At 40.7% G+C, this 255,270-nt stretch overlaps 8 protein-coding genes and 8 long non-coding RNA genes across 27 annotated transcripts; 9 read left to right on the forward strand and 7 right to left on the reverse strand.

Annotated features, from left to right (window-relative positions):
* Positions 1 to 11,570: 11,570 nt before the first annotated feature.
* Positions 11,571 to 24,449, forward strand: LOC145449192 (uncharacterized). Of its 4 annotated transcripts, none has more exons than XM_080327665.1 (8): positions 11,571 to 11,702; positions 14,352 to 14,479; positions 16,449 to 16,525; positions 16,628 to 16,758; positions 18,095 to 18,268; positions 21,023 to 21,094; positions 22,580 to 22,683; positions 23,255 to 24,449. In XM_080327665.1, the coding sequence occupies exons 1-7, from the start codon at positions 11,633 to 11,635 to the stop codon at positions 22,672 to 22,674; spliced, it is 747 nt and encodes a 248-aa protein (XP_080183791.1). In that variant the 5' UTR covers positions 11,571 to 11,632; the 3' UTR covers positions 22,675 to 22,683; positions 23,255 to 24,449. The 4 variants fall into 4 exon arrangements, with proteins under 4 accessions (XP_080183791.1, XP_080183792.1, XP_080183794.1 ...); XM_080327666.1 differs by having other exon boundaries at positions 22,580 to 22,675; XM_080327668.1 differs by lacking the exon at positions 21,023 to 21,094.
* Positions 24,450 to 34,517: 10,068 nt separating this feature from the next.
* LOC145447778 (uncharacterized) lies at positions 34,518 to 80,354 on the forward strand. 4 transcript variants are annotated; one of them, XM_080326045.1, is made up of 16 exons: positions 34,519 to 35,123; positions 38,386 to 38,552; positions 38,640 to 38,730; positions 44,191 to 44,362; positions 44,417 to 44,538; positions 45,126 to 45,395; positions 51,026 to 51,253; positions 51,624 to 51,791; positions 51,856 to 52,028; positions 60,217 to 61,678; positions 61,733 to 62,129; positions 67,605 to 67,732; positions 69,652 to 69,791; positions 71,198 to 71,582; positions 78,340 to 78,461; positions 80,059 to 80,354. In XM_080326045.1, the coding sequence occupies exons 1-16, from the start codon at positions 35,063 to 35,065 to the stop codon at positions 80,077 to 80,079; spliced, it is 4,107 nt and encodes a 1,368-aa protein (XP_080182171.1). In that variant the 5' UTR covers positions 34,519 to 35,062; the 3' UTR covers positions 80,080 to 80,354. The 4 variants fall into 4 exon arrangements, with proteins under 4 accessions (XP_080182170.1, XP_080182173.1, XP_080182171.1 ...); XM_080326044.1 differs by having other exon boundaries at positions 34,518 to 35,123; positions 60,217 to 62,129; XM_080326047.1 differs by lacking the exons at positions 44,191 to 44,362; positions 44,417 to 44,538; positions 45,126 to 45,395 and having other exon boundaries at positions 34,518 to 35,123; positions 60,217 to 62,129.
* On the reverse strand, positions 37,826 to 38,261 carry LOC145447796 (uncharacterized). The gene is made up of 2 exons (XR_013917708.1): positions 38,160 to 38,261; positions 37,826 to 38,088 (listed from the first exon to the last, which is right to left on the reverse strand). It is a non-coding gene; the product is annotated as an uncharacterized LOC145447796 (long non-coding RNA).
* Positions 62,679 to 65,577, reverse strand: LOC145447795 (uncharacterized). Its single transcript, XR_013917707.1, has 3 exons — positions 65,040 to 65,577; positions 64,535 to 64,658; positions 62,679 to 63,229 (listed from the first exon to the last, which is right to left on the reverse strand). It is a non-coding gene; the product is annotated as an uncharacterized LOC145447795 (long non-coding RNA).
* Positions 80,355 to 90,146: 9,792 nt separating the features above from the next.
* Positions 90,147 to 116,717, forward strand: LOC145447780 (uncharacterized). The gene is made up of 15 exons (XM_080326050.1): positions 90,147 to 90,775; positions 97,836 to 98,002; positions 98,167 to 98,257; positions 103,215 to 103,386; positions 103,452 to 103,573; positions 104,941 to 105,210; positions 105,563 to 105,787; positions 106,190 to 106,360; positions 106,896 to 107,068; positions 108,950 to 109,524; positions 109,710 to 109,837; positions 110,822 to 110,961; positions 112,725 to 113,043; positions 113,510 to 113,631; positions 113,808 to 116,717. Exons 1-15 carry the CDS (start codon positions 90,706 to 90,708, stop codon positions 113,826 to 113,828), a joined length of 2,766 nt encoding a protein of 921 aa, XP_080182176.1. The 5' UTR covers positions 90,147 to 90,705; the 3' UTR covers positions 113,829 to 116,717.
* Positions 116,718 to 119,730: 3,013 nt separating this feature from the next.
* LOC145447782 (uncharacterized) lies at positions 119,731 to 148,865 on the forward strand. 2 transcript variants are annotated; one of them, XM_080326051.1, is made up of 11 exons: positions 119,731 to 120,713; positions 132,153 to 132,289; positions 136,542 to 136,618; positions 136,679 to 136,809; positions 138,152 to 138,322; positions 138,405 to 138,903; positions 141,068 to 141,195; positions 141,965 to 142,110; positions 142,185 to 142,803; positions 147,146 to 147,266; positions 147,861 to 148,865. In XM_080326051.1, exons 1-10 carry the CDS (start codon positions 120,653 to 120,655, stop codon positions 147,253 to 147,255), a joined length of 2,079 nt encoding a protein of 692 aa, XP_080182177.1. In that variant the 5' UTR covers positions 119,731 to 120,652; the 3' UTR covers positions 147,256 to 147,266; positions 147,861 to 148,865. The 2 variants fall into 2 exon arrangements, with proteins under 2 accessions (XP_080182177.1, XP_080182178.1); XM_080326052.1 differs by lacking the exon at positions 132,153 to 132,289 and having other exon boundaries at positions 119,733 to 120,713.
* Positions 122,759 to 138,238, reverse strand: LOC145447790 (uncharacterized). The gene is made up of 3 exons (XR_013917703.1): positions 138,111 to 138,238; positions 137,431 to 137,587; positions 122,759 to 130,129 (listed from the first exon to the last, which is right to left on the reverse strand). It is a non-coding gene; the product is annotated as an uncharacterized LOC145447790 (long non-coding RNA).
* On the reverse strand, positions 142,440 to 168,080 carry LOC145447789 (uncharacterized). The gene is made up of 3 exons (XM_080326070.1): positions 147,875 to 168,080; positions 145,409 to 147,277; positions 142,440 to 144,521 (listed from the first exon to the last, which is right to left on the reverse strand). Exon 1 carries the CDS (start codon positions 158,206 to 158,208, stop codon positions 157,783 to 157,785), a length of 426 nt encoding a protein of 141 aa, XP_080182196.1. The 5' UTR covers positions 158,209 to 168,080; the 3' UTR covers positions 142,440 to 144,521; positions 145,409 to 147,277; positions 147,875 to 157,782.
* Positions 168,081 to 173,636: 5,556 nt separating this feature from the next.
* On the forward strand, positions 173,637 to 177,735 carry LOC145448317 (WD repeat-containing protein 13-like). Its single transcript, XM_080326693.1, has one exon. The coding sequence runs from the start codon at positions 174,942 to 174,944 to the stop codon at positions 176,322 to 176,324; it is 1,383 nt and encodes a 460-aa protein (XP_080182819.1). The 5' UTR covers positions 173,637 to 174,941; the 3' UTR covers positions 176,325 to 177,735.
* LOC145448315 (KH homology domain-containing protein 4-like) lies at positions 176,357 to 183,998 on the forward strand. The gene is made up of 12 exons (XM_080326692.1): positions 176,357 to 178,072; positions 178,579 to 178,686; positions 179,550 to 179,708; positions 180,563 to 180,710; positions 180,938 to 181,170; positions 181,485 to 181,610; positions 182,007 to 182,232; positions 182,295 to 182,326; positions 183,393 to 183,542; positions 183,632 to 183,717; positions 183,777 to 183,832; positions 183,891 to 183,998. The coding sequence occupies exons 1-12, from the start codon at positions 177,773 to 177,775 to the stop codon at positions 183,947 to 183,949; spliced, it is 1,683 nt and encodes a 560-aa protein (XP_080182818.1). The 5' UTR covers positions 176,357 to 177,772; the 3' UTR covers positions 183,950 to 183,998.
* A 2,511-nt stretch (positions 183,999 to 186,509) lies between these two features.
* LOC145448394 (large ribosomal subunit protein uL22-like) lies at positions 186,510 to 191,933 on the forward strand. The gene is made up of 4 exons (XM_080326775.1): positions 186,510 to 186,598; positions 186,894 to 187,121; positions 190,299 to 190,494; positions 191,751 to 191,933. Exons 2-4 carry the CDS (start codon positions 186,906 to 186,908, stop codon positions 191,894 to 191,896), a joined length of 558 nt encoding a protein of 185 aa, XP_080182901.1. The 5' UTR covers positions 186,510 to 186,598; positions 186,894 to 186,905; the 3' UTR covers positions 191,897 to 191,933.
* Positions 191,934 to 198,683: 6,750 nt separating this feature from the next.
* On the reverse strand, positions 198,684 to 207,801 carry LOC145448311 (uncharacterized). 5 transcript variants are annotated; one of them, XR_013917866.1, is made up of 7 exons: positions 205,613 to 207,801; positions 204,968 to 205,095; positions 204,035 to 204,151; positions 203,329 to 203,435; positions 201,894 to 202,010; positions 201,577 to 201,683; positions 198,684 to 198,918 (listed from the first exon to the last, which is right to left on the reverse strand). It is a non-coding gene; the product is annotated as an uncharacterized LOC145448311 (long non-coding RNA). The 5 variants fall into 5 exon arrangements; XR_013917870.1 differs by having other exon boundaries at positions 201,563 to 201,683; XR_013917867.1 differs by lacking the exon at positions 205,613 to 207,801 and having other exon boundaries at positions 204,968 to 205,572.
* A 24,211-nt stretch (positions 207,802 to 232,012) lies between these two features.
* LOC145447613 (uncharacterized) lies at positions 232,013 to 233,367 on the reverse strand. Its single transcript, XR_013917664.1, has 2 exons — positions 232,691 to 233,367; positions 232,013 to 232,215 (listed from the first exon to the last, which is right to left on the reverse strand). It is a non-coding gene; the product is annotated as an uncharacterized LOC145447613 (long non-coding RNA).
* A 5,110-nt stretch (positions 233,368 to 238,477) lies between these two features.
* On the forward strand, positions 238,478 to 241,387 carry LOC145448615 (uncharacterized). Its single transcript, XR_013917977.1, has 2 exons — positions 238,478 to 240,245; positions 240,967 to 241,387. It is a non-coding gene; the product is annotated as an uncharacterized LOC145448615 (long non-coding RNA).
* Positions 240,260 to 243,482, reverse strand: LOC145448613 (uncharacterized). The gene is made up of 3 exons (XR_013917975.1): positions 242,317 to 243,482; positions 242,084 to 242,242; positions 240,260 to 240,933 (listed from the first exon to the last, which is right to left on the reverse strand). It is a non-coding gene; the product is annotated as an uncharacterized LOC145448613 (long non-coding RNA).
* Positions 243,483 to 244,353: 871 nt separating this feature from the next.
* On the forward strand, positions 244,354 to 245,675 carry LOC145448614 (uncharacterized). Its single transcript, XR_013917976.1, has 2 exons — positions 244,354 to 245,384; positions 245,450 to 245,675. It is a non-coding gene; the product is annotated as an uncharacterized LOC145448614 (long non-coding RNA).
* The last annotated feature ends 9,595 nt before the right edge of the window (positions 245,676 to 255,270 follow it).

Raw genomic sequence — 255,270 nt, forward strand, 5'->3', positions numbered from 1 at the left:
TAGTCCGGCCCTAGAGCGAGTTTTTTGTTTGTTCTGTGGTATTATTGGTGTTTGTCGACTACTATATGGTCATTTACACCAGGCCGATATTCTTCATTTTTTTTGTAACTGCCGACTTATAGCACGGCCCACTTCTAGGCTTTCTGCAAGACACCGCTTACGCGGAGCAAGTTGAGTTTGGCACCCCTGGCGTAAAGGTAAAGGGTCGCCTAATTATTCTTTTACGGCCGCGGGCTGGCCATCGTTGTCGCCGGAGAGGGGTGTCGGATGTAAAGACTACAACTACAACAAGTCTTTTCGATTCCTAACTAACTTGTCATTGTATCGCAACCTTGTGATTTTTTGAATCGACGAAAAAAAGCGACGAATGAACCGATGATAGTTGTCGCTACTCCGATCTCGACTTAGGGAATATTTGTTAGCGATACAGCATTACGAATTATTGCATGCAGCAATTGCAGCATACATCATTATCGCCATATTACTCACTTTCGGAGGGTTGTATATAATACCTACAGCATACTTGATTCGGATGCATTATGCGATCATCGAACGCATAGTCGTACTGTGAGTCACTCAGAATACATCGTTTGGAAGTGGAATCGGACGCTGCACGCATTCATTGAGTTTCATACCCAAGGGAAACAACCAGTTACCTTACGTATCTCGTGCTGTTGATATTATGCAAGGGGCCAAGTGATCGTATTGAGACAGTACCCAGGCAATATTGAGGTCATGAAGATCTACATTAGGGTTGTTCAGAATTGACCGACTTTCAAAAAGTCCAGGTTTTCAGTCCGATTCCCATGCCTTATACCTTAAAAACATATTCTGGCTACTTTTTTTTGTAACTCGTCCCCTGCATCCGTGTGCACATTGAGCTGGAAGAATAGCAGCTGAAAATAGGGGATTCCCCTAAAATCTGAGTGTCACGATTTTACCTAGCTTAGTTAAAGTGACATATAACATGGATTTATGCAGCTGTTGCGGTTTGGAGTGCTACAAAACCCCACTATATAAGGCATTCCTAGTTCAGGATATCATTTCCATGTCCCACACTGCCTTAGAACTGCTGAAAACTACCTAAAACTGATAGTAATTTTGTTGGATCACATATCATACACCCCTCAAACCTACCCGGCACTGTTCATCAATTTCCTGGATCCCCATGTGCAAGAATACAACTGTAAATGTAACATCCACTCACAGCCACATAATAAACATCACACGAAACGAAAGAATAAGGCAATGAAAGAGATCAACTTGGCAAAATATTACATAAATCAGGTGGATGAAATGATTGCTTTCGAGAAATCTGCATATCTGTTCCGGTGATCTTCCACAGCTTGTAGGAGGCTCGCTCGCTGTTTTTTGTCATCCGTTATGAACGCAGCATAGTCGGTATTCAATTTTACCATACGCTCTGCTGCATCATTAACTACTTCAACAGTATTCACAAATTCTTGAGCAGTCACGAAATCCGGATCAGTATGCCATTCCGAAACTGGAAGACTCAACCAATCATGTTCCACATGTATAGCATCAAATAGAAACCACGATTCTGGCCTAATCAAATCGACCATACTCATTGACTCAGAGACAGAGTCAGAGATCAGACTGAGAGGCATACCTCTGCGAAATTGTTCAGGGATTGGCATTTTCAGTAATTTAGCAGCCATCGCTTCCTTCAGTTTGTCAGGAATATTTGGATTAGCCGAGAACATGGTAAATATACCACCATTTCCTCAGTTAGATACCATTGATGTTTTCGCAATTTCTTGTATGCCACATCAGCAACAGTGAGATCGCATAATGAAAAGTTTTTCATGTCATGAAGGAATTTGAGATCATTCCAAGGTGCGTCACATGCAATACCAGTTTTCAACCAAGCTGGAACATAAAACAAAGCAATGAATGTATTGATTCGTTCCAACTTTTCAATGAACTCTTCAGAATAGTCCATTTGCTCACTCCACATGAACATTTTTGACAGTACAGGACTTGACTCACCCATCTAGCGCTATGAGTAGCACCAGGCTTGCGAAAACGATGATCAACATATTTGTCATCCAAAATCGCCAAGGTGCCTGTTGCACATTCTCTGTAGTCATCTCTTATCAAGACTTCTTTCTGCTTTCCATCATACGGTTTCATCAGTGGAATTATTTCTTGCTTTGCTTCATCAGCTTTCATCGCCAACCAGCTGCCTTCAATAAACTTCAGCGTTTTGTAACTTCTTGATTTATCAATATGTTTCCACTTCTTCTTGAAGGTATTAAAATCCGTGTTTTCAGGGACTGTGGTTGTCGATCCAAACAAACACTTCCAAACCTCTCGAATGACCAGTTCATAAATATGATGGCGACAGGCATTGTAGAAAAATTTCCTGTTAATCAATTCTTCAAGTAACGGAACCGTACCTTTGTTTTTACCAGTGTTTGAGGATGTTGTGTCAAACACAAGAGCTCTAACAGATTTTGTTAAATTCCAAAGTTCCAGCAGTTCAAATGATGCATCAGCCTGTGCTTTTCCTGTAGCACTTTCCAGAGTTTGAATCCCAAGAAGTTTCCCTTTCTTAAATGCGCCGGAATACGCAGACGATGCGAGCACTGCCAAGGCCTCAAATTGATATCCTAGACGACTCTTAGTGAGCTTTCCATCCCAGTGCAATGCAATGTGCTCTGGTGGATTGGTGGATATTTTTTCAAAGATAGATTCGGAAATTTTCAAACGATTTGCAATGCGTCGTCGATAGGTTCCAGATCTTGAAAGATGGAAGTCATTAGGGTTGCCATCGCAAGCTTTAATCAGTGCTGCAGTTATCATGGTAGCGGCATTATCACTGACTTTCAAGCGATCAAAAACCTGGCATAGGTCTTCGTCGCTGAATAGGTTTACAGGAGCTTTTAGAGTCACAAATTTAGCGGAATGACCAGATGTCGACTGTGCAAGTTCAAAATCAGTGCTGTGAGAAGTGTCAGCTACCTGTGAAGATATAGATGAGCTCTCTGTAAATTCACCTTCGCTACTTGATGCTGGTGCAGACTCTCTTGCACTCATGGTCCGTCTCTTTTGTTGCATGATTTTCGCTTTCAACACTTTATCTTTGCCACCGATCGTTGCTAATCTCGGACCCCTTTGATCCTGATAAAATGCTATGTCTTCACGTTTTTTATCGTCAGAAAGAAGTCTACTTGCTTCAATTGTCGCTATCGCGTCAGGAGCTCCTATATCCCATAGCTTACTCAGTTTGGCTTCAAAGTCGCTTTGTTTTTTGATACATATTGCCGGCCTGCAGTTTTCTTTAGTGACAGCCATTGTTTCCACACTGTTTCCAATCTTTTAGTGGCATTGACTTTTGTGATAGTCTTTATGCCAGCAAGTAACCAAAAACCGATCACTTCATCTACTGCGATCTGGATGTGTGACTTGACTGGTTCATTTTTTAAATATGAATGCTCTCTCAGGTGTAGCACATATTGCATAACTTGCCTCAGAGTGGGCAACTTCGATCCCGTAATGGCTTCCTCAGATGGCCCAACTAAGAAATGTCGTGTCTGCGATCGTGTTCTTCTAGTTTTCTTCGGTACTGCTGCACTAGATGACGATTTTCTTTTTTTTTTCAGACATTTCGCACTACAGCTAATCCTAGAAAAACAGATATACATAAACTCAGTCAAGCAACAAAGAATAGTGGAAAACATTTCAGTTCTTTTAGGTCGAACACATTCTGCATAACTTGCACAGGAGTAGCCAGATCAGATCCAGTTATAAATTATCGAAGATAGTTATTCCTAAATTGGAAAAAGTCATACCAGTATATTGATATCTTGGGATATAACAAAAAATTTTGAGCAACCGACTGGCGGTTTTCCCCAGTCACTGGAATAGACATTTGCAAGCTTTGTTTCTATCCCAGTAGAAAGGAAAAGAGTATCAGGTCTATTATATCAAATAGTTGTATACTGCTATAATACTATGTTCACTAACCACGCGCTAAACTCGCTAATAGCATGAGTCAAAACGCCGCCTGGTAAGTCCTCAGAGATGCCACTGGGATATTTCGGAAAAACCCAGATATGGAGGCGAAATAAACCCAGAAAAACCCAGATCCTATATTTCACGCAAAAGACACGAGATAGCTGTGAAAGTGGAGCCTGATAGCCGTCCAATACACTCATGCAGTCATTGAAGCCTTTGATATTGAATTTACAACCGTTCATAATACACATTTTGCTTGGTTAACACTGCGAATCGCACAAAAAACATGATGTTTTCCTCTCGACACATCGCAATGATACAATTGGGGCGCAGCGTGAATAGTTGATGATAGTGTACCGGTAGTCCGGTTAATTATATCATCGTGCTGCGAAAGTTCAATGCAATGCCATCCATTCCCTATTTCTAAGGATGATTTCCATTATTTTCAGCGACCTGAACAGATTGAAAGTAGCTTTCGACTGATTAATCTTACGACAATCACTTTTATTTGGAATGATCACAGACCAATGTATAGTGGAAATAAATAACTGCCAAATCATGAAATTCACCAAAGGGGATCACAGCCTCGGAAATCCAGCCTCGGAAAATGACGGGGGATCCGAGCCTCGAATCGGTGAATGCACGCGTACACACTCACGCGCAGGCTAGATGCCAGTTTACCGCGTCATTGTTAGATACTCGATTTTGATGGACGAATTACTACTCCGCTAATTGAGACCCAATCACGAAACTAATAACAGTGTTAGCCAATATCATTAAGGTGTAGCATACCAAATTTCGTCAACCATTTTAGAATGAAACGCCTTCAAAACCAACGCCGTCCAACATCGACTTTTCCGTTACATCTGTTTGCGGTAGCGTAGCACGCACCTAGACGTAATCAACTATGTGCGTGCTACGCTCCCGTAAAATAGATTAACGCAAAAGTCGGTATGGAACTGCGTTAGTTGTCAAGGTGTTCCGACATGAAATATGTTACGAAATTTGGTATGTTGCATTGTCATAATGTCCTACAACTTCGTACCAAATTTCGAGTTGGGGGAATGGCAAATTTCGATATTAAAGTTGACTGTGTATATGTGCGTGCTATGCTCCCGTAAAATCGATTAACGCAAAAGTCGGTATAGAACTGCGTTAGTTTTCAAGGTGTTCCGACATGAAATATGTTACGAAATTTGGTATGTTGCATTGTCATAATGTTCTACAACTTCGTACCAAATTTCGAGTTGGGGAAATGGCAAATTTCGATATTAAAGTTGATTACGTATAGGTGCGTGCTACGCTCCCGTAAAATAGATTAACGCAAAAGTCGGTATAGAACTGCGTTAGTTTTCAAGGCGTTCCGACATAAAATATGTTACGAAATTTGGTATGTTGCATTTTCATAATGTTCTACAACTTCGTACCAAATTTCGAGTTGGGGGAATGGCAAACTTCGATATTAAAGTTGACTATGTATAGGTGCGTGCTACAGTCCAGTAACGATATTAAAGTTGACTGTGTATATGTCCGTGCTATGCTCCCGTAAAATAGATGAACGCACAAGTCGGTATAGAACTGCGTTAGTTTTCAAGGTGTTCCGACATAAAATATGTTACTAAATTTGGTATGTTGCATTGTCATAATGTCCTACAACTGCGTACCAAATTTCGAGTTGGGGGAATGGCAAATTTCGATATTAAAGTTGACTATGTATAGGTGCGTGCTACAGTCCCGTAACTATATTAAAGTTGACTGTGTATATGTGCGTGCTATGCTCCCGGTCGGTATAGAACTGCGTTTGTTTTCAAGGTGTTCCGACATGAAATATGTTACGAAATTTGGTATGTTGCATTGTCATAATGTCCTACAACTGCGTACCAAATTTCGAGTTGGGGAAATGGCAAATTTCGATATTAAAGTTGATTACGTATAGGTGCGTGCTACGCTACCGCAAACAGATGCAACGGAAAAGTCGATGTTGGACGGCGTTGGTTTTGAAGGCGTTTCATCCTAAAATGGTTGACGAAATTTGGTATGCTACACCTTAATGTTGTTGGCTAACACTGTTATGAGTTTCGTGATTGGGTCTCAATTAGCGGAGTAGTAATTCGCCCATCAAAATCGAGTATCTAACAATGACGCGGTAAACTGGCATCTAGCCTGCGCGTGAGTGTGTACGCGTGCAATCGTGCATTCACCGATTCGAAGCTCGGATCCCCCGTCATTTTCCGAGGCTGGATTTCCGAGGCTGTGATCCCCTTTGGTATGAAATTCGGGGTTAGGGTACTGGACTTAGGGTTAGGGTTCGAATGTGCTGACAACCAATGCCTCTGATTAACTTGCTAGGGGTGTCCAACTAACTAATTCTCTCTCTCTCTCTCTCTCTCTCTGAGTGTCCCTGTTGGAACTATAAATATACTCAGATAACAATAGGATTATATTAGTCGGATCATCACCTGGTCTGTTCACGTGCTTGTGCATACTATACAGTTACATGATATTCATCGATACATACCGAATTGTTCACCAAGTTCACCAAGTGCCGAGTTCGCTACTGGCAATCGTCCTATATGAAGATGACTTTCTGCGATTTGGAAGTTACCATTCAATGAAGCTCCATCGCATCAAGCCGAAGACTCTCATTTTAGTAGTGAAATAGATTCTCAACACTCTGTCGTTACAATAACAGCAAAATCCATCGACAATGGCGAACTGAAGTGCGTGCATTTTACGATATTGCGACCATACTAATCTAACATTTAATTTTCGAGCGCAAAACTGACCTGGCGAACTGGATGTTGAAAAAAAAACCAGATTTCCAGGATAAAAACCCAGAAACCCAGGTGATGCTCAAAAAACCCAGATCTGGGTGGAAAAACCCAGGAGTGGCATCTCTGAGTCCTGCACCTCAATCGTAAACACAGTCCATCAACAACAAAGCAGCAAGGTCCCTGACTAATCAATGATCCCCGTTTCACAGCCGTGCTCAGCGCTTTCTTCAACGCTAGAACATACGCCATTCCTGTCGAGTCACTGACAACGGGGGAATCCCCTAATTCCGAAGAAATTTTTAGGTGCATGAGAAAACGGCAATGTGCACACGGATGCAGGGGATGAATTACAAAACAAAGTTGCCAGAATTTGTTTTTAAGGTATAAGGCATGGGAAACGGACTGAAAACCTAGACTTTTTGAAAGTCGGTCAATTCTGAACAACCCTAATCTACATATGTACAGAATAGCCGTAAGGTGCGACAACCAATTAGCTTATAGATTACTGACTTCCAATTTAATCTGAACTTACTGTTCGTCACCGTTAATATGTTAGCCATGTCGCAGGAGTCTTTGTGCGGATATGCTGTGCACTTTACGTATGTCTACAATCTACATTGAAATTTATCATCCGTGTTCAACTGTTCATAACCCATGTGCACTGCAGATCATTGCGAAATTACAACGGGTCTCATTACTTCTAGCGGGGTGCAACAGACTGCCTTAGTCAATGAGTTCTATAAACACTAGCTGTAGGTAGCATAGTATTTCTTTCCAATTTTCCTTTCGCGATTCAATTGGGATATAATCATAATAATCAACCCATGGAGGCAGTACGACCGAAACCTATCAGCAAGTTCAAGTATGTCCGTAACAGAACTGGTAAATCTCGGATTGAGTTTGCAGTAATATGCGAAACGCTGGTTGCTTTGAATTTTCTGTATCAAACAAATGACATCATTCAAACCGGACGTCGCGTCGTGTTGCTGTAATCAATAACTCAGGGACGAATTCACTCATGTACTGAAACAGTCATATATCCAACTTGGTTGGTGGCAATACCGGTGCCTTGCTTGGCTTCAGTATATCAGATATAGCATACCCTCAGGCCGTGCGTGCGTCTGTCTGTCTCTCTTGGCTACCACTCTCACTTCTACGTCATTCAACTACGATTAAGTCATGCATCACGCGCTTCAAATACTTTGCCTTCGGCATACGCCTTGTTTCATGATTGGACTATGCTTGAATATAATATCACAACAAAGACGACATTTGGCAGTTCCACGAGACAGCGTCGACGGTCATATAGATTTATGCAGAAGGTAGTTAGTTAGCTGCGAATGTTGTGAAATGGCTGATTGTTGCAGGCCGAAGTTCTATTAGCGATGTCAATCAACGCAGGGATAGGGATACGCATCATGATGGCTATAGTTGCATGCGTTGCGCTTTATTCATTGTACAAGTATATCCAGGGTGATGTTACAGTTACTACAGCATGTGTTTAGCCCTTTTATGCTGGTAGGCGTGGTCACTGGTCACTAGGGCTGTTCAAAAATAACTTTTTTTTCCTGATTCCAGCCATTCACTGATTAAATTGTCAGGTTGCCACAACAAAGGCTGCACACCATATTTGGTTCAATTCGAACATGTCTAAGCGTCCGCAGAGCCAATTAAAATTTTTAATTTACTACGTAAAATTTAAAAATTTTTTTTTAAATTTTTCTCTCAACCCCATGAAATTGTTGAGCTGTCTTTAGAGACGATGCAAAATAAATTTGACTCAATTCGGACTAGTAGAAGTGGAGTTATTGGAGTTTTTCGTTGATAATTCTCGGATTATCCACCAATCAAGGATAATTGGAGAATTATCAACGAAAAACTCCAATAACTCCACTTCTAGTAGTCCGAATTGAGTCAAATTTTTTTTGCATCGTCTCTGAAGACAGCTCAACAATTTCATGGGGTTGACAGAAAAATTTGTAAATTTTTTTTTTCAATTTTCCTGTATAAATTTAAAATTTTAATTGGATCCGCGGAGCCCTATACTTGTTAGAATTGAACCAAATTTGGTGTGCAGCATTTTTTAAGGTAACCTGACAATTTAATCACTGAATGGCTGGAATCCGAAAAAAAAAGTTATTTTTGCACAGCCCTACTGGTCACACATAGCTACAGCGTCAATGGAAAAGTCGGTTTGTCGACACCTTCTATATTCATGCTTGCTGAAAGACGATTTTATTCATGCTGATAGTAATAGCTGCCGCCTGTAATAATTTTTATGTGCCTGTTTTTCTATGCATAATACTACTTGTAGTCACAAGTCATTTCTACAACGTCAGAACTACCGTCACGTCACGAAGTTTGTGAATGATAGACACACCGAAATGACATATTGTGTGTTTTACGTATTGTGCAGACTTTCTTTTCGTCCCCCAATCAGTGTATGTCAATCAATTAGTCGGTAGGTCAGGTTTATTTACTCCACAAAGCGTCGACATTTCGTGACAAAGCGAAACGAGAAATTACGAATAATAGATGCCAAGTAGTAATTGAAAGAGTGATACTGAAGGGACTGGTTTGTCATCAAGTCTGGCACTGCCTTCAGAGCATACCAGCTCGCATATTTTGTGAATCACTATGACCGACCTTTAAAAATGTTTGCATAGTTTTAGAATTTGAGATCTGATGAATGAGATGAATAGCCAAGTTCAACACTGCAATAAGGGATCGACATTTTTACGAAACGTCATCACCAATATCCAAGCTGATTGTAATATAGGGCGTACGCCGTACAGTATAATATTGGCTATAGCAAACGGCACAGTCACATTTCTTACAAACTAAGTGAGTAGTCTGTAATAGGACTTTGCGCGTTGTGTCTTGTGGTCGAGTCACGCAAAGTTTCAAAGTGACACTACTCAAAATTCCGATTTCGACTCAATTTGAAGTCATCAAATGCCTTTACCGTGGCGTGAGTCATGTGATTTATGCATAGGTTCACCGCTTCAAACCTGTTGAGCTAGGTGCCATGCGTGTTGTTAAATCTACGGACACGATATAAGTACCAGGTTATTTACGTAGGTGGCTGAAAGTGCTGTTCCATGCTAAATACTGCGGGAGTATCACCGTCTAAATGTTGCATGAAAGCTAAAGGCAGAATAGAGCATATAGTGGTTCTCAGCCTCATAAAGCTTGCGGACCGGTGAAATTTCAAAAATCAAATGTAACCTTATATGTTATTATAAAATATGTGTGCAACTCAAAAGCAAATATCAGAAGCTGTAGTTTATTGTGAAGTTAGCTGCCGTCTTTTTGGTAGTATATGTGGTTCTATTGAATTTATGCAAGGCGCGATCCCATTAAAACCAATAACTGGATTTTTATTCTTCGGATTCCAGTTCTTCTCTATAATGCCAAATGTCGCTAAACGGTACTGTCGAACTTAACGAATTTTGCTTAAAAAGTGTTGTCATAGCTTTCACGTATAACCGGTCTTACACGAGTTATAGGCTACTTTTAAATATTGAACATTTAGGCCATTGCGATGCATGGATATTGGATATTCAACTGCAAGAAATTTTGAGCTAGTTCACAGAATCCATATGAACTATACTAATTTTTGTATGCGCTGGTTGCAATGATATTATGATGTCGGTCAAGGGCATAACGAAGCAGTTTTATCGTCGATGTCACTGGCGATGGAATTAACCATATCGAAAACGCAAATGGAAAGATGGAATCAAATAAATAAAGACTTGCTATTGATGAATTAATCACTACTATTGCGACAGAGAGGTGCAGAGTGCTTGCGAAGCAGAATATATGGTAACTCGTAAATATTTCCGAGTCATTCCATAATTCTAACACGTCAACCAATTCAGAAATACTCATCTCACGATGCAGCGTACTGTGGTACACCGCATCTTCCATAGCGTATCCTGTTCAATGCACTGTGAATAATTCGTGTCTTGACAATGATTCAGTTGCGACGCGAAATTTGTAATGTATTAATGCTCCTGCTAAAACAGGCAGATGGAATATACGCCCTTCTCGCGTTAGGTCTAGGGCTAGGCAAAATCGAGTATCTTAGTGATTCGATTCTGAATCATGTATTATGCTTCGAGTCGAGTCGAGTATACGAGTATCACTCATTATGACGTCATAACAGAATCCAATATGTCAAAGTGAAAATATGTACCTTTCATGCCACCACAAACAATGTAATGGCAGTTATCCATCATGTTAAAGATACTTCATGGTATTTTTTTCGACCATACTGATTTCATTGCACTTTGTGACAATGTTGTGGGATGTTCATGCCTTCAGCAATGTTTTATTTCCAGTAACGTTCGTAGCTTTGTAATACATGTTTCGCATGCTGCGATGTGGTCAATCAAGGTTTCAAGGCTTCCACAGTTGAAAATAGTATCGAAACTGTAATTGTCGTTTATAAAGAGACTTCCAGTGGCGAGGAGCGTATAATTTCAGTACTCGAAAAAAATCTTTTTTACTACTCGACTCGAATCATTAAAATTAATACTCGATTCAGATTCGAGTACTCAAATCATTGTGCCAAGCCCTAGTTACGTCCACTGGTATCAGTTCTAAGCTGTTAAAATGTCTATCGATATACGAGTGCAGCTCAGGGCGTCAGACAAGGCACTCGTGTTCACAAAGAATTCATTTCCCGTCACTAGCAGTGTGAAGACGCGTTGTGTGTGACTTGTAAGGCAGTAGTGTATTATTTATTAGAATTTGTTTTCTGTCGTTATAACATAACCCTAACTATGTACTCGATGAACACTATGGATAATGCATTACAGTAATAGCCTCATATCTGTGCTGTGCTGAATCCATGCGGATAAGACGAGTGGAAAATGCGGGGAAGTGGCCTGATTATTTCATTGGTTTTCTTGCTTGGGATTCATTATCGGGTTAACGGACAGGGTAAGCATAATAGCAATATCAGCTAAATTTTATGATGTATGGGAGGCTGTGGCTTCTCAAGCTGGGATCGCACATAGGCTTCCTAGTAGTCGTCGGGCCCACTGTATCATTAAGAAGGAGTAACGATGATGGCGAAATTTCACAATAGAATTCGATACAGGACCAGGATTGTTCAGAATTGGTCGACTTTCAAAATGTCATGGTTTTCAGTCCGTTTCCCATCCCTTATGCTTTAAAAACGTATTCTAGTTACTTTTTTCTGTAACCAGACGACATAGAACAGGACAGCCGCGGTCTCTTATAAGCCGTAGATGTAGATCTCCAGCAAATATTTCAAAATTTCGAAAAATCAACCCATCAATCTGATTGGTATTGGATTTTTGTCATATGAATCCATTTCTTTGTTATATTGTTTCGCTTCGTTATCCATTTCCCCGTTATGTTCTTACGTTTTGTTGAGTAATATGATGTTTACAATGTCGCTGTGCCATTGGATGGAACATTTACAGTTTTATTCGATTATATGGCTAATCGTGCAAAATGATGCTCAGTTTTAGGTAAGTTTGAGGATTTCCAAGGCAGCATGGAATATGAAAATGGTGTCCTGAACTCAGAAAAATATCTACTGTGAGGTTTTACTTCACCCCAAACGAAAACAGCGACTTAAACCCTGACATAGACATTCTAAATAGGTTCCTGAACTCAGAAAATATCTACAGGGAAGTTTTGCATCATATATAGCATTTTAGTAGGCTAGGAAAAATCGCGACACTTAAATTATAGGGAATCCCTATAATGCAAGGGAGGAGTTACGTAGCTAGAATACGTTTTAAGGCGTAAGGCATGGGAAACCGACTGAAACCCACGACTTGTTGAATGTCGACCAATTCTGAACAACCCTGGACCATGTATACCAAACTGCTTTGGCGAAATAGCGCGAGGTGCGAAAAATATACCCAAGTAGCTAAACCAGAGGTGTCGAACTCAAATTACGTCGCGGGCCAGAGCAGTCAACTGATTCCAAAATATTATCTCATGTCATTTGTTTTCACTTAAATACTTTATTATCAAGCATGTATAGATAACACTATATTAAATTGGATCACGGATCATAGGGGTCTTGCAAGTAACAACATCTTTATTGGCGAAAAATGGAATTGACAGAATACTATGATTGGCCGGTTGAACACAGTTATGAACGACTAAAACGGTGACGCTAACGGCGATATAAGTTGGCATATTTCTATGCCACCTTCGGTTTAGTCGTAATCTGGACTTAGGCCTGCGTATGCGTCGAGGGAGACACCAGAGATTTAACAGTAAAGGCGGACGTTGGAATTTGGTTCATAATTATTAAATCGCGATTCAGGTTTCTCTGGAGTCTTGGTATACCTTTTGACTCGGAACTGAAACAAGAGTGCGGCAATAGCTATTTGAATTATATTTTTGTGTAACTAATATATTTTCCATGTAAACTGCATATAATTGTTCCGCATTGGCATTTTCGCTTCTCTGAATAACTGCTTTTTCGTCCATTTTTCCATGAAACTATGAACTCAATGTGGACTTTTTGCCTTCCAGAAATTGGGTGTCAATGTGTGGAGGGGTGTCAATGTGACCTGTTTCGAGCCTGTTGCTAGTGGTAACTTAGAGCGAACGCACAACGTCGCAGTCGGCTGGTTAAAATGTAGCCTATGAACATGCTCGACATTTGCTGTCTTGAGGGGTGGTTTAATAGTGGAAGTATTTCCTGCAAAAAATCTTAACATGTTTTACCAATGTACTGGAAAATATAAGCATTTTGCAGTCTACTCAGAATTTCTTCGTGGATCGGATGAAATTATCTAGCCCCTGAGCTAGTCCATGATTAAATTTGCGCTCAGGTAGACAGCCATATAAGACTACCGTATCTGTTTTCGAAGAGACCAGTAATTTCTGTTGTTATGTTGGTGAATTGAAAAGTTGTACAGTCACGTGTTTCGCAGCAATCCCTAGGTCAGTTAACTAATTGCCTACACAGTAGCTAAATCCCATTGTTAGGAGACGATAAGTTTCTTGCTAAAATTATTGTTTTGAAGATATTATGTTTTTGAAAACTAAGCGCATAATATCTGATGTTGGCTATAACGAAACAGTAGGATTTGTTCAAGTGACTCTGTGGCCCACAGAAAATGTATTGGTAGCCTAGTACTGGACCATGATCCACAGGTTCGGAACCACTGGCCTAAGCCATTGACGTCACCACTGAACCAATCGTATAGAAGTGTTCCAAGTAAAAGGATTTTCCTTCAGTAATGTTGAATTGATTAATGATTATTTCAATTATTGGTATAATGCCGAAAATCGGTGTTTACCGAAGACCCAAACTGCAATGTACACATGTCAGACTGGGAGCGCTAATTTCATACTCAACTCAGCTGTAAATGAAGTTTACATCGCATATAAATTTTAAAATTACTGTCACTTGTGTTGTAAATCGACGTTGTGGTTGACGACGCAGCTGGTTCTAGAGTCAGACCGGATATAGGCTATTAGGTGGTCAATTGAGATATCATATTGAAAGCTGCATGAAATTAAATAAAGTTTCGTTTGTTTTAATAAGCAATGAGCAATAAGCATGTCTTTTGGGAATAAATCATTTTTACACAGCATGCACTTGGAATATATCGCAACCAAACGTATACACAAGAGCTACGGAGGCCCCTGCTACGTTCAGTGTGTCGGTGGCGGGTGAAGTATTAACTACTGCTGACCGGGTCACGTGGAAATTGGGCGGGGTAAGTTGTATAACGTAACTGTTTCGTTGCAAATCTTCCCGTTTCAATCGTTTCTGATACCATGCAAGGAGTGGTAGTAAATCCATTAGAAAGTGTGCGCAATGCGTTTGTCACGTGGAGTATGCTGTGATCGTCGAACTATTATAAATGATACTAACGACTTACTAACATCCCTTTAGTTGAGACTACAAAGCAGAGATGGTTGAAGTAGCATCGATCCTACTCTAGTAGAAATTTGAAGTACTGACCCCATCTCCGAGTTTACAAGACACTTGATCAATTAGAACTCAAGGACTTTCAAATGTGAATTTCGATTACAAATATGCAAATAAAACGCGAGAAATACACGCGCAAGTGCATCACGATGTATCCGGAAAAACACGGTGATAAGATGTCAACACATGGGGACATCTTGAAATCACTGAATTAGTTTTTAATTTTCATTTCAACCTCACTATCCTGTAAATATTTAAGGTACTGCCCTAAATATCTACTCTGGTGCGAGTAGCAATAGAGATTTGTAAGACATGCCTCCAAAGGCTTCGTGCGTCAATCGAAAATGTTAGTTTTCCGCTACTTGGGTATCTAATTTCCCGCTATACTTCTACTTCGTAATATTTTGTGATCCATACTTACTTATTTTTCGCTATTTTCAGTTTCTTGTGTAGAAGTAGTTTAATCCTCCAATCATAAAGATAGCCTGAGGAATTTCAGGGCTGTTTTCACGGAGTATCAACATTTAATTTTCATAAAAGTTGAGTAAAGCCCAACACAGTAGACTGATATGATTTGACGTACGTATCGGTAAATATAATTTAGGTAGCGGGTTGCGTGGTTCCGTTCACACCGCATTGTCGCCCATACGAAACATTTCATCACAGTAAATATGGCACGTCAGAGGGTTTGAAACTACCGTTTCGCAATCTAGCATTTACGGGTCATATCATGATCTAGCAGCCAATGGCGTGTTATAATCTGAAAAAGTGGACTCTGACTTTTTCTTGGCTCTACACCTGTTTTGGCAGACCACTGTTTTAACTTTCTGGGCAAAAGACATGAAATATATCTTCTGCTTTTTTGAAGTAGTATTTATAAATGGTTTTTATCAACGTTTACTAATCACGTATCCGACACCACTTCTCCGTGTTACTTTTTGATATTAATTTTTAATATTTTCTAAATCAGGGTGTTCTAGTTAACATAGGATTAGTATCGCATTCCCATATCAATGCTCTCATTTTCATCCCATGATTCGGACGAATGCTTATGTCGTCGAAAATTGATACCTCATGGTATGCATCAATATGAATCAAGCTCTGCACCTTTCGCATAGCTCAAATTTTAACTTTTGACAGTCTATAGTCTCTATACGAATGAATTACGATCGTTTTCACAACTACTTGTTTACTTGAGTAGATTTAAAGTCAGTCAATTCTACTTCTACTTCAAGTAGTTAAAGGCTGCTTTTAAAAGGACTACTACTACTCTTACTTGAGTAGATTTTTGCGTCGCTTCTTCTACTTGAGTAGCTTTCTTTAATACTTTGACCACCTCTGGATCTAACCTCTACTAATCGAAAAATCAGTTTGAAAAAATATATTTGAGTCGATGCATTGCTAACTATAATCATTCAATCGCATGTGAGAACTCCTAGGATAATTTGATGCCCAAGGAAACAGTGCAACGTCTAGCCGTGACAATTTTACCCATAAACGCGAGACGAAGTTATCCAAAACCTAAACCTTCTACTTGTCAGCTTGAGAAAAAACAGTGACAATTATCCAGATCGACTAGAAAAACTGTAAAAGTGGAAAGTTTCTAAAAGTACAACCTGCGAGTACTTTAGCTTCGAAAGCTGTTGATGTACAAGTTGAAGCCGTTTTAGATGACTTAGGTGCTCCGGAAAAATAAACGCTATGTTTGACGGCTTCCGCGCAGGGATCTGATATAAACCATATTTAAATTTCAGACTGACCTTTCCGTTGGTCGATATTCAAGCGCCGGTGTGCTCGTAGAAACATTATCAAATCCACGAGGAATTCCGAGGTCTGTTCATCTATAGATAACTAACCTACGTTGGTTAGTTATCTATAGTTTATCTGACAATATTAACCGCAGTATCGCGTATTAACTCTGCTTTATTTTAAGTTCCTCGACAGGTAATCACAATTTAACAATTCCTTCAGTCACTCTAAGCGACAACGGTCAGCAAGTTACGGTGATCAGCGGAGGCTGTACCGTAAATGATGTTTCACCAGCCATTACGCTTGAAGTCAAATGTGAGTTAGTACGCAATTCTGATCGAGCCAAGAGTTTTCAAGATTTGGGTAGAATCGCGTACGTGGGTGGTTAGAATCTGAATCGCGTATTAAGTAAGCGTCGAGTCGAGTATTCAAGTATACCCTATATTTGCCTGTTATGGCGTCACCCCAGTAATAAGAAGAGCTTGAAATGTTAAAATATATAATTCTTTGCGGCAGCAAGGAAAATGATGACAGTCACAAGCCACGCAAAATAATTTCCTATTTCTGGAGCATGGCTATTTTGTAGCGGTATATCACCATAACGAGGATCGATCGCTACTTGATAGAAATGTCGTTCAGTGGATATTCGTAGCTTTCTGCAACATGTTTGTCGATGCGTATAGAACTATATAGCTGTGGTATAAACTTTATCTGCACAACCGAAGGTTCGAAGCTCCAGCGGCGGTAATACGGTATTGAAAATATATTTTTCGTTGTACGTGAGTACTGTTGTCGTGAAGGAGTATGCTTCCGTGGCTATAACAATTTACTCCAACTCTTCAACTCGAATCGTTACAATGGTTACTCAACTCTGATTCGGGCACTCGAATCGTTGTGTCTAGCCTTGCTAATCAGAAACAGAGGGAGAGAGAGAGTGAGTGAGAAAGAGAGAGAGAGAGAGAGAGAATATTTAATTGTTCACATTACAGGTCAACATCACACACAACAGAAGTACAACACGGTGAAATGCGACGTGCAAGGTAGACGGGAGGCACCCAGGACTGCCGCAATTATAACAGTAACTTATAAAAACAAATAGAAAATTAAAACTTAGGAACAAAAAGAACAACAACACACAGCATCATGGAACGATTAGAAATTAAACAGGGCCATTGCAAATACAATTTACCGGTAGTTAGATTTCAGGAAAGCAAAACGTTGCTTTTTGAACTTGCAAGAGTTTAAACTATACGGAGATTATGTGGTAAATTATTCCAAATATTGACACCAATAAAACTGATTGAATTCTGCTGAAGACTGGTCGAGTGGTGTCGCACAGACAACGACCATTACTTCTACGCTATGGCGTACTCAAGTCGATATTGATGTATCATTTCTTCAGACTACTTTCATTTCTACTTTAGCCATATGTGAAGTGAATCGATACCTACATTTCCTTCTTAAGATATTCTCTAGTAGGAAGTAGTGTTTGGATATACTTATATCACTTACGCTGTAGCGAAATTGTCACAACAGCCTTGCTATTCAGCTTGCGCGCCGCGGTAACAAGCTATAATGAGCCATAGAATAACATGCGCCTATTCGTGGGGACGGTAATTATTCTGTAATAGTGTCACCGTGTTGTTTTCAGGTTGTAACTTGACGTTTTACGCCAATGCGAACGCATCCGACGCCTCTTGCTGCGGGTATAATTGTGTGCGGCGTTTCACGCTGAATTCTGACAGTGCCACTAGCTTCAACGCAACGTGCCTAGAAAATGCAACTTGGGATCCTACTGTGCCCCCTACAAGTACGACTCCTTCGGGTATGTATAGTTTCGTATTTAATGGGGCCGTAGACTGAGCGTGTATCAGTCACTCTGACATGCTGCAATGTGAGTAATGAATTTTTTTGATCCGATGGTAACTCGCGGCTGCTATGCACACCGAAATCTAGTTGATTACGTCAGGACACGTCGCGGTATTTTGTGAAACACTGTATGTACGGATATCACTAGCGAGATTTGAGACGTTTTTCGTTCTAACGACTTTGGAGATATTCTTTTCAAGCCTTGATATCGAAAATGATCACTGGATTTCTTCATAATGGGCGTCTTCTTTCCTCATAATCAAAGATATACTATTATGTCATCATATGGTATTGCATCGAATGTATAATAGAAGTTAAACGAAGCTTCACGTAAGTCGTTACATGATCATGAATGGTATACGGTTATCGACCATTCCATTAAATTTAGACCATCAGATTACTTGCTATCATCGTGATTGTATAATTGAGCCTGATAGATCCTGAACTATGCTAGACTCTAGCCTAGCGGGATTTGCAATAGCCGATAGAGCAGAGGTCTCAAACTCAAATGTGCTCGCGGGCCAATTTCCTAATTTTGATGACGCCGCGGGCCACAGCAGGGCTATTCAATGTATAATATCCAAGCAGGCCTTATTTGACGGCACCTTGCAGACAGACCTTCCACAAACATCGTTAAAATGTATTTTGCTGTCATACTATTCACGCTTGGCACGAAAAAATTACATTTTCAAATATTTGAATAAACTAGTTTTTGTGCCGCGCGGGCATAATTTGTTAAAATAATGAGTTATAGACATTATGCGAGAGGACGCATGATGACATCGTCAAAGCTGTCGGGTTATAATGTTGCAGCTAGTGCATGGACCGTTGACGTGCCACAATTTTATATGGAATATTTTATAATTTGCTAAAGAAAGATTAATTTGATATCAGAGCATGTGAGCGGTGTAGCCTAATCGGGGTTTTTGATACAGTGATAAGTATATAGGCTATTGTTACTGTCATTGCCGAAATAAAATTACACCAGCGTTAGATTTTCTTCGATTAATATTGGAACAGATCAATAACAACTCAAATATAATCATTATTGTTCCATTGTAATAGTATTGTTTCTTAATCGTTTTAGCGATCGTACCCCTTGTGCTTTCAATAAGATTTGCCGTGTCCCCTGTTCATTTTCAACAGATTTTCTGATGGTATCTATACAAAAATCAGAAAGCCCATTCTCATAAAATCGCACGTAGCGCGAACAATATTTTCCAGTTGAATAAATTGGCCCGGAAAATATTCCACAGCATATGGGCCTATTTCCACAATGCATCTCGTACCCCCTGATGTGGTGCTTCGTACCACGAAGGGGCTGCGGACCCCTGGTTAAGAACCCCTGGAATCGAAATCACCAATCGCCGAAGAATCCATTGGTGTTACAGCTGTGGAGCGTACCACCATCTTACTCACTACCGATAATAACATGGATAAAGAGAACAAACATCATCCAGGATGTAACCAAAAATACGTCTCGGGGGCCACAGAAGGCCAATGGTTTCCATACATAGGCCTACATGATTAGATAGCTATATACCTTACGCAACGCAAGTTACGGGCTTTTGATATTACTATTCCCCACGACAGTTTCATAGATTGTTGCGTCCGTAGGATTTCTAAGTCACTATTCTGAGACGCAAGTCCTTCTCTGATTTTAAAGTTTGACCCGACTCAACTCGAGTGATTTTTAGTTTATTACCCATTCAATCCAAAATCGAGTAATTTGATGAAAGGTCGCACCAAACAAAATCACAATTTTCGGTCACGAATCATCAACGGTTCATGTTTTATCATCATGAACCTGAAATGTGACGTAATAGCGATCTTCTACCGCGTTGTAGATTTAGAAGTGATGTGTTAGTGAAGTTTGGTTAGATTTCAGGTTTTTGTAGTAGTCTTAGAGTGAACTTTAGGTTCTTGAATGTAAAATGATTTATGACACTTGAATATATTGTCGAATACTTGAAATTCAAAAATGCCTTCGCGGGCCGCACAAAATGTTCTCACGGGCCGCGTGTTTGAGACCTCTGCGATAGAGCATGAGCGACAGGCATATTAGATGCAACCGACGGTACAGACATACAGTACGGAAAGTACAGAAGTACAGAAAATCTGATGGAACACAAATTCCGTTCTTGGTGCCTCTTCTCTTCAATTTACTAAATTGCCGAGATATGGACGTTATCGAATAGACAATCAGATTATATCGACTGATATATCCCAGCGAGCAGCTGAATGTAATGTAATGAATGCAATTATATGTCCAAGGGCAAGACTACTGTTCTAGTAGACTGAAAGCAGTATACACACCCACACTAACCGGATATGGACAGTGGACACAGTCATTGCGTCGTGAGGTCGTGGCCTCCGCGATTATAAACCAAACGCAGTAAACATGTTTACACAAACCCGGTATGGCCACAGTCGTCGCAATACGCCCACGACCTCCGCAAAAATAAACTGAAAGGAGTAAAAATGCTCACACTAACCCGGTATGGCCACAGTCGTCGCAATACGCTAAGCTAGATCTACCGGTGTCCTATTCCCATCGAAACCTGTCACTGGTGTCGCAAACACCTAACCCACAAGCAGCACGCCAACGAAAAGTAGACATGTCAGTGCTCACATGCGAATATACCGCCACTCCTATTGTGATGGATTGAAGTACGGCGTTCTTGAAACGGGTATCATTGCTCCTCTTCAGACGCGGGGATAGTTCCTACCACTGCTACCACTCAAAATGGAACCGACCTTAACGGAACTAGCCCTGGTTCGGGTAAGACCACTTGGTAATAGGTGGACTTGCATGATGCATCACTAATCTACGCTCTCAATTCTCCGGTGATAGAGTTACTTCTATTGCGACCAACTTGATATCGTTAGACATCGCTGAATTTCTGGAATGACTTGCTTTGGTGATTTCGAGTCCCTATCCTTTCTTTGACATCTATTTTAGTTCCGGCGTTTTTGCACGTACTTCAATAAGCTTTCCCATCCTCAAATAGTAGTCGACTGAAATAGATTATAGACCACTCCGACTTCAAATAAATTCCTTTCATGTTCTTACATCTCGTAGTATTTATTCCTGAACTTCACATACTCCTACCAAACTCGAAGTACAAGACTAATCATAATCACTTGCAGTTTTGTTGTAAATGTGTGAAATTGATAATGCATTTATTTATGAAATCACCACCACCCACCAATTGAAGGTTCTAATTTAAATGTAAACATTTTACAACGGGTCGGAATATCGGCGTTATTGGAATAATATGATATATCAGCATCGGTTCAAACTTCCGATTACCAGCGGGCTCTATAGTCAAGACCGTTAGGCCGGCTCAGTCCTTTTACTATGGTAGTTCAATGTATTTTAGACATCGCTCTATTCGGATCAGTCACGCAGATTGATCTTCCTGCATCAAAATTTTCGCTGATAAATACTAAATTTAAAGGTTCTTCATTGGTACTTCCCAAGGTCTAGTTAACGCTCTGCTTACAAATTTCTGCCTCGTCATGATAATTTAAATATAGCCGTTGGTACTAAAAAGCGTCTCAAGCTCCCAACTTGGTGGCAGCTCGTCAAATATTATTAATTAGTGTTAGGTCTGGAGTAAGTGACCAATGTATTGAAATCAGTTTTAATAACCATCTACCCAGCAGTTGAGAGGAACTGAGAAATGTTCAAATAAGTTACATTGCCCTTCAAATTGAACTTTGAATGCATGCAAAATGTAGTGGGTTGACTGTAGTTAGGTGTAGACTGGAGTGATTTCCCTAACATTGGGATGATCATCGTGGAAAACAATTCATTCCAATACAAATAAAGTATGTAATGCTTCCTGAATTTGGCGACATGGCGTGATATAGTTTTCAACATTCCATTGCACGAGTGCCCTACATCTAACAAAACGTATCTATAGAATCCTATTATAACAAGATCGTAATCCGGCGTGCAGGTTATTCGAACAAACTTCACAATGCTGTGAAGAGCGCGATGTGGGAATTGAAATTGTAGTTCAGACTTAATGCTATATTACCAGTATAGTTGCTAGCATGCTTACCTTCACAGAATTTGTTGTGCGAGTGGCAGTTTATTCTGATCTTTTGCTGTAAATCTTACTTACACCTGATATGATGAATGATAAATGAAGTATGTTACACTGTTTATTTTGAGTAGACTACCAAAAATCCATGATAAATTCACGTCTATTAACTTCCTGTTCATTAGCGACGCGTAATACATCGTTTGCTGTTTCAGGTTTTCCATGGTGGGGCATCCTCCTGATCGTAGTTGGGACTGTAGGTGTAGGGGTTATCGTCGTTGTAACAGTTTTGATCGTCAAGAATAAATAAGGTTTGAAGGTTTGTACACTTTGTTTGTCGATGTATAGCTGGCTTCTAAGACACCAAGGTGACAGTGTTCAATCATTTTCCAATCCAAAGCACATGCGCATTTTATTCGATTGTCACGAATTGGGGTGCGGATAATACGAATCACCGACTCGAAATCGATATTCGATTCCAATCATTTTTCAAGTTGCTCGATGCTGATCAGGCATTTCGAATCAAATTGGGTCTTTCGGATATCAAATCAGGCGATGTAGACGGTATCCAGTCAGTACGAAGAAATAATCGCATTGTGTTACTTCGTTTTTTGTTGGCGTGGAAAACGGTGTTTATTGGCAGCTTGATTGCAGTAATCATTCAACTATCCAAATGATCCCTTGAAACTTGATGCGGTGGCGCATCAAATCCAGCCGATGTATCACGGTACAAAATATAGTTGCATGGCAAAGCAATTCTTCAATGTGACTTTTGGTGGAGGTGAAATTTGCCGCTTCCAAGTTTCCATTATGACTACAATCATTTCTGAGGCACTGGATTACCATTGTCCGGTGCTACTCGTAAGCAACCCTGGATATTTCAATTTCAGATCTAAATTCGACAGGAACGTCAATGAATGTTTCCATGGACGATTTCTATATTTGTTATGTTGGCTAGTTGATTTTATGTGTGTCCTGTTATGTCACTCCTTGGCGATATCATAAATTATATGCTGATAATAATTAGTATCTTTTAATTAACATTGTACAATGTACATGATGCGGTGTGTACTTTGAGTATTGGGATCATGAGAGCATTTGCGGCCGTACGGATCAATCGAAATACTGTGACGATAGAACTCTTCACAAACATTTCATTGCGTACATTACACAAATTCCTTGTTTCACCCCGTTAGCCTTATACCTTATACAACGATTCATGCTTTCTTTGTTTAATATTTTATCACTCGAATCAAAGTACGTGTCGTTGAAAACAAAATAGGCTGAATGGGAAATTACCTCTACTTTATCGACTACATGTAATCAACTGATAAGTACTTGGGTGTCTGCAGCCGAGTATTGACCTAGTACCTAGTATTGACCACCATAGGCATATATCTCTAAATGTACTACCCAATCAGAGATGGATTACAAACATTAGAATATTATATTAAGACTAAACTACATTGCAACGAGATCAACCATTTCGTTCACCTGATTTGCATTTTTACTTGTTTTCTAGATATCCAACTTCGTTACGTGCTGTTTGGTTTCAATGAATACGTTGATAAATTTGTATATCACTTGTGATAGGAATGTACATTTGTGCCATACGTACATCCGGCGAACCGTGACCGTGACTGTCGATCACGACCACTGTGATTCTATTCGCAGTCTCTCCGCAATAAAATGGAGAACGCCCGGATCCCACCGCTGCGCGAATACCACATTAATGTTAAACCAACAGCGTTATGTATGGTGTAATGTTCGTCAATATTAATAGCTACTAATCTAGATGCCCGTATTATGATCACAACTATGAGCAGAGTAGCAGAATTTCCGGCAATAACCCAGTTCTTAGTTGTAATGGCTCAAATCGTCCATAATATTGCAGTGATGCGCATAGCGCGATCGGAAAAGTGGCCTATATATGTTTCTCTTACATCATTTGCCCCGCTATACTTTGTTTCATGTGATATGATTGCTGTGAAATATGTTTATTTTGAATTACCATCTTTCTTATTACGTGATGTTCACCACACTCGCCTATTCGTTTCAATCGATAAATTGTCGTCTTCAACTGTGTGCATTTGGTTTTGAAGGAATTCGCTTTCACAACTTAGCAAGTTATGGGAGACTATGTGGCCTAAATGCATTCTAGAGACCAGGGATTGTTTTCCTTAAATCGCATTAACATCTTTTTTGGGGAGAAGCCTGCCAGTAATATATGATTTCTCGACCGACAGATGGAAAATATCGGTTTTAGCCTGTAAGTCTGAGGAACTGAAACAGCCGTACTGACCGTATAGCCCAGGGGTTCTCAACTTCCCATGTATAACGGGCCGCATTTTGCCAGCAAAAGACGCCGCGGGCCGCAGAACATTATGACCGTGTATTTGTGGGCTATACTATTAAATCTAGGCTACTGTATCCTATTTACCAGTAGTATAGGATCGTTTAGTACATTTGTATGCATTCTACAGCATCAATGGACAGATATCGTAAGTGTGCAATTGCTGTTTTTTGTGAGAATATTTATCTTCCAGCGGTCCAAGTAAGAACCTTCATGGAGCGTGCATTGCATTCATTGTTAAGTCTGTGTATATGCATATGCACCTTCAAACCCTTGCAACATAGAACAGAACTCTCTATTTCAATGCGTGAGTGAGCAAGTATAAATTACGGCCATTTTTTCGTTACAGAGGCCATTATCACTTTGAGCTTTCATTGATACGGGAAGAAGTGTGGCGTTTCGGGGTCATTTATGAGCAAACGAATTAACCAATCTCCTTTCGTTCCATGACTGGAGCCCAGCAGCAATAGTTACAGAAGTCAGCTTTGTCAAGTTGATGTTTATCGCTGGTCACCTCTACACGATTGCCCTGCCCACATTTCTGCTGCAAATATGTCCACTCTGATAAAATGCTCCCAGAAAATTAGCTATGCAATGTCTGTGGAGTCGGTGGATTCGTCCAATGCTGGGCTAAAGTAATCTACGTGGCAACGTGTTTCAGAAGATGCGATAAAAGATCGACTGGCAGTGTTGCTACTCTTCTGATCACGGTTGAATCAGACAACTGTAGCTTCGAAATTTGTCAGGTGATGTTGTCCATGCTACTACAGCGCATATTCTCACAGTAGGCCTATGTTAAAGTTTCATTGAAATCACACCTTCTTCAGCAGATTTCTTGGGTTTAGCTATATTCCAATGCGTCTGTAACGTCGTCCGCAATTCAAACAATGCTTCGAACTATGGATTACTGGGCTTGACACCTAGCTAGCAACGTTTTTTTCTGAGATCAGGCGATATGTAATCCAGAAGACACTTTCGTGGTATCGTTTTAAGTTTATACGCTTTGTTACGACAACTGTTCTTCGACAAATATGACGGATCGGATTTCCATTTTTATATGAGAAAACAAATTCATTGTTCCGCGCAGAATTACAAACCCAGTCTTGCCGTTTGATTTACCGTTCCTTGTTCTTATGTCTCTGTTCAATCCGTTCGCGGTGAGTGAAGCACTCTTTAAACGTGTACTACACAGCGGGATTCTCTTAAACCAGAGTCCAGCTCCAGACTGAAACTACTTCCAGTAAAGAAATGGAATGCGAAAAGTCTGATCAGTATTGAATTAAATTATCTGAAAAAGTTAGGATGAAGTTTAGATTGAGATGAATTGAGAAACTGTCATGATCATAATCATTGATCATTTTATTGAATTTTTGTTATCAGATCAAAACACCACAAAATTGCGATATGATGAAAAGATAGGATGACCCCGAAACGACCTGGAGTAGTCAATAAAATTAGACACACACATTGACCTGCAGAAGTGGTTCCTGAAGTGGGCACCGGCGCCCCTGGTGGTGTTGGTGACCCCGAATGGGCCATAGCTACAAATTGGGCGCTACAAGAGCAAAAGAGGGCATTAATTAATAGATATATTTGTGCAGTAAAAGGAGATATATGAATATGTAGTCACGTCATACATTGTCGCACATATTTCGATGGCGTCGCTATTTTGGCACTCCCTGTATTACCGTTCGAACGAGCAGGATGTCACCACGACAAATCATATCACCGGTTCACCACAATACTTGACTGACAGCACTGCGCAATATTGCTTCAATACGACACAGCTCAATTATTCACAATTTCAGTACATACTGTTTTTCGCCTTTCTTGCATATGCCTCTTAATCCAGTACTACTGCAGAGATGACCAGTGACCACACTCTGCTTTATAAAGCTGACTATAAAATTATTTCTATGAGTGTACACTGTACAGCCGACCATTCGGCAGCATACCTGTGTTGAGCGATATTAGATTTTCTACTTCATGTAGAGTAGGCCTAATATCCTACTCTCGGATGATGTATTTCGTATGGGGTGACGTTTCACCAATTCAAATCCTCTGACTTGCGTTCTCTATACTGGGTCATTCATTACGCTTTGGCAGCACCGCTACTTTCTATAAATCTCCCCTGGTCTTCATGACAGGAACGGCTCGTAAGTTCCGAAAATTCAATAAAAATAAGGAAAATAAACTCTATGAAAACCAGGTCGTCTTCAAATCCGTCATAATCCGCCCAAAAGTATAACCTCTCTTGCCCCCTTCATGGTTTCATTGATATATCAGTTTCTTGCTCGTGGTTCGAAAGTGGCGCGTTTCAGTGATATGTCATATTTGATCCAGATATTACACATAGCTATGATGTATAAATGGATCCTTAATTTCCCATCTGTGTTTCAATTGTCGTATTTTCACGCGGAGATGAATAGCCTACTTGATGAGGTTGTTTAAATTGCTTATAACATGGCTGATACAATGCCGTAGCTCGAAATGTTCCTGGTAAATCATTATTGCAGTGCCGGGAATTATATTACCGACTGAATGTAAACATTATTTGTTAGCACTGTAATTGATGGTTTCGTGCGTAACGGGGTTTCACACAGGTCGCAACTATTCTGATATTCTTACGAAAATTAAACGAATTCCAATGTAACGTGCGTGACGTACTATACGGGTAACTGGAATTTGAACTATTTCTAATTCATTTCTAGGATTATAGTCCCGTAGAATTTGGTCTAAAAATGGGTCAACCTAGAAAAAATTCTTATAAAGACGTATTATATACTGTTGGAAAGATCATTTTACCAGCTTTTCAATGATAGGCTTTGTCACTTTTTTTTTACCTTGGGGAAAAACACTTATGACCAAAAACGTGCCAAGGGGTAAAAATTGAAATTAGGGGAAAAAATAATTAAAAATATGAACAAAGGCTAAAAACTAATGAATTATCAACAGAAAAGCAGGATATAGATGCAAAAGGAATAAATGAAGATAAAAATAGAATTATATATCTGTTTTAGGGAATAAGATTGAGCAAGACAGGGGGATGTGGGGGAGGGGTGGCGCAAGTGGAGCTGTCGTTGTTCGTTATAACTTCATTATGTTATTGTTTACTTACTATGGTTTGTTCCATTTACCTTGCTTGATTTTAAATAGTGCTTAGTAAAAAAAAACAGCAATTTATGTTAAGTGTAGAAAAAGCTATCGGACTGGGGATTCGCGGTGTCATGTTTGAGCTTATTTTTGCGAGAGTGATAGTACCACACATCCTTTAGACTAGGGTTGCATTTAAAACAAAAATCAATTAAAATCAAACATGTTTAAAACAAGGCCTCAATTTGAAACATGTTTTTTATTGTTTTTTTGTTTTTAAGCCATGACGCCACGAATATCCAATTGTGACGTCATAATGTATTGAAATTGACCATTGAAAATATAGGGTAAATATAGCCCCTTTGATAAAATATCCGTACTGCAACTGTTGAATCGACTATTGTAAGGTTTCCAACCATCCCATAACGATATACGTCGGCTAAAGTGAGTGGTAATTTTCCGTGTGCTCATACAACATGTTTTTGGTAAGTATTTACACAATTATGGTTTAATTTTATAATTTGAAAAAATACAATTTTGTTTTTTTAATACGGCTTTTGTTTAAAATATGTTTAAACAAAGTGTTTTAAAACACCGTTTGTTTTAAATTCAACCCTACTATGGAAACTATAATTGGTCATGCTTTGAAACTGGATTGTGAAACGCTGATCGCAACTTATCATAAAAATTAAGAAAATGGCAATATTACGTACATCCATACATCATACCGTAATTTATTGAGAAACCATGCGAGATCCAAGAAACGTTTGCAGTAGCTTTATCGAAAATTGGTATTTCTTAACTGGCAAATAATTTTTCTCTGAGAAATGTTATTTGACCTGTGGGGTTCAGATTGCCACGATAGAATAATTAGACACGAGTCATTTAGGCAGCTATGGACAATTAGATAGGCTTATATTTATTTCGAAGTTCACGGTCAACATAAGGGCAATCCTTATCGCCTAAGGTTTTCTCGCAGGCGACCTATTGGCACACTTTTCGGAGTATCATATTGGCAAATACTTCGTATGTTTTGGTGCATCGCGGCGTGGTAATGGTCGATGCCGAAATGCCTATTTTTATTTTCTATAAATCATGCTTTTTTCGTGGGGGACGGGTACTCATTACTCAAAAATCAAAAACTTGGCAGCATGAAATCGCATCCAGCGCAAATGAAATTGAAATGAGTTGCATAAATTGTCAATAAGTGATGTAGGCCTATAAATAATTTATGTTCATTCATCGACATAATTTCGGGCCCCCTTCGAGCTTTGGACCCCCAATTGAACGATTTGGGGTGCGGCAGTTACGGTCCCGGTAAGAGGTCAAAGTCCGGTCGCTGTTTTCTAGCTGTGATTTTACTATTGGAAATATTTTGCGCTTCAATCGCATGTATATATATATATATATAAATTAATTGCATGTGGTATATTGGGGTCAAATCAAGGTTGTTTTAACACCCATCGGGGAAGGGTTCATACGATGTGCTTCGAATCAGATGTACGAAATCCGAATTCCCATCTGTGATTGGCAATACGGGAAATTAATTGTATTGGGTTTTGTTTTAGTGCTTTGTGTGACTAGTAAATCAACTGGGAATGCCATGGAGATATCTGCCCACCTTGAATTTGGTACTGCACCCAGTTATTAATTTTAACACGAGTGTATTCCAAACAAAGGTCAGCTCCGCGACGATGTTGGCTGTATATGATTTCATAAATGTAGTAGCCTTAACAGCCCCTAAAGCACGGTAACTGAATATATTTTCGAATATTCTACCAATGGGTATTGTGTCATTATAAACATTTTGTGTTAGCCGACAAGATACATGTTGCGATTTCGTATGTAGCCACCTCCGACTAACTGTCGAAAGTATGCGACCACCCTCCCCCCGACCAAATATACCTACTTAGTTATTTCTGCCACTTGAAGTAGTTTTCGCGTGTCTTTGAAATTACTACTTATACTGTTAATTGAGTAGAAAATATAGGAAGTTACTTGTACTACTTGAGTAGCAACGCCAATCACTTCTACAAACTCTAGTTCAGTGGTTCTCAACCGGGGGTCGGGGTCCGCGAAGCCTCTAAATTTACAAAATAGTTGATAACCTAATTTATATTTTTCAAATCAGGAAAATCACGGGGCAGTTTATAGCGTTGGGACCCCGGGAAATCCCGATCCCGGGATCCCGGGATTTGAAGCAATCCCGATCCCGGGATTCGTAAACAACATTTAACAAGGCTTACGTAGCGCCATATCTCTTATTTTGGAAAATAAAGCAGTGTACAAACTCGGCTGATTGTCTAAAACAATTCACAATTATGTGATATTAAAGCCAACTATGGCATAGCAATGAACTGCACAATCACTTCCGTGTTCCGTCGTAGTCTACAGATCGTTGTAACTAAGTATCGGGGCGTCGCAAAGACGGTGCTGTGGAGTTGAAATACAGGTCGGGATAATAGCGAATTTCGAAGATGTCAATGCGAAGAAAGAATCAAATGTGTGGCAAAACTTTTGTTCTTGCAAATCTACAGAAAATGTCAAATGCAACTTGTGTCAAGACGTTTTGAAAGTTTCAGGGTCTAGCACAGCTGTTCCCAACGTGGGCGATATCGCCTACAGTGGGAGATTTTGTGAAACTAGGGGACGATTGGGGGGCGAAAATGTAAGGACGTTCAGTGAGATATATTTAATCAGCACGGCCAAAAAATGCACGTGAAGATGGCCTATTCTGCATACGACGCCAAAGTTGACTAAAAAATGGTCAACTTAACGGGGGAAACCGGTTTTTCGAGCACCTACTCGGAAAAATTACCTTTTTATTTACTCAATTCTTTGGCGATGAAAGTTAGGTGAATAAATTTCCCGTTTATACGTCCTCTTCTTCGGATCCGTAAATATGGGACGAAAAATTGTGTCCAGGTTGATAAGGGGACGATGAGTCGAAAAAAAGTTGGGACTCACTGGTATAGCACAACGTGACTGGTAGCGCATTTGAGGTCCGTACACATGGTAGTAATTAAATCACCCTTGACTCAATCGGGCACGTCAAAGAAAGATCGGTCAAAAATGAAAACGAGGAAGATCGATTCCTTTTATAAATCGCATAATCCTCAGCCTGATGAACTTCCCAGCCAGTTAACTGCTGTGGACGGGCTAGCATTTAAGCAAATTGCTCCAAAGTGAGCGAATTCGTCGGGCTTTCAAGGCTGTACCGCCTGTTTCGTGTAGGAGTTGATTTGTCCAACGTGATCGAAAAACGTCCATGATTCCGTCACATTGCCATAAGCTCTTCTTCCACACACTCGGGGATTTTTTGCTGTGCTCGATCACGAAGTCCTGGACCCGTTTGTGACATCTTGGCAAGTCATGGCCGTCAGCCTATGGCGGTACATGAATTTAAACGCTCATTATCCCGGTGGCTTTCGATCGCTGGGTTTCATTCGTATTCATATGGGAGCATGTTTTTGCGTCAATATTACGAGGAATAAATGTAGTTTGTGTAACTTGTATGTGAATTTTTGCTACTTTACTAATCCCGGGAAATACCGGGATTGAGGACGGAAAATCCAGGGAAATCCCGATCCCGGGATTTGAAATGTGATCTCGAAGTCCCAACCCTAGCTGTTTTGCTTCATTACAATAGAACTCACACCAACAGGATGGCCGTCTGAGATCGAATATCCTGCTGTGTTGACTCATTTTAGTTGCTAAATTGCCAATAGCCCACTGATACAAATATTTGGCTGTATAGAGGTGTTTTGTTGGGCATTGCGTAAAAAATAAATGGTTGGATTACTAAAGTCAACCACGCAGACTTCGAAATGTTCGCAAAAATCCGTTCTCTCCTGTGATATAGACCTATAACCATTTTCCCTAATAACTTCAAGATGAGCTGCTGGATATAAATTAACAGGCTTGAAGTTATATGTTCAATAAAAAAAATTGTTTGTCAATTTTGGCGTCATCATTGTTGCGACCATACCCAAATGTGTCACCGGAAGCGTTATGCCCTATTATTACATTCGCCACCACTTTTCTTTGTCTAAATGGATTTTCAGCACTCGTTGATATGAAATCGAAGGCGCAGATTTTAAAGACACGACCACGTATTTCAAAAAATGCAGTTGCAGCTTTGAAATATTAAAAATCAACCCAATTTCGACATAAATAGAATGCTGTTATTTTCAAGGAAATTAATTTTGTTGCTGTTTATCAGGAGCCCACAGGGATCAGCGGTGTCTTACAAAAGCCTAGAGGTGGGACGTGCTATAAGTCGGCAGTTACGGAAAAATAAGAAGAATATCGGCCTGGTGTAAATGACCATAGTAGTCGACAAACACCATGAATACCCCCAAAACAAACAAACTAGCCCACAGTTACCATTTGCACAAGACAGATGACGATTGTACGATAATTGAGCTAAATTTGAACTAATACTTCGGGGGGAGGGGGGTCCGCGGGGGTCCGTGACGGTCCAAAAGGGGTCTGCGAATACAAAAAGTTCGAGAACCACTGCTCAAGTTCATAGTAAAATATTACGGCAAATCAGAAACCGCCAAAAATGTCAAGCTTTTTGTAAATAGAACTGGCGTTTAATATTGCAAAACACAAACAAAAACCCTCGATACCCATTTAAAAACATCTCTGCCTCTGTTCCAGTATGGTATTTGGTGTGATTTTTTGAATTTGTTGACCATTGTAATTTTATGGATCGAAAAGAGCTTCTGATTGAACGATGATAGAGAATCACTATATTTAAATTCACCGAAAACTCACTCATTCTGTATTACAACAACCCAGGTTTCATGATATATGATTTCAATAACAATATTTGATATGTTGCTATTGTACGCTAACCGTGATGCCACTAGTGAAAGCCGAAATTTGATTAATTTATGAAAATGAGAAAATTCAATACGGAAAAAATCTGACGTTCAAATTCAGCAACCATAAATTACCAAAACTTTTGACGCAATTTTTTTTTCGAAATTTGTAAACCAGTGTTATATCCGTCTCGGTCAACTTTTGCCCCCTTAACGTATGATAATTACCCACTAATAAATTTATGTTTCATTTTTTTGCTGTTCGATTGTTAGTTTGCTTTGCTGGGAGTCATATTCCAATTCATGGAATGTTTGTTTGTTTTGGGGTATCCATGGTGTTTGTCGACTACTATGGTCATTTACACCAGGCCGATATTCTTCTTATTTTCCGTAACTGCCGACTTATAGCACGGCCCACCTCTAGGCTTTTGTAAGACACCGCTGACGCGGATGAGGTGGCGAGGAGGAGCCTAGGTAAACCTCCAACACTTAGGTATCGAAATTCGGAATTCGGAAGTCGACCTCGGTCGGACTCGAACCCGCACCCATTGGTGTTGCAGCCGCGGATTAAACCACTGCGCTGTCTCGCCACACTCCAATTCATGGTGTTGTATTCTGTTACGAAGGTATCGTATTTTAGCTTATAATTGTATTTTAATATTAGGCAAAATAGTGTTTTACCCCCTGGCACGTTTTGGGTCATAACTTTTTTCCCCAAGGTAAAAAAATGACAAAACCCATCATTGAAAAGCTGATAGAATTATCTTTCCAACAGTATATAATACGTCTTTATAAGAATTTTTTCTAGGTTGACCGAAATTTCTACAGGACTATTAGTTTAGTTTGGAAGGTAGTGCATTGTCTGGTGCCCATGGAGTGATTTTCTTGGATGAATCCAATTGCTAATTATATGTCTTCACATATACCTTTGTAGCAGTGTATGTTTTTCTCATGATCCAGTTCCTGTATGTGACCGAGTCTAGCAGTGCCACTCTTTCGTATTCAAATACACACGCGCGACCTAATTTGAATGTTTAGAAACTGTGTTGCGTAGAGCTGAACAGAATCCTACAGACGCACAGCCCGAAAGAGACCACCGTCGCACACATGCAAACAAACGATTCTTCAATTTCGTAGTCGTATTACGCCAAGACTGACATACATTATCAAATGTGACAATGTGACATTTCGTATAACAAAGTGCAATAAATTGCTGGATGCGATTGAAGTAATCGAGTCAAATGTTTAGTATTTGCCTACATCTAACTCTAAAACGAAATTATCCTATTCGCAGTTACGAATGGACATTATCAAAAAGAACATGGACAAGAGTAGTTGATTAATGCTCAAGCGCTCTTTGATTTTCTATGCAATTAAATGGGACACTATGATAATATATACCTGACTTGAGCTGAAGCTTGACATTGCGACATGGATCCACATCAATAAAAGTGGTGTTGTGCGCATGCACAATAAGTCTAGTAGCGAGATTTTACACTACCATGCTATACTATACGGCTGAATGAAAGTTTTCTTCTGTTAATCCCCCAAGTCCAATCGGCATTTTCGCATTACCGATAAGAGAAATACCTCCCGGTCGTAACGCATGAAGTACCCTCAGCTACCGTAAGAAGAGTATCCAGCAACGAAATTCTTTCCGCGTGTTGAAACAAAAATTCATTTCGATTTTGCTTAGGTTTTCTGCGTTGGAAGTTAGGGATGTATATTTTGCAAGGTTCAAGATATGTGTCCACTTTGGAACTGATGTGCATGAATTTATGAATTATTGCGTTTTTGGGCGGGAGAATATAGGGTATACTAAAAACTAAAATATATATTACAGTAATTTAGTAGTGATATATTGCCTCGCTGTCTTTATAGCTCAATTATGAATCGATGCAGTCTGATTTTTCAGTTACCAGGTTCAATCAATGCGATACATTTCCGCCAGTTAATCTCGCGGTCTCGGGACTAACAAAAACTTCCAATCGTTAGTGGAGATGCGGGGATCACAGTTCGGAAATAAAGATTACAACTGGTGTTTATTGATGTACAAACAGTCGCGTATTCCATACAGAATATTCTCTGTTTTCTTCTCTATAGATATTTCCCCTTAGTAATGGTATATTGCTCATTGAAATATTCTATGATGAAACGAATTCACATCGGGCATATTGTGTGACGTCAGCATTCCTGTCTCAAGTATCGAAGCTGCGACAATCTTCCCTCTTCCGTGTGTTCTAGTGTGTGTACTTGTACACGTTAGTTTTTGTGGTGTCTTGGCTCAAATATTGGATTATTTGCTGTTTGTTTCCACCACCGAAGAGATGAAATAAATTGACTGGAGGGAAACGGTTTACTAGACAGTATCTTCGGACCTCTTTGTCAGCGCTACTTATAGAGGGATACACCTGAAGTTTATTATGTCTTCGCTGCACACTTTGATCCTTCTAATCAAGATTCTTCATTGTACTCATGGGCAAAGTAAGTATACCGTTTCAAATAAACTTTGAAGATTTGATTCGTCTTCGGGTAGACGTTGACATAGTACGCGTTAAAACCTGGTAATGAGATTCATACAACGTGGGCACGCGCAGTTTATTAGTTGTTTACGAAATGTGATGCTTCATTAACGAATCTTCATGGTCTCGCTTCCACTACGTGATTTATGGTGAGATGACTCTAACTTTAGCATGGTTGCTTTCGTTAACATCGATACCAATTATGTACATTATAATGATAAATCTACAGCGGTGGTTCTCAGCAGACGGTGGTAGATGTGTCCGCGAGGTTTTCAATTACACTACGTGATTTACATGATTAGGAATTCTTGAAATCCATCGTTTTTTCAAGCCCGAGTTTACGGGCTAAATTAGTCTTCGAGTATGCATCATATATTGTCTGTCTTGCCTCATAATTTCATAGACTCACCTTACGCCGATTCGTATGAAATCAGACGAATTAGCCATTCAGTTTACAGGCCGCTATTTGCCATCGTCCAGTCTATCGTCGATCGAACAGCAATGCATATAGTGCCGTACTACCACGAAAGCAGTGAGATAACAAACTATTTGCATGTCAACTGGAATCGTAATAGATCAGTTAGTTGGTCGATACCCCGGCACGGTGTATTTGTATTTCGCTATAAGAGCAAGTTATTCCCAACCATTGGCATTTCGTGGCTCCCGTGAAGTATAGTTACATGCGTGTTGTCTTTCGACATCTTCCGGTCTTTTCATTGTTAGGCAATCTTGCGGTGAATTGATTAGATGACATTTTTAATAATATGCTGAACCGAAAAGCCCCCCCCCCCCACCCGTACTAATATAGGTTAAAACCATTGCATTAAAACCATGCAATCAACTAAAACAACCTAGCGTATTGTCTGAATTGCATGAACCCGCTGCTCCCGACAAGACAATTGCTGGACCAGTGACCGGGGACATCTGATTTCAACGAGATAGTTCTGGATCAGATTGAAGGGAAAGCCCAAACTTAGATTTAAAACACATATACATTTTACTTATATAAAACAACTAAATTGTCTTATAATATATAAGGTACAGCAGGCCAATTTTTCATTTTCGTTACTTGAGTGCGCGAATACTCTTTTTACAAATTAACCTACGTGCCAAAAATCGAAGACCCACTGATCTTAAGTTCCAACTCGAGTATAGACAGAACAGTAAACCGAAATAGGCTATACATCTGCTGACAACTTGTCCCAAACAATATATATATATTCAAAGGTGCAGAATTCTTTCTGCCGTCTGACTGCATCTTTCTTAATATTATAAACATTTGTACAGTCAGCATAAATCAAAGCCAAAATATTATATGTAGCATATTGATGGCGAGTGCATCCGTGGATGGAATGTAAACTTTCGAGGCGTCTGTACCCGTCGTGTTCTAATTACTTTAACAAGGCGCCAAATAACCCGCTAGACTGGTTTTACTACCGCTCCCAAATTTAGTCGGAGGAAAAACAAACATATTATAGGGCGATGGGATTAGAGTCGTGTTTTGGGTAGTCTAAATTCTTGAAAATAACTCTATTCAGAAGGTTTCTGTATACAAATATTACGGATTTTGAAAACGATGCGGCTAGCGAATAGTCGTCGAGGTGTATGCTTTTCATACATACCATATCACGGAGAGATACAAAAATATGTCATAAATTGGTTTGATATCATGAGGGACATGGCTGTTCATTATGTCCAAAGATTATTTTCCGTTGGATCGCAAAGACAATCCCGGTACATAGTAAAGTACTGTTGATAGATGCGAGATCCATCCACATCTACGTCATATGTAAATTAAGCGATGTCATGTCTGAGCATTTCAGCACAGAAGTGTAATCTGGCCGACATTTGGTGCGAACGCGACGATGGTATCATATTGGTGCTCGATCCTAGTCAAAAAACTAGTATTTGATATGGGACTCACGGAGACGTAATGGACCAGCCCCTATCGATATAACCGCATCATATAATCAGGTGGATGTCGAAACGATCAGTCACGGTTTCTAAATCCACATCGGCCCTAATGCCCGATGCAACAGTGTTTGATCTCTATCTTTCGACTTTCTTTCTGTTCAGACTATTTTCCTCGCTCTTATTCAGTCGCCCTTCTCTGTTCGTTTTAGTAAAGACATAGGGTTACCATATTCTGGAATCGGGAAAGGACGACACTTTTTCAAAATTTTCAAACTTAGAATACTAGTGGAAAATCCTGAAAAAATGGTAAATTTTTCCCACTTCGTGGTCGGCTGACTAAAAATGGGTCAACTTTCTCGCTCAGCGCCCAAAATACTGTTTTTTCCTTCACTTTATCAGGTGGCATTTAATGTAAACGCCTCTGAAAGGATATGTTGACTGGTAGCGTATAGCACCATCAGTCAGTCTTACACCATCGCCACTCATTGTATGATACAACTACAACTACATATACTAAAGTAAATAATGTATGTATACAATATGTATACAATAAGGAATATCAACGAACATATTTCATACAGAATTGTCATTGGCTTCCGATTTGCCGTTCGGCCCGATTCAAACCCAAATTATTTTTCGACTTTAGCCTAATCCGACCATAGCATCGACAACCGCAGGATTGACATATGAACCGCTAAATCCCAGCCCAACTTTCAGCTTTGAATCAGCAGGCTTACAACTGGACACATATTCGCAGCCCTATAGATACAGCGCAGATTTATTAGCGGATCGAGATATCGTCGGCATCGGGGAATAAAATTACACGCAGCAAAGTTGACTTGTGCATGCGCAACAGGCATTGATGAGTGTGTGAGTGTGAATCTGATGTAGAATGTGCTGAAGCACCAAAAACCAATAATAATACTACGAGTACCCTGTTCTCTGTATGTCTACAAATTTGTTAGTCCGACTCCAATCCTGTCTGTTCAAGATCGAATCCTGATCCGATCCGACTGCGCCAGTAGTATCGGAAAAAGTATGAATCCGGCTCCGGAAAAAATATAAAAATCCTGGCAATATCCACTCCATCTTTGACTCAAGTCTACACTGTACTCCCTGGTACTCCTGCCGAATCAGAAAAAGAGCGAATCCGTCCCAGCCTGAAATTTTTAAAAAGTCAGACCCAAAGTCCTCTCAGGCTCCGACTCCATGCCCCGCATTAGTTCCCTGATGGGACGGGGTGTAAAATGGGTAGCAATGTAGGAAGTATGTTAGAAAACTATTCCTTGATTACTGGAGAAACGTTCTAGCTGGATTCGAAGCGCCAACTATAGAAAATGTGACTGGAACGACGATTGGGATATCGTTCAACACCGTCGAAGGAGCTGACGAATACGTTGTTACTGCGGCACAACGATATGTCTCAAGTCAAACTGTTGAAGAGATTGTACGAGACACAACGACCACTCTTTTACAAGTAAGTTACGGCGACAGTGCAGTAATACCAGCAGTGCTGTACAAACGCATGACCTACACAAGTCATCCGGATACGTCTTCTTTCCAGAATTTGACACCAAGCACATTGTATGATATTTCAATTCAAGCAAGAAATTCGAGTGCTGATTTGGGAAGGAATAAAACGAAACAGCAGACTCGTAAGTTCGGATGTATGAATGGTGTGGACCTAGCTGAAAAGCTGGCATTGTGATGGATCAATTTTAAAATAATGACAATCAAGTATGCGTTATGGAGCGATGTGATACTGTAGGAAAACCGTTTGCACCATCGGTTTCCTGTTGCGACTTTGCAGTAGAGCCCCAGCTCCTTAAATGATGTTGGTAATAAAAATGTCACATGGTTGCAATTTAAAACAATAGGGCAACTGTAATAAGATTTTGCATGGACCCATTGAGCGCGGTGTGGTTGTAGCGGCGAGAGTGACAGTAGTGCGTGTCTTGATAAAATAGAACAAACAAAGCATATCATAATAAAGAAACAAATGAGTTAGTCCTTGACGTGGAAAAAAGCTACCGGCGGTGAAGGCACTTTGTACACAGTGCACACACCCTTTGAGGTGCCTCTGCCGTGAATGCATTTCGAGGATGTTGACATTCTTTTAGTGGTTGTCAAAACCAGGTGTGCGGTTTCGGTTTTGTGAAGTTGATAACAACCCAAGCTATTGTCAGGTGGCAAATCAAAAACTAACATTTTATTCTGTGCAATCCTTCATTAGAATCGGCAATTGAGATAGCCTATTTACAGGAGCCTCGCATTTCCAACGCCTAGTTTCGAAAAATAGCATCACATCTGCACATGATATAAAGTTACTGTCCAAGGCTACCGTGTTTAGCAAAATCGAGAGGATTTCTCGTTAAATATCAACGAATGATCAAAGTGTCGAATGGATTTTCGTTTCGAGCTCCGTTGACTGTTGTGGTCTCAAGTGCAATCATTGTGGGCATCGTCCCAGAAACCAATTCCGATAAGGCGAATGTATGAGTTGGACATTTCAATTCTCATCCTGAGATACTTGGCGGTTTATGGTTCAGCTCAGGTTTTTAAATCGAACAGTCTCTAAATTATTTTGGTGACAAGAGAACTGCTAATGGTAAAGTTGTTTGAGTTATTGCAAAAGGTTAGATTTCAGGGACTTGGTGCCGTGCTATTGACCATATAATAGGGTTGCCACACGTCGAAAATTTCCCTGACGTGTCTGAAATTTCGCTATAAAAACTGCGTCTGGGAGGAAATACTAAAAGATGCCTAAATTTGCGGAATTTTGAAGGCTTGAAGTAGGCCCAAAATGTTTTCGTAAATCAACATTAGCAAACAGATTCATGCTATTTGAATTTTTTCTTCGCGCTGGGCGCGATTCAGTGAAACGTAACTTTGTTCTTAATATTGATACGGAGACCATACGCACTATACCCTCGTAAAATATGCATTCGAAAATGAAGAAAAATAACCATCATTTACTGAAATAAGTCTAATTGTAAACGCAATAATAAGGTGACGATATTACCCATAGATTCGGTTAAGACCGTTTGTAAGCTTTAGTCCAGGGCTCTTCAACCGGGTGTGTCGTACACCCCAGGGTGTACCATAACTGGAAAAGGGTGTACCAGTCGGATGGGGGTGTACCGGGGTGTACCAGATACGCAATAAAATGAACCGATGATTGTGTATCACATTAAAAAAAACAGTCAAGTTTATGTTTCATAACAGGTTGTTCATATCATAGGGTTGCCGTACGTCAGGGACGAGACGGGATTTTGTCCGGCCCGTGGACAGTTTCCCGTCTTACATGATAATGCCGGCATAGCGGCCTCAGTCTGCCGAAATTCCCCACTACTTGCTAACTACGTCCAATTTTAGTGACTGTACGTTATTATATACGTGACTTGCATTGGAGGCTAGGCATTTACGATGTAGGCTACTAAACTCTAATGTTGCTTGTGGTTATCATGTTGTTTAACGAATACAATGGTAATTTACACCCGACCGATATTCCTTAATTTTGATTCCGTAACCGCTGACTTGTTCTAAGGCACACTATAGGCTTTTGTAAGACACTGCTTATGCGAATAAGATGGCGAAGAGGAGCCTAGATAAACCTCCAACTCTTAGGTAGGAATTCTGGAGTAGACCTCGGTCGGACTCAAACCCATAACCATTGGTGTTGTAGCTGTGGAATATACCACTATACGCTATCTCGCCACCTACTCAACCCTAATGAATTGATATCTTGGTAAATTTGGGTTACCGGGCTTATCGAACGCCTCGAAATCTGCACCATAACGTCCTATATGGTGTGGACACAAGCAAGTCTCACGGCTTGCTGAAATTGGTCTACATCACACTTTTAAAATTTGGTCGAAGGCAATTTGACGGCAATTTTGATAAAATGAGTAGCAATCGAAAGCTACCTTGGTACTCATTGTGTAAATATAAATTTTATTCTGCTCGTGATCCTGGACCCCCCAAAATCAGCCTCGAATGTGGCATTGTAACGGAGTTTGCTATTGTGACGCAACTATATGCCGTCTGAGCAGCTCAGGAGTAAGGCTGGGCACAATGATTCGAGTACTCGAATCTGAATCGAGTAATTATTTTAGTGATTCGAGTCGAGTAGCAAAATACGATTTTTTCGAGTATTATATATATTATATGCTACTCGCCGCTGAAAGGTTATTTTGTTAACGAGAGTTATGGTTTGATACTATTTTTTACTGGGAAGCCTTATAAAACCTTGATTGCATACGAAACATAGTACAAAGCTACAGACGTTACTGGAATTAACACATTTCCGAAGTCACCATCCTCCTACAACATTGTCACAAAGTGCAATGAAATCGGTATAGGGTCGAAATAATACCAAAGTATCTTTAATGTGATAGATAACAGGCATTATATTCTTTGCGGTGGCATAAAAGGTATATATTGGAACCGTGACATCTTATATGCTGTTATTACGTCATAATGATTGATACTCGAATACTCGACACGACTCGAAGCATAATACGTGATTCAGAATCGAATCACTCAGGTACTCGATTTTGCCCAGCCCTACTCAGGAGCAAGTGCGCACGAGAGTAAGAATGTGAAGGCTCAATCGGTTGCGCAACAGTGGCCATTACGCTTGCGGTTTACGCTGCTTCTCAGACGGCATGGTTGCGTCACAATACCAAACTCCGTTACAATGCAACATTCAAGTCTGGTTTTTGGAGGTTCCAGGACCACGAGCAGAATAAAATTTATATTTTCACAATCAGTACCACATTAGCTTTCGATTGATATCAATTTTATAAAATTCAATGCTTGGCAAGTCGGTCACAAATTACCTTCAAATTGCCTTTGACCAAATGGAAAGTTGAAGTAGACCAATTTCAAAAAGCCGTGATATTTGCTTGGGTCCACACCATATAGGACACTATGATTGCACCGTGTGTTGATTGATCAGAACAGACATGGCGGCGTCTGTACGACAATGCTGTTCTCATATCCACATTGGCGAGAAATGGATTTGAAGTGACATTGCTGTCGTTGAAATACAATCATTAAATACGATCTATTTATTGTACATGTGAATGAATGGGCGAATAATGTATCGATTCAGCAATCGGCCCGATAAGTACTTAATTTTCCTATATCCGGCCCGCCGACTGAAGAAGTTGCACTCCCATGCCATACGTCCCCTTTTAAGAGGATTTGTCCTCTTTTTTGACTTTTTTGAAAGTGTCCTCGAAGGACGGCTAAATGTCCTCTTTTTTGAAAATTTTGGTTAAATGCCCGTGGGAATTGAACGGAGATATAGGAAATTAGCTCTCAAGAGACGGTGTGGCTGGCTGTTCGGGACTTGAGCCAGAAAAACGACCTTTGTTTAAGTCAACCAACCACAAACTCAGGAAAAAGTAACCATTTTTTCCGGATTTTACCCCAATATCATAAGTCTGAAAATTTTGAAAAATTGTCCTCTTTTCAGATTTCCAGAATATGGTAACCCTATCACATAAGCTGTACGCAACTTGTAGATGACATTCCTTTAATGATGTACATATAAGCAGATGATGTTTCTCATCATTTGATGTATTGGTTCCTTTTGCAGTAGTACAGGGTGGATTTAACATATGTTCAGCTTGCGATATTTGTCTATAATGAATCTCGAGGAAGCCGCCGCGATAGCTCAGACATTTTGAATCGGTCCATCCTGTGAGATACTTATAGATAGCGCATCGTACATAATTGCAGAGGCGCAGCCTGGGAGTATCGGGGGTCGATTTGAGAATCACTGTGTTGTATCGTGGCCCGGTAACCTCGAGCCTTGAATAATGTTTAGCATTTCCTATAAGTAGCAGCCATGCTCATCTTTATTTAGATTAGACCAGACCAGGGGTGACCAATCCGCGGACATACGGCCGCATGCAGCCGTAAAACAACATTCATGTGACCGTCTACAAATAATACTCCTGGCGATATCATCCGCATAGCGGTGTCTTGAAAACTCCTAGAAGTACGCCGTGCTACAAGTCGGCAGTTATGGAATCAAAAATAAGGAATATCGGCCTGGCGCAAATGACCATTGTAGTCGACAAACACCATGAATGCCACAAAACAACATCAACCTAATCAAATTATAGAGACCGTTAATATGCAATTTGAATTAACGAAGTGGTTACCGAATATTTGAGAAAATATCGCGATTCAGAGTGACTTGGAATTTTCATTTTCAATATAATAGTGTCCTTGCAATCGGAACCGACCGTAAAGATGAGAACCGGGGGGGGGGGGGGGGAATAATGCACCCCATAAAAATGTCAAGTTAGAATCGTGTGCGTCTCACGAATGAAAGTTTTTCTGGTACGTTTTGGCGATTCCAATAAATTTTGACTATACCGGAAATCATGATGGGAGGTCAAAAAATAACATCATGCAACAAAAGGGGTTAATAAAATACAGAAGTGCATCATCACTAATTTTGTGTCCGAAATTTTCAAAGACATCTCCTTCATCAGCTCTGTCGGTTTATCTGATCACGTGGATGGGCTGAGAACGGATAAATATTCGACGAAATTTATTCACGAGGTTGAAAAATTTGTCCAGCTCTGCGCGACTGGCAAACAATCCTAATTATTTTACCTAGGCCTTCAGGGGTGTTCTGCTTATACAATTAAAAATGTTTAAACGCAAGGTATATCACAAGATATCAGTGATGACACATAACACCACAAGAGCTATCCGCGGTGTAAAGTTCCTATCGGCCAATTTAACATTTGTCGTCCAGACGTATGAAGATACACAAAAAATAACAGCGGGTATTCACCGCCAAGGCGGATTCGGGTATAAGGGGTGTCGACGCCATCGAAAGCCAAAGAAGCTAAAAACAGTTGTCATCTCCGCGGCCAGGCGTCACCACGACCAGAAGCTGTTTTTGTGGCGATTATGTTTTTTCTTTGCTCGTAATTATTAATTCTATATATTTGCTTCAATATCAAGTAGCAGCACGACTTTACTATTACTTCCGGCTATATCCATTTCGTTCGATGAATATCATGATAGCGACGCACCTCTAACTTTTAACCACATTATACTGTACTAGTTGAAATTGCCGTTCACAGATCCCGGTGCACCGACGCTTACAACCAGCACCCCGCTTCCAAACACATTCCTGGTATTCCTAAACACCGCGAACAGGGCCAGAGTTTCTCAGTGGACAGTGGAATATCGACCTCTAGGCACGAACATTTCAAAAGTGGTGACTACCGAAGAATCTCGATATTATGTGCTCCGGTAAACCGACTAAGATATGGATGTTTCTGTTTGTAAATGAAATTCACCCATTAGTTTGGTAGATTTACAACCCGACACCACGTATCAGGTGCGAGGACGCGCTTCACAAATCTACAACAGTATCAATTTAACTGAGACTGAAGCAATTTTTTCGGACTGGTATAGTTTTACCACAGGTGAATGAAATTCTTAGTTTTCAAACACGTTAGCTGCAATAGTTGAACATAAAGTTTTACGACTTCGAAAATGTTGTCAGCATGCGGATTGAAATTTACTTTTTCTGGCGTATCTGGTCATTCAAAATTCAGCTTTCACATCCTATACTCATTTAAATGAGTCAAATAAACCCATATATTAGATGCAATATACCCGTGGTGCTGTGGGGTCGATTTACACTTTCCGGTTTGGTTATGCGTTCTCCTTCCGTTAACAATGCAAGTGTGTTTGTAAAATCCTCATGAGAGCAGACTATTTCGATATCACCTCTTAAATATCTCCAGCTGCCGGCTTTCATGGTCACGCTGTTGTCTATTTCTTTCATTTCAAACCTTTTATCTTTTACCTTTCTATTACACCTATTGTTCCTTTCCCCCAATCCGAGCTATGTTGCTAAACGAAACCCCCCCCCCCCTCCAGTAGCGATGAGAATTAAAATTAGAGATGTCAATTCAGTGATACGATTTCACACAAGCAATCCGGACATTGTTTTTATAGTCAAGACTTCGACTGACAAAAGTATAAGACAAGTTATGATGATTTTCAGATTCGCTATCAGTCTTTGCCCGGGTGACATTTGTTGGTGGCTCATCAACTGATAATACTGAGTTTGGCGAGGAATGGAACAGGGTTCAGCAAGAGCTGGAGAAAGCATACGAAAACCTTACAAATCTGAACAGTCTCGACGTTGTTAGGAAGGAGAACGAAACTGTTTATTTTAGACTGAAGATAAAAGATAAATCTTTCAACGATACATCAACTTCTGTTTACAATCTGAACGGGACCCAATTCTCTAATTTTGCTGTAAATAACGGAGGTAAGACCGAAGGCCAGCCCACGGGCTTCTTTCCATGAAATTATGTAAAGCAGATACTCTGACTGTCAGAAGTAAAGATCAGTCTGATATCATTCTTCTTCGAAATCGTGAAATATATTCGAAACCTATACAGCAAGTTCCAATAAATCAGTGGTTTCAGACCTTTATTTCTATTCGTGGAGTGGACACCCTCCAGAGAATATATAGGGATGATGTGAACCTCTGAAAGGTTCACATTCGTGTGAACGCCAACCTTTTTGATAGGTTCTGTGTGAACGCCAACGTGAACCTCATGACGTCATGTGACGTCATATTGCTAATTCCAACCCTACATTTCAGTGAAGTGATAGCCTATATTAAGGTACACGTTCATATAGACCAGTGGTTCTTAACCTTTTTTCCTCCAGCGCCCCCTTTCAAAAATTATCGTGCTCCATCGCCCCCCAACCGCATATTGTAAGGAATGTAATAAAGACAATGAGTAAGAGGGAGGGCCGTAACAGCACTTCGTCATCCCTCCTAAAAATGATTGCCTTGCGCGCCCATAGCGTGATAAACAGGCCTGTTTATTTTTGGATATTGGATTTTATTTTTGGAGATTCTCCAAAAATAAGATTTGAAAACATCCAAAAATAAGATTTTTTTGGATGATGTTTTTCAGTAAAATAAACAAGTCAGAGCGATGTAAACGACCAGAAAACTCATAAAAACACACAAAACAGCATCTATGTGAGGGAAGGGTCACCGAAACGCTAAAACCACTTCCACTCAATCGACTTCACGTTTCTGCTGACCTTGCCTGCCCGCCCCTCCGCCTTTGTACTCCTATAAGTTTCACAGTGCGACATGTAGAGAAGACGGGAAGGCAGCTTGAGTGAGGCAAAGGGAACGGCGAATTCATATACAGCCACCTCTGTCACAATCACTTCGTCCACACGATGACGGGACTCATCTGCTGATGCTTCAGACGGCAACACAACTTGATCCAGAGTAGATGGAAAGCGTGCGCCCCAAGTTTGTTGACGCTCGTTTATTGTCAATGAAGAGGGTGGCCTCTTGGTTGACTGGAAACCGTACCAAACTCCTTGATGTTATGGACGAAAACAGTCCGGCGTGTGCAACTTCGCTGCTGTGGTCCATCTAATCGTTCTCGATCGCATGGTCACGCTCGCACATAGCTGAGTACCACCGTCACGAAGCTTCATGGTCTTGACGTTCTGATCATGGAACAGCAGGAGCTCATGCGCCTGGTCGAACGCCTGTGCAGTGTGTCCAGGTGAGGACTGGGACGAGGACCGCCACAAGGAAGGTCAGAGGGTGTTGGGGTGTTGGGCTGTCAAGTTCAATGAGGCACGCATGGGATGAGGTTTCAAGCGCATTACTGACGAGCGCTTTTCAGGAGCAAAGGCTTGGAACATTGGAAAGTTTAAAGAGTTAGACATTCCTCCATTTTTGGACCCCTATAACCTCGATGTTTCCCACAATTGCGACGTTCGAGGCGTCTCGCAGTGATTAATATTCTTTAGAAGGCATCCTCCAGGCCAAATACTAAATTTGTGAAGAATGTATTGGAAAGTTAGATCAAGATCACTGATGATGCCTATGTGTTGGAGGACTTGAATACATGATAATAACATACTTTTGGTGGATTTTTTCAGTAGTATTAGGGCTCAAAACACCTTCAATTCTTATTTTTGGAGATCCTCCAAAATTAAAATTTGAAAATATCCAAAAATAAGCTATTTTTGTTATTTTTGGAGAAGTCCAAAAATAAACAGGCCTGGTGATAAACCAAACTTCCGAGGGCTTCGCCCCCAAGAACCCCGTAGCGTGATTTCGATGGTCAGCAAAGTTTGTGTGGCATGGTCGCCCTAGGTAACAAAATTTTCTATAATGCATGAATGAATAGGTGGTAATTACATATACAAGTCGCTATAAACTTTTTATCCTCTCAGCCCACGTATTCAGATTTACCAGTAGCGCTGATTGAGCTGTTGTATGGGAATATGGAGGGCACGTAATTATTAATTAAACATATTCGGGCGTGCCCGTAGGTACAATTAATTCGTTACCAGGGCCGTAACAGCACTTCGTCAGCCCCCCAAAAACGTTGGTCTTAGCCTCCCCCCATCGGGTGATAAATCAAACTTCCAGGGGGCTTCGCCCCCAGACCCCACTTCGGCTATCCACTATTTGCTGATACTAGTCATCTACATTGGGTGTCCATTTACTGAGCCAGGTATTCCCGCCTAGATGCGCGAAGCGCGAAAAATTTCAATCATTAATGATTGAATTGGTAAATATGATCGGGAATTGCATGTATATTGATGTCAAATTTTATCCTCTCTCTGCTCAGGTAAACAAATTTACCGGTAGAGCTGAGTGATGTGTGATTGAAAAGGTAGGACCCCTCAATAATAATTATACATCTTCGGGCTTATACCCGTTGGCAGGAACGAAACGGCACTTCGTCAGGCCCCTCGAAAAAACTTGAGTCTTGGGCTCCCATAGGGCGATAAACCGACCGCCCCCATCACGTTGTTCGTTTTGCCACGAAATCAGCTGTACTGATTAGCGAGCCAGTGCGAAGTGCGGAAACTTTCGATAATTCATGATAAAATCGGTCAGTAAGATCGGGAATTGCATATATATTGCTATTAATTTATTGTCCTCTCTGCTCACGTTACCAGATTTACCGGTAGAGCTGAGTGAGGTGCAATGTTCCGTCTAAGCTGCTCACGTGCGCAGTGCTGACATGGTATCTGTGCACAGAAAATCTACGTTGCGTACAACTAATCCGAAGTTTCGACCCTTTTTTAGTCGTTACGCACTGTTGTCCAAGGGTCTGCGCAGTGAGTTTATTGAGTGTGCGCAGACTCATCAAAACGTAGAGCGAACATTGTTAGATGTCTTGGAAGGTGAAGGGCCCGTAACTAATAATTGAACATATTCGGGCGGGCGACCCCGTTGGTATGACTTCGTTGTATGATGTTATTTCGTGACCTCCTGTCTGCTATATCAAAAAATATAGAATCGCCCAACAGGGATATCGCCCAACAAGAATATCTAGTTTTAGATATCCCTGTCGCCCAGTCGTACTAAACTAAAAGACGAACACGATTTCAAATTGGTATTTCTTCACTGGAATATAATTTTTCCCTGCCGGATGGAATTCGTCTTCTGGGGTTCAGATTGCCAACACAGGAATATTCGGTGCCAGTCATTTAGGCGCCCATGGACAATTAAACCTATATGTCTTTTGTTGGCTATATATAACGAAGTTTTCGGTGTTCATTTTCTCTGAATACTCATTAAGGATATGTCCCACCACCACATCATCTTCTGCGAAGCCATTTCTCTCCAGCGCCCCCTGAGCCCAGCGCCCCCCATATCGCCCCCTGAGCGTTTCCGCCCCCTTTCAAAATTGCCAGCGCCCCCCCAGGGGGCGCTGGAGGCAAGGTTAAGAACCACTGATATAGACGTTCTAAACGTTGCCAAATGTATCAACTGGGGCAATCAAATGATATAATATTGCCATAAAATCAATATCTTTCGTCGCTTTGCCAACAATTTCGACGACGACTTGCAAGGGAATATATCATAACGCCTTAACGGTCTAAGCCAGACCGGACAATGTATGCGGCGTAGTGTAAAACGTGTTTCCTTTCTTGCTACCGATATTACCCCATTAACAAGTTATGCGACAGTAGCCAGCACCCTAATCGCACGGATTTGGTTTTCTTGATACAATAAACATATGATGTCAAAATTAACCTCGTACGCCTGCCAGATTTTTCACATCAGACAACGATATCAATTTCATTGATTGGGTGAATAAGCATCATTCGCTGACTATACCTATGTATAGTGTATTTCGCTCTTGATGTTGTGTGAGATTGCGGGTCAAGCTTACAGCAGAGAGTCACTAAATATTCACGTGGATATTTTGAGAAAACTTTTGTAACAAAGCAAGTAAAATTTTTGAGATTGTTAAGGTGCATCCTCGTTTAGTATTGAATTTTATGCTGCCAGCACCATGCATGGAGTATGGCCGCAGTTGAAATCCAATAAATTTCAACCAAACATGTTAAAATGACGCGAAAATTGTAACATATGAAAAAGGTTCACAGTGCAGAACCTACCAAGGTTCATTTGTGAACGTGAACCTCTAAATTTCTGAGGTTCACACAGAGAACGCGAACGTGAACCTTACTTTCACACCATCCCTAAAGGCCTAACCTCACGCGCTCATATATCTATTGCAGCTAGGGTTACATTTAAAACAAATGGTGTTTTACAACACTTTGTTTAAAACATGTTTTAAACAAAGTTTTGAAAAAATGGCTTTACAAAAAATTATTTTTGTTTTAAACGTTGTATAATCATACCATAGTTGTGTGAATACTTTCGAACAAACATTGAGCAAGAGCCGACGAGTACTCTCAAGGACTCTCTGCACCGTTAGCTTGTACCCACCATATAGGTGTATTCGTGGACGCCTTGTTGAATGAATTACACTGGTTAATTCATCAATACTATATAACAGTGGTCGGGAACCTATGGCTCACGAGCCAAGTATGGCTCTTTTGGGCATAAAGTATGGCTCTTTGCGAAATTTTTATATATGTGCTTCATTTATCAATATTGCAGCAATTTGTTAATAAATCTTCAACACGACCAGTACAAATATTTTTGTGACAGTATAAATATGTCCTTGAGATGTTAATACAGTTGCGCATTCGGGGTTAGGGGCTCGGACCCCCTTTTCAAAATCATCAAATTTGAGTTGCTGTCTCGCCTGCGACTAATATCACTCCCGAATTTGAATGTATCCGACTCCAAATCTCGAATTGCACGATACCTTGATTGATCAATGAAAATAGCAGACAAGGCGACGCCTGTATGACAATGCAGTTTTCAAATGCACATTGTCTTCTTGATCTACCTACGGCGAGCAGTGAACTGACGTGGAAGTGGCATTCACATTTACAAATTCAACGTATCGTACTGGCTTTGTAGTTGCTGTTCAAATGTAGGCGTGTGGCACAACGTTGTGTTACCGCCGACTACTTCGAGAATTGAGAAGTCGAATCGGACTCGACAATTACATTCGATTATTTATCAGTTTTTATAAATTTTATGATAGTCATGATGAATTGCGCTACGCTAATCCCGGCCGTGCCTCACCTATGCCTTACCTCTCCTGTCACGCTATATTTTCGAACAATAAATAGACAAGTTGTGATTTTCGTAGTCAAAACATTCAAAATCTAGTAGACAGGTAAGGCACTGCCTCACGTGCATCCCCTGACACCACGTCACTGACGCATCACACATTACAGTGGTTATGTATGCTGCTGTGTAGTGATAATGTTTAGCATGATTAGTACGAGTTGTTACAGATAATATACGGTGCAAACGATGAATCCCATGTGTGGTGATTTCGAATTGGCGCTACCATGACGTCACGATTCTACAATTGTGACGTACAATTTGATTAAAATGTATGGCTCTTTGGGAGTTAAAATGGCAAATATAGGGTCAGTATGGCTCTTCCGACGAAAAAGGTTCCCGACCCCTGCTATATAATGTACAACTGATTTATTCGATTAAACTACGACACATTGCAGACGAAAGCATCGGAACTCCTAAACTTACTGCGAAAGAAGACCTGCTTTTGCGACTCCAGTACGAGACTAGTACAAACATGACGGAAGGTGGAATCACAGACACGTTCGTTTTACTCAGCCCTGAGGAGACATCGCAAGCAATTCAAATTTTTCCTGAAACGGAACCGAATAAACTAAATCTGCTTATCAATCAATACGAGAGAGATATTTCTTTTAGGGAAGAGGGAAGTAAGCTACCGGTAGTTACTTTGATATATGTGGGGTGGTGTAGGTATATCCCGTGGGTTTACAACTAGCCAGTCTTCGTAAAAACCGGATCACGCATTTAACATGTACTTAGTAAATAGAATTTATAACGACATATAAAACTTCTTGACGAATGAATTAAGTAATATGCACATTTGACCAACTAGATTAGTGACGAGTTCCATGTAAATTTGTGAATTGAATATTGGATGTAACTGAGTTGGATTGTAATTAAGATATCAATGAATCTTGGTGTATTTATATAGGAAGAGTACGTCAAAAACAGCAAAGTAGAATAATATTAATAATAATAATAATCCGCTGAAGGGATATACCGTCGCTGCATTTTCAGAATACATTTTTGGGGACGGGAGCGAATTCAATCTCACAAAAAACACTGTCCATGGATTAGAGCCCAAGTTTGTAGTACGGGATTTCATGAAGCAGTCAAAAGAGAGTTTGTATGCTCTTTACTACGACATACCTGGGAACGATGGCTTCCGATTCCTTCGTACGACTGGTAAGATCTCAAATCCGTTTATATATTTGAGAGACACGCTACGTGAAAGATAATTCCTGTATAGACATGGACGCCATAAGTACGTCATCAATCACAAATACGTCATCCAACAACGGTTCTTCTGTCACGATATCGTTTCCATCTGCGGATAAAGCGGCGGGATACAGTCTTACCAGAAGTGACGGGACTTCTTGGCCTCTGGGGGAAACGGACATTGACGGGTCTGAAAGATTGACTGTACGTGGCAAAATTCCAACAGTATTTTCGTCGAAAGATGTTCATAGTTCATATACATGATACGTAACAGTGCTTCCCAACCTTTTTCAGTTCGCGACCCACTTTTCATCCAAATTTCATTGCGCGACTCACCAGACGCCCTTTTATGAGTCCAGACATGGACAACTGGAAAACTTATAGCTTTTCCAAATTAGACGAGAATTCGAATTAGAGCTACACAGTTTTTTCCAAATTAGATTTGAATTAGAAGTTGAGCTATAAAATTTTTCCAAAATAGATTAGAAGCTACACAGCTTTTTCTAAATTAGATTATAACTAGAATTAGAGCTACATAGTTTTTTTCCAAGTTAGATTAGAATTAGAATTATTGAATTCGGGGAAACTTGGAAATTGAATGAAATTGTGAATGGGAAATCATTACGGCAAAAATCACATCATGTTCATATCAAGTTACAGTGCATTCCGATAGTTAACGTCTGTTCACCGAGCTTGGCTTGATTTGCACTATGGGTCACCAATCGCGGCCGGCGATCTAATTTGTGATTTTGAAAGAACGTGAAATGAAGCATTTTGATATGCTGAAATTGATTTCAGTTTCAAATTATTATTATTATTATTATTGTTGTTGTTGTTTCAAAATAAGCTATTCGCCTGTGCCCAACAACACTATTCCTCACTAGCTGAAACGGCATTCCAACGATGAAGTGGAGTCAGCTGATATCAATAGCATATTGGCGTGACGTGCAATGGCCCAGACACTGCCAAAACCGAGACGCTCAAAAACGGCGTAGGGCGTCCCCACAAAATCAATCTTCAGGATGAGATAGTCTTTCATCCTTGCTCTGCTAAAACAGGTCTAACCCTAAAAAAGTCAGAGTTCACCTTTCCAGATTAAGACACTCCATTGCTGCTAGATTACGATATGATAGGTAATTGCTAGTTTGCCAAATGGTAGTTTCAAACGTTATTATGGGCCATATTTACTGTGATTTCATAATGGGCGACAATGCGGTGAGAACGGAACTACACAACACGCTACCTAAATTATATTCACCGATAATTTCGTGAAAACATATCTGCTGAGCGCGAAGCACGACGAAAATTCTGGGCTTTACTCAACTTTTATGAAATTCAATGTTGGTACTCCATGAAAACAGCCCCGAAATTCCTCAGGCTACTTTTCTGATAGGAGGATTGAACTACTTCTACTTGACAAAAAGAAAATAGCGAGATGTAAGTAAGTAGTTCACAAACTATTACGAAGTAGAAGTAACTGAAATTTGAGTAAGTACCAGAGGTAGTGGCTAACTACTTGAGTACTCAGAAAAAGTAGTACTTCGTTACTGACCCCCTCTGCTTGGCCCCTACAATTACGTTCCCTGCATTCTCAGAGTCGTAATTTCCACCAGCTTCACCGATAACTTTGATCACGTGCGTTGAGAGAGGATAAAAAATTTCAGTGATATATGAAGGAACCAATATTATTGACAGGATTCATTTTTACCAACCAGATTGCACACAGAAACCATATGCAGCCCACTTGAAATTGCATCGACCACCCTATGCCCCATGGCAGGGATGGGCAACATACATCCCGCGACGTGATTTTGTGCGGCCCTCAGACAGTTTCCGGTACATGATAATGTGTCCCGAGGCCACAGTCTGCCGCAATCCTTCACTACTTGCTTACTACGTCAAATATTTGTGACTGTAGATTATACTTTAGCGTGCTGTTTACAACACACAACGACCGATCTAACAGTATAGCAGCTCTGTCAAACTCACGGCCGGCGGGCCAGACAATTTCATCTAGCCCAGTGGTTCTTAACCTTTTTTCCTCCAGCGCCTCCTTTCAAAAATTATCGTGCTCCAGCGCACCCCAACCGCATATTGTAAGGAATGTAATAACGACAATGAGTAAGAGGGAGGGCCGTAACAGCACTTCGTCAACCTTCCTAAAAACGATTGCCTTGCGCACCCATAGCGTGATCAACCAAACTTCTGAGGGCTTCGCCCCCAAGAACCCCGTAGCGTGATTTCGATGGTCAGCAAAGTTTGTGTGGCCTGGTCGCCCTAGGTACCAAAATTTTCTATAATGCATGAATGAATAGGTGGTAATTATATACATAGGTCGCTATAAACTTTTTATCCTCTCAGCCCACGTAATCAGATTTACCAGTAGCGCTGAGTGAGCTGTTGTATGGGAAGACAAAGGGCAAGTAATTAATATTTAAACATATTCGGGCGTGCCCGTAGGTACAATTAATTCGTTACCAGGGCCGTAACAGTACTTCGTCAGCCCCCCAAAAACGTTGGTCTTAGCCTCCCCCCATCGGGTGATAAACCCAACTTCCGGTGGGCTTCGCCCCCAGACCCCCCCATCGGCTATCCGCTATTTGCTGATACTAGTCATCTACATTGGGTATCCATTTACTCAGCCAGCTACTCTCGCCTAGACGCGCGTAGCGCGAAAAATTTCAATAATTAATGATTGAATTGGTCAATATATTCGGGTATTGCATGTATATTGATATCAATTTTTATCCTCTCTCTGCTCACGTATACAAATTTACCGGTAGAGCTAAGTGATGTGTGATTGAAAAGGTAGGACCCCTCAATAATAATTATACATCTTCGGGCGTATACCCGTTGGCAGGAACGAAACGACACTTCGTCAGGCCCCCCGAAAAAACTTGGGTCTTGGGCTCCCATAGGGTGATAAACCGACCGCCCCCCCCCATCCAGTGGCGTAGCAGCCACTTGGCGGTTCTGGCTCTGCGCCAGGGGCGGCAGGCTCCAAGAGGGCGGCAAAATGAGGCTGCACAGAGTGAGAGAGAGAGAGAGATGGAATTCTTTTTCGCCTGCACCATCGAGATGCTTGGACGACGGAGATGCGATACGGACTTTATAGTAAGGTCATCTAGACTGCACACCCGTTTTTTTTCCTCCGTGATGATGAGCGCCTAGCGGGATAACCGCGGATACCAGTTTTCGAGTCTTTGGTCTGACCCGGCCGGGGATCGAAACCACCACCTACCGATCATGAAACCGGACGCATCACCATTACACTATCTCGCTCGGCGCAGTGTGCACAGTGCACACTGCACACTGCACAGTCGGCTAACAGAAGCGTAATTGGTAGTCCTATAGCTGGCGTCCAGTGAGCTAAAATTTAATCAAACAGGTCTCAATCGAAAGCTAGTGTCGCGCTGATTCCAAAAACACGAATTAATATGTTAGCATGACGACCGAGCCACTCCGAAATAGCCGTCAAGGCCGATTTTTCGGAGAGTTCGCAGAAAAAGGAGAATGCCTGGCAAACAATCAGAAGATGCTGGCCTCATCAGTGTTGTTGAAGAAGTTAGACGATGCATGTTCATGCACAGTCCATCCTCAAGATTACCGGACCACGACTGACCTATCGATCTCGCTTCCCCTGACATGCCACCCTATTTCTTGTCGCTTCCTTTTTTCTATACTATCTTCTTTACTTTCATTCAGTGTGCATGCCTCCTCTTTACATCGGCTAGGCCAAGGTGGGTGTCCGATTCCATAGACAACTCCTAGTCGTTTCGACATCTTCCTTTCTTTTCATTGTATCGCATGTTTTGTGGTGTATTGAACTGATAAAATTGCTAATAAACCAATGATGATGATGATGTTTCAGGCTTTGGACAGATTTAAACTTGAAGCTGAAACTAGGTTTACCGGCATACACCACATAAATGATATGTTTGGATTTTTGAATTCCTACGCCCTGCTGCAAAGCGAAAGTCACAATTTATTCACCAGCGCTTTTCGAAGCACTTATGGCGACGAGGTGGACTTTTTGGAGGTAGCTGCGAAAATTGCCATGCCTTATACCTTCGAATTAGAGATCATATAAATAAGAAGATTGCTACCTTTTCGTACAAACCAATATGAGGCCTCTAGGACGAACAAAAATTGAAATATGATCATATGAAGTTGTTTAACTTGAGATTTCAAAAGGGTCAAGAGGTTGATGAGGAGCAGTGAAACCACGTTTGATCGTGGTGCAACAGCGTCTGATCTTTTACAGTGGTTGGTTAATGCAAAGCTACTTGATTCGACACCTTATTTATACTCGTGTCTGAAACTTTATCTGACCATTGGTGTTTCAATTGCGAGCTGTGTGAGGAGCTTCTCAGGGCTCAAACTGATTAAGTCTTATTTACGTTCTACCATGAATGATTATCGGCTGCTATCAGCTGTATCCATTCCGTCTATAGAAAGAGACTACGTTCAAAAACTTGAATTTGTGGATATTATTGCTGATTTTTCTTTGAGACGGCTGTTGATTTTCTATTTGCACAATACATTCGTTTGCTATTTCTTGTCTTTATTATTTTTGGCCTTATTAACGTTGAGACGGTGGGGCTGAGACGCGGCATATTATTTGTATTTATTTTTATTGACAAGATTGCTTGAACGTGAATCTATGTCGAAATGTGCTGCGGTCTACTTAGGGGGGGGCGGCATTTTAAGCGAGAGCCAGGGGCGCCAGCACATGCTGCTACGCCAGTGCCCCCATCACGTTGTTCGTTTTGCCACGAAATCAGCTGTACTGTTTAGCGAGCCAGTGCGAAGCGCGAAAACTTTCGATAATCCATGATAAAATCGGTCAGTAAGATCGGGAATCGCATATATATTGCTATCAATTTCTTGTCCTCTCTGCTCACGTTACCAGAGTTACCGGTAGAGCTGAGTGAGGTGCAATGTTCCGTCTAAGCTGCTCACGCGCGCAGTGCTGACACGGTCTCTGCGCACAGAAAATCTACGTTGCGCACAACAAATCCGAAGTTGTTGACCTTTTTTAGTCGTTACGCACTGTTGTCCAGGGTCTGCGCAGTGAGTTTATTGAGTGTGCGCAGACTCATCAAAACGTGGAGCGAACAATGTGAGGTGTCTTGGAAACTGTGGGGCCCGTAACTAATAATTAAACATATTCGGGCGGGCGAACCAGTTGGTATGACTTCGTTGCATGATATTATTTCGTGACCTCCTGTCTGCTATATCAAAAAATATAGAATCGCCCAACAGGGATATCGCCCAACAGGAATATCTAGTTTTAGATATCCCTGTCGCCCAATCGTACTAAACTAAAAGACGCACACGATTTCAAATTGGTATTTCTTCACTGGCATATAATTTTTCTCTGCCAGATGGAATTCGTCTTCTGGGGTTCAGATTGTCAAGACATTCGGTGCCGGTCATTTAGGCGCCCATGGACAATTAAACCTATATGTTTTTTGTAGGCTATATATAACGAAGTTTTCGGTGTTCATTTTCTGTGAATACTCATTAAGGATATGTCCTACCACCACATCATCTACTGCGAAGCCATTTTTCTCCAGCGCCCCCCATACCGCCCCCCTGAGCCCAGCGCCCCCCATATCGCCCCCTGAGCGTTTCCGCCCCCTTCAAAATCGCCAGCGCCCCTTGGGGGGTGCTGGAGGCAAGGTTAAGAATCACTGATCTAGCCCATGAAAAAGTCTGTCGCAGACCAAATGACAATGCCGACCCTAGCAATCACCAGAGCTCAAATTCGAGATGGTCCAATATTCTAGGTAATTAACGACTTCGTTGAAAAAATCCAATCCGGTCTACAACCGATAGGCATAGCTATGCCAGTGTGACATCGTATGTGTTCATAACCCCATTTTAAATTCCGCTAGGAGGCGCTAAAGGGTGTCCTAATTTGGCTCACATAATACGGCTACCCTAATTCAGATCTACTCATCTCACTACTTCTCAAATCTTTCACTTTCTTCTTCGACTTGCTACTTCTACATGTTAATCAATAGAAATTTGCTGTGTTGCTCCTACTTCTAATTCAGTAGCAATTCTGACCAGACATGGGGTAATCGCGATTAGTAATCGTAATCGATTACGACGATTACAGCATTTTCAAGTAATCGTAATCGCAATCGATTACATTCGAGAAAATTCCGAAGTAATCGTAATCGTAATCGACTACTTCCCATATTTAATCGATTTCATTGCAAAAGAACGATTACTTGTTATTTGTACAGGACTATGAGATAAACTGAACATTCGTGAACAAGGAAGCGGTATTATACCAGTTAGTGATGGCGCAAACGTCAGATTTTCAAATGCCACTGCTCATTATTACGTCAGAAGGGGACTATTAGCTTTGCTCGTCATTGCGTAAGAAGTATCCAGCTATCCACACATAGTGAATAGATATTCGATGTACATTAGTGTGATTGTAAGAACACTCCCCGTACTGCATATCAGGTTATCAATACATTCCAGACGCCACTACCTCGCAGCAAAATACTTAACCACCACTCTGCCTAGTTTCAAATAGTGAGAGAGAGAGAGAGAGATGATATTCTTTTTCGCCTGCACCATCGAGATGCTTTGACGACGGAGTTGCGATACGGCCCCATGAGGTCATCTAGGCTGCGCCCCCGTTTTTTTTTTCTCCTCCATGCTATCCGTGATTGCTGAGCGCCTAGCAGGATAGCTGCGGATACCAATTTTCGAGTCTTTGGTATGACCCGGCCGGGGATCGAACCCACGACCTACCGCTCGAGAAGCCGGACGCATAACCATTACACTAACTTTTGTATTGATGTTTGGTTATGCTTAGTTAAACGCGGTTTGACCGTTGCTGCTTGGCGAGCAGTAGGCCTATGTAGTACGAACGTACACCGGACAAAGGTTTGAAATTTTGTAGCCTACTCGTCAAATAACACATTAAGGTTTCCACGACGAAGCATTAAAATCAACAGCTGTTGATATATATCATAACTGAGCTGGTTTTCGTAATGGCCGCTTGCATTACATTATCTGTATTAAGTTGTAGGCAGAATTTTATGTTTACTTTCTCTTATTCTCATATGATTCTACTTGAAACGGGCGCTAATCGTTATTTCACAATTCTTTACTCAACATTTGGGCCTGCCGCCATAGCCATCGGCTTATATACATGTTAGCGTGGCATGTAGCTAAAATCAGGACGAACACAGCAAATCGTCCCCCACTCCAAACGCTGCTTTTGGGCCCCCATAGGGTAGTAAATTTTCAAGTTGAAGATTTAATTTCGTCAATAATGTTGGTAATTGCATTATATAACTATTCATTTTTAATCCTGTCTCAGCCCCCGATGGTCAGGTTTACCTGAAGAGCTGGAGGCACGTAATTCATAATTATAAAATCTGGTATCTTGTAATAATTAGTTACTTTAGGGTATGTTGTTAATTCGTGACCTCCGGTCTGTTGTATAATCAAAAGATATTGTTGTGGCCCAAACGTAGCAGACTAAAAGAAATATTTGCGTGAGACGCACACACTAATTGCCGTGGGTGCCCGGGTGGCATTTGCATCGTGTGCTCAGATTGGAAGGACCGGACTATTAGTCACGCCCACCCAGCGCGGCTATTGACAATGGACACATACCCCAAGTTTTGGCCTATGTCTTTCATTAGTAGCACACTTCGTGGATTCGCATGTTGGCCGAAACTGCATATGTGTTTTGGTGTGACGTGGCGCGGTATTGACTAGCACCGAAATGCCTATTACTACAAATTATGCATGCTTTTTTTCTTGGCGTATGTATTTCAAAATCAAGCTATTTAGTAGAGACATTTTAATCGCGATGCTCGTAGATAATTTTCAAGTTCATGAAATCTCTCGCAAATAGTCTATAATTTGTGTTGGTTTCCGAAATACTTTTGAGTCCCCTTCCAGCTCGCTCTTCACCCTATTAGGAAATTTGGGGTGCGACAGTTGTGGACCTGGCAAGAATGCAAATCGTTGGGTGCGACAAATCGTCCTCTATAAAATAGGCAATGGGTACTTTATGACATAACAAGCAATTATCGCGTCTTTTTTTAAAGAAAGTTGTTATCTCATTAGGCCTTTTCAGCGCAATCCATATATTGTCTTCCAATATAACTTCTAAGATGCAAAATAAATGTAATCGTGAGTAATCGTGATTACTTTTCCAATGTAATCGTAATCGTAATCGACTACTTCCTGATTTTGCTGTAATCGTAATCGTAATCGTAATCGCGTCATTCAAAAGTAATCGTAATCGCAATCGATTACATTCACGGAGTAATCACCCCATGTCTGATTCTGACTACTTAAGTGGTTCAAGCAAAATCTGCGATTATGATATCAATATTTTACATTTCAGATAACTGTATCATCATTGACTCCTGGCTCCACCTATAATTTTTCTCTGACAACGACACAGAGAAAACATGACGGGCGAACGCGAAATGTGACCTCAATTAATTTAATCGTAGAACCCACAATTGATCCAGTTACGAGTACAGTAACTACGACTTCCGAAGACACATCAACTGCAACAGCTCTTCCGACCGATCCTACAACAGTTGATGGTACTCCTGAAAGCACACCAACTGCAACAGATCCTCCGACCGAATCCACAACAGTTTATCAGACTCCTGAAGGCACGCCAACCGCAACAGATCCTCCGACCGAATCCGCAACAGTTGATGGGACTCCTGAAGGCACGCCAACTGCAACAGATTCTCCGACCGAATCCGCAACAGTTGATGGGACTCCTGAAGGCACGCCAACTGCAACAGGTCCTCCGACCGAATCCACAACAGTTGATGGGACTCCTGAAGGCACGCCAACTGCAACAGATTCTCCGACCGAATCCGCAACACTTGATCAGACTCCTGAAGGCGCACCAACCGCAACAAATCCTCCAACCGAATCCACAACAGTTGAGGGGACTCCTGAAGGCCCGCCAACTGCAACAGATCCTCCGACCGAATCCGCAACACTTGATCAGACTCCTGAAGGCACACCAACTGCAACAGATCCTCCAACCGAATCTACAACAGTTGCGGGGACTCCTAAAGGCACGCCAACCGCAACAGATCCTCCGACCGAATCCGCAACAGTTGATCAGACTCCTGAAGGCACACCAACCGCAACAAATCCTCCATCCGAATCCACAACAGTTGATGAGACTCCTGAAGGCACGCCATCTGCAACAGATCCTCCGACCAAATCCACAACAGTTGACGAGACTCCTGAAGGCACGCCATCTGCAACAGATCCTCCGACCAAATCCACAACAGTTGATCAGACTCCTGAAGGCACACCAACTGCAACAGATCCTCCATCCGAATCCACAACAGTTGATGAGACTCCTGAAGGCACGCCAACTGCAACAGATCCTCCGACCGAATCCACAACAGTTGAAGAGACTCCTGAAGGCACGCCAACTGCAGCAGATCCTCCAACTGAATCCACAGCAGTTGATCAGACTCCTGATGGCACGCCAACTGCAACAGATCCTCCGACTGAATCCACAACAGTTGACGAGACTTCTGAAGGCACGCTAACTGCAACAGATCCTCCGACCCAATCCACAACAGTTGATGAGACTCCTGAAGGCACGCCATCTGCAACAGATCCTCCGACCAAATCCACAACAGTTGATCAGACTCCTGAAGGCACACCAACTGCAACAGATCCTCCATCCGAATCCACAACAGTTGATGAGACTCCTGAAGGCACGCCAACTGCAACAGATCCTCCGACCGAATCCACAGCAGTTGATCAGACTCCTGAAGGCACACCAACTGCAACAGCTCCTCCGACCGATCCCACAACAGGTAATGAGACCACGGTGTTCTCCGATAATATGACTGACGATACGATTTCTGCAGACACTTCCAATGCAACAGCTACTGCGAAAGATCCCACAACAGCTACGACTGATACGGGTATGAGTATCTCCATGAAAGCGACCGAGGATACGACTTCTATAGGCACAATTGTAACAGCGACCACTGTAGATACCACAACAGTTGTGACAGACACGACCACGGAGATCTCCACGACAGTGGTTATGACTAAGGAGACGACTAGTGAAACAACCGTTAGCACCACCTACACAACGCTACCTCCCGAATGCAACTTCCAATCCAATATGACTGTTGCTTTCCCTCCTGAGCGTCCTCACCTAGCTAGTACAGAATTTATCTTGTCTTGGAATAACGTCACTGCGAATTATGTCGTCACCGTCGAATGCATTGACTGCATGGACGATGTACAGTACTATAGGTAAATGGATGATTCTTATTAATAATATTGATACCCATGGCCAGAAGTGACTCACTTATACCGCCTCTGCCAGCACATAAGTATTTATTTCCATATGGGGATCTTTATTGCAATTCTGAAGAGTAAAACGAGGACAATATACTTGAGAAAGCCCGACGCTAAAATTACGAATACTTCTAAATATAAACCCTTCACCTAAGACCCTATAGTTTACGAACCGTCGAGTATCACGCCGTCTTCTCTCAAGTATCAAGACATTTCTTTACTTTTATGTTATCCTATCTTTTATCAAGTTTGCATTCCTTTTATTTAGCCTACATGCTGTAGGCCAAAGTGGGTGTCTGATTAAAACACTGCTCCAAGTCGTTTCATCAACCTGTTATCCTTTCATTATATCGCTATCTTGTGGTGTATTGATTTGATAAAAAAAATTAATAAAATAATGCTGATGATTTGATTAGGCTACTGCGCAATATCAATGGTATTACCATAAATAAATGTTATGTACGTATATTTTATTTATAATGAAACGTCGTGACATCGCATGCATATACACTGTAAAAAAAAACAACCTCGATTTACCGCGAAATGTTTGGAAGCACGGTAGCCAGACATTTCGTTGTAATGTAACATTACCGTTAGTCAATGTAAATTTAACTTACACTCTTCCGGTAATCTCACTTTACACGCCAGACTGTAATGTTACAGTCACCTTCGGTATATCCAATCTACATTTTCTCCTGTATATTTGCCACTGAGACTGTAATTTTACCGCCTACCTACATACATGCTGTCTGTGTAAATCAGGATTACATACCAGCTTGTAAATCCACGTACATCCCATACCTATCGCAAAGCAACCCAATGCTAAAATAGCGCAAAAGCTTCTTCACACCCCAAAACGACATTGGAACAAACTGTATATTCATTCATGATTCACGATGAGAAGGTTATCGATGGAAAAGGATTGCTGTAGGAGGTCTAATTCTTCTTTAGGAGACATGCAGTAACACGAGTGGTCTCCCACCATCGGCCAAACTTCCAATGGTTTCTTTTTCTCGTCCTCATTCCTTCTGTGTAACTAGTATCTTGCAGTTCCGCTAAAAAGAATTCATGCGTAAGTCGCTATATTGAGCAAAGTTCCCAACCTAGACATGACATTATAAAGACTACTAAGACATTTTTGAAGTACCGCTACAGCTACTGGTACATTGTGTGATGACGGCTCCGCCTTTTCCATGATATAACAGAGATTCATGACTTACTTTATCTAATGCAGTGGTTCTCGAGCTTTTTCGACATGCGCCCCCCTTGGCGATGGCCTAAAAAATTGCGCCCCGTGCACTTATCGTCATGTAAAAAAGAGCACATCATCTAATATAGAGATAGGCTATGTTAATCTGTCCATATCAATTCCCGGTGAACTCCGGAGGTCCGGACTATTATACTTTCCACGAAGGCCTATTGTACGCACCGAAATAATAGTAGTAATAGTAGCAGTATCACGTATTACTGTCAAATATTTATAATTTTTCAGTCCATGTGATCAGATCACCGGTAGGGTTCATGGAGGGAGTGCTTTCGAACATTTAGGGCAAGTTATAAATGATAATGTATCTTCGTGTGGGCCAATTGTTATTAGTCATGCACTTTGTTGCATGCTGTTATTTCTTGGCCCCCGATCAGGATTGTCCATCTTATCGGTAGTGGAAATATATTGAAATCGCCCAAATGTACCGTAAAAAAATTTCTTCCGCGAGGAGCACACGTTGCTGATTCCTGCTCAGATCTAGAAGGGCTCTACTATATTAGAATCAAAAAATTAAGTTATGTTGAATTGCGTGGAACGCGAAGAAAATTTCAAGATTAATTAGGATCTCTAAAAAATTGGGAGTGAATTAGCAATTTCAATTTGCATGTCGACGGATGCTGACACATACTAATTGAATAAGGTGTCGACGGCCGCAAAAACTCCCTTCTACGGCAGCAGGTTGCCCATCCCTGATCTAATAGCATACATATGGTATGTCTTACGCCAAATTTGAATCCGTATTCCAGTCTTCAACATTTCTGACAAATTACCCCTAACTTGTTTGAAAATAGCAAAAAAACATTGAACAGGACATCAATTTATTCCAAGGTAGGTTGCACTGAGACTGATCCTAATGCTGGTAGTGACTACAGAGAACAAGGCCTCGTTCTGTACTGCCATGCCCAATTTGATCAGTTTTGGAATTGAATCAAATTGTGTTAATATAGGGTAGCTTAATTGAGGGCGAAACCGTGCAATCTATATTGCATCCAAGTCTGTCTTCCGCAGTGCAGTTCGCCAGCAATTAACAACAGCTACCCAGCGCACCGAGCTTTAGGCTACTGCCAAAGCAATAAAGTAATCAATGACTTACACGTGGGAATTCCTTCAAATATTCAAAGAATATCTAAAATTTTGAAGTTGAGCGCGACTGCTGGAGTTTGCATGTGGTGAGCTTTCTTGAATACGGAATAAGTTTCATCTTCAACAATCGTCTTCTGAAAATGGTTACGAAACACATGCTTAGTCAGAATTCATACAGACTTGGTCAATTTGTAGCGTTCACCAGGTTGAGAATCACTGATATTATGTATTGAAGCAAAAGGTTCCTCATATGAGGTGGCATGTCTGCCAAACAAATCCAGCAGTGGATGAAACATCTCTATGTTATGGCCCGAAAATGACATCAACATGCCAACAGTTTCAACTCCTCCGCGGCGGAGTATGTGGTGTCACAGGTCACTATATAAGTCGACTAATATCCCTAAATAGAACAGATAATGCGGCGAATGAAATATTTCAATCATGAAATCTAAGTCATCCCGGTGGTGTGCACAGTCGTAGATATTCACGGTAACGAATACTATGTAGTACTGTACCTTTTACGACGCGTATCCCATTCAGCATTCCTAGGAATCTTCAACGATCGCGTCCACTTTCTTCAAGCACAACAAGCTTCGCTCCACCCTTTGCTCAAATCTCAATAATGGCCAGACGACGATACGACACTCGAACGATTTCGAAATAAGCGGTATTCATCCGCTGACATGCCACCAATAATCTTTATTGGCCATTTCGTTATAATGTTTGATTTAGGTAGTTTTTTCATACAGAAACATTTATCATTGTATATAGTCCCTCTCTTTTCCATCTAATTGCGTATAAATTGATATTTCTTCCTTGTGCTGTTCAGTGTTCACTACTTACCGTACCTACTAAACCAGACGCTGCTTGTGATGTCACAGTTGTGCGTTGGTTGTTTACTACGAATCTCAGAAAAATCAGTAACGCGTAACGTTAACCTAATGTAACCTATTACAGGTCGCCTTGTTCGCCATTAACAAATGGTCAACAGAGCTTGCGTTGCTGATATTTCTAGTTTCCCGAACGATATTATACATCCTAAACTGATATTCTAACTCAGTGGTTCTCAACCTTTTTGGCTTCGCGGACCCCTTTTGACCGTCACGGACTCTCGCGGACCCCCTCAAGTTTTAGTTCAATTTTAGCTCTATTATGGTGCAACCGTCATCTGTTTTGTGCAAATATGAACTGTAGGCTTGTGATAAACAGCAAAATAATAATTATTCTTGAAAATAACATGATGCTATTTATGTAGAAATTGGTAGCCTTGTATTATTTTATTAATTTTGCTGCTGTATTTCTTGAAGTACGTGGTCGTATCTTGAAAATCCGCGTCTTCGTTTTGATATGAACGAGGAGTGCCGGAAAACATTTCCGCAAAGATAGATGGAGGCTAATGCAATATTAACGCATAACGCTTCCGAAGATACTTTTGGTGTGATCGCAACATTTATGGCACAAAAATGAGGAAACATATATTTTATGAACATATCACGCCCAGCATCTAGCGCAGCGACGGGCAACATACGGGCCGCGGGTCGGATTCGGCCCGCGACGGCATTTTGATCGACCCGCAGAGAGTTTCTACCGTCAAAGTGAAATCCTAATCTAAAAGTATAGACAAATTTTATGCGCCAAAGAATGGATCCAAGTTTTCCAACCTGAGAAAGACTGTCATGAAACGACTTGTTCTGTTCGGGTTTACATATATATATTTACGAGGAAACATTTTCGACCATGAACAATTAAACATTAACAAGACAAGGCTACATACCAATATAACTGGTGATATGGATGACAGGGTTGGAGCGTAATGCTTTGATAGCAACGAAACACTCCTTGTTCATGAAAAAAACAGCCTTGTCGATAGGACATCCGCAATAAGAATGCACCAAAACTGATAGCCAAGCTTTAAGAGCTGGTATATCATTGTCCAATTTATGACGAATGTCAGCCGAAAATATTCGGGTTCATTTCAATATGAATATACTATTCAATAGTATATTGAAGTTCTGTACCTCCAAGAAGCTGTTCAAATAGTGGTTATGTATATTACAGTATATAATGGGTTTGGTGGCGAGGTTTCAATTCCGGCAATGGGACAAATTAGGGAAATGCTTCGGAAATTTTTATTTCAAGCCACTGTTCACTAATTTGATGAGACTGACAACTTCAAATCGAGAAGGTTTCGCGAACACTACGAAGTCACCCTGATTGACGTTACTATCTCCATATTTTTATTTTTTCCACAAACCCCAACAAAGCGTCTCTAAACAGCAATATGTTTCTATTAGCAGGTTATTGGAAAATTGGCAATGAAAATGAATTTCGACACTACGATAGTTCATGTCAGACGATTATTATGATGATATGAGTCATGAGGTTAAAGCAGTTGTGGTGCGAAACTGCCTCATGCCTTCTCAAATTAAAAAAATAAAATAAAAATTAGGTTAGCAACCATTCTAAAAATTTAGAGGTCTCGCGGACCCCCTGAAATTGCTTCGCGGACCCCTAGGGGTCCGCGGACCCCCGGTTGAGAACCACTGTTCTAACTCATCAGTCCTATCCATGACAACGAATGTAACCAGCGAGACCGGCATTATAGCCATAGCCTTATAATATAATATAGTGGCTATGGTGTATCACATTAGCTACGATTGTTGGTTGTTGCTTTTACCCTACTATGTACTATACTGAAATCGGTACTGGGGGGCAACAATTTCCGTATGACAGACCCCAGTCTCGCGAACGAGGTTGAATCAGGTCAAATCACCACGAGAATGATATCAGTAACATTCAGTTCCACGTATACATTGGCTGCAGAGATTTTCAAGCTAATCAATGTTGCCAATAGCCTGGTAAACTTCAGTAACGAGTAACTGTCAGTAATTCTGCGAAGAAATTCTGGCAACTTGACTTTACAGCTAAATTGATGTAATATTACATATCAAAATGTAAAATTACAAGCTACGCACAGTTATTGGCGGCGACCGGTAATTCGTTGCAAAATTTACAGAGATTTCCCAGTAAATCTACCAGATTTTTTACAGTGTAGTATTTCGGAATCTATTTCATTTCAGGACAAAGACCTCGACAATGTTATTCGATAGTCTCGAACCAGGTCTGCGTTACCGCATATGCGTGATCGCAGAGCTGTGTGATGCTGGATCGCTGGAGAACCGAACTGACTGCGAGATATTTTTGACAAGTAACATTAGATCGGTGGTTCTCAACCGCGGTCCGCCGTCCCCTAGGGGTCCGCGAAGCATTTTCAAGCAGTCCACGAAACCTCTATATTTGAAAAATGATTGATAACCTAATTCGTATTTTCTTTAATTAGGGAAATCACGAAGCACTTTCGCTTTATAACTACTAAACTTTCAGAACTGACATCAATAGCATGGCCGTCTGAGATGGAACATCCTATACTTGTCAAATTCCCAATAGTCTACTGACACAAACATATTGCCGTTTAGGGAAGATTAGTTGGGGTTCGTGGAAAATCTAAAAATACAGTGTGGCAAGGTAAAACAGGGTGACTTCGAAATGTTTGTAAAACATTTCGGATTTGAAGTTGTCAGTCTCAGCATATTAATGATGTAGAAATAAAAACGGGATGACACTGTACAAAGAACACGTTACATTGGTCAACAAAATGAAAATAAAATTTTTAGGCAGAACATCTGAGAGCCGTTTCAGGGGTGTTCGAGGTTGCTGATTACGAATATCACATTAGTTTTGTCAGATTGCCTCTTTGTCAGAAGATAATTATACCCCTTTAAAAGTACAAAATTACCTTATTTACCCTTACATATTTCGCTTGGTTGGAAGAAAATCGTAGTTTTTTAAATTTTATACTGCACATAAATAGATAACTGGCTATGAAGAACCCTCATGTCGTTCTCAGTCATTCTGTCAATATTAACGTGACTAGATGCGAAATATTTGTTTGTCAAAAAAGCAGTATGTCAAGCCAATAAATTGTACTTTTGCACAACGGAAATACATAATCTCCTGTATCAATTGGTCGTTCTACCAAGATTAAAGAGGAGTATAAAACTATGAAATTTGTCCTTGAAAAGCTTAACTACAATACTCATTTCTTTTGACTGGTAAATGGATAATTTTCCGATGAGTCAACAAAGTGTGTATACCCTATAAAACGAGAAGCTTAAATCAGGTATCTGGTATATTCGAATACCGATGACAGATTCCAATTTCACATTAGGAAGGAGATCACTGCACGTAATTTCTCCCAAGATGTAGTAAATAAAACTTTTTAGATGATCACAAGCACCCAACTACAAACAGTTGGTCCGAAAATTCGTATCTGCATATCGACAACTTGAGCACAAACATGAGTATAAAAGTTCACTTCCTGTTCAGTCATCTTGATATATTTCCTGATCATCTAGTTGATTAGCAAGGGGAGGGTTCTACCAAGACATCAGAACAACAAAAGAAAGATATCAGGACAGATGAGGTGAAAAATTGAACATTTGATGGCAGACCATTGCCGGAACCTTTCGAGAAACTGCACTGAATAGCTTACAGACGAAAATCGTACAAAAAACAATTGCGCTCTAAAATTAATTAATAATATTATATTCCATTTGATTATTTAAAATTTGCAATAGGTGGTTGACGTAAAACTGATTGAATTAATGTCACGTTATTTGAGTATCTAGATAAATACTTATATAGATGACTGGAGTTTATTTATGTACAATGTACATGATATCCGTGAAAGTCTGTAACTATGATAAATCAATTACCCCTAGATATAGTGCTGGTGTTGTATTTTGATTTAAAAGAGTCTTCTGTGTGTAAAAATAACAAGTCGATTGAATTTCTAAACTTTATAGTACGACTGAGCCGATTTTATATCTAGTCATTGCCGCGAAAATGGGAGATTTCGGTCAAAATAGCCCCATGGTTATCTCCACAACAAGAGCCAATATGAGAAAAAACTATGGCCATATTCGGAATCAGTGCCCTTCAGAACCTCCCAAATCCCTCTTACTCTGTCTGCCTAAAAATATGTGTTGACCAGTGTTATTCATGAGCATTGCGTAATGCGTACCATCAAATTATTTACCAATAAAGTGATATATACACATTTTGCAGATCCACCTTCAATTGGAAATGTGTCTTTCATCGTAGGATATTCAAGTGTGGTAATAAAGTGGAACACCGTACCAAGTGCAACAAGTTACAACGTTCGTGTGTTTTTGTCGTCGCTTGCGAGAGCAACGCAGACAAATCAGGTATTTATCTAGAGTTTATCTTTCATCAAGCGGGATGTATATATTTATATACATCTTTTGTGATGAAAATACTACCGTATAGTATTTGCTGCAGTATGGGGTTTTGATATTTAGTAGCGTATATTCCAATAACTTTGAAAAGTACGGTGCCTTCTACTAACGACTACGGATGCCAACATTCGACATCACTGAGCTCATTTTTGCCTAGCAAAACAGTGCCATTGCTCACAAGGTAAGCCCATAGCGGTTAACCTAATGGGGCCCAGGACTGTATTTATACTTGGTTCGGAGCACTTGACCACAGTAATAATCATGTACGATTGATGCGAGTAGCCATTATGCAACCGCGTTCGAAGTCTTCGTGAGTGAACACTGAACAGACGTTGTTCAATAGCCTTTCGGTCTGTAAGTACAACGCATTAATCGAAATTTGCGATCATGTTATGTACAGTTTGAAAAGTTTCATCGTATAAGCATTCGCACTCATAGCGAACATTGTATATGTCTAACAAACCTGAGCAGATTGAGAAGCCTTGTGTTAGATAAGGGTCAATGGATATGATTTGTGAATAGTCCATTATTGTTTTGCTCTTGCTGGTGGGAATATGCTTGTATGGTATACGACTGCGTAAGACGTTATTATCATGACTGAAATCAGAATCCAATTTACCCTGAAATAAATACCTAACACAGGATTACTGATTGATTCGAAATCCATATCCGCTGCCACATAGAAGTAATACCAATAACAATAGCATGTTGCGACTATGTATTTAGATATGTCGTTTAAGGACGCCGGCGAGATGTAGTGTCATATGCAATACGGACTTTACAAATCACCATCGTTGTTTAATTCAAATCGGTTTTGTGCGCAACATGGCAATTCGAACGAAGCACATCCACTTTTCACACCTTCACTAATTTTATTATCAAAAATAGACATAGAAACTAGTCTGAATCACGCTTAACCTTGGCATTCGTGTCTACGACAGCACAAGACTAAAAAAATATATATATGCTCCGTCCTGTACGAAATATTGTCACTGGGATTTAGCGATTGATAACCATCAGGATGTGAAAATGTGAATTGTGAATATGGCCAATACAACCGAGTTAGAATGTTATAAAAATATATATATGTATTTAATGTTTGCTTCTGGAAGAAGAGACCGAACTGTTGGAACTGCGTACTGACTCAGAATATTCATCACTATACCAAAGTCAATAAGAGTAAATAGATAATCGACATGGATAAGACATTTGTTTGATAACGGCTGTACGGCATATTCTCGGGAGATGACGCTATAACGATTGTAAGAATAAAAATAAAAAACCAACAGTCTCTCCAAACCTCTTATGTTCGAATCTTATTTTCGACGGTTATAGATAATGCAATTGTATTCAAGGAACTCACGAATCTCACAAGGCCGACAGCTACATTCAACAATTTATCTCCATGTGACGCATATTCGGTTGAATTGACTGCGTCCAACGCGGGTGGCGGAAGCGCTCCAGTCCTTGAGAATTTCAACACTTCGTGTTCCTCTGCTGCTCCAACAGCGTCTGTTACCCATCTTCCAACTACCATCACTCGAACAAGTCATCCCACTGCAAGCTCTAGTGATCCGATAGCATCCGCTTCATACACTCAAACCACCTCTCGTGAAAACACACCGACTACCGCTACTTCAGTTATGACACATTCTATCTCGTCAGACACTCCCGTTCCGACGAAGATTACTTCTAATCCCACGACCGGTGCCTCAAGTACACAACCAAAGCGGGCAGAAGGTTGGTATTGACGGCTATTAATTTTTATCGATGTACTGATTAATGCATTGGTTCGCAAGCTTTTGACCTCACGACACCCTCTCAAAGGGAATAATGGTTCGCGACACCCTAGCATTAGTAGCGTACAGTTGCATGTTGCATCGCTGCGACACCAATGGGTTGCGGGTTCAAATCCCACAGAGGTCGATTCAATAATTCCTACGTAAGTGTTGGGGGTTTATCTAGGCTCCTCAACGCCATCATCCACCAAATTTTGTTTTAAGTTAGCATCTCAGGAGTCATAATAGCCAAAAACTGTCTGGTGTAAGAGGACCATTGACCATAGATATCGAGACAACATAAACGCTAGTAGTTACTACAGAAAAAAGATCAAGACCTTCAGCCAAACCTCAATATCACGGCGTTATAGCCAGGGGTGATGACCTTTTGTTTAATCATCACTATAGGGCAAGTTTTTGTTGCTCTTAAATCGTGATAACCTTGCAATTAATTTTTTTAGCAGAAGTTGCAGTAAAAATATGCCTTTATGATCAAGTCTTTTAAAGTTATTAGAGTCTGAGATACTGGAAAGTTTCATTTATATACCCCAAAAGCTCCCATACTATACTGCCACTGCGCCCCTTAGAGCTGACTGGTACACTTTAATTAGGCTAAGATTCAAAGTTCAAAATACTATTTGGAGTGAAAATGACTAGCATGCCGCACAAAAATCTCGGGCGGCCGCGGGTTCGACATCCACGCCTTAACAGATATCAAGGTGATCGTTTCTTACTCGCAAAATAGCGATTTTATAAACTTTTATAAATAAACAGTTAAACTAACTTAGGGTTGCCATACGTCCGGAATTTCCCGGACATGTCCGTCATTTCATTTTTCAAACTAGCGTCTGGGAGGAATTTCTAAAATAGGACAAATGTCCGGAATTTTGAAGACTTGAGGTATAGGCTCATAATTTTTTTCGTAAATCAGCATAAAAACAATATTTTTGGGAACATTTATGCTGATGCATGATATTATTCTTCGCCGTGCGCGCTATTTACTATTATATTTATTGATTTTAATATGGAGACTACCAACCACGCAAAAACTGCAATAAAATATAAATAAAAACAACCTTCATTTACTGGAATAAGCCTAATTGTAATCCCAATCATAGGAGAACGGTATATTCCTAGGCCGTTAAAATGCTTTATTCAAAGATAGTGGCTCCAAACGGAGGGGGGTCTGTTTTTTTTGGGGGGGTATTCATGGTGTTTGTCGACAATACTATGGTCATTTACACCAGGCCGATATTCTTCTTATTTGACGTAACTGGCGACTTATAGCACGGCCCACCTCTAGGCTTTTGTAAGACACCGCTGGCGCGGATGAGGTGGCGAGGAGGAGCCTAGGTAAGGGGGAGGGGGTCGTTTGCCTTTATTCTAGGGTTTGCGAATATGTTGAACGTAATCAGCTTCCAAAATAGCCCGTGAGTAAGTCTGGGCAAAGGTGCTGACTTCTTTTAGTAATCAGCTCGTCAAATTTTGATCTGGGCCACGCAACATTTTCAAGTTAGAGATGGAGTCGCGACCATAAAAGGTTGGAAGGAAACCACTGGATGTGGGGTGTTTATAAAGCTCCGTGGTGAGCACCGGCATAAGGCTGAGAAACAATCTTATCGGTAGGACATGAACATGACTTAACGATGTGCAATTACGCTCCCTGTATTTTCGAGCTCATCATCCTCCACCAGCTCTACCGCTAACGCTGATCATGTGGGCGGAGAGTAGTATCTATATGGTAATATATGGAACGACCAATATTATTGACTGAATTCATTCAAATAATTTACCAACCAGATGCATATAGAAACCAGATTCATATAGCAAGCAAGAAGTTGCATCGATTACCCTATAGTGTGGGCTCGAAATCATTGTTTATTTGGGCGGGAGGGGGCTGAAACATGTGCTTTCGGTCCCGGTTACACAACACGCAGCCACATACTCCTGAATCGGATCGTGACCCCCTCTTGTGTATGAGCATAGTTTTGCTAGTGTGACGTCATAACTCATTTTGAAATCCACTAGTGGGCACTAAAGAGTGTCCGAACTTTGAGTTGCTGAAATATGGTAACCCTAAACTAACTAGGCTATCTCAACAAAACTTGACTTCGAATAACAAGACACAACCTGTTCCTCTACCTGTTCGTATGGGCTTGGCCAACAGCCAAGTCATACTTTCCCTTGATATTTAGCTTGGGCACTGTAGTGCTTGGCTGGGCGGCGGGCATAGTTACCAAAAATGAAATAAAATATTATAATAGATATACAACAAAAAATATCATAATCATCACTTTAATTCTATTTTGCACTATGAGCTGCCCACAAGGGATGGTGTGAGCGTGAGGTTCACGTTCCCGTTCTGTGTGTGAACCTCAGAAATGTAGAGGTTCACGTTCACAAGCGAACCTTGGTAGGTTCTGCATTGTGAACCTTTTTCATATAGTACAATTTTCACATCATTATGACATCTTTGGTTGGAATCCTATTGTATTTCAACTGCGGGCCACTCTATACATTGCGCTGGCAGCATAAAAAATCAACACTAAACGAGCATGCCCCTTGACAATCTCAAAGATTGCACCAGCTTTCTTCCAAAAATTTGCTCGAAATATCCAGCTTTCCGTTTGTGAATATTTAGTGACTCTCTGCTGTGAACTTGACCCGAAATCACAACATGAATATCGCTGTCTGATGCAAATAAATCTAGCAGGCGTACGGGGTCAATCTTGACTTCATTATGTTTATTGCATCATAAAAACCAAATCCGTGCGAATGGGTGTTGGATACTGCTGTATAACTTGTTAATAGGTAATATCCAGTAGCACGTGTAGAAACCCATTTAACACTCTGCTCAATATCAACGTAGCAATACTCAGACGCCGAATACATTGCCCAGTCTGATCTAGGCAGTTAAGGCGTAAGCTTGTATTTCCTTTCAAGTCCTCGTCGAAATTGTTGGCAAAGCGACGGAAGATGTTGATGTTATGGGATTATCGTATTATTGATTGACTCAGTTGATACATTTGGCGACGTTTAAATCGTCAATATGTACTTGAGCATTGTGGCATTATGTGGCCCGAATCGTCGCTAGGTATCGCGTACATTAATATAGGCTATCACTTCACTGAAATGTAGGGTTAGAATTAGCAACATGACGTCACGTGACGTCATGAGGTTCACGTTCGCGTTCACAGAGAACCTTTCAAAAAAATTCGGGTGCAAGCGAACCTGAACATGTCAGAGGTTCACACCATCCCTACTGCCTACGATATCTGACAACACTTTTCAGAGACTGAAGAAAGATATTGGGATTAGGTATACACGGTACTTTCTGAAAAACTATCTCATCGTAAATCTTTATTTTGTGGCAAAGTCAGTGAGAAATAGTGACGTTGTGCACATGAGAATAGCTTATTTTGAACAACAACAACAACAACAATACTTTTAACTGAAGTCAATTTCAGCATTCCAAAATGCTGTACTAAGCGTCCTTCCGGGCCGTAAAATATGACCCCGCAAGCCGCGTGCTGGTGACCCCTATCATAGCTCTTTGTTATGCGAATCAAAGAGAATAAAATCACACTATGAATAGTTTTATAGTATTTTTTTTTAAATTACTTCTTCACATTTTTCGCAATACTTGGAAACGGCTGCAGTAAAATTCAAAGAAGAGAATGAGAAGAGCGAGAAAGTCTAAAACAAGAAAGATAAAGATCTAACATTAGGCCGAGGGGGATGCCAGATTGAGACACAACAATTGGTCGTTTCGACATTCATCCATCTGATCAGAAAGTCGCATTGAACGTGGTGTCTTGAGCGGATGAAAATCACAGATCGCCGATTATGCCATACTCAGAATTTTCGGTTCCTTATTTTTGTTTTAAATCTACGTTGTTGACAACATTTTCTTGCGACATGCCTGAGCAACCCAATCGGCACCTTAGTGAGTCCGGGCACCCCAGTTGAGAACCAGTGGTTAATGCGACAGCGTTTTCCACGCCATAATATGTGGATACGTGTTCAGTTCATCGATATTTCAGCAGTTCGTGTTCACAAAAGAACCTCATAAAGTTCTATCCAGGGTACGTTTTTGAGAAATAACGGAGTTTCACAGAAATCAAAATTCCTTAGATTGCAGCTACCTACTACGCATTGTCAGGGCCGTAACTGCCGCACCCCAAACCCCCCAATTGGGGGGGCCCGAGCTCGAAGGGGGCCCAAAATTATTTCGTGAATTAGCATAAATTGCAGAGTATTTTTTGAAAATTTAAGCAACTTTTTTAATTTTTTTTCGCGCTATGCGCGATTTCACGTCGCCAAGTATTATTGGGTACTCTTCCCCCAAGAAAAAATACGCGAGATTTATAAAATGGGCATATCGGCGTTGGTCATTACCTCGCCACGACGCACCAAGACATATAAAGTTTCAGGCTATGTAACATGTGACTGCAAGATGTGTGCCAGAACGATCGGCAGCGAGAATACCTTGGCCGAAAAGGACTGCCCTTATGCTGGCCGAAAACTTCGTTATATATACAAAACACATGTATAATAGGTTTAATTGTCCATTGGCGACTAAATGTTCCTGCCTTGGCAATCTGAACCCCACAACACAAATACCGACCCACAGGAAAAAATTATATGCCAGTGAAGAAATACCAATTTGAAATCGTGTGCGTCTTTTAGTTTAGTAGCCTACGTTTGGGCGATTCTATATTTTTGATATAGCAGACAGGAGGTCACGAAATAACATCATGTTACGGAGCCATACTAACGGGTCCGCCCGCCAGAAGATGTTCAATTATTATTTACGGGCTCTACAGTTTCGAAGACAACTCACTCAGCTCTACCGGTAAATCTGATTACGTGAGCAGAGAGGACAAGAAATTGATAGCAATATATATGCAATTCCCGATCTTATTGACCGATTTTTTCATGAATTTTCGAAAGTTTTCACGCTTCGCACTGGCTCTCTAAATAGTGCAAGTATAATTTCGTGGCAAAAGCGAACAACGTGATGGAGGGTCCGTTTATCACCCTTATGGGAGCCCAAGACTGAAGTGTTTTCGGTGGGCCTGACGAAGTGCTGTTTCGTTACTGTCAACGAGAATACAATGCACCCGGAGATATTTAATTACTATTGAGGGGTCCTACCTTTTCAAACACACCTCACTCAGCTCTGCCGGTATATCAGATTACATGAACAGAGAGAGGAGAAAAATTGACAGCAATATACGTGCAAATCCCGATCATATTGACCGATTCAGTCATGAATTATCTAAATTTATCGCGCTCCGCGCGTTTAGGCGAGAAAAGCTGACTAACTAAACGGACACCCCATGTAGATGATAAGTAGCGGTAAACAGTGTATAGCCTGAGGGGGGTCTGGGGGCGAAGCCCCCCATAAGTTCGGTTTATCACCCTAATGGGGGCCCAGGGCCAACGTTTGAGGGGGGATGACGAAGTGTTGTTACGGCCCTGCGCATTGTATCAGTCTTGGTATAGCAGAAAACGAAATTCCACAGAAAATTATACTAAACCAGGTATCCCCAATACTTGCGCTGATTGCAGAGAATTTTGCTCAAAATATTACGCTATTCAGGGAATGCACGGCTAATAGGCTCTCACTTTCGCCATCCGGTCCGCTAGGCAATTCTGAGTAGATTGAAAAATGCGTGTATTATCCAGCACATTCCTAACAAATGTTCAGACTTCCTTCAAAACACATGTCGAGTATGTTTACATACCACATTATAACCACCCGACTACTGTGTTGTGGTTTCTAGTCACCATTAGGAGCAGGTCGCTGACATTGACACCCAATTCTGAGAAGGCGAGAGAGTGCGTATTCATTTCAGTCTTTTATAGAAAAACTGACTAGAAAATAGTTATTCATAGAAGCGAAAACGCCAATGTGAAACCCTTATGTGCAAGTTACATGGAGATATAATAGAGGTCTCCAGCTCCAGTCTCGAGAGAAACCCGAATTGCGATGATGAGGCAAATTCCAACGTCCGCGTTTACAGTTAAAACTTTTGCATTACTCGCACAACGCATAATCAGGGTTGGTGCCACTATGCAACAAAAAACAAAGGGAGCATAGAAATATGCTAAGTTATATCGTCGTTAGAGCCACTGTTTTATCGGTTTATCACTGTATTCAGTCCCCCAATCATATTATTGCCAATTCCACTGTTTGCGAATAAAGGCGCAGCTAGAATAGAACCCCTATGATTCGTTATATAATGCAATGTACTATTCTGCATATAGGCTGGTTAATGAAGTATTCAAATGAAAAACAAGAGCATAGATTTTGAGGTATTTTGGGATTGAGGAACCTTGGTGGGACTCGCCAGCGATTTAATCAGGGATCCCTAGATATCAGGGATCCCTAGATATCCCTGGATTTAATGTGTCGAATCCGGTCAGCGACGTCACTTGAGTTTGACACCATTGTTAGGGTTTCCATTTGTCCTCTTTTTTGACTTTTTTGAAAGTGTCCTCAAAGGACGCCTAAATGTCCTCTTTTTTAAAAATGAAGGTTAAATATAGGTGAAAATTTGACTGAAATGTAGGAAATCAGTACTGAAGTAACGTCGCGGTGGGTATCTCGGGAGTTGAGCAGCCGGAAAGTTGACCTTTTTTTGAAAGAGTGTCCTCTTTTCACATTTCCAAAAGATGGTAACCCTAATATAATGCAATAAACCGTTTTACAGGTACACCGTGGTGGTTTATATTCGCTGTCGTACTGGCAATTATTACTACCGTCGCTTGTGTCGCGGCCATCACCTGGTACCAGAAAAGACGAACCGGGAAATTTCGCACAACACAACCTCAGGTGAAGATTTGAACGACGCATTTATCAATTTATTTGAGTTCTTACACCCAGGGTTCCCCGGGTGATTAGCCCACAGCTAATTGAAAAGTCGATATATATATATACAGCATTGTCACCAAGTGGAATGAAATCGGATGGTTAGAAAAATACCGAAGTATCATTTATTATAGATGTATAAGAGGCATTATATTCTTTTATGGTGGCATTATAGAGTACGACTCTATAGTGGCATAAACGGTACATATTTGACCTTTGATGTATTGCATTCCGCTATGACGTCATAATGAATGATACTCGATTACTCGACTCGACTCGAAGCATATTACGTGATTCAGAATCGAATCACTCAGGTAATCGATTTTGCCCAGCCCTAATTACCACCCGAAACAGCCGACGTATACGATATGGGATGGTTGGAACCCGCGAAATAGTCGGTTGGTACGGAATGCATGTTCTGCTGATGATGACCCCCGGCCGTAAAATGCTTCATGACGATGCAGTACTGGTTAAAGATATTTTTCGTATATGACTGGGGTTGGAAGCCTATTTCGTCAAAGGAGCGATATTAACCCTGTATTTTCAATTGTCCATGTCAATCCACTATGACGTTAAAATTGAACATTCGTGACGTCATTAAGAAAAAAACATGTTTTGAAGGAGGGCCTTGTTTTAAACATATTTGTTTTAAATTGCTTTTTGTTTTAAACACAACCCTACCTATATAGCAGCAGTTCTCAACCTTCTTGACCTCGCTGAATGGCAAAACTTCAAAACAAATATTGCGGACTAGTGAACCTTCAAAAATCAAAATTAATTACGAATAATTCAAGTAATAGTGGAAACTTCATTTAGTGCTACTTTTCTGATATAATATATTCATGCGTGGTTCTATTAAAATTACTGCAAGTCGAAGCTCGTGCAGTCCTGGCCACTAACATGATTGCGATTGCTCGGTGTCCTTTGAAAGAAATGCGACTTTGCTCTTTGCTATTATATTGCCAAGTGTCGCATAATTGCAACGTGGGGATTTACCGAAATTTGTTCAACTGTACCCGTTCATTTCACACGTCGCTTGTTCGATAAGAGCTGTGCGCTGCTTTCCAATAGTTTCGTACAACTACGGTACCATTGCTAGGTACTCCCAAAGTAAAACCCTCTATTACGACACAAACTACTCAACCAATTTAAAATGTAGGTGTTTCATTTCTCAAATTAGTCGACAAGCGTCCAACTTCATACACTATGAAATTGAGATACATAATTCTGATATATTTGGCGGACCGGCCGAAAACTTGCCACGGACCGGCACTGGTCTGCGGACCGGCGGTTGAGAGCCACTGCTATAGGACTTGCCCTGTAAGGCCCATTAATTCTATTAGTCAATATAATATCGTTCCACATTGAATTTGGACCTGGTAAGCTTTATTGAACTCCAACTGTCTGTGATGATATGTAATACTAAATACTTGAAAGACTATACGCAAGCGTATTATACTTATTCTGAGATCATGACGAAATAAAGAAGTTGTTAAGTTTGGTGAAATGTTATTCAATTTAAAACTAATTAAAAGCAAAAAATCTGCCTTTTTTATTACAGTCCCAAAGCTCAAGAGCATAAAGCTACCATGGATCTCTCTCTCCCTCTCTCTCTCCAATGTCATGCTTGTAAGCCACAAGTGATGTGCATCGGACACCGTGGTTATGCTGATATATATGGAGTAGTAAAATAGTAGAATTGGTAGATTATTGTGAATTTCGAAGGAAGCTATACACATTTGTACTTATTTTGTACTACTTGTTCTTATTTAGTACTTGTTTTTATTGAAATAACCAATAGTCTAAATAATACATAACATGTCGATAAAGTAAGAAATTACAAGTTTTGTGAAATATTACTCTATGCACTTGTTGTAGGGCGGGTTCGGTTCCATGTAATTCCTAGCTATGGGCAGAAGATTTATCTTGGCTCGTCGTTCGATGCGCAGAAGCGGTGTTTACAAATACGATAATAAAGAAAAAGTGGCCCATGCTGGAACCAGATTAATATTAAATCTGTCTGGTGTAAAATAACCAAATGACTTAGGGTGTCGACACTAAGCTACTACTAAACAAGAAACAAACATCATCGAACCTTAGTCATCAGCAGTTATGGCAGGAGTTACCAGCGTTGCGGATACCGTATGCTTTTATTTGAGAAATGATGTTAATAGCCTGACAATTGGACATGTGTATTTGCGCAGCTGAGAGAGAGAGAGAGAGAGAGAGAGAGAGATGATATTCTTTCTCGCCTGCACCATCGAGATGCTCTGGCGACGGAGTTGCGATACGGCCCCATGAGGTCATGTAGTCTGCGCCCCCGTTTTTTTTCTCCTCCATGCTATCCGTGATTGCTGAGCGCCTAGCAGGATAGCTGCGGATACCATTTTTCGAGTCTTTGGTATGACCCGGCCGGGGATCGAACCCACGACCTACCGCTCGAGAAGCCGGACGCATAACCATTACACTATCTCGCTCGGTGAGTAGTCATGCCGCAGGAACACGTCACACGTATGACAAGTATGACGTGGAAGTAGTTTGCGCTCGAATTAATAACTAATCGTTGCATCGTCGCGATAAATATGCGTTGCAATATTTGGTCGGTGAATCACTTGCCTAGTTCGAGTTGCCGCCGTGTCACACTGTAGATCAGTGGATCTCAACCTTTTTGTGTTCGCGGAACCCTTTTGGACCGTCACTGGACCACCGCGGACCCTCCAAGTTTTCGTTCAACATTTTCGCAATTATCGTACAACCGTCATCTGTCTTGTGCAAATATTAACGGTATAGGTCTGTGAGAAACAACCGCAAAATGACTTTTCATGGGAAAATAACATCATAGGCCTACTATATGTACAAATTGGGTAAACTTTTATTATTTCGTGGAAAATTTCGCAGCTGCATTTACTGTCATGAAAATCCCCGTCTTCGATTGTATATGAACGAGGGCCGAAAATATTTCCACAAAGATAGGTGCTGGCGAATGTAATAATAATGCGTAATACTTCAGACAACACCTTTTGGTGTGATGGCAACATATATAGCACCAAAATTGAGAAACATAGATTTTAATGAATATATAACGTCCCGCCTAATTATTTCTATATCATCTCATCTTGAAGTTATTCTGGAAAAGTGTTATTAATATCACAGGAGAAAAAGGATTTCGCGGCGAGGTTTCAATCCCTACATTGGGACAGAATAGGAAAAGATTTCCCAACAAAACGTCTCGAAACTCAATGCCAAGTTAGCAATTGAAATGAGTTTGCACGATAGGTTATTTTATCACAGACCACCATTCTAATGATGTGAGTCCTGAAGTTTTAGTAATTATGAAGCGAAACTGTCTCATGCTTTCCCTAATTTGCAAAACGACCAAGTTCGTGAAACTTTCGAATTCCTGTCGTTCGACTGGAATTCATAATGCGCCATACCGCATGCAACCAAAACTCTCTGTGTCAGTATCACATGTGTCCTGTTGATATCTAATCAATCCGGATACATGGCAGCTACTTTCAAAGCATGAAAAACTCGTAATAGAAATGAATAACCCACACGCGGAATATTTTAATGCCACCTTCTTCGGAGTTATACAGGGTTTACGTATATTATTAAGATGCCAACAGATATATAACTCGAGTATCGTGCGATATTTTCAGGAAAAAGCGCATCACATAGGCGTACGTCAATAACTCACATCGAAAGCAGCATTCTGATTTTCGTGGGATGCATGAAAATTATGCAATTCGTACTTAATTATTTTAGAGCAGAATTGCTGTTGAAAATATCTAAAATTTGGAGCTTTCGTCATTGGAAAGAAGTTTCCCACGATTTGCAGCGTTTAGGTACTCAGAAACACTATATATCGATTATCTGTGAGTATACATATTACACTTACACCGACCAATTCCATCTAATGTTTAGGCATTTACAGGTATCAATTCATGGCATTGTTGATAGTCGAAATCATACCACTAAAACTTACCCCTTCCATGGCCTGTTTCCACTAGGCCATGCCACCTCTCATGTTATAGCACAAGCAGGAAGACATTGTCTGACCGCTATATCGAGTGATGCCCATGTGTGGAGATAACTGCATGACTGTGTCCATACATCTTTCTTTGTTACAGTGACCTGTGTACACTGTGACATTGATATCACGTGGCTTTCCTTTGCCTAATTCACATATAAGTTGCGATGTACAATATAGCCTAATTAACATTCGTCGGGTGACTGCAAAGACTCCATATTTTTTATATGGCTCGCTATTATCACTAAAGCTCGACTGATATCGCATTTTGAACCGATATCTATATAGCGTAGCGGTATGATCAACAGCTGCAACACCAATAGGCTGTGGATTAGAGTCCGACCGACGTCGACTCCAGAATCCATCCCCAAGTGTAGGAGGTAGGGATGAGGTGAACGTGAGGATCACGTTCGCGTTCTGTGTGTGAACACTGTGAACCTCAGAAATTTAGAAGTTCACGTTCACAAACGAACCTCGATAGATTCTGCACTGTGAACTTTTTTCATATATTACAATTTTTACTTCATTATAACAACTTTAGTTGAAATTTATTGCATTTCAACCGCGGGCCATCTCTATGCATGACGCTGGCAGCATAAAAAACACTAAACGAGCATTGCCCCTAGACCATCTCAAAAATTTCACTTGCTTTGTTACAAAAGTTTGCTCGAAATATTCAGCTTTCGGTTTGTGAATATTTAGTGACTCTCGGCTGTGAGCTTGACCGGCAAACAACATCCAGAGCGAAATACACTACATGTTGGTACCTAGGTTGTCTGATGCTTATTCAACCAATCAATGAAATTGATATCGTTGGCTGATGTACAAAATCTAGCAGGCGTTCGGGGTCATTCTTGATTTCATATATTTATTGTATCATAAAAACCAAATCCGTGCGATTGGGGTATTGGCTACTGCTGTATAACTTGTTAATGTTATTGCTATGGTATCTGTAGCAATCATAGAAACCCATTTTACACTCTGCTCAACATCAACGTAGCAATAATCAGACGCCTTTCCCTTTTAAGGCGTAAGCTTATATTCCCTTGCACGTCCTCGTCGAAATTTGTTGGCAATGTGACGGAAAATATTGATTTTCTGGGATTATTAGGCTTATATCAATTGATAGCCCCAGTCGATACATCTGTAGACGTTTAAAACGTCGATATTTACATCAGCATTGTTGCATTATGTGGCCCGAGTCGTCGCTAGGTATCGCACCGCTATCACTTCACTGAAATGTAGAGTTGGAATTAGCAATATGACGTCACGAGGTTCAAGTTCGCGTTCACACAGAACCTTTCAGAAAGGTTCGCGTTCACACGAGCCTGAACCGTTTAGAGGTTCACACCATCCCTAGTAGGAGGTATATATCTAGACGACTCCTCGCCAGTTTATCCGCGTGAGCGGAGACTAGAAGTCTAGATGTGTACCGTGCTAAAAGTCGGCTGCTACGGAGGCAAAAATAAACAATATCGTTGTCGCGTAAATTACCATTGCAGTCGAGACACCATGAATAACACAAACAGCAACGACAACCTTACCGATAACCCGATATATTAAGCCGGTATTCAAAAGATATAGCATTTAAGGCACGATTCCGAAACTTAAGAGCATTTACTCGAACAGTTTTAAAGCCATTGCTATACTTGGACACTTCTACTCGTTCAGAGTACTCCAGTAGGTTTTGCTTGCTTGAAATAATTACTCAGGTGGTACGATTTGAGACTACGTCTATCGATACTTAACAGTTCAGATTTTTATGCAAAACCGGACCTAGAATACTAATTTTTTACTTGTACTTGGGGTGAAATTTACGACGTTACTTCTACTTCTTCTTGAGCACCAACGACGAGTACTTCGACCGCTTCTGCCTGTAAGCTATAACAAATAGACCAATATTCCCATTCTGGCATTCACATATTATAGTTATCAGATTCCCAATCACCATGCTGTGACGGCAGGACGATCCCCGAGATATTTTACTTCCAATGGCCGATACCGATATTTCTTTCAAAGTGTGATATCGACTCGATGTTATCAGCGAGCCGATAAAATGGGTCGGGTTGTAATTATGACACTCGCTATTTTTGCAATCGCTATTATAAACGCCCCGCTATTATGACACTCGCGCTTTTGTCACACTGTCTTAAATGCCTCGCTATTTTGCCAGGAAGCCCATCTGCTGTTTTCTCGTTTAAACGAGCAAGATACGCCTCCAATACTCAAATCGCTACCGATACTTGTTGACAACAGTGCGCAATGTTGTTTCGTAGCGATTTGTCAAATTACACTGGGCAACAATATGAACGAAAAATTTGTTGACTTCGATTTTGCACTTGATGTAGGCTAATTTTGGTATGCAGATTCCAAAAAGGCATCTGGTTTTCTTCTATCACGTCAAATTTCTGCTCTACAACTTACGCCCAACATATGCAAATATTCACCAATTTATCCATATTGCTTTTCCATACCTTATAAAAATCCACACTTTAATCATATATCAAGTTTTGAAGAGCTTATTGGCGGTACAGAACTTCAGTGTACAATTATATAGTATATTCATATTGAAATGAACCCGAATATTTTCGGCTGACGCTCGTCAGGGGTAATCGTCAGCAAGTAGTAGAGAATTCAAAAGAACATCGCATATCAACAATCGTATCACAAATATGACGTCACCAGCATGAAATGTCGAATGCGAGAGCGTTGAATGTACTATTTTTAGATGGTACACGAACTCTTTTTGTTGACACAGCTTTGGCTTGTGTATTTTGATAAAGGTCGACTCCAAGGCACACAAATGAAAGTGTGAACGACCCAGTCGACCCTTTCCGAGTACGCAAAATCTGTCATCTCGATAATTTTTCTCACAGGCGGGATTGATTATCCCGGCGTCGTTATTTTGTACATTGAAGCTAATGAAAAGCGAATTAAGCTAATTAAACCAGGAAGCTAATGAAAAGCTAATGAAGCCAATGAAATGTTAATGAAGCTAATAAACAAGGAAGCTAATGAAGCTAATGAAACAAGCTAATGAAAAAAGGAAGCAAATGAAAAGCCAATGATGCTAATGAATCAAGCTAATGAAGAAAAAAAACGAAGCCAATGAAAAGCTAATGAAACTAATAAATAGCTATTGATGCTGTTTGATCGAAGACATGCTGGAGCACATGAGACAATGCTGTTTTCAAATCCTTGCCTTCCGAACTAAATACCACCAAGAAATGAGCTCCCTTTGAAGTGTCGTTGACGTTAATGTTCACGCTTACAAATTCAATTTGCAAACATAACCGATCGCATTCTCTTGTTAGGCAGGCGGGCACTTTAGCTAAAATTTCGGCTTGTAGCACAACGTTATGTTAATGGCGAAGAATCCGAAACTACATTCTACTCTTCAAAATCCGAATTGTGGAAAGTAAGCAGTTCTCTGTTTAAGTAGAAGTTACCGCATGTTTACGTAGTGCAAGAAGGCAAAGCCTACTTGAGTGCACCGAATAGGCAGAAAAGCTTCGTCAGAGATCACCTCGGTGTGTATAGCAGCGAGATACCGTAGTGGTATAATCCACAGCTGCAACACCAATCGGCTGTGGGTTCGAGTCCGACCGAGGTCGACTCAAGAATTCCCACCTAGGTGTTGAAGGTTTATCTAGGCTCCTCACCATCTCATCCGCATAAGACTCGTCTAACAAAAGCCTAGAATGTGGGCCATGCTACATACAAGTCGGCAGCTACGGAATAAAAATGAAAAAATTGGCCTAATGTGAATGACCAGACCATAGTAGTCGTCACACACACCATGTACACCTCAAAATAAACACCTGTATGTCTTTCGGTGCCATCTTAACTTCCGGTTTGCAGGGTGCCGTTAGCGAAAAAAGGTCGAGAATCACTGTGCTAGAGCTAGGGTGCCGCGGACTATTTTTCATTTACAGAGGGTGCCGCGAGGTTAAAAATGCAGAACCTGAATTGGCACTATTGCAATCATGATTCAAATCTGAATAAAGAAAAACATCCTATAAATCTAAATTTGATAAAATTCCAAACGTGGACTCTACATTTTGGATTTAATAAATCCAGAATCTCATGAGCAAAATCGGAATCTGGACTTACCTAATCCACTAACATATTAGGTTCCTTGTTTAATTATAGCTTGTTTAATCAGCTTCATTTTTTCAGTGGCTTCATTTTTACATTAGCTGGTTTCATAAGCTTCATTAGATTTTCATTAGCTTCATAAGCTTTTCCTTAGATTACCTTTATCATTACCTTGTTTCATTAGCTTCATTAGCATTTTTATTAGTTTCCTTTCTTCATTAGCTTTTTTCATTAGCTTTATTAGCTTTTCATTAGTTTGTTTCATTAGCTTCATTAGCTTTTCATCAGCTTTCTTTCTTCATTATCTTGTTTCAATAGCTTCATTAGCTTTTCATTAGCTTCCTTTTTTCATTTGCTTGTTTCATTAGCTTCATTAGCTTCTTTTTGTCATTAGCTTATTTCATTAGCATCATTAGCTTTTCATTAGCTTCATTAGCTTTTCATTGGCTTCCTTGTTTAATTAGCTTCATTAGCTTTACATTAGCTTCAATGTACAAAATAAAGGCACCCGGACTATCCTCATGTGTTTGCCAATTGCAGAATTTATGGCCTTTGATTGTTCCGCATCAACCTTGAGCGGATGAGTCACCCTTCTGCAACTCATCACAGATTAGCGTTTCAGTGGGTCAATCTCAGATTCGGCTGAAATGCTTGGTTATCATTTGAAAATGTTGTCATGAGATTGCTTGGGAATACATGGAAATGGACATATATAATTGTATCGAAATTGCTCAGAAGTTATATATTAGATGGGTCAGAGAACTCTTCTGCAACATGCAAGAATCAAAATACAAAGCATTTCGGCAAAGCCATCTCGCTAATTTCCCGGAAAACATTGGTGTAGTCAGCGATGAGCTATAGGTGAAAGTTTACCCCGATATCTGAAGGTGACAGGGAAAGATACAAGAGTAGATTTGAGCTTACATAAGTTAGCCGACAATTGCTCGAGTGTCAAGCGAGACAACCCACTAAATTAAGAGTTATCATCATAAATCTGTACCCTAAAACCAGGGATATATATCCCTGCCTATAACTAGCACTTTATTTGTTCCCCAGAAGCAATGTCAGTTTGAATCAACCAAATAGAGTAGTACAGATGTTTATTCGAAGACTATTGAGTTACTTTCGTTCGCTGGCAGTTCTTGAACCGTTTTATGCAACAAACACAAAATATTAAAAGCGGTACTTTTATGTGGATTATGAGAAAATGTTGTGGGTGCCTAACCCAAAAACTTGACGTGATAGAGAAAACCAAAGTCATTTTTGAATTCAGCGCCCAAAAGATAGTCAGAAACAATTGTCAGATCGAAGTCAATAAAAATTGTGTTGCCCAGTGTTAGCCTATTCATCGTTCCAGTATCGACTTTTGATGTTCCCCTTTCTTACCTATATACTTTATTATCCAATAGTAGTCAAGATGTAGGCTACATATTCTGTTTTGTTAAATTGGCTATAAAATGATTTCATATTACCGCCTATAATTATGGAGTCGACTATATTCGCCACCATAACCAGTATTGTTGAGCGATATTAGATTTCCTAAATCATGCATATAGCCGTATCAAGTGGTGAATAAGTATTGGGTGTAGTCGCACCAACTCAGTCGTCTGACTTGCGTTTTCGTTAAAGGTTCATTACGCTTGACAGTGCCGCTAAATTGTGTAAATATCCCGGGCTCTTTAGGGCAAGAGCAACTCATACTTCCGTAGCGTCATGTCGAAATCGGGAACAATAACTCTCCAAAAACAAAGAAAATGTTCAGATATTGCACATATGAACTGATGGTTCACTGCTAGATGATCTAATGCCTTCTTGTCTGCATTTTGACTTCTTTATTAACGCGAAGATGAGTGTACCGGACCAAGAAAACGCTTCTATTTTCCCGAAAGTAGTCCGAATTCGCCTCTCGGAATGCTGCATCCACATGTTGAATGCTTGTCGCGGTCTGAAAGTGGCAACATATCATATTCGGTCACGACATTGCACATATAGATCTTATGTACGACGAGCATAAATTTCCAATCTGTAGCTCAATTGTCGTGTTTCCACACGCAAATGAATAGGCGCCAAGGTTGGCTAAATTTCTTCTAACGGAATGGATGTGGCCAAGTACGTAGCTGGAGGTGTGACTTGAAAATCATATATCACATGATGATTCCGTGCGTTACGGGGTTGCACACGGGTCGCAAGTGTTCGGATATTCTCACTAAAAAACTATACCAATTTCATAGCAACGTGCGTGACGTACCATATGCTGGTAACCGTAACTTGAACTATTTCTGATTCACTTATGGCATTTATTTAGTTAGGAAGGTAGTGGAAGATCTGGTATTCGTGGAGAGATATTCTTCAGTGATGCCAATTACTAACAGTGTGAAAGTCTATATATATACCTCTTGCAATCTAGTTCCGCGATAGTTAACGAGCCAAGTGTCACTCGTATTCAACAAGATACGCGCTACTTTATTTTTGGACGAATAGAAACTGCGCTACTTCAAGCAAAACAGGGACTATATATTATCCTACTGACTCATAACCCGAACGAGATAACCGCCTCAGACATCCAAATAATTTTTCAGTAATTTAGCAGTCGTATTGCATCATGCCAGAGAAACTTTAAAACATGTACGAGTGCACGACTTCTTATTACAAAGTATAATTTGCTGTATTCGAATCGAGCAAACGACCCAAAGCTGAATACGTGCCTATGCGTTTCTGAACCAATTCGTAGATACGAATGAATATGATAATAATGAGAGCATTAAAATGTGGAAGTTGATATCTGCTGATGATAAATTGCTTTTTGATTTTCTATTTTCTCTATAAGTACTTCTGAGTTGTTGTTAGTGTTCGTGTTCATGTTGTGTCTTATGCATCTATGGCCAATTTACACTAAACCGATAATCTTATTATGATTCCCGAGCACCACGGCCGACTTTCTCTGTAATTTTTTTAAAAGACACCACTGATGCAGATATGATGTCAATGCAGCGGTGGAACGTACCACAATGTTACGAAGTACCCTATGGCCGTTGCTCTATGCTGCAGCTTAACCTTGCAACGACATCGATACCTTTTCATAAAAGTGTTGTGTGATTGCGCAATAAGTCGAGATTTGGTAATTTTTAATTTCATATTTTCAATTTATCTTTCCCGAAATTGCGACTACCTTAAGGCAATGAACGTTTTGCTTCTGCTAGACCTCAAGTCCGGTCTTTTTGCACCGATGAGAGTATTACCTCCCGTAACGCATGAATTATCATCGGCAGCTACCGTAAATGTATGCAGCATGTTCAACGAAACTCGTTCCGCGTATTGAACCAAAAATCTATTTACTTTTTGTTTAGGTTTTAGTGTTGGAAAAATATATTTTGGAAGTTTCAAGAATGTGACCACTTTGTAACGGATAAATCCTGCGGATACGCGTGGTTTTATTTATTGGTTTGTTAAGAGGTTCGAATTATGTACAGAAGTTTAGGGTACAGTCAAAAGCTAAAATATATTATACTCTTTGGTAATAATGTATAGTCCCATTTTATAGCTCAGTTACGAAGCGGTGCAGTCTGATTGTTCAGTTACAGGTTCCACCGAATGCGCTCCATTTCGAACTATATCTCGCGGTATTGTATTGGTAAGTGCACGGATATCCCTGGGTTAGTGGATACGCGCGGTTCATTTTCAACTGGTTTGGAAATAGAGATAATATATGGTGTTTAGTGCAGTTTACAGATATTTGCGTATTTTGGTAAGAATAATTTCTGTAGTTTGCTCTCTAAATATGTCTCGTTGGAATGGTATGTATCTAAATGGTATTCGACATTGAAACAAATACATATCGAGCATTTTATGTGACGGCAACATGTCTATCTCAATTATCGACACTGACACAATTGTCAATTGTCTCTCATCCCTGCGTTCTAGTTTATTTCTCCGCGATAGTTTTAGTGGTGTCTTGGTGCCAAGGTGGGATTATTTGCAGTTTGTTGCGCCAGCAAAGAGATGGAATAAATTCACCGGAGCCACGGTTTAACAGATCCTGTTTTGGACGCCAATAGTGCTACTTATAGTGCGATACATCTTATGACTGTTATGTCTTCGCTGCTCGCATTGATCTTCCTGATCAAAATCCTTCATCACACTCGTGGACAAAGTAAGTAATCTATACTTCCAATAAAATTTAAGATCGTTGATTCATCTGAGGGTAGACACTGACGTAGTACGCGTTACAACGTGGCAATGAGGTTCGTATAGCCTATAGCGTGACGCTTCATGAACGCGATTTATGCCCGCATTTCCACTATACGTACGTCAAGTTAATGGTGGCTTTCACACATAGTCAATAACATAATGATTCATCTACTCAACTCGAGTACGTGGAAGGCGTTCGGTGAGTCCGTGAGCGTATCAAGGGCAAGCTATTTGCGTGTCAAGAGATATAGTAATGGGTCAGAAGGTCGATACTAGGGCACAATGACTCGAGTACTCGAATCCAAATGGAGTGTTACTTTTAAGGATTCGGGTCGAGGACTAAAATTATAAGCCCCTTTCTCCTTGAAGTCACATCATAAATGAGAATTGTGGTTTCGACGCCTTTGTCCAGGCCGTGTTATTTTTGGCATATGCCAAAACTGCCAAAAATAACTTATTTTAGGCATTTTTCGATTTTTATTTTTGGCAGTTTTGGCATCGTCCTCTAAATAGATAAATTCAGCCTCGAATTAGTCACAAAAACGCTTTATTTGGGCTAGTTTGTCAAAAGACACCGCAAAATGTGCAGCATCCACGTATAATCAGTGCCAACAAACAATAAGAAGAAAAAAATACCCAACGATTTCATAGGTTAATAATATCAAACGAAACCACAAAATATGCAGTATCCATAGGAATCGGTGCCAATAAGCAAAAAAAAAAGAAAGAAAAGCCTAACAAACACGCTCAACAGCTGTTTGTTACAGCTGTTGAATAGATCTAAATCGTTTGCACTGTAACAGTGCTTCCAAACTCAGGTCAGCTAAGTTTCTCCTAAATTCATTTCTCGCCCAGCGAATCTGGGAAATATCGGCTTCAACAGTAGCCGTTGAGGGAAAGAATGTTGCCAGTCATCCACAGAAGGTTTTCAGAGCTTCGAAATCTTTGGAGGGCCGAACCGGCTTCCATGCATCATGAAAAGAGATCACTTCGCCAGTGCCATCGATCTAATCGCGGAAAGAATTTTCTTCCCGATACTTTTCCAGGAGTGTCCTGTGTTGTCTCTTAACAAATTATATTTAGTAGCCCGACTATCATTTCTCCTTCAGTCTACCGATAGATTTTCGGAGGACTTTTGTCACTTCAGGTGGCTTTAATATTACCAACTCGCATGCAAGAGTCCTAGGAAGGTTAGCTTGTTTAAGAACATTGACGCAACAAGACTGTCTGGCAAAACGAGACTATGCAGCTCAGAAATAGCCAGACAGTTTGTTGCGTCACAATGTTCAACTCGATCACAATGCAAAAATCGTGGTTGATTTTGGGGGTTCCAGTTCCATGAGCAGAATATAATTTATATTTTAATAATCAGTACTGCGGCAGCTTCTTCTTGATACCCGTTTTATCAAATTTAGCGCTCGACAAGCCGATCAAAAATGGTCGTAAAATTGCCTTTGGACAAATGGAAAGTATGACGTAAACCAAATGCAGTCAGCCGTTCAATCTCGCTGTGCCCACACCATTTAGGACACCATGCTGTCACCCCTAATGGGTGGGCAGGGCCCAGATTAAAAAACCTGCCTTTCACAAACGCTCTTCTCGCTTGCAACGCGGTCCTGTTAACACAACACCATGAACGAAATACACTATTTGACAGATCGTGTTATTTTTGGCATATGCCAAAAATTGCTTATTTTTGGCATTTTCAAATTTTTATTTTTTGCAGTTTTGGCATCTGGCTGCTGAAATGCCAAAAATAACACGGCCTGCCTTTGTCCCACCGTGCAAGCCTTGAAACTCTCAATTGGTCGAATCGAAGCATACAAAAATGCTATATGTGAAGAAATGACATTTTCCTGAAGTCGTGATCAACCAACAACATTGTCACAAAGTGTAGTGAAACGGGTATGGTCGAAAAACTACCTCATCTGTAATTATGGGGTCGCATAATAGGTACATATTTCAACTTCCCACATCACACATAGTCTTATCAAGCCGCAATAAGTGATACCTGAATACTTGATTCGTCTCGAAGCGTACTGCTCGATGCGTGATCGAATCATACAGCAGCCACCTCGTCACCATATTTACGAGGTGGCGGCCACCTCGTTCAAAATGCTCAAAAGCCCAAGTGATGTGTTACCAGTAACTAGTAATCAGACCTCGTCAGAGACGTCTTCGATTTCGATACGCACGTGTGCCAGGCGCGTAGCCACGGGGGTTTCGGGGGTCGAACACCCTATTTGAAACGCGAAAACCCGTCATTTTGAAATGACCATTATAAATCTAATATTCAGTTGCAATTCAATAATTGTGTTATCAGTTTTCCGCACGGTCAATTTGCGAGAAGCATGTTGTCAATTAGCAAGAAGATTCTGTGATGATCTCCCGCTGAGATGGACGCGAAATTAGGTCATTCATTCCCGTGCGCGGCAATCGTCGCTAGCCTGATTTATCACGAGTCGAGCAAGCCTGGTTCCGCTGGCTTGAACAATCGCATCTGCAATAGGCCCAGTTCACACTATATCATCGCTTGCCTGCGCATTGCGCAATCGCATCTGCATTGGCGGCTTCGGCCTGGTGTGCACGATATCATCGCCGGCCTACACAATAGCATCTGCAATAGCAGTGCTGACACGGTCCCTGCGCACAGAAAATCCAAGTTGCGCTTAAAAAATCCGAAGTGATGACCTTTTTTTTAGTCGTTACGCACTACTGTCCAAGGGTCTGCGCAGTAAGTTGATGAGTGTGCGCAGACTCGTCAAAAATTAGAGGGAACAATGACAGGAACCTTCTATATTCCGATAAATTTGATTGCTGGATGTACTCGTATCGAGAACAACAATATCGAATATTAAAATATTGGGCATTTGGTAGACAGTGGATTTCTATTGATAAAATCGCGACATGCGCCCGGAAGTGGAATCAGTTCTATCCCAGGGGCAGCCAACCTGTGGCCGCAGAAGGAAATTTGTGCAGCCGTCAACACGTAATTCAATTAGTATGTGTTGGCGGCCGTCGATATTGAAATTGAATTTACGAATTGACCGATGTACTCCCAAAATGTTTCGCGAACGTAAATCGGGAAATGCACCAATGCCGCCAAAATCGATGTTTTAATCTGAAACAATTGCCGCGATGCGAGCTAATCAACGTGAAGCCAGAAACCGCAAGAGACAATTACTGATTGGCTGCGCGATTTCGCGTTCGTAATCATCATTATTGTCTGCTTGTAACCTCATGTTCATGAGTTGTCGTGTGTTGCTTGCGAACTTGCCATGTCAGTGCGTAGTGAATTTCGTCTCTCACAACTCACACGGCGCATCGCGCGTGAATAACATTGATGCAACTCCAAATTCTCAGTGACGTAAATTCGGATTTTTGTTTCATGCATTCCGTCGGACGGCCTAGTAGCGCAGTTACTTTTTGAATGATCTTACCGTTTTAAGATTCCATTTAATAACTCGACTGCATGGTTTGATATTAATGTGTGCAGGGCCGGTATTCACTCCACACGAATGGTTTAACGCTGCACTGCACGGTGCACCAGCGGCATGTAGGAAAGTGCGTTCTAGTGCGACGATGACGTAATCGATATGGAACAATTATTACGTCACAAGACGTCGCCACCTAGTAAAAAATAAAAGTCTGTGCCTATGCACACAGATACTTTTTTTTAGTCCTAATTGTCGATACCCCGGCACGGCGCCGTTGTATTTCGCTTTATAGGCAGGCCATTCCCAAACATTCCCATTCTGTGGCTACCTTGAGGTACAGGTAGTTAGTTACGTCTTGTGTCCCGACCCGTGCTTGAAACTTCGAATATACCAAAAGGAACCCTAAAACCTTAAAATCGAATACACCAGGGTTTCAGCAGGAAAAAAATATCCATCCTAAGATGGTCCGCACCCCTTGATGCAAGCAAAATGCATTGGAATAATTAAATGAGTACTATATTGTCGATAAGGTGTTCGCGAATACTTTTGCCAATTGAAAATTAGTCCGCTGGCGAAAAAGTTGGGAGCCACTGATCTAAAGTTTACAACTCAGATATGGACAAAACAGTAAACGAAAATAGACTATATACATCCGCTGACAACTTTTTGCCCACGATAATATACAGTTCAACGCTCAAGATTTCAGGTTAAGTAAGGAAATCTTGCGCAATAGCATAAAGATTTGTATAGCCAGCATGAACCAGGGCAAAATTAATGTTTGTCTTCATGTGTGGCCTCTTGAAGACGGATGTATACGTGGATGATGGTGGATCGGATGTAAAATTAGAACCTACGTATACCTGCCGTGTTTGAATTACTACAACAAGGCGCCAAATGAATCGCTCGACTGGCTATTCCACCGCTCGCTAATTTGGTCTGAGGAAAACCACACAGATTATAGGGTGTTGGGATTAGCGTTGTTTGGGGTAGCCTATATTTGAAAACAACTCAGGAAATTCTAAATCAGAAAGTTTTCGCGTACAAATATTCCAGATTTCGAAGAAGCGACTGCTGACGTATGGTGGTCTGGAATATGCCAATCATACACAACATGTAACGAAGAGATGCCGCAAAATTTGTTGTAAACTGGTGCGATATCATGTATAGCGTATGACGGTTCATTACGTCGATTTCGATATCGCTGATTACGAGGCCATTAAATTACGAGGCGTCTTCATCATAATCGTAGTCATTTAGAGACACACAATGTGCAATGGATTACGCAAGATGTAATGAACATATATAGGAGAATGCCGAAACGACCATGTGCGCCGTATGGTCTCTTAATCTGACATCCAGCATGACCCAGTTGCCAAGTGTAACATTATTCGATCTCCGTATTTTCGGTTGTCTTTCTTTAGACGCCCTTTCGTGCTCTTTTCGTTCGATTCTTTGTACACGTCATTCACCGGCTCCTTCCTCCGTTATATCGCGGGATCGTTTCGGCATACTGCGAATCCGTTCTCCTCTAGGCCATAAATAAGAGGGGAAACAATTTATCAACACCAATTTACTGCGTTCGGCCCGAAAGCCCTCAATTTGATGGCCGTGACACCGTTACGAGAACGTGGGGACAATTTTTTCATCAGCTCATAGGTGAAATATGTTTACTCAGGAACCGAACTCGCCATTTGCCTGCTTTCGTGCAGAATTGATACCGGAACCTCCCTCGTTCAAAAGAACCGCATCATGAATTTAAATGCAATATTTCAAGGACAGTGCTTAATTCTGAAATTGTTTAAAATAAAACAAATAAGACACTAATTGAAAACTCAATCCGGACGTACTCAAATTGCATAAAAATAGCGAATTAGTATACGATATACTCTTATCGGTTACTGAAGAGAGTTAGGCTCATTACGGCGGCCAATTTAATTCGCTATTATTTACCCAAATCGCCAATTTCACTGTTCGTGCACTATAGTAACTAGGGTTGCATTTGAAACAAACGGTGTTTTAAAACAATTTATTTAAAACATGTTTTAAACAGTGTTTTCAACAAATGCCTTTAAAAAAAAATTTTTTTTTCAAGTTGTAAAATTATGCCATAATTGTGTAAATACTTTCCAAAAAACATGTTAAACGAGTCTGCGGATAATTACTAGGGCTGGGCAAAATCGAGTACCTGAGTGATTCGATTCTGAATCACGTAATATGCTTCGAGTCGAGTCGAGTAATCGAGTATCACCCATTATGACGTCATAACAGAATGTATGTCAAATATGCACCGTTTTTACTACCACAAAGAATATAATGCCGGTTATCCATCTCGTAAAAGATAATTTGGTATTTTATCGACCATACCGATTTCATTCTACTTGGTGAAAATATTGTGGGATTATCATGATTTCGTAAATGCGCTACGTCCAGTAACCTTCGTAGGTTTGTACTATATTTCGTAAGCTACAATACCGCCAATCAAGGTTTCAAGGCTTCAACAGTGAAAATTAAAATTCTCGTTGATAAATTAACTTTCAGTGGCGAGAAGCGTATAATTTTATTACTCGAAAAAATCGTATTTTACTACTCGACTCGAATCATTAAAATTAATACTCGATTCAGATTCGAGTACTCGAATCATTGTGCCCAGCCCTAATAATTACCACCCGATATAGCCGACGTATATCGATATGGGATGGTTGCAACCATCAAAATAATCGGTTCAACAACAATAGTACAAATATTTCGCCAAATATTTACCCTATATTTTCAATGGTCAATGCCAATCCACTATGACGTCACAATTGAATGTTCTTGACGTCATGGCTTTAACATACCTATAGTTTTAAACAAGGGCCTTGTTTGAAACATGTTTGTTTTAAATTGATTTTTGTTTTAAATGCAACCCTAATAGTAACCGTTCCCTGCAATTAAAGTGAAAGCCTATGCAAAGAATATTGGAGAGAGGGAGAGATATGATATTATTTTTCACCTGCACTATCGAGATGCTTGACGAAGGAGATGCGACACAACCGTAAGGCCACACCTAGTTTCTAACCGCACCGCCATTTTTTTTCTCCTGCACGCTATCAGTGGATGCTGAGCGCCTAGCAGGATAGCCGGGGATACCAGCCTTTGAGTCTTTGGGCTGACCCGGTCGGGGATCTAACCCCCGACCTTATACCGAACAAGTAGCTGGACGCATCACCGATTCACCGATCACCATTACACTACCTCGCTGACTGGCGGCCTACGCCCCGCATGGTCTGTTACAGATCATCGCTACTAAATGAATGAAATATCCAAATATAGGGCGGGAGCGATTACAATAATTGCTACTATAAGTAATTACAATAAATATATATTTTCATACATAGCGGGCATTAACTAACGATTGCCTTGTTAAACCCCGAAATTTATTTCGACTTCATAACCAAAACCAACCATACCCGAAGCCGAAAATACGGATGAGATGGCGTGGTGCCTCAGTCGGAATTAAACTCGCAACTTATTTGTGTGAAAGCTGTGGGACGTTTGGTATCATATTTGTGAGCTATTAATTGAATATTTGGATACACGTTCTAGCGGGATTGGAAGCGCCAACTATAGAAAGCGTGACTGGAACAAAAATCGGGATATCTTTCAACATCGTTGAAGGAGCTGACGAATACGTTGTTACTGCGGCTTCGCGATATGACTCAAGTCAAACTGTCAAAGAGGTTGTACGAGGCACACCGTCTGCGCTTCTAATAGTAAGTAAAGGCGAGAGTGTTGTAGTATAATAGTAGTAGTAGTGGTGGTGGTGGTGGTGGTGGTGGTGGTGGTGGTGGTAGTAGTAGTAGTAGTAGTAGTCGCGCTCTGCAAATGCAGGACGTTAATCAACACGATTAATTCCGAGACTACGTTTTCTTTCCAGAATTTAACACCAAGTACATTGTACGATATCTCAATTCAAGCTAGAAATGCTGGTGCAGATTTGGCAATGGCGAAAACGAAACAACAAACTCGTAAGTTCGAATTTGGATGTTGTACACATGTGACGAAAATCTGCCGGTTGACGAATCCAGTTTAAAGTATTGACGATCAATTCTGCGTTATGGACCGATGTGATACTTGCTGCTGAAACCGTTTGCATCATCGTATCAGATGCGTCGTTCAAAATTACTGAAAAATTGAATCAACAAGTTTTATGTCGGAACGTTACAGTAAAGCCCAGTTCCTTAAGTGATGTTGGTGATACAAAATGAAATGAGGCTGCACCGTAATGCAATATGGCGAGTTAAAATGTGACAATTGCAATCCGATTTTGCATGGACTCATAGAGCGTGACGTTGCAGTATTGGAAAGCGTGATAGTAGTAAGTTACTTGATAGTATAATAAATGAAGAATAATAAAATAAAGCAATAAAAAAGTTAGTCTGTGACGGGGAGAAAGCCCCTAGCGGTGATGACACCTGTTTTTAAGCCTTCATTTAACGATGATTCCACTATGTACAAAGGGCACACCATTTGAGGCGCCTCGGCCGTGAATGCATTTCGGGGATGTTGACATTCTTTTACTGGCTGTCAAAACCAGGTGTACAATTTCGGTTTTGTGAAGTTGATAACAACCGAAACTATTGTCGGGTATCAAATCAAACACAAACATTGTATACTGTACTCTGTACAATCCTTCATTATAGTCGGCGCGTGAGATATTTACAGGAGCCTCGCATTCCCAGTTTCGAAAAATAACATCACATCTGCACATCATATAAGCTACGGTTCAACCCGGTTGGCAAAATCGAAACGATTTGTTGTTACGTATCAACGGATGATCAAAGTGTTGGATGGATTTTTGTTTCGATCTCCGTTTAATGTTGTGGTCTCAAGTGCAATCTTTATCAGCATCGTCCCAGAAACCAATTTCCAGCCGATTTTCGTGAAGCCCCCGGCGAATATACGCGTTGACATTTCAAATAAGTATAATTTCTATTTTTTGGCGACAAGAAAACTGCTAACGGTGAAACCGCTCCCTTTTTCGCAAGAAGTTTGATTTCAGTGCCGTGCTAATAACCATAATGAATGCTTGCGTATAATCCTGTCTACTGAGAGAGAGAGTGAGTGAGTCTTTATTTTTCATCCAAACGAAATAATTTTAAAAAATCAGATGGCCACAATGATGGCATAGAAAGTACTCATGCGCAGTATTCGGTAACGGATAGGAGTGATCGATGCGAACTTGGAGATCACACTGTACACTGATCACACTCGCATCAAGTAAGTGCAGTGTTTCTATACAATGTGACTATAGCGAATGGCAGTTAAAAATGAGGTTAAAGAAAGTTAAAAGATAGTAGCAATAGCAAATCAATGAGGCAATATCTTTGTTGTTCTCAACATGAACTCCAGCGCCCCTGGCGGCGTTGACGACCTCGAAAGGGGCGCTAGCTACAAATTGGGTGTTTGGGACGCTGAGAGTAAAAGTTGGCGGTATGGATGGACTATCGGAAACTGTTCGAGAAAATACGTAAATATCTAGCTTTCTCTGTGCACCAAAGTCAGATTTGTGAATATGTGATCACGTCGTTCGCGGCTATACAATGCAGGGCTTGGGAGCCGGAGCAAGGAGCCGTGTATTTTCAGCGGAGCCGGAGCTGGAGCCGGTAGTATGAACAGTAGCTCCGGCTCCGATGTATTTGATAAGATGCTATATGCTTTTACTGATGGCTGAATTCACATAATTTTGCCATAATCGCTCACAGAATTAATAATTGTTGCCTCTTTGGCACCACCTTGTCCAACTAACCAGAAACCATGTTCCACACGACTCTCTTTGCAGACGATACATGCTTATTTGCCCGCGATTCTGACCTAGCTTCTCTCCAGCATACAGTCAACTCTGAAATGGAAAGCATTATCACTTGGATGAATGTGAACAAACTAGTAATAAACCCTTCCAAAACTCAGCTGTTGATTAGCAACAACAAGGCAGCGCCCACACACACACACCACACACACACACATACACACACTTTTGCAATAACAATACATGGCGACACTGTGAAATTAACCTCCGCTGCGAAATATTTAGGGATACACATTGACAATGATATGTCTTGGAGATCCCATATCGAATTGCTAGTGTCAAAAGCTTCTCGTGCTTGTGTTGTGTTGTCACGGGTATCTCGTTTACTTCCCAGGGCAGTTCTAAGAACTTTATACTTTTCCATAATTCATCCTTACCTGTTATATGGTATTATTTTTGGGGCACAACTTTCAAAACGTACTTGCATGACTTAACAGTGCAACAAAATAGAGCTATCCGCTCAAAATGCCGTCTAGGATCGCGGGATAGTGTTCAGCAAGCATACAGATCCCTCAACATATTAACAGTTCCTGAAATGAGCTCTTTATAAATTGCAAAGCTGATGCATAGATACCATAATGGCAATATTTCCGATGCATTGCTAGGCCTATTTCTTCTCTAAAAATACGTCCATACTTATATTGCAAGACCTGCTTCTTCTAACAACTATACTTCATCCCACGTGTGTCTTCAATGGCTCAAAGATCCATCGTCTTTTTAGGACCAAAACTATGGGGTGAGATTCCAACTGAATTCAAAAATATGTCTTTTAACGAATTTAAATATCATTTTAAAAAGCAGCTCTTGCAATCATAACTTAATTGCTATTGTTTAGTTTCTTCATTCTTATACGATTGAGAGTTTGGTACCGTTTGTACTGTTCACTTGTTATTTTACCAACTGTTTAGTCACTTGTTATTATATAGGTTAGCTAGATTGACAGCAGTGATATGCCAAATCATTAATTATTATAGATATACATCACATGTTGGGTGTACGTAATTGCTATTGCATATATAGGCCTATATATGACTGTCTGTATAATGTATGAGGTGACCAGCTGACTTGAACACCTGATGGTCGTATCGCTGGCCACGATTACACAGCATTAAATTGTTGCACCTGGAAATAAACTTCTGTCTGTCTGTCTGTCTGTCATGCATAGGCGCCAAACCTGGGTTGGCTGGATTTGCCGCGCTTACTCCGTAGTTACTGTATTATAGGTATACCCTGACTTTCGTCATCAGCACCACACCGATGGCCAATTCGGGTTCGGTGGTTCGGAAAAATAATGAAAACCATGCATGTCACAAAACGGGATTGTTGCTTATGTGAGCTGAGCAATTTAAGTAATTAGTAATGAGACGAATATATAAGATACGCAATATGATATAAACATGACCTTGATGCAGATGTTGATTTGGAGGCGCGCATGCCGCACGCTGAGAAACAAATAGTGATGGGATGCGAGCTTTCCAATTTGTAAACATCAACTTCGGGTATTCACTCTTGTCTGCTTGATACACTCGTATTCTTGAATTGTCGCGCAATGTCATTAGCGAGTTTGCAGTTTAATTGGCTACTGACTTGTACAGTGCACGGCGATGAATTAAGTTCTCATTCTCAGTGGCACTAATTCTGAGTTTATCCGGTTCGTTTCAAAGGTAACCGTCTTATATTCCGCTAAAGTTGATCGACGACGGACGGACTGGTAACGAGCGCACCAATATCGCATTTCTAGCCATTGGGTATATTTGGTAAAAGTGTATTTCTGCTGATAAGGTCGCGACATGCGCTAATTTTTGCGGTTACATTTGAACGAATCGCACCATTTCAAGATTAAATTGGTTTGTATTGCTTGATATTAGCGAGCGCAGTAGGCCTACCGGTATGAAAACGTCACGTCACGGTTTTAATGATGTACTATGTGTACATGCAATGGAATGGAGGTAATTGCGTTCTCGTGAGGATATGACGGCACGAAGTAATTATCACGTCACAGGACTTTGCATGCCTCCACAAAATGATTGTTCTTGCGACGGCTACAACCGAACCATAGTTGCCGGAACCGGAGATGGAGTCGGAACTCGGAACAGTGGTATCAATGAGCTCCGAAGCTGGAGCCGGAGCTAATTTATAATAGAAGAGTGCTCCGGAGCCGGACCTGGAGCATTTTAAAATTTACGACTGCTCCAAAGCCCTGGACAATATGCATTCAATCGAAAATCGTCACCGACACTCTCCGCATGTGTTTATTGTTATACAAAATTAAGTTTCCTCACTAACCAAACAATTAACAAAACAACGAATAGAGGAATTATTCAGCGCAAGTTATGAGCACACACTCAAACGCATGTACACTACAGCGAGAACGATGGAGCTTTAAGCGCATATCGCTCCAAAACAAAGTACGATTATATGAAAGAGAAAAAAATACGATTGCACTCACTGATTGTGTCTGTCTCGTACAAAATGTGACCCTGACATACCTTACATAACGTATATCGGGCTGTCAATAAGTTACATCGACGCAGAAAGGCTACGTGACTCGTGACTATGCAGTCACAGTGCAATGAACCACACAAACAGCTTTTATTCTGGATTAGGACAGGGTTAATAAGGGGGCGTTCGATATCTGGTTCGTGACCTAGGTGGCGTTGTGTAAAAAAGGGAAACACTGGTATCGTGGTGCGAATAATTGGACATCATAAATGACAGATTGCAAATTGTCCTTTAATGTCAATCACAGTCTCGCGATATCCGGATCGATCATTTCAATATACGGCGATACTAAGTTATTGGCAGACTCCCTTCACCACTGGGGGAGCTCAGGTGTACAGGTACAGGGTCCTTTTGCGACCGAAAGCCGAAGAGGCTGAAAAACAGTTGCCATCTCCACCGGCAGATGTCATCACGGACGGCCGCTGGCTGTTTTGTGGCATCACACATCAATTTCATTGAACGTGTAGCTCTTGATTTGTCTCATTATTATCAAAGAACCGCATGGCTTTACTAGTAGGCTACTGCCGACATATTGCGATATCATTTCCTTTGACATTATATGCCATTTTAGCTATGCACCCGTGGACTGTACTAGTTGATATAGCCGTTCACAGATCCCGGTGCACCCACTCTCACAACCAGCACTCCGCTTCCGAACACATTCTTAGTGTTCCTAAACACCGCGAACAGAGCCAGAGTTTCTCAGTGGACAGTGGAATATCGACTTCTAGGCACGAACATTTCAGATGTGGTGACAACCGAAGAAGATCAATATTATGTGATACGGTAAGCCGAGCTTGACATAATCACGATCGAAGCGTTTCTGCTTTTAAATTAATGTCTCCTATTAGTTTGGTAGATCTACAACCCGACACCACGTATCAGGTGCGAGGACGCGCTTCACAAATCTACAGCAGTGTCAATCTAACTGAAACTGAAGCAATTTTTTCGGACTGGTATAATTTTACCACAGGTGAATTCACTCTTTTTTCATTTGTTAGTCGCGCATTAGGTTATGTCAATCATTTTTTTTTTCAATTTGACGTAACCTTGGGATTTCATTTACCATCAAGAATTAATGTAGAGTCATCCATCATAATTGCATGTAATATATTATAGTGAAGTCACAATCAAACTATGATTTTGAATTTTTTTTTGGAACACCGCATGAGGTTATATTTGTGCTACAAGAGCAGAGCATTAAAGTTGGATTTCGTAGAAGAAGACCGGGTTCTGATTGTAATTCAGTATTTCCAGCGTGTCTTAGGGCCGTATAGTTAAATTGAAGATATATTGCGAGGAACATTGTCTTCGTGTGTGACATTTGAACGAATTTACTTCCTACGTTTAGTTGGTTCAGACATGATACAAAATGAAAGATTATTCAAAGATAAAGATATCAAATCTCATCATCTAAGTAGAATGGGTGCATCGAATATGATTACTTCAAATCAAATCATCGGTACTTTTGGGCTCAAAATTCAGCTTTCACATGTGTAATTCATTACATTAGTCGAATACGCGCATAAATTAAATACAATATGCCTGCGGTGGTATATGGGATCGGTGTACACCTTCAGGTTCGGTGATACCATTGAATGTAAACATGGAATGATAACGGTCGATTTGGCAGCTTCGTTCCGCTTCGCTGAAACTGGATTCAGATTTGTTTTGCGGCAGCGACTATGGGAATTTTTGGGAATCGAAAAGTTATCTTCCCGAGGGCAAAATTTACTGAATCTGTTCTTGTTCGAAAGCTACTGCCGCACCATTACAGAAAATATAAATTAAAATATGATCCGGCACTGAACCACATAGAATCCGCTCTCCACGTCTGAAATATTGGATTTGTCTGAACAATCGGAAAGCCGCAACGGGTCATTGTTATGGTCATTGTTTTGCGGTCATCCGATTGTTCTGAACAATGCACATTTCAGATGTTGAGGGTGATTTTTCGTCAAAGTCCGGAGCCTGACCATATTTTAATTTCTATTTTGAAATCGAAATTTGATAGTGATACGCTCTCCTCCCGTAACAACGCATTTGCGTTTGTAAAATCTTCAAGAGCCGGCAAACTATTTCGATATGAATTCTCGAATATTGGAAGCTGTTTTCTCTATATTTTATATTAAACCATATATCTTTTACCTTTCTATCACACCCGGATCTTTTTATGTTTCTACACTCTGGACTATGTTGCACAACGAAACCTCTTCCAAGAGCGATAAATTAAACTTAATACGTCAAATCAGTTATGTCATTTCACACGAGCCACCTGGGCACTGTTTTTAGAGTAAAGACTTCGACCGCAGTAAAAGCTTAAATTATGATAACTTCCAGATTCGCTGTCGGTCTTTGCTCGGGTGACATTTGTTGGTCGCTCATCGCCTGATAACAGTGAGTTCAGTGAGGAATGGAACAAGACACAGCAAGAGCTGGAGAAGGCATACGAAAACCTGACAAATCTGAACAGCCTCGACGTTGTTAGGAAGGAGAACGAGACTGTTTATTTTAGACTGAAGATTAAAGATAAATCTTTCAACGATACATCAACTTCTGTTTACAATCTGAACGGGACCCAATTCACTAATTTTGCTGTAAATAACGGAGGTAAGAGCAGTGTACTGGGCCACTCACTGGTCACGCCCCGTGCAATTATGTAAAACATATACTCCGACTGTCAGAAATGAAGATTGTCTTGAATTATTTCTCGAAATCGTTTTACATCTTAAACAGCTACAAGTTCCTACAAATCAGTGGTTTCATACCTTTAATTTACATTCGTGGACATCCTTCAACTAATTAATAATCTGAGGCGCCCAGACATCATTTGCAACACGACTACTATATTTCTGAACATACGCGATTTGAAAGAGAAATATTTTTTTTAATGTTACTTTCAAGGACTCAACACTATATAACGGCCAACTGATTCATTCGCTTAAACTCCGACACATTCCAGACGAAGCGATCGGAACTGTTATCCTTCATACGGAGGAAGACCCTCTGCTTTGGCGGCTCCAGTACAAGACTAGCACCAACATGACGGAAGGCGGAATCACGAACACTTTCGTGATACTCAGCCCGGAGGAGACATCGCAAGTGATTCCAGTTGTTCCTATTTTGGATACACAACAATCGCTTGCCAATCAGGACAGGAGAGACTTTGCCTTTAGGGAAGATGGAAGTAAGCTAGTTACTTTGACATCAGTGGGGTGACATCGACCTACTCCATCATGAGTTTCCAACTATATAGCCAGTCTTCTTAAAAATAGGGTCACGCATTTACCATCTGCTTAGTAAATAGCAATTTATGATGATAAATAGTAGCCTACTTCATGATGATTGAATAATTTATATAGGCATTTGACCAACTAGATTAGTGATGAATGCCAAGTTAATGCTGTGTGGATTTGTGAATAGAAAATTGAATGTGACTGATTTGAGGTTAAGATATATCTGAATGTATATAGGTGTATATAGACAGAGGGCGTCTACAACAGCACTTATCTGGATACAAAATAAAACGACGTACATATTAGCCGCTGAATATCTATATATCGAATCTCTGCCGTCAATGCGTTTCCAGAATACGTTCTCGAGGACGGCAGCGAATTCGATCTCAGAAATAACACTGTCTATGGATTAGAGCCCAAGTTTTTAATCCGGGATTTCATGAAGCGACAACCGAATGAGACTTTGTATGCTCTTTACTACGACATACCTGGGAACAAGAAATTCCGATTCCTTCGTACGACTGGTAAGATCTCAAATCCGTTCGTATATAATTGACATACAAGCGTCTTGTGGGGGAGTTAGTGTAGTATTGACAGCCAGCGACAGCGACGCAGGGGACCGGAGTCGATCCGCGATCTTGGCTCCTCTTCTCCCGTGTCGACGCTCTTATGGGGCCAAAATCCCGGGAAAAGACCCGGCGAAGAATGAAAGCGAATGGAAAGAGCAAGAAAGAGCGTCGAAACAGGACCGCCGAATATTGATTAAAAACTAAAAAGATCGGGCACTTGTAGGCCGAAGTGGATGTGAGATTAAGCGACCGCAACTGGTCGTGTTGTAGACTTCCTTTTATCTGTTCATTACATCAAATTGGGTCTTGTGGGTCATATTTAGTAAGGGCGTTTCTGGAATATTTCACAAATCTGTAAACTATATTGTTACCAAACAATTTCTTCGCCAATATGTCTGTCACGGTCTCTTGTAACATGTGTCAAATTGTACATCGTGTGTGTCTTGATCGAATAAGAATATTACATTGAAAGATTACTCCTACTTGTTAGACATGCAACCGATAAGTACGTCAGCAATCGCAAATACATCATCTTTCGACGGTTCTTCTGTAACAATTTCGTTCCCGTCTGTGGATAAAGCGACGAGATATATTCTTACCGGGAATGGTGCGACCCCGTGGTCTCTGGACGAAACGGACATTGATGGGTCTGAAAGATTGACCGTACGTGGAAAACTCTAAGTATAAGATATTCATAGTTCATGCATGATATATACAATTGTACATCTATGTCTTGATAATTATTTTCCATCGATCAAATAATTAATTAAAGTTATATTCACAGTTCAAAACCCTGAAAGGTGCATGATGTTCGTCGGTACACGAACTTTTGTAAAATATTCCTATGACACCCCAGGTCCCGTGGTCAATTGTAAATGCCCGTTACGCAAGATATATAAAGACAGAGATCCACGGCTTCGCAAAACCTATCGACATTATTGTAAGATTCGATCCACAAAGACGCCACATGTGATGATTAAAAATTAAGGACATGAGGACCTTTTTGTGTCCGACGCGTAAGTTTTATGGCGCAATTGAAATAAGGTACAACGATAAAATAAATATTTATATGGTAGGACTGGAGACATTTGTATCATTTTCCTCATTTTGTAGCGATACATCTATTTTTATGGAAATCTCATTTTAAAATATTTTGAATCAAATCAACAGCCCAATACTTGATTGATAGCAATGATGGAACTCACTTCAATATGGCACGATGTCCCCTAATAAAACATGTCCCAGCACCCCGTTCCTAAACTGTTACAAACGCTCCATTCACCCTGGAAGAGGTGGTTCAAGAAGCTTCTACCCAAATAGAAGTTGAATAAATAATTTATACTCAAGTACAAGTAGAAGTACCGATTTCAAGTAAGTAAAAAAGTAGGTATTCTAGGCCTAATATAGTCTTGCCTAAACCACGGGTTCTTAACCTGGGGTCCATGAGCCCCTTGGGGTACGCCGAGCGGTCTTAAGGCAAGGGTGGCCAGCGGGCCAAATGTGGCCCGCGAGGTAATTCTCAAAATTAGTTCTACTATCACAAAAATAGATTGCTAAGATAATTTATTGTGTACTGGCAAGGCCAATCCAAGTTTGATTAGCCTGACCGCGAAATGTGGGATGTTGATGACTAAAATATCAGTTGACTTGACTTGACTTGATATTTTTCTTAGCAATTCGCGTGATTTATTGTCACTCGAATTCCTGCTTTTAGTGTTGCTGCCCCCTCTAAAAAATTAAAAATACCGCCAATTTACAGAATTGAGTCGACCTATATTCGTAATTAAGAGAAAACGTGCCGAACAACATGTGACTTCGAGTCTGCACTCACAGAAAGATCGTCGGCGATGAAACCTTTGCACGAAATGATAGACGCATGTTCCCCGAAATCTTCGATATTTATATGTCCAAGCGCCGAATAAACCTGTCCTTGCCAAATGAGCCCAGTAGTGTGCAGAGGCGACCCGCAATATATGCAAGTAGCATTATTATTGACCAATCATTAACTATAGAAAAATTTCGCGCTTGGCATTGCATACTTGGTTTTCTTGACATAATTGTTATCGATTTTGATGCGTAGTAATATAAGTCTTGTTTTCACCGTTACCTAATCCGATTCGCTCCTATCGGACGACTAATCAAGGTCATCAACATTGAAGTAGCCCACGCAATGGTTCGTAAATCTCATGTGGCCCGTGGGCCGAAAAGGTTGGCCACCCCTGTTTTAAGGCATCCATGGAAGGTCAGTATCAAAACTACATCTATTAAGTTACACTTGAGTAAGTAGTGAAAGTTGGAAAAACCTACTTGATTATACTCCAAAAAAGTAGTGGTACTTCGTTACTAACCACCTCTGGGTCCGGGACAATATGCAGCTCCTTCCTATGTGTGCTGTTCTTCTGGTTCTCGGACCGTGTTTATGTTCTAAATATATTAAAGAAACATTTAACATCAAAATGAGTAGAGCTACTGCTACTTGTAATTGAATAGCAATTCTGACTACCTTGACCTCTGCGGTTATTACATACGTATTTTACATTTCAGATCACTGTATCATCATTGACTCCTGGCTCCACATATGAATTTTCTCTGACAACGACACAGAGAAAACACGACGGCCGAACGCAAAATGTGACATCAAATAATACGTTTACTGTAGAACCGACAATTGCTCCAACTACGACTACAGTGACCACTCACACCGCGGCGAGCTCTCCGGCAGTGACTAGTACCGTAGCTACGACTACTGCAGACACATCAACCTCAATTGTTACCACGAAAGCTACCACAACGGGTACGACTGACGAAAGCACAGATATCTTCACAACGGTCACTAGTACCGTAGATACGACTACAGCATACTCATCAACCGCAACAGTCACCACTAAAGATATCACAACAACTACGACTGGCCCAACGACTGATGAAACGACGCTTACAACCATCTACACAACGCTACCTCCCGAATGCAACTTCCAGTCCAATATGACCGCTATTTTCCGTCTGGGGCGCCCTCACCTATCTAGTACGGAGTTCGTCTTGTCTTGGAACAACGTCTCCGAAAATTATGTCGTCACAGCGGAATGCATTGATTGTATCGACGCTGTACAGAATTTCAAGTAAACGCACGATTCTTATCTTTATTATTGATAATATTATGGTCAGGAGTGGCTCGCATTAACCCTCCCTGACTTTTGCATCAGAAATAAGAAGTTGTTTCGATCCGTGGGTATTTATTAGAATGCTACGAAACCTATCGGAACCATCGCATGCTTACATTATTTCGGAGTCATATTTATTTCAGGACAAACACCCCGACAATGTTATTCAATAGTCTCGAGCCTGGTCTGGGTTACCGAATATGCGTGATTGCAGAATTGTGTGATTCTGGAACGCTTGTGAACCGAACCGACTGCGAAACATTTTTGACAAGTAAGATCAGATGCTATTGCAGATATGATAGGTATCGGACCTAATGTCACATCCATAGAGCAGACGAGGTAGGTGTACTGTAACAATATCCGGACACGAAATTTGTAACAGTTTCGATTGATTATTCAAATAAAGCCGGAGCCAGCGTTTGATCTCTGAAGCCTGAATGAATTCGCAATTCGCGCATATAATTACGAACCCTAAAAATATGACATTATTTGTTTCAACCTATTTACCATCAGAACCTGAACCACCCCACATCATGAGCTTACTTAATATGAAGTGGGCAATGGTGGAGCGACGGTTTGTTAATTTACCTATTTCCATTGCAAATATAATTGATTGGATGTTACAGATATAGATAGGGTTGCATTTTAATCAAACGGTTGTTTAAAACACCTTGTATAAAACATGTTTAAACAGGGTTTTAAACGAAAGCCTTTTTAAAAAAAAAATGCGTTTTTTTAAGTTGTATAATTATGCCATAATTGTGTAAATACTTTCCGAATACATGTTGTATGAGAATACGGACGACGATTACCACCCGATAAAGCCGACGTATACGATATGAGATGGTTCCAATCCTCGAAAGTCGGTTCAACAGCTATACGTAGATATAGATCGTTGATACGAAATGAATGTTCTGATGAGGATGACCTCTGACCGTAAATATACTGCAAGACGATGTAGTCCTGGTTAAAGATATTCTTGATCCGTATATGACAGGGGTTGGAAGCCTATTTCGTGAAAGTAGCTATATTTAGCCTATATATTCAATCGTGAATATCAGTCCATGATGACGTCGCAATTGAATATGCGTGACGTCCTGGCTTCCAAAAAAACAAAGAAAACAATAAAAAAACATGTTTTAAACAAGGGCCTTGTTTAAAACATGTTTGTTTTAAATTGATTTTTGTTTTAACACAACCCTAGATATAGACGGAATGTAGCAGTACCAAGAACATCCCAGCATGCATTTTGCAGATCCAGATTCAGTTGGAAATGTGTCTTTCGTCGTAGGATATTCAAACGTGGTAATAAAGTGGGATGCCGTACCAAGCGCAACAAGTTACAAAGCCCGTGTCTTTCTGACGTCGCTTACTAAATCAACCCAGACGAATCAGGTACATTTCTGTTGTTTATTATGTGTTATTTATCAAGACGTGTAGACGAACATAGTCATGACGATAAAATGCACCTTCAGCGTTGAAAGTACGACCATAGTATTTGATACAGTGCGGTGTTCGATATTTAGTTCCGTGGAAAAGTACACGGTGCCTTCTACTACCTATACTGGGAATACCGATACTGCACTCAACAAGTTCATATCACTGTGTACAATTTTATCTAGAAAACGGTGCTATTGCTCGCAAGGCAACCCCGTGTTGAGGCTGGCTTGATGGAGTCCACGGACTGTATTTATATTTGGTTCTTCGCGCCTGGCGCGATTTAATGTTACTACATGTCTTTATATTTCGGCCGACTCCACATTCGCGGCGAGAATAGCTTGGTCAAAAATGACCACCCCATGTTGGCTGAGACTATAGATAACTAACCTGCGGATAGATACGCAACACCCGTCGTCACGCTTGCTTGCTCGGAGGAAATTACTTCTCAGCAATCTGGAACGCAACGTAATTGCCAATCGCATAGCTGACGATCCGAGCGCTCAAATTAAATGAAGTTGATCTTATTTGAAAGCTACTGCCGCAATAAATATTCACCAAGGCAATGGAACCATCCCGCAATAGCTTTCAAAGTCTGAAAATCGGCATTGTTTCAAACAATTGGAGCGACGCAGTACAATGACCATAACTATGGCCCTTGCGTGGCTGCAATTGTTCAGAACAATGCCGATTTTGAGAATTTGAGGTGTATTTCGAGGGGTTTCCGTTGCCCTGATCAGATTTTAATGTTTATTTTCGGAATCAGTGCGACAGTAGCTTTCAAATATGAACAACTTCATCCAATTTGAGCGCTCGGGCGTCAGCTTTGGGATTGGCAATTACGTTGCGTTCAGATTGCTGAGCAGTAATTTCCTCCGAGCTAGCAAGCGTGACGACTGGTGTTGCGTATCTATCCGTAGGTTAGTTATCTATACTGAGACCTTGATACATGTATACATATGTCCAATTGTCAATTGTTTATATAAGCGCCTAAATGACCTGACCATCTTGGAAAAATGAATTAGTGATTATGCAAGAAATGTCAAACTAGGCGTCTCACGAAAGAGGTCTTTCTTTTAATCATTATTGTTGGGCGATTACAATGTTGTCCGACTATATAACAGACGAGCGGCTGACAACATTGAACAGAGTAATTATAAACAACGGGGCCCAGTTGATGTAAAATTAACGATCGCATATCATGAACAACGAACATGCTGCCCTGAGTTTTCGAAGGCACCACCTCGTTCAGCTCTACCAGTTAATCTGATCCCGTGGGCTGAAAAAGAATCCAAAAGATATGGAATTGCTGATATTATTGACAAAATTCAATGATGAATTTGAAAAATCCTTCGCACTTGGCGCGACTAGTTAACGCACACGCCGTGCTGCCCTATATTAAGAATCTCTGGAAGTCGAGTAGCCGTAAATCAGGGGTATGGCGGCAAGGCCTCCTAGAAGTTTGACTGATCAGTGATTACCCCACGGCGGTCCAAGACCAACGTTTGGGGGGGCTGACGGAGTGCTGTTTCAGCTCTGTGTATATCGATATGGATGAGGCAATATTCTGTAGGATACTGTAGGGTACTGAATGCACTCTTACGAGACGGCATTATAGCGATTATAAGAAATAAAAATGTGAATAAAAGAGTCTTTTCAACAGTCTTATGTTCTAGTTTTATTATTGGCGGTTTTGGATAGATATTGTAAGTTTATTCAAGGAACTTGCGAACCTCGCAATGCCGACGGCTACGTTCAACGATTTATCTCCATGTGACGCCTATTCGGTTGAATTGACTGCATCCAACGCGGGTGGTGAAAGCGTTCCAGTCCGTGAGACTTTCAACACTTTGTGTTCTTCCGTTCCTCCAACGACGTCTGCTACCCCGCTTGCAAGTACGGTCGCGGGTCCAACTACCGATGACCCAAAAGAATCTCCTCCATACACTCAAACCATCTCAGTCGTGGACAATACAAACACTAGTTCGATATGGCCAAACTCAAATGATACCTCAACAATACAACCAAAGCTGGCAGAAGGTAGGTAATGGCGGTCAGTATTTTGATGGGCGAATAATGCGCCAGGGTAGTGTTTCTTAACCTTTTTTGTGCTCATGCCCCTTGAGCCGTGTCGTTCGTTCCTCCTGTGCATTGTATGCAACAAATGTATTGTGTGCAACATAGTGGGCCAATAACTACATCAAATTTGGACTGTAAATAGAACTTATTACTTTTCCGAAAACACTATCCACGTGCTATTCGTAAATTTTAATCGGAAAAGGTCATGCTTGTCTTGACAGTACTTGTCAAAGATGAATATAAGCGGCACGTTGTGCATAGACACATGGGTCAATCCGGTCAACTATACGACTCATTATATTTGCCAACAATATACAGAACTATTGCAGTGTACTTGTGTTGTGCTTCATCAGATTTTCTATCAGTTCGACTACAGACTGCAGGTCTTTATTGAAATGGTTCCTATGTGCAATTACCTGTTTTACAGGTATACCATGGTGGTTTATATTCGCTCTTGTACTGGCAATTATTATCTCCGTCGCTTGTATTACGGCAATCGCCTGGTACCAGAAAAGACGAACTGGGAAATATACCCCGAAACAACCTAAGGTGAAGATGTAAAGGACGCATTTATCAGTTTCCGCCTCGTGTACAGATAGTTAGACAACGAATGAATGGATGAAATGAAAAATAATATAAGTCTAATTATCTCAACGATTGCGGTAAAATGCTATTCCAATTTAAAACTTATTGAAATCAACACCTCTACCTTTCTTTTATTGCAGACCGAAAAATCGAGAGTATAAAGCAATCAATCAACCTTTTTGACCCGCGGACTCTTCTCAAGCTCGCCTATATATCCGCGGACTCAAGCTATATATTAACGAAAAATAGGTTTTTTGATTTCTATCGAAGAGAGTTTAATACGGTATCAACGAAAAAAGCAAGCACTGTTTTTCACTCAACAGACACTCAAAGAGAGCCCTGTCCTTGAACTTGCTTGCCCAGTTTATCGAATTCCAAAATTATGGTTATCAAGGCGTACATCTGATCTCATCTTCCGGTTGAAAGTCTATTGCGATACTTCTTCTGATCATCGTCTGAGTTGAAAAGCCAGCCTCACACAGGTATATGGTTGGAAATGGCAAAAGAGCTGCTGCAGCTTGCTCGCCAAGATCTGAAAGACTATGCTCAATCGACTGCACATTTGCCCGAAATTGAGTCAAATAATAGCCTTTCCACATCTGTCGGCTTTGCAATTCAAGCAACTGTTAACTGTGTTCAGTAATGCAGTCCATATCTCGAGTTCTACTGAGAATAGACAACTATAAAGATTGTTTTTGTGATGAGCACATGTCCCTACGTATTATCAGTATCCAAATAACGTCAACAAGTGAACTATAAGTCGCAATACATGCAATATTACTCGGCGTATATCGCGCCGAAAACGTGTGCAATGTGCACGTGAATGAGCCTTGAGCATAGTGTGTATGAAGAACTACCATATGGGTTTATACCTGGCATTTTCGGTATGTGCATATTCAGCGTAAAATTCAGCGTCTATGCGTACCAAATTCAAGCCAATTCGACCGAAATTGTAGAGTTTATGACCAGGATAGAATTGCTAATGACAATTTTAACAATGGGCTACCTCGGACATAAATGTAGGGTATTTTGAAAAATTCCATTTGGCGATAATAGGGTTTATACCTGACATGTTTGGTATCAAACCAGGAAGATGCTACAGATGTGCAAAGCATACCCGTTTTGCCTGTAACACTTGCAACAAAATGATTTGCCCAAGACACAGAAAACTTCAGATGAACGAATATTGCTTGGAATGCTGAACAATTAGTTGTAGTCAGGACCGTAACTGCCGCACCCCAAACCCCCCAATTGGGGGGCGAGCTCGAAAGGGGCCCAAAATCATTCCGTCAATTAGCATAAATTATAAAGTATTTTTTGAAAGTTTATGCAGCTTTTTCAAAAAATTTTCGCGCTCGGCGCATCATCAATTTGTCAAATATCTTGATTATTGGGTACTCTTAACCCAAGAAAAAACACGCAAGATTTATAGAAATGGGCATATCGGCGTTGGCCATTACCGCGCCACGATGCACCAAGATATAAAGTTTTAGGCCATGTAACATGCGACTCCAAAAAATGTGCCAGAATGATCGGCAGCGAGAAAACCTTTGCCGAAAAGAACTGCGCTAATGCCGATACGTATATAAGTTCAATTGTCCATAGGCGCCTAAATGACTGACTACTAATGTTCCTGTCTTAGCAATCTGAACCTCGCAAGACAAATACCATCCCGCAGGAGATATTATATGCCAGTGAAGAAATACCAATTTGAAATCGTGTGCGTCTTTTAGTTTAGTACATTCATGCGATTATATATTTTTTGATATAGCGGAGGTCACGAAATAACATCATGTAACGAAGTCATACCAACGGGTCCGTCCGCCTGAAGATGTTTAATTAGCCTATTATTTACGGGCCCTACAGTTTCCAAGACACCTCACTCAGCTCTACCAGTAAATCCAATAACGCGAGCAGAGAGTACAAGAAATTGATAGCAATATATATGCAATTCAATCTTATTGACGGATTTTAATATGAATTATTGAAAATTTTCGCGCTTGGCGCGTGCTCACTACGTCGTACAACTAATTTCGTGGTAAAAGCGAACAGCGTGATGGGTAGGGTCGGTTTATCACCCTATAGGAGCCCAAGACCCTATTTTTTGCGGGACCTGACGAAGTGTTTTGTTCCTACCAAGAGATATACGCCCAAAGATAGTTAATTATTATTGAGTGGTCGTAACTTTTCAAACACACCTCATTCCGCTCTACCGGTAAATCTGATTACGTGAGCAGAGAAAGGATAGAAATTGATTGCAATATATATGCAATTCTCGATTATATTGACCGATTCAATAATGAATTATAAAAAATTTTCGCGCTTCGCGCGGTTAGTCGAGAAAAGCTTACTCAATAAACGGAGACCCAATATAGATGATAAGTAGCGGTAAACAACGTAGAAGCTGAGGGGTCTGGGGGACAAAGCCCCCCAGAAGTCCGGTTTATCACCCTATGGGGGGCCCAAGACCAACGTTTCGGGGGGGGGCTGACGAAGTGCTGTTACGGCCCTGGTTGTAGTGCTTTATGTTTCGTTGTTCCTGTGTTTGAAATATACGTGGCGAAACATCGCTTATTGAGGTATATCTAATATTGCTTTCAAAACTTCATAAATTGCAGTATAATTAATTACCTTGAAGGTATCTCGAATGTCCATTATTAAGAGTTAACGGCACAATAAGAAGCATACAGAAAGAGATTCAAACGAAAACCAAATTGGCAACTTATGACGTAACAATACCATAATTAAAAGGAACGCTAGCTGACCCAGAGTCAGCTGTACCGGTACTGCGGTAGTCAATAAAGGGACAAGAGAAAAGAAAATCAAATAATACAATACACATGGAATATTTGAAGATTGTGTAGAAACTATTTCTTCTTATTGTTCCGTTAACTCTTGGTAAGGGGAACGCGAAAAGTCTTCGAAGTGATAAATTCAACTGCAATGAATGTAGTTCTGAAAGCACTACTCAACTTCAGTACCGCCAGTCACATATTTGAGATATCTTTGCATATTATATGACAGCTATTAAAGTGACTAACATTTCAAAAGTGGTATTTTGCGAATCACGCATCAAGGCCGAAGCCCAAGTCTCAAATCTGAGTTTGACGAGCCCGGACCAGGACGGGGCTCATGCACTTTCGGACCAAAAGCCCATTTTCTCGGTAAGGCTGTAGTGAGTTTGGTCCGAAAGTGCACGAGCCCCGCAGGTTCGTCAATTACATGTTCGAGAACCATCATCCGGAAGTGGAAGAAATTATGAAATTTTCGTGGATTCTCGACTTGCTTAAGCTAGAACTATGTCCGTGGACCTCCAACTTAGAATCTATGATCGTTTTTAAAGATATTATCAATATAAAAAACCCTTTATATAACAAATTCACAATGAGACTAGCGCCTTCCAACTGAAAAACATGAGGAAATACCAAGTTGACAGTCGATAAATTTACCTAAAATTGATGTGCTCGTGGACTTGACCGAATTTTCTGCGGACTCATTTGAGTCATCGGACTCGGGGTTGAGAAACACTGGTATAAAGCTATACCATGGATTCCTCTCGCTCTTTCTCTCTCTCAATATCATGTGTGTTGGCAACAAGGGATGAGCATCGGACGCCGTGGTCCTTTTCATTTCGTCATCGGTTTGAAAAATATCGACAATAGAAATGGCTTCAATTGTAGGATATTGTGCTCGTAACACAGTCGATAGCGTCCGTTGCGCGTTGATCCTTCAATATAGCATATTGGTTATGAGATACATACGTGGAGAATTGGCAGATTCTAGATTTAGTAGCGTGAATTTCTAAGAAAGCCCCGAACATTTGTTATTGATTCAAGGATACTATAAAAATCTTGTTTTGTACTATGTGATTTCCAATAAATACTTGTCTATATTGAAACAACGTAGTTGAAATCATATATAAAGTGAAGCCATAGTATAGAATTACAAGATGGGTGAATATTACTCCGTTTATTTGTTAAAGAGAGCAACACGCTTTTTTTACCGCTAGGATTCGTTCGCTGTACCAAGTGCCACAATGGTGTTTTTTTTGCGGCTGCAACACCAGCAGGCTGTGGGCTCGATTCGATATTTCCTACTAAGGGCTTGAGAATTATCTTGGTTCCTCGTCCTCATCCGTTCCGCAGAAGCGGTGCTTAACGAAAGTGCTAGATCACAAGTTACTCGTGCTCTTGGACTGCACCTCAGGAATCACTTGAGAATCATATCAGTATGATGTAAAATCACCGGATCATCGATGTCGACACAGCATGAATACCGAACAGGAAACAAACATTGACAAGCCTTCTTCGTCATCAGCAATTATGGCATAAGTTAACGTTTTAGCGGATATACGGTATTTGTCTACTCGATTGACGCTGTTGATAACCTGACATGTAGCACTCTTACGTAGGATCACATCACAGGTATGACGTTAAAATAGATTGCGCTCGAATTTATAACGAATCATTACATCGACGCAATAAATAAGCATTTCAAGATTTGGTCGGCAATTCATCTGCCTCGCCCGAGATACAGCCGATGGTACATCGCTAGCACTGCATAACTGTTACAATATTGCTCATGATAGTGATTAACGATTTCTATATTAAATCAACTTGACGACTTTTGTGCATGGACTGAGGCCAACGCTACGGAATGTCAACTATTAGGAATGACGGGAAACTGATCATTGGCTTACTGCAGCGCCTAATTTAGATCAGTATGAGATATAGTGGGGCATCCTGACGCAGTAGGTGTACAACTGCCCATGTTTATTTGCACGCGATATGTCAAGCTTCGTGTTTTATTCATCTTGGATTCGAAATTTTACGATAATTTCGCTAACGCTAAGATGGTTCAACAGGCTTAATACAGCGAAAATTACGGCGGTATTGGTGTCACTATATGCAGGTAGAAAGGCAAGCTCTATACTAGAATTGCAAAATAGCCTACTGCTTCAAATGTCGGTGCTGTGGGAGGTTAGACCAGTGGTTCCCAACGTGGGCGATATCGCCCCCCAGGGGGCGATTTGGCGGTCTGGGGGGGCGAAAAGGACCAAGGGGGCGATAGGGGGGCGAAAATGGACAAAGGGGGCGACAGGGGGCGAAAATAGCGAAGGGGGCGATGGCGCGTTAAAACGGCTTAATTGGAGCCAATTCGGAGAAATTACCTTTTTTTTTTAGTCAACCAACGAAAATTCAGCCGCAAAAGTGTAAAACTTCGCCATCGAGCCGAAAAGTTGAACTTTTTTTTTATTAGTCAACAGTTTGTAATGCTCGTTATTAGGTTCACAAAATTTGGGGGGCGATGATCGGTGTGGAGATTGAAAAGGGGGCGATGAGCCGAAAAAGGTTGGGAACCACTGGGTTAGACTTTCAGTATAGAGTGGTTGCACTTTTCAAACAAATGAAGAGCTCTGTCAATTAACTGGACACAATTCTCCACTAACGCAATAACTTTCATAACTGCAGTGACAACAAAGTCTTAAGACGTTGAATTACACTGGGCATATCTACGTGAAGATATATATTTGGTTGCTGCACATTTGAGCATGTGACACAATGAAAAAACGACAGTCATTAGGATGCGAGTTGCGACACGTGAGCATGTTACTTTGCATCCCTAAACAACACTAATCCCAACCCTAAACCCAAAATGATCTCGAACCTGCTACATCGAATCCAACCCAACGCAGCCCCAACTCTAATCCGTGTGCTCAATGTGCTCATCAATGCTCGTTTGTCCACGGGCCATATATTTATATACCGGTGCCCAAAGCGTTCATGTGGTGATATTATATCATGTATATTTAACATAACTGAATGGCGGGCCTACTCGGGCGTATATAGTTCATAAAAATTGCAAGGTAGCACGAGTAGCACTGTAGTGTATGATCGACTGCCATAACATCAGCCTACAGTACAGTACAGTATAGAACATTCCGTTTTAATTCACTCCGTCGGAGATAATCTAATCGTTACTTGTTGTTGTTATTATGCTGTTGAGGTTATTTGGCAGAATTACGGACAACGCCAATACGTAGTCTATACTTGCACAATGCACATAGTGTATTCGATTTTGTGTAATGGATTATCAACCGTAGGTCACGATTTCACGCATCGATGCCAAACGACCAAGTTGGTGAAACTATGTCGAATTCTCGCCATTCTTTCGAAATGCGCTATGCTGTTACCGGATGATAAACGAAGGTTGTGTAACTGATCCATGGGGTCTGCTACATGTTTACGTAATACGGTTGAGCAAGTACTTGAAACAGCCTTCGCAAGTATTTCGTGAATTTTACCGTCTGCCGACACGCTGTTCATAATCGCAATTGTAACGTCGTGGAGAAGCATCGAGTAGCGATAGCGAAAAAGGCAGTTTTGCATAGGTCACTGTTAAGGAGTGTGGTATAATAAACCAGGTTTGTGTCTCTCCGGTTGAGTGTGGTTGGTAGCAGAGGTTGATTTCATGGGGAACATGCTCTCATGCGGACTTTTTGCATCTTTCATGTGATCCTCTTGAGTTGAGATCTAGACTCTAGAGTTAAGCCAATTAATTAGACCTTTATCGTCAAATATGCAAATGTTATAATAAGAGAATTGGGTTAAGTAAAATGATATGATTATCGTCAGTTCAAATATTGCAAGTTTACGAATGTGGGTTTATTTCGTTCCTTTTATGTTTGGTTTGGTCGAAACTACATCAATCTTGCGACGTGATCTTTTGATGTGACTATCATATGTGCTTGCCCAATCAGCGATTCTCCGATTCTTATAGGCTGGATAGTTCGAGGCTTTTTTCTAAACTATCACTTCTCCAGCTAAACTCGTAAGCTACTTATAGTTACCTGGCATGTCATATCTGGAACGCATGTCACGAGTTTCACACCCCTCACCCACACCTATGTATATATTGGCTGCTTGACATAAGTCTACTTGTCTTATTAGCCTTACATCAAGAATTTCTATTTCTAAAGTGTGGGATGACTTCTATATATTCGCTGACCATCCTAATCAACATCGCTCATTTCGTACGGGGACAAAGTAAGTTTTGTTTCATTACATACAACCTAGGCCGCTGCTTGCACATAAGGCCGCTGCTTGCACACACAGGCACATATTTTCGGAGTTGTTTCTCGTTGTTGTAACAGCGTGTGTCTAAGGCGACTAGCCGTGTTATTAATTCGATTTATGAAAGCAATTTATCATTGTTGATTGGTGTATTTAGGCCGTAGGGTTGCATTTAAAACAAAAATCAATTTGAAACAAACATCTTTAAAACAAGGCCCTAGTTTAAAACATGTTTTTTTATTGTTTTTTGTTGTTGTTTTTTAAGACATGACGTCACGAATATTCAATTGTGACGTCATTGTGGATTGACATTGACAATTGAAAATATAGGGTAAATATAGCTCTTTTGACGAAATATCTGCTTACTATACCTGTTGAACCGACTATTCTGAGGGTTCCAACTAGGGCTTGGCACAGCGATTCGAGTACTCGAATCTGAATCGAGTATTATTTGTAATAAGTCGAGCAGTAAAAGACGAAATTTTTGAGTACTGAAATTATTGAGTACTGAAATTATACGCTCCTCGCCACTGAAAGTTGATTTATCGTCGAGAATTATAGTTTCTATCCTAATTTTCACTGTTGAATCCTTGAAACCTTGATTGGCCGTATCGTAGCATACGAAACATGTAGTACAAAGCTACCAACGTAACTGGAAATAGCACATTTCCGAAGTCATGATCATCCCACAACATTGTCACCAAGTGCAATGAAATTGGTATGGTAGAAAAAACACCAAAGTATCTTTAATGTGATGGATAACAGGCATTATATTCTTTGTGGTCGCTTAGAGGTACATATTTGAACTTTGACATATTACACTCTGTTATGACGCCATAATGAGTGATCGGAATCGAATCACTCGGGTACTCGATATTGCCCAGCCCTAGTTCCAACCATCCCGTATCGTATACGTCGGCTATACCGGGTGGTAATTGTCCGTAGGCTCATACAACATGTTTTTTGGAAAGTATTTATACAATTATGGCATGATTTTACAACTTGAAAAAAAAATTAAAGGGCCTTTGCTTAAAACACTGTTTAAAACATGTTTTAAACGAAGTGTTTTAAACAACCATTTGTTTTAAAATGCAACCCAAGGTGAATACCAATGGTGCAGATACACTATCTGCAACTGTAAGTGGAATGATTAACAAATAAAATAGCACACGGCTGATATGCTTACCGGTAGCCGACTGGAATTTGTAGTGCGTGAGCTTGGCCACTAGCTAAGGTTACCATATTTTCAGATCCGGAAAATCGGACACTTTTTAAGAATCACAAAAGTTATAATATCAGACCGGGATACGGGTAGTCTGAAATTAGTTACGCGACATACTGTTGTGTTGACTGAAACAAAGGTCATTTTTTCAACTCGACTTCACGAAGTCTCGCTCTAACGTAGATTAGGTTGTAGTTGACCTATTTTCGGGGGTGGGGGATCTTGCCGTTACCATTGTTGAAATCCTTATTTCGCTTCATTTATGGCTTTTTTAGTTGTGTCTGTAGTCAGTGGCGTAGCATCCACTTGACGGTTCTGGCTCTGCGCCAGGGGTGGCAGGCTGCAAGGGGGCGGAAATGTGAGACGTGGACCTTTTTTATTTGTCAGCACATCAAGATTTAAACTATTTCAAAATTTGGGCGGCATTTTCAACGAAAGCCAGGGGCGGAAGCATATGCTCCTACGGCACTGCCTGTAGTGTACAATCGCCTGACTGTCAAAGCTATAATGGAGGATGGATCGCCAAAATGGAGGACATTTGAAGCATCCTCGGAGGGTATTTTCGATTTCTTGAAAAAGTGGGGCAAATCCTCCTATAGGATGACGTATGGTCCAGAGGTCGTCAGTAACGAACACTGTAAATTCTTAAGTGTTGCTCAACCCGGAAAATTGAACACGAAACGTGATCCAAAAATTGAACGCCTAGAAGTGTTGCGAAGTGTTTAAATTAAAAGTGTTTACGTAAAAAGTGTTCAGCCTCAAAGTGGCTGGTTGACTAGTCACTGGAACGCAGGGCTCAAAATAAAATCAGATTTTATTGATTCATGAATAGATGACGCTTATAATACCCAACCTGTGTGATTAAATACGTGCAAACATTGAAATTTCCAATAGCTGCTGTGACAGTGTTTCATAAATTCAGATCAGCAGTTGAAACCGTTTCCGGAATAGTCCATGAAATCACGAGCATCACAAATGATCGAAAGCAAACTCACTACAAATATCATGCAACTCGTTCAATCATGAAAATGAATGCATAGGGAATTAGGGATAGTGATAACAAAATATAATTTAGTATCTTTAACTTTCGTGACAATGGCATGGAATCAAATTCATTGGTTACGTCCGTTAACGGAAAACATGATCAACACAAATCATTAAAACTTATTTAAAATTGATCAAATTATGGCTTGTAAATTTCTAATTTTATTGTAAATAAACAAACAATGAATGTATCAGTTTCACTACCACGACCACGATAAACAAGTAACAAAGTATTTTTTTACTCTTAATGAAATCGGGCCTGCTAACCAGGCATCAAAAATATTCTTGGGCTTGCATTACAAGTATTTATATCAGGTTAATGCCAATCACTTTTGTTCAAATAACAAAGAAATCGTTTCTTTGAGTCCATACAAATTTTGCAGATTTACAGAAAAGATTTTGTTGTTATTTACCAGTCTGCTGCAAAATATGAAATCTGGAAGTCATAAGGGCACTGGTTCTTGAACATTTTTGGACACGCCCCGTTATGATAGCAAAAAAATTTCACACATCCCTTATCGTCGTATCATGAAATTAAAAAAAGCAACCAGAACGCTAGAAATCCCATCTGATAGTTGGATGGCAGTGACGGTAATAGTTGTTGATGAGAGAATATTCAAATATTGAATTCTGACCATACACAGAGAAATAAGTAGAAGCTGCCATGTGCGAAAAAGATTTTGGTTGACAGCGGCTTCACGCCCCTTCAAATGCTTTCTCCTGTTTGAGAACCACTCCTTCAGGGTATGACAATCCAATGCATAGTAGCTCAAAACGTCAACAATGTTTCTGAATACTCCATTTTCCCTGAAGCAGTTTTATATTCGTGGCATCAGCTGCGATCCAGGATCGGTCAATCTCTGATTCGTGGCGTGCCATGGTGTTTGCTTCTTTTCTACTGGTCGACTCCAAGTTGCGCTCCTTGAAAATGTGATTAAATTCCAAAGTTTTGAATATGTCAATGAAAATTCTAAATTTTATGCAGAAATAAATATAAATATTTCACACATGCAGGTTACACAAGCGCAGGAAAGGCGCTCGGGTACATGTGAAATCCTATCACTGAGAAGGACTAAAATTAGCATAACGACTAATAAAAATATCTTGAATTAGGTCTGCGTTTTTTTCAATTTGGCAATTTTGAAATTTACATTGACATTCAGACGCACAGGCCGCAGTGAGAATGCAGAACTGTAACTCAGAATGAAATTTATAGCAGAACGTCTATGTACGTTAGGGCTGTTCAAAAATAACATTTTTTCCCGGATTCCAGCCATTCACTGATTGAATTGTCAGGTTACCCTAAAAAACGCTGCACACCAAATTTGATTCGATTCTAACAAGTATAGGACTCCGCAGATCCAATTAAAATTTTTAATTTATTATGGAAAATTGAAAAAAAAAAAATTTTTCTGCCAACCCCATGAAATTGTTGAGCTGTCTTCAAAGACGTTGCAAAACAAATTTGAGTCAATTCCGACCAGTAGAAGCGGAGTTATGTGAGTTTTTCGATGCGAATTCGCGGATTATCCTTGATCGGTGGATAATCCGCGATTTATCAACGAAAAACTCACCTTATTTTACTCTGGCACAGTTAGTATACTTCCTAGATTGTCAACAATTTTTGTGAAATTTTATCAGCAAACATACATAAAAATCTTTATCACAAAGATAACCCATTGCAACAGAATCAAATTCATTCTCTAGGGATATACCAGTTCACTTACAAAACACCGTGACGCTTACCAGTATTCCATACAGCAAATGCATTTCAAAAAGGTGCCAAGTTCAATACATACTACCTGCAAAATAGAGTTTAGTTCAGTTACCGTATCACAATAAACTCAGAAAAGTCAAATTTGGGGATTGGGCAAAACAAATACTACCCCTTGTGATCCATGGTTTGTTGAAAAGATTGTTTGTTTATCTGTGCTAATATTGGGGCGATTTTTTGGACCTAAAAAGGTAAGATTTTGACTAAAAAATTCAAATTCACACATATTTTGATGATGAAAAACTTAATTTTAACCCCATGTACTTAAATTAGGTGTTTCTCACATAGTGTTAGAATTGTATTACCGAAACTTATCTTTATTTCTGGCTGGAGCTGTCTGTTCTTCCGAAGTAATTTGACCTGAAAAAATCTTTTAGCATGAAAATTGACAAATTTTTACATGAAAAAGAACTTATTTTATCGAAATCTTGACCCATGAATAATTCTAGTATTAGTTACATCTCGTATTATGGTAGAAATAATTAAAAATTTGTTGTAGTACATCGAAAGATACTTTCCTACATTTTCGGGTAGAAAGTGTCTGTCCTAACTAAGTAGCTTGGCAAGAATGAAGAAAGAACGTTCACCAGCTGCAGTTGTTGGCCGGCAACACCAAAGTTGTGCGTACACTGCACTCTCTCTCTCATTATGACAGAGTTGTCTACATCGCAATAATTCATCATACGGTTTCTAATAGAAGAACCAATGCCCACACAGTCTTGCTTCAGTTAGGATAGTGCAATAGGCTACGTTGAGTATTTGTTTCATTTGACAGTTTATGATTCACAATGAGCAGCAATGGTCCGTCTATCATCCGTCTAGCTAGGACTATAAAGTAGGCTACAGGATGTAAATTGTAAAATGATAAGTTCACCGACAGTGCAATCATCTATGATGCAAACGAAATGCAAGTTGCCAACAGAATTTTGATTTTGTAAAGAATTTTGGCAATTTTTGACCTAACGGTACAATTTTGACAAAATTTTGACCTATTTTGACGTGTCAAAAAAATCGCTTTGGTTAACACCTTACAACTTGGAATAAACAGTACAGTGTAAAATGTGTTGCAGTTGAAAAACAATCAAAACCGTTGCATGACTGTCATACCGGCATTTAATTGCTGACATTGCAGTACTTGTCCACAATGGACCACAATATCGCCTACATAGTGATATTTCAGTGTGGATAGAGAGAACATCCCTTTATCCATATGTCAAAAAAGTTACTTCTATAGCAGCTTCCCATCAGTACCGTAGTACTGGACCTGGTCGCAGCCTGGTATATTATCAGATTCGAAGCTCGATCATCCAGCAATAATATCAGACGTATCATATACTACAAAACATCCAAAGAACATTTATATGAATAAGGGATATCAGTAGCCTACTAAAACATCTAAAACAAACGACGTTACTGCAATGTCAAAACGAGTTCATTTTATGACTATTCTCACATTACATACATTCAATAACATTTACCGCATTTCCATACCTTACAGTAAATGGATGTTATGATCCTTTACGCCATCAGGTAGCAGAAACTGCTTCAATATATCCATTTCACCAAGTTTTTTCGTGTACCCTACTCTCTGCCTGAAGCCTGACGAACCACCAATTCAAATCAAAACTGAAATCGAGCGCGCTCTACCGTAACTAAGGTGGTGACCGCTATGCGTCACAGGGAAATATGTATATTTCATTGAAATATTACCCTTAAACTTGGTGTTGGGTCAAGTGAGTAATATTATTTTACATATACCATGATTTAATGTGATCTCCAAACGTACCGATGGTTTATGAATGCAACATTGATGATAAATTACCAAGTATAAATTTTCTTGAAAATAAGCCGCAGTGGCGAAGTGTTACATGTAAACGGAGAAATACGCAGAAGCGTTGCGACGATAATGGCCCAATGCGTTTATATGCCCAAAATGTGTGTCTGTACGCAGAAAAAAGTGTTATGAAGTGTTCAATACGACCTTGCGGATTTACAGTGTAGCCTACTTCTACTTTTTCAAAGTACTCAAGTAGTTTTCCTCTGCTTCTTGTACTTACTCAGGTAGATCTTATTTTCGCTACTTCTACTTCTACTTCGTTGTATTTTGTGATCTACATACTTACTTTTCGCTATTTTCAGTTTGTCAAGTAGAAGTAGTTTAATCCTCCAATCAGGAAGATAGCCTGCGGAATTTCGGGCCTGTTTTCACAGAAGATCAACATTTAATTTTCATAAAAGATTTTCCTCGCGCTTCGCGCGCATTGGTTATGGAGTAACCAGTATGATTTCACGAAAGTATCGGTGAATATAATTTAGGTAGCGGGTTGCGTGCTTCCGTTCACACCGCATTGTTGCAGTATATATGGCTCATCATAACGTTTGAAACTGATGTTTCGTAATCTAGCATTTACTTATCATATCGTTATCTAGCAGTCCATGGCGTGTCCTAATCTGGAATAGTAGACTCTGACATCTTTTTTAGTTTTAGGCCTGTTTTTAGCATACCACCTTCGAAACTTTCTGTACTAAAGACATGAAATACATTTTCCGCTTTTAGAAGTAGTATTTATATTTCAATTCCAATTCCCAACATCATACTTTGAGTTCTAATTAGTATCAGTTCTTTTGTCTGGATAACATACATGTTGAAGTATAAAAGCAAGTGCAGTAATGCCTTTATTTCCGGAAATAAAGCATTAATATGAATCAAGCTCTGCACCTTTCGCATAGGTCAATTTGCAGCTTTTGACAATCCATGCGAACGAATTACGACCGCATCCTATACAACTTCTCCGTATTGCTCTTCGACGAAACTACGAGCCTTATAATATGGCGGAGTGCGCAATACCATGATATTTTCTGAAACGTGCTGTTCCAGTAAACAGAGGATTAATGCCACATTTCCATATCAATGCTATCATTTTCATCCCATGATGCGGACGAATGCTTATGCTGTCGAAATTTGAATACCTCCTGGCATGCATCAATATGAATCAAGCTCTGCACCTTTCGCATAAGTAAATTTGCAGCTTTGACAATCCATGCGAACGAATTACGATCGTTTTCACAACTACTTACTTACTTGAGTAGATTTAAAGTCAGTCACTTCTACTTCTACTTCAAGTAGTTTTAGGTTGCTTATGGAAGAAGTACTTCTACTCGTATTTGAGTAGATTTTTTCCGGGCTACTTCTACTTCTACTTGAGTAGCTTTCTTGACTACTTTGACCACCTCTGATGATAACGCTACCACCGGCCAACATCGGCTACTATATGTTGAAATCATGAAATTCTCGATGATTTCAAAGTTGTACTGTCGTCGCACCATGTCGCAATTATTCATTGCTGCAGTTCGTTTCACCGCTTGTGGCTTGGCGTCGCCCTGGACTCCTTATCGAACGGTTTATCAGACGTCTCGGTCATTCATCATACCAACGACAACAACAATAATGCTTTCATCATTCAAGTTTAACACGAAATGGATGTGATCCTCCGGCCAGACACATCTGCTTTCAATCGGTTATGGACTGCATAAACTGTTCACAGTAGTGCTGGGATGACTCGAATCCCGTTTTCCGAATGAATTCACTTGGACCAATTCATTGCGATAAATCACGTGACTCTTTTCAAGTCCTGAATCTGAAATTTTCTGCTTCGGAAAGCCACGTGATCTATACCAGTCCTATAGTTCAGTGATTCTCAACCGCCGGTCCGTGGGAAGTTCCTTGCCGGTCATCCAAATATATTAGCATTCTATATCTCAATTCCGAAATGCGGGAAGACGAGCTCTTGTCGATTAATTAGAGTTAAAAAACATCAAATTTTATATTGATTTGGAAATTCGGAACGGATCTGCCGCATGGTGTCGTATTGGGCATAGTCAATGCTCAATGGTCTACTTTAGGGTGCGTCATGATGGTGCAAGTGCTGCACGAAACTGTTTATAATTAGCCTATAATTTGTTCGCGACATGTTACATGTGAAGGCTTCGGAAACTTTTAAACAAACTTGTTTAAATCAAGCGAAACTTATCAGTATAATAGAGGCTATAGCAAACATCAGAGTACAGTATTTCTATCAAAGGATACAGAACAGTAACAATCAAGTTACTGGTCTTCAACAGCTAACTTCGCGAGCTTACTCTTGCGTAAACTTCCATAGAACCACGTATCGAATATCAAAAAGGCAGCTTTAAATCAAGTTCACAATATTACGTTGGATTTGCATACATTTGTCGCAGTGTTTAATGTCCGCAACATTTATTTTAAAGTTTTGCCAATCCGCGAGGTCAAATAGGTTGAGAACCACTGCTTTCGTTACCCAATTCCACTTCCGTATTCGATATCGTTAGTTGCGTCAGCAAGCGACATCAAAGACAAAACAGCTCCGGAATAGCCTAAACCCCCGTCATTATGGCGCGACTGGTATACAATGTTATTACTGCCGTGCGTTAATATAAATTCAGTATATCAGCCGAGAGTATAGGAGCTAAAGTGGGTCTTTTTATGGCAATTTCATCGAAATAGGGTAATTGACTTCTCCCAAACGCTCAAACATTACACTGTCTCTACTACACAGAGATGAGGTCGACGTTATCTGTATAGCGCCTAGCAGCATTTCGGCCAATAAGCGTGACTGGTTTTGTATTGTACTCTCATACTGTATTGAACTGGACGTTACACTGAATTTTCATAAATTACTGCGGTGACTCTCATCGTTTTACTAGTTTATAAATAGCATGACATCGGGTTAGGCTAGTTCGGAGTGAATAATCAATTGTGATTACAATATGGTGTAGCGTAGCCTATGCTCAATTGCTCGGGCTCAGTGTTTGGAGCAAGTCACTACCTTCGAGTCACAAAAGTCGTTGCATTTTACTGACTGTTTTGACGTACATGAACAGCAATTTATTCTCAATCTTGTACAGTACAATTTGTGTGTTCTCACGTTTCAAGATTTCATCGTCTAGCAGAGCAGCCTGTTCAGCTAACGTAACCAACTAAAACTCAAGTATAAAGCATCCTTGCAGGTTTGATTAAACCAGACCACGGTGTATTGGAAATATCCCTTGAACCTCACCTTAAAGCCACGTTCGAGTTCAAAATACATCGATGCATTAGGCCTAACAGGTCGTGTAGCGTACTCTTGCTTATACAAAACACGATACGCTGTTGTTTAGTTCATGATAGTTATAAGAATGAAACTATGCCTAATTAATTACCTATGCGTCTTTCGTGAGAGCGTAGATCAGAGGCGGGCAACTTTTCCAGTCGGCTGGCCTGGTATGGAAGAATGAAGTACTTGGCGGGCTAGAATCCTGAATCGTTGCATTAGTCGCGTATTTATCCATCTGTACAAGGAATAAATCGTATTTATTGTAAACTTCAAGTTTAAAGCACAGAGACCCAAAATAGTATTTACTGAATTTATTAACGTCAATAGCTGTTGAAGTTCATGAGACATCTGTGGTCGATCAAAGTTCCCAACAAGCTCTTTGAACTCTGGCTGTATGTCAGAAGGTGAAACTCTTAGTAATAAAGACTGTATGTTAACATCGGTTATATTCAGGCCGTGTTATTTTTGGCATTTTACAGATTATATTTTGGCAATTTTGGCATAGCCATGAATTCATATTTATAGACTCGAATAAACCATGTAAAACACTTGAGTCTGGTCTTTCTTATGAAATGTAAGTCGCAAAATATGCAGTGTCCACAGTTCCACAATGTGCCATCAAACAGCAAGATTTAAATCCAAATTGATTACGATTTTGGAGACCAAATTTACGCGATACAAAGCGACTGCTTCTGCAATATCTATTCTCATTAGTCGACCCACTATCCTTGCAAAATTACAGGCATTCACACTGGTCACAATACTTATGATAACAATTCAAAAGGGTTTCTGGCACGTTGGGATCGCAGCCTTCACAACACAACCAATGGTAAAAAATCATGAGTGACTTTAATAATCAATATATTATGAAAAATACTCCACCCGGCGATGAAAAACTAGGAGAGGACTAAATTTATGTAGTTATGTAAGGTACGTATAGATCTGGAGGACTTTTGCACAATGTCTGTTCATTGATGGAAGTATGTCCCTAGGCCTATTGGAAAACGTGACACAATGTATCAGTAATTGAACAATGAACATGCAGACAGTTTTCAATTTCAAGTTAAAGGGGAACGGAATTATAGGTATACATTCACTATTGCACATTGAGCTATATACAGTGGGGGTTGCGCGCGGCGACTACATGATGTAACAAAATGCATGAGCATGAGCATATTGAGCATTGACAGCAGGAAAATGCCTAATTGCGCTAAATTTAAAAATTAGGTCCCTCTATCACAGATTCCGAAATATGCTGATTACTACTTTTGCGTGCAGACATCATTTACTTCCTAATCGCTTAATACCATCTACTTCCTTATCGCTAGATATCATCTATTCCCTAATCGCTTGAATTATCAATCCTCAGATTGGCCGTAAATCCGGATTTAATCACCGGACTTTTTGGCCTTTTCATTCACCTTTCATGGACCCGCCCGAAGGATTACGGATCCCTAATTAAAGAGTTTTGCTTTAAACACTTGTTTTGTCGCTTCATCCAAACTCCTGTCGATTCCTGTTGACATTTTCATCAAAATCTTTCATCAAAATCTCTATTTTCAAAAAGCCTTATTTTTGGCATTTTCAAAATTGTATATTTGGCGGTTTGGGCTTTTTGTTTTAGAAATGCCAAAAATAACACGGCCTGGTTATACTGGAACGCACATTTGTCTTGTTAATGTTACTGATCAAAATTTTTTCTCGTAAACCGATGTAGAGCCGAACACAAGAAGTGGTTTCATGGCCCAAGTTTCACTCTGATTTATTTTTCGGCCTGGGTTGGAGCAAGACATGAGACTGAAAGAAAAAGTGGAAAGAAAGGCTATTCGACGAAACATGACATGCTTGTCACGTGACCAAAATCGAAAAGTAAGAATCAAAGAACACAAAGAATATAAGGAACTAAAGAATAACCTATACGCTACAGTCAGTATATTTTGACGAAATAAGCAAGTAGTGAGAAAATGCGCAGGCTGTGACCGGTGGCCACATTATCATGTAAGGACCGGAAACTATCTGCAGGATGCTAAAATCCCGTCGCGGGCCTATGTTGCCGTCTCTGGCATAGATCAAGCGAGACAATTCCTCAAATAATGACGCAGGCTGGGATAGTAGGAATATTTCTATGACCGATGTAAAATCGTTGACACACGAACAATGAGATATTAGGGTAAACGTAATCAAAATCAAGCTGTAGCCGCTTGTGTAAGGCGAAAAATGTCAAACACGGCGACAAGCTGGTGTATTTTGATTTTCAGCATGTGGTTGGAACTTCACACAGCCTTATGGCGTCCAGATATACACAAGAGCAATTGGAGCCCCTGCTAGTTTCGAGGTGCATGTTAAAGGAGAAGTATTAACAACTGCTGACAGAGTCACGTGGCAAGGCAACGGAGTGAGTCTTTCATTATCGGAATACAGCACAATTGGAAATATCTTAATGAAATATGGCTAGATAACGTAGTGGTTACACAGTTGCAACTTGCAACATCGATGGGTTGCAAGTTCTAGCACAAACAAGGTCTAGTGTTTGAAGTTTATGTAGCCTCCTCGCTATGTGATCCGCGTATGCGGTGTCTCACAAGGAGCCTAGAACGAAATCGGGCCATGCTATACAAGTCAGCAGATCAGGAATCAAAATGCGGAACATTGGCTGGTGAAAATGACCAATGACCATAGTCGTCGAATCACGATGAATAATATAAGATAACATCAACAACCTTACTAAAATACCACAGCGTTTCATATACGTATTCTAGGGTTGCATTTAAAACAAATGATTGTTTAAAACACCATTTACAGTTGTATTCTTGCACATGGGATCCAGGAAATTGATGAACAGTGCCGGGTAGGTTTGAGGGGTGTAGGATATGTGATCCAACAAAATGACTATCAGTTTTAGGTAGTTTTGAGCAGTTCTAAGGCAGTGTGGGACATGGAAATGATATCCTGAACTAGGAGTGCCTTAAATAGTGGGGTTTTGTAGCACTCCAACCCGCAACGGCTGCATAAATCCATGTTATATGTCACTTTAACTAGGCTAGGTAAAATCGTGACACTCAGATTTTAGGGGAATCCCCTATTTTGAGCTGCTATTCTTCCAGCTCAATGTGCACACGGATGCAGGGGACGAGTTACAAAAAAAGTAGCCAGAATATGTTTTTAAGGTATAAGGCATGGGAATCGGACTGAAAACCTGGACTTTTTGAAAGTCGGTCAATTTTGAACAACCCTACAGCGCCACGACGCACCATTGGCACCAAGACATGAAGTTTTAGACCATGTAACATGCGACTCCGAGAAAACCTTGGCCGAAAAGGACTGCCCCTATGCTGACCGAAAACATAGATATATATTAAATGTTTAACTGTCGATATGCGTCCATATTGCGGCTGGCGCCGAATTTCCTGTCCTGGAAATCTGAACCCACAAGACAAATGCCCTCCGACCGAGAAAAATTATTTATCAATACCAATTTGAAATCGTGTGCGTCTTTTATAGTTTAGTAGGTTTGGGCGATTTCAATATCTTTTTACATAGCAGACAGGAGGTCACGAAATACCATCATGAAACGAAGTCGTTATACCAACGGGCCCGCCCGAATATGTTTAATTTATTATTTACTGGTCCTACATTTTCCAAGACAACACCTCATTAAGCTCTACTGGTAAATCTGATTACGAGGGCAAAGAGAGGATAAAAAATTATGGCAATATATATGTTATTCCCGATATTATTGACCGATTTAATCATGAATTATAGAAATTATTCGCGCTTAGCGCGATTAAGCGGGATAGACGGACTCACTAATTAGCATAACAAGCCTCGCTCACAAGTAGCGGTGAAAACGAATATCCTTATGGGCAATGTTCCCTCTAAGCTACGCGCGTGCGTGGTCGCGCATTGCTGACAAAGTCGCCGCGCACAGATAAATCTGTGTCGCGCGCAAAAAAAAGCCGAAGTGATGACCTTTTTTTAGTCGTTTGTTGTCCAAAGGACCGCGCAGTGAGTTGTTGAGTGCGCGCAGACTCATGAGAAATTAGAGAGAATATTGCTTATGGGCAGGCCGTGTTATTTTTGGCATTTCAGCAGCCAGATGCCAAAACTGCCAAAAATAAAAATTTGAAAATGCCAAAAATAAGCAATTTTTGGCATATGCCAAAAATAACACAATCTGCCAAATAGTGTATTTCGTTCATGGTGTTGTGTTAACAGGACCGCGTTACAAGCGATAAGAGCGTTTGTGAAAGGCAGGTTTCTTAATCTGGGCCCAGCCCACCCATTAGGGGTGAAAGCATGGTGTCCTAAATGGTGTGGGCACAGCGAGATTGAACGGCTGACTGCATTTGGTTTACGTCATACTTGTCATTTGTCCAAAGGCAATTTTACGACCATTTTTGATCGGCTTGTCGAGCGCTAAATTTGATAAAACGTGTATCAATGAGCAGCTGCCGCAGTACTGATTATTAAAATATAAATTATATTCTGCTCATGAAACTGGAACCCCCAAAATCAACCACGACTTTTGCATTGTGATCAAGTTGAACATTGTGACGCAACAAACTGTCTGGCTAATTCTGAGCTGCATAGTCTCGTTTTGCCAGACAGTCTTGTTGCGTCAATGTTCTTAAACAAGCTAACCTTCCTAGGACTCTTCCATGCGAGTTGGTAATATTAAAGCCACCTGAAGTGACAAAAGTCCTCCGAAGATCTATCTGTAGACTGAAGGAGAAATGATAGTCGGGCTACGACATAGAATTTGTTGAGAGACAACACAGGAAACTCCTGGAAAAGTATCGGGAAGAAAATTCTTTCCGCGATTAGATCGATGGCACTGGCGAAGTGATCTCTTTTCATAATGCATGGAAGCCGGTTCGACCCTCCAAAGATTTCGAAGCTCTGAAAACCTTTTGTGGATGACTGGCAACATTCTTTCCCTCAACGGCTACTGTTGAGGCCGATATTTCCCAGATTCGCTGGGCGAGAAATGAATTTAGGAGAAACTTAGCTGACATGAGTTTGGAAGCACTGTTACAGTGCAAACGATTTAAGTCTATTCAACAGCTGTAACAAACAGCTGTTGAGCGTGTTTGTTAGGCTTTTCTTTTTTTTTTGCTCATTGGCACCGATTCCGATGGACACTGCATATTTTGTGGTTTCGTTTGATATTATTAACCTATGAAATCGTTGGGTATTTTTTTCTTCTTATTGTTTGTTGGCACTGATTATACGTGGATGCAGCACATTTTGCGGTGCCTTTTGACAAACCAGCCCAAATAAAGCGTTTTTGTGACTAATTCGAGGCTGAAACTATCTATTTAGAGGACGATGCCAAAACTGCCAAAAATAAAAATCGAAAAATGCCAAAAATAACTTATTTTTGGCAGTTTTGGCATATGCCAAAAATAACACGGCCTGCTTATGGGGCACTGGGTAGCAAAGCCACCCTGAAATTTGGTTAATCACCCAAGACCAACTTTTTTGGGGGGGTTACGAAGTGATGTTTCGGCCATGGCCGTTTAATATATCCGTTCGTTTAGTGCAGTGGTTCTTCACCATTTTCTTCCAGCACCCCTTTTCAAAAATTGACTAGGTCTGCAAATCGCATTAAAAACTCGACAGCATTTGTGAGTTGATCTTTCTTAGATATTGGCTCCATGTTCTTTTGATCACATGTGGAAACCAATAATAATAATAATCTTTTTAGTATAGTGTTCGCATTTGTGATGAGAGATTTGGGTTAAAATGCGAATTTCCTGGTTTGAAGACGAATGACGACCAGACCTTGCGTAAACCACGAATAAACCCAGGGAATGTGACTACGGTTTCGTGACTTGCAACTAAACAGAACATTATGAAGTAGTATAAAACAATCGATATCGATTGATTTGCTTCACTGCATCTAGTTGAAGATATGACTTGGGTGAATGGAGTGACGTCACGGATCAATGACGTAGTGAAGTCAACGTAACAATGTTCAATTGTTCAACTCATAATTTGTGTGGATTAATAAAGGCACGAGTCGCTCTTCATGCGGCTGTGGTTTTATGCTATGTATATGATGCTTGTTTGTGTGAGTCCGACTGCCGCCGACGTGGCCTCCACAGAGTGTTGGAGGCTTATCTTTGACCGGGCTTTTTACACCCGCACACTCCACCAAACGGGTGGTTTCTGGGTGGGGGGGGTTGCAGGCAGAAAACTAGCGAACGGAACGTGGCGAGAGTCGACATATCATGAAAAGCCTAGAGATGTTGTCGAGATGAAACAACTATATTCAAAATAGATTTCGTGATTAGCCTATAAATAGCCTATAGCGACACTGCAACTGCAACGCTTAACAACCGAGTTACATTTGCCTTAGCAATTGACGAATCATTGAAAATGCGCCAATGGAGTAAAGAATTATACAGGACCGTAACTGCCACACCCCTCCCGAGATCGAATGGGAGCTATACATGTTTTGATTTTAGTGTGGGTACCACTGTATCACTCCCCCACCCCATAACAAATGCTGCATTTATGCACCGGCCATTACCGCGCCACGACATATGAAGTTTCGACCACCCCATGGGGGCCCAAGATTAAAATTTTGGGGGCGTCTGACGAAGTGCTGTTGCGATTCTGGGATTATATATTCTCTCTTTCAGATGGACCTATCTGTTCTGCGATATGGTGGTAGTGGCGTATTTGAACAATTACTCGATACTCCAACAGTGAACGCAAGGTTTGGTTTAATTGTGTATTCGTGAAGACTGCATGTCATTAATACTATACTCATTTCCAGTTCGGGGACAGGCTTCCATGCTATGACAATACCTGCAGTCAATGAAACCGACGACGGTGTTCAGATCTCGGTTATAAGCGGCGGTTGCACCGTAAATGACGTCTCCCCCGTTATTACTCTTGACGTAAAATGTGAGTGCAACTCAGTATTATCTTTTCGCCTTAATCGTTTAGAGATTGTCGATAGCAGGGCCGGTAACTTACGCTGGAATGGCCGAAGAAAGGTCTCGGTCGTACATGAATATTTGATAATTAAAATAAGAATTACGATCTGAAAGCATTGACAAAAATTGTGCGTCACCGAACTAAAGACAATGATGCCAATAGAGGCTATTATTGCCCATGAATCTAGATTTGAAATGGAACATTTGCGATTAATTTGAAATGGAACATTTGCGATTATGGAGCATTATGTAGATTGTAGACCATTGGTCGCCAACTTAAAACGGGTCGCGGGCCTGTTTTCAAAATTCATATAGGCTGCGGACCACAAGAATACAATATCGAGAAAAAGTAGGCGACACTTTTAGCAACCATACTTTTTTACTTATTTATGTCAGTACAACGCATGGGCGACAGGCATGATTGCAACAAGACAAGTAATATTTTGTTGAACAAATACAAATTCAAAAAAAAATATCATGATCCTCAATTTTTGATATTTGAAATATAAGCTGCACACGATATCTGACAACACTAAGGAATTGCTATGGGGGCTAGCGAGACACTGTACCATCTGAAAGCCTATATCACCTCGTAAAGCTTGATCTTGTGGAGGAGAGCACTAAGCTCTTCTCCAAGCGTATCGGTCGTTGCGGTGTCTGGTCCATTGTACGACATGGCAGTATGTCCAATTGCCCATTCATTCTCCCTCGATGGAATGCAATAGCGATCGCCGAAGCTGTTTCAGCTAGTGAGGAATAGTGATGTTGGGCACATGAGAATAGCTTATTTTGGAACAGCAACAGCCATATTTTGAAACTGAAATCAATTACAGCATTTTAAAAATGCTTAGCGCTCTTCCAAAATCTGAAATCAGGTCGCGGCACGCATGCGTGTTGGTGACCCCTGATGTAGACCTGTATAAATTGAATACGTTTCGCCAGCGTAATGTTGTCGAGACCACGCGAGCATCTGACATTCTTTCGAGTTAATTCCGGCATCAGATTCATTTTACTACAGGTGTAATCTCCCTCTGCAACACGTAACCGCGGTAATCTGGTTCCGGATTTTGAACTGATATTCGGGATTTGATCCGGATGGTGGTTGAAATTTGGACAAAACGACATACATATCAATATTGTAATTAGGGATAAGTGGTGTATGTTGACGATTTATCGGTTTATTGATTCATGGTGTACGATAGGCATAGTAGCCTATAGCTGTTGGGTTCCGTGTAAATATATTTGCTGTTGTGGTATAAGTTTACTCACACAACGCGATTTTCGGGTGATATATTTTCCAACTTATTCAGGCTGCAACTTGACTTTCTTCGAGCCGGAGGCATCTGTCACCGACACGACTTGCTGTGGATACAATTGCGCCCGAGACTTTTTTCTCCGTTCGGACAACTCAACATTCCATGCCACCTGCCAAGAAGATGCGACATGGAATCGAGCTGTTGCGCCGGCATCTACTACGGTCGGTATGTACTGTGATCAATGCATATTCATGATGCAGTCACAGATCAAACCACCTTTGTCATCTGTAACAAATTCTTTGCATAGAAACTAAAACGGTCGCGAATGCTTCTACAACAGTCATGGATATAACCACAATTGGCACCTCTACAGTCGCAGATGACCGCGCCATAACTGGAGTCGTGAATGCAACGACGACTGACAGCTCAGCAATCACGGATGACACGGTCATGTTTACAGACACCTCAATAGTGACTGAAACTACAGCCGTTGATGCAACCATTACCGTCACCTCTGCAGTCACATTTAAAGACGTATCAACGATCGCGGAAACGTCTACAGTTACTGATACTGCTGGCACAAACAAGTCGACGGCTACGAATGCTCCTACTACAACGAGCGACATCGTCACAGAATCTACGCCGAAGATTGAGTGCTCATTCGATTCAAAGGCGAATGCTACTTTCTTGCCGGAACGTCCCAACTTATCTAGCACTGAATTTTTCTTGTCGTGGAATAACGTATCGACCAACTATATCGTGTCTGTAGACTGCATCGAATGCTCCGGAGACATTCAGTATTACAGGTAGGCTATGGTGTGTCGTGGCAGGATTGTACAGCACCTGTTATTCCCTATATCTGCATGTGACTACTTCTATTATTATTACGTAGGTCAACCCGTAATAGGACAACATCATTTCCTCAAAATATTCACTATGTACATCATTTATAGGGTGTTCGACTCTAAATCCCCATGTCCGTTCCAATAACGATTTAGCATCACCCGCCTCGATTTTGATCCCGTTCTAAATCACACGAATTGGAGTGGTTCACTTCACAATTGTATGCAGCGGGGGCATAGGCATTAAGGTTGCATTTTCCCATAAATAGACTTTCTCGTTCACGCGCCACGCTGAATGTTAGTGCATGTTCTTCAAATTATCGAACGAATGTCTGCCTGATCGTTCACAACGTTGTTGGCGACTGTCACGGTCCCTCGATGATCACGCTCAGTCTATACTATATATCCTTTTTGACCGTTCCTTCCATGTCTGAAATGCCAATTTAGGGGAACTCCCTGCCGATTGTTTGATTTATTTGGTAACAAGATTTGTTGCTGAAGAGTTTGTGGTTTGTGATTTTAGTTCCATCAATAACACGGACATCGTGCCGAGTACAAATACTGGGTGAACCCGCACGGCCACACAATTTCGTATCGAAGTCCGCTGATTGCAAATTGTATGGCAATGTCTCTACGCTTGTTTATCTGTCATCTACTCACAGCCCGCTTAAATTGCAGAGGTGGTCAGTAACGAAGTACTTCCACTTTTTGGAAGTACTCAAGCAGTTTTCCTCTTCTTCTGGTACTTACTCAAGTATATCTGATTTTCTCTACTTCTACTTCGTAATATTTTGTGATCTACTTACTTACTTTTCGCTATTTTCAGTTTGTCAAGTAGAAGTAGTTTAATCCCCCAATACGAAAGATAGCCTGTGGAATTTCGGGGCTGTTTTCACGAAGTACCAACATTTGATATTCATAAAAGTCAAGTAAAGCCCAGAAATTTTGCTGCGCTTTGCACACAGTAGTTATGGAGTGACAAATATGGTTTCACGAAAGTATCAGTGAATATAATTTAGGTACCAGATTGCTTGGTTCCGCTCACGCCACATTGTCGCCCATATCAAATATTTCATCACAGTAAATATGGCCCATCATAACGTTTGAAACTACCGTTTCGCAATCTAGCAATTACATATCATATCGTAATCTAGCAGCCCATGACGTGTCTTGCTGGACATGTCTTTATGGACAAAAGACATGAAATATATTTTCCGATTTTTAGAAGTGGTATTTGTATTTCACTTTCAATTCTGAGTATCATACTTTGAGTTCTAATCACTTTCAGATCTTTTGTCTGCAGAACATACATGTTGAAGCATAAAAGAAAGTGTAGAAATGCCTCTATTTTCCGAAAATAAAGCTATATCAAATATAAACATTACGATGCACAATATTTGTTGTTAACATATACTAATCGCGCAAAGTGTTGAAACCGCATCCGATACAACTTCTCCGTATGGCTCTTCGCCTAAACTTTGAGCCTATGGGGTAGGGCGCCATGCCATGATATTCTCGAAAACGGGGTCTTCTGGTAAACAAAGGGTTAGTACCGCATTTTCATATCAATACTATAATTTGCATCCCATGATGCAAAAGAATGCTTAATCTGTCGAAAATTGATACCTCCTGGGATGCATCAATGCCATTCAAGCTCTCCGTACTATCCGCATAGCTCAATTTGCAGCTTTTGATAACCCATGCGAACGAGTTGAGACTGTTTTCAAAACTACTTACTGACTTGAGTAGATTTAAAGTCAGTCAATTCTACTTCTAATTCCAAGTAGTTTTAGGTTGCTTATGGAAGAAGTACTTCTAATCGCACTTGAGTAGATTTTTTCATCGCTACTTCTACTTGAGTAGCTTTCTTGGCTACTTTGACCACCTCTGATGAATTGTAGTTCGAATGCTTCAAAGTCACCAGTATCTGCCACCGGTATATACAATCCAAGATAAACCTTCAGCTAGAGACTGATAAAACACGTAACGGATGGTACTTTCAAAGTCTTTATCCTATGTGTTGATGATTAATAACTGGCTGACCGAGCACTTTAATTCCCCAGAAAAGTACGTTCTGTCATGGTCTACTCAATCTCGGAATATTTACAAATAATCATTACTCATGCAGGACAAATTCTTCTGAAATAGTATTGACTGGACTGGTACCCGGAAGGTATTACAACGTCTGTGTGATGGCGGAGCTTTGTGTTATGGGTTTGCTGGATAACCGGACTCAGTGCGAACGTTTCTTGACAAGTAAGATGGATGGTCACTAGTCAGGATGGACAATGATATCTAACTCTATGTGCTCGAACGCAATTATATCTTACATCACCAGCATCGGTATACTTATATGGCAAATACAGCTTATACTAGCTAAGCTATTGGCTACATGAATATAACCACTTACCAGTAGTTATATATGATCCGTGGGCATATGTCATATGAGGATGCGAAACTTCCGCATTCCACAATTGAGCATGCGACACTTTAGCATGTGGGTTCAATTTGGGGTTAGGACCGGGTACGGTTTAGATTGAGGATTTGGCTAGGGTTTGGGTTTAGGGTATATATAACTGTTGATTTCTAGGTTAGGGTGTGTAAGTTTTGGGGTTTTGAAACCACATGCCAAAGTGACGCATGCTAAAGTGTCGAATGCAGATCTGTCGTTTATCATTATGACGCATTCATGATGGTCGACTCTTGATATCAAAATTGTCGAGAGTCGTGAGGTACATAACGAATTGAATTTAAAACAAATATCGTTAAAATATCAAAATTGTGAAGATGTTTCTATGCTAACCAAATTTTTAACTCGTTTACGTGCCATTGCAACAAACAGAAGTGACGTCGCCACTACCATAAAATTCAATATTTGGGTCTACTAATTATGTCTCCTTCACTAGTGTTGGTGGCCACTAGGCGGGAATTTTCTGCGATCAGTTGTAAATTGGCGGATATAATCTCGAAACGTCGAGAATAAGAAAATTATTCTTACCGAAAGCAATTGTTACATCCTTGGTAGATCCTCCTTCGGTTCCGGCAGACAATGTCACAATTTCTCAAAAGTCTTCGGGTGTCAGAGTAAGTTGGGATTCGGTGGAAAGTGCAACAAGCTATGGAGTTAGTGTTTTTCTGGTCTCCCTTTCAAGAGCTACGCTTATAAGCCAGGTAAATGTGGTTCTACTTGTAATATCCATGTAATCGAAATCAGACCTGCATTACCATTATGAGAATTGGTTTAGGTAATATCAGACATCGAGGACACATCGATTCTGCTCAGCAGTCTCTCTCCGTGCAAATCATATTCTATTGACGTGATTGCGTTTAATGAAGGCGGGGGGAGCATTCCAGCAAGCATAGCTATCAATACTGCATGTCCTAGCACGGATCCAGGATCCGCTAACACCTTTTCAATTATTTCAACGGCTGATACCTTATCTACAAGAGGCGTTACGACCACTGCTAGTAGCGTGATAACATCACGCAGTACTGTTCCGACGACTACGGCGACCACACCATCTACAACCGAGTATGTGACGACTGCTGATGCTGATATTACTTCTACATCGTCGCCTAGTACAGTTTCGGAGCGTGAAGATACCACTACGGAGCCAGCCGTTTCAACAATACAAAGTATTACATCGACAGCGTCCGTAGCAACGCCGCCTTCTACTCGCGCCACGTCAACAGCAAGCGAGCCAACACTGGACACGAACAGATCGGAAACGCCATTGCCAACCTCTTATACTTCACTCAAGTCAATGTCAACTACGCCTGTGGTCACTATAACGACGGCAGCTACTACGATCGGAAATGAGACCACACTCGGCACGCCAACAACAACGCAGCCTGCACCAGCAAGTTAGTATTGCACCACCCAATAAGCTATAATCTCCATCGGAATTTTGAGCTGATAATGATGAAACCGATCACTATCACCGATAACCCCGATGCATGGCATCTGTCTTATGGTGTTCGAGAGCATATATTTTAGCACAGTGGTCCCCAAACGGTGGGGAATTCAATGGTTTCTGGTGGGGAATAGACGCATTTGTTGTTCAAAATTATGTAGAGGACAGTCTACATATTCACGGAGACACATGCGCAATTACCGTTACCAGTTAACTGGTCTGGAATATATGTATCGAAAATTATCTTGCGTGTTGTTCACAAAACCTCATTTTTAACTCTGGATGGCCGATGATGTCGTCACAAACGCATCCGGAACGACTAGTTTAACGTGAAATAACGCTTTTTTCGATATTTTGAGCGTTACTGGTATCGGTTCACAATACGTTTTATGTTGGAGTTATTGGCGATTGTCTTGCGTACTGTGCGTCTTGTGTAGTCAAACCAGAAAATAGCTGCTCTGTGATGACAAAAGTGCTGGGTAGTGGGGAACAGGACCGTAACTGCCGCAACCACCCCCCATTTCCGCGATTTAATGCTGCCGAATATCTGATTATTGGGTACCTTTCCCCACTAATATACGTAGAATTTATAGCAATGGCGACTTCGCCGTCGGCCATTACTGCGCCACGACGACCAAGGCATATGAAGTTATAGGTCATGTAACATGCAACTCCGAGAAGTGTGCCAGAACGATCAGCAGTTAGAGGACCTTGGCCGAGAAGGAATGTCCTTGCGATTACCCAAAACGTCGATGTATATACAAAATACAGATATGTTTAATTGGCTAAATTGCTGGCACCGAATGTTCCTGTCCTGGCGATCTGAATCCCACACGACAAATGCCATTCCGCAGGAAAAAATTATTTATCAGTAAACAATACCAATTTCGAATCGTGTGTGCCTTTCAATTTTGGCGATTTCCATATCTTTTGACATAGCAGATATAGGAGGTCACGAAATAGCACAATGTAACGAAGTCAATATACCAACGGGTCAGCCCGAATATGTTCTTCTTATTTAGGGGTCCTACCTTTTCCAACATACCTCACTCAGCCCTACCGGCAAATCCGATGACGTGAGCAGAGCGGGGATAAAAATTGAGAGCAAAATATATGCAATTCCCGATCATATTAGCTGATTCCAACACGAATTATATAAATTTTCTGCGCTTGGCGCGTTCAGTCGAAATAGGGTGACGCACGTAACAGTAGACCCAATGTAGCTGATAAGTTACAAGGAAGCGCGTACAGGCTCAGCGGGGCTGAGGTGGTTCTGGCTTCTGGGGCCCAAGACCAATGTTTTTTTGGTGGGGATGACAAAGCGCTGTTACGGTCCTGGTGGGGAATGAAGGCTCGGAATAAATCTGAAGTGGGGAATGAAGACAAAAAGGTTGGGAACCACTGTTTTAGCAGGCTGCCAGCCATTACTGTAACACGAGAAATGGTCAAGTGATTGTGAGCCTCACAGCTCAATAGTGCCCTCTCTGGGGAGATGTTCCCCTCGTGTCTTTATAGGCACTTGTTGAAGATTAGTCGCTTGGTGTTGGTAATAAGTTTTTGTCAGTGATTCAAATTAGCCAAGACTAGAGGTATAAGGGATTCGATTATTGTATTGTTTGGTGCATCATTGAGATAATTGTGATTATTCATTTAGATTATAAGTTTAGCCTAGAGCAGGGGTGTCAAACTCAACTTGCGTCGCGGGCCGGATTCAAACCTTCAGATGGCTCGCGAGCCGGATTAGTCAAATGATTATAAAATGTTACCTCAAAATCCATTCCCTTGTTTTCCACTTGATACCTTATTACCATCCCTATTAACGTGATATTATATTACGTTATATCACTATTAAGGGGCTCCATTCTAGTAACACATTTATTCGCAAACAATGGAATTGAGAAAACTAGGATGCTTGGCCGGTTGAAGTTATACTCCCCCGAACAGTGGCTCTAACCACGATATAAGTTGGCATATTTCTATGCTTCCTTCGTTATAGTCGTAATTTGGTATTAGCTCTGGGTATACGTCGTGAGGAATACAAGAGATTCAATTGTAAACTCGGACGTTGGAATTTGGTTCATCGAGATTAAATCACGATCCCGGTATCTCATGGAGACCAGGGACATTTTGAGTCAAAACGGCTGCATCAGTATGACGTCAAATATTTGAATTGCATTTTAATCTCCATGTAACCTGCGTATAACGGTTTGGCAATGGTTTTTTCGCTTCTGTGAAGAATTACATTTTGGTCCATTTTTCCCAAACATCTGTCCTCGATGTGCACATTACGCCTTCGTGGAATTGGATGTCAATGCCAGCGACTTAGTTCCTAATGGGGACTAGAGTGAAACCATAACACCGCTGCGGGGTGTTTATAATGTGGCCTATGAACATACTCGACATTTGCTGTCTTGAGTGAATAATTGATGGAAGTATTTCTTCCTAAAAATCAAAGCATTTGTTAGATATGTGCTGAATAAAGACTTGAATATTTTTTTCATTTCCTCAAAATTGCTTCGCGGGCTGGATGAAATCGAATGTTTGACACCCCTGACCTAGAGAGTTATCTGTTGTTAACCGATTTGTAACCGCTGCCTTGAAGTTGACGTGGACTTTCATTTGATAAATTTGTGACCCTATTTCTGTAATTGCTTGAATTACTTGACCGTGTCTCAGATGTAGGCTCGGATAATAGGACGCATCGAAACTAGGTAGCGGTTGGAATCGAGTTAGCAAGCTACTCGATCAGTCTATGTTGATACAGCCAAGTCTCTAATCGAGCCAAATATAACGTACTATCGTAACTAGGCTACGACCAAAAGTACGTTACAATTACTATATGCTTGGTCGCTTGGACATTACAGGACATGAAGTAATTTAGAAATTCTGCTTATGGACACCCGTAAGCTATAAAAAATCTATCAATACTCCCAGTCTGTGCAGTCGCAAATTATAGTTCTCTGACGAATCGATCGGACTATTAGGGTGCGTTCATGCAATAATTCTGATATTAACCCTAGAAACATGTCCAGAATTTGTTACGTTCATATCAGGACAAAAATCCTCAAAAATTCCCCGGAAATGTTAGCGTTCAAACCAGTCCGCAATTTTCGCGATGTGTTGACACTACTCGGTATTCCTCGGGATTACCGTGAAGTCTGAACGACGTTCATCATAACGCATTGCTGTTATGAGATCACCTCGCCGTGCTATTCCCATCGTTGATAATAGACTGCGTTGAGTTATGACTAGGGCGATGTTTTTTTTTTATCTAAGCAACGGAAGATGTTGACCTAAAAAATGAAGAGTTTGACATTTTTGATGTCAAAAAATTAATTTTGACAAAATTTTGCCCTCATGTTTGTAAAGTAGGCGTTATCGGACATAATCTTAGAATTGTAGTACTGATCTTTATTTCTGGTTGGAGCTGTCCTTAGGCTATGAAGCAGTTCAGCCTGAAAATAATGTTTGACTTGAAAACTGACAAATTCTTACATGAAACTCTTTATTTTAACGAAATCTGGGCCTATGAAGAATTCCAACAGTTACATCTCGCATTATGACTTGAATAATTAAAATTTATTGTAGTACGTCGATAGATGCTTTCCTGCATTTTCGGGTAGAGAAAGTGTCTGTCCTTAGCTTGCCAAGAATGTGGAAAGAACGTTCAATAGCAGCAGTTGTTGGCTGGCAACACTGAAGTTGACCGTAGGCTACACTGCTGGTGACACAACATGTTGCTTTATTCTGACTACGTTATCTACATCGCAATTTCTGATCATGCTATTCTTAATATAAGAACCAATGGCCACGCAGTCTTGCTTTAGTTAGGATATTGAGGCACGATGAGCATAACACCATATGTCAACCTATATTTGTTTTGTTTGACTGTTTATGATTCACAATGGCCGTCTACAACGGTAGGCTGATGAAGTATAGGCTACAAGATGCAACATATTAAATGGTAAGTTCACCGACATTGCAGAACTGCATATCTGTTCAGGTCCAATTTTTTGGAAAACGAAGTCTGAAAAATTAGTTTGTGTTCAGACCAGCCTTGCGATTCCCAACTGCGTTCATTTTGCTGGTATTCTGAGAATCATGCCGGGAAATAATGTTCTCAAAATTAGGTATAGACGTCTAACCCCATCCAAAGTTCGATAGCAATTCACAGCAGCCGTAATTCTGATACCAAACGAAAATAACCTCTACTCCTTCTGATTGTGTCCCCGCTCTACTCTTAGCTAGAGCTATATCTAGTATTCTATTATATCTGTTTCATTGCTTTTCAGGCGTTCCGTGGTGGCTCATACTAGCAATCGTGCTTGCAGTAGTTATACTGATCGCTTGTGTTATTGCAATCGTAATCTACTACAAGAGAAAAGGGAAAAATTCCCCTTGAATGGACTGAAGGTAAATATAATCTCTTTTCTGCGCCGTGCGACGGGGAAATGATGGTAAAATTTTACAATTTCTCGACTCTCGTCAATTAGCATATGATCTCTTGACGTAACGTGACGAAACGAGTAAATGTGCTCATGTGGATAACGACGATGCACCCTACGTTTTATATGACACGATGTTCAAGGTTTCGGTTCTGTCTCCATCAGATTTTGCATCTTGTTACTGTGACGTCATATTGGTCGTTAAGCCTATATGTACTAACTAACTGTCGCGTTGCTTCGTTGTGGTAATTACTATGCTCCGTCATTTGCACTTTTGAAACGCCCTAGAATGTACGGATAATATGTGGATGAAGGCAATTTCCGCATGCCCTGGACGTTTCCACTTAGTGACTTTCCGAAAACCTAGCCCTGGGCAGGGATATATAGGCCAGAACTCTTTATACCCAACCCATGCATAGCCCCGTTACTATATTGAACTGGTAAACGTACGAGTCATTCATACAACCTTGTATTTATTTCCGTCTGGCTATAAATAAGGACATGAGATGAAGTCATGACTAAACGTATCGTATGAATATCCACAAATATTTTGTAATTGCAGGCCAAGTGCAAAACAATGAAGATGATGACCGTATGACGGATTCTTCAAAGCGTCGGTGCATTAGCACACCTTGAACCAAATTCCTAACAGAAGATGCATGAAAGCTTGATGCTCATCCTTCATAATTCATTATCGCATTTGAATATTGACAATATAATATTTATCACCAGGGCGATTTTTTTGACATGTCAAAATTTGTCAAAATTGCTCACGAATTCAAAAATTTTTTGACGTCTGCATTACGTTTGTATCGTAGATTTTGCACTGTCGGTGAACTTATCATTTGATATTTTACAGCTTGTAACCTACTCTATAGGCCTACCGTTGTAAACGGCTAATTGTCTGCTCATCGTGAATCATAAGCGGTCAAATAAAACAAATAGGTAGACATGCGGTGTTAGGATCTAACTGAAGAAAGACTTCTTGGGCATTGCATCATTCTTATATTAAGAAGCGCATGATGAAAAATTGTGATGTAGACAAGATTGTCAGAATGAAGCAACACCAGCAGCGAACGCACAACTTGAGTGTTGTCAGCCACAACTGCTGCTGTTAAACGTTCTTTCTCCATTCTTGGCAAGCTTCTTGGTAAAGACATATACTCTCTACCCAAGAATGTAGGAAAGTATATCTCGTTGTACTGCAACAAATTTTAATTATTTCTGCCATAATACGTTGTAACTAATGAAATTCTTCATAGGGCCAGATTTCGTTAAAATATTAGTTTTTTTCATGTAAAAATTGGTCTGTTTCTAAGCCAAAAACGTTTTTTTCAGGCCCAACTACTTCGTTAGGACAGCCAGTTCCAACCAGAAATAAAGATAAGTGGTACAATTTTGATTTTTTAGGTCAAAATCATCCTTTTTTAGGTCAAAAAATCGCCCTATTTATCACTAATATTTAATTGTTGTTTAAATAGATATCTATCATTGTGATTCATTTGATTGCTTTCTCGTGACTGATGTAACAGCCGAAAGTGAAATATATATATAGACTGCTTATTGACATTGTCTCCTTGGCATAGCACGAAATTGCGCGGAGAAACCGATGGTACGAAAACTGTAATTGTGCTCAGAGATCAAAACTTCCAAGTCTTTAGCTGTGACCCTTCGTTGCTGAAACTGCCTTCTGACTTGGAATGAAGTGAAGCACCGTCCTCGCAGACACGTCATATCGATTTCACCTATGACTCGAGCTGGGTAGGAAGGAATTCGTCTTGTTTTCGTCTACACGGTTGAGGTGTTTTGACGATAGCCTACGTATCACGGCCGGCTCTCTGCGAGCCACAAAGCACGTTTTCCATCGCTAGTTCATTTTAGGGTTGCCAACGTCCGGAATTTCTCGGACATGTCTGGAATTACGCTGCAAAAACTGCGTCCAGGAGGAAATTCTAAAATATGCTTAAAAATCTGGAATTTTGAATTACGCTCCAAATATTTTCGTATATCAGCCAAAACAATATTATTTTTATGCAGATTTATGCTATTTGAAATTTTGCTGTGCGTTGTGATTTGCTGATTTAGTGCAACGTATATTGGTATTAATATGGAGACCACGCACTACCCTACCAATAATGCAATCGAAAATTAATAAAAATACCCGTCATTTACTGAAATAAGTCTAATTGTAATCGCAATTATAAGAAGACGGTATTGCCCTAGAGTTGGTTAAGCCCGTTTCGATTCTTTAGTCAAAGACAGTTGTTTTAAATCTGTGGGTCCTTGTCTTTATTCTAGGGATAGCGAAGGTGTTGTACGTTATCAGCATCCAAAATAGGCTATGAGTAAGTCTGGACAAGCTGGCCTTTTTGAGTATTAGCCTGTCAATTTTTGAGCAGGACGACCTGGACCACGGAACATTTTCAAATTGGAAATGAGGTCGCGACCAAAAATGTTGGAAAACACTGGATGTGCAACCTGCTGGTGCATTTTATAGCAACATATCGAAGAACCAATACTATTGACGGAATTATTCATTCACAAAATTTAACAACCAGATGCATATAGTAAGCCCCCAAGAAATTGCTTCGATTACCCTATGGTGGGCGCAAGATCACTGCTTTTTTGGGCGAAAGTGAGCTGGAAAATGTTGTTTTGGACTTGGTTACTTACAACACACAACCAGATAGCTGCACCTATTCAACACACAACCAGATAGCTGCACCTATTCAACAGTATAGCAGGGCTGTCAAACTATAGATAACTAACCTACGGATACATGCGCATCAAGGGATTCACGGTCGAGTGATGCTACATTCGCAGATTTGTTGTCGCTTCATAGCATGAAACGGGAACGTAATTGCTAATCCCATAGATGACGACCCGAGCGCTCAAATTTAATAAAGTTTATCTTATTTGAAAGCTACATGAGTCGCGTTGATTCTGATAATATACATCAAAATCTGATCAGGGCAAAGGAACCCCTTCGAAATATCCCTCAAAGTCTGAAAATCGGCATTGTTCTGAACAATCGCAACCACGCAAGGGCCATCGTTATGGTCATTGTGCTGCGTCGTTTCGACTGTTTAGAACAATGCCGATTTTCAGACTTTGAAAGCTATTTCGGGGTGGTTCCATTGCCTTGATGAAATTTTAATGTATATTATCTGAATCAGCGCGACTGTAACTTTCGAATAATATCAACGGTAATATATTTGAGCGCTGTCTGGCGAAACGAGAGAGTAGCTCAAGAGAAAAAGAGCCAGACAGCATTGTTCAGCATTGTTGCGTCCCAATGCCAATCTCCATAACAATGAAAAATTCGAGGCTGGTTGTGGGAGTTCCAGGGCCACGAGCGGAATAAAATTTATATTTTCGTAATCAGTGCAGAGTCAGCTTTCGATTGATATCCGTTTTACCTAATTTAATTCTCGGCAAGCCGGTCAAAAATGACCGTCAAATTGCCTGTAGCCAAATGTAAATTGTGACGTGATACAATTTCACTGAGGCGTGAGATTTGCCTGTGTCGACACCATACAGGACCTATGGTCAAACTATAGAGATTGTAGGATGGAGCGACGACTCATTGTTCTCAGTTTAGATCCGTCACGCTTGACTTTGCGTAGTCAAATTCCGTTCGCGAAAGTCCGATTGTCCTATTTTACATGTAAAAGTATAGGCAATTTCGAAAATACATGGATGAATTTGACCGCCGATAAAGGGAGGAAATTTTCGAGGTAGACGTTTAAAATTTTGCATGTTACGAGGAAGCATCAATATGCTCTCACTAAAAAAATTTCACGACTGTTCTCAACCCAGAACAAGTCTGAAATCAATTCCCCGCAATGCCTTATTCAGCGATAAGTTCCGCGGCCGACTATATGTTCGAATCCCGTAAACTCGTAGACAATGCTATAATTGATAAGGCTTTATGCGGTAATAATTGAGTGGCCGTTGACAGCCGATGATACCGGTACAGAGCTGCCCAAACTGTTTTTGTGCATATACGCAAACGATGAAAAAACGGATAGCCTACCCACGGAAAGCGAATGAAAAAGAGCAAAGAAAATATCAATCAAGAAATATCAATATCGACATCTTCCTTTCTGTTCACTGAGCTACATCGCATTGCCTTATATTCCGTTGTACATTTCGCGTCTTACACAGATAAAAATAATAGAACCGCCCCTGCAATTATGGTCAACAACTGCGCTATCCCTGGGTAGTGGATGTAGCCGGTGGTGGCCCTGCGATTGGGGGGCCTTGGGCGAGACTTCCGGGGGGGCTATAAGTATGTAATCGCAGCTTTTGGGGGACTTCGCCCCCCAGACCCCCTTTCGCCTTCAAACTTAACACTATGCAGAGGCTTGATGATTGTCGTGATATGGGACATTTATAACAAATGCGGAGATTTGATGATTGATTCATCTGAACGCAATCATCTTCTTGATTGATACAAGAATTTCCACGTCTATTCGCTACAAACCTTGAAAAAAGCGCTAAAACCAAAGAGGGGGGCCCTTCGACCAGGGAGGCCCCGGGCGACCGCCCACCTCGCCCACCCCAAAAGCCACCACTGGATGTAGCTATGTGAATAATCCGCGTATCAATATGTCGCTGGAGAAGTAAGCTAGCAGCTGTCTCAACTTCAACCGAATTAACAGCTAGGGCAATTTACAATAGAGCCGAGATCTGCGAGAATCATTTTGAGGAGTCTGACATCATTCAGCTGAAAACCAGAAAGCAACTCAAAATGGGAGATCTGCCTAAGCTAAATTTATTGCCTGAAAGATGTTCATAAAGGTGTGCGTGGTATCTCTCACTCAGATGAAGAAACCAATGCACCAAACGATTCCAATTGATATGTTCATTCATATAAAAAGTAAGGAAGATCCGTTTTCCAAGAAAAGAGTTGCCAGTGACAGAGAGGCACAAACATATTCCAGATTTGGTTCAATCAGCTGCGGATTTGAACAGCAAAATTTGGGGTATGGTAGCTCGGGGTAGTAGTATGGTAGATATGCCATCAGTACCAATGTCACAGAACACAGCATTCAAGCGCGCCTGACAAGTGGAACAACAAGATTTAAATCCAATTCCTCAAGCCGTGGCCCAAACTTGTAAATAGAATAACGATTGTGGTAAGCAATCTTCAAAATGTCAATTACTCGGTCGATGTCAATTTGCTCAGTTGGTGACGGGAGTTTATGCACTTTCCCATGCTTATTGAGTTCCGTCACGGTGGGGAATATGCCACGTACGCCACAACTGATTCCACTTCACTCATCCATTCCTTCAAAGCATTGGGAAATTCCTCCTGGTCGATTGATTCCCAATCCTCCCACTATGATTATTCGGCCATAACTATCACGTTTAGTATATGTTATAAAGGAATCAAAACTTCTGCCCAAACATAACATTCAGAACTTTATTTCCGTTGCGCTACTCAAATAATAATTAAAATACCGGCTAGGTACAAGAAGATGGCTCACTGGTTCTAGATAATATCACAGCAATGCCCGCTAGCAGATATAATCGAAGGAGGCAACCGCTAGCTAGCTAGCCTATCCGATCAACAACATCGAATGCGGTAAAATAATGACTTCTATTTTATCATCATTGGTTTATTAGCAATTTTATCAGTTCAATACACCACAAAAATGCGATACAATGAAAAGACAGGAAGATGTCGAAGCAACAAGGAGTAGTCTATGGAATCTGACACCCACCTTGGCCTAGGCGGTGTAAAGAGGAGGCATGCACACTGAATGAAAGTAGAGAAGATAGTATAGAAAAATAATGCGACAAGAAATAGGGCGGCATATGTCATGGGAAGCGAGATCGATAGGTCAGTCGTGGTCCGGTAATCTTGAGGATGGACTGTACTTATTTATTAGTAATTGCTTGTATTTCGACTTGAATGTGGACATGCTCGTCGACTGTCGGATGGCCGGTGGGATACTGTTCCACACAGCAGGTCCGGCATATTTGATGGAGCGATGATCTTTTCGGTCGATCATATGATATTTGGACGACGTGGACGCGCGTGTGTTGTACTTGTGCGCTTTTGATTCAGAGGTAAAGAAGTCAGTGAAATATTCGGGGCAACGACCGCAGTGAAACTGATACATAAACTTGGCGATTTCTAGTTTCCGCATATCTTCTATGTTTAGGACGCCGAATCTCTTCAGCAGCGACTTATTGGATGGGCAGCCAGGACCCTTTGGGGCCCTAGCTATGATTCGGAGTACTTTATGCTGTAGTTTCTGCAGTGGCTTGAGTGCAGTTTTACTGGCAGCCCCCCAACAGAGGATGCCATAATGTAACTTCGATTGGATTAAGGATTTGAAGAGTATCAGAAGAACCCATGCTGGCATGAAGCGCCCAAGGCTGTAGAACAGGCCGCACTTCGGTGATAATTTAGTTTCTAGGGACTGAATATGACTCTTCCAGGACATGTTCGAGTCCAGTAAAACTCCGAGATATTTGGCATTATCTGTGTTGGAAACGGGCTGACCAGCGATATTAACGGTTAGGTTAATTTTTGAATTTACTGTCAGCAATTGCGATTTCGAGGCGTTTATGCAAAGGTTGTTCTGGGCCGTCCACTCATGGACTTTGGGCATTTGGTCACCAGTCAGGGCATCCAGCTCTGCCGTCGAAGATGCGGAAGAGAGGAGGTGAGTATCATCAGCGAACAGTGTGGTGTTCAATGAGGAGGTTTCAAAAATGTCGTTGACATATAAGGTGGAAAGGACTGGTCGAAGTACTGAGCCCTGGGGCACACCACAGGTCACCGGGTGAGGAGAGGACAAGGTGTCTGAGATGGCAACCATTTGTTGGCGTCCAGTGAGGTAACTTTTCATGAGCTCAAGTTGTGGGCCCCGAAGTCCGTAACGCGCCAATTTCGAGATTTTCTCGTCGGGAAGTTAGAATACATGGCAGATTCACGAGATTAAACGCAAGTCCTTCACGCAAGTATCCAAAATCAGCCTATAATTATAAAACCATATTAAGACATCAAATTTGTATGACATTCCTTTATAACTATTCAACCTCCTATATGCCAACCCATTCCATCGACAAATATGCGTTATTATCAACAACTTCTCCAACTTTCACCCAGGGATATCTAGAAGTTTCAGGATATCTAGAGTTTCAAGATATCCCTGCTTTCACCATCTGAATTTCACAAGGGATTGATAGTCGTGCTCGTAACAATGCGTTGTTCACTACGCAAAGCGGAGCATGAACGATCTAAAAGGGAGTTAAAAATTATTGCCCCCAGTGTATAAATAGTGCAGTTTAATTATTATGAGTATTTCTGTGCGAATATGCACTAGTACTATTACAATATCAAATATTAAAAGTATTAACTGCAATAATACCATAAATATCCATTTTAACTAGATAGTTACTGCAGAATCACGCCAACAAAATATGTCTCGGATGAACATCAATGGATGAATATCAATGGGGCATTTAGATAAGTCGTCACTCCATCCTCCAATCTCTATAGTCAAACGCACGACCGGCGGATCGGATACTGCCATCAGACGATTTCATCACGAACCGTGAAGAAAGCTGTTGCAGGCAGACCCAGGCAATCACCGGAGCTCACATTAGAGATAGCCCAATTCAGAACCTGTGTTCCAGTTCCACTCCACTTTTCCACTCCTGTATACACTCTTCTTCACTTCTCAGACGTGTTTTTCAGCAGCGAATGTACCAATGGACTGCAAAGGAAGCAACGGTTCTGGTTTCAAACCGGTACCAAGTCATCATATTTTGAGAAGAGTAACTTTTTAGATCAGAATCACTTGCGAACACCATTTTCGACCCACAACCATAAAATCCACGGCTCAAATGTTGCTGGAAAGGTCGAAATACTGGCAAGTGTTTATAGCTCAGTGGTGGCAGCACGTTTCTTACCATGGTACTTACTTTAGTTACTTTTAGGGTTGCCATATGTCCGGAATTTCCCGGACATGTCCGGAATTTCACTGTTCAAACTAGCGTCCGGGAGGAATTTCTAAAATTTGCCAAATGTCCGGAATTTTGAAGACTTGATGTAGGCTCATAATTTTTTCGTAAATCAACATAAAAACATTATTTTTGGGACTATTTATGCTGATGCATGTTGTTTTTGTTCGCTCTCCGCGCGATTTACTATCACATTTATTGATTTTAATATTGAGACTACAACCCTCGCAAAATCTTCAATACAATATAAATAAAAACAACCTTCATTTACTGGAATAAGCCTAATTGTAATCGCAATTAGGAGAACGGTAAGAGACCGTTAAGGCCGTTTAAATGCTTTATTCAAAGATACTGGTTCCAAACGTGGGGTCGTTTGCCTTTATTCTGGGGTTTGCGAATATGTTGAACAGCTTCCAAAAATAGCCCGTGAGCAAGTCTGGGCATAGGTGCTGACTTCTTTAAGTAATGAGCTAGTCAAATTTTGATATGGGCCACGAAACATTTTCAAATTGGAGATGGAGTCGTAAAAAAATATAAAGGTTGGAAACAACTGGATCTGGGGTGTTTATAAAGCTCCGTGGTGCGCACCGGCATAAGGCTGATGAACAATCTTATCGTAGGACATGAACGTGACTTAACGATGTACATGTACATTGTACAAATACGCTACCTGTATTTTCGAACTCATCATCCTCCACCAGCTCTACCGCTAACTCTGATCATGTGGGCAGAGAGTATGGAACAACCAGTATTATTGACAGAATTCATTCAAAAAATTTAACGACCAGATGCATATAGAAACCAGATTCATGTAACAATTAAGCACCCCCCCCCCCCCCCCCCCAGAAGTTGCATCGAATACCCTATAGCGTGGGCGGGAAAGGGCTGGAAACATGTGCGTTCGGTCTCGGTTACGCAACACACAGCCACATACTCCTGAACTGGATCGTCACCACCTCTGGTTTATGAGCAAATAGCTTTGCTTGTGTGACGTCATAACTCATTTTGAAAACCACTAGTGGGCACTGAAGAGTGTCCGCAATTTGGTTCGCAGAAATATGGTAACCCTAACTTACAGTGATGAGCGGATAGTGCTTTTCGAGACTCCGAATCCCTCCGACAACTTTAGTGTCTGAGGAAAACTCCCTCCGACGCCGAAGAGCTCAATCCCAGACTCCGAGATACTCCGTCCAATCTCGTCAAGTATCCGAAACAATGGCAAGCATGGTACATGGTACACATGGTACAACATGGTACATCTGATAATATGGTTGGCCTCATAGTATTGTTTACTCTCCAGTCCCCAATTGCAGTGCAGATGGCTGATTTTCATGCACTTGGCATTTGTAGAGTTTATGTCTGCTATCAAATCACTGCTGGAACAATTTGCACCTCTACAGCGCCTTTCGAGAAGTCAAAGAAAATTGAAGCGAAATCCGTGGATGACCACAAAGCTGATTCAACTTATCCGTAAACGTAACCGGTGGCATAACCGAATAGACACCAAGAACTGCCCAGAACATGAACGAGAAAGATTTCGACGTTTCAGGAATCGCACCGTGCATCTCATTTCCAAGGCAAAAGCAAAGTACAAAGAGAGATTTTTCGGAACTAGTGCACTATACACCAACATTACCCGTTCATGGTGATCACCTTATTGACTCAATCTTTTCACACGTCAACCTTTTTCTTTTATTGTTCTCTCGATTTGATATTTCACACCTCAGCAGATTTCTAGTTACGAGGTTTCAGTTTTTTCCGTTTACGCCCATTACGTAAAATACTTCCCTTGATACCTATTATAAACGATGCACTGCCTTTCTTATTTTTCTACGTTACATAACTAGCTTATCATGACTCAGCTTAAATCTAGTTACGAGGTTTCAGTTTTTTCCGTTTACGCCCATTACGTAAAATACTTCACTTGAAACTTATTACAAACCATGCGTCGCCGGGATTATTTTTGTACGCCTGATACCTATCTTAATTTTACTTAACGATTTACCACAATTATAACATCACACTTCACTACTTTCCTATACAAACTTCATACATCTTGTATTTACAAGTAAATTTTAAGAACCAATTCTGTTACCTTCAAATTCGGTAATTCTCCGTTGTGTTCCGTAGTACTCTTATCGCCATCCTTTGCTCTGCTCCGTTTCGTCTCCTCGTGTTCCTAGTGCGACTTAAGGTTCTACGTCGACGACACTTTATATAACTTACCCATATCACACTCAACAGAGCAATCAACCCTGTTACCGCCATTATTAAAGCCACTGGTTCCAGTGTAGGTATCAGTTTCGCACCTTCCATAATCATCCTATCGGTGAAAGATAAGCCTCCTACCTTATATCCGCCTTCCATCCTCACCATTTTGTGTAGCCGTCGAGTATAGCTCGAATCAGTCGAATTTGGGGTTGTCTTTCCCACGGTGGTTCTTGATAGTCGGGGATATTCAGGTGCGGACGTTTCGAGCCCTTGATGTTCTTCTGCCCAGTCTATAGCGATGCGTCATCCATCGTTGACGTCAAGATAGTAGTCATTAGTTCGACACTCTTCGTGGATGAGTCGTCGTTGTTGTCTCCTGATAAATACAAAATGAATGTTTCGGTACTTGCCTTATGGTTGTGATCCGGATCTTGGTAGTACGCTCCGATTCCAATTCCGCCGTCATCCGTGGAGTCCTGCAGAGCGTCCGCAGTGGTAACTGGAAGTACACGCGTTGTCATTGGTGCTTCACCGCTGGTTTGCATCGTTTCCTCGGGTTGGTTACGTGTGCGAGTTTGCAACTGCTGCCTCCCATGAGCAGTCACAGTTTGTCTTTTTTTACATGCATCGGTTGCGATTGTGTAACTTGCACCAGCGTCGTTTCCATCCGCCATGCCAGAGCTATGGGTAGTAGGTGTTTCAGCGTTGTAGTGCATGGATCATGGGCTTTCGCCGCTGGAGTTACCCACGTCTAACTGTAGTAAGCGATCATGTACACTTCTTGGGAAGGGGGTTTTCTTGTTACTATCGAGTGCGGCTCGCCTTGTCTTGTAGTCTTTCATTCGTTTTGTCATGAACAACAAAAATAGCCAATTTTCATTCGGCAAAACCTTGTTCAATAATACCAAAATCAGGTATTATATCTATTGCTTCCTTTAGTGCCTTCGCCTGACCCTCCCGCGTCAGGTTATAAGGGCCAGAAACGAAGGCTTAGTCGATGGGTCCTTACGTCCGATGTCGCATTGGTATTTCATGGATTGGGGGGCGCTGAGTTGGCCCCGCAGGCTATCAAGTTCGGAAGCAAATGGATCATAAACGGCTGTCAAGACTCCTTCAGGAATGGCGATAATTTCTAGGCCAGTCAAAAGTCAGGAGGTTTGTATGACAGTTTCGCCAGTGCTACCGATTGTGCACAGAGACTTTCGAGTTCCGTCTTCACGCTGGGACTGGTTTCTTGCTGTAAGGTTAGGCTACATAGTAATTGGGCCAGTTATTGGCCCAATGCAAATCTCGTGATGAACGGGGTTTTGGTGTTGGTGGAGAGAGGGCGAGGCTCTTCGTTGTCAGCGGGGATTCCCAACCTATTCAATCTGACCTCTGATCTCGGCGCGTGCCCACGCCTACCGTCACGCCGGCGGATTCGGTCGCCGCCGGGGCCCGTTTCTGGGGAGACGTGCATCTTAAAATCCCCAGACTCCTTGCCGGACATGACCGGGCGTGTATCCGGTTGACCGGCAATAGCTGCTTTGTTTAAACCTTTTGGGGTAGTACTCATGACTGTGGCTGTCGTCATGCATCTATGTGCCGAATCATTACAGTTATTCGGACAAGTGCATCCACGAGAGCATTTAGGACCAGTTTTCTCGTGCAGGTCCTTATTTACGCCAGCCGGGATTCCGCGCTCGACGTCTTCATTAATGGTGCCAGCAGGGATTCCTGACTCGACACATCTTTAGTTAGTGCCAGCAGTGCTAACTGACCCGACACTTTCTCGACTAGTGCCAGCAGGGGCTACCTGACCGAACACTAGGGATTTCCCATATTTTTTTGACCTTTTGGGAAAGAATGTAAGACAGTTGCCGTCGTAAGATCGGCGTATTTATGATTGGTGCCAGCAGGGATTCCTGACTCGACACATTTCGCGCCAGTGGTGATTACCATCTCGACACTTGCGCCAGCGGCAACGGCCTGCGGCGACACAGACAACGTGCCGACTCGACGCTTATTTGATTTGCAGCTTCCATCAACCCATCATCGGTTACAGTGTCGCGAAGACTGCTTCCGACTTTGGTTCCGTCCCGCTGATCACACGAGATCTCGTCATGAAGCGTTACTAAAGACAACTCTTCGTTTGCATTAGGCGGGGATTCAAATTCAGTCGCTATGTTTGGTAATTGTTGTACATGATCAATCCATTTTAGACCTACAATATCGAGAGGTCTCCTTTCTCGATCGCAAATGGAGCCGACAGTCCGTCGAAATTGATTATTACTAAGGAGTCAACGTGGGAGGAGTCACCTATATCACGTAGTTTCATGTCTATAGGTTGCCGCTCTTTCCAGCTTGGCGGGTATTAGGTTTCTACGACGTTTTTCAATTTGAGGACGCTTCCCGTGTCGGCGCAGAAAACCCCAGTAGTGATCCTTCGACGATCCTTTCTTTTCATAGATTGGCGTTCGCAGATAGTAAGGAGGTAATCGATGTGTTCGTCTTCAGACTCTCCCCCGTCCACTGAAATTGCCAAGAAATGACGTTCAGCCCTGGAAGAAGTTCAGTTGGTGCCTCCATTTGATTAGAGTGTAGCTTCATGGCGCTTGCCATGCAAGTATTCCACACTTGGTTCGATTTACTTCACAGAGCTCAACCACATCTCCTGGCTTTTCCACATTTTCCCACACCCCTTATACAACCCAGTTTTGTCGACGTTGATTGCAGCATTGGTTGCAGATTGATCGAACGAAGCAGTGACCTTGGAAGGTCCAGCGGCTCAAACTATTCATACAATAGACAAGCCCCTTGGCTTAATTCAACCAACATATTCCAATAATTATCATGCAGACAGCAATGAAGTATCTATGCAAAACTCGGTTAAGTTGGCACACGGAACATACGTCAATCACAACACGAGTCAAGATTTAACCTATTCATATTCATGCACGATTAATAACAGTTCAATACTCCAAGGTGTGTTTACACCATAAATGTGACGGTATTTCCTGCCGACAATATACATGCATAAAATATACAAAAAATATGCCAATCGATGCCACAAAAAAACAATACCACACAGAGTTCAAGTTGACCAATTTGCCGACCACCTTGTTTATAAGAGTTCCCCAGTCTTCCAGATGCAGATATCAAACTGCAATTAGTCCAGGAACCGACCCCTTGTTTGAGTCGTTACTACTTAGGATCATCAAGTAGCCTACTCGCGTGCTGTCGATTCGGAGATCGGGCATTCCAAGTCCAACAGAACGCAGGGTTTGTTGAGGGTTCGTTGTAACGATATCCCGAATGCAATACCTCTATGTTCTTGGCTCTTTCCATCTTTAGCTCATCGGCGTTATGGAGCGATTCCAGCAAATTTGATCGAGCTGCTTCATTTATGTATGCATTGCAATTTCGGTTAGCAGTCGCACCCATTTCATCGCGCTGCTTTATTTCTGTATACTTGGCAACTGCAGCAAGCAGCCGATCCAATCAATAGCATGTCAAGATTTTTCAGAGGGACATCGGAACATCACCCTTCAATCTCAAAAGACGTCAAACCCCTTCACAATGCCTCCGTCAATGTCCGGTTTTCTGGATATAGTCTGCTACTGGATGCTTCGTTTGGGGCTCTGTTTCAGACTGGCGGATTTACTTGGCATAGAGTCACAAGTTCGCCGAAACTAGCGGACGCACCGATGTCGTCTTTATATGCAATAATTGGATACTACAACTGATTGTACAATTCATATGGACATCATACATGGCATAGATATGCGTACATATATCAGTCATACTTCGGCTCACTGTAAAAGCTCGCATACATGAAAAAATGGTGGCGCCATTTTTGGTAAAGCAAACTGATGGTATAGCTAACACCTAACATGCATACGACACAGTCCCAGATAAGCACAAAATGATACCATCTCACTTATAATAGTCATATGTGAACCAATATCCCAATTGTAATCATGCTATATTCCTTAATCTCCAGTATTGGTGTGCTTAAGCTTTTTTATTCATTCGTATATATCGTGCTTCATAGGCAATAGACTAGGCTTATCGCGAATTTCGAACTCACATATGCTCCAATGCGTTACCCCAAGAGGTCTTTAAATACCCATGTTACTATCGTCTTATGGTCCATTACACATCAAATTTTCAAACTTTTGTCCCGTTGGGGTGAAGGGTCCTGACACTAGTATAGGGGCGGGGTCAGTTATGACGCCTTATTAATACCTACAGTTGTAGTATTCGCTATTAAATTACCGCAGTAACAACCAACTATTCTCATATTAAATGTTCATAACTTATACCCATATCTAAGACATGTTAGCTTCATCTTAAAGCAATATGATGGTAGATGTCAAAGATTAGGTAAATGCAGTACTTGAACAATATAAGAAAGATAGGCGTCACGTTGCAATAATACGTCATAGTAAACCCTCACATGAAAATACCCTTTTGCAGATTGATTTTTGCCAATACAGTAAACTTTCATAGTTCGTACACGTAATGATTGCAATGCGACAAAATGGCGTTCGTCAGGCGCATTCACTTCGTAAAGTGAATACGCGGACAAAGCGGGTTTTAGGCGTCATTTTCCATCATCGACACATCAGTTTCGAAAAACGAATGTGTGGATAAGTTCAACCATGGGTTACTTTTCTAAGGTCTTTATATTAGCAGTACTGGCCTGAAGTATTCCTAATGTTATAGGCCTAGTAATTCCGGTTACATTATACTCCTTTATTAATCCTAGTTAGTGACCAAGGTATCGATGTTTATTAATCACAATATGTAGCCCTAAACTTTTGGAATATTAGTCGATCTTCTCCAAGGTCTAGCACCAAAGGTATCGAGGTAGCAATTGGAAATCCGTTGACATTGTTGTTTGCGATTAGATAGCCGGCAACTATACTGGCGCTTCAGCGCTAGGACGTAAAATCGACACAAGGCCCCGATATACATGACAACACAAAATGGACACAGTAGCCAACGAACTGGCTCGCTGCTCCGTGACCATTTACAGCGTCTCCACAGGGGCATTGACGTCCTGATCAGAATGGTATTGAGTGTATTGACCTTGCCGGAATAGTAGCGCTTGTGACGTTCAGATATAGGTAAATATATTTTCATTTCGAGTTAGACCCAGACTACTAGAAAATTTTCAGCTTTTCCAAATTAGATGAGATTTAGAGCTACACAGCTTTTTCAAATTATGTTAAAATTAGAATTAGAGCTACGCAGCTTTTTCCAAATTAGATTAAAATTATATTACTGGCATTTCGCTCTAATTCCGTGAGATTAGACGACTAGAATTATTTAGTTGTCCAAGCCTGGTTTGAGTCGCCTGCTTGCAGTACCAATAATAAATCCAATTTGACTTTGTCCTTGTTATTACTTAATGCGACAAGTGGGTATATTTCTGACGCTATTCTTGAGTTAGTGCGTTTCATCTTACGTCAGCGAGGTAAATTGTCCTCAAAAACACTAAACAAGAATGCTCTAAAATGCTGACAAAACCATGGAATATCTAGGTACAAAGGCACCCGCCTTATTGTCGGCATAAATATGCACAGCGAACGGCACATATTTATTGACGCACTGCGATACCACACATTTACAACGCCGCAACATACCCTACGGAAACTTTATCGCTGCTAGTGATTATTTTTCATCCTCACTAATCCTTGGTCCTATAGTTCGGCCCATGTAAGCTTACACGAAATAATAGAGTGTTTTTCGGCATATTCAAACCTTGATTGGAGTCAGGCTCACTTTCAACTAGACACTTTCATCTCGCCAAATCTGTCGCAGCTAATTACTACACGCGACAGGATAGTTAGTACGACTGCCCTGGATCGCAGTTTCGTGGTGTTTTGAAATGATGAAAATATTATTAAAACTGATTGACTAGACGCGGCATAAGCACTCGTCATTTCCTGCTTTTATATCTCTAGACATTAGTATCTCTGGACTTTAATTAAACTATACTAACTGTCCTACTCAAATTTTCGCGTAAATGAATTACATACTTTTCGTATTGATTATTCGAGCGGGTTTCTGCAGATATGGATCAATGCCGTTAAGCATGATCCGTTTTGAATACTATCGATAAAATGTGTTAATATGGTGTAGCCTTCTTTCTTTCATCCATGGCGACTAGGACTATATACCGCGCATGTTTGAGAACAAACGGCAATATTCGCGAAGGATTTCATATGTCATCACCCATTCGAATTACAACAGAATATGACTGATATCCAGAGGTGGTCAGTCACGAAGTACTTCTACTTTTTGGAAGTACTCAAGTAGTTTTCCTCTACTTCTGGTACTTATTCAAGTAGATCTGATTTTTTCTACTTCTACTTCTACTTCGTAATATTTTGTGATCTACTTACTTACTTTTCGCTATTTTCAGTTTGTCAAGTAGAAGTAGTCTAATTCCCCAATACGAACGATAACTTGAGGAATTCCGCGGCTGTTTTCATGGAGTACCAACATTTAATATTCATAAGAGTCAAGTAAAGCCCAGGAATTTTATTGCGCTTCGCGCATAGTAGTAATGGAGTGACAAATATGTTTTCGTGAAAGTATCAGTGAATGTAATTTAGGTACCGGATTGCTTGGTTCCTCACACACCGCATTGTCGTCCTTATCAAATATTTCATCACAGTAAATATGGCCCACCACAACGTTTGAAACTACCGCTTCACAATCTAGCAATTGCCTATCATATTGTAATCTAGCAGCCCCTTACGTGTCTTGATAATCTGGAAAATCCAGCTTTTTTGAACGTTACACCTGTTTTAGCAGATGACCTTTTAAGCTTTGTAGACAAAATACAGGAAATATATTCTCCGCTTTTTAGAAGTGGTATTTGTATTTCATTTTAATTAACGTATAATAATCACGCAAAGTGATGTAACCGTATCCGATACATTTTCTACGTATTGCTCTTCGCCTAAACTTGTGGCCTTATAATATGGGGTAGGGCGCCATCCCATGATATTCTCTAAAAATGGGGTGTTCCAGTAAACAAAAGATAAGTATCGCATTTTCATATCAGTACTATAATTTGCATCCCATGATGCGAAACAATAGTTATTATGTCGAAAGTTGATACCTCCTGGGATGCATCAATACGAATCAAGCTCCCTGCACAGGCCGCATAGCTCAATTCGCAGCTTTTGACAGTCCATGCGAACGAATTAAGACTGTTTTCAAAACTACTTACTTACTTGAGTAGATATAAAGTCAGTTAATTCTACTTCTACTTCAAGTAGTTTTAGGTGGCTTATTGAAGAAGTACTTCTACTTGTACTTGAGTAGATTTTTCCGTCGCTACTCCTACTTCTACTTGAGTAGCTTTCTTGACTACTTTGGCCACCTCTGCTGATATCATCCATAAGTCAGTTTTTCTTTTCTTTAGCAATTGTCATATAATTCGGACCCTCTCTGTCTTTCAGTGTTCCCTTTATTTGAATTCAAAACGACTATCACTTTTTATACAGTTGCACTGTGTTCCAGAATAGCTATAACCATAAACTCTTGTGACCTCAGAACAGTGTGGAGATCAAACCACCACCTTCGAGTCACGAGTCACCTTGAGACATTACACATTTCGACCCGAGCCCAGCCAAGTACCGTCAAGTCACCATTCAAGCCAAATTGAATTTTCGAAGTATGCATGATGATGCAAAGTCACTACACTTTGCCAACTGGGTGTAGGACAAATTAATTGGTTACGCTCACTTCGGTATATTATCCTACATTGCTGCGATCTCAATCATACCAATCAGAAGACACATGTATTTACACCTTAACAACACAGAATAATTGTGACAATTGACGCAGCTTGGTTTGTGAGAGGTTTTCAACTTCTGGTAACGAGTCAAATGAAAGAAGAATCAGACCATATTCAAAATTGACGTCAGAAATACGTGATCTTAGCTTGCTCTTCGTGAATTTCATTGCTCGCAACTATTGTTCACAGGCGCACGAGCTTCCAAAATTTGATGCAATTCCTTTTGCATTGCTATTCAAGTTGCGATAAAGACCAATTTCAAGAACGTACCCTTTGTCGATATGCTCTTTGTATGAAATTTGTCACTCAATTCAACTGCATCGCATTTCAGAAGAGCCCATTTGAAATTTTCAGGCAATTGTATTGGCGTTCGCATTAAACAAAGCACCGAATAGTCAGAACTCATTTTGTAGAGAAAGAATGTCGAAAAAGCGGGTGAATATTATCACAGTTACAAATGCAGTTCGTGCCTAGTTTTCATATTCGAGGTCTTTCTGCGAGTGCAAACGGAGGCCGCATAATCCGAACGACACTTAGTCTCGCAACCGCGAATGTAATTCGACTCAAACTGACACATTAGGCGTTTTTGTAACCTTATTAAAAGTAAGAAATCGAGTGACAACGTGTTGCGCAAAGCGTGTAGACAATCTTTACTTTTGATAAATCTATCGCAAATTATTCCGCTTTATAGTAGTGTATGAAGATCCACCAAAATGCGACCGCCTCATGGATCTGGGAACGCGTCGGAACTGACACCCTAGCTATCACGTCCCAACGGCGGCGGCCAGACCAATCAAGTTCTGGTCGGCCCTACAAGTTCACAATCCGCGCAATCCACCCCTAACAACCTTACTAATTTCGCAAATCACCACACGCGCCACCCCAAACTCTCTTGCGGGCCACACGTGGCCCGGCTCTGCGCTAGAACATTAGATTGTTACCCATCCTTGCGGGTTTTAGGGTTCGTATTGAACCTGGGGCGTTACAGTCCTTGGTTCAGCCTATCCCTATCTACGCTCTACAAAATTTCCCCAGGCCGTAGCCTAGAACTCGCTCGATATGTACAGTGGTCCTGCGAGCGGCTATGCAATGCCTGCTCTGCGGATCCTACTGCACCTATTTGCGGTAGACGTAAGGCTTCCCGCTACCGAGGCGAGTTACTGGTTCCTGGGCCCGGATTGCCGTGCAATCATCTAAGAATGGAATTATCCGTAACTAACTTATACGTTAACTAACTATACGCTTTGGAACAAAGCCCATCTTGAACTTGAGACAATAAAGGCCCAGCCCATCGCGTCGCTCGCATCTGTCCACAAGCTCGCAATGAAGGCTTTGCTCCAGGGACTAATCGCCCGTCTGGAGGTTGCCAGCTACCAAAACGTGCCGTAAGTATTTTACTCAACCTGACTCACTTCCGATTTGAAGCTGATATGAACCCACCGGATGGCAGGTGCATATTCCTTACTTAGTGTAAGGTCTGCTCGGCAGCGCTCGTAAATCGCCGTAGTTAACGCAACACCTCCAAGCGGGACCCCGCGCATTTCCCAGCCTAGTCTCCCAGGATAGGCCTACATAATAATATTCGGACATTCATGATCCCGGGTAGGCCTACCTGTTGACAGTAATCGCCTAAAAAGGTTATTGAAAAACAATAATTAGCATGCACTAAATCAGACACATTCCCACACTTGACAAACGGCAGCCTACCTTAACCAATTAATTATTTTATCATTTCACGCCTTCCTGTTCTATCCAGAGGCCCCAATTCGGACATGCTCGCAAGCCTCTCTCCCAAGTCTTGGAGGTGCTGCGGCCGCGGCATTAATAATAGGGATATTAATATATTAATTTCAAGTGGGTACCCTTCGACGGGTTTTCATAAACGAGAATCCCACAACCGCCAAAAAATCCACATTACTTATGATAATATTTTACGTTGGACATGAAAAAAACAACAGACATTCCATGAGCATCGCCTTATGCCAACCGTAATTTGTAATATTGAGAGTTATATTAGGGCGAAATTCGCCAGGATTTCCACAGCAACTTTAGAGCGAACTTCAACCTTTTACTTGAAAGGCACGTGGCCTTTAAATATTTTGTTTAAACACTTGGAATGTCCAAATTTCGCCGCGGCTCGTCCGAAGCATAGGCACGGGCGCAAGCGGCCCGCAGGCTGTCCCCGAACTTTTACCTTAAGCCGCTCACATCTGTGAGCACAGGGGCTCAGATTCATACTGAAAGGGCCAACACGATTTAGGGCAATCGACATGGTCACCAAAGGAAGTACAGGCCGAGATTTTACAATCGGAAGCATATTTGGTGTGGTGCACTGACAAGACGATTTAATGCGCACTACTTCAAGCGCGTAGACAGCCGATCAAGGCTCCACCCTTTTATGACCGCAACTGCGTTAGCATTGCTACATTCGACATGAAATAATTCTAGAGTACTCAACCCGTGCCTTGATCTTGGGCGTATAACCCTGGTGTCAGCCGCAGTCCCGCGCGTAGCTACGTTTCTTTCTTAAGCTTCAACTCTGCTGCGTCGTGTTCGAGCCCAAAAATCGGACTGAATTGGGCTGTGCTGTGCGGCCGATTATATGGGTCTCCGACTCAAAAGATAAACCAGAGCTTCCTCTCCTTAATAGCTGGAAACTAATTTCGGGCCTAGCTCGTAACGAGTCATTCCTCTCTATACTTTTTATGAGAAATTATTCGTGTTCCAGCTGGTGGCAATTGACCAATTGTTCTCTGGCTACAAAGCTGTTAAACATCCTGTCGGCGTGCCCAATTTGGTCCGCCTTCGGCTTTATCAATGACCACGAGCCATGACTCGCGCGCAACTCGAGGGTCCGCAGTTTCGGTCCTAGCAGCGCCATTTTGAATGAAAATTTCAGGCGCCATTTTGATTTAGCGACAACACAATAATTTGCAGTGCCCCGCTTGCGGCAATCACCTTTTCCCCGCTCAGGGAAACACTTTACTTTTTCTATTGTCAATCAGGCGACCCAGGTTATTCAGCCTCCCTGCGCAACACGCCCATAATCACGGAAATATTTCAATTCAGATTTCTGGGCGAGACTTAGTCAAAACTCCGAGATCTCAGTACCCTTTCGGTGTCAGGGGCGTACCCTTTACGAATCAAGCCCCGTCAACCCATAATGAGCTGAAGCGCCGACTTTGAGAATCACATTTAGCCCCCTTTTTTATCAAAAGGGACCCCTATCGCTTACCTATTTCTTAAAGCCGCCAGCGGGCGCTGTTGCTTCATTATTCGCGCACAAATTGCCATCGAGCTTTTCATAAATTGGTTTATGGTACACAAGTTGAATTACACATGTCTTAGTAATCATTCTTTTTGCGTTACATTTAGGCATGACAAGTTCATGGATCTTTTATCTTACAACTGGGCCTTTCTTGGCGCTATTCTCAGGATATAACTTGGCCAAGCACTGCTCGTAAATCATGTCATTCGAGATTGTTCGCGCTCACCACTAACGGCGCGCAAGGTTCATGTTAGAGACAATGTCGCAATGCTAAGATCAGACCACTTGCATATGGCCAAGATCCACGAAGCACCCCAGCATTCATGACGAATAATATCGCCTTACAGTTGATATTTCCGGTTACTGGAGCGAGGGGTACATTCCTTTTGATTTGCCTCGAAAGAATAAATAACTGCAAAATAAATCCCTATAAAATTATGCTGGGTGCATGGGTTGAGTGTGCGTTTATTTTATCTCAGCTCCCTTAGATCGATAGGACTCTAGTTTTTTGGTCAGGAAGTAGTCGTTTCGCGCGAGTTTCGTTATGTAGCAACCATATGGCAGGCAACATCGTTATCTCATGTTCCGTCCGCAACCAGCTAAACTGCCGCACATCCGATCTCAAAGCCCACCTCGCACACAAATAATTCTTGATAATTTCGCAGTATGCGGCTTTGATCATACTAGCTTGTACGTCAGCACTTCTGAAGATCAGCTGATATTTAGGCAAAGGAACCCATCTCCAATACAACAGAGAATTAGAAGATCGCGCACCCAATCTAAGCGTGATAATTAAACCCCGACTCGCACTTCATTGATACTGACGCCCATTTTCTCATTTTAATTTGGGGTCGGTGAGATTTACCGTTGCATGATCAGTGATCCAATTTTATGATATAAGCCAGCTTGGACCCGGTGCAGTACCAGTCTGATCCGGCCCGGGCCATACAGGTATTACACGACCTTGATCTAACACTCGCACCCGTTCCCTTTAACGTAGATATAGACCTCCAATTTTTTGTGTACAACGCAAGCTTCATAACATTTAATCCACAAATACGATACTGTCTAACATCATATCAATAGCGCAATCCTTAGTGGGAATAGCGAAATAACATGGCTTATCAAAGTTATAAATAACAACGGGCTAGCTCGAATATAACTGCGGGAAACTAATGTATAGTCGCCTCCGCGTGGCACGAATATAGTGTAAGATTTAATGTACAATTACATGCCGCGAATGTTCGAAATCAGCCCTCATTGGGCGAATCTGATCACGTATGGTGATATCGGGTAATATGCAGAATATGCAAGTACAAGCACCAATATCGTTGAAAATATCCATCCCTTTGCAAACGCTGATCGGGGAATGCAGCGCTGTACAACGTTGCATTAGATCAGCTTCTAAGCAGCACAAATTCGTGATTTTATTTGATTCGTTTGAACGGGTATCCTCTGTCGATAAGGTCACACGCTGATCTTGTTCCTGCTTCACTCATACTTGAATATTCGTATCATTATATCTGACTGTATGTCTTGATAGTGATGAGTACATTGCCGGTATTAAGACATCACATCAGTGTTTTACCGCGATAGGCCTATATCAATCGCATGTTTCGGTTCCAAGTGCATTCTCGTGCATGTAAGTTGATCTGTCTTGTGTAGCAATCCGTAATATGTCACCATATCGTCGCAGTGGAACCAAAGTTACTTGTGTCCATATATTTCAATATCTTTTGGCATATCAGATAGGAGGTCACGAAATAGCATGATGTAAGGAAGTCATTTTGCCAACGGGTATGCCCGAGGATATTTAATTATATTTAGGGGCCCTACCTTTTCCAACACATCTCACTCGATCAGCTTTACCTGTAAATGTGATTACGTGAGCATAGACAGGATAAAAATTGATAGCAATATACGCAATTCCTGATGATATTGGCTGTTTTGATCCCAAGTTATAGAAATTTTTCGGCGCTTCGGGCGTTTAGTTGGAACGCCCACTAAACGAAGACCAGACATAGGTGATTAGTAGCGGTGAAAAGCGTGTAGCCTGATGTGAGTCTGGCTGGCAAAGCCCCCCAGAAGTTCTGTTTATCACTCTCTGGGGGCTGGTTGCGCACTGCTGTCCAAGGGCCGGCGTAGTGAGTTGGCGTATTTGCGCAGGCTCGTGAAAAATTTTAGGGAACATTGGTGACGAGCCTTTGGCCTGCTAGGTATTTTATTATAATCGCATCTCTTTGGTGTCGAGTTTACCGTATGGCAACGGTTATGAAATTCGACTCCTTATAACTTCCTGAATTTGCCTCGCACGTCAACAAGCTTTTAACGGATATTCATTCTATCGGGCCAGATTTAAAAATGTTGCCGCAGTTCGCTGATTATAGCCGCGGCGTCGAGTTCATATTTCGATTCAATCAAAATGGCCGACGAATTATCCTCCTGGCAATTTATGGTTGTTTCTAGCAATTATCCTTGTTACACGTACACTACATTAATACCCTCAAGTTCAGATTACTCTACACTACATTTCCACCATTTTCTTTACGCTTACACGTCAATTTTTGGTGGGGTCAAATTCATCTGTTCCATATAAGTTCAAATAAACTTCAATAAATTATATGCTCCGTCATAATGCACTTCTTTTACAACCATTCTCTCGAATTTCAAACAGTGTTCTTCGTGTAGAGTAGGGTTCTTGGTATACTTGTACCGATTTTTCAACAGACACATAAAGGACACTCGAAAAACATGGTCAGGACATAACTCTCTCCTACATCGAAAACAAGGCCATAAGTCTGTTTCGGAAATTGTGAATTCGGATACCGGAAACAAACTTTCAGACCCGGCGGCCATCGCGAATCACTTCAATGAATATTTTTGTAACGTAGGCCCAAATATTGCTTCTTTTATTACAAAACCTGTGTCGGCCAGGTCAGAGGTGAGATCGATATCCCAGTCAATTGTGCTTGAACCTACGACCAAATACGAAGTAGAAGTAGCCATCCACAAACTGAAATCGCACAAGGCCGACGGCTATGACCAAATCCCATCATGGTTTTTAAAAATGATAAGCCTGCATATCGGTCAATATATGGCCCATTTTTTTCAACTTCATGATAGAAAATGGAGTCTACCCAAGCTATCTAAAAAAAGCCAGAGTAGTCCCTGTACACAAAGCTGGGGATAGAACTAATGTCACCAACTACCGTCCGATATCCGTTCTCCCATGCATCGGGATTGTATTCGAAAAGTTGCTCCTCTCCCGCCTGTCCTCATTCCTAGCCAAAATGTCTGTCATTTCCCCTCAACAATTTGGCTTCCGAAACAAACACCAAACCGCTCATGCCCTCCTAACAGTGGCCAAACAGTACTATGATATCTCAGAGAAGCGAAATGTGGGATGTAGCATTTTTCTCGACCTAAAAAAAGCGTTTGACTGCGTAGATCATAAAATTCTCATCTCGAAATTGGCGCGTTACGGACTTCGGGGCCCACAACTTGAGCTCATGAAAAGTTACCTCACTGGACGCCAACAAATGGTTGCGATCTCAGACACCTTGTCCTCTCCTCACCCGGTGACCTGTGGTGTGCCCCAGGGCTCAGTACTTGGACCGGTCCTTTTCACCTTATATGTCAACGACATTTTTGAAACCTCCTCATTGAACACCACACTGTTCGCTGATGATACTCACCTCCTCTCTTCCGCATCTTCGACGGCAGAGCTGGATGCCCCGACTGGTGACCAAATGCCCAAAGTCCATGAGTGGACGGCCCAGAACAACCTTTGCATAAACGCCTCGAAATCGCAATTGCTGACAGTAAATTCAAAAAATAACCTAACCGTTAATATCGCTGGTCAGCCCGTTTCCAACACAGATAGTGCCAAATATCTCGGAGTTTTACTGGACTCGAACATGTCCTGGAAGAGTCATATTCAGTCCCTAGAAACTAAATTATCACCGAAGTGCGGCCTGTTCTACAGCCTTGGGCGCTTCATGCCAGCATGGGTTCTTCTGATACTCTTTAAATCCTTAATCCAATCGAAGTTACATTGTGGCATCCTCTGTTGGGGGGCTGCCAGTAAAACTGCACTCAAGCCACTGCAGAAACTACAGCATAAAGTACTCCGAATCATAGCTAGGGCTCCAAAGGGGCCTGGCTGCCCATCCAATAAGTCGCTGCTGAAGAGATTTGGCGTCCTAAACATAGAAGATATGCGGAAACTAGAAATCGCCAAGTTTATGTATCAGTTTCACTGCGGTCGTTGCCCCGAATATTTCAATGACTTCTTTACCTCTGAATCAAAAGCGCACAAGTACAACACACGCGCGTCCACGTCGTCCAAATATCATATGATCGACCGAAAAGATCATCGCTCCATCAAATATGCCGGACCTGATGTGTGGAACAGCTGTATCCCGCCGGCCATCCGACAGTCGACGAGCATGTCCACATTCAAGTCGAAATACAAGCAATTACTACTAAATATATACAGTCCATCCTCAAGATTACCGGACCACGACTGACCTATCGATCTCGCTTCCCATGACATGCCGCCCTATTTCTTGTCGCATTCTTTTTCTATACTATCTTCTTTACTTTCATTCAGTGTGCATGCCTCCTCTTTACATCGCCTAGGCCAAGGTGGGTGTCAGATTCCATAGACTACTCCTTGTCGCTTCGACATCTTCCTGTCTTTTCATTGTATCGCATTTTTTGTGGTGTATTGAACTGATAAAATTGCTAATAAACCAATGATGATGATGATGATGATGATTTTTGCATGTTACCCGTCATATTACAACTTTACAAGGTGTCAACTGTCTGTGTTTTGGTTTGTAATCGGTGTATTCTGGTCAGAGCTATTCAAAGATATCGGAGACAAAAGTTACAATTCTCCGAAATTCACCGAAAAAATATCTGAAGTAAACTCCGACTTCGCTCCGATGCTCATCAGTCATCACTGCTTACTTTACTTACTTACCGTGTGACAGCGCCATCTATCGGGTCGTGGATAAAAATACTGAATTTGTGATTTGTGGGAATAAATGTATGGCTCAGTGGAATAAAAGCAGCTGCTGTTTCTCGTCCAGATGTCTTGGAGAACGGGTATATGTTTGTGTAGATATCAGTATTCCGTAAACAAAAAAGTGAGAGTGCTTTACATCCCGGTGTTTTCTTTAGGTTAATGAATAATGAGTCATTTGCGGGAGCACTATTTCATGACACACCACAGACTTCGAAAAACTGGACCCGCGTCCCGGGCCAGTTCAAGTTTGCACTTTGCAGTCTTCAGTTGCTCAGGCTGGTTAATCTGGAGGTAGGCTAAGAAGTCGGTGTTCGTAGGCCTACTGAAGTAAAAAAAAATTTCTACTCGAGTACAAGTATAGGAAGTAGCTATTTCCAAATAACCGTAATTATTCTATGCCTAGAAAACTCAAGTTGAACAGTGGTATCAGACTACAGTGAAGGTCAGTTGCGTATCCTAAAACTGAAGTTATATATAACTTAGTACCGTAGTAGAAAAATGAAGATCATAACCACTTGAGTAAGTAGGCTATACCAGAAGACCACCAACAAAGAAGGTAACACTTATGTTAGTGCCTAGGCCGCCAGTATGGTATGGAATCGGTGTCAACGGCACGCAGGATCACGCCGACTTGGTCGCTAGTTGCACGCCGGCCTTTAAGGTGAAGTTTGTCAAGCCGTTAAATTTATCATATACTATGTGCCCTACTGGAATCTCGGTACGTTTTGCCTTTTGCCTAATATAACAGAGATGAGCAGCGGGGATTCTATAGTTGAAGTAATTTAATAAAAAGTAAATAAAAACTTGATAATTGTGTGAGCCAATTCCATACAGGGCTATGTGCTGTTACTATAGGCATATCCTGTACTATGTTTAAAGATGATTTCAACTCCATGCCAGTATATAGCCTATACTATGTGCTCACACGATTCTTTATTTATTTTTTATTAAATTACTTCAACTTGAGAATCATCGCTGCTCAGTGGTCACCTGTTTTATTAGACAAAGCGTTCCGAGATTCCAGTAGGGATATAGCAGTTTAGAGTTTGCAGGAGCTATTTTTTCAATATTCTCTTTTCTTTGGTTTCTGTCTGACTTTCTCCAAAATTTTGTTCGGTGGGCTTTACCAAGTCGTTTTGAATGTATACCTTTTCATTGTATTACGTCGGTGTGACATTTTAACTAATGAGAATTATATATATAATTGATTTCGATTGTAACCATCGAATTAAGTTTAGATTCGTAGTCTTAGAACAAATTATCAATCCGTTAACTATCAATAATAGACAATACGACCTCAGCTCTGCAACGTTCAAAAGATGAAATAAAATCTGCGCATGCGGCATCAGAAATGGATTCCGCAATATGGCAACAGATTCTAGGACAAGACGCAAAATACAACGCATACAGGATGCCGTCGGATCCGCATTTCAAAACCCAGTATCTGCGACGACGTAGTCAATTGCTGCGAGAAAAAGCAAAGAAACCGTTGGACGACACCACTGTCCGAACGCACTACCTCAAAATAAGGTACAAGATCTTGAACCAAAAGTACGGGCCTGTGTCGGAAATGTCTAGCTTGCGTAGCGTCAGTATGAAAGGAAGTACAACAGGATTAGATCGACTTGGGATCGTTCCGGAAGGCAAAAATCCAGGAACTCTGAGCGCACACGCGAGTGTTAACAATGTAATACCGACACGTCAAGCGGAAGCAAGTCGAGCGATGGCCGGCGGTAAAACGATAGCGGAAAACTATTCGTTCACAGGAGTGTACCACGCATTTGAGTCCTCTCCAGGTGCTTCAGCAACCTGTGTACAATTCGCGAATGACGAGAGATCGAAGCTAGCGTTTGCTTCGTCTGATGGGGTTCTGCAAATTGGCGAGCTCGAGCCTGTTGCAGAAGTAAAGGTCGTGTTTAAAGGACACAGAGGGGAAATCACTGATTTCGCTTGGTCTATTTCCAACGACTTGATAGTGACTTCATCTAAAGACACCACTTTAAGATTGTGGGACACGTCGAACGGGCAGTGCATTCGAATCATTGCCGAAGCGCGTATAACTCCCATACATTGTTGCGCTTTTCATCCGCTAAATAACAACTTCGTCGTGGCTGGCGATGGCAATGGTTTGATCAATGTGTACAATATCTCAACCGGCAAAGCCACCAAAGGTGGTAGCGGAAAAACTGGCGCGGCGGCTGTTAGCTTGTCATTCAATTCGCCTGGTAATATACTGTGGGTGGGCGATAATAAAGGGACATTGCATTCTTTTGTTTACGACCTTTCCGGTAATAAACTCCGTAAAGGACACCAAGTCACTATTTCCGCGGGACACGCGATTACCTCGATCCAATCTCGGTCTTGGATCAACCGAGAGGCCCGTGATCCGTCTGTGCTTGTTAACGTCGCTTGTAATTTACTATGCCTGCTCCGTGTCACTAACAACAAGGGTTTGGTGCAATTGAAAAAGACTTTCGCCATCAAGCAAAGCTCGATGAGAATTCGAAGCGTTTTCTGCCCGTTGATGTCGTTCCGACAGGGCGCGTGCGTGGTCACGGGTAGTGAAGATATGACTGTTAGTTTTTTCGACGTCGAGAAATCGTCAAAGTCTTGCGTCAATCGACTTTTTGGTCATTCCGCCCCGGTTATGGATGCCTCCTTTAACTATGACGAAAGCCTGCTAGCCTCGTGTGATGCTGGGGGTATGGTGATCGTATGGAGGAAGGACTCATGAACGTGTCGTTTGCATAGGTCAGGGGCGGGCAACTTCTCCAGTAAGCGGGCTGGATATAGGAAAATGAATTACTTACTGGCCGGATTCCTAAATCGATACAATAATCGTGTAGGCTATTTATCCACCTATACAAGGTTTATCTATACCTATATAACAGTGGTTCTCATACTTTTTGGACACGCCCCCTTTATGATAGTGAAAAATTTCACGCCAGAGTTATCGTCATATCACAAATTGCAACCAAAATGCTAGTAATCTCAACGGATAGTTTGATGGCATTGAAGGTTATGACTGTTGATAGAGAATATGAAATCCGTACTATACACAGAACAATAACTATGAACTGGAGATGAATCGCGCGGAGCGTGAAAATTTTTTTTAGGTGTCCGCAGCTTCGCGCCCCCCTCAGATGATTTCACGCCCCCCAATTTGAGAACCGCTGCTATGCAATATTGTATACACCTATAAAATCGTATATAATGTGAATTTTAGGTTGACAGCATATAGAGGGGAAGACATTCTTTATTGATTTTATTACCGTAATATACTTCAATAGCTGTTGAAGTCAATGGGATCATTGGTAGATGATTGCAGATGGTTGCATGTCGGACGTAGAAACCCTCCTTAAAGACTGCATGTGAGCATCAGTTATATTAAAACGCAGCTTTGTCTTTTGGATTTTCATTGCCGGAAATTTTTGCTTGCAAATGTATATAGAGCGGAACAGAACAAGAGGTTTCATGGCCACCTTATTCTGTTGTGGGCCGCATCATCGTGTAAGACCGGAAACTCTCTGCGGGCCGCTTCAATTTCCTTCGCGGGCCGTATGTTGCCCGCCCCTGGCATAGGTGGTCGGTAGCAAAGTGATTCTGCTTTTCAGAGTACTTGTAGATTTTGCCTACTTGCAGCAGGGTTACTCAACTAGAGTGCTTATGTTTTAAATCTAGTTCCATTTCTGCTTCAACTGTTTTTTTTTTAGCCAAGACTGCTTACTTTGAAATGTAGAAACTAGAAAGGGCTTCTGGGTGTCATACGAATGGTCTGAAATAGCCCACGGGCCCTGTATCACAGACTCGGTAACTGAAGATAATTATATCGAAAGTTGCGCCTATCTGCGGTGTCATCGCCACTAAATGCTGAAAGTATGCTACCCCTCGACCAAATGTATTTTTTGAAACTAATATCAATTGACGAACTTTCATTTTGAGACTCTACTTGAAGTAGTTTCAACATATCTTGAAAACTGCTGTTTCTCTATTTGAGTAGAAATTTGCATTATTGCTTCCACTGGCGGACCACTGACCGTATGACAATTGCTCTATCACTGTTTCATGGAACGAATATTATGCACTTGTATTTTTGATTCCACGCTATTGTATACACATTATGCAGTCTTTTTCTACCTGTTAGACAGATTATAAATGTAGGCTATCTGCTACACCCATTGTATGGTCATGTCTCGTAAATACTCTGCCGTTCCCCCTGTCGGGTTTGCACAAATTTCCAGCTTGAACGCTGGACCTTTAAAGAATGACGGCTTTGCGATACCGTTGCCCCCGCAAAAGAAACCTTCCGCGCATTCTACAGCGAGTGACAACGACACAGCAACGCAGCCGTCTCGAAAGAGAAGAAGTAGATTTTCGGAGGCCCCACCAACGGTAGACGCACCCCCTCCTCCAACTGTCCTAACAGAATTGCCGACGGCACCCCCAAAGAGGGTCTTTATCGGTGGAGTAACTTCGAGTCAGGTACGATACGGTTTAATATTTGAACACATCCCAGAATATTCTGATAAAAGACATTGTTGCGAACATTGGGAAATTCTGTACCAAAATGCATGTATCAGATGCACAGCTGCAATTTGGCTTTTACTTGCTCGTATTCATTCATTCTTATGCGATGTTACCCTATATTCGGAGATGCTCAGTAACTAGGCCCAAGTAGCCTACTTATACCTTTTCAGAGTATAGACTCCTTCCACTTAAATCAGTTTTTTGGGCAAAAGTACTTACTTTTTGCGCCTTTGCATAGGTAAGGAGGAACTAGTTTAGGGGTATGTTTGCATCACCTTTATTTGTGAAATTGTACGAAATATCGGTGACTGAATTTATGTTTAAAAATTGCATCTACGTTTTCGTATCATCTACTTGTGCTTGGGTACCAACACTGAGTACTTTAGCAACTCTGCCTGTACGGCGCTACTTGTTATCAGCTTCAGTATCTTGCTTTATTATAACAATTCGTGCAATCTCAGAGTGATGACAAATCAGCGCTGATGTCTGCAGCTGCCGCTGCTGCAGCTAGGATCAATGCCAATTTGAAAGCCCAGGGAAAGATTAAAGACACCGCCGTTAGTGCCCAGGTCAGTATTGTGTAAGTCCTTGCTAGCAGTAAAGGCGGTTTCGTGAATGTGAGTTGAAGGGTGCCTCGCTTTGTTGCAAAGATTGTCAAAACTGGAAATCATCTATGTATAAAGATCGCCACCTGTCGGATTGTCTGTTTTCTTGCGCAGAACATTTGTTTTTATTTGCATTTCTCCAAGCATTATTCCAAATCTCCATAAATCACTGCTATAGCAAAGGGGTTAGAATCTGTGTCTGAACCAGTCTTTTGAGAGTTCCAGTCCTGGCATGCTCTTTGAAAATTTGCTGTTCCAACTTCCGCTGAATACTTTTCATATTATGAAGTCGATGTATGCCGTAATTGCTGTGTGCCTGAGAAAGCAGAGTCTAGTTTGCTGTTCAAGTATCCAAGGAGAATCATCTGTCTGCCGTGTGTTGTTTTTTGTAAATCCGTCATGGTAATGTTGTGATCTCTCTTATCTAATCACGGATAACCTGTTGTGATTGAATAGTATATTCATATTGCAATAAACGTGAATATTTTTAGCAGACACTCGTAGAGAATTAGAAATAACATTGCATATCAACAATCTTATCACCAGACAAGACTCGACTGACATGAAATGTTGAATAATCGAGGCGGGCAGATAACTTGAGCTCAATGTACTATGCAGAGACTCCTCCTATTGGCACAAATGACTGTTGATATAATATGTTCTTTCCAATCTTCTATTAGTTGCTGTCGATTACCCCTGATGAGTGTCAGACGAAAATGTGAAGATATTATTCAATTGTATATTGAAGTTGTGTGCATAATGCATGTCTTTTGAATTGCTGTGAAATGTTGTCGAAGCCCTGTCTGATCGTGTTCATATATGTTCAGTTGACTTCTCAATCAACAGTTAGCACTACTGGCGGAAGTCATTCGAACCCTGTGGACGGCACAACAATACGGCACGTCGATGACATGTATTCGACGGAGGTCGTCATCAACGATATACCGATCGGATGTAGGAATTATTTAACTAGACTATCGACACAGGTATGAAACCGGCGACTTTTAAGCTCTTACTCTGCTGTATAGAATCTTTCTCCTATGAATTCCATTGAATATTGTTCAAATTGTAATTGCATCCCTCTTGTCGTGTCTGTGTTATCAAAGGGTAGGCGCTGAGCTTAGTGACAATAAAGACAATGGTCAGGGGAGTGGAAACTATTTGTAAATTTGGATAAGTTTTTATTAGGACAGGGGTTTGAGCAGGTTCACGGTTAGACTAGGTAAGAGTTAGACTCGATTATTCAAATAGAACGCATCGCTTGAAACAACTATATATCTGACAGACAAATGATTGAAACCACACTTTCTAAAAAGTCATTTTACGCATTTGAAAAAATGACTCAAGTCGAGTGATTAAAAATTCGGTACTCGAGTCATTACAACCCTGGTTTGATGGGATGTTCTTTTGCTGTCGCTACGATTCATGAGTTGAGAAATTGCCTTTCAGTTTGACCTTCTGGTGTATTTTGCTAAATTCAAGATGCGATTCTGATACTGGTTGACGTTGACCATTCAACATGACTTGATTAACCTGCGCCAAGAGATACGAAGAATTTCAGTGTTATGGCAGTTGTATATTTGTTCATCTTAGACATTACGGCCATTGACTAACCTTGATTGGATATTTGGAACCCTTAAAATACTAATTCTTTGTTACTGCGGCATTATTCTATGACCAGTTCAATAATTAAACAACAAAAGATTACTTGATCCGGGCATTAATTTGACCCTGTCTGGATCCAAAGTTCTGATTGCATACATTGCGCCATTGCGTTTACATTGTGGATCGGACACATGGATAATGGATATAGCTTCAACACGTCTATTCGATGTTGCAGGAGAGTATCAACAAGTCTTGCATGGCGTACGTGTCCACTCGAGGAAAGTATATGACTGCGGAAGATAAATTACTGCCGATCGGTATGGCTGGCTCCGAGAAACCGTTATATTTATTTATACAAAGCCAAAATGAAACGAATTTGAAAAGTAAGTTTACTACTGGTTATGATAATGTTTGATAGTGTTGTTGCCTCTGATAAATCAGTTTTCTGAAATCTTTTTAGTCGTGCCCGGCCAAAATAATCCTGCCATGAAAACAATTACCTTGTTTTCATACACAGATGATGTCACCAAATCACTGCCTTCAATGACTCGATTGGGTTTTATGGCTGTATTTTTGTTCGATTGATACATGAATATTTTGTTCATTACAGAAGCCCTTGATCGTATCCGACAGATCATCAACAATCATTTCGAGAAGAAATCGATGTATCAGAGCCAGGCGTTGGCTCAGATCGCATCCTTGTCGCAGAAAGGACTGGCCAGCGCCATGCCGAATGCGACGCCACCATCACCGCAAACGCCAACATACCCGCCGGGTTATCCGCCTATCCCCGTTAGCCCAGTTTCACCGCTGCCAGCTTCACAACCTGCTCTACCGTGCGGGGTGAGTATCTTAGGCGTGCCAGTTTGTGTAGCTGTCGATATTTCCGATGTTTCAACGCCCACCTCTAAATTTAACAAGCTGATTGCTTCAAAGGTCAGCACTTACCTAGTACCTACTCGTGGCTTATTTGAGAAGCTGATTACTATTTTTTTTTAAATGAGGGTCATCAACACCTCCTGCCAGACCTCCTCACGGTCTATTTGGGAAGGTGATTACTATAAAAAGGTCGGCATCTTTGCGTCTCAAGAAAAAACGAATGTCGCCAAGGTTGAACACCACTGCTTTTGTGTTGATGCATGTACGTTTCATGATAGAATTTCGTACAAGAGAAGTTATTCATCGGACTGGACCAACTTCCGGACGTTTTCGACTTGAAAAACAAGCTACTCGGGCCAAATTACAGGAACTTCAACTTCATCGCTAACCAAACCGGCGCCAGGGTAAGGACATCTGCCTATATATCGATAAATCTGATCTGTGATAACATGATTCTGCGAGGTTGGGCACAACCATTCGAGGGTTCTAATCAGAATTGAGTACCAAATTTGATGATCCGATCCGAGTAGTGAGAGTCCATGCTTTCAAGTATCGGATTTATACGCTCCTTGCCAGTGAGAGTTACTTATTTTATCAAGGAAAATCATTGTTTCGACACTTTCTTTTCACCATGGTACCCCCGAAACATCATTTTGTAGTGCCCTATAATCTGCGCATTGGTGTTGTCGATTTGAAATCGTGATCGAATCATGCGTGTACTCGATTTTGCCCAACCCCGATCCTCTGGCTCGCATTGAAAAACTCACCGTGGCCCGTGTTGTTTCGGGAATGTGTTTCAGGTTATTTTGCGCGGAAAAGGTTCCGGTTTTGTGGAGCCCACCTCTGGAAGAGAGGCCTTCGAGTCCATGTACGCTTTTGTCAGCCACCCGAACCAGTCCGGCGTGGATGCCGCCAAAAGGCTGGTTCGGAACTTGATCGACACCATTAAGAAGGAAATACCGCCTGATATGCTACAAGCGGCTTCACGGCATGGAAGCAATGGCAATAGTTATGGCTACACCGCTGGTAAGGGACTACTATTTTGCTCTCTTCACGGTAGTCGATAAATCACGGTGTTCTTTTATCAGGCGGCTACACCAACATTCCACCGCCAGTCATGGTGAGTTTTAGGATTTATCTCAGTTACTTCACGACTCTAATTGGAGTCCCATAGGCCTACTTCGATTTTCCTCTTAATAACAATCCGACTGTGACGGAGTCTAGTGTTTGCATTGAAGTTTAACGTAGTCAGCTTGTACATCTGCAAGAGATGACGTTCCATGATGCTTCCATCGTTGTCAAGACTTACTTCAATGAAATCTGAACAAGACACACACAATGTACAGTGCGATAAGACACAATGCGATGTAATGAACAGATAGGAGGATGCCAAACGACCAGTCGCGGTTGCAGTCTTTTAAACTGGCATTCACCTCTGCCTAGTGCCCGATGTCACAGTTGCTTTTTCGGTGTTAGTCTCTATTACTCTCTATTTTTCTGGGCTTTTTTGTCTCCGTACAAACAGCGACGCAGGGAACATGAGCCCAGAATAACCTGTGACGCGGAATCGAACCCGGGCCGACTGGGCGGTATGCGCTTTTCGTCACCACTACACTGTCTCCCCCGTTTACCATCATGTTGATATAATAGGATCTCTTCGAGGATAGTGATAGTAACCTAGCAATCGTGACTTGTACGAACCGGCGATTCATCACGCTGTTTACACCAAACTTACAAGCTTCTGTGTTATGCCATGGCCTACTAAAAGGTGGTTCCGTGAAAGTGAGTTGAAGGGTGCCTCGCTTTGTTGCAAAGATGGTCCAAACGGGAAATCATCTATGCATCAAGATCGCCACCTGTCGGATTGTCTTTTTTTTTGCGCAGAGCATTTGTTTCGGTTGCATTTCTCTCAGCCTTATTCCAAATCTCCATAAATCAGTGCCATAACAAAGAGCAGAAGGCCATGGTTATGCTTAACGAAAAGGCCCGTGAACATGGTGAAATGTTTCACTGGAATGTGCAAACGACTCATATCAAATGTTCATAGAACACCAAAATCATCAGAAAATTCGTGTCAATCCATTTCTCTACGTATTCAATGATCGTGTGCTAATAAGTGAACTGAGAACACCGGATGCCCGTTTTCTTCGCACTACTAAAACGAATGATACCTTATCGTTTCACAGGGACCACAACCGGGTTTTAATCGACACCCGGCGCCCGTGCAGAGCTCGATGATCGCGTACCCTTTTCAACAAGCTACTCTGGGACAGCCGTTGGCAGCTGCTTCCTTGAGCAGTAGTTGCAGTTACGAAAACAGCTACCAGAACTTTCAGGTAGTTTGGTTGAATAGACATAAAAGCTGATGGTAGCAATTCTTTTGACAATCAATCTAAACGGCATATTCTGATGTACTTTCCTGCAGCCTAATTTCTCAGAAAATAAACCTGTAGCGGAGTCGAATACGGAGACGACCAAGTCGAAGTCCCGTAAAGATAAACCGAGGAAAAGGTTTGTATGTTATTTATTAAAAGTAAAATGCTGTTTGCAAATATGTGCATTTCATTTAGATTTACAGAAGATATTAATACACCACCGCCATTACCCCCGGAGTCGGAAAGCAATGGTAATACTCATTAGGGTGTGTGTTTCAGCATCACTAGTTAACCGCCTTTACATTTCAGCTAAAACGATAGAGCCTGCAAAAACTGGGTCTTCCTTGCCTTTTTGGATGGCGCCTTGATGCTGATTTTGTCTCGTTTTATGATGGAATATAAAATTGGTTTCTTCAACTGCGTCTGTTCTCTTATGCTTGGAGTATAGCGGCTCCGTAATTTATAGGGAGGGTACTTCAAGTTCGGGCCATGGCTGATTCAATTCTGGTCATATGTTATAACTAATTAACTGTGCCAGTCATAATATTCTAGGTTACCATACGTCCTCCTTTAGAAGGATTTGTCCCCCTTTTTCAGGTTTTTGAAGATGTCCTCCGAGGACGCCTCCTTTTTGAGATTTTGACCTATTTTTTGAGAAATTTGGTTAAATATAGGGCAAAATTAGACAGATACAGTAAATCAGCAGTGAAGTAACGCTCCAGCGGCTGATTCGGGAGCTGAGTTAGAGCCTGAAAGTCGACTTTTTTTAGTCAACCGAGAACCAAGTGGGAAAAATTTACCGTCTTTGGTGCGGTAAGTTTTAAATTGTTTTTAAAAGTATCCTTACCCGATTCCAAAATATGGTAACCCTTAATATTCACTACGAGTTGTGAAAACTATTTTTTCAAAAGGTAGCTTATGGACTTGAAATGTTCATCTAGGCTAGCTAACGAGATCAACTGATCACGATCGTCCTCAATTACTGCAGGATTTTGTTACAATTGCAATCGATTACAATAATGCAGGAGGCTGGCTACTCGCCCATTGTTAGACTACGAGGACGCGGACATATTTGCAGAGGTGTCTGTAACAAAGTACTACTTTTTGGAATTACTCAAGTAGTTTTCCTCTACTTCTGGTACCTACCGAAGTAGATCTCATTTTCCTACTGCGTAATATTTTGTGTTCTACTTACTTACTTTACGCTATTTTCAGTTTGTCAAGTAGAAGTAGCTTAATCCCCCCGATACGAAAGATAGCCTGAGAAATTTCGGGGATGTTTTCACAGAGTACCAACATTTAAAATTCATAAAAGTCAAGTATAAAGCCCAGAAATTTTGTGGCGCTTGGTGCACAGTACTTTTGGAGTGACAAATTTGTTTTTACGAAAGTATCAGTGAATATAAATTAGACAGAACCAGACGAAACGATCGGTTGTCATAGTGTAGGCTTACCATACGTCCTCTTTTAAGAGGATTTGTCCTATTTTTTGACTTATTTGAAAGTGTCCTCGGAGGACGGCCTTTTGTCCTCTTTTTTGAGATTTTGTCCTCTTTTTTGAAAATTTAGGTCAGAGCAAATTGCGAGTGATATGCCGTAAATTGGTACGGAAGTGACGCTCCGGAGGGTATTTCGGAGCGAAAAACGCTTTTTTTTTTTTTAGTCATCCACCTAGCAATGCGGAGAAAAAAACGGTATTTCAACTCTGAGCGCGAAATGATGACCTTTTTTTTAGTCAACCGGTCACAAAGTAGGAAAAATTCACCGGTTTTTGAGAATTCTACTCCAGTTTTGCAAGTCTCAAATTTCTGAAAAAGTGTCCTCTTTTTAGATTTCCAAAATATGGTAGCCTATCATAGTGTCAGTGTAATATTACAATAATACAAGAACGGTCTACTTGAGGAAGACTGCTGACTACTTTGACCACCTTAAATATTAGCTACATGTGCCTGCCTATATATACACACTAAGGCGAATATATAAAGAGCTGTGGTATCCCATTCATAGCGAGATAGTGTGATGGTTATGCGTCTGGCTTCTCGATAGGTAGGTCGTGGGTTCGATCCCCGGCCGGGTCATACCAAAAACTCGAAAATTGGTATATCCGCAGCTAGATGACCTCATGGGGCCGTATCGCAACTCCGTCGTCAAAGCATCTCGATAGTGCAGGCGAAAAAGAATATCATCTCTCTCCCTCTCTCTGTCTTTCCTTCCACATTCTCATAGTGCAAATCTGGGATCCAGGATCATTGGTGAGGTCTACAATGCAATGTATTGTTTAGTTTTAAATAAGTATATTAACGCAGATATGTTTAAGGTGGGTAGGGAAGGGTACGTAGGGAGAGATAGAGTCTTTATTTTTCATCCAACCAAAATACATAACACCTGGAGCACCTGGAAGAAATAATTAAACATAAATTAAATCCTATTAGTAATTTTTCTGGTAATCCTATATATTATGTACGATTTACCTGTACATGAGGCAAGAGATCACTATAGAAATAGTGATGAAATTTTATGAATGAACTTGAAATTGAACTTGAATAGTGACAAGCAAGCAAGATAAGCTTCAGATATCCGTATAATTTAGTCTGATATTGATTGGAATACTAGCCAGCCTTCAGGAGTACCGCACCACGACCTAACATCGACCTTGCCCTCCGCCACATGCCTCCTCATTTTGTCGCTTGCATCTTATATTCTCTGCATTACTTTTCATTCAGTTTGCATGTCTCTTCTTTACTTCGCCTAGGCTAAGGTGGGTGTCTGATCCTAAAGGCTACTCCAAGTTGTTTCGACACCTTCCTATCTTTTCATGGTATCGTAGTCTTGTGATGTTTTGAAATGATGAAAATAATAATAATATAAACTGAACTGAACTGGAATACTGACGAAACCTGTTACTGGTCTACGTGCAGAACAGTTGATACGCGACAACGTAGTTGCGAGCGCGTGATCAATGAAGCGTCGAAATTTGACTCGTCGGTCTCTTTTCTATCGGACCTGCTCGTGAGCTGGTAAGGGGTGAAATTGTCGTTTTGTATTTGTTATAATCGCTTTGAGTGTTGCATTTTCGTGTGTAAATAGGGACGCTGAGTGTGTGTAATGTCTTAATGTTTCTGGAATGGCATCTTTAGTGGATTCATAGCTCAAAAGTAGCCGTAATTTGGACCTTTAACCGGAAGCATATATCGGAGTTCTACAACAGGCTTAGCATCATCGTTCAGCTATATTAATGATTTCATCAATTAAATTCATACCTTGCCAATCAATCCAGCGATTGAGTATCTAATCAATTGTTCGTGTTTTCAGTGACTGGTCGCAATGGTTCGATACGCACTTGATCCCGAAAACCCTGCGAAGACTTGCAAGGCCCGAGGATCTAACCTCCGGGTGCATTTCAAAAACACCAGAGAGACAGCTAAGACCATTAAGGGAATGCATGTCAGAAAGGCCAATCAGTATCTCAAGGATGTGATTGCCATGAAGAGGTGTGTACCTTTCCGCAGATTCAACAAAGCTGTCGGACGGTGTGCTCAAGTAAGTTGCAATTTCTATAACATTACCGTTTCCAGTTGAACAGAATCGCTACATAAATTTATACTGGATTAGCTATATTTTCCGTGCTAGTGCCTCTGTCATATACCGTAGTCCGGGTTGGAATCGCGATACCTTTAGCGTAATATCTTTGGTGTGCCAAGACGGTTCTCAGCGTCACACCTGTGTGTAGTCGGTAGAATCTTTATTGTGCATGAGACACCGATTCCATATTGGCCATCAGTAGTGACAATTTGAACCGAAAACTGTGATGCTAAAACTGCCTGCGGAATGTGTGATCTAGTTTGATTTTATGCAGTTGAAAGGTTACGATTACGATGTCGGTGTGTGTGCACTACAAAAAATTAGACAAATTTGGTCTCAATATTCCAAATCGATTATTTACAAAAAAAGTCCTGAAGACCAGTTAGTCTTACCAAGTACCGGTACTCTATGTCTCGAAAGTAAGACACAAATTAATCGAAAATAGCACCAGTGCTTCGGGGGGGAGGGGGGGCATCCTTTTCAATGTTATTGTCTAAGCGAATGGGAATCACGAGAGAGACCAGAATTTGCAGTGTTGGGATGACACTGTACTAAGGAGTTTACAAGACATTCACTAGATATAGTTATCAAGGTGCATGCCACTTACTACTCACATCTACTATTCAGATCAATATGTATATGGTTGTCTGAGTCGAAAATAGCATTTATGGTGAGTGGGTAAAATGAGACCAAAAATACTGCACAATTCGTCTTGAAAACAAGACCAGAAAAACTGAAGCATCAAAAATTATCTCAATAAGCTAGCTGTGTCTTTAAAGTCCTTAACAAAGTATTGTCCAATGGCCTTTTCTCACTCTCCCCCTTCACTCAGAACCTAACATTGGAAAGAATGCCCCCAAAGCAGTGCTTCTATTATCGATCAAGTTGGGTCTTACTTTTTTGAGACGTAAAGTACTTGGTAACAATAATTGGTCTTTAGGACTTTTTTGCTAAAAAAACGATTTGAGACAGAATGTACTTGGTAAGACTAATTGGTTTTGAGACTTTTTGTTTCTAAAAAATCGATTTGAGACCAAATTTGTCTAATTTTATGCTCTTGGGCCATGTCAACTTTCCGGTCTCATTTTTAAGACCACAAACCATGTTGTTTCTTGATAAGCGAAATCCGACTTGAAAACAAGATCAAAATTACCTACACATCACAAATTGTCTCAAAAAGCCAGTTATGTCTTGTGCTCTTGGCCCACATTTCTTGATCAACGAAATCCGTCTTGAAAGCAAGACCAAACATACTGACACATCAAAAACTGTCACAAAAATCTAGTTATGTATTATGCTCTTGGCCCATGTCAACTTTCTGGTCTCGTTTTTAAGACCACAAACCATGTCGTTTCTTGATTAACAAAATCTGTCTTGAATACAAGACCAAAAATACTGACACATCAAAAACTGTCTCAAAAAGCTGGTTATGTCTTATGCTCTTAGCCCATGTCAACTTTCCGGTCTCATTTTTAAGACCACAAACCATGTTGTTTCTTGATCAGCGAAATCCGTCTTAAATACAAGACCAAAAAATCAAACACTGTCTCAATAAGCACAATATGTCTTATAAGATGCGCTTTATTGGTCCGATTTTTAAGACCGAATGATAGTGACAATTTTGTATGGTCTTAAATAGCTGAATCTGTCTCAATTTTGAGACCTCACTTTATCAGCAAGACTGAAATTGCTGAAAATGAGACGAAATCATACTCATGTCTTGCATTTGAGACCAAATTTGTCTAATTTTTTTGTAGTGTGGTGATTGGGTGCGTGCTGAGTGGAGACCCCGTGGAAATCTGTTTTGTTTTTTTCAATATTGTACGGAGGAAAATAGGTTAATTGTGATGTATTGACTGATGTGCACCCAACTCAGTATTGTTGCAAATTTGGTATAGCAATGAAGTGACATGTCATAATATTTTTGTAGTTACGTCTCACAGCGATACCACTAAATCTTGTGAGAGGTTAGAGGTCGCCGTAGCTCCAGTCAAGTATTAAGTATGCTATCAGTAAAACGTGAGCTGTATTGATTTGAACCATTTGTGGTTTGCGTGGTTCAGCGCGTGTCCAGGCCATTTGCTGGAAACCCAAGCAATAAGCATAAGGGCACATGCGCAGCATGTGTCTTGATATCCCCCGACTTGTCTGATTCACGTTTGATAAATTGCAGCTATTCTGCAGTCCCTGTATAGAATAGATGCCCTGTGCTCACACAATTCTTGATTTATTTTTTATTAATTTACTTGAAGAATCATCGCTGCTCACCTGTTATTAGGCAAAACGTACCAAGATTCCAGTAGGGCTCCCAGTCCAGGTTCCAGCCCTGATCATTTTTTATATTTGTCTCACCAGTAAAACTTGAACATTTCAAGTAATTGTTGTGGACAGGGAAAGGCTGATACGTTTGGACGGTCATCCAGCCAGTCCCTTTCCTAGACCCACATGCTCGTGTGCCACCCAGTCTGTATTTGAAAGAAATTCCGTTTGACGGTTGCAAGGCATGAAGCCGTTGTATCTACATATAGAACATATCGCAGGGCCAGTAATTTTAAAAATTAGATGAAACAGGCATAAAATGATTGACGCATATTGGCCAAAGCTTTCGATATCGATATGTCCAGGCGCCGAATAGTCCAGTTGTTGCTAACTGAGCCCAGCAATATACAGCAAACCCGCAATATACTCAAGTAACAATGATATCGACATATAAACTTTGAAAAAATTAGCGCTTCTCGCGGCTAGTGGCCCGGGCGATCGTTCCTCAATGAAAATGTGACCCTTTTGCCAAAAAGGTTGGCCACCCTGACATAGCGTGACCCGCGACTGTTTCATGTTTTGTAATCCTACGCAGCATCAAATCGGAATCGGTATTCTTGCAATACTAACACTTATTATTGTTGTTTGCTTTTTTATGAAATTCAATTTAAATTCCTAGTCCACCTAATTGTGAAGATTGCTGGAAGGAATGTGACGGTATGAGCTTCTGTCTGGAAAATGTATCAGAGGTTAAATGTTTGCACTAGGCAAAGACGTTTTATTCGAAACCACTTCGCTCATGATGCCCCTATCATTCTAGTTGTTGCCTTGGACTTGGCGTACTCATTCTTCATCCTGTGTTATTTCTGTGTGCAGGCCAAGCAATTTAAAACAACACAAGGTCGTTGGCCAAAGAAGAGCGCCGAATTCTTGCTGCAGATGCTGAAGAACGCTGAGAGCAACGCGGAGCAGAAAAATCTCGACGTCGATTCCCTCGTCATTGAACACATTCAGGTCAATGCCGCCGCTAAAATGAGAAGGCGGACGTACAGGGCTCACGGACGAATCAACCGTAAGTACGCCTTCCGAGTTCTTCATCTTGTGGCGTCTCCAGAAGGGTTGCTGTGGCGTGTGAATATCTTTTATAAACTAGTTTTTGTGATGTCTCCTTCGATACTCTCACCTTTGTTATATCTGGGGCTGGGCAAAATCGAGTAGTAGATTATCACTCATTATGGTGTCATAACAATATGCATGCTTGGTAGCTTGAATTCGACCACAGAACAATGCCTTCTATTCGTCGCACTGTAGATGTTTTGGCATTTTCTGGCCATTTCGATCTGGTTGCGCTTCGGGTTGATTACTTTTCTATGTTGTTTCTACCCCGATGTGTGTGTAGGCGTAGCTTTGCGCCGTATGTCGACTACTCATGTAGCCTACGGCCGCATTCCAGGGCTTATTGACGTAGTGAAGTAGCTGGACGCCAAATACCCGTGTTAAGGTGCCTGTGACAGTTTTGGATGAAGTCCGGACTAATCTATTTAAGCTTACAGACTTGATATACGCTCTCAAATCACTAATGGTCAAGCTATGGGCTTGTTGATAGTCTTGTGAAAGTTTTTTCAGATTCACCAATAAACTTCGTCATTGAATAGGCTATAGTAGTTTTACATATCACTATGAAACATTTATCCTTTCTCAACTCATATGATGAGATTCACCTGTAAAGTTGATGGAGGTTTTTTTCAAAAATTCAGGGCAAGTTATGAAAGATCTACGGTTGGGCAAATTGTTAGTCATTTTGTTGCATGCTGTTATTTCTCGACCTCCCGTCAGGATTGTCGGTATAGTGAGGAGCACACGATTCCGAGTGGGTATTTAGATGTGGAGCGCATCATTTCCTCTGCTGTTCGAATCTGTACTTTGAGTGAGGCTCCGACTGCTAAGCTATAATCTGAAACGCTGTCGCATTGAATCGCGCCCAGCGCAAAAAAATTCAAGATTATTTCAAATTGAATGTCGACGGCATCACAAATTTCTTTCTACGGCCTCGGGCTGGCCATTCCTGCAATAGGTGTTAAATCTAAGCTGTAATTTTATCAATACTGTACTCGGATCATTGAGACCAACCCTAGACATCCTCTTGATGCAACATTTCCATATGTTCAGTTAATCGCAGCTGTATCCTGTATATATTTCCTATCCTGAACATCTTCCCACAGTCAGTGTGCTACCCACACGTGATGCGGCCGGTCTGTCCGCCGCTTTTCAAATCTTTGCCATTGATACGAATAACACTAAATGGTAATCTGCTCCGTCGTATTTCAGCATACATGAGTTCTCCGTGCCATATCGAAATGTTCTTGGCGGAACGCGAAGAGGTTGTCCCAAAGTCTGAGGAGGAGACTCAGACCAAGAAAAAGGTCTCCAAGAAGAAAATGGCCCGCCAGAAGATGATGAGCGGGGGAGAGTAAACTGTTCGTTTGAATAAAATACCCTGAATCGCGTGTATATTGTGCTGCGGAGGTGTTTTACAAACTTGAGCGTGGTAGGCGAGACAGTGTGCGTGATGGTGGTGGTTATGGGGAGCTGAAGTTATTGGTTGCTGTGAGATCCAGTGAAGTTGTGATCTGCTACAGCTGGGGCGGAGCACTAGTGCAGATTACTATGAATCGCAGGGGCAGAAATCAGTTGAAAACTCAACTCAAGATCCCTCTCACAATTTTGAAATAACGACTCCTCCCTGTGGAGCAGTGGTTCACGAAACAGGTCCTTAATAATATCAACACGTTTGGTCTGTCGCAGAGGTCTCAAACACGCGGGCCGCATGCGGCCCGCGACGACATTTTGGAATTTCAAGTACTCAACAAGATATTCGAGTGCGATATATTTTTTATAGGTGAGAACTTACATTTCGCCCTAAAACTACTATAAAAATCACTGACGTCTCAACAAACTTCACTATCACATCACTTTTAAAAGCTACCATGTGGTAAAATATCAGCTTACGTCACATTTCAAGTTCATGACGATAAAACAAGACCCGTTGATGATTCGTGACTGAGAATTGTGATTTGGTTTGGTGCGACCTTTTCGTAAAATTACTCGATTTGGATTGATTGGGTAGTTGAGTCGGGTCAAACGTAAAAATCAGAAAAGGACTTCCAACTCGGAACGGCGACTTATTAATCCGGTGGACGTACCAATGTATGAAGCTGTCATGGGAATAGTAATATATCAAAAGGTTGTAGCTTGCGTTGCGTAGGGTATATAGCTATCTAATCAGGTCAGTATGGCAACCAGTGGCATTCTATGACCCCCGTGACGTATAGTTGGTTACATGCTGGGTGTTGTTTGTTGTCTTTATCGATGTTATTATCGGTGGCGAGTAGGGTAGCAGTACGCTCTACAGCTGTAACACCAATGAATTATTCGCCGATTGGACAGTTCTATTCCAGGGGTTCTTAACCAGGGTTTGTAGACCCCATCCGGGTACGAAGCACCACATCAGGGTGTGCGAGATGAATTGTGGAATGACGCCTATATGTTGTGGAATATGTTCGTGGCCAATTTAATTCAACTGGAAAATAGGCTTCGCGCTACGCGCGATTTTATGTGAATATACGCTTTCTGATTTTAATATAGGTACCATCAGAAATTCTGCTGAAAATGGACAGGGGCTACGGGAAATCTCATTGGAAGTACAAGGGGTACGATTGCTAAAAAGATTAAGAAGCAATGCTATCACTATAGCTCAATAATGATTATATTTAAGTTGTTATTGATACGTTCCAATAATAATCGAAGGCAAAATCTAACGCTGATTTAATTTGAAGTTGGCAATTACAATAACAATAGCCTATACTTATGGCGACTTTATCAAAACCAGGATTAGGCTACACCGCTCAAATGTCTGATATCAGATCAATCTTCAGTAGATTTTAAAATATTCTACATAAAATGGTGGCACGTCACAGGTCCACTAGTTACAATATTATAACCCGACAGTTTTACGATGTCATGATGCAAACTCATTAATTAAAAAAATTATTCCCGATACAAAAACAATTCTATTCAAACATTTGAAACTGTGATTTTTTTCGTGTCAAGCGTGAATGATACAATCCTAAATTAAATTTCCACGATGTTTGTGGAATGCATTGCATGTCTGCAAGGTCCCGTCAAATAAGGCCTACTTGGAAATGATACATTGAATATCCCTATTATTGATGCTGCGGCCCGCAACGTCATCAAAAACTAGGAAATGGCCCGCGAGCACATTTGAGTTTGAGACCTCTGGTCTATCGTGAGAGGTGTAGCCGATTTTCGCGACCAGCTAGGCCAGTGGCTATAAACCTTTTTGACCTCGCGGCACCCTTTGGAAATGAAAAATAGTTCGCGGCACACCGTCGCAGTGGTTCTGAACTTTTTTGGCTAACGGCGCCTGCAAACTACCAGAATAGCGTGTTCTCTGTCGTGGGCGCGCGTTCTTCAAGGTCCGCGGCTCGATAAGTCAAAGTAGACAAGTCAGCATTTCTATTTTATTAAAACAACTAAAACATGACGATGCTCGTCCGGCGGAGACTAGAAATAAGCGGTTCTTCCTCGGACGGTGGCTAAATGCCGACTGCCAACATTGTTTCGCAACATCAAGAAATACCCAACATAATCAGTAATCAGCGAGGCTAATTACGGTAATAATGGAGCGGTACGCTACAATAGCACCCAGTAGGGATGGTGTGAACGCGAGGTTCACGTTCGCGTTCTGTGTGTGAACCTCGGAAATTTAGAGGTTCGAGTTCACAACAGAACCTTGGGAGGTTCTACACTGTGAACCTATTTCATATATTACAATTTTCACTTCGTTACAACATCTTTGGTTCATATTTATTGCATTTCAACAGCGGGGCACTCCATGCATGGCGCTGGCAGCATTAAAAATCAACACTAAACGAGCATGCACCTTGACAATCTCAAATGTTTTACTTGCTTTGTTACAAAAGTTTGCTCGAAACATCCAGGTTTCCGTTTGTGACTCTCCGTTGTGAGTTTTACCCGCCATCAAAAACACCGGGAGAAAAATACGCAGTAAGCCAGTGGTTCCCAACCTGTGGTACGCGTACCACTAGTGGTACGCGAAGGTCTTCCAGGTGGTACGCGAGTAGATTCTGTGTTTTTCGACCGAAGGGAGTTATTAGTTAAGGTGGGGTTGAGCACAAAGATTGTTCTCCAATAAACTTCAGGATTAGCGTGGCCTCCTCGTAATCGACTCCAGCTTCTCACGCTACTCCCCAGCTGCTAATTTTCCCTTCTACGTGGGAGTGCGAGCAAGGATTTTCATCTCTGATGACCATCAAAAGTCGAAGAAACCCATGCCCATGCATGACATCCGATGCGCTGTGAGCAAACATATGCTACGCATCGACCAGCTAGTGTAGTGGTTCTCAAACTGGGGGCGTAAAAGCATCTGAAGGGAGGCGCGAAGCTGCGACTAACTGAAAAATGTTTTCGCGATTCGCGCGATTTACCTCCAATTCATTGTTTTTGCTCCGTGTATAGTCCTAATTGCATATTTCATAATTCTCTTATCAACTGTCATAACCTTCCATGCCATAAAATTATTCGTTGGAATTGCTAGCATTCTGGTTGCATTTTGTGAAATGACAATAAGGGGGCGCGAAATGTTTACTATCATAAACGGGGGCGTGTCGAAAAAAGTTTGAGAAGCGCTGAGCTAGTGGAAGATAAGCAAATGCAGCCATCGCATTTTAAACAATTGACGTTTGTTGTTTTCTGTTATTTCATTATTATTATTATTATGTTGTTCTTCTTGTGACTGGTGGTGAGAAAAAACAATTTCATGCATCCCATTAACCCTGGCTAATAATGTCTTATTTAATAGTATTTACTATTACGTCTCGCATACGTCAAATACGTCATTATGACTTCATGAACGATGGAAACATTTTTTGACCTCCTTCAGCGCGCGTAACTTATGTAGGTGGTACGCGAGCACTACATAAAACCTGGAAATGGTACGTGGGTGGAAAAAGGTTGGGAACCACTGCAGTAAGCGAATGATGCTTATTCAACCAATCAATGAAATTGATATCGTTTTCTGATGAAAAAAAATCTAGCAGGCGTACGGGGTCAATCTTGACTTCGTATCTTTACTGCATCATTAAAACCAAATCCGTGCGATTGAGGTGTTGGCCACTGCTGTATAGTGTACAACTTTTGTAGCAAGTATAGAAACCTGTTTTACATTCAGCTCAATATCAATGTAGCGATACTCTGACGCCGAATACATTGTCCGGTCTGGTCTCGACCGTTAAGGCGTAAGTTTATGTTCACTGGTAAGTACTCGTCGAAATTGTTGGCAAAGCGACGGAAAATATTGATTTTATGGGAGTATTATATCCATTAATTGCCTCAGTTGATACATTTAGGGCAAAGATCATAAAGTTGGATTAGCATTAAAGTCGATTAGCGCGTTCGTCAGGATTTATCAACCCAGGATTAAGGAAACCGGTTGATCGCGGCGCATAAAGTTAGTGTTAATCTCATGATTTAACAAACTGGAACAACTATAGATTTCTAGTTATCTATAGAAACTGCGTACCATTCCTACGTCTAATTATTCCCGATAATGACCGTGCCGATTGTCTCCTAGGTTATGGCTTCACTAAACAATCAACCAATTATGTAGGACTACCCGCCATTGCAAAGCGATATCCGTTTCTTAGCTGTACCGTGCTAATTGGACACGACTTTCATTTCGCGATGATGATAATTCTACCTATTACAGTGGCAGTATCTTCGTTAGCAGCCCGCTGTTTCAGTATGGAGATTGTGGGATCTCTAGTTTTATTCACCAACTAGCAGCCAATATATAACGCATTTTCGCATTATGATGCAACAGATAACGCCACTTGATTGAAAACTCGGGACACCGCGACCAACCATCGTGCGTAACCCTCTTCACCATCATGCGTCGCGATTAGCAGTATTTAATCACACGATTAGCATTCTCCCGAATCAGCTAACTTAATTATCTCCGCACGCAGCGACGTTTAAAACACCAATATGTACTTCGGCATTGTGGCATTATGTAGCCCGAGTCGTCACTAGGTATCGTGTACATTAGTAGGGTATCACTAATTGAAAGATAGGGTTGGAATTAGCAATATGACGTCACGTGACGTCATGAGGTTCACGTTCGTGTTCACACAGAACCTTTCAAAATGGTTCGCGTTCACACGAACCTGAACCTTTCAGAGGTTCACACCATCCCTAGCACCCAGTATAGTAACGCCGACTAATGTGACCACTCCTGCAGTCACTCCAAAATGTTTCTGTACTTCATTTCTTTGAAATCAACTTCTCCATGTTAATATTTCTAGAATTAAACTTTTGTACGTAAAGCTTCCCTCACATAGCTTACTAAGCCGTGATAGAAAGTCGTCGTTTTCCTCGGTAAGAAGCAGAGGTGAGCATGGATTAGGATTAGGATTTGAAAAAAACGGATTTGTGTGATTTTGTCGGATTTGGATCGGATTAGGATTACAGATTTTTTTCTGAATGGATTAGGATTTGGATTGGATTAATCGATTTTCTGGGAGATTGATATGCCGTGTGACGAATGGTGACAAACTTAATTCAGATCAGTGAATAATGTAGTTATGGTACAGTAGGTAAGGTACACAGTACTATGGTACACTCGGTGCCAATGAGCATGAGAGATGCAGCCATATGCTACAGAGATGAGCATGGATTAGGATGAGGTTTTGAAAAAACAGGATTTGTGAAATTTTGTCGGATTTGGATTAGACATTTTTTTCAGAACGGATTAGGATTTGGATTGGATTTACCTATTTTCTGGGAGATTGAAATGTCGTGTAGCGAATGGCGACAAACTTTATTCGGATCAGTTATCAATGTACTTATGGTCACTAAGTTATCTTGAATCAAGTGAATAGTTGGTTGTGAAAGAAAATTTTCGAATCCCTCCATTGCATAAATTAGTATTTTTTGTGAATTTCCAGTTAGAATCGGATTAGGATTGGACATGAACTTGAATATGAAAAAGTTATGATTAGGATTTGGATTTTGATCTGAAGGTTCGGATTTGGATTGGATTAGAACATAGAAATTTCAAATCCGCTCATCTCTGATATGCTAGGGTTACCATATTTTAGTGAAGCAAATTCCGGTCACTCTTTAGCGCCCACTAGCGGATTTTAAAATGAGGTGTAACACATTGACCGTCAATACGACGTCACGCTAGCAAAGCATTGCCCATCCACTGTATACACTATACAGGAATGAAGTGGAACATAGGTCACAGATTGCGCCATCTGTAATGTGAGCTCTGGTGATTGCTACTTGCTAGGGTTTGCAGTATAGATTCCTCCACGGATCGGATGAAATCATCTGGCGGGCCGTGTCTGGCCTCATCATCATTGGTTTATTAGCAATTTTTTTTATCAGCTCAATACACCACAAAAAAATGCGATACAATGAAGAGAAAGGAAGATGTCGAAGCGACTAGGAGTTGTCTATGGAATCGGACACCCACCTTGGCTTAGGCGATGTAAAGAGGCGGCATGCACACTGAATGAAAGTAAAGAAGATAGTATAGATCAGTGGTTCTCAACCGCCGGTCCGCGGACCGGTGCCGGTCCGCGACGACATTCCTGCCGGTCCGCCAGGTAAATTACAATTTTATACTTGATTGATAAAATAAATAAAACATCAAATTCTAAACTGATTCATAACTTTATGAGGTAACATTACGGCTGGAAACATGTTCGATTTGACTTAAAGTTCAAGACGTTTCATTTTACGACATGCGAGCGACAAATACAGAACAGATACGAGCTCCCTCATCGCTAAATAGCGCAATTTGATCATTGGTTTTCGATTCATTCATTTTGTGCAGGACCGTAACTGGGACACCCCAAACCGCTTAATTGGAGAGGGGCCGAGCTTGAAAAGGGCCCAAAATCATTTCGCCAATAAACATAAATCAGCGTACACTCTTAGCGAAAAGAGTGGTTATACTCACCCCAAAAGGTGGTACACGAAAACAGAACTTACGTAACCCTGCCGGTGTGAATGACCAGAATCCACCCCATTCCTTGCGGTGTATATCGGATATCTCACCCTAGCCATTAGAATTCATTGGGGCGGAATTTCAATATATACACCCCACTTGAAATCCTGCATCTTCTTCCAAATGGCACGCTATTGCAAATAAACTTTCTTGATTGCATATATTCGATATCAATTGAACCATAATAACATAAAATGGAAACATATTTCGTGAAATAACAAAAACAGAGATCCCAGCGACGGAGAAAAAATTCACTGAAAATACTGCTCGAAGAACATTGCCCATGTAGTATTGGGAAGTCGCCTCCTCCAGGTTTCCGAAAAACACTCTTGTACGGCGAAGGCTGAGTCACTATCTTCAGCAAGAACTTGTGGCATCATCCTGAAATCAAAATGCATATTCACAACCCAAATAACAGGCACATATGCTGACATGCATAACTTAATGAAAGACCACAAAAATAGAAGCCATTACAAAGTATATATATTTTCACAAAGTACTTGCAAAAAATCAGATGTTACACTTGCTAAGGAATTGCAGCACAGACTGTGGTCCGATAGGGTGAACGTACCGCTATAGGAAACATGTTCACACACGATCACTGTATGTGTGGGCAATTAGGCATCGACAAGATGGAAATTGATGGATAGTTTTCATGCAAGCCACATGTAACAGGCAGACTTGGACAACTAGAAAACGTTCCCTTTTTCCAAATTGGATTGGAATTATATTACAACTACAAGTTTTTTTTTCGAATTAGAGTAGAATTAAAATTTGAGCTACACAGTTGGAAATTAGATTAAAATTTTAATTCTACCTAACAGTTTTTTTCAAATTAGATTAGAATTAGAATTACTGAAATCGCCAAAAGTTGAATCAAACTCCGTTATCATCAAATCATAGTTCATCTTATGAGCATGAGAATAGCAAATGTCTACTGCACAGTAGGGGTGTTCAAAAATGACTTTTTCTTTCAAATTCTACTGGCTACTTGATAAAATTGTTAGGTTACCTAATTGAAGCCTACACACAAAATTTGGTTTGATTCCAACCAGTAGCCGCATTGCTACAGGAGAAGAAATTTTTTTATTTATTATATGAAAATGAACGAAAAAAGATTTAAAATTTTCTGTTCACCCCATTAAATTGTTAGGTTGTCTATAGCAACAATGCTCAACCGATTTGGCTCAATTCCAACCAGTGGAAGCGGAGTTATTGCCGTCACAAAATTTTGGATTTGAATAAAATAGTATTTACGGTGAACGATTCTTTAATCATTTATGACTGTTGTGCCCACCGTAAATACTGTTTTATTCAAATCCAAATTTTTCAAAATCAATAACTCCGCTTCGGCTGGTTTGATTTGAGGCAAATTTGGTGGGCATCGTTTCTATAGACAACCTTACAATTTCATTGGTGAACAGAAAATTTTGAATTTTTTTACTAATTTTTAAATACTAATTAAAATAACTTTCTTCTCCTGTAGCAATGCGGCTACTGGTTGGAATTGAACCAAATTTGGTGTTTAGGCTTCAATTCCGTAATCCAACAATTTTACCAAGTAGCCAGAAGAATTTGAGAATAAAGATTCATTTTTAACACCCCTACTGTACAGCAAGCTTGGCTTGTTTCGCACTATACAGTTCTCCTGTAGCATTTCCAGGAAAACCAGACATTAGATTAGACTTAAAATTAGATCATAGAAAGATTTCATACATTCGATTAGAATTGGAATTAGAGCATAGAAACATTTCACAAATTAGAATAGCTTCAATTAGGATAATTAGACAACTAGAATACTAGCAACACCGCCTATATCAGAAATAACTGAATACATTTTTGAAGATTCTTGCTGTTAGTAGTGTCACATGCCATTAGTAATTTTATATTAGTCGCGAAGATTCATATCGCAATTTTCAAGGTAGAATCCTCTGAAAATCTGCGTACCATACTTGACTATTTTTCCAACATTTCGTATTCTACTTCCACTTGGCGTAGTTTTGACTTGTATTGGGAACTGTTGCATCTACTTGTAATCGAGTATAAATTGAAGTTGGTATGTTTACATCGACTTGAGTAGCAACGCTGGTAACTTTGACCATCTCTGCTTTGGTTTACCTCATAGATGCGACTACGAAAGTTGACATCAGGTGTCGTTACTAGGGCAATTTTTTTTGACATGTCAAAAAAAGTCAAAATTAGGTCAAAATTGTAGCGTTAGGTCAAAATTTGTCAAAATTGTTTACAAAATTTGTCAAAATTGTTTACAAAGTGAAACATTTTTTGACCTCTGCATTTCGTTTGTATCGTAGATTTTGCGCTGTCGGTGAACTTATCATTTGATATTTTACAGCTTGCAGCCTACTTTATAGGCCTAACCGTTGTAAACGGACCATCGTCTGCTCATTGTGAATCATAAAGGGTCAAATGAAACAAATATGGACATGGTTTTATGGTCAACGTACCACAATATCCTAGCTGAAGCAAGAATGCTTGGACATTGCATGGTTCTTATATCAAGAAGCGCAAGCTTAAAAATTGTGATATAGACAACATTGTCAGAATGAAGCAACACGGTTTGTCACCAGCACTGTGCACAAAACTTGAGTGTTGTCAGTCAACAAATGCTGCTGTTGAACGTTCTTTCTCCGTTCTTGGCAAGCTACGTAGTAAGGACAGACACTTTCTACCCGAGAATGTAGGAAAGGATCTTTCGTTGTACTACAACAAATTTTAATTATTTCCACCAGAATACGTAATGTAACTACTGGAATTCTTCATAGGGCCTGATTTCGTTAAAATACTAGTTTTTCAGGCCAATCTACTTTGTAAGGACAGACAGTTCCAACCAGAAATGAAGATAAGTAGTACAATTTTAACATTATATGCGAAAACACCTAATTTGCATACGTGAGGTCAAAATTTGGTCAAATTTCAGTTTTTAAGTCAAAAAAGGTCAAAATTTAGATTTTTTAGGTCAAAATCTTCCATGTTTTAGGTAAAAAAAAATTGCCCTGGTCATTACCAAAGTTGTCATACCTGCTGGCTTGATAACGAGTCTTTCAGTTTTCGCAGCAAACTTCTAAACTCCGTTAGTTCCTATGATATAATCTTGCTCTTGCAGCATGCAGTCTTTAAGCAGCATCCTAAAATTAGAAGAAAATCAGAGAAAGAGATGCATGGACTTGATTTAAATTTGACTACTTGGTATTAATGCAAAACACGAAACGTTTTCTAGTTGGGCAATATTGACTTTCAGAATGGATTCAAAGCGACCGCAGATACAGGTCTGATTAGAAAACCTTGACTTGCCTTATACATGGAAATTAGCAAATTAGCTGGATGCTAATGATTACCTTGCAATTTGTGCTGTTTGATAACGATCCATCACTGTTTCGCAGCATACGGTTTTATGGTTCAATGCGACGTCGACTTGGTTGAAATGCCCTGACATGATCTTGTATAGTAGCATCCTAAAATTGAAATAATAACCATGAGGTATAAACGTTTAGTTGACAATTTGGATTGGATTCTAAACTCATCTGATATGTGCGCTGGGGGTCTTCAAAAATGGATTTTTTTCTCAAATCGTACTGGCTACTTGATAAAATTGTAAGGTTACCTAATTTAAGCCTGCACGCCAAATTTGGTTCGATTCCAACCGGTAGCCGCATTGCTACAGGAGAAGAAAGTTTTTTGTTTATTATATGAAAATGAATAAAAGAAGATTTGAAATTTTCTGTTCACCCCATTAAATTGTTAGGTTTTCTATAGAAACATTGCTCAACCGATTTGGCTCAATTCCAACTAGTGGAAGCGGAGTTATTGCCGTTGAAAAATATTGGATTTTAATATAATAGTATTTTTACAGTGACCGATTCTTTAATCAGTTATTACAGTTGTGCCCACCGTAAATACTATTTTATTCAAATCCAAATTTTTTGACATCAGTAACTCCGCTCCGGCTGGTTTGAATTGTGGCAAATTTGGTGGGCATCGTTTATAGACAACAATTTCATGGGTGAACAGAAAATTTTGACTCATTTTAATATAATAAATTAAAAAAACTTTCTTCTCCAGTAGCAATGCGGCTGCTGGTTGGAATCAAACCAAATTTAGTGTGCAAGCTTCAATAAGGTAACCTAACAATATTATCAAGTAGCGAGTAGAATTTGAGAATAAAAAGTCATTTTTGAACACCCCTACTGCACCGCAAGCTTGGCTCGTTTCGCATTCTACAGTTCTCCTGTAGCCTTTTCAGGAAACCCAGACATTAGATTAGAATTAAAATTACCGTAGACCATAGAAAGATTTCATAAATTCGATTAGAATTAGAATTAGAGCATAGAAACATTTCACAAATTAGAATAGCTTCAATTAGTATAATTAGACAACTAGAATATCTAGTTGTCCAAGTCTAGCAACACCACCTGTACCAGGAATAACTGAATATATTTTTGAAGATTGTTCCTGTTAGTAGTGTCATATGCCATTAGTAATTCTATATTAGTCGCGAAGATTCATATTGCAATTTTCAAAGTACAAACTTCCGAAAAACTACTTACCATACTTGACTATTTTTCCGACATTTCGTATTCTACTTCCACTTGACGTAGTTTTGACTTGTATTGGGATCTGTTGCATCTACTTGTAATCGAGTATAAATTGACGGGGTATTTCTACATAGACTTGAGTAGCAACGCTAGTAACTTTGACCATCTCTGCTTTGGTTTACTTCATATATGCGACTACGACAGTTGACATCAGGTGTCGTTAACAAAGTTGTCATACCTGCTGGCTTGATAACGAGTCTTTCAGTTGTCGCAGCATACTCCTAAACTCGGTTAGTTCCAGTGATATAATCTTGCTCTTGGAGCATGCAGTCTTTAAGCAGCATCCTAAAATTTAAAAAATAATCAGAGAAAGAGATGCATGGACTTGATTTAAATTTGACTACTTGGTATTAATCCTAAACACGAAACGTTTTCTAGTTGGGCAATATTGACTTTCAGAATGGATTCAAAGCGACCGCAGATACAGGTCTGATTAGGAAACCTTGACTTGCCTTAGCCCAGTGGTTCCCAACCTTTTTCGACCCATCGCCCCCTTTTCAAGATCAACACCGATCATCGCCCCCAAAATTTCGTGTACCGAAAATTGGGCATACAAACTGTAATCACCGGCGGGTTGACTAAAAAAAAAGGTCAAATTTTCGGCTCGATGTCTAATTAGACACACTTTTGTAACTAAATTTCCGTGGGTTGACTAAAAAAAAAAGGTCAGCCGTTTTGACGCGTCATCGCCCCCCTATCGCCCCTTCCTATTTTCGCCCCCCGTCGCCCCCTTTGTCCATTTTCGCCCCCCTGTCGCCCCCTTCGTCATTTTCGCTCCCCTAGACTGCCAAATCGCCCCCTGGGGGGCGATATCGACCACGTTGGGAACCACTGCCTTAGCCTATACATGGAAATTTGCAAATTAGCTGAATGATAATGATTACCTTGGAATATAAGCTGTTTGATAACGATCCTTTACTGTTTCGCAGCATACGCTTCCACCGTTAAATGTGACGTCGATTTGGTTGAAATTCCATGATTTTAGCTTGTATAGCAGCACCCTAAAATTGAAAAAATAACCATGAGGCATACGGTAAACGTTTAGTTGACAATTTGGATTGGATTCGAAAGGCCCACGACATCCGAAATGTGTACTGATGTTGTAGCCTTGACTTGCTTTATGCTTGTAAATAAGCGAGTTAAAGTACAATTTTGTAACTATCCTACGCATAGTATATTACTCACCAACAACATATTTGATTTCACATTCACAGAGTAAGAGTCTGCTACTAATAGCAATCAGTCCTTGAATCTAACAAAAAGCAGATTTGTGCATATGCACAGATCGTGTGTATGTCATATCATGAGTCAAGAAGTGCATATATTATGATTTGTTTATATTGATCGAAAGGATAGTTTGATAAACTTTGGCAAGGCTATGTTTGCCTCTTCATATTGGTCAAAACATTGAAGACCCAGCTAATCCGTGCATTTATGCACACCGAGTTGACCGCAGTAGTGCGCATTGCTACTCAAGCCATAGATGTCAATTTCTACTCAATGACAAGCATATAGAAGTGGCTACGTCAAATCCATGTCAAGCTGCTTCAAATTAAAATAAATATATGAACAGAACTCAGAGAAGTAGTTTCAAAAGAAGTAGTCTGGTTGATGGGTCACATACTCTCAACAGATAGTCTGAGTTGGCCACTGCAAAATATGTTCAATGAGGTAAGCCTGTTCCTAGTCAAGTCTCTCATATTCATAGTGATAGCAATATAGCATCGTCATATTTTCACCCATGTCATAATATCATTAACATTTACTGGCCCCAATTTACGGGGATCGAAAGCTTTCATCAAATGTCCATTGCTCACCTCAGATACCATTGCTTCATATGCTTCAGCCCTTTGCTGTTTGTATGTTACACTTGTTTTCTCATGAGGAGAAATCAATAATTTCATTCTTCAAGAGCCCCAAATTTGCGATCTTTGCCCATGCAAGTCTGAAGTAGAATAGATAATATGTTTACCTTCCTACCATAACATAACATAATATATAATGTGTATATAGCTCAGTGATAATGACAGGGTGATAGGCCTATAAACATAGCTCTGCATAGTCAGTGGTAGGCTACCCTTTACACTTAAACAGGTCGTGATGTGCTTTGGTAATCAATATAACGACAATCGAGTCGATTTTTTTTTCAATGCACTTACAAACGATGTCGCTCAAACCCAAATTACCGTAGTTTATAATCATAGTTTATGCTGGACCTGTCAACAGTATCTCCATTAGAGACATTGAGCTACTGTGTCTTGGAGATTGGTATCGGTACTGGTGATACAAAAATTTATGTGAATTCAATGTATCGTCACTACCGGTACGTTTAAAATTCCTACTTGCTAATTCTGTTCAGTACAGCTGTGACACTGAGTAACAGTCTGAATCGGATCTGTACTGGAAACGCGACGGAACAAATGTTCTTTACTACAATAGTACAGATACGAAATGTAACTCACCATCCAGATATTTTCAATCTCGAAAGAGGCTTTCTTCACAGATTCACGACGACTAATACGGTCAGTCGATAGCCAGTCGGGTCTCTTCAGCGCGGAAATACGGCATATAACGAAACATTTTACATAGCTGTAGCCAAACATAGCAGCAGCTGTTCTGGTGACGACAGTTTGTATATTCCCTTATGATGTGACAATTGACTCACTGATGTAATAACTATATTGAAGTTAAGGATCTCCGGAATATTTGTATGTATACTATAATTGATTTATCGGAAATATGGATTTGATAGCTGTGAAGCTGCAGATTGCATCATAATAAGCTTCAAAAAGTCTTGCAGTACTAGATTTATCTTCATAGATCGAACCATTGATACGATCCGAAAGCTGTATGCGAATTGTCGGTTAGGCTTAGTGTGCAATTCATAAAGCTACCAAATAGTGAATAACACATCAATATAGATATGAAAATAACCAGGAAACTTTGCCCAATTTAGTCCCTCTTTCGCCCAATTCAATGATTGTTCCGTGACGTAACCTGGTGTTCCATTCTAATTTGAATTCTTGCTACGCCCATATTGCGTACTGCTCATATAAGTTTGTGGCTGAAATTTAACTCCTTCTAGTATTCCCAGCTCTAAATACCCTTAACCTGCATTATATTGTGGTTATACACTAATGCTGTGCGGAATAGGCCCGATATATTTTGTACATATAGGCTACGTACAATGTACATTGTACAATTGTGCATTTGACGTGATATGAAAGAAATTATAAACCAGTATCGTGACAACTTCATAATGTGTCGTATTTTTGCCACACACTTGAGATACATCGGCCACACTATAGTAGACAGGGTGAAATTTCAGCCAAAGTACGAGTACCGCAGTGCACGATAAATGTGAATTACAATATGATATTGCGGACTTAGCTATTATTCATTCATGTCAATGTAGCACACGAATGTTATACAACGAATGCTTATTTGTCACTGAAGCTGAAACTATATGCGTAGGCGAATTTACTTGATCGAACCGGGTTAAATCCATAAAAACTGAACAATGGAACATTGCCGAAGCCTACCCAAGAAGCCTTAAAGACATGGACAGCAATAAAGTGGGCGAAAACACGCATTTTCGGTGGATAATTCAACCCCAAAGAGAATATGTCCTACACGACCTACAGTTAGGGTGTCTTCACACTGGAGTTTCCGAACCGATTCCGAAACAGTTACCGTAACTAACACTGTTCACACTGCCTATAATTTACCGAAATATTTACGAAAACGGTTTTGTTCATACTGAAGGTGGTTTTCGAAATACTTTCATTCACATTGAGCTCTCTTACGGTAAATATATCGTAAATTTGCTTCAGTGTGAACATGGCTTCCTAGTGTTACGAAACTACCGACTGGAGGTGTTACAGAGTGTTACAGCTACGAGGTGGCGATTCGGGGTAGTGTCGTAGCGCCAAGTCGATATAATATACTGCCTTTTGGAAAGGATGGATAAAGGTAGAACAAACTGTCTGTCTTTGAGAAGGTCACCCAACCAAGAGATGGCTTGATGTAGGGTGTCGGCACTACTAATCCCAGTAAAGATCTGATTCCATACACCGGTTATTGTAAATGTATACTTCTTGTATACTGCAGAGTGGTTTCTTGTAACGTATTGTAGTTTCAAAATGGTGAGGGAAAAGTGCATATTATTATTTGAAAACTATCACGAAGCTCAATAAATCAATTCGCGAAGAATTCAAAATCATTTTGAGGCTGCGAATGAATCCCCCACTCATGTACCACTGCTGAACATTATCATTGCTAGCCATTTTGTTGTATAAATAAAATAATTTCATGAGTAACCAAAATAATAATAATGACTAACATCAAGTGTCATGACTCATGATCATAGCTTATATCACCTGTCGTCCTTGAAGGACACCAGCAGTACCGGTACCGTCAGGACTCAGTACCGGTACCGGTACCGTAAGTCAATATGAACGGCGAGTTTTCGAAAAGCATAAAATGATTGACAGTTTGGTGAAATGAGTACGGCGCCACCTGTGTTCATATTGCACATATTTCGAAAATATTTACGGAGAATATTACGTTCACACCTGAGGGGTTACGTTCGTATTGAGTGATTTCGGTAAATGTTTACCGGATAGAATGTTACCGAAACTCAATATGAAGACACCCTAGACACAGCAGAAAAGTTCTCAAGTGCCCATACAATGATCAGTACAGTGATTCGACTGAATTTTTAACAAGAATGCAGACTTGCCGCACCCCTGCCTGCTTAACCAGGCTTCTGACCGACACAGACTTAAAACTTCAACAGTAAAGTTTTGTGGAAGCGGCTAGCGCGGATTGAATCCCAAACTTCATATTTGTCTGACAAAAGGTGTAATCTTTAACAATTCACCCCAAATGCCAATGCTTGGGGTGTATATCTTATGGGATATGTGTGTAGGGGTGTGTTCGGCTCATTTCCACCAATAGCTTAGGTGTAAATGACAAATTTAGTACCCAATAGGTGTGATGACCCAAAACACACCTTACGCTAGGGTGTGAATTGCGAAAACACACCATTTTCGTTTACAGTGTAGGCCTATTTATTTAAAACTTTTTCCAGCATTTTTCAATTTCTTTTCGCGCTTTGCACGAATTAGTGTGCCCAAATGTCTTGCTTGTTAGGTGCCCTTCTCCGAGAAATACGCATGATTTATAGCAGGGGTGGCCAACCTTTTCAGCCAAAGGGCCACATTCGAGTGACAAACTACTGCGCGGGCCACTAGCCGCGCCAAGCGCGAAAATTTTTTGAAGTTCGTAAGTCAATAATATTGTCACCTGACTATATTGCGGGCCTGCTGTATATCGCTGGGCCCAGTTTGCAAGGGCTGGACATATCGATATCGAAAGCTTCGTCCAACATCAGTCAATCATTTTGTGCCTAGGTAAGCTAGGTTTCATAGTCGACGGTCTTTCTGCAAGTGCAGAAAATGTGACTGACTCATGGATCTACCAATGCGTCGGAATTGATATTTTAGTCATCACATCTCAAGTGTTGTGGCCAGACTAATCAATTTTTTGATTGGCCTTGCAAGTTCACGATCTGTGCAATCCATTTTCGGTAATGCTACTAATTTCGGAAATTAACTCGCGGGCCACTCAAAACCTTCTCGCGGGCCACGGGTTGGCAGGCCCTGATTTATAGGGATTTCGGCGTCAGCCAATACCGCGTCACGACGCACCAACACATAATGAAGTTTAGATTAACATGGGACTCCGAAAGGTGGACCACAAATTCGGCCGCGAGAAAACCGCTTCGGTTGTGAATGATCGAAAATTCTCGTCATTGGCACGATCATTTACGTAAACTCTCTGCTTACGCTGAGTAGAATAGATGTGATCACAAGTACAGGTGAAATATCCACCCAACTGTAGGGTCTGGGGACGAATCCCCCGGAAGTTTGGCTTATCGCCCTGTGGGGGTCCCAAGACCAACGTTTTTGTGGGTGGGCTGAAGAAGTGCTTTTTCGTTCCGGATTTGTGGATGGCCGGTATAGCAGCTGTAATGTGTTTTCTTGCGGCACGCATTGTATTCGTAGTTGGCAGAGTAGCCTTCGTCTGGTGGCAGTGGGCATGAGCAAGGTAGCACGACAAGATGCTTGGTTCGACTCCGACGAAACGCTTCTACTCTCGATATTATCAAAGAGAAAATATTATTGAGTTGGCGTGGTCACTTAATCCCACGGCCTTCGGCGCGAGAGACTGTAAACGACTCTCGGCGGTAGCACGTTTATCTGACAAGGCAATTTAACCTCGACTCGGCAGACTCACTACCATAAAATCACATGGATGCCATAATGAATATAATTAACTACGATCAAAACCCTCTAAATGTCACTCTCCAGCACCATATAATTGCAAAAAACGGTTGCATACTTTACATTTTGGCCTCATTTCAATTTTGAAAGTTCACCGGTCCGCCAGACATTTTTTGAAATTTTACCGGTCCGCGAGGCGAAAAAGGTTGAGAACCACTGGTATAGACAGTATAGTATAGATAGCCTGTCAGGATTGTGTTTGACAGCCCTGCTATACAGTTAGGTCGGTGCGGCTATCTGTTTATGTGTTTTAATCAGGTCCGAAACAACATTTTTTCTCCCCCCTTCCGCCCAAAAAAGCACTGATCATGGGCCCACCATAGGGTGGTCGATGTAACTTGTAAGGCACTTACTATATGCATTTGGCTGTTACATTTTATGTATAAATTCTTGCCCACACTTACTCACGGCCTAGGAAGCTGCAGATTACGTCCAACATCATCACGATCCCAAGATAAAGGCGCGGATGACCCCAAGATTTGGAACCACTGTCTGTGATTGAAGCATCCAATCGCCCTTAACCAACTCTAGGAATATACCGTTAGCTTATAATTGCGATTACAATCAGACTTATTTCAGTAAATGATGGTTATTTATATTTATTTTAATTACATTATTTTGGCGAGGGTGGTGCCTGGTGCCCATGCTAACATCATTACACGCTGCATTAACTCGTGCGCGACGCGAAGAAAAATTTTGAATAGCATGAATCTGCTTGAAAATACTATTGTTTATGTTGATTTACGAAAAACTTTTGAGCCAGCTTCCATCCTTCAAAATTCCGGACATTTGGGCATATTTCAGAAATTCCTCCCGGACGCAGATTTTTCAGTGAAATTCCGGACGTATGGCAACCCTACTGTTATGTTCTTGATCTTGTTTGAACAATAACTCAATTACGACGAGGTTGCAATAAGAAATCAGTATATTATCAGCAGAATAACTTTATGGCAGCGACACGATCCAGAGTGCAGTTAAAATGAAAGACCACGAGACAACAGAACACAGGGTATAAATACGAAGCACGACACACGAGGAAATAATGATTGGCGGTAATTACTAATCCTAGACAAATGAGAGACAAACGATACCAACGTAAAATGCACGAACATAACACCTACCATATGCTAACTTATCTTAAATCAAGAGAATTGTTGGTTGTGAAAGAAAAATGTCCAATTCCTCCCTTGCATAACTTGGCATATTTACTGAATTTTCAAGTTAGAATCGGATTAGGATTGGACATGGATTTGAATATACAAAAGTTCTGGATTAGGATTGGAGGTTTCGGATTTGGATTGGATTAGGACATAGAAATTCTAAATCCGCTCATCTCTAGTAAGAATATCGTTCCTTCGTGATTATAACAAACATTGTGTATTCAGACGAAAGTAAAGGGGGTCATTTTGATATACGACTTCACAGAAACTTCGGGCTGCCATTAGATATTATTTCATAAGATTTTTTGACAATAAATCTGCCCACTGCCGCGTTGGGTCGAAGAGGTAAAGCACGATCGCCGCTACGAATACGCAGGCGAATAGGTGTAGGCTATACCAGGCTATGCAATGCATTTTCACGCAGATTGTGCAGCACGCGTGAGGAGATAGCCATACCTCAATAGTACTACTGAGGCACCCGTAGTTCTATTATATTTCCAACAAACCAAGATTATAACCTCAGAGGCAAAGAGGTTTTGTAACTGATATAATTTGATCAACATTACTTCTCAACTCTCATATTCGTCGACAGTGACCCAACGTTGTGCTACAAGCCTGCATTTTAACGGAAGTGCGGGCAAGATACCTAACAATCGCAATGTGGATTGCCAAGATTGTAATTCTAAGTTGGAAACCCGAACGTCAATTCCAACGGAGTTCATTTCTCGCTGGTGATTCGGAAGACAATGAGGATTAGAAAACTGTAATGTCTTACCATAGTGTCCTATATGGTATCGACACAGGCAAATATCGCGCCTCAGTGAAATTGTATCACATCACAATTTCCATTTGGCTACAGGCAATTTGACGGTCATTTTTGACCGGCTTGACGAGCATTAAATTTGGTAAAACGGGTATCAATCGAAAGCTGACTCTGCATTGATTACGAAAATATAAATTTTATTCCGCCCGTGTCCCTGGAACTCCCACAATCAGCCTCGAATTTTATTTGTTATGGAGATTGGCATTGGGACGCAACAATGGTGTCATGTGTGCATGCATATTTTCTGTACCACCATCATTGCCACCAGTAGTATATACGATCGGTCGTGACGGGCTATGGGGTTCTTATGGGCCCGCTCGCACGGTGCCTCGAAACTCGTGTGGGCACGGTGACCCTTTTGACCCCCCCCTATCTCTAGCACGGTGCCATTGTGTCTTATGGAGCCTCTCACACGGTAACCCTTTTCGGTATAGGCATCTCTCACACGGTGCCTCGAAAACTCGTGTTGGTGAGTCGTACTTTCGAGTATAGGCATCTCTCGCATGGTGTCATTGTGTCTTATGGAACCTCTCACACGGTAACCCTTTTCGGTATAGGCATCTCTCACACGGTGCCGCGAAACTCGTGTTGGTGATTCGCCCTTTCGAGTATAGGCATCTCTCACGCGGTGTTGAATATGTACGAGTCGCCAACAATAACCGCACAAACGGAAACGTGGCTTGTTGTGAGGATTAAGCAGTGCGTGCAACCTATATTTCGAATGACCTGTGCGCTGAATTGTTTCACGGCCAACCGCGGCGGTCGTGACTCGCCTTTTTTACTATAGGTGGTGACGGTGATTCGCCTGTCGTGTATTCTTACGGGATCTGTGGTGACTCGCCATGTGTTCTTATGGGTGCGGTCGCATGCGGCTATTGCGTCTTATGGCGGGGGTGGCGAGCGGCTATTGATGCTAACACGAAACCCGAGGTGGCGAGCGGCACTTATTTCTTACGGCGGGGGTCGCATGCGGCTATTGCGTCTTATGGGTGCGGTCGTGATTCGTACTTTCGGTATAGACTGCGGGCGGTATGTCGTACTTTCAGCAAAAAAGGTGTGAAATAGTTTGCTAAGTCCAGGAATCACTTGCAAGGTAATATTTTGGTATTTAGTTTACCACAGAGCCGGCGTAGACGGTGATTCGAATATCAACAATAACAACGGTGACAAATTACCACTTCAAATAGCTGTGAAATAGTTTGCAAAACCCCGCGATCGCTGACAAGATAATGTCTCGGTCATAACCATCTTTCACGACTTGGTGTTACAGGCATATTGATCGCTCACGCGGTGAAATTTTAGTAATCAGTTTGTCACAGAACTTGATATCGCTGGTAAGATTTAACAAGTAACGAATAACAGACCGCCAGTGTCGGTAACTTGAAGAGCGACAAATTGTCACTTATTTCCGCTCTAACCCTAATCCTCTGTGAAGTGAACGCTTATTCAAAAGGGTGTGATAATTTTAAAATCCGACGACCACTCACCGGATAATGCTTCAGACATAACAATCCCTCATACCCACTCACAGGGTAATATTTCGGTAATTAGTTTGTCACAGAACCGTCGCAGGCGGTGATTCGAAAACCAACAATTTGTCACTTGCCCGCGATCGCTATATGTTTCACACCTCCAGAATAGCGGCTGACTTTAGTTGCGTGATAAGATCCATGAAAATATTCAATCAATGTGTTAGTTTATCAACTTGAAATGAAACTCACTACACAAATCAAGTCGATTCGTATCTGAACGTTTTAAATCGGTACAACTCTAATCCTTTGACAAATCCCTTAACGCGTTTTTGTTGAATCGAACGTAACCCGAATATTACTGACACCAACTTTCAGCCGCATCGAATTATTCGCACATTCCGCACCACTGTTTCACACTTATAGAATCAATACAAGAATCAAGAATCACAAGTATGTGCAGTGCATTACACAGTTATTGTCTTTATCAACTTGAAATCAAACCCTTAACAAAAACACGCATCTTATCACTTGTCAACTCTATCATGAAAATCCTCGAACCCATATTATTAGGAATGTTATAGTACGGCGTCGGAATCCACTCGCGAGATGTACTAAAGGTAAATCCAAATAATCCAGAATGAAATATTTGGACTTGATATAGTGTGAATAGAAATAGGTTTGACAAACACGACTACCAACTTTGATCCGGTCACATTTCAAGATTACACTTTGAAACAATCCTTGAAACTTACAACTCTATTCACGACTGAGTTTTCCGTTTGTCAAATAGAGTTTCAGTAAATACTATCGCGATATTTTAATGTGTTACTACACACAATTGAATCAATCAATGAAATATCGCTCATTGTTGTAAATATTTCTAACTTGACAACCACTTATGCATACCGCGATCGACTTATGACGCGATGAGTTAAATCGGAATATTTCAATCTCTTTGTCGAAACCTTGAACAAGCTATCGGGTTATGTTTTGTTGTAATTGAGTGTACGGAAATAGTATCACGTCTCGACATCTTACCATCTTGCCATACACAAAAGAGTAAAATACAAAAACCTTGTCAAGTCAATCCGTTTGTAACTTACCCAACCAACTCAACAGTATCCTTATGAAAAGTAGACAAGACTACGCGAGTAATCACCACAATCCAAAATCCATAACAAGTTCGGTTGTATTCATAGTCCGCCAACTCGTATTTTTTTATTCAACTGTAAAAGTCGTTACTATTCTGTAAACTAAAGGAAATACTACTCGGTGTGCGGTTTGAGATTAACATATGTTTTGAGTATATGATATTTGAATGTCTGAGCGATGTAGTTAAGAATTCATTTCTTACGATCGAACACCGGTGTTATACATTGAAAGTTATCATGTTGTAAACATATGAATTGACACATTGATTTTGACATACGAGATTTTGTAATAGTCGATCACGACTTGATTAATAAATTATGACGTAATTAGACCGGGGTTGTGTTAAAACTTATTACGATACCAACAAACTTTTCAGAAACATTGTTATTAACATATTGATTTGTAAAACTAGATTAGCGCACCTGAAATGTTCTTGATTTGAAAGATATTCCGTGTTGGTACAAATCACTCTGCGTATTACGGATATCAGTAAATATTTTTACAAATGTAGTTGTTTCCAGTAACCAAGACTAAAGATGACACAACAATTTCGTTATTCAAACATTGAACACCCGATGCAAAATGCTTTATTGGTAAAATTCGTGACGACTAATTGAAACGACTACGTATAGAGTCAGTATATTACAATTTCATGTCGTTACTATTGAATCCAGCAATTGATACAATTTGTTGTCGGAGTTGTGACAGCGCATTGAAACATACACAACTTACAGAGTGTGAAAATATCACTTTGGGTATCGAGTACCGTTTGAAGCGTTCGATCAATACATAATTCCGTTCGCACTCTCTAAGACGTTGTGAAGTCTACAGATTTACACTTCAAGACTTTGATCAACACTTAAGCAATTTGGAATATCTTTACTGGACGCATCCTATTCTACTAGACTTGAGTAATACACAAAACTCATAGCATTAACAAAATCGCAATAGGCGCTACACTGAAATCTACAAAATGTGTTTGTATTGTTGTTAGTGATCATAAATTATCATTCGAATAAGTAATTGTAATCATAAACCAAACTTGCGAAAGTCATTACCATAACAAAAGCATATTGCAGGATGTTTGCTCAATGCATCCTAGTTTGGTAAACTGAAATTATTTGTAGAACGCACACCATCAAAGAAAAACACACAACCACTAACACGATTCCTAGTTGAGATTGAACTCCTAGTCATTTTCTACGCGTGCACAACTATAGGGTCGTTTTTCTGGACACAAGACCTAAAATTTTTGAGTTGTCAAAACGACACACATATTTGTAAATATCACTTACTTGGTTAAAGCTAATGCATCGATGGTAACAACCGACACGGATCATTACTATTTATTTCATAATCATTTCAATAAAATTACACACACTGTACATTGTTGCTTTTTGCGTGACACGAGAATAAATCAGATCACAACGAACTTAATGTGTATTTTACTCACTCGTCGCATTATGGATATTGACCAACATCGTTTCAACGTCGTGCATCGTTTTGCCGAATACGAAATATGTTAGTGTAGCAAATGTTTTAGCGTAACAGAAAACTATTTTCACTTTCTTGACTTTTGAAAACAATACACGTGCATTTTTTTTGTGTCAACTATAGTTACTTGTAAGATACGACTGATAATCCCCGCGACTCATACAAAAGTATGAAAGATATTTACATCACGCAAAGTACTCGACCTTACACGATATTTTTTGGTACTACGAAACTCAAGAATGATTGCCTACACTTTTAAAGTAAAGAATGCTTAGTTAGACTCTACAAACTGTTTTGACGTCGCAAGTGTTTTTGACATGAATGATCCAACGTAGCTTATTATTCACATAGCTCGATACAGTACTAGTACTTACAGAAATATCAGAGTTGTTTACACAAAAGTTTGTATATGTACAATATGTGAATACCATGCGTAAGTCCTGCACAACCGCGGTATCTGTCCTAGTTTAGTCAACACACATTTATTACACCGGATCGCGTAAACTTTCGTAGAAGATAAGCATAGTCACTACTCGAGGGTTCTGGCAATGTCATAGCAATAAACCAGTTACTCCAACAACAGAGTAGAGTACCTATGTTTTCTAGTCACCGTCCTTAAATCTTACACACAAAACAACCAATTTTGCAAACGAAAAGTGCTGAGTCATCGCATGATTGCCGGCACAACAAAACGACTAGTAGATGGAGCCGTAATAAAAATGTTCCTAACCCTTAGCACACCAGTGACAAATCGTGCAATGGATATGTTTTGTCGAGTTGTTGTTGAGCGTCAAGTCTTCGTGTTGAACCGTACATTTGAACAGCACAACCACGATCCAATTGTAACCACGAATCTATTTTCATTTTGACACAAACTGTCGCGTACAGAAAAATAAATTTTCTTTCCTCAACACATACTTGTATCCAATCACTTTCGTCAAACACACAACTCAAGAAAATTGTTTACTTTCTACAACATCAAAACCCCGATTTAGTTGTACATGTAGTTGAGAAATATTTTTATTAATCAAAATCATCGATTTCTGTTCACGGTGTTAGTGTGTGCATGTCATACCTGTGGACCCCTCCGTATTAAAATGGACACGACACGACTGAATGTAAGGGGATAGAAGTCTATCGCATCGATTTACATGTGGTCTTCGCTACGGTTTCAAAAAACGAATAATCTATTTTGCATTGGTCGAGACCGAGCGAGTCAGTTACATGTATTCGCAGTAATGATTTTGCTTGCCATGTGCGAATGATAGGTTTGCTACTCCGACAAATCAAATCAACATACAACAATCTTCTGACGATCATAATAGCAATTTCATTTTCCGCCCCTTCGTAATTGTATACGCACGAAAAGTAGATTGTACAACTCGGCAACTACGTTTAACAAGAGCAATCACACTACCAGCGTTGAACACAAGATACCTACCCAAGTCAAAAATATCATACTGGTTTGGACAACTGACGTTTACCTGTGTAAAATAATCATTTTCACTTGGTGATCTATCCTTTCCTAGAGTAACAAACCCTTGTCGTTTACAAATCTATTTTTTTCCTACAGCAAAAAACTATTTTCACTTGGAAAAATACTTTTACCTAGAGTAACTAATCATTTTCTTTTGAAAACATATTTTCTCCCTGGGTAACAAGCCCCCTTTCCTTTGGAAATCTATTTTTCCCTGGGTAACAAACCTTTTTCACTTGCAAATATATTTTTTTCCTGGGTAACAAACCTTTTTCGCTTGGAAATATATTTTTTCCCTGACCAACAGACCATTTTTACTTGGAAATATAATTTTTCCCTGAGCAACAAACCTTTTTCACTTGGAAATATATTTTTTTCCCCGAGCAACAAACCATTTTCACTTGGTGGGTCGTCGTTTACCTGAGTAAAAATATCATTTTCCTTTGGAGATCTGGCGTTTACCCAGTGCAACAATACATTTTCACTTGGAAATCTGTCGTTTACCTGAGTACCAATACCGTTTTCACTTGGAAATCTATCTTTTCCCTGCGTAACAATACCATTTTCGTTTTGAAAACTGACCACCACACCGACCAATTTGATATTTTTTGTATATTGTTACAACAGACAGTGACAAAATATACACCAACAACAACTCCGATACATTTGTGTAATCGCATACTCACTTGTTCTGGTGCATCCCATCAAAATTGACGGTTAGCCACACACACACACAATAACAATGCGCTATTTCGATATGACTGCGATGTCTGGGTTCGTGCTTTATATTTTCCAAAATGTGGGAATGCATGCTACCCATCGTGCTAACGATTCCAGGTTACTTGTAAATAATTTTCTTGCTCACCCTATACAGATTATACGTACAGGGATATGTAGCGGTAATCGGTTTGGTCAATACATATCGCCCCATTTAGTATGGAATTACAAACCCAACACAGGTCAGTCCATAACCGGATCCGGATATTCAATGCAAAGCGATAAAGCAGAACCAATGATCAAATGTAATTAAACATGTAGATTCACAACCCTTGATTTTTTTTTTCGTGAAAAATGACAATACATATCGAATATATTTTACGATTGTTCAACCCTACCAAGTATTCACGTAAATGTGGTTTATGACATTACATACAATGTGTCGGTGTACAAATGCTGGGTGTTTATGCACCCATCGGTATGACCTATAGACAACATCATCATACCCTCCAGGACTTCGTTATTGCATCGCGAGTTCAATAAAATCAATTTTGTATATTCAATCGGTGGCATAGACGACGGAAGGCTTGGAGATCCAATGTAAAATTCAGACAAACAAACGGGTATATTTGTCCATCTTGGTTATTCACTCAACTACCATTGGTGCTCTCGATACAGCGAACGGTACAGTATGCAACGCATATCATTAGAGTGATATATCCACATGTAAATATGGGGCCTGGCCACAATAATTGTATCGAGATTTAACCCAGATTACTATCCGTTCACTGATTCACTCGACGGTTTTAGCAACTAGTAACAACACAAGATAGACACGACGGGAATTACTAATATTCATAATGTTTATGATAAGTGTCGTTACCGATCGTTCACTAAAACGAAATGAATATTCGAAAAATCGGATATCACTACTCTCAACACAGGTGATTCGGTTTAAGTTTGAAATCGATTTGATAATGTAATCCAAGGAGTGTTTCTGTGGGATCTGCTAACCTTTACGAGGGAGTGCTGTCTCTTTGACACATGAAACAATTATTATCAACCACACCTTGCGTGCATCGATTTGTCGGCGTCGTACAATTATTGTGGCCAGGCCCCATATTTACCTGTGGATATATCACTCTAATGATATGCGTTGCATACTGTACCGTTCGCTGTATCGAGAGCACCAATGGTAGTTGAGTGAATAACCAAGATGGACAAATATACCCGTTTGTTTGTCTGAATTTTACATTGGATCTCCAAGCCTTCCGTCGTCTATGCCACCGATTGAATATACAAAATTGATTTTATTGAACTCGCGATGCAATAACGAAGTCCTGGAGGGTATGATGATGTTGTCTATAGGTCATACCGATGGGTGCATAAACACCCAACATTTGTACACCGACACATTGTATGTAATGTCATAAACCACATTTACGTGAATACTTGGTAGGGTTGAACAATCGTAAAATATATTCGATATGTATTGTCATTTTTCACGAAAAAAAAAATCAAGGGTTGTGAATCTACATGTTTAATTACATTTGGTCATTGGTTCTGCTTTATCGCTTTGCATTGAATATCCGGATCCGGTTATGGACTGACCTGTGTTGGGTTTGTAATTCCATACTAAATGGGGCGATATGTATTGACCAAACCGATTACCGCTACATATCCCTGTACGTATAATCTGTATAGGGTGAGCAAGAAAATTATTTACAAGTAACCTGGAATCGTTAGCACGATGGGTAGCATGCATTCCCACATTTTGGAAAATATAAAGCACGCACCCAGACATCGCAGTCATATCGAAATAGCGCATTGTTATTGTGTGTGTGTGTGGCTAACCGTCAATTTTGATGGGATGCACCAGAACAAGTGAGTATGCGATTACACAAATGTATCGGAGTTGTTGTTGGTGTATATTTTGTCACTGTCTGTTGTAACAATATACAAGAAATATCAAATTGGCCGGTGTGGTGGTCAGTTTTCAAAACGAAAATGGTATTGTTACCCAGGGAAAAGATAGATTTCCAAGTGAAAACGGTATTGGTACTCAGGTAAACGACAGATTTCCAAGTGAAAATGTATTGTTACACTGGGTAAACGCCAGATCTCCAAAGGAAAATGATATTTTTACTCAGGTAAACGACGACCCACCAAGTGAAAATGGTTTGTTGCTCGGGGAAAAAAATATATTTCCAAGTGAAAAAGGTTTGTTGCTCAGGGAAAAAATATATTTGCAAGTGAAAAAGGTTTGTTACCCAGGGAAAAATAGATTTCCAAAGGAAAGGTGGCTTGTTACCCAGGGAGAAAATATGTTTTCAAAAGAAAATGATTAGTTACTCTAGGTAAAAGTATTTTCCAAGTGAAAATAGTTTTTTGCTGTGGGAAAAAAATAGATTTGTAAACGACAAAGGTTTGTTACTCTAGGAAAGGATAGATCACCAAGTGAAAATGATTATTTTACACAGGTAAACGTCAGTTGTCCAAACCAGTATGATATTTTTGACTTGGGTAGGTATCTTGTGTTCAACGCTGGTAGTGTGATTGCTCTTGTTAAACGTAGTTGCCGAGTTGTACAATCTACTTTTCGTGCGTATACAATTACGAAGGGGCGGAAAATGAAATTGCTATTATGATCGTCAGAAGATTGTTGTATGTTGATTTGATTTGTCGGCAGTGTTGGGATGACTCGAGTCATGACTTGACTCGAGTCAGACTCGAGTCACCTTTTTCGTATGACTTGACTTGACTCGAGTCACTTTCCTAAAGTGACTTGACTTGACTTGACTCGGCGTATCAGAAAACTGGATTGACTCGTGACTCGAAATAAAATTCACGAGTCAATTTCAAGTCATCAAGTAATCGGTGTCGATAAAAATCACTGCATCTTGCATATGTTCGGATTGTTCGCAAAACGCTGGTGTAACCCGTGAGAGCGATCAATCATTCCATAGTTCTCTCACCAACAAATTGACCACAATCGAATTGATTGAAGCTTACAGCTGGCGTTGTCGTAAGTAAAGTCTAGTATAGCAAAATGTCTGTTTCTGTTCTCTGCTCTTACCTTAACCAAACCTCTTGTTTTATTGAAATTGAATTCGAATATAGTTTATATAGTCCTCAACCATTGGCGCATTCTGGAATTGTATCATATCATTTTGTAAATGGGTTCTGCATTGCATCTTATCAATTCGTTTCTAAATTCTCTTTTTGGCTGGTAACTATAAACTGAGGCTATGCAATTACTTATGTAGTTTAGCAGTTCTACGTATATGTGACCGATACAGCGCCTTCTTGCGTAAATATTTAACACAATGTTCGTTCATCGGTTAAAAATCAATGACCACTCAATCTGTATGTCAGAAAGCTAACAAAATGCAATGACGTAATCATGCCTGATACTTCGACACGGCAACTTGACTTGAATTTTGACTTGACTCGTGACTTGACTTGACTTGACTCGACTTGACTCGAGTCACCTCCAAAAATCGAGTGACTTGACTTGACTCGAGTCAAAATGTGCAATGACTCGAAATGACTCGTGACTCGAAGGTAGTGACTTGATCCCAACACTGTTTGTCGGAGTAGCAAACCTATCATTCGCATATGGCAAGCAAAATCATTACTGCGAATACATGTAACTGACTCGCTCGGTCTCGACCAATGCAAAATAGATGATTCGTGTTTTGAAACCGTAGCGAAGACCACATGTAAATCGATGCGATAGACTTCTATCCCCTTACATTCAGTCGTGTCGTGTCCATTTTAATACGGAGGGGTCCACAGGTATGACATGCACACACTAACACCGTGAACAGAAATCGATGATTTTGATTAATAAAAATATTTCTCAACTACATGTACAACTAAATCGGGGTTTTGATGTTGTAGAAAGTAAACAATTTTCTTGAGTTGTGTGTTTGACGAAAGTGATTGGATACAAGTATGTGTTGAGGAAAGAAAATTTATTTTTCTGTACGCGACAGTTTGTGTCAAAATGAAAATAGATTCGTGGTTACAATTGGATCGTGGTTGTGCTGTTCAAATGTACGGTTCAACACGAAGACTTGACGCTCAACAACAACTCGACAAAACATATCCATTGCACGATTTGTCACTGGTGTGCTAAGGGTTAGGAACATTTTTATTACGGCTCCATCTACTAGTCGTTTTGTTGTGCCGGCAATCATGCGATGACTCAGCACTTTTCGTTTGCAAAATTGGTTGTTTTGTGTGTAAGATTTAAGGACGGTGACTAGAAAACATAGGTACTCTACTCTGTTGTTGGAGTAACTGGTTTATTGCTATGACATTGCCAGAACCCTCGAGTAGTGACTATGCTTATCTTCTACGAAAGTTTACGCGATCCGGTGTAATAAATGTGTGTTGACTAAACTAGGACAGATACCGCGGTTGTGCAGGACTTACGCATGGTATTCACATATTGTACATATACAAACTTTTGTGTAAACAACTCTGATATTTCTGTAAGTACTAGTACTGTATCGAGCTATGTGAATAATAAGCTACGTTGGATCATTCATGTCAAAAACACTTGCGACGTCAAAACAGTTTGTAGAGTCTAACTAAGCATTCTTTACTTTAAAAGTGTAGGCAATCATTCTTGAGTTTCGTAGTACCAAAAAATATCGTGTAAGGTCGAGTACTTTGCGTGATGTAAATATCTTTCATACTTTTGTATGAGTCGCGGGGATTATCAGTCGTATCTTACAAGTAACTATAGTTGACACAAAAAAAATGCACGTGTATTGTTTTCAAAAGTCAAGAAAGTGAAAATAGTTTTCTGTTACGCTAAAACATTTGCTACACTAACATATTTCGTATTCGGCAAAACGATGCACGACGTTGAAACGATGTTGGTCAATATCCATAATGCGACGAGTGAGTAAAATACACATTAAGTTCGTTGTGATCTGATTTATTCTCGTGTCACGCAAAAAGCAACAATGTACAGTGTGTGTAATTTTATTGAAATGATTATGAAATAAATAGTAATGATCCGTGTCGGTTGTTACCATCGATGCATTAGCTTTAACCAAGTAAGTGATATTTACAAATATGTGTGTCGTTTTGACAACTCAAAAATTTTAGGTCTTGTGTCCAGAAAAACGACCCTATAGTTGTGCACGCGTAGAAAATGACTAGGAGTTCAATCTCAACTAGGAATCGTGTTAGTGGTTGTGTGTTTTTCTTTGATGGTGTGCGTTCTACAAATAATTTCAGTTTACCAAACTAGGATGCATTGAGCAAACATCCTGCAATATGCTTTTGTTATGGTAATGACTTTCGCAAGTTTGGTTTATGATTACAATTACTTATTCGAATGATAATTTATGATCACTAACAACAATACAAACACATTTTGTAGATTTCAGTGTAGCGCCTATTGCGATTTTGTTAATGCTATGAGTTTTGTGTATTACTCAAGTCTAGTAGAATAGGATGCGTCCAGTAAAGATATTCCAAATTGCTTAAGTGTTGATCAAAGTCTTGAAGTGTAAATCTGTAGACTTCACAACGTCTTAGAGAGTGCGAACGGAATTATGTATTGATCGAACGCTTCAAACGGTACTCGATACCCAAAGTGATATTTTCACACTCTGTAAGTTGTGTATGTTTCAATGCGCTGTCACAACTCCGACAACAAATTGTATCAATTGCTGGATTCAATAGTAACGACATGAAATTGTAATATACTGACTCTATACGTAGTCGTTTCAATTAGTCGTCACGAATTTTACCAATAAAGCATTTTGCATCGGGTGTTCAATGTTTGAATAACGAAATTGTTGTGTCATCTTTAGTCTTGGTTACTGGAAACAACTACATTTGTAAAAATATTTACTGATATCCGTAATACGCAGAGTGATTTGTACCAACACGGAATATCTTTCAAATCAAGAACATTTCAGGTGCGCTAATCTAGTTTTACAAATCAATATGTTAATAACAATGTTTCTGAAAAGTTTGTTGGTATCGTAATAAGTTTTAACACAACCCCGGTCTAATTACGTCATAATTTATTAATCAAGTCGTGATCGACTATTACAAAATCTCGTATGTCAAAATCAATGTGTCAATTCATATGTTTACAACATGATAACTTTCAATGTATAACACCGGTGTTCGATCGTAAGAAATGAATTCTTAACTACATCGCTCAGACATTCAAATATCATATACTCAAAACATATGTTAATCTCAAACCGCACACCGAGTAGTATTTCCTTTAGTTTACAGAATAGTAACGACTTTTACAGTTGAATAAAAAAATACGAGTTGGCGGACTATGAATACAACCGAACTTGTTATGGATTTTGGATTGTGGTGATTACTCGCGTAGTCTTGTCTACTTTTCATAAGGATACTGTTGAGTTGGTTGGGTAAGTTACAAACGGATTGACTTGACAAGGTTTTTGTATTTTACTCTTTTGTGTATGGCAAGATGGTAAGATGTCGAGACGTGATACTATTTCCGTACACTCAATTACAACAAAACATAACCCGATAGCTTGTTCAAGGTTTCGACAAAGAGATTGAAATATTCCGATTTAACTCATCGCGTCATAAGTCGATCGCGGTATGCATAAGTGGTTGTCAAGTTAGAAATATTTACAACAATGAGCGATATTTCATTGATTGATTCAATTGTGTGTAGTAACACATTAAAATATCGCGATAGTATTTACTGAAACTCTATTTGACAAACGGAAAACTCAGTCGTGAATAGAGTTGTAAGTTTCAAGGATTGTTTCAAAGTGTAATCTTGAAATGTGACCGGATCAAAGTTGGTAGTCGTGTTTGTCAAACCTATTTCTATTCACACTATGTCAAGTCCAAATATTTCATTCTGGATTATTTGGATTTACCTTTAGTACATCTCGCGAGTGGATTCCGACGCCGTACTATAACATTCCTAATAATATGGGTTCGAGGATTTTCATGATAGAGTTGACAAGTGATAAGATGCGTGTTTTTGTTAAGGGTTTGATTTCAAGTTGATAAAGACAATAACTGTATAATGCACGTACTTGTGATTCTTGATTCTTGTAGAGTTATAGTTGGTATTGATTCTATAGGTGTGAAAACAGCGGCGCGGAATGTGCGAATAATTCAATGTGGCTGAAAGTCGGCGTCAGTAATATTCAGGTTACCATCGAATCAAAAGATCGCGAAAAGATTTCTCAAATTAATTAGAATTGTACCGAATTAACACATTCAGATACTTGAGCTGTGTAGTAAGTTTCATTTCAAGTTGACAAATTGACACATTGCTTGAATATTCGCATGATTCTTATCATACAACTAAAGTCAGTCACTGTTCCGAAGTGTCAAAACATATAGCGACCACCAGAAAGTGTCAAATTGTTGGTTTACGAATCACCGTCTGCGACGGCTCTGTGACAAACTTATTGCGGAAATATTACCGTGTGAGCGATCGGTATGTCTGTAACACCAAATCATGAGCGATCGCTATGTCTGAAGCATTACCCTGTGCGTGGTCGTAGGATTTCAAAATTATTTCACACCTTTTTGAGTAAGCGTTCACTTCACAAAGGATTAGGGTTAGAGCGGAAATAATAAGTGACAATTTGTCGCTATTCGAGTTACCGCCACTGATGGTCTGTTATTCGTTACTTATTAAATCTTACAAGCGAAATCAAGTTCTGTGACAAACTGCTTACTAAATTTTCACCGCGTAAGCGATCGGCATGCCTGTAACTCCAAGTCGCGAAAGATGGTTATGTCCGAGACATTATCTTGTCAGCGATCGCGGGGTTTTACAAATATTTCACACCTTTTTGAAGTGTTAGTTTGTGAATGCGGTTATTGTTGATATTCGAATCACCGTCTGCGACGGCTCTGTGACAAACTTATTACTAAAGTAACACCATGCGACTGATTCCTACATTTAGCACACTATTTCGCACTGACTGGACTAGTGTAATAATTGATAGTAGCACACGGCTGGACGGGAAACAATTCAGCGCACAGGTCATTCGAAATATAGGCCGCACGCGCTGCGTAATCCTCACAGCAGATCGCGTTTCCAAAAACGGACGTAGTTAGTGGGTCACACATATCAAAACGCGGTCGCGAACATCTGTTTTTCAAAGTCGTACATTGTACTGTGGTTTAGTGAATTTCCTGTTTAGCGATACTCGTGACTATTTACTTGATACATATTCAACACCGCGTGAGAGATTCCTATACTCGAAAGTACGATATGCCGACGCATCCATAAGAACACATGGCGAATCACCACCACAACCTATACGCGAAAGTACGACATGCGAGAGATGCCTATACCTAAAAGTATGATGTGCCAACACGAGTTTCCAATACGACATGCGAGAGATGCCTATACTTGAAAGTACGATGTGCGAGCGCACCCATAAGAACACATGGCGAATCACCACCACAGCCTATACGCGAAAGTACGACGTGCGAGAGATGTCTATACTCGAAAGTACGAATCACCACCACACCCATAAGAACACATGGTGAATCAGTAGAGATCCTGTAAGAATACACGACAGACGAATCACCGCCGCAGCCCATACCTGAAAGTACGAGTCACCAACACGAGTTTTCAATACGAGTCATCACCGCAGCCTATACCCGAAAGTACGAGTCACCGCCGCGTCCATAAGAACACATTACGAATCACGGCCGAAAGGGGGGTCTGAAAGTACGATATGCCACCACGAGTTTTCAATACGAATCACCGCCGCAGCCCATACCCGAAAAGGCGAATCACGACCGCACCCATAAGAACCCTATGGCGCGTCACCAGCGGAAGGAGGGTCTAAAGGGTGCCATCACCAACACGAGTTTCGCGGCACCTCACCGATGCAGCCTATACCCGAAAGGGTACCATCACCAGAGATCCCATAAGAACACATGGCACCTCACCAGCGGAAGGGGGGTCAAAAGGGTGCCATCACCAACACGAGTTTCGCGGCACCTCACCAGCGGGCCCATAAGAACCCTATGGCGATTCGCGACCGATCTACTATACTACTGCCGCCTGCTGTTATTGTTATGTATTTTGGGTGGATGAAAATAAAGACTATCTCTCTCCCTTATAGACACTCAACCTGGTCTAACTATAGGCTATATGCAGTGCTTTTCAACCTGTGTGACGGTTCACACTTGTGCTAATGAAAAAAATAAATGCAGTGCGAATGACGAAAGTAGTGCGAATAGTGCGAATGAAAATCCGGATCAAGTGCGAATGAAAATCGTGAATAATAAATTGTTAATTTTTCCGACGTGGAATAATTCAAATAAACCTAATAGAAAAGCTAAGGTCAGTGTAACTTTTGTAGTGGCGATGCAATAGTAAAAAACTTTTTAAACTTACGACGCACCACTAATCGTATAGCCCTCACAAGCAGTAGTGAATTTATGCTTTCGCACTATAATTATTACGTAACCAAAAGCCTGCATGGTTTCGAAGCTGGTGTAGTGGCAAACATACAGTAGGGTTACCATATTTTTGTGAAGCAAATTCCGGATACTTTGTAGCGCCCACTAGCGGATTTTAAAATGAGGTGTAACTCATTGACCGTCAATATGACGCCACACTGGCAAAGCATTGCTCATCGACTGTACACACTATACAGCAGTGGTTCTCAACCGGGGGTCCGCGAAGCAATTCCAGCGGGTCCGCGAGACCTCTAAATTTTCAAAATGATTGATAACCTACTTTTTAATTTTTTTAATTTGAGAAAGCCTGAGGCAGTTTCGCACCACAACTGCTACAACCCCATGACTCACATCATCATAATAATCGTCTGACATGAAATATCCTATTGTGCAAATTCATTTTAATTGTCAAATTGTCAATAACCTACTGATACAAACGTATTGCTGTTTAAAGACATTTTGTTGGGGTTTGTGGAAAAAACAACAATATGAAGATAGTAAAGTCAATCAGGGTGACTTCGTAATGTTTGCGAAACCTTTTCTATTTGACGATGTCAGCCTCGCCAAATTAGTGAACAGTCTTTCGAAATAAAAATATTCGAATTTTTTCCCCTCATTTGTCCTACAAAAGGGATTGAAACATCGCCACGAAATCCATTTTATCCTGTGATATACATAACCACTATTCTAGAATAACTTCAAGATGAGATGCTAGATAAAATGACTAGGCTGGACGTGATATGTTCCTTAAAAATATGTTTCTTCATTTTGGTGCCTTAAATGTTGTGATCACACCAAAAGTACCGTCGGAAGCGTTGCGCGTTAATATTGCATTAACCTCCACCCATCTCTGTGGAATTGGATTTTCGGCACTCATCGTTCATGTCAAATCGAAGACGCGGATTTTCAAGACACGACCACGTACTTCAAGAAATACAGTTGCAAAATTAGCTTTGAAATAATAATAAAAGTCCCCCTAATTTCTACATAAATTGTATGATGTTATTTTCCAGTAAAGTCATTTTGTTGCTGTTATCACAAGCCTACAGTTCATATTTGCACAAAACAGATGACGGTTGCACCATAATTGAGCTAAATTTGAACTAAAACTTGAGGGGGTCCGCGAGGGTCCGTGACGGTCAAAAGGGGTCCACGAAGCCAAAAAGGTTGAGAACCACTGCATACAGGAATGGAGTGAAACATAGGGCATGAATTAGGCCATCTGTAATGTGAGCTCTGGTGATTGCTACTTGCTAGGGTCTGCAACAGATTTCTCCACGGGCCGGATGAAATCATCTGACGGGCCGTGTTTGGCCTGTCAGGATTGTGATTGGCAGTCTTGCTACACTGTTAGGTCGGTGGGCTATCGGTATATGTATTTTAATCATATCCGAACCAACATTTCCCCCTACCCCCCTACGCCCTCCTTCCGCCCAAAAAAGCACTGATCTTGAGCCCACCATAGGATAGTCGATGTACCTTGTTGGGCACATACTATATGCATTTGGCTGCTAAATTTTATGTATGAATTTTGTCAATAATATTGATTCTTCCATATATTAGACTCCTATAAATGCACCAGCAGGTTGCACATCCGGTGATTTCCAACCTTTTATGGTCGCGACCTCATTTCCCACTCGAAAATGTTCCGTGGCAAAGCTCAAGATCATTGCGATCGCCAGATAAAGGCGAACGACCCCAAGATTTGGTACCACTGTCTGTGATTGAAGCATCCAATCGGCCTTAACCAACTCTAGGAATATACCGTTAGCTTATAATGGCGATTACAATCAGACTTATTTCAGTAAATGATGGTTATTTATATTACTTCTGATTGCAATTTTTGGAGAGGGTGGTGCCTGGTGCCCATACTAATATCATTATACGATGCATTAACTCGCGCGCGGCGCGAAGAACAATTTTGAATAGCATAAATCTGCTTGAAAATAGTATTGTTTATGTTGATTTACGAAAAACTTTTGAGCCTGCTTCAAGCCTTCAACATTCCGGACATTTATGCATATTTTAGAAATTCCTCCCGGACGCAGATTTTTCAGTGAAATTCCGGACATGTCCGGGAAATTCCGGACGTATGGCAACCCTAACACACAGTATATCAGTCCGCCGAAAAAATGACGTCAAATTATAACTTTCTGTTATCTTTCGCTAGACAATCATCATATTTTCGTAATAACTGTTCGATTAGGGCGGGGCACGAAGATGGTAGAAATACCATCATTACAGTCTCACACATGCAAGTTACTATAACGCAAATTTTTACCCCTTCAAGGGTTATTAAAGTATGGACCGCAAAAGGTATAATTTTGGGTCGTCACGGTGCCAGAGCTATCTGTTAACGTGTATTTAATATTTGTTGAATTTATTGCGAAAAATTCTGCGATAGTTTTTACATATCCAGGGTCACTGTGTTGGGTACAGCAGCCAATATGCGAGACACGCAGAAAATATGGATTTATCATGAGAATGATAAGATTGTCCGACTGGTTTTTCTGGAAAACATGATCGAAGACCATTGTGATGAACTATAGTGTAGGGGTGTGCAACGAGCGAGTTCAGGCCTATGAGACTCATTCATTTCCAGTCAACCCCCTATGCGTCGGGTCACATGAAGACGTAAAATTGTGGCCGACAAACTGCTGATAAAATTCGGTGCCGAAAACATAAGTGGCGACAAAACCTTGGTCTAAAAATGACCAATGCTGGATGTTCAAACCTTTCGATATGGATATGTCGGCTGTGTTGGGTAGAATTGCGGTGTGCGCGTTCTGTATGCCATAGGTTACATGTCCGTAGAATCGTACCATAGGCCTACAACTGTAATATTAAAAATGAATTCGTTTTCATGAGTGATTTTCGGGTCGCGGGATGCCACAAAAATTCAGATTATAGTGGTAGTCTAAAAGCTGCTTTACCGTTATTGGACTGTTATGAATTCTCAAGTTAGATCGAGCTAATGAGCAGAACACACAGTATCGTGAGTTTATTTGCTCTTCTCATATACTCGCGAGACAGAAATTGGAGCAACGTATCATAAGGTAGCGAGCTCTAGTGTGCCTACTCTCCTTGATCGTTTTGTACCTTATGTTCCAGGACAGAATGCAAATGCCTCAATACAAATATTTTGGTTTTTTGCCCTTTCGACAACCCTCCAGGACCTTTGCGTCATCTCTCAAAAACGATTTCTGTCTGCAAGCATTTTTCACTCGCGATAAATACGCTGTATTTTGGATAGGAGTGCTGAACACGTGTGAAGACCTGGCCATCCAAGCCCTAGTAGACGTTCTTTTACAAAACCGAACAACTTGTTTGGTCAAGAAGGGCTTTAGTGAAATAGTTGAAATCAAAACGAGCGAAAAAAGTTGCCGTTTCAATGAGACACTTGATAGCTTAAGTTCCATAGTAGCCAATTCATTGCACATCTTCACATCTTTTTGTATAACAAGTTTCGATTAGTTTGTGCGAATGAAATTAATTTTACAAAAAAAGTGCGAATGGAGCTCAAAAGGTTAAAAAGCACCGGGCTATAGCGAATACCAGAGGTGGTCAGTAACGAATTACTTCTATTTTCGGAGTAGCCTACTCAAGTCAGGGCTGTGGAGTCGGAGTCGGAGTCGGGGTGATTTTCGCTTGATGGAGTCGGAGTCGGAGTCGGAGTCGTGAAAACTATAATAGCTGGAGTCGGAATCGGAGTCGGTGGGAAAATACTGACTGGAGTCGGAGTCGGAGTTTGTGAGAATGACTATATGACTTCGACTCCGACTCCAACTTCTCTATCATGAAAACATCATGAATTTTTATGTACCACCAATCACTGTTATTATTAACCATACAGATCAGGTGCGGCCAGCCCGTGGCACGCAGGTCAAATTTGGCACACGAGAAGGTTAGGTGTGGCCTGCGAGGTAATTCTCGAAATTATTTATGACATCAGGTACAATTGCAAGGCCAACCAAAATTTGATTAGCATGATCGCGAAATTTGATGATGACTAAAACAACAGTTCTGAGTTCTGACGCATTGGCGTATCCAGGGGTCAGCCACATTTATCCCAGATCTTCGTATATGACCATGAAGTAGAATATTTCATAGCAGATTTATTGGACTTGAAATTTTTCTCGGTACTTCGCATGATTCATTGTCACTAGATTTCTTGCATTCAATATTTGAGCCCCCTTCTGAAAATTATAAATACATATTATTCACAGAATTGAGTCTAACTATATTCGCAATTAGGAGATACGGCTTCGCTTGTGCACTCGCAGCGAAATCGTCGACAAAACATTTGCACAAAATGATAGAGGCATGTTCACTGATACCGTCGATTTTGCTATGTCTAAACGTCGAATAATCCTGTCCTTGCCAAATGAGCCCACACTGAAAAAAAATTTACCTCGATTTACCGCGAAATGTCTGGAAGCAGGGTGGCCAGCCACTTGGCAGTAATATAACATTACCGTCACTCAATGTAAATTCAACTTACACCCGCCCGGTAATCTAACTTTACACGCCAGACTGTAATGTTACAGTCACCTCTGGTATATTCAATCTACATTTTCTTCTGTACATTTACCACCGAGAATGTAATTTTACCGCCTTACCTACCTACCTACAACCCTACATGCTGCCCTTGTAAATCAGATCACATGCCAGCTTGTAAATTCACGTCTCAGCCTACACCCATACCTATCCCAAAGCAACGCGATGACCGCAAAAGTTTCTTCATGCTCTCAAGACGACATTAGGACAACTGTATATTCATTCATGATTCACGATGAAAAAGTATTGATGCTGGAGGTATAATTCTTGTTTAGGAGGCATGCAAATATAGCACGAGTGGTCCCAAGAAAAGGTGAATCAATTCCACCGCCGGATAGACTTCCAATTGTTTCTTTTTCTCGTCTTCATTCCTTCTGCGTGACTAGTATCTTGCAGTTCCACTAAAAACAATTCATGCGTAAGTCGCTATACTAAGCCAAGTTGCTAACCTAGACATGACTTATAAAGACTGTCTAAAGACAAATGTAACAAGTTTTGAAGTACCGGTACTGGTACATTGTGACTTGACGACTCCTCATTTGACATGATATAGTAGAGATTCATGACTTAAATGATCAATGTATTGAAAGAAAAGGTGCCTCATTTGATGCGGCATGTGAGCCAAACATATCGAGCAGTGGATGAAAACATATCTAAGCTATGACCCGATCAATGTCAATACCAAGCCAACAGTTTCAACTACTCCGCGGCAGAGTATGTGGTGTCGCAGGTCATTATACAAGTCGACTAATATCCCAAAATAGAACTGAGAATGGGGCGACTGAAATATTTAAATCATGAAACCAAAGTCATCCGGGTGGTGTGCACAGTCGTAGATATTCACGGCAACTAATACTATACAGTAGGCTACTGTACCTTTTACGATGCGCAACCCATTCATCAGTCCTGGGAATCTTCAACGAAAGTCTCTACTTTCTTCAATCACAAGTCACAAGCTTCGCATTCGCACCGACAGCCTTTGCATGCCCTGCTCAAAGCTCGGGCTGCTCGGCTACTCGGCTCGACACGCAGACGAGTTTGAAATAAGTGATATTCATCCGCTCACATATGCCACCAATAATATTTACTGTCCACGTTATAATGTTCAATCCAGGTTGGTTTTTTCATACAGAAACATCTATCAACACCTATAGTCCCTTTCTTTCGCATCTAATTTCGTATATATTGATATTTATTACTCCACGTGTGGTTCCCTACTTACTTACCTAACCGGACGCTATTTGTGATGTCACAGTTGATTGTTGGTTGTTTACTACGAATCTCAGAAAAACCCCGCAACGCGCAACCTAAAGTAACCTATTATAGGTCGCCGTGTCCGCCATTAAGAAATGGTCAACTGAGCCTGCTGTGCTGATATTTCTAGTTTGAGGAATAAGATGATATATCCTAAACTGATTTTTGTAACTCATTTTCCCTATCTGTTACAACAAATCTAACCGCCGAGGCCGACCGTGTAGCCATAGCCTTATAATATAATGTCTATGGTGTAACTACATTGTCAGCTGCTTCTTGCACCCAACTATGCACTATACCGAAATTGGTAGGGCCTACTAGGGTCAACCAGTTCCGTGTGACCTAATCCTGTCTCGCGAACGAGGTTGAATCAGGTCAAATCGCAACGAGAATGATATCACAGTGACATGCACTTCCACGTATCCACTGGTTGCTGGGGCTTGGAAGCTAATCAATTTTGCCAATAGCTTGGTAAAATGCCGTAGTGAGTAACTGTCAGTAACCTTGCGAAGAAATTCTGGTAACTTGACTTAGCAGCTAAATTAATGTAATATTACATATCAAAATGTAAAATGACAAGCTACACGCTGCTATTGGCTGCGACCGGTAATTCGTTGTAAAATTTACAGAAATTTCTTTGTAAATCTACCAGATTTTTTTGTGTGCAGTGGTATACAGATGCGACCCCCAATGTATGTTAGCGATATATTTATTGATATAGTTATAGCCTAATTCAGTCGTTATCTTACAAAATAATTTCGCGCTTCGCGCGAACAGGGCTGATTGCGCACTGCACAGTTGCATGACATATTGTTATCAATTTTAGAGCGTATTAATATAAGTCTTGTTTGCAATGTTACCTAATTCGGTTCGCTCCTATCGACTACTTAAAAAAGGTTATCAACATTCCAGTTGCCTGCGCAATGGTTCGTAAATCTCAGGTGTCCCTTTCGCCGAAAAAGTTGCCCACCCCTGGTATAGATAAAATTAGAAATTACTTGCAAATTACAACTCAGTTGCAGAGGGGAAGAAAATCGCAAGATGCGTTTTCGCGATGCAGTCAAAATTGATGCAATTTTTGGAATTTTACCATGGTACTGGGACAGAGAAAATGCATCGGCTGGTTTTGTAAAATTGTAAAAATGATGTAATTATGACCAAACGATGCTTCAACTTGACAAAATAAAAATTTGTAGTGTAGCTTAGCTGTTTGGGTCGAACAAATGTTTAAGAAAAAGACTGCAAGTCCCAATCCTTGAATACTTGATTAAGTACATGTAGACTATACATAGGCCATGGTCTTTGACTACTTAACTAAATTCCATTTATGGCCAATGTCTATTATAGTAGTAAGAGTGTTTGTGCTTGTAATGAGGATAGTGTGCAATGACAAAATTAGTAAGTTCAATTTCTTTATTAGTTGCTGAGTCATACACAAGAGCTACACTTGGACTTTTTATCTACATTTTTATTATAGCCTACAGGATTGGATATCTTCCATATTTGAATGATTCATACATTTCAGGTTATTAGAGAGTCCATGTTATAAGGAAGGATATTTAGCAAATCTTTATTTCATGTTAATTGCATAGTGGATAATTCGAGCTGTGCCACAATGAAACAATTTAGCATGCCACGGTTAATCATATGTTTGCATATGTTTAATGGGCGACAATTTGGCATATAGTTTTCGAAGTAAATTGGTAATAATGCTGGAGTCGAAGTCAGGAGTCGGAGTCGGTACGTTTAAAGACCCAGGAGTCGCAGTCGGAGTCGGTACATTTAAGGACTCAGGAGTCGGAGTCGGTATATTGAAAATGTTTGGAGTCGGAGTCGGAGCCGGAGTCGGTGGTAAAATTTACCGACTCCTCAGTCCTGACTCAAGTATAGTTTTCCGCTACTTGCGCTAGTTTTACTCAAGTAAATCAATTTTCGGCTACTTCTACGTCGTAATATTCTGTGATAAACTTTTCACGGAGTAGTGTTGTAATGTGAATGATTGATGAATAATTGATTGTGCTAGACAGCAACCTTTAGTGTTGCCCCTTTAGTTACTGCGCACGTGCTATTATATCATAGTGTCCTATATGGTGTCGACACAAGCAAATCGCACGGTTCAATGAAATTGTATCACGTCACAGTTTCCATTTGGCTACAGGCAATTCGACGGTGATTTTTGACCGGCTTGCCGAGCATTAAATTTGATGAATCGGGTATCAATCGAAAGCTGACGCTGTACTTCTTGCGAAAATATAAATTTTATTCCACTCATGGCCCTGGAACCCCCACAATCAGCCCCGAATTATTCATTGTCGAGTAGATTGGCAGTGTGACGCAACAATGCTGTCTGGCGAAACGAGAGACTAGCTCAAGAGCAAGGATGCGGCCGAGCAGCGAGAGTGGGATCAGCTGACGTCGCGGCAATAGCAATGTGCAACCGCGCCACAGAGAAACGCTGCGCTGTTGATACTTTTTCTATGCGCTTCGGTACAAGCGAGCACACACCAGCCTTTCCTTGACTTGTAAGGGTAGAACTGGGTCCACAGAATGTATTAGGGCCCTACCAATTTTCGCGCGATATCCTTCAGCTGATAGAGATATGTAGGCTACGTTTAAGTAGTCTACATTGGATATGTCAGATTATTATGATATCGATTGCCTTAGCCCGCTTGTTGCGTAGGGCTCCAGAGATGCGTGGCACTGTTGATACTTTCTATAGGCGCTTCGCTAAAAGCGAGCACACACCAGCCTTTCCTTGACTTGTAAGGGTAGAACTGGGTCCACAGAATGTATTTGGTCCCTACCAATTTTCGCGCAATATCCTTCAGCTGATAAGAGATATTTCTAGTAAGAAAAATATACTTTCAAGTAATAAGATTCACTCAAGACAGCAAATTTAGATAATGTAAATATATCATATTGTAGTAATACAACTACAGTGTTGAGTTTTCACTCTAGTCCCCATGAGCACCACGTCGGTGACCTTGACACCAAATTCCGAGAAGGCGAAAAAGTGCAAACTCTGTTGGGCCGAATGGACAATGGACATTCAGTTATTCACAGATGCGAAAAAATAATGCAAATCCGTTTTACGTAAGTTACATTAGGAATATAAATACAGGCTACAGAATGAATATAATTCAAATATCTGTGACACCACTGTATTACTTTTGACGCAAAAGGTCCCCGGCATTCAAAAAAACTGTTTGGTGATTGAAAAATGCTAAACCAAATTCAAACGTCAACGTTTATAGTGATATCAGATATATTCCAGTGAAAAACAAAGGTATGAATTTGGTGGTAACATTTTGGAATCATTTGGCAGGTATGGCCCGCAAGCTTTCTATAGTAACGGATTGAATCCGGACAGCGATACCAGTTTAATTCGACACTCCTGCTGTTAAACTTTATTCAACAATCAACATTTTACCTGCCGCATTCGCGGACCAAGTCCTACCCATACGGATCAAATAAAAGCTTGTAATGTATGCTCATGCTCAATGCTCCTTGCTCACACTTAACCATAAAAGCGACTATAGAAAGTATCGACACCCGCCATCAACAGCGCGACGTGTCTCTGGAGCCCTACGCAACAAGCGGGCTAAGGCAATCGATATCATAATAATCTGACATATCCAATGTAGACTACTTAGACGTAGCCTACATATCTCTATCAGCTGAAGGATATTGCGCGAAAATTGGTAGGGCCCTATTACATTCTGTGGACCCAGTTCTACCCTTACAAGTCAAGGAAAGGCTGTTGTGTGCTGGCTTGTACCGAAGCGCATAGAAAAAATATCAACAGCGCAGCGTTTCTCTGGCGCGGTTGCAACATTGCTATTGCCGCGACGTCAGCTGATCCCACTCTCGCCGCTCGGCCGCATCCTTGCTCTTGAGCTAGTCTCTCGTTTCGCCAGACAGCATTGTTGCGTCACACTGCCAATCTACTCGACAATGAATAATTCGGGGCTGATTGGGGGGTTCCAGGGCCATGAGTGAAATAAAATTTATATTTTCGCAAGCAGTACAGCGTCAGCTTTCGATTGATACCCGATTCATCAAATTTAATGCTCGGCAAGCCGGTCAAAAATCACCGTCAAATTGCCTGTAGCCAAATGGAAACTGTGACGTGATACAATTTCATTGAACCGTGCAATTTGCTTGTGTCGACACCAGAGATGAGCATGGATTAGGATTAGGTTTTGAAAAAACCGGATTTGTGAAATTGTGTCGGATTTGGATTGGATTTGGATTAGAGATTTTTTTCAGAACGGATTAGGATTTGGATTGGATGTACCTATCTTCTGGGAGATTGAAATGTCGTGTGGCGAATGGCGACAAACTTTATTCAGATCAGTTAATGTTGTACTTATGGTTACTTAGTTATCTTGAATCAAGTGAATCGTTGGTTGTGAAAGAAAATTTTCGAATCCCTCCATTGCATAAATTCGTTTTTTTTTCTGAATTTCCAGTTGGAATCGGATTAGGATTGGACATGGACTTGAATATGAAAAAGTTATGGATTAGGATTTGGATTTGGATTTGAAGGTTTGGATTTGGATTGGATTAGGACATAGAAATTTCAAATCCGCTCATCTCTGGTCGACACCATATAGGACACTATGATTATATAGTCTGGCTTTATTCCTTGTATTCTGCTGCTGTGTGAGGAACTCGCGTTCCTGCCTTGACAATAAACCGGCTCACACTTGGTAGTTGTGGCGTGTCTGCTGTTAGAATTCAACAGGTTATGGGACCAGCACGCTCCGGCTGCGGCAAGTAACGAGTTTGGGATTCCGAAGAAGAGATATTGAGAATATTGGATCGTACGGAGAGCTTACAGTTTCTAAAATTTGCGTTGGAGCCTAATGACTACCAGTGATGAGCAGAGATGGCCACAGTCCGGTTCAGGAGCCGGAGCCGGAGCAGGATTTTGATCAATTTTACTGCAGCCGGATCGGAGCCGGATTCTGAAACTGCCGTATGAGCCGGATTTAAACAGGATTTGATATTCATACCAAATATTGGGTGATAAAGGTTCAAGATATCTTATAGTCAATGAAAAAAGCGGCTTCGATATTACTTCCGTAGTTAAAGGCATTGATTGCTATGGATCAAGCCCAGGCTGGTTCCGACAATAAGTGACAACGTTGAAACCGCTGATACCGGTCACGTCGTTGAAATGCGTAAGCAACATAAGTAAAGTTTCTGCAGTGATGAGATTACTGCTGGAAGAGATGAGGACGAAGGCCGGTTCCAGCAAGCGAGCTGCAGAAGTGTTTGTTTTCGAATGCAGTTGTTCCTCAGATATTGATTCTTATCCTTCCTGTTCGTCAGCCATTAGGGTACTTGATATCAGTTGTCAGGATGACAGAAAAGCGAGTTGTCGGTGTTGTTGCAGAGGTAACTGGTGGTTGCGTGGTTCTGATTTCTGATATCATTTGGAATGATTGTGTGGTGTGCTAATGCATGAATATATGCTGGCATGGTCAATCGGTCATGTTTATAATTTCGGAAACACACTAGAACTGAAGTACCAGCGGTACTATCTGATTGATTGTGCACATCATCATGCTGATTATATAATATTATATATATTTCCTATTCATTGCTGCTCTCAAGTGATTATATTGATTGATTCATCCATTTTGTTTGATACATGTCTGTTCTGTGACTATGCCACTTCTTGTAAAAATTCAGTTCCATCTTCAGTAGTAGTATAGGCCTAGTTGTCTTGGCCAAGTCACAATGCACAATATCTGATTTTGTTGTTGGCATCATGGCTTCATGGCTTGCTTGGGTTACTATGTTTACCTTCTCCGCAAAGCAATTAATATTGCTTTCTCTGTTCTCACAGTCTTTTTAGCTCATTTCCCCTGCCTAGTTCCTACTACTTGCATTTATATTCAAGATATATACCGTACCTAACATTATTCATTTGAAATATGATATAAATGAACCCTTGTAAGGCATTACTTTATACTACTTTTTTGATTATAATATTCATATCTGTTTTGCAGGCTATATTTAATGTGAAATAGCACTAAAGCAATAGCAGGATTTTTTCGGATCCTAATTTTGTTGCTCAACTGTCGGACTCCGAAAACCTATTTGACTGTCGGATCAGGACGGATACGGATTCCCAAAATCTGGAATCCGCCCATCTCTGGTGATGAGCAGAGATGAGCATGGATTAGGATTAGGTTTTGAAAAAACAGGATTTGTGAAATTTTGTCGGATTTGGATTGGATTTGGATTAGACATATTTTTCAGAACGGATTAGGATTTGGATTGGATTGAACTATTTTCTGGGAGATTGAAATGTCGTGTGGCGAATGGCGACAAACTTTATTCAGATCAGTTATCAATGTACTTATGGTTGCTAAGTTATCTTGAATTATCTTGAATATGTTGCATTAATTAATATTTTTTTTGAATTTCCAGTTGGAATCGGATTAGGATAGACACTTACGTGACCTTTGACACGAACCAATCAGGTTGCAGTAGGATGTAAACAAAGAACAAGCCCGGGCAAGCTTACTATGAGCTCTTATGGAAAAGGGTTGAAAAATATAGGTTTTTAGCAAAATTACATTGAATTGGGAATAGCTGGCTTTGGTGAATGGTAATAACGTAGAGCTAGTATGTATATGCAGTGTTATAACCTACAATAAGCATGAATGATGGCAAGCACGCATCAGCATGGTATGTCCAAATGAATGAATTTCTGACAACTTTTCGGATGAAGCAACTATTGCTGTATTATCCTTAGTCGTATACTATAGGATTGTCGTAGCGAATAGAATGTATTAGAGGAATATTGAGTCAGGATATGTGTGGTATCCATTATGTGGCGTTATATGCGTTCTATTTATGGAATCGACATTTGTATATAGTAGTCTACAGTCTGTATCATTATCTAGCAAATTACTGTTACACTGGACACTTGTCTGCATATTCAATGATCATATTAATATGATATATGTTAGGCAACATGATCTGTTCCCGGCTGAAATCGTCATTTTTTGTTCTAGCTCGTGTATTGTATCTATCAGGATAAATACTGTGCTAATAGCCTGCGTAACATGGAGATGGCTACCCAGACCGTTCCTGGTGTGCGCTTTTACCTTTCCCAGAGCCAATGACATGCATGGAAGAATGTAAAATCTGGATAAAGGCATGTGGACTTCCTTGTAGTCATCTGAATTCTCATTTTATTAAGAAAATGACATCTATTATTGTACCAAAAATATGGAATCGTGACATAATCTAGAATCTAGATCAGTGGTTCCCAACATGGGCGATTTGGCGTTCTAGGGGGGCGAAAATGACGAAGGGGGCGAAAATGGACAAAGGGGGCGAAAATAGCGAAGGGGGCGATTGGGGGGGGCGATGACGCGTCAAAACGGCTGACATTTTATTTTTTTTATTTTTTTTTAGTCAACCCACGGAAATTTAGTTACAAAAGTGTGTCAAATCAGACATCGAGCCGAAAATTTGACCCTTTTTTTAGTCAACCCGCCGGTGATTACAGGTTTGTATGCCCAATTTTCGGTACACAAAATTTGGGGGGCGATGATCGGTATTGACCTTGAAAAGGGGGCGATAGGTCTAGATCTAGATGAAACAATTCTGTGTTTCAAAATGAGTCCAATCTGAAATGCAGTCACACTTGATGCCACAATCGACTTGGTGTGTGTCTCATTTTATTCCACTCCAGTTTTGTTGCTTGATGGTGTGTAATGTATTGAAATTGTTGAAAACAATATATTCAATAATGAGACGAATAGTTGAAATTGGTAGCGGTGATACGTTGTACGAGTCGACGAGTACGCCTTGATAGGTGCCTGCACAGCAGTATTGCTCTGTAAAATAAACATATTATATATTTTGTGCAGGCTTGATGGATTCGAAGTCGATGGATAAAACGCAAGGAAATCAAATTTCTGGAAGAAGTATAGAAGCACAAAACAGTAAACTTGTCCAGGAAAATTACAAATTGGCGGACAATTATTGCTAGTGAAGTTCAGTTCTCAGAGGAGCATGATAATGTCAAAAGATGCGGAGAAGCAGAAATTTTATGCTAGACTACATTAAATTCTTTCTGAATTGCCCGACTTATCCTACTGACGTCAAATTTATAGTATTGCTGTAAGCATAGTATTTAACTATTGGGTCAGCCATATGTAACTGCTTCATTAAATCGCGATTTGGCCATGTAGATAAGTGGTTCTTAAAAATGCACCATTTGCATTCATTCATGATTTCTCAAATCTACAATGATTATTGACTGTCAATAAATCACATACAACTTTGAAAGGATTGATGGATTGTGGTACACTTACTTTTGTGCAGGAACTATTTACAGGGAGCATTTAAGATCGAAATATTAGTTAAATATGTGGATTCGACAAGAAATGTAAGAAAATGATGGAGTTCAGCTATGGTGAGCCAGGCAATGCTATCATGGCAGAAAAGGGATTCACCATTGAGTCTGAAATCAAGAAATTGAATCTAGATTTAAATATTCCTGCACGTGATTTACACTCCTTCAAATGCCTGAGCCAGACTGTTCCACAACAAGAAAGATGGCGAGAGAACGTATTCATATTGAACAGCTGATCGGAAGAATCAAGGAGTATAAAATTTTGTCTGGTGTCATACTATGCAGCATTGTGTATCACAACTAACCAAATATATATGGACTAATTGCATACTCTAATTCAACATTGAAAATTAAAAATGAATGACGCAACATATTCGGCAATTGTGCAAATTCAGTTCCATTGTCAATATCGTAATGCCTAATAGCATGCTACGGATCGTAATTGCGCGGTGCCATGGTCAGTCTGTACCAACAGTGCATGTCTAGATATTCCAGTGGTGTGCATTATTGAAGCTCATTCAGATGCCCAATTTGTTGAATGAACAATTCTCCAGATGAAAATGTTCTAGGATCATTTGTGTTTGATGGAATGTTATAAAACTGAAGACACCAGATACACCAAAATCTACCTTGTGGCAGGAGTTGATCGGTTGCGAGTACAGTGGAGAGATTGCTTGTCAATCACGATGGAGCTCACTGATGCTGATGCAAATCACAATGTAGTCCTTTTAGCTTCAGGTGCTGGATTGTCTTAATCAATGCATATGCATGAGAGCATATATCAGAACCTAATATGAAAATAAATCATGGTTAAAATATCTATTGAAGAAGTCTCTGAAAAAATGTCTTTTTCCTTACTTACCCTGTCTTACAAGTGCAAGACGAATCAATAATGGATTTTCCGAGAACGTGTATTTCCATTGAGTGTGTTATCTCACTTTTCCGCAAGTTGCCATAACATTGGCTGTTCACTAGAATATTGCTTCTAAAAAGAGTGGATTGTCTCCTCAATCTTTATCCCTAAATCGTGTGCATAGCAGTGTCGGGATCAAGTCACTACCTTCGAGTCACGAGTCATCTCGAGTCATTGCACATTTTGACTCGAGTCAAGTCAAGTCAATCGATTTTCAAAGGTGATTCGAGTCAAGTCAAGTCACTCGTTTTTTGGTGGTGACTCGAGTCAAGTCAAGTCAAGTCAAAAGTCACGAGTCAAGTCACAATTCAAGTCAAATTGGATTTTCGAAGTATGAGTGATCATTGAAATTCATTATATTTTACTAGCTGTGTAAAAGAGAGATCAATTGGTCCATATCTTGAATCAAATAACGAATATAAAGTTAAATATACATGCAAAAATGCGTTGTATCGCTCACGCACGCGTAGAACTGCTAACAAAATACGCCAGTAACTGTATATAGCTACATCAGGGGTGTCAAACATACGACCCGCCAAATAATTTCATTCGGTCCCGCGCGAAGCAATTCTGAGTATAGGTTGATTTTATCCAACACATTTCTCGAATTTGTGGTATGAAATACTACTAATAAATATTCCTTCAAGATTGCACATTTCTAGTCTGTTCTTAGGCCACATTATAACCACCCGACAGCGGAGTTGTGACTTCTAGTCATCGTCAGGAGAAAATCGCTGACAGTGACACCCAATTCAGAGAATGCGAAAAAGTGCATATATTGAGTTAAGAGTTAGTAATATTTTGGAATCATTTGACTGGTGCGGCCCGATAGTGATCTGAATATTTGAATCCGGCCCGCGACGTCAGTTGAGTATGACAACTCTGAGCTACATGCTACATTCCCTTATTATCAGCCAAAATAGAGTATCGAATACGAAGCCTCGAGAAGTTGAAGGAAATTGATAGTACACTAGCCATCTATACACATCCGTGAGAATATAAACACATAAACTATATTTGTTCGATTTAAATCATACAAGAGGGTTGGAAAAGTTGTGCAATGTAAGGAAAAAGCCGTCCAATAAACAGCGATACATTGCTATTAAATTGATCTGCTACTACGAAAACGCAAGCTGTGCTCATTTCGTTTGTGGTCAGTGTATTTGTGATGTAATAATGTAGAATCAGTGAAACATACAATCAGTGAATGACTGGTTGCTCTCACAAGTGACAACGGCGTATCGTGAATAATCCGAACATGCACAAAATAAATTGATTTAGTCGACATCGTTTGCATGATGACTTGAAATTGACTCGTAAATTTTGCTCCGAGTCACGAGTCAATCCACATTTTTGAAGGACCGAGTCAAGTCAAGTCAAGTCATTTTTGCAAAGTGACTCGAGTCAAGTCAAGTCATACGAAAAAGTTGACTCGAGTCAAGTCATGACTCGAGTCATCCCAACACTGGTGCATAGCGCTCCATGAAATACTTCGTAGCTTTCTCCGCGGTGTTAGAAGAAGATGCTGTTCCACTCAAATCCATAAATTCGATAGAATCTCCATAGCTTTCAAGTTTCATATTCAATACACAAAAATTGTGATGTGTGGCAGCAGCTATATTTTATAGTATATATATTTCTGAACATGAGATATGCTTGAAAATTTTGCTCGAGACCTGGAGCCTATGAAATCGTCAAAATATGCATTGCCACAATCCTATAGTATAGTATACAACAATCGTCGCTTAATCAGAAAAGTTGTCAAAAACCCGTGCATTTGGACACAGCACGCTGGTGCGTACTTGCCACCATTCATGTTCATCCTAGATTAAAAGCTGCAACCACATACTAGCTCTACGCTATTACTATTCATTAAAGCCAGTCATCCCCAATGCAACGTAATCTTGCTTAAAACCTTCATTTTTCAACCTTTTCCCATAAGAGCTCATAGTAAGCTTGCCCGGGCTTGTTCTTTGTTTACATCCCGCTGCAGCCTGATTGGTTCGTGTCAAAGGTCACGTAAGTGTCTATTGCAGGGATATCTAAAAAAGTTTTAGAAATCCCTGGTCTATTGGACATGGACTTGAATATGAAAAAGTTATGGATTAGGATTTGGATTTGGATTTGAAGGTTCGGATTTGGATTGGATTAGGACATAGAAATTTCAAATCCGCTCATCTCTGGTGATGAGCGGATAGTGCATTTCGAGACTCCGAATCCCTCCGACAACTTTAGTGTCTGAGGAAAACTCCCTCCGACTCCGAAGAGCTCAATCCCAGACTCCGAGATACTCCGATGAGTCTCGTCAAGTATCCGAAACAGTGACAAGCATGGTACACTTGGTAATGTGTGTTTTACTGAATAAATGTGATAATATGGTTGGCCTCATAGTATTGTCTACTCTCCAGTCCCCAATTGCAGTGCATTTGGCTGAATTTTATGCACTTGACAATCATTTTTGCATTACCCGTCATATTACAACTTTACAAGGTGTCCACTGCCTGTGTTTTGGTTTGTAATCATAATCAATAGTGTATTCTGGTCTGAGATGTCCAAAGATATCGGAGACAAAAGTTACAATACTCCGAAATTCTCCGAAAAAATATCTGTAGTAAACTCCGACTCCGCTCCGACTGTCACAAAATCGGCAAAACTCCGCTCCGAATCCACTCCGACTCCGCTCCGATGCTCATCACTGGCCATGACTACTATGGCGTCCGGTGATGTAGAGAAATTCACGGCGGACAAACTGAATAGTGATAACTGGCTAACGTGGAAATACCAGATAACTTGTGTGCTGAAGGCGAAGGAAGTATTTCAATATGTTGATGGATCGGAAGTGTTGCCAGGAGGCGCAGATCAGCAGCAGACAAGGGAACACCAGAAGAAACTAGATAAGGCGTTAGCCATCATTACTTTGGCTATCTCTACATCGCAACTGTACTTAGTAACATCCTGCAATACGCCTGCGGATGCTTGGAATGCCCTGAAGGAACACTTTGAGGGTGACTCCGCCGGTAATAAACTATTGCTAATGAAGGCTTATTTTCGATGTGAAATGAAACCACTGTGATTCTATTAGAATTTTTGGCGAAAATCGGTGATCGGGTGAATCATGGAAATATACTCGGGTGTCATTACGTTTTGTGCTTTGGAAATTCCATCGGCATATTCAGGAACCTCTTGCCATACTATTTCTTGGTGATGTATTCAATGACAAATGCACGTAGACGACTGTTTTCGGGTGTAATTCCAGGTATTATGACGAAAAAACAATTTTAAGAAGACGAATAGATACCTACTACACAGCCGTTTGACTGAATATTTTGCAGAGAAATCGTCAGAAATGTGTCGATGATAACGCTCAACAGACCATGTCTATCGACAATCCTTAGGTATAAATATATTTCGAAGAGTGCGGGAATGGTTTCACACAGGCGGTTGCTACGAAGAATCATCATTTACCCGAATATATGATAACAACTAATAGTAGAACACTTATTTAAAGGAATTAGGCTTCGGACTCTACATATATCTCATTAGAATCGAATTGAAATCGGACATTTTCGAAATTTCGATAATCCGGACACAATTATGGCCCCAGATCGACCCTTGGGACGTCGACTTGAATAATAATTTTGGTATTGATGGAATCGGCTAGAATAGTAGAATCCATTTCAAAACGAATTAGGCTTCGGACTCTACATATATCTCATTAGAATCGAATTGAAATCGGACATTTTCGAAATTTCGATAATCCGGACACAATTATGGCCCCAGATCGACCCTTGGGACGTCGACTTGAATAATAATTTTGGTATTGATGGAATCGGCTAGAATAGTAGAATCCATTTCAAAACGAATTAGGCTTCGGACTCTACATATATCTCATTAGAATCAAATTGAAATTGGACATTTTCGAAATTTCGATAATCCGGACACAATTATGGCCCCAGATCGACCCTTGGGACGTCGACTTGAATAATAATTTTGGTATTGCTGGAATCGGCAAGACTAGTACAATCCATTTCAAAAAGAATTAGGCTTCGGACTCTACATATATCTCATTAGAATCGAATTGAAATTGGACATACTCGAAATTTCGATAATCCGGACACAATTATGGCCCCAGATCGACCCTTGGGACGTCGACTTGAATAATAATTTTGGTCTCGATAGAAGCGGTCAGATTAGTAGAATCCATTTCAAAAAGAATTAGGCTTCGGACTCTACATATATCTCATTAGAATCGAATTGAAATTGGACATATTCGAAATTTCGATAATCCAGACACAATTATGGCCCCAGATCGACCCTTGGGACGTCGACTTGAATAATAATTTCGGTATTGATGGAATCGGCTAGACTAGTACAATCCATTTCAAAAAGAATTACGCTTCGGACTCTACATATATCTCATTAGAATCGAATTGAAATCGGACATTTTCGAAATTTCGATAATCCGGACACAATTATGGCCCCAGATCGACCCTTGGGACGTCGACTTGAATAATAATTTTGGTATTGATGGAATCGGCTAGACTAGTACAATCCATTTCAGAAAGAATTACGCTTCGGACTCTACATATATCTCATTAGAATCGAATTGAAATCGGACATTTTCGAAATTTCGAAAATCCGGTCACAATTATGGCCCCAGTTCGACCCTTGGGACGTCGACTTGAATAATAATTTTGGTCTCGATAGAAGCAGCCAGATTAGTAGAATCCATTTCAAAACGAATTAGGCTTCGGACTCTACATATATCTCATTAGAATCGAATTGAAATCGGACGTTTTCGAAATTTCGATAATCCGGACACACTTATGGTCCCAGTTCGACCCTTGGGACGTTGACTTGAATAATAATTTTGGTATTGATGGAATCGGCTAGACTAGTAGAATCCATTTCAAAACGAATTAGGCATCGGACTCTACATATATCTCATTAGAATCGAATTGAAATCGGACATTTTCGAAATTTCGATAATCCGGACACAATTATGGCCCCAGATCGACCCTTGGGACGTCGACTTGAATAATAATTTTGGTATTGATGGAATCGGCTAGACTAGTACAATCCATTTCAGAAAGAATTACGCTTCGGACTCTACATATATCTCATTAGAATCGAATTGAAATCGGACATTTTCGAAATTTCGAAAATCCGGTCACAATTATGGCCCCAGTTCGACCCTTGGGACGTCGACTTGAATAATAATTTTGGTCTCGATAGAAGCAGCCAGATTAGTAGAATCCATTTCAAAACGAATTAGGCTTCGGACTCTACATATATCTCATTAGAATCGAATTGAAATCGGACGTTTTCGAAATTTCGATAATCCGGACACACTTATGGTCCCAGTTCGACCCTTGGGACGTTGACTTGAATAATAATTTTGGTATTGATGGAATCGGCTAGACTAGTAGAATCCATTTCAAAACGAATTAGGCATCGGACTCTACATATATCTCATTAGAATCGAATTGAAATCGGACATTTTCGAAATTTCGATAATCCGGACACAATTATGGCCCCAGATCGACCCTTGGGACGTCGACTTGAATAATAATTTTGGTATTGATGGAATCGGCTAGACTAGTACAATCCATTTCAGAAAGAATTACGCTTCGGACTCTACATATATCTCATTAGAATCGAATTGAAATCGGACATTTTCGAAATTTCGAAAATCCGGTCACAATTATGGCCCCAGTTCGACCCTTGGGACGTCGACTTGAATAATAATTTTGGGCTCGATAGAAGCAGCCAGATTAGTAGAATCCATTTCAAAACGAATTAGGCTTCGGACTCTACATATATCTCATTAGAATCGAATTGAAATCGGACGTTTTCGAAATTTCGATAATCCGGACACACTTATGGTCCCAGTTCGACCCTTGGGACGTTGACTTGAATAATAATTTTGGTATTGATGGAATCGGCTAGACTAGTAGAATCCATTTCAAAACGAATTAGGCATCGGACTCTACATATATCTCATTAGAATCGAGACCAAAATTATTATTCAAGTCGACGTCCCAAGGGTCGATCTGGGGCCATAATCGTGTCTGGAACATTAAAATTTCGAAAATGTCCGATTTCAATTCGATTCTAATGAGATATATGTAGAGTCCGAAGCCGAATTCGTTTTGAAATGGATTCTACTAATCTGGCCACTTCTATCGAGACCAAAATTATTATTCAAGTCGACGTCCCAAGGGTCGAACTGGGGCCATAATTGTGACCGGATTTTCGAAATTTCGAAAATGTCCGATTTCAATTCGATTCTAATGAGATATATGTAGAGTCCGAAGCGTAATTCTTTCTGAAATGGATTGTACTAGTCTAGCCGATTCCATCAATACCAAAATTATTATTCAAGTCGACGTCCCAAGGGTCGATCTGGGGCCATAATTGTGTCCGGATTATCGAAATTTCGAAAATGTCCGATTTCAATTCGATTCTAATGAGATATATGTAGAGTCCGAAGCGTAATTCTTTTTGAAATGGATTGTACTAGTCTAGCCGATTCCATCAATACCGAAATTATTATTCAAGTCGACGTCCCAAGGGTCGATCTGGGGCCATAATTGTGTCTGGATTATCGAAATTTCGAATATGTCCAATTTCAATTCGATTCTAATGAGATATATGTAGAGTCCGAAGCCTAATTCATTTTGAAATGGATTCTACTAATCTGGCCGCTTCTATCGAGACCAAAATTATTATTCAAGTCGACGTCCCAAGGGTCGATCTGGGGCCATAATTGTGTCCGGATTATCGAAATTTCGAAAATGTCCGATTTCAATTCGATTCTAATGAGATATATGTAGAGTCCGTAGCCTAATTCATTTTGAAATGGATTCTACTAATTTGGCCGCTTCTATCGAGACCAAAACTATTATTCAAGTCGACGTCGCAAGGGTCGATCTGGGGCCATAATTGTGTCCGGATTATCGAAATTTCGAAAATGTCCAATTTTAATTCGATTCTAATGAGATATATGTAGAGTCCGAAGCCTAATTCGTTTTGAAATGAATTCTACTAGTCTAGCCGATTCCATCAATACCAAAATTATTATTCAAGTCGACGTCGCAAGGGTCGATCTGGGGCCATAATTGTGTCCGGATTATCGAAATTTCGAAAATGTCCGATTTCAATTCGATTCTAATGAGATATATGTAGAGTCCGAAGCCTAATTCGTTTTGAAATGGATTCTACTAATCTGGCCGCTTCTATCGAGACCAAAATTATTATTCAAGTCGACGTCCCAAGGGTCGATCTGGGGCCATAATTGTGTCCGGATTATCGAAATTTCGAAAATGTCCGATTTCAATTCGATTCTAATGAGATATATGTAGAGTCCGATGCCTAATTCGTTTTGAAATGGATTCTACTAGTCTCGCCGCTTCTATCGAGACCTAAATTATTATTCAAGTCGACGTCCCAAGGGTCGAACTGGGGCCATAAGTGTGTCCGGATTATCAAAATTTCGAAAATGTCCGATTTCAATTCGATTCTAATGAGATATATGTAGAGTCCGAAGCATAAATCCTTTAAATAAGTGTTCTACTATTCGTCGTGATCATGTATATTCGGGTAAATGATGATTCTTCGTAGCAACCGCCTGTGTGAAACCATTCCCGCACTCTTCGAAATATATTTATACCTAAGGATTGTCGATAGACATGGTCTGTTGAGCGTTATCATCGACACATTTCTAACGTTTTCTCTGCAAAATATTCAGTCAAACGGCTGTGTAGTAGGTATCTATTCGTCTTCTTAAAATTGTTTTTTCGTCATAATACCTGGAATTACACCCAAAAACAGTCGTTTACGAGCATTTGTCATTGAATACATCACCAAGAAATAGTATGGCAAGAGGTTCCTGAATATGCCGATGTAATTTCCAAAGCACAAAACGTAATGACACCAAGCGGTGCGCATCTCGTATTCCCAATGTTGTCTCCAGCGGAGACAATTGAAGCGTAGCCATTTTGTCTCCTTGGCTACCTAGCCGTCGGAAATTTTACCTGGGCGCTTATGGGTTTACGCATTGTACCTTCATAAAACGGACTAATAATCAGGTACTGTTAGTTATCAGCCGTCCATCTTTTGATATTGCGTTTATACTAAACCATTTATTCCTATAACTTACAGATTATAACATCGGGAATTCTGGGAATAGAATAAGAAGTACGATAGAAACAGGATATAACTCAGACGTCAGAACAGCAGTTAGCTATAGAAGTAAGATTCACAACTCTGAACTAATATCACTGATCACTGGGTGATCCTTTTAAATTTTTCATCCATATGCATTTTCACATCCATGTACAGGTGATTCCAAGATAATGTCGAGGGGTGGGGGTGGGGATCAGTCGGTCAGGTGTGCTGTGCTTATAAGTTATAAGCTTATGGCTGTACAAAACGTTTGAAGGCAGTATCGAGTTTGTGAGGAGTTATAGCGAGGATGAGGAAATACAGTGTAAGCGGCGATATCCACTTACTTTTTATCTGTGAGATTTTAGCATTTATAAGGGAGACAATTTTTCATCTAACACTTTGCTTGATGCCAGCTTGACACTTTGAAAAATTTTCTATTTACAGATACATGAACTGATGATTGTATTATGCATTAGTTTGCAGCTGAAGGAATGCTTAAGAACACCTGATTATTACTATGTGTTCAGTTTCCCTTGGTAGCAATGATGCTCTAAAGAACGAATGGATTAGAGACATCAAAAGAGAAAATTGGAAGCCCTCAAAATATTAAAGGATATGCTCCAAAGAATGGAAAGAGCTCTGAAACAATGGAATGAGCAAGAAAGAGCCGCGGAATAGAGACTAACACCGAAAGGAACTGTGACATCGAGCAGACGAGCACTAGGCCAAGGTGAGAAACTGCAACTGGTCGTTCGGCATGCTCCTATCTGTGTGTGTCTTGTTCAGATGGAAATATAATCTGACGATTTTTGATTTATTTTCACCAGCGGCCTGACTTTTCCGTGCTTAGTAGCAATTTGGTCGAAAAGCTGTCACAGACCCAATGAAATCGTCTCGAGACCCTCACTTAAATAGGGGGTGGAATTTCTACGGAAATCATTTATGTATAATTATTAGGGCGTTTTTTTTTTGACATGTCAAAATTGTAGCGTTAAGTCAAAATTTGTCAAAATTTTTCATCAAGTCAAAATTTTTTCGACATCTACATTTCGTTTGTATCGTAGATTCTGCACTGTCGGTGTACATATCATTTGATATTTTACAGCTTGTAGCATATTTTATAGGCCTACCGTTGTAAACGGCTAATTGTCTGCTCATTGTGAATCGTAAACGGTCAAATTAAACAAATAGGTAGACATGGTGTTATGGTCACCGTACCGCAATATCCTAACTGAAGAAAGACTTCTTGGACATTGCATCATTCTTACATTAAGAAGCGCACGATGAAAAATTGTGATGTAGACAACATTGTCAGAATAAAGCAACACGGTGTGTCGCCAGCAGTGTACGCACAACTTGAGTGTTGTCAGCCAACAACTGCTGCTGTTAAACGTCCTTGGCAAGCTTCTTAGTAAGGACATGCACTTTCTACCCAAGAATGTAGGAAAGTATCTCTCGTTGTACTACAACATCTTTTAATTATTTCTACCATAATACATATTGTAACCACTGGAATTCTTCATAGGGCCAGATTTCGTTAAAATATTGTTTTTTTCATGTAAAAAGTTGCCTGTTTCTAAGCCAAAAACGTTTTTTTTTCAGGCCAAACTGCGTCGTTAGGACAGTCAGTTCCAGCCGGAAATGAAGATTGAGTGGTACAATTTTAACATTATGTGGGAAAACACCTAATTTGCATACGTTAGGTCAAAATTTGGTCAAGATTCAGTTTGTTTAGGTCAAAATTTCCTTTTTTTTTAGGTAAAAAAAACGCCCTAATAATTATACATACATTCATCTAGCTAAAAATCGCCAAAAGAAAATACTATTGTAAAGAACTAGTTCCATATATTTTAACAGTTCTACCATAAAAATCTTAAAACCCCGTATACCCAGTGTGTCTTCCGATACAACCCTAAAGCCAGATTTCACCCAAAAGATTTCAATGTTGACAATCGGCAACTATATCAACTCCACCAGGAATTATTTCATTATTTCAGTAGCATCAATGTCAACATGTTTCTTTCTTGGCTAGTTCTGTTTTAAATGCAAGTGTTCAGCATTCCTGACACTCAAGCAATTACATGAATTAGTTTTGTTGTTCTGTTTCTGATATTTTGGTTTTACAGGGTACCGTATTCAATGGCAAGCCTATTTGGTCATCTCAATCTGCAAGAAACTAATTATCCTTCTTTATTTCGGTGGCACAAAAGACTGGCATATTTCCGACAACGTTGAAAACTATTTATGAATTGCCCAGTTGAACCATACTCTTTCTATGTGGATCGCTAAAATAAAAATACCGTATATCACAATGATCTCGTTGATATATTTCTGGTGCATAGAACCGTATAGTCATAGTGCAATTACAGTTTCATAAGCGTGGCAAAATCATGGACAGGGCAGAAGCAGTTTAGGTTTAGATAACTTCTTTGAGACATCGAGAGCAAACTTGATGTGTTCCTGCACTCGCAAGCAAACATCACCGAAGGCGATTAGCATCACTGCTACTCAAGACTGCTTCACGTTGAGTTTGATGTAGTCAGAAGCTAATCGTTGAAATATTCGCGTCGGAATGTTGCAATGCAGTATCCCTTTAAGTTACACACGAGTCTTCGCCGTTTTAGATCCATCTATGGATACGGAAGTCGCAAATGCAATCCATGGCGTCATTCAAGGCTGACATACCTATTAGAAAGGGTATACTATAGTTCATTAATATGGTCTGTGTTAGTATTGTGATAAAACATACTTATTCCAGACGAAAACCTCTCGAAAAGCGTAAAAACACGGAGAATCCCAGTAGTTCACCATAAGCACCAGTGCGCAAGTAGGTAGCCAGAGCTGTTTTTCAATTTTCTCCGCCGTCACGGTAAGTTGCGCACTCCAGTGTTTATATAGCTCAGTGAATGACACCCGAGTATATTTCCATGATTCACCCGATCACCGATTTTCGCCAAAAATTCTAATAGAATCACAGTGGTGAAATGAAGCATTCTGACTCGGTCGAGAGTCATTTGAAATATATGAAGAAATTGACTGATCAAATGGCTGCTCTTGGCTCACCAGTTGAAGAAACACTGCAAGTTGTAACATTGCTCGGAAGTTTACCTAAGACTTACGCAACCTTGGTCACCGCCCTGGAAACTCGTAGCGAACCAGGTCTGAAGTTGAAATTTGTGCAAAGAGCTATTTTGAATGAAGAAGAAAAACTGTATGGCAAGCATATAAGAGGTAAACAAAATACCAGTGAACTTGAAGAATCTGCAATGGTATCGAAAAAGAAATTACGCTGCTACAATTGCAACAAATTCGGTCATCTGTATCATGAATGTCCAGGTACAAACTCCGCGCGCAAGTCTTTGAAGCCAAAACATGAAGCTAGAGCTGTGGAACATGATATAGAGTCGGATGACAGTGATGGAGAATTCACGTTTGCTGCAGGTAGTCAAGAAGTTGATGATGATCTCAGCTGGAACGCTGACAGTGGAGCATCAAAGCACATGTCAAGAGTTAAAGAAAATTTGTTGAACTACAGAGAATTTGATATCCCTAAACCAATTCTCTTGGCTAATGGTCGCTCTGTTTCAGCCTTAGGAATTGGAGAAGTGAAAATTGAAATGTTGCTTAACGATGAAGAAGTTCTAAATGTAACACTGAAAAAGGCTTTGTACGTTCCAAAGCTGACAACCAACCTGTTTTCCGTGCGAGCAGCAAATAAATTTGGTGGTAGAGTTGAATTTATTGGAGATAAATGCAAGATCTACAATAAGCATGGAAGACTCTGTGGAACTGGCTCTGTAGCAGGGAGATTGTACAGATTGCACTGTCGCCCTGTTGTTTGTGAGGAAGCAAACATTGTCAATGAGCCTTCGGATCTTGACCTGTGGCATCAGAGAATGGGGCATCTCAACTGTCAACAAATGAAACAAGCAGTTGAAAACGATCTTGTGACGGGTGTTAAGCTGCCGAAAAGGTCTACTCTGTTGTTCTGTGATGGCTGTGCTATGGGGAAGCTTTCAAGAAAACCTTTCAAGCCAGTGGGAGAAATAAAATCAGCTAAACCTCTACAGTTGGTGCACAGCGATGTTTGTGGACCTATGCAAACTGAAAGTATGAATGGTAAAAAATACTTCATAACATTCATTGATGATTTCTCTCGATATTGCTGTGTTTACTTTATGAAAAGTAAATCTGAGGCTTTTGATAAATTCAAAATTTACGAAAAGATGGTAACCAACATCACTGGATGCTCTCTTAAAGTCTTGAGAAGTGACTGAGGTGGGGAATACATGTCTAAAGACTTTTCAACGTACTTGAAAGATGAAGGCATTGTGCACCAAGTAACTGTTCCAAACTCACCACAACAAAATGGTGTTTCGGAGAGAGCAAACAGGACGCTTGTCGAAGCTGCCAGAACGTTGCTTCATCACGCAAGCTTGCCAAAGACCTTCTGGGCTGAAGCGTTGTTGACTTCTGTTTATGTGCGAAACAGAGTACCAACATCGGCAGTGACTGGTGGTGCAACGCCACATGAAAGATGGTACGGATCAAAACCTGACTTGAAGGACCTTCGTGTGTTCGGGTGCATTTGCTATGCGCTATCGTTTGATAATAGAAAGAAGCTGGACAAGAAGTCTCAGAAATATCGTTTCATTGGATACAGCTTATCTTCCAAGGGATACCGCTTGTACGATGAGGAAACAAAGAGTTGTAGTTCGTCGTGATGTCGTATTT

This window comes from Botryllus schlosseri, chromosome 10 (assembly GCF_051294905.1).
Source record: "Botryllus schlosseri isolate E-star chromosome 10, Bs_hap1, whole genome shotgun sequence".
Classification (NCBI taxonomy): domain Eukaryota; kingdom Metazoa; phylum Chordata; class Ascidiacea; order Stolidobranchia; family Styelidae; genus Botryllus; species Botryllus schlosseri.

What these genes read in the sequence shown, in the direction of transcription:
- LOC145448317 (XM_080326693.1), top strand. Translation starts at nt 174,942, where the DNA reads ATGGATTCCGCAATATGGCAACAGATTCTAGGACAAGACGCAAAATAC.
- LOC145449192 (XM_080327665.1), top strand. Translation starts at nt 11,633, where the DNA reads ATGCGGGGAAGTGGCCTGATTATTTCATTGGTTTTCTTGCTTGGGATT. An exon ending in TCACGTGGAAATTGGGCGGG is followed by an intron (nt 14,480 to 16,448) that starts GTAAGTTGTATA and finishes TTTAAATTTCAG; the next exon opens with ACTGACCTTTCCGTTGGTCG. An exon ending in AATCCACGAGGAATTCCGAG is followed by an intron (nt 16,526 to 16,627) that starts GTCTGTTCATCT and finishes CTTTATTTTAAG; the next exon opens with TTCCTCGACAGGTAATCACA.
- LOC145448315 (XM_080326692.1), top strand. Translation starts at nt 177,773, where the DNA reads ATGGTCATGTCTCGTAAATACTCTGCCGTTCCCCCTGTCGGGTTTGCA. An exon ending in TAACTAGACTATCGACACAG is followed by an intron (nt 179,709 to 180,562) that starts GTATGAAACCGG and finishes TCGATGTTGCAG; the next exon opens with GAGAGTATCAACAAGTCTTG. An exon ending in CCCGGAGTCGGAAAGCAATG is followed by an intron (nt 183,833 to 183,890) that starts GTAATACTCATT and finishes TTTACATTTCAG; the next exon opens with CTAAAACGATAGAGCCTGCA.
- LOC145447789 (XM_080326070.1), bottom strand. Translation starts at nt 158,208, where the DNA reads ATGCACTACAACGCTGAAACACCTACTACCCATAGCTCTGGCATGGCG.
- LOC145447780 (XM_080326050.1), top strand. Translation starts at nt 90,706, where the DNA reads ATGACTGTTATGTCTTCGCTGCTCGCATTGATCTTCCTGATCAAAATC. An exon ending in CTGCGAAACATTTTTGACAA is followed by an intron (nt 109,838 to 110,821) that starts GTAAGATCAGAT and finishes TGCATTTTGCAG; the next exon opens with ATCCAGATTCAGTTGGAAAT. An exon ending in ATACCCCGAAACAACCTAAG is followed by an intron (nt 113,632 to 113,807) that starts GTGAAGATGTAA and finishes CTTTTATTGCAG; the next exon opens with ACCGAAAAATCGAGAGTATA.
- LOC145447782 (XM_080326051.1), top strand. Translation starts at nt 120,653, where the DNA reads ATGACTTCTATATATTCGCTGACCATCCTAATCAACATCGCTCATTTC. An exon ending in TCATTTCGTACGGGGACAAA is followed by an intron (nt 120,714 to 132,152) that starts GTAAGTTTTGTT and finishes TTTGATTTTCAG; the next exon opens with CATGTGGTTGGAACTTCACA. An exon ending in TCACGTGGCAAGGCAACGGA is followed by an intron (nt 132,290 to 136,541) that starts GTGAGTCTTTCA and finishes TCTCTCTTTCAG; the next exon opens with ATGGACCTATCTGTTCTGCG.
- LOC145447778 (XM_080326044.1), top strand. Translation starts at nt 35,063, where the DNA reads ATGTCTTCGCTGCACACTTTGATCCTTCTAATCAAGATTCTTCATTGT. An exon ending in TTTTGCTGTAAATAACGGAG is followed by an intron (nt 45,396 to 51,025) that starts GTAAGACCGAAG and finishes GACACATTGCAG; the next exon opens with ACGAAAGCATCGGAACTCCT. An exon ending in ACAACCAAAGCGGGCAGAAG is followed by an intron (nt 71,583 to 78,339) that starts GTTGGTATTGAC and finishes ACCGTTTTACAG; the next exon opens with GTACACCGTGGTGGTTTATA.
- LOC145448394 (XM_080326775.1), top strand. Translation starts at nt 186,906, where the DNA reads ATGGTTCGATACGCACTTGATCCCGAAAACCCTGCGAAGACTTGCAAG. An exon ending in CTGTCGGACGGTGTGCTCAA is followed by an intron (nt 187,122 to 190,298) that starts GTAAGTTGCAAT and finishes TTCTGTGTGCAG; the next exon opens with GCCAAGCAATTTAAAACAAC. An exon ending in GGCTCACGGACGAATCAACC is followed by an intron (nt 190,495 to 191,750) that starts GTAAGTACGCCT and finishes GTCGTATTTCAG; the next exon opens with CATACATGAGTTCTCCGTGC.